General features: G+C 43.5%; 7 protein-coding genes across 16 annotated transcripts in view; 4 read left to right on the top strand and 3 right to left on the bottom strand.

The window, feature by feature from the left end:
• Positions 1–3,665: 3,665 nt before the first annotated feature.
• LOC106571899 (protein Wnt-7a) lies at positions 3,666–13,920 on the bottom strand. The gene is made up of 4 exons (XM_014145437.3): positions 13,705–13,920; positions 12,722–12,948; positions 9,409–9,680; positions 3,666–4,414 (listed from the first exon to the last, which is right to left on the bottom strand). Exons 1-4 carry the CDS (start codon positions 13,773–13,775, stop codon positions 3,932–3,934), a joined length of 1,053 nt encoding a protein of 350 aa, XP_014000912.1. The 5' UTR covers positions 13,776–13,920; the 3' UTR covers positions 3,666–3,931.
• A 1,193-nt stretch (positions 13,921–15,113) lies between these two features.
• Positions 15,114–20,072, top strand: fbxw12 (F-box and WD repeat domain containing 12). The gene is made up of 10 exons (XM_014145436.3): positions 15,114–15,310; positions 15,556–15,593; positions 17,265–17,434; positions 17,533–17,657; positions 17,861–18,067; positions 18,158–18,322; positions 18,438–18,663; positions 18,832–19,013; positions 19,278–19,408; positions 19,527–20,072. Exons 1-10 carry the CDS (start codon positions 15,215–15,217, stop codon positions 19,624–19,626), a joined length of 1,440 nt encoding a protein of 479 aa, XP_014000911.1. The 5' UTR covers positions 15,114–15,214; the 3' UTR covers positions 19,627–20,072.
• A 180-nt stretch (positions 20,073–20,252) lies between these two features.
• Positions 20,253–26,134, bottom strand: ptpdc1b (protein tyrosine phosphatase domain containing 1b). The gene is made up of 9 exons (XM_014145435.3): positions 26,125–26,134; positions 25,091–25,256; positions 24,917–24,997; positions 24,680–24,801; positions 24,443–24,580; positions 23,306–24,339; positions 22,807–23,001; positions 20,488–20,598; positions 20,253–20,387 (listed from the first exon to the last, which is right to left on the bottom strand). Exons 1-9 carry the CDS (start codon positions 26,132–26,134, stop codon positions 20,253–20,255), a joined length of 1,992 nt encoding a protein of 663 aa, XP_014000910.1.
• Positions 26,135–30,772: 4,638 nt separating this feature from the next.
• adtrp1 (androgen dependent TFPI regulating protein 1) lies at positions 30,773–34,136 on the bottom strand. Its single transcript, XM_014145433.3, has 6 exons — positions 33,907–34,136; positions 33,501–33,650; positions 33,254–33,355; positions 32,488–32,603; positions 32,169–32,341; positions 30,773–31,541 (listed from the first exon to the last, which is right to left on the bottom strand). Exons 1-6 carry the CDS (start codon positions 34,069–34,071, stop codon positions 31,516–31,518), a joined length of 732 nt encoding a protein of 243 aa, XP_014000908.1. The 5' UTR covers positions 34,072–34,136; the 3' UTR covers positions 30,773–31,515.
• A 16,964-nt stretch (positions 34,137–51,100) lies between these two features.
• Positions 51,101–126,824, top strand: LOC106571893 (protein bicaudal D homolog 2). Of its 6 annotated transcripts, XM_014145430.3 has the most exons (13): positions 51,101–51,705; positions 71,193–71,285; positions 89,477–89,689; positions 104,995–105,147; positions 108,605–108,819; positions 108,949–109,195; positions 110,888–111,145; positions 111,239–111,442; positions 111,625–112,149; positions 112,690–112,841; positions 120,828–121,068; positions 122,708–122,793; positions 124,526–126,824. In XM_014145430.3, exons 1-12 carry the CDS (start codon positions 51,466–51,468, stop codon positions 122,753–122,755), a joined length of 2,589 nt encoding a protein of 862 aa, XP_014000905.1. In that variant the 5' UTR covers positions 51,101–51,465; the 3' UTR covers positions 122,756–122,793; positions 124,526–126,824. The 6 variants fall into 6 exon arrangements, 5 of the variants coding, with proteins under 5 accessions (XP_014000905.1, XP_014000907.1, XP_014000903.1 ...); XR_006759223.2 differs by having other exon boundaries at positions 120,828–122,793; XM_014145432.3 differs by lacking the exon at positions 122,708–122,793.
• A 7,441-nt stretch (positions 126,825–134,265) lies between these two features.
• Positions 134,266–248,755, top strand: LOC106571892 (FYVE, RhoGEF and PH domain-containing protein 3). 4 transcript variants are annotated; one of them, XM_014145424.3, is made up of 19 exons: positions 134,266–134,614; positions 220,789–220,953; positions 221,948–222,149; positions 222,525–223,176; positions 225,395–225,484; positions 227,441–227,577; positions 229,628–229,784; positions 229,926–230,064; positions 231,632–231,690; positions 232,379–232,525; positions 232,661–232,765; positions 232,899–232,978; positions 233,122–233,152; positions 234,598–234,702; positions 235,524–235,577; positions 240,542–240,637; positions 240,781–240,915; positions 241,891–242,031; positions 246,622–248,755. In XM_014145424.3, exons 1-19 carry the CDS (start codon positions 134,590–134,592, stop codon positions 246,865–246,867), a joined length of 2,766 nt encoding a protein of 921 aa, XP_014000899.1. In that variant the 5' UTR covers positions 134,266–134,589; the 3' UTR covers positions 246,868–248,755. The 4 variants fall into 4 exon arrangements, with proteins under 4 accessions (XP_014000899.1, XP_014000898.1, XP_014000900.1 ...); XM_014145423.3 differs by having other exon boundaries at positions 134,267–134,614; positions 222,525–223,185; XM_045695919.2 differs by lacking the exons at positions 134,266–134,614; positions 220,789–220,953 and adding an exon at positions 221,489–221,721 and having other exon boundaries at positions 222,525–223,185.
• Positions 248,756–284,390: 35,635 nt separating this feature from the next.
• The window catches only part of LOC106571891 (uncharacterized), a 6,888-nt gene continuing 2,920 nt past the window's right edge, over positions 284,391–288,358 (top strand). The window contains exons 1-2 of one of the 2 annotated variants that reach the window (XM_082961991.1): positions 284,391–284,976; positions 287,019–287,211. In XM_082961991.1, the coding sequence (XP_082818117.1) occupies positions 284,892–284,976; positions 287,019–287,211 (278 nt within the window). In that variant the 5' untranslated portion in view covers positions 284,391–284,891. The remainder of the gene's footprint in view (positions 284,977–287,018; positions 287,212–288,358) is intronic. The other variant, XM_014145421.3, reaches the window with a different exon arrangement.

Raw genomic sequence — 288,358 nt, 5'->3', positions numbered from 1 at the left:
TGACCCTTACAGACAAAACACATGATTTCACATTAAATTTCACATGTGCAATCATTTTAAAACATGTGTTTTTGAAACACTTCACATGTGATCACATTACAACATGTGTATTTTCATCAAAAGGTTGCTTTACATTGTCACATGTTATCACATTCATGTATTTTTTCATAAGGGTATGAAGACTACAGCTGCCAATTTGATAGAATTCAATTATTTTTCAAATCTGGCGAGTGGTACCAAAAGTGGTCAATTAAAATAAAATAAGTTGAACATGTCAATATTATTGGTAAACTACATTCCTATCCTCTTCTTCATCAAATGGCAGCCAAAGATTCACTCATGTTAGATTCCATCAGGTGAGACCTGTTGGCGGGCAATCTCATCACTATTCTAAACTGGTGATATTGAGGATGAATCATGTATAAGTGCTTTAAATGAATAATGAGTGATTTGGACACTGGATGCTGGCTACAGCAGACTGAATGGCTGCCTTAATGTGGCAGGTCACAGGAGAACATTGGCAAGCCTCCAGTAACAACACAGGGAGTGAGCGAGACTACCAACTATAAATCAGTCACTACCGCCAATCTCCAGGTAACACAGGTACTACCCCTGGCATAAGTGTGTGTGTGTGTGTGTGTGTGTGTGTGTGTGTGGTGTGTGTGTGTGTGTGTGTGTGTGTGCACATGCGAGTGTGTCTGTATGTTTGTTTATTTGTAAACAATCATCTAAAGGGTACAAACCCTCCACTTCAGAGTGACATGGATATTACACCTGAATGTTTTGGCAGTGACATAGTCGTGTTTATGGAGAAACACAGCTTAGCGTATAATTAGTAATGCTGTGATCTTCTAACTTGATGTAGGGTTTCTGGCTTACTGTATGCCATGATATCAAAGAACATGGGGTTTTGGGTTGATGAAACGGTGTGTGTGTGGGGGGGTGACTGTGTCTTCTGTTGTGGTGTAGATCTGACTGGGGTCACGCTGCAGGTCGATCACACATACACACAGACACATACATATGTAGGGTTTCTTTGGGTCACTGGATCTGACTAGTGGATAGGTGACAGTATGACTGTTACAGCACCTCATTTAGTCATTACTCACCATTAACGGATGCTGAACCATTAGGGGAGCTCTAACATAAGGACACATCATTCACAGTCTACCCAAGCCTGAGATTCTCCACAGTCATTTAAAGGTTAGCTGAAGACATGACTAAGTGAGTGTGAATAGGTCTAAATAGATGACCCATATTAGATCCTCAGATATGTAAAGAGAGGGAGGTCTTCTTTTGACACTGACATAATGTAATGTGTGTCTTCAACACAAACCCTGGTTTAACTTTAACCAGGGCTGTTTAGCCAGCTGCCTTTCTTATGCGGGACTCTGTTGAAGCAATATTATGAACGCTGGGAGGTTTTCTGTCAATCAAAAAGATGTCACAGTTACTACCCTCCTTCACTCCCATGTTCCTCTTCAGGGGTCATCAAAAGCAATATATTCCAGGGTCCTTTTAGTACAAGTGCTTTAAGTTAGCCGGAACCTTATATCCTTGGGCCTGTAGTGCTGATCTAGGATCAGGTCCCACTATCCATTCATTATTATCTAAAATACAAAACGGATCCTAGATCAGCAGTCCTACTCTGATATGCTTTACGAATGCGGCCATGATACAGAATATTACATCAGAAGATTTTATTTGGGAGAGAAAGAAGGGCCCTCACTATAGGAATGTAAGTGGTATACTCAACATTGGTGAAATATTGAGCTAGGGGCCAAATTCATTGGGACCAACTTTTCCGTTAACACCTTTCTCTCCGTGTTCTAGTTATATATTGGCGGGCGATTGTGGGCTTGAGCATCGTTAACATTTCCTTGACGTGTCGGCCGGCATCTCCTGGAGACTGCCTAACATTTTCTGGGGCGCAGAGGGAGTTGCTGTAGCAACTAGCGGCTTTAAGAGTGAATGAAGCAGATGTGCTAGTCATCTATCAACAGACAGCTCCAACTCCTCCCTGCCCGAGCAAGTCATCACCACCATGACAGCCAGCCCAACCAGCCTCATCAATTACACAAACACCCTACCATTAGTGCACAAACACTTTTCTCCTCCGCTACATTCATCCACTTCCTTCCCAGTCTGCAGGGCCTAGATGGGCCCTCAATTAAGCCTGAATAACTTTGCCCCCTCTTTCCAAGAATGTCTTTCTTTCTTTTCCGCTACTTACTTCACGGATTGCAATCATAGAGTGAACCATTTCAGTGATTGATTTAACTCAAGGCATGTAGGCCTACCCATGATCACCATATGAAATCTGTTCTTTTAACTTCATTGTCTTTAGTAGATAATAGTTTTCTCAATGTGGCGTGCTGTAGCCTAATGGCAGCATTAAACTGTCATACAATACAATCAACTTAAAGTCCAAGTAATAAATCCCATAGTTAATGAATGTGTAGTTAACATGTAATTAATATGTAATAACAGTGTGTTTTAGGGACCGGGCTAGATTCAGGCTGCAAATCAGAACCAATTTCAGCTGCCTGTTTTATCATGAAAGTTAGGGTTGGTAGTGAAATGAAACCCTCAGAGTCATGGTTTGTTAGTCATATCCTGTTCCTGTATTCCAACCATACCAGTCATGAAATGCAGTAAACAGAGCAGTTTGAACACAGCCATATACTCACAGGGATAAACTCAGGGTTCCAATCACATACAGTATACAACAATGGCAGTGAGGTGACACCAGTGGCGAAAACAAGATCACACATTTTTCCACAAGGATTTTACAGAGGGATAAAGAGGGAAGAGCTTGAAATTGAATTATGCCAGAAGAAATAGTATAAATAAGACATTCATATAAAAATAGGCTTTAACAAAATATACTCTCTTTACCAGTATTTACCAAAAAGAGTGTCTGGTTGAATATGTCTTGTTAAATTTAGTCAGCTTGAGGTGAGCATTGTCATTTAACACAGACAGTAGTGTTGATGCCCTTAGACCACAGTGAGGGACTCTCCAGGCTAGCAGCAAACAGAAGGAAGACTAAAGCCACATTTGAAATGGCACCATAGTCCCCATATAGTGCACTACTTTTGGTCAGAGACACTATAAAGGGAATAGGATTTCAGATTAGCCCAAACTCATGAGAAAGTCAATGTCAGTAGCCTATTACAAGCCTAACCTGGAACAATATGAGGGACATAATATTCCACAGAGGAAAATTCCAGGCTGACTCATTCCAGTGTATGTATGTTCTATGTTTGATTGCAACAAACAAACCAATAACAAACTCTAATTGGGGGAACCACCCATTATCTACACAATTAAGACTTGCTCCATAACGGACAAAATCAGTAGTTTCTTTATAAAATAAATTAATATTATTATTTTGTCTCTAAATACAGTATGTTAAATATTCCAGATGGCTCTTTAATTTCATTTGTGCATAGCGTGTCCTATTGAGCTACAGGTACAGAGAACTACAGTAGTAGCACAGTCCAGCATTATATCCAGCATTGATTCATGTTGAGCGTTGGAGAATCCATTAGCTCTACAGTCAACAGTAAGTAGCTAGTACACATCCATCCAGGTAGGCAGGCAGGTAGGCAGCTCAGTGTCTTATAGTTCATGTCCTGAGGCTGTCCCATCCTGGCTTCCAAGACACAGTGTTTCCCTTTATGGTGATGTGTTGCACCATCGCACACAGCTCCTTATGTCACCAGCGAATGCAAGCATCCCAGTACATGTATATTGAGAGGGGAGGAGGAGCATTGTGTGCAAACAAAATCGCTGTTGTTCCATCTTCCGCTTATAGTTCCTCAATGTCTATTTCTGCAAAGACAGCATCTATCCATTAGTAAAAAAGAAATCCACTATGCACACACACACAAATACACACACACATCTGACGGTCCAATAAATCTTGTCATTTGCAGGTGTACACCTCTGTCCTCTCGCTGCAGGTGTTGCACTTGACGTAGCAGCACCACAAGAACTTGCAGTTGCACTGCCACACACGGGAGTACTGGTGTGTGTTGTACCCCCGTCCGCAGCACATCAGGTCACAGCCGCTGATCTGCTGCATAACAGTCTTATTACACAGCCGGCCTTGCGTCCCAACACTGCCCGTCATCGGGTCCGCTTCGCAGTAATTAGGGGACTTCTCCATGTACACCAGGTCTGTGTCCATGGGTTTCCGGTAGGAGTAGAGCTTCTTGATCTTGAGGAATTTGGGCCGCTTGTTGCGGCTGGCTTTGACTGGTTCCACGTGCACAGCATGGGCGTACTTCTCTTTGAGAATGTAGCCGAGCTCGCGGAACTTGGGAAGTGTCGTCCAGCAGGTTTTGGTGGTGCACGAGCCCGAAACACCATGACACTTGCATTCCAAATGCATGTTCTTCTCCAGGATCTAGACACACAAACAACCGAGAGAGAGGTTACCTTTACAGACCTTGCAAACAATCTGCTGAAGGTTATATTACTATATATGAGCAAGTCACTGAAAAAGACAAGCCTCTGCAAACATACCATACTATTATGTATATAATGAACTTATATGTTTATTGTCATAATAACCTGAAAATGATCCCTCTAAAATCTAAACATTCTGTATGGGCCCAAGGGTCAGTGGAGGTTGAAGTAAATGATAGGCCTACGTAATTCGATTGTTGCAATCCCATTGAAAACAGCAACATAGCACAGTGACACACACTGACACTCAGGTATGTTAAAGTCTAGGAGGTGGGTAACATTGTACGCACAGTGCAGCATTAGATCAGCAACAAGCTACTTGTGAGGTTGAATACAACAGCCCTTTACAAAACAGTAGCTTTGTACAGACTGTACACAGAAGCCATAATGCTGGATCAGGTTACAGTCTCCTCGTGTGTAGTCACAACACAACACGGTAAGGTCAGGATTGACTGCACAAGCTGCTGAATGATGTGGATATAACTGTTAAAGCCTGCTCCGATGACTATTACAAGTGTCTGCTGTCTCATACCTGAAAAGGCACAGCCAACACTATAGCTACACTATTTGTCCCAATTCCTTGAACTAAAATGTATGAGGAGCTTATTTGGCATTCTACTATCTTCATACTAGGATAGATAGAGATTTTGTGAGTCAATGAGTGAAAAGTGAGAAACAAACCTTAAATAGTGAAAAACCTTCAATAATGTCGTTTAACAAAAATATACACTGCTCAAAAAAATAAAGGGAACACTTAAACAACACAATGTAACTCCAAGTCAATCACACTTCTGTGAAATCAAACTGTTCACTTAGGAAGCAACACTGATTGACAATAAATTTCACATGCTGTTGTGCAAATGGAATAGACAACAGGTGGAAATTATAGGCAATTAGCAAGACACCCCCAATAAAGGAGTGGTTCTGCAGGTGGGGACCACAGACCACTTCTCAGTTCCTATGCTTCCTGGCTGATGTTTTGGTCACTTTTGAATGCTGGCGGTGCTTTCACTTTAGTGGTAGCATGAGACGGAGTCTACAACCCACACAAGTGGCTCAGGTAGTGCAGCTCATCCAGGATGGCACATCAATGCGAGCTGTGGCAAGAAGGTTTGCTGTGTCTGTCAGCGTAGTGTCCAGAGAATGGAGGCGCTACCAGGAGACAGGCCAGTACATCAGGAGACGTGGAGGAGGCCGTAGGAGGGCAACAACCCAGCAGCAGGACCGCTACCTCCGCATTTGTGCAAGGAGGAGCAGGAGAAGCACTGCCAGAGCCCTGCAAAATGACCTCCAGCAGGCCACAAATGTGCATGTGTCTGCTCAAACGGTCAGAAACAGACTCCATGAGGGTGGTATGAGGGCCCGACGTCCACAGGTGGGGGTTGTGCTTACAGCCCAACACCGTGCAGGACGTTTGGGATTTGCCAGAGAACACCAAGATTGGCAGATTCGCCACTGGCGCCCTGTGCTCTTCACAGATGAAAGCAGGTTCACACTAAGCACGTGACAGACGTGACAGAGTCTGGAGACGCCGTGGAGAACGTTCTGCTGCCTGCAACATCCTCCAGCATGACCGGTTTGGCGGTGGGTCAGTCATGGTGTGGGGTGGCATTTCTGTGGGGGGCCGCACAGCCCTCCATGTGCTCACCAGAGGTAGCCTGACTGCCATTAGGTACCGAGATGAGATCACCAGACCCCTTGTGAGACCATATGCTGGTGCGGTTGGCCCTGGGTTCCTCCTAATGCAAGACAATGCTAGACCTCATGTGGCTGGAGTGTGTCAGCAGTTCCTGCAAGAGGAAGGCATTGATGCTATGGACTGGCCTGCCCGTTCCCCAGACCTGAATCCAATTGAGCACATCTGGGACATCATGTCTCGCTCCATCCACCAACGCCACGTTGCACCACAGACTGTCCAGGAGTTGACGGATGCTTTAGTCCAGGTCTGGGAGGAGATCCCTCAGGAGACCATCCGCCACCTCATCAGGAGCATGCCCAGGCGTTGTAGGGAGGTCATACAGGCACGTGGAGGCCACACACACTACTGAGCCTCATTTTGACTTGTTTTAAGGACATTACATCAAAGTTGGATCAGTCTGTAGTGTGGTTTTCCACTTTAATTTTGAGTGTGACTCCAAATCCAGACCTCCATGGGTTGATAAATTGGATTTCCATTGATTATTTTTGTGTGATTTTGTTGTCAGCACATTCAACTATGTAAAGAAAAAAGTATTTAATAAGATTATTTCTTTCATTCAGATCTAGGATGTGTTGTTTAAGTGTTCCCTTTATTTTTTTGAGCAGTGTATATGGATTTTCCTTTTCCACAAATGCAATTTGATTCTAGAATCAATAAAACAAATGAATTTTAGTGCCTTGTACTGAAAATGCATACAAATGCAGTTAGCTTTCCGTGGTATACCAGACAACACTTGGCTTCCCAGCTACTAATCCCTCAGCAGCCCTGTGACCAACACTTGTGACAGGCTTTGTCTGGTCGTATTGGACCTGGGGGCTGTGAACTGCGCTCCTTCTCAGTGTCACTGCGTTGATTAGCATAAATAAAGGGGGGGGGGACGACAACTATCAAAACAGAGAGGCCATTTATTACCAAGGATACGGAAAAAAGAAAAAGCCCAACTGATAATCTGAATCCACGAGTGTAGCCTGTTTCACTGTGAGAGGCAATTTAGCTGTCTAGATAAGCAGGGTTGAATTCAGGCCCCACACAGAAAGGCAACAGTGGGCTGTTGAGCACAATGTGTGAGTGGAGGCTTTTCAGTCTGTCTGGGTACGTGTTGGTGGTTTGAATCAGGCCTCTGTGGCACAGAGAGAGGCGAGAGGGGTAAGGCTTGACTCTGGAGGGAGAGGTGCTTCTTTCCTCTTCACTAACTCCAGTGTACTGCTAAGGAGCCTCGCCCAAGTTGTTTGGCACAATTATTCCGCTCATTCTTTGACCTCCAGACTTGCTGGAGTCTCAGAGCTGATCTACTATTTGCTGCAACCATGGATGCACAGGAGCCTTGATCTGAGAATGTGAACATTACCTAGTCCCTGACCCATCTTGGTTGTTTCAAGGGATTTGCCACAATGTGAGTCATTGACAGACTACAAACCCTACAAAACACTAGGTGTATCACACAAGTTAACGTAACGTCTCTGTTAGGCAGGTAACCACTTCCAAGAGACATAGTGATACAGTAGATATGATTCGACAATACTAAGTACCACACAGCAACCCGTGGCACAAGACTATTACACACGATAAGCGCAAGGAATTTAGGAATTGCGATAAACAGTAACTGTATCCTCTCCCAACAGTGCAGATCATAGGGGAGCAGGCTAATGCCTTTTTGTACAGTGTCAATCTGTTTTCAGCCCAGAGATCTGGGTCGTAATAAAACCCTGCCACTTAAACAGCTCTTCACCTCTAAAAAAACTTCCCTTTATTTCACTGCCTGTTTAATCTTGGCCCCAATACCCAGATCCTTGGCAAGGTCCAGCCACTCCCAAGCATGGTGGAGACTACTAAATCACAACAACCATGGTTACTGAGGCCTAGCCTATATTCGGTAGGCCGTGTAGTTAACCAACACTTCGGTCTCAGATTTAGATTCGGTCTTTACTTTACTCTTCTCTGTAAGGCTGGGGTTACACGAAGCAACTTTCACACAATTTTAGTTGCAGTTGCAAGTGGCATAATCTCAAGCAACTTTGCTGTTACATGAAGCAACGCGATTAAAATTGCATGCAACAGCCAATCAAATTGAAGCTGCTTGTTTGAGAAATCTAATCTCACCCCATGTCATCTGCTGCTTTACACCTTGGTTTGACAAATAATTTGTTTATCCAACATTTGGTTATTGTAACAGCAAGGATGTAGAAGAAATGCAGCCTGTACAATTTAGCTAACTTTTTAAATGGAACCTTTATTTATCTAGGCAAGTCAGTTAAGAACAAATTGTTATTTACAAAGACAGCCTTCCGGGGAACTGCCTTGTTCAGGGGCAGAATGACAGATTTTTACCTTGTCAGATCAGGGATTCGATCCAACAACCTTTCGGTTACTGGCCCAATGGTCTAACCACTAGGCTACCTGCTGCCCACAAACACAGCTAGCTAGCTAGGAACAAGCTAACCAAGCTAGCAACGAACTAAGCTAGCTACAGTAGCATAGTTCATAGGGGACAATTTCAATTGAGAGGTTTGGGTTCACTAAAAGCCCTGATTGCGAGTTCTGCTGCACAGCACTGACAGCTATGTTGACATGACAACAGGGTTGTAATTCCGAACCATTGAATGGATCATGTGACAAAAGTTTTGTTTTGATTGGCTGTTGCTTGAAACTATTTGCACAAGGTTGAAAAGTTTTAACTGGATGCAACCAAGTTGCAGATCAGTTTCTTATTAGTTGCAACGGGGTGTTTCATGAAGCAATCAAGAAGCAACTCGGTTGCAAGCAACTACAATTGCATGCAAGCTGTGTTGTGTAACAACAGCCTAACTGTTTAAGTAAACTACAGCACGTGTTAATCTTCAAGGAACTATCTCCTGATTACAGTAAAGACATATAAGAGAATAAAGCAATTCATCCAAAATCATCTATTTTAGTTTTCTTACCACAAAAAGTTGTATTTTTTGTTGAGTGAACTACCCCCAGATTTTGCTGTATTTAACCTTTTTTTGGAATGGTCCTGCTTCTTTCCCACAACTGAATGAAATATTCCGGGATCCAGTTTAGGTTTGCTGGGATTACATTTTTACCATAAAAAATACATTACATTTACATTTTACATTTACGTCATTTAGTAGACGCTCTTATCCAGAGCGACTTACAAATTGGTGCATTCACCTTATGATATCCGCAGCCTTCCATCTAAAATCCTTCCCTATGGAGAGAGAAAAAGGAAGAGGAGTGGCGTGGTCACGTACCTTGCGTCCCACTTCGTTGTTGTGCAGGTTCATGAGAGACCTGGCATTCTGTTTGACCTCTCTGGCGTCCACGAACACCTTGGAGAAGCCCAGGCCATAGCTGATGTCTGCTGAACAGCCGCCCCACTTCCAGCCCTGGCCTTTACTGTAGAAACCCTGCTTCTCTGTGTCACAGCTGCAGTCACTCAGGTTTCCCTGAGTACAGGCTGCAGTAATGGCGTGGGCAACGCCGGCCGCTATGATGGCGTAGGTGAACGCGGCCTCTTTACTGCCTAGGAGGGAACACAGTTGGGACTTAGTATTTAGTATGCTTAATCATTTGTGTAAACTGGTGTGATATCTGGGGAGAATTCATATTTTTTGTATGGTGCTACAGCTGTATGTTTCACAGCTTGATAAATGGCACAGGGATGGGGGAGGAAATCTGTATTTCCATGACATACTTCCGTCTATATGGTGTATATCAAATATACTGTATACTGTATGTTAAAAAATAGCAACTTGAGAGCAGTTTAACCATTAAGTGTCAGAGCTCATGTCAACATATTTGTCAGACAAACCACTCAAGGACTACAGTCATCTGAAAACTGACCTGGAAACTGACCTGCCTTTGAAACAAAATGTCTGTGAACTTCCTAGTCAATAAAGTAGTATGAATGAGATGGCTGTGGAGAAGGATGAGCTATTGATCAGATTAGAGCCTGGTACGCTCTGTGTATTCTTGCAGGGAGGATCTTGATTCAGAGGTTATCTTTTCCATGTCCACCGAACAAATCATTTACGCACACTGGGATGTTTGAATTATCAGCATATAATTAAAGGTTAACCTGTCATGATTGAAAGAGTGAGCTTCTTGTTAAAAGTTCTTAGTCAAAGCATCTATTTTAAGGTCCATCATGCTATGTAAATAGACAACTGGAAAACTGGCTTATACCAATACTCATTTTTACTGTACAAGTGCATCCATGTGCCATTTTCCAATATGTTTGTTTAGTTTAATGTTATCTCCTGACGCAAACAAATGGGTTGCAGTTATCAATATTAATCGTATTATTAATCAAATTGTAATTCTGTGTATGCATGCATATAGAGTGAAATTCCTGCATCTGCAGTTCGGTATATACAAACAACCAGCTACTGATGGCAATATCCATCATATCTTTGTAAACAAACTACTCCACATTTCTTCAAAATAAACATGATACCTTCCTCTGTACTTCCTGGTGAACCCAGATTCACTAGGTGCTGCTGCCCTGTTTTTGATAAACATCTATGATCTGCGCCCTTGCCATTGAAAGAAAACCTCATATTGAGGCATCAATTATGTGGACATTTTTATAGATTCAATGGGCCCCGAGCCAAAAAAGAAGGTGTGCCGGGCAGTCAGTTCTAACTGCTCCGTTGTTAATTTTTCCCCAGGAGTCCCTAGTGCATTGGTTCAAAACAAAGGATGGCAGGAATTCTTCAGTACTTTGTCATGAGACCTGAGTGGAAAGACCTAAAAGCAACGGAAGCAATGCTTTATCCTGTTTTAAGTAAGTAAGTAGTAAGAGCCATATGCAAATTGAATACTCTCATTGCACCAAGTGTAGAATACTCACATCAAATGTTATTTTAGTTTTAACTTTACATATGCATGTTGGTTGATCTGGAATGCACAAAATACTACAGAAACACTAAAAACATTAGATGCACCTTGCACCCCTGCAAACAGAAACCCTAGACAGGCTGCCTTTCTTTGGCTGCCACAAGCGAGAGTGTGCAAGCTCCACCCAACTCACGCTAGACATCAACAATGGCATTCATTTCTAACCTCCTAATCTGATCAGTGAAACCAATCTATTTTGCATGGTTGTCTATGCCAGACTCTTCAGTGACTTAAAACACTCATTCAAGAAGAAAACATATTGTGAAAGACCACAGCTTCCACTTGAACAGCAGAAGAGGATTATGCCCTTCACACCAACAGCTGTAAAGAGCTTTTCACAGTAATATTATGAATCACCATTGAATGCACTAGTTGTGGATTTATAGTAATACATTGTATGAAGGTCTCTCTAGTCTAGCTGCTTGATGGTTAAAGCACGTTTTCTATTACAATGCTATTAGTTATTTGTTGTGTGTGACTGTACTGAACAGCCCAAATCCAGGATGGGATAAGATACGATCCTAGATTACGTTCTAGTTGCTCCCTGAATATGCAACAATCTGGTGAGTACCACAGAATCTGCACAGATTAGCCATCTACTGCTGTGTTATTCAGAGTAACTGTAACTGTACAGTCATTACAGTCAGTATAGTGAGAATATTATGTAATATTATGCACAGGAGAATACCCCAAGAAGTCATTCAGACAACTTCAGGGCATGTGTGATAGGCACAACATGGAAACGTTTTGAAGCAGAACAAGAAAACTGAACATGTTTCTTTGGAAAGTTCAGCTTCCAGTAGACCAGCCATGAACCTGCACCTACTGTAGGCCATCCCTGTGTCCTCAAAGACATCAAAGACATCCATCAATGCTGTGAAACCTATTGCCTAACCAGGTAGCTACAGTACTTCATTTGAACTTTTCCTTTCTTTCATTACTCCCCTGTGTATGTTCAGCTCAGTATTTAAAGCTTTTATTCCTCTGTACTTTCTATCTACTGTAACTTATACCCGTGGTAAGATCGCCGACTTTACAGTGAGAGCCACAGCACCCAGTGATAGAGAAGGATAAAGACCAGTGAATATGTGCCTCAGGAGACTACACTGACCTGAAAAGACAGGCTGTCAATGTTCACAAGAGCTTTGTTACCGTGCTGGCTTTTGATACCTTTTGGACTTGTTAAGTTTCCCTCCTTTCTCTCGCACTCTGTCTCTATCTTGAAAGACCAGTGTAAGACACATCTTCAATCTGTTCACCAATTATGAGCATTTAAGTTTTGGGGAAAAGTTCCCTGTCGATACTTCTAGTGTATAGCCTATGGGAAACGTTTTTAAAGCTCAAATTGAACTATTGTAATTGCCACCCCATGTTGTTCTCAAATGACACACAATAACCTTTCTCCAAAGTCTGTCCGTGTTGTCAAGGCACACATAATGTGTCATCCGCAAATGACATTCAGAAAAGCCAGGAACGATTTGTGTCAACTCTCATTGGAACAGATATGCAGGTACTCAAAAATATACGGGCCATTTGGCTACATGCGCCACAGTGCGCTATTGACGCACAATGAACCTTCAGGCCTATATAAACATGGGGACATTTTCAGTGATGAAATTACATTTCAAAATGTTCTAACCAAACTTTAATTGATTTGCAACATACCCACTTTCAACTCTTTTCCGAAGACCGTCCTTTCTCCAAGCGCAGAGCAGTTCCAGCGCCCATTTTTGAACTGAAACTGACACTCGTTTATCCCCATTTGTGCTCCCTCTCCGATGACGATAATGGCATCCGGGCGACTCTGACAGATTATCCGCTGTCGGGGAGCCAAACCGGGAATCTTGTTACAGATTATACTCGCACCTAGCGCGACCACCGATGAAAAGCCACTGTAAGGGTATAATAGTTAGACATTGAATGGCATTTTTTTTAAACCCATAAAACAATGGTATATTGTAGTTTTGTGGCTATTTAAAGAGAAAGTACTGACTGCCAGATAGCCTATAGGACATTGAACATGGTTTTCAACGTCCTATAGGCTATAAAACGGTGTTTATTAAAGCTTTATAACCTACATGTTTATAACGTGAAAAGGGGATTAACATTCATACAATTTAAACGCGCATTTATTGTTTTCCTTGTCTAGAGGAGGTTATAAAAAATATGGGCTGTAGAAATAGGAGAGATAAGTGGTGAGAACACGGTTTATCTTAAACTCAATTACTCTGTCTTTGAGTGAAATACAAGTGTCACAAAATGTGAAGGACACATCTGAAGCCATCTCTAATTTATAAATTAACCCGGAAAACATTTATTTGATGTGTAGCCTATAGATAGGCAAATAAGTCAGAATAAACCTTTGTCAGCTGGTTTCTAACTGTAAAAACTCAAACTATATATGCTTTTTAGAACAGATGAATGAAACTCTCAGACATGATGACAGGGCAATGTCAAATAAGCAATGAACATGGCTTAGTTAGATGAATAATTATAATAATTTAAATACAGTTTAATTTATAGAAATGTAGGCTATGTCTAGTCAAAAAAACTTCACACCGAAACTTTCTGTTATAGGCTACTCATATTTTCAATTTTTCTTTTTAGGAACACGGGCTACCTAATGAACATGCCAATGACAAACTCACCCGATTTTCAAATAGACAATCCCAAGGCAAAGCAAAACCCGAAAAATCCAGCGTCTAGTTTTTCGACTCATGGTGCTTCCACTCTCAGCTTCATGCAGTGTGTAAGAGAAAGCGATGAATATATATTCTCTGATAGTCACTGTCCAAGTTATCCAAAATTACTTCAAGTCGGTACAAACGAATATCCCCAACAGATAGGCCTATTATTTTATATACTAGGCTAGTCTTAGCTGTAGGCTAATGATATCCGTAAACTCCCCTGCGTGGCCCCTTTGCTGTGCCGTTTTATCATTGCGAGGGTGTCACAGGTAAAACGGAGGATGAGCAAGTGCTGTAGTGCGATTATCTCCTTCTCGCTGTTTTTTTTGTTGTTGCTACCAGCAGGATCTATATAGGCTATCTGGCTCATCTATCTGGGGCGTGTTCAGAGAAGTCATGGCATGGAGCCCTACTCTGGAATCCCGCCTGGGAAGAATCTCTCCACAACTATTCCAGTTGTGTCAATTCACCTGCTCATTAATTGCTCATTAATTAACTTTCTAATAACAAACAACACAAGCAGTGGATAGTGGTGGTTGTCAATATCAAATCAAATCAAATAGTATTTGTCACATGCGCCGAATACAACAGTTGTAGACAGAAATGCTTACTTACAAGCCCCTAACCAATAATGCAATTTTAAAAATACGAAATAAAAGGAACACGTAATTAAATAGCAGCAGTAAAATAACAATAGCGAGCATAAGAGACTGTAGCAGCAAGATTATGTACAGAATAAGTTAAAAAAAACAAGATACAAACAACGCAACAAAAAAAACGAACGAAAAAACACATTCGGTTGTAAAACGTCAGCCATCTTTTCCGGCGCCAAAATAAATATTGTGTGATTATAATGAGAATGAATGACTTTCACTGAAGTCGTATGATTATCATTGAATAATACTTTGAAATATGTAACTACAAAAACTATTTGACATTTTCTGTCTATTTTGTATATATTTTTTTCCTTTATATGCCTACTTCAAACATACATTTGATGGGTTTAAACCTAATCTAGGCCTAGGCAATATAGTGTACTTGATGCACGCATGTAAATCGAACTGCCGCGCAAAAACTCAAATTGAATTGCATGCATCACATTTCATTGCACTCACTTGATAAATTGTTCACATAACCTACTGGCATCAAACAATGGCAACAAATGGTCACCTTTATATATAGTATATTGGCACAACATTTCTACACGATTTGCTTAACTGTGAAAGCTCCTTCATCAAGTGTCCAGTGTGTCTCCTCTGCATTTCTGTTTTGGAGAAGTTTGTACCCTTTATAATAGCGCCATCTGCAGACAAATAAGTATTTGTAGTATTGAAAAAATAAAAAGAACGGAAATAATTTTTGTCCTTTCAGCCTCCCCGTAGCCTATGTAGAAATGGTGGACAAAATATTGATATTGCGCTGATAGTCTTACTTCACAGCCAGCAATACAGCACAGCTGTAAAACGTCGAAATGGATTATCATCCTTACCTAACTAATGATTGCCTAATTCACATTTTCTCTTTTTTTCAAGAAGATGATTTAATTCGAGCATCAAGTGTCTGTAAGGTAAGAGAGTCACAAAAACTTGCGGAAGTAGAGGTATAAAATCTGGTTATGTAAAACAGTTCTGAATATATTCTCTATTTTCTGTTATAATGTTCGACATATTGTTGTTTTGTCAAGTGGTTGCTTTACTTTGAAACATCATGCTATTATTAGTTTGTAATATATGTTGATAGATTTATTTTAATAACAGGCTGTCACACCAGTCCAATCTTAACAACCCCCATACCTTGTGGCTTTTTATCTAGGAATGGCAAGAAGCAGCAGAAACACCTTGGTTGTGGCGGTGAGTTTGAGGGTTTTACCCACTGATCAGTTTTACATACCCATGTCAGAATGAATAATATACTGGGTGGGTATGAGGTTGGTTAAGATATGGTTGAGGGTGGGAGTGTGGGTGGGTTGATTTGCATACTTTATTCACCAGACATTTGCATAGCTTATTCATCAATGTTTCTTGGCATGTTTTTGACAATGTGGTCAGCTGCATCATATTTGAAGTACAGTGCCTTCAGGAAAGTATTCAAAGTAAAAATACTCCTTTACTTTTTCCACATTTTGTTAGGTTACAGCCTTATTCTAAAATGAATTCAATTGTTTTTTCCCCCTCATCATTACACACACAATATCCCATAATGACAAAGCAAAAACAGGTTATTAGAAATGTTTTCAAATGTTTTTTTATTATTATAACGGGAATATCACATTTACGAAAGTCTCTCCAGAGATGTTCGATTGGGTTCAATTCCAGGCTCTGGCTGCGCCACTCAAGGACATTCAGAGACGTGTATCGAAGCCACTCCTGCATTGTATTGGCTGTGTGCTTAGGGTTGTTGTCCTGTTGGAAGGTGAACCTTTGCCCCAGTCTGAGGTCCGGAACGCTCTGGAACAGGTTTTCAATCAAGGATCTCTCTGTACATTTCTCCGTTCATCTTTGCCTCAATCCTGACTGGTCTCTCAGTCCCTGCTGCTAAAAAACATCCCCACAGCATGATACTGCCACCACCATACTTCACTGTAGGGATGGTGCCAGGTTTCCTCTAGACGTGACGCTTGGCATTCAGGCCAAAAAGTTTAATCTTGGTTTCATCAGACCAGAGAATCTTGTTTCTCATTGTCTGAGAGTCTTTAGGTGACTTCTGGCAAACTCCAAGCGTGCTGTCATGTGCCTTTTAGTGAGGAATGGCTTTTGTCTGGCACTCTACCATAAAGGCCTGAATGGTGGAGTGCTGCAGAGATGGTTGTCTTTCTGGAAGGTTCTCCCATCTCCACAGAGGAACTCTAGAGCTCTGTCAGATTGACCATTGGGTTCTTGGTCACCTCCCTGACCAAAGCACTTCTCCCCCGATTGCTCAGTTTGGCCGGGCGGCCAGCTCTAGGAAGAGTTTTGGTGGTTCCAAACTTCTTTCATTTAAGAATGATGGAGGCCATTGTGTTCTTGGGAACCTTCAATGCTGCAGAAATGTTGTGTACCCTTCCCCAGGGTAGGGTACACAACACAATCCCCACACAAAACACAATACTATCTCGGGGCTCTACGGACAATTCCTTCGACCTCATGGCTTGGTTTTTGCTCTGACATGCACTGTTAACTGTGTGACCTTATATAGACAGGTGTAAGCCTTTCCAAATCATGTCTAATCAATTGAATTTACCACAGGTTGTAGAAACATCTCAAGGATGATCAATAAAAACAGGATGCACCTGAGCTCAATTTCAAATCTCATAGCTAAGGGTCTGAATACTGTAAATAATGTATTTCATATATATATATTTTTTAATACATTTCTAATACGTTTTTACTTTGTCATTATGGGGTATTGTTTGTAGATTTTATTTTATCCATTTTAGACTAAGGCTGTAACGAAACAAAAAGTCAAGGGGTCTGAATACTTTCCAAAGGCACTGTATATTCTATATAACACGTATATTAATGCCTAGTAATCTGTCCCCGCAGAGAAATGTGTCTGCAGCGTTGGGGTTTCTGTAACATTGCGGTGCTGGGCTCTGAACATGGGCAGCAGGCTTGGAAGAGCTACTTCCTGCGTCGCTCTCACCTGGAGCTGAAGATGACCAAGGGCAGGTCCGGTGGGGACTACACCTGTAAAAGTTTGAGGGGACACACAGGTGAGCATACAGCCTCTCTCTTTCTTTAGAAAGGATGGAACTGTCTATGGAAACAGTATTTAGATAGCTGTATGGTCTACAACATCTATATCTTCCAGGCAGGGTGGTTGGGTGTGTATACCTGTCAGGGAACTCTCCCCAGCTCCCTGACTTCTGGAGCTCCACCCCTACTGTCTGCAGTTCATCCTCAGATGGTACAGTCCGTGCCTGGGATGTCCAGCAGGTGAAAACAATATTGCCCTTTTATACTTATTATGAGGCTTTATTTACCAGGCTTCAGAGTGCGTTACATTGTATGTAGGCTTCTCATCCAACCCACCACCAAGGTGTAGCACCCACTTCAGTAGCCATATTATATGGTCTACACAAAGTAGGATTTGCAGTTAGCACTTAGGAAATGGTGTTTCCTTTTCCCCTTTTAACCAGGGGGTACAGCTGTGGTGCAGTCCTGTTCAGAGTCCTCTGACTGGGATGGTAGCTGACGGTGGGCATGGTGGGGTCATCACGTCAGATTCCACAGGGCTGCTCAAAGCCTGGGATGGTCAGAGTGGACAGGAGATGTCCTTCTACTCCTCAGCATCCCCACAGTGCACCTTACTGCCCTACAGTATGGAAGGCAGCTCTTTTCTCTCAGTGAGTACCCAAACAGCCAACCATGTCTGGTTGGTTGCCAGATTAATATCTGACTGACACATAATACATCATATTTTTACTTTTCACCAGGTGGGGACCAGTCAAGGCTCTGTCCATACTCTGACTAGCCCCTCACTGTCAAAGCTGTCCACTCTGGTGGTGTGTGACACATTCAAAGTAAACCTACTCCTGGCATCGCCAGACAAAAAATGGATCCTAGCTGGAACTACAGAGAATATGGATATGAGTCCAAAGGTAATTGTAACAATTGACATGTTTGTCTATAATAATTATTATGGATCCCAGAAGTCCTGAAAAGTAGTAATGTTTCGTCTTTGTTCAAATGTGTATTGTGTTGTTTGACTGGCAGGTGTTGTCCAGTCAGAGTGTGACGTGTCCCTCTGAGAAGGAGGATCTTCTGTGCCAGTGTCTGCCTGTCTCAGGCTGCAGTGCTGCTGCCTTCCTGCCCTCCCAGCCGGCCAGACTGGCCACGGTCCACTGCAAGAACAACTCACACTTAAACACGCATCACAACAAGGTCCTCTCTGTGTTCGACATCATCATAAAAAAGACCAGATTGAAGACAGAGATCCAGGGTAAAGTGTCAAATTGAGACGTTTAATATCTTAATCTATTTAGATTATCATTACCTGTTACGTTAGCAAGCTTGTCCCCATGTGCCATGTTGTCAGTTGTACTCATTTTTGTGGTTATGCTAGAAATGGAGATTTGGCCTAACTTTCACAGATGTTCTACTATTTCAGTTGAGCAGGTGGAGAAATTCGAGTTGGTATTTGAGGGCAGGACTTCGGACATCCTTCTGGAGGGCAAGGGAAGCAGCACTCTGGTTGTAGCTGCTCACAGAGAGCTGAAGGTCTACACTGTGAAAGGAGAACTCATCTGTAGCTTCAAGGACCATACTGAACCTATCTGCTCTATTTGTGTGGTATGCTTTTCACTATTATTGTGCGTATGGACTACCGATAATAGTAATTACGCATTGGAATTTATATATTGGAGTTCAAAGCTCTATACATATATATTTTCCCATTGATTTATTTTTTAAATAGTTTGGCTCTTATTTAGCAGAATATCCCTTGGGATTCAGGCCTTGTGGTAAGAGTGTGTGGGAATTGACATTTAAGGTTATATGGTGCTCGGGGAAAGGCTGTCCATGAAATTTATCCTAAAAGTGAGGCTTTTCTCTCAGGATAGTTTCCGTGTAGTCACTGCTTCTCGGGACCTGTCTTTAAGAGTGCTGACGTGGAAAACTGACAGAGACAAAGGGCTCACCCTGGAAAGTCGATACCACTTACTGGGAGGCTCTCACTCCATGTCCAGGTACAGAAAGACATTTCCGTCCGTCAAGGAAACAAATGGTACATTCTGGCTCTGTATTTAAAGTTGGATTGTTATAATGTAGTAATGAACCGATGTACATTTCATGTTGTGTTGACAGAGGGTTCAGTTATGTGGTTTGTGACTACTCAACCATTGTGGCTTCAGTGGAAGCAGTGGATGGGAAGGATGTCCTGAAGGCCTACTCTTTCAACTCCTGAGCAACACTGTCCTCTAGGAGGACTTCGAAGGTACTACAGTAGTTAGCATCAGTCACTAACAATTAATTGTGCATGTTTCTAAGTAGTTTATTCACTGATGTTGTGCCTTGCCTTTACAAACCCTCTGTTTATGGAATATACATTGTAATCAAGAGTTATCGCGGATGTGTTTATATGTTATGCAAAGCATGCAAGTATGAAGGGGAAAAACATTGCAGTTTGCTGTGCCATGATACTTTATTTTTGTGAAATAACACATTTCTGTACAGGAATGAATGGTTATAATCACTTAGCTGGCTTTGTGGAGATTAGGTATTTAAATCCCTGTGTTGGATGTTACATGTTCAATATAGCCTAAATCTTTTGGGCATATACTGTAACAAATACTGCCCCTTGATCTTCTTAACCAAACTGACAAACTCTCAAATAAACTGCTTTTTCTTGGGTCTGCATTGTAACTGTACAATAGAGGTAAACAATGGAAAGTGATCTTTCATATACAATACACTTACTATATTCTGTCATTAATTACTGTACAGTATGTTAAAAACGATCCAAACTGCGCAGGAAGGCACACCATATGTTTTAATATAGCAAGGGATGGTCTGGAACGGAATACAGCAGGTTTATGGGATCAGTACAGTAGGGATGGGCGCCATATCTGGTAACTCATCCTCCTCTATGGCTATAAACCTCATGTCGTGTAGGACCAGCCTAAGGATCTCTGTCATGGCCTGATACACCGCTGAGCCTTTTCCCATCTGTGGAGAGTCAGAATGATTGAGATACCCATTGAATATATATATTTTTTTAACTGTGCCGCGGTTAAAAAGGAGAACCCTACATCATCTAGTGTTCTACCTTTGTGAAAGCCTTGATGGTGCGCTCCAGGAAAGCAGCCTCCACCTCCTCTGGAATTGTGAGAACATGAGCCATACAGTCCAGAATGCACACTAACATCTCCCTGGGAGCCTGGAGGAGATGTGGTTGAATAGAATAGAATACAACTTTATTGTCCATTGGTTAGAACTAAAATGTGTCTTCTGCCTTTCACAACACCCCCAGATACACACATCCTTGGATGAAGAGCAACTGTGGGCGTTAAGTGCCTTGAGATCGTAGATAGGATCAAAGACCAGCACCCTTTTAGCTGTCAGTTCCATTCCCATTTTGTGTTGCCTGGCCCAAGGCTTGTACCAGCAACCTTTCAGCTGCTGGTCGGCCTCTCTAACATCTAGGCTACTGCCACCCCAAATAAGTTGGTTAACTGAACAGAAGTAGTCAGTAGAAATGAATTTCATACAGTATGGAGCTATTCCAAGTTTTCTGTAGTAAATCTGTCATGTAGAGTATGATTGGGTCCAGAGTGAGAAGCCCTTTTGTGGCTCAGTTGGTAGAGCATGGCACTTGCAACGCCAGGGTTGTGGGTTCGATTCCCATGGGGGACCAGTACGAACAAATATGAAAATGTATGAACTCTACTGTAAGTCACTCTAGATAAGTGCCTGCTAATTGACAAATGTACAGTACCAGTCAAAGTTTGGACACCTCTACTCATTCTAGGGTTTTTCTTTATTTTTACTATTTTCTACAATGTACTGTAGAATAATAGTGAAGACATTAAACTATGAAATAACCCTTATGGAATCATGTAGTAACCAAAAAAGTGTTAAACAAATGAAAATAGTTCATATTTTAGATTCTTCAAAGTAGCCTCCCTTTGCCTTGATGACAGCTTTGCACACTCTTGGCATTCTATCAACCAGCTTCATGAGGAATGCTTTTCCAACAGTCTTGAAGGAGTTCCCACATAAGCTGAGCACTTGTTGGCTGCTTTTCCTTCACTCTGCGGTCCAACTCTTCCCATGCCATCTCAATTGGGTTGAGGTCAGGTGACTGTGGAGTCCAGGTCTTCTGATGCAGCACTCCATCACTCTCCTCCTTGGTCAAATATCCCTTACACAGCCTGGAGGTGTTTTGGGTCATTGTCCTGTTGTAAAACAAATAACTAAGCGCAAACCAGATGGGATGGCGTATTGCTGCAGAATGCTGTGGTAGCCATGCTGGTTAAGTGTGCCTTGAATTCTAAATAAATCATTGACAGTGTCACCAGCAAAGCATCCCCACACTATCTCACCTCCTCCTCCATGCTTCACGGTGGGAACCACACATGCAGAGATCATCCGTTCACCTACTCTGCATCTCACAAAGACACGGCGGTTGGAACCAAAAATCTCAAATTTGGACTCATCAGAACAAAGGACAGATTCCCACCGGTCAAATGTCCATTGCTCGTGTTTCTTGGCCTAAGCAAGTCTCTTCTTCTAATTGGTGTCCTCTCTTCTTATTGGTGTCCTCTCTTCTTCTTATTGGTGTCCTTTAGTAGTGGTTTCTTTGCAGCAATTCGACCATGAAGGCCAGATTCACACAGTCTCCTCTGAACAGTTGATGTTGAGATGTATCTGTTACTTCAACTCTGTAGCATGTATTTGGGCTGCAATCTGAGGTGCAGTTAACTCTAATGAACGTATCCTCTGCAGCAAAGATAACTCTGGGTCTTCCTTTCCTGTGGCGGTTCTCATGAGAGCCAGTTTCATCATAGAGCTTGATGGTTTTTGCTACTGCACTTAAAGAAACTTTCAAAGTTCTTGAAATGTTCCGTATTGACTGACCTTCATGTCTTAAAGTAATGATGGACTGTCATTTCTCTTTCCTTATTTGAGCTGTTCTTGCCATAATATGGACTTGGTCTTTTATCAAATGGGGCTATCTTCTGTATACCACTCCTACCTTCTCACAACACAACTGATTGGCTCAAATGCATTAAGAAGGAAAGAAATTCCACAAATTAACTTTTAACAAGGCACACCTGTTAATTGAAATGCATTCCAGGTGACTACCTCATGAAGCTGGTTGAGAGAATGCCAAAAGTGTGCAAAGCTGGCATCAAGGCAAAGGGTGGCTTTTTTGAAGAATCTCAAATATAAAATATTTTGATTTGTTTAACACATTTGTTGGTTACTACATGATTCCATATGTGTTATTTAATATTTTTTATGTATTTACTATTATTCTACAATGTAGAAAAGAGAACAAATAAAGAAAAACCCGTCAATGAGTATGTGTCCAAACTTTTGACTGGTACTGTAAATGTAATGGCCTACAGTAAGTGCTGCTGACCTGGTCCAGTGGTTTGAAGACAGCCTCTGGGTTCGCAGGGTCCATGTTGTTATGGTCCAGATTCTGTACATCCTTGATGGAGATGACTGGCTCCTTCAGCTGCTCCAGCCAGGTCCACATCAGCCCAGACAGCACAAACGGGTCCTTCTCCAATGTACACAGCCTCTCCCATGCCCCTCCCATGTTCAACTCTGACTGCAAAAGCACACAGAATACACAATCAGTGTCACTAAAACCCACATCAGGTGTAGTGGAGCTAATAATCTAACGCCACTCCAGTATTAAAAACGGAAAGTCAAACCTCTATGAATTTCCTTCATGTACAAACGTAGTTGTCAGATATTGTTCAGGTAAACAGGATTCGTCAATTGTGCTATGCTACTCTATTACTACCACCACATGTCTGACTAGACTATTTCAATAAATAATATTGTATGTACAGTATTCCAAAAGGTAGATACAGTATTTTAATAACTGGTGTTGAATATGAAGTTCGTACCTGCCAGGCTTGTAGTCTCTCCCTGTGCTCCTCCTCTCCATCCACCTCCAGATCCACAGCCAGGGCTTGGGCCACCAGCAGCTGCCTGGCCTCCTTGGACAGCTCTGTCTGGATGGTGATGAAGGGCACCTCTGACTCCTCTATCTGAGACACATCACCATTGTTCGCTAACTTGCCCCTCTGCTCCTCCTTCCACCTAAACAACATGCTGCTATACCCTTTCTTCTCGGGGTTGCACTCGGACTCGCTGCGCTGGCAGGCTTTCTGTGTCTTCTTTAGGAGCGGTGATCCCTCTGCGAGGCTCTTCTGCTCCCAGAGGGATCCATCTTGGGAGCCGTAGGTGGTGGTTATTTGCCTGGGCCCCATGGGACTGCCTATGGCCGGGGTCCTAGGCAGGGAGTTCAGGGAGGCAGAACAGGCCACAGACATGTTGCAAGCGGACAGCGAGTTGGAGAGGGGTAGGGTCGGCAGGTTCAGCTCAGAGCCCAGCCTCCGCAGGTCCGACTCGCTGTAGCTCAGGCTCTTGCGGTGGTAGAACAGGGGCGGTTCGTTGGCGTGCCGGGGTTTGGTTGGGGGTCCCGGTAAGCGGGGCTGCCCTCCAAGGCCGCCTCCCCCGACGCTTCCCTTGGTGAATCCAAAGTCACGATAGCGCTCAAACTCTATCTCCTCCTCGGCCGTCATGTCAAGGATGTCCAGCATGTCCTCCTCGATGACCTGCCGGTTCTCAGCAATGTCCAGCAGCAGCTTGCAGATCACCTGGATGATCTTGGGCAGGTGCCTGAGCTCCCGCCGCTCATAGCCATGCAGCATGTGTCCCTGGCGGGTCAGGAACTGGGACAGGGTGATGGGGTTAGTCCTGGGCTCAGCGCAGGAGAAAATACTCCTGACAGGGACTAGGAACTGGGCAAACTCCCGCACGCAATACAGCTGACCTCTGGTCTGGATGGAGTTGGGTCGTTTGGAACGCACAAACACGATGGCCTGGTCAGCGGTCATCCTGGTGGCGAAGACCAGGTAACACGCTAACAACACACCTGATGGAAGACAGTGGCAAAACCATTAGCGAGAGGGTCAGTCATGTGACCACAAAGCATAATAATTCGATTAATAATACAACTTTTTTGTCCTATACATTACCTGTTCTTCCCAGACCAGCATGACAGTGGACAGCCATTTTCCCCTCCTGCATCGCAAAGGACATGACCTTCACCATGTCCAGGATGGATGTGAGGGAGGCCACCCCATAGTCATTCCAACCAAAGTTGTAGAAATATACTGGAATATAAGGACAGTCATTATTTAACCATTCACACAGTAAATTTGCCTTGGCTTCCTTCAGTTTTTCTCATTGTAGAGGAATGGTCATAGACTTACTGTTGTTCTCCATGAAGACCTCAGGTTGGTAGGAGAATCCACTCTCTGATTCCAGTGCATTGGGACCACAGCTGGCGTGTTCCCCAGGTCTCTGCAGGTTTATCACTGTCTTCAGGCCACATCTACACACATGAACACAAACAATTAATAACACATCAATTCATTTATTTTATCTATACTAGGAGCATTGAATTGACTTATGGTGACAGCAAACCCTGAAATAAAATATAGTGTTACCTTTTAAATTGGTCAATAATGTTGTACTTTTCTATTAATACAGTAGATGGTCTGGCCGTGGCAAGTAGGTTTTCCGTGACCCTGAAAGGAAAGACATGTTTCTGCATTAAACCTACGGGTATAATCCACTTACATTCAACATACACATTTTTATAGAGCCTTTCTGATTCCTACCAGGAGGAGTAGAGGCCTTTGATGGCTTGCTTGTCCTTGCTCCAGCGGTCAGGGTTCTCATACTTGCAGTTCTGACCTCCACACCCTATGGAGCATTGTGTGGCTCCAGGGATGACGTGACGTATCACCTCCCCCACCAACGTGTACTTCGACTGGGGTTTTCTGACTGGGAGTACGCATGGAGGGTTGGGGGGTTTGAAAGGAGACAGGAGGGGTGTTGTAAAACAATGTCCTCTGTCATTTCAACCAGCTGACCTCAGCAGTTTACATTCAGAATTATATTTTATGTTGCAGTCTGGAAAGAACTGATACTTCAATGGACTACCATACATGTAAGTTTGACTAGTGGAGCCCAATCAATGTAATAAAGCGTACACTAGTGTGTCTTCTTACTGAAACACACTGTAGTGACAATATCTGTGATTAGCACATTGTAAAGAAGTGGTGTCAAGCTTAACTATGAGGTGTTCCCAATGTAAAGAAGTAGTGTCAAACGTAACTATGAGTTGATCCCAATATAAAGAAGTAGTGTTAAGCTTAACTGAGGTGTTCACATAGTTAAGCTTGACACTACTTCTTTACAATGGGATGTTCCTAATGTAAAGAAGTAGTGTCAAGCTTAACTATGAGATGTTCCTAATGTAAAGAAGTAGTGTCAAGCTTAACTATGAGATGTTCCTAATGTAAAGAAGTAGTGTCAAGTTTAACTATGAGTTGTTCCCAATATAAAGTAGTGTTAAGTTTAACTGAGGTGTTCACATTGTAAAGAAGTAGTGTCGAGCTTAACTATGAGGTGTTCCCAATGTAAAGAAGTAGTGTCAAGCTTGACTAAGAAATGTTCAGCAGGGAGTGTGCCATCTACAGCAAGCTAATCTGTCATCTGGCACACACCACCAGGCTTAACAGCATTACTATAAAAATAGCAACGCAACACCCTGTTCAAACTCTCTTCAAATAGATTGAATTATATTAGTTAACGGTACTACATGATCCTCTATGTTAGAAATGTGAGTAATGATATAGTATAGGCATACCTGACTCCATTAGGGGGTAGGGGACTCCACTGCTTGTCTGAGGGTGGAGTGTTGTATGACTGAACACTCAAGCAGACCTCCACTGCCATGGCAGTGCCTTGGGACACACACTCACGTTAGTCTAAGATAAAACCTAATTTACATTTCATAATATTGAAATAGTGTGGTAGGTCCTTATATTGATCAGTTTACGAGGCTACATTGTAAAAAAACATACTGGAAGCTGTTACCTGTAAGTTACTGTAAAAACAAGTACAGTATGTTACTGTAAATTCCAAAGAAAGCACTTCTTTACAGTAATGTACTGGTAAACCAAAGTTGATTTGGAATTTACGGTAACATACTGTACTTTTTTTTACAGTCATTTACAGATAACTGGCTGCCAGTAACTTACTGTAAAAACATGCTTTTTAAAAAATGTTTACAGTGTACACACATAATCAGAGAGCAGTGTCAGCTGTCAAAGATGAAAGTCCAAGATGACATAGGTGACATCAACCATTATAATCCGTAATGTAATAATCCATTTAGGAATTGGAACATGGTTCGATAGTGCCTACCTACATCACACAGCAACCTCCCAATAAAGTATCCTCAGCACGTTTACCTGAAGCAAAAAGATTGTGGAGTTAGAGGTCGTCAGCATCTTCAGACATCAACATAAAACTACTCCACTTTCCCACGTTGGACCACTGACACAGCAATGTCCTCAAATGCTTTCTTTCTCAGTTTTGGTAGTCCTGCACCACCTCGGGTCTTCAGTTAATTCAGTCCAGATTATCTTTGTAAATTAGGGTGTGGCAACAACACCATCCACTTCATCCTTTATGTTCACCAGGAACAGGCATTTTGCTTCAGCCATAGGAATACAGTACCCTGGCCTGGCCTCCACTGTGAGGTGTCAGAGAAAGGAGGACCAACAGAGGTGTAGGTTCATCTGTAGCATGGCTCTGAATGGTAACACACCTCACTGGATGCTCCTCCTCACTCCTTATTCATTAGACATGTACTGCACCTAGATCCATTCCTGACTCCTCCTTCCGGATTAACCCACTAATCTCATTGCTGTAGAAGTAGGTTCAAGAGGCAAAGGCCCCCGTGGCCACTTCACCTCACAGTAGAGCAAAAATTACTGATCATCTCTGACCATCTGTTTGAACTCCCTTCAGTTGATAACCACAATGAGATCATATTTGTTTGACATTTCATTACTGGCTCTGGATCAATCAGCCAGAGATATCATGTGATCAGAAATCAATACATCCAATTTCACCTCGGTCCAAATGGATAAATTCCCCCAAACAATACAAAATATTATTTTAGGGGCCAGTCATCCCTTTCCCCGTTGAGAGGACAAAATACTGCCTTACAGTATCCAGAGGACTGACTACGGCAATGTGTGTTAGATACCAAACATGGATGCAATAGTGTTATTCTGAGAACTTTGATGTCATCTATATGGATATGTGAGGTTTAATATGCTGTATGTCTGTGGCCATCTGTATTCTGATCTGAGTAAACCTCTATTGTACTCAGACTTCCCCCTCAGGCCATCACACTAAGGTATGATCCCCTTCCTAGAGAATGTTAGCTGGTTTGATCTGATTGGCTATCATAGTTGTATTACTTCTGATTTGGTCTGTGGTTGGTCAACAACTGATTTCAAATACAAACAGGTCAAATGGTATAAAAGTAATGGTTGACCATTGTTCTGTCTCTTTTTGCTCTTGTCCACTATATGGAAAAGGTTGTATGTAAAATGCTCCACAATACAATACCAAAAAATATTAACTGTAATCTCATGGAATCATTCAGGGTGCTATGCTGTACTGTATATATATATATATACAGTGGGGGGGAAAAGTATTTGATCCCCTGCTGATTTTGTATGTTTGCCCACTGACAAAGAAATGATCAGTCTATAATTTTAATGGTAGGTTTATTTGAACAGTGAGAGACAGAATAACAACAAAAAAATCCATAAAAACGCATGTCAAAAATGTTATAAATTTATTTGTATTTGACCCCCTCTCAATCAGAAAGATTTCTGGCTCCCAGGTGTCTTTTATACAGGTAACGAGCTGAGATTAGGAGCACACTCTTAAAGGGAGTGCTCCTAATCTCAGTTTGTTACCTGTATAAAAGACACCTGTCCACAGAAGCAATCAATCAGATTCCAATCTCTCCACCATGGCCAAGACCAAAGAGCTCTCCAAGGATGTCAGGGACAAGATTGTAGACCTACACAAGGCTGGAATGGGCTACAAGACCATCGCCAAGCAGCTTGGTGAGAAGGTGACAACAGTTGGTGCGAATATTCGCAAATGGAAGAAACACAAAAGAACTGTCAATCTCCCTCGGCCTGGGGCTCCATGCAAGATCTCACCTCGTGGAGTTGCAATGATCATGAGAAAGGTGAGGAATCAGCCCAGAACTACACGGGAGGATACAAATAAATTTATAACATTTTTGACATGCGTTTTTATTTTTTTGTTATTCTGTCTCTCACTGTTCAAATAAACCTACCATTAAAATGATAGACTGATCATTTCTTTGTCAGTGGGCAAACGTACAAAATCAGCAGGGGATCAAATACTTTTTTCCGTCACTGTATGTACAAATTACAGTACATTTGTTTGTTGATGTGAATAACAACCTAACTGAAGCAGCTATCATTAAGTGTGACATCCAGTCTCAGATACTGCAAAGTAGCCTGAATGACATAGGAAGCACTGTCAAGTTAGCTCCTGATTGGATTACCTGAGGTACGTGAAAGCTGATTATGTATACATCCACTAAGAAGGAAAGAAGTAAAAGATATGACGCTGACTATCTTAGGCCACTCTTTAACGACTCCACAATTAATGGTAATTGGGTCTTCTTAATTGGCAGAGAAGGTGTTACTTCAGGTTTCCTTGACATCCCTATGGTAAAGTAGAACCTTCTGGTATGGTAGAACGTGTTGCCAGCAATGGCTTTCACAACAGATGATTGATGAATGTGTGACAGGATAAGGGGGCTCAATTGATGAGAAGGATCTTATTTAATATCTAAGCTTAATATTTCAGTCTTGTTGGATCCTCTGGGGACACAATGCACCATTGTGCAGGACTGTGCCATTACACATCACCTAATTTAAAGTGTGACCAAATACCACTACTTTTCTGCTTAGTTGTACACTCTTTTGTACAGATATCTAATTGTGTAGGAGTCTTACATAAAGAGGGTGATACATGACCTCTGGGTGAGAGAATGCTGTTGAGAAGATTACCCTGGCCTGATGAGTGAGATCATAGTGTCTATCCCTGGGTAGCTGTCCCCACACTAACTAAATTAACATCTATAAAACAACTTATAGTCCCCACCGCTCGACACTTCATATAGACCTGTTTTGGTAGGTAAACAAAATGGTAATACCAGCTTAGTCACCTCGTGGTTAGAATGTCCACCCTTAGATGGATGGGGATTCGATCCCCGGTTGAGTCATACCAAAGACTATCAAAATGATGCCCCATTAAGGCCCTGCGACACACTAGCGCCCTGTCCAGGTGGTAAACTTGTACATCAAGCTGCCTAGCGTTACATAAACAGGAACCTTTCCTATGGGCCAGTCTGGCTCAGAGAAGACTACTAAAGCCATGTTCACATTGGCAGTTTGAAGTGACTCATCCTATTTATTTGCATATCCAATTATAATCTGTTCTTTTCCTGCAGTCTGAACAGCTAAAAATCACATGGACTCTGATATTTCAAGACACATTTCAAACCACCTTCGTAGGTGGTTTGAAATCCGATACAAATCAGATTCCTGGTCATGTGACTTGTCTGAAGGGTCAAATCTGATTTATTTGCCCTCAAGTGGTTTTTAGACTGTTATTTGGTATATCTTGTATCTTGCTAGCTACTCGGGTGACAGTTTTACAATAACATATGGTAGCTAAATAGCTTGTTAATTGTTTGCAAACAAATTAGTGAATGTGCTAGAAAAGCTAAACAGCTACCTAGCTCACTAGTTGACTGCTGTGTCTAGCCAAACAGGATTTATTTTGAAAGTTGGATCATCTTATCCTTTGAGGCTTTAAAAGTGTTCTTACACGATGATTTAGAAATTTGTATGAAACTGGAAAATGTCAGGCATTGTTGTCTCCTTCGCTTGCTACATAACTTCTGAGTGATAGAAAGAATGTGCACCACCAATCAGCCTACAACACTGCGCACACATCTGTCGTTACAACTAGCGTAGCCATGTCAGGAAATGACTGCTGTCTGGACACACACAAATCCGATTTGGTCACTTGTAACTTTCTGTTTGGACAGACAGTAGTCCAAAACAGATTTGAAAAACAAAACTGATGACCATTAAGGCCTGCAGTGTGAACAAGGCTTTACTTACACAAAATGGTAGTAGCTCCATTCTACCCTCCGATACCCTAGGAGTGGGGATATTTGCCATAGACAAGGTTTACCCTGGTTGCCTGTAGAGGAGGAAATGTTGACCTGATGGCTCCATCACCTGGCTACAAATGGCAGTGATGGGCAAAGATTCCAGCGCGGTATAATAGAATGAATCCTCACCTTGGTCATAAAGCAGCTCAGATTGCAATGTGTTGAATATTTCACCTAATAAAAAGGGAGTGACATCAATGTGTATATTTCAAATCTTTTAATTTCATCATCATGGTCTTATTTCTCTCCAAGTTACATAAGGAATTAGTGTTCTAAAAGTGAGCATATACGCATGAATTCAAAGGGTAAACTAACAAGTGCACATAAGGAACTGTCCCTTTCACAACCAACAGTATCAAGTTAAACAGTATCATGATAAAGGAAATAGCATCACAAAATATGAGAGATCACTAGAGTTGCATATACTAAAGTATTATTCTACTGTCAGTGCAAGTCTACTTCACGGATGGTGAGAGAACAAATTGGGTTAACAACCATTAAGGATCAACTTAATATTAAGTTTTATATTTAGCTGTTATCTCACTGTGACAAGTAGCACAATATCCCCTTGTGGAGTAAATTAAGTCTAATTATTGAATTTAATCTTAAAATAATTTGGCTTGACCATAGAAGCACATTATGCCCACTGCCTGAGATCTGCCTGAGCGTTACAGAGCAGGCAAAAGTTGCCTCTAACTGCTGATATAGGATCAGAATAATATACTTTTTCCCCCATCTTAATGGTTAAAATTAGGACTGAGGATAAGGTAATCTGATTCTAGATCTGTGGTTCGGGGCAACTTCTACCTCCAACAAGAGATCCACCAGTCTCTTCTGGTTGAGGTAATCAGTGCTGGGGGTGCTGTATCCTGTATGTCTGTCCTCGTGTAATATCATCATATAGGCCTCTCTGGTCCCCTCTGTGGCACTCATGCCAGCACACTCTTACTTCTTCTTTTTCTTCTGAGGTCCTTTTAAAGAGAGCGAAAAAGAGTAGTAGTAGTTAATTAACAATTATTCAAAGGTTGGTTTGGAATTCTCATTGTTAGAGCCTATCCTGCCCATGATATAGAACACATACACATGCCCAGTACATTCATAAAAAGTGCCATTGTTTGTCGTTACTTAGCGACGCACTGCTACTACTTTCACAGATCCACTGTCATCTGCCCTCCCATGCAATTCATAAACTTGATCTCCACTGTAAAAAGCATCTAGACATTATCTCCAACATTTGTAACATTGTTGCAATATTAAAATTCGATCTCCATTGTATCCCATAATAAAGAACGAGTCGGGACAAGTCAGACAGGCAGCTTTTCTCAACCAGTCAAAATCATGAAATCAGCATAATCTTTATAGATACAAAATAATGTCAATCGAAAAACAGGTCAAACGAAACGCAGCTAGCTTGCCCGTCTTTACAGCTTCAGTCTAAAGTGATGGCATAGCAACCTGCAAAGTTCTGGTGGTTTTGCTTTACATGGCAGTCAGTACGAATAACTAACGACTAGAGAACGCCTAAAATTGCACTTGACAACCAGTGTTAGTGAATGTAGCAGTATGAATGTGAATGTACAGTATGAGAGCGGTCCCACCTGCAGATCCTGCAGTGCTCCTCCAGATTTTGTGGTTGAGTTTCTCCCCCAGCAGGTAGAGCGGGGCCAGGGTGATGCAAGCCACCCCCAGGAATATAACCAGGCCCACGGGACTCAGGCGCTCCATGATGGGGTAGACCCAGATACCAGCCGCATGGTGCACCCACAGAACCCTATGATGGGGATGGAGGATTGTTCTAGATTTTCAAAATGTTGTAAAAGTATCATAACATTCAGTCAAGGAAAGGAGAGGGGAGGAGTGAGCGAGACGAAGAAGACTTGAAGAAACAGAAAATGTTAACTTAATGTGATTGCTTACCATCCCAGATATACAGCAGAAAAGAAGGCCAGACCTAGGATGCCTCTCATCTTGCTGCCATATCGATGAGGCTGAATATACATCTGCAGCAGTGCCAGGGGCAGGATGACAGTGTGCTGCAAACAGAGGGAAAAGACATGCCAATTGAAGAATGATAGAAAACAACCCTATCATCATAGCCCCATGTGTAACAAATGTGTAGACTAATAGACCATTGCATGTGTTAATGCATTGTGGCCACATAAACAAGGGTATGACATGTTAGTGTTGGGCCAGAACAAAAACAATGCACCTCCTGGAATAGATTGAGAAACAATGAGATAGACTGGAGAAATGGAGGAAGAGGTCCAGCGATTGTGTAATCGTCACTGCCTGTTGTGAAACATCTACAGCAAGTGTCTGTTACACTGTTTTACAGCTCGCAACTGGTTAAAACCAGTTCTGACAAAGTATTCTACTGTCAACTTGTAAAACTGGCTAAGTATGTACTGTATAGGTGTAGTGGAGAAAGAGGCCACAAAAAGTAAGAGGAGTGTCCATTATGCACTGCCAGATTACTAATGTAGCTCCTATAAATGATCCTATAAAAAAAACCCTCTTCCCTTGAATTTCTAGCAAGAAATTTCTAGCAAATTTCTAGCAAGAGCAATGTGATACAAAGCCTCGCTGAGCAGCACTGCCAATTGGATGAAGCCCCATCTTTAATTTAATACATTGGGATCACTTTAGTACAAAGTCCAGCATGTGCAAATGATTGTGTGCTTACCAGAGCATGGTTCAGCCAGCTAGGAATAATGTCATCTAGAAACTTAGGATAGACCATCTCTCTGTCATAGTGATATATCGACCAGAAGGACAAGAACACAAACTGGGGAGAACAGAAGAGAAAAGGGGTTATATTATGTCCAATACAAAGCATGTTATCAGTAATAAATGTAGCTTATACACACGTCTAATATGCGCACACAGAAAATATAAATACATAACATGTAGAAAGAAAAAAAGGCACTTACTGTCCCAATAGGAAACGCCAAAATAGTGAAAATGGTGTCTCTTAATTTCACTAGGAGGAGCGGTACACCACACTTCAAACTTTTGGATGGCAATATCAGGTGGATGATGTCAATCAAAACAACGAGTCCGAAGAACACAGTCTGCAAAACCTGTGGAATAATGATTCAGTAATGGTTAGGCCACTCTGCACACTATGGCTAGCTATATAAATAAAGCCGTGAATTAATCATTGTCCAACATGTCTTGAAGCCACAGCAAGATCAAAAGGGATGTAACGCAGACGAGGATGTGGAACCGATTTCTAACATACACTGTCGGTTTTTTGCCTACTACTGTACAGGTCCCATTCATTCCAATGACATTTCGTTTGCATCGCCCTCGATATCAACAACCAAGCACATTTACCAGATTGAGGAAAGTCAGATATTTCCAGCGGCCTCCAAATGTTTTGGCTCCTGGATGTATCTCTGTGCTTTTCAATGAGCAATTCGCCGATAACGTAAAGACATACCATGAAAATATTACTAAATGAATAAGGAGATATGATGCCCATGACATAGTCGTAGCCATTTTGACAGCTTCTGAACCTCCGTATGGACGCAGTGTGCGCCTAAGGACCTAATGTGAATCAATGACACATCCTAGAGGCCGAGTACAGTACTGCACAATGTTCATGAAACGATTCACAAAAAAAAAATCGATATTAAACTGATCATGACAGATGGCCGAGTATGTAATTAGCCATGTAAACACCTTACTCTGCTTATCTTAATAATCGTAAGGCATACGCCGTTTAAAACACCTGGTTTTCTGAGCAATCTTTCGAATTATAAGGACATGTAAAGAGAAGGATGCATTACCCTCCAATGCACATTCCACGCTCGAACGTTCCAACCGCTCTTCATACTGGGGAAGCCGTTTCGGGTGCGATGTCAGGCAGCCAACAGGAGATTTCGTTAAAATTGCTAAATTACATTTACAGAATTTAAAATCTACAGCAATACGCTTGTGGAAAACATTTTTAAAACGAGTGTTTCAGCATAGTATAACCACTACAAAGCTGATGCTAGCTAGAATCAGAACCTTCTGGCTAATATCAGACTGGATCGAACGTTGTTTTACAGAGAAATAGGTCTATGTACTTATGTTAGTTGAAGCTAACAGTATTTTACAAAATTGTTTTCTAAGGTGTATATTTGGTTAGGCTATGCAATCTACAGTAGCAAGCTGGGATCTCATTGCTCAAGTTGGTCCAAATGTTTTGAAAACAGCTAGCTGGCCACGTCCAGCTAACATACACTACATGACCAAAAGTATGTGGACTCCTGCTCGTCGAATTTCTCATTCCAAAGTCATGGACTTTGCTGCTATAACAGCCTCCACTCTGGAACATTGATGCGGGGACTTGCTTCAATTCAGCCAGTTAGGCCGGGCACTGATGTTGGGCAATTAGGCTTGACTCTCAGTCCGCATTCCAATTCATACCAAAGGTGTTCGATGGAGTTGAGGTCAGGGCTCTGCAGGCCAGTAAAGTTCTACACCGATCTCGACCAACCATTTATGTATAGACCTGGCTTGTACACGTGGGCATTGTCATGTTGAAACAGGAGCCACAAAGTTGGAAACACAGAATCGTATAGAAGGTCATTTTATGCTGTAGCATTAAGATTTCCGTCAATGGAACTAAGGGACCTAGCATGAATCATGATAAACAGCCCCAGACCATTATTCCTCCTCCACCTAACTTTACAGTTGGCACTATGCATTCTGGCAGGTAGCGTTCTCCTGGTATCCGCCAAACCCACATTCGTCCGTCGGACTGCCAGATGGTGAAGCGTGATTCATCACTCCAGAGAACGAATTTACACTGCTCCAGAATCCAATGGCGGTGATCTAAAGCTTGTGTGCAGCTGCTCGGCCATGGAAGCCCATTTCATGAAGCTCCCGACGAACAGTTCTTGTGCTGACGTTGCTTCCAGAGGCAGTTTGGAACTTGGTAGTAAGTGTTGCAACCGAGGACAGACAATTTTTTCTCGCTTCAGCACTCGGCGGTCCCGTTACGTGAGCTTGTGTCCTACCACTTCATGACTAAGCCGTTGTTGCTCCTAGACGTATCCACTTCACAATAACAACACTTACAGTTGACTAGGGCAGACATTTTACAAATGGACTTGTTGGAAAGGTGCCATCCTATGACAGTGCCATGTCGAAAGTCACAGCTCTTCAGTAAGGCCATTCTACTGCCAATGTTTGTCTATGGAGATTGCATAACGGTGTGCTCAATTTTATACACCTGTCAGCAACAGGTGTGGCTGAAATAGCCGAAACCACTAATTTTATAGATGCCCTCCATTTATACATCCATAAACTGATTACATATTGCCCACTTCCTCACCACAGTAGCAAAACAAATAATTTCACTCAACTGTTTAAAAAGGGTCGTAGACATTTACAGATCATAGTCTTAGCCCAAAACCAATGACTGTTACAGCATCTAAAGTAGCAAATATTTTAAAAGGCAACGACTGAGTATATATTTAATAACATTCCAAAACAATATAGACCTGCTAAATTAACTCACATCTAGCATAAAAAAAACTATTAGAAACAAAATTAATTCTGTATTTATTTTAGAAAATGAAGCAAAAATTGGATGACTTGGTGAAGGTGTGGTAGCGAGAAGCTGTTTTCCTCTCCCTCCCTCTGTGGTGCTCATTCAACATAGCATTGAAGAGTCCTGTGAACATCAACAGTCATGAACATGTCATTCTGAACATCATCTTCGTAATTGAGAACTTTGACATAATATATGAAATTTGATGGGCAACAGCATCACCCCCATAAAGTATATCAGTGGAGGCTGCTGAGAGGAGGACGGCTCACAGTAATGGATTCAATGGAATGGTATCAACCGCATGGAAATCACATTTGATACCATTCCATTGACTCCATTCCAGCCATTATTATGAGCCGTCCTCCCCTCAGCCGCCTCCACCTTAGTCTATATACATGTTTAAAGATTTTCAGTCAAGCATGTTGCTATGATGTGTCGAAGCTGTTATTGACAAATGTGGGGGATTAGTGGGAGTATGCCTAAGAACACACAGTACACCAGATAAGAAAAGATGACCCTAGCCCCTGGCACAAACTATTGCAGCATAATTACTGGTGACTGAGACAGAGGGGTTGTGAGACACTGGTGCTGTTCAACGGACAGGGCCAACCAGGAAGGAGCTTAGCCAACCACTCCGAGGCACAGTTGCCCTAGATCTTGTATGGAGAGGAAAAAAATAAACATACAGTGCCCCTGTGACAATCTTGGACCCCCTTGTGGCCCCCCTAAATGTGGAGTATGAAATACTTTTTACATAATGATAGCAAAAATGTGTTCTTTTTTTACATCCGTTATTAGACAGTGGCAACGATGATGAACATGGTCTTTTGCCTGCTAATGCAGTGAAGAAAACGATAACAACAATAATGTCTAATGTAACTGGCCCCTCTAACAGTACAACTGGCCCCAGCTTGGCCCCCCCAGTTGAAATGGTCTAGAACCGCCACTACCAGGAAAAGCAGCTCAATTAGCAAGCCCAAAAAATTTAAATCTTCAAATTTCTTTAACATTGAATTGAAGATATAATCTGAGAGATTTTACCTTAACTCTAGAAGATTGCTCTCATTTTATCTGGGCACTGCATCAGCCAGATAGAAGCAGCTGCACATCTGGGCATGCCCTCTGGTCTAGATTCTACAGAGAGCTAGCCTGTTCTCCTCAAAACAATAGCTAGCCAGCCAACTTAAACTAATGTTAGTTACAACCAAATGACAAGTTGTTACAGATACAGGTGTCCTGTGTATGTATCCTGTGTGTATGTATTTCTTTTCTCTCCTCCTCCCATCACAGGTGGCAGTCATTCCCCAATCAGAAGTCACCTGCTCCTTTTCCCTTAACCTATCACAGCCCCTTGCCCTTGGTTTAAAAACCCAGTCAGAAGCTCAATCTACAAGACATTCAATCTCTCTCTGTATGCAGAGAGCTCTCTTTTGTTTGCACTTACATGTCACTTTGTCCGTCAGCCTGTGAGTATAGTTGTTATAGTGTTTGTTTGATGGTGGGGAAAAAGGGGTACCAAGACTAGTCGCCCATGGGCCTACATTACACGTAGGAAAACAGTGTCTAAATACACTAGTTAGAACTGGGCGGGCCACCCACTGTATTTTTGGTTAGTTAGCTGTATTGAAGTAGGCTAGTATAGTTTAGGGGTGTTTTGGGATTGTTTCTTTCCTTGGGTCCAGCTCAGCCCCTTTTCCCGCCCCCCTTTACCGTGTGTTTAAAAATAAACCAATGTGTTTGACGGTAGATTTAAGTTGTCTGTGGTTTTTGTTCTCACTGTTCCTTTTCACTGTTATAATTTGCATGAGTTAAGTTACGGGTCTCGTTTCCATCCCCCCTAAACTGCAGGGCCAAAGGGATTCGTAACACAAGTACATAGACATTTTGCTGTTACACAACGTAATTACAACCATAAATTACTGACTAGCCAGAAGGCTCTAATTCTAGCTAGCTAACCCCAGCCAAGAACCAACAAGGCGGGTTCAGGCACCGCCCAGCACGCATAGCCGCGGGAAGTAGTTTGGGGTGGGGTGCTGCAATTCGTTAACATTTTTGGGGGGTGCAGTAGGGGGAAAAAATGCCTGCTCTAAATACCTCTATCATCTGCTACTACAGTAAAGGCCCAGTGCACTACTCTTGTGAAAGTAGTCTGATCATTATCTGTACAAAAAGTTAATCTGATAGTACTTGTGGAATATAAAAATAGTTGCTTGATATAAACTACCGTTCAAAAGTTTAGGGTCACTTAGAAATATCCTTGTTTATGAAAGAAAAGCATTTGTCCATTTAAAATAACATCAAATTGATCAGAAATACAGTGCAGACATTGTTAATGTTGTTTTATGGAATATGTACATAGGTGTACAGAGGCCCATTATCAGCAACCATCACTCCTGTGTTCCAATGGCACGTTGTGTTAGCTAATCCAAGTTTATCATTTTAAAAGGCTAATTGATCATGAGAAAACCCTTTTGCAATTATGTTAGCATAGCTGAACACTGTTTCCACTTCACAATAATAGCACTTACAGTTGACTGGGGCAGCTTTAGAAGGGCAGAAATTTGACAAAATGACTTGTGGAAAGGTAACATCATGACGATGCCACGTTGAAAGTCACAGCTCTTCAGTAAGGCCATTCTACTGCCAATGTTGGTCTATGGAGATTGCATGGCTGTGGGCTTGATTTTATACATCTGTCAGCAATAGGTGTGGATGAAATAGCCAAAACCACTAATTTGAAGGGGTGTCCACATACTTCCGTATATATACAGTTGAAGTCGGAAGTTTACATACACCTTAGCCAAATACATTAAACTCAGTTTCACAATTCCTGCCATTTAATCCTAGTAAAAACTCCCCGTCTTAGGTCAGTTAGGATCACCACTTTATTTTAAGAATGTGAAATGTCAGAATAATAGTAGAGAGAATGATTTATTTCAGCTTTTATTTCATTCTTCACATTCCCAGTAGATCAGACGTTTACGTTACACTCAATTAGTATTTGGTAGAATTGCCTTTAAATTGTTTAACTTGGGTCAAACATTTTGGGTAGCCTTCCACAAGCTTTCCACAATAAGTTGGGTGAATTTTGGCCCATTACACCAGCTCTGTCAGTAGGAACTCAGTCATGTTTGTAGGCCTCCTTGCTCACACATGCTTTTTCAGTTCTGCCCACAAATGTTCTATAGGATTAAGGTCAGGGCTTTGTGATGGCCACTCCAATACCTTGACTTTGTTGTCCTTAAGCCATTTTGCCACAACTTTGGAAGTATGCTTGGGGTCATTGTCCATTTGGAAGACCCATTTGCGACCAAGCTTTAACTTCCTGATTGATGTTGCTTCAATATATCCACATAATTTTCCTTCCACGTGATGCCATCTATTTTGTGATGTGCACCAGTCCCTCTTGCAACAAAGCACCCACACATGATGCTGCCACCCCCATGCTTCATGGTTGGGATGGTGTTCTTCGGCTTGCAAGCCTCCCCCTTTTTCCTCCAAACATAACGATGGTCATTATGGCCAAACAGTTCTATTTTTGTTTCATCAGACCAGAGGACATTTCTCCAAAAAGTACAATCTTTGTCCCCATGTGCAGTTGCAAACCATAGTCTGGCTTTTTTTATGGCGGTTTTGGAGCCGTGGCTTCTTCCTTGCTGAGCGGCCTTTCAGGTTATGTCGATATAGGACTCGTTTTACTGTGGATATAGATACTTTTGTACCCGTTTCCTCCAGCATCTTCACAAGGTCCTTTGCTGTTCTGGGATGGATTTGCACTTTTCACACCAAAGTACGTTTATCTCTAGGAGACAGAACGCGTCTCTTTCCTGAGCGGTATGACGGCTGTGTGGTCCCGTGGTGTTTATACTTGCATACTATTGTTTGTACAGATGAACGTGGTACCTTCAGGCGTTTGGAAAGTGCTCTCAAGGATGAACCAGACTTGTGGTCAAACAAAAAAAAACTGAAGTCTTGGCTGATTCCTTTTGATTTCCTTTTTCCTTTTGAAGAAATTTGTGGAGTAGTTGAAAAACTAGTTAATGACTCCAACCAAAGTGTATGTAAACTTCTGACTTCAACTGTATGTTAGCACAGCTGAAAACTGTGTACTGATTAAAGAAGCAATAAAACAGGCCTTCTTTAGACTAGTTGAGTATCTGGAGCATCAGCATTTGTGGGTTCGATTACAGGCTCAAAATGGCCAGAAACAAAGAACTTTCTTCTGAAACTCGTCAGTCTATTCTTGGTCTGAGAAATGAAGGCTATTGCATGCGAGAAATTGCCAAGAAACTGAAGATCTCGTACAACGATGTGTACTACTCCCTACAAAGAACAGCGCAAACTGGCTCTAACCAGAATAGAAAGAGTGTGAGGCCCCGGTGCACAACTGAGCAAGAGGACAAGTACATTAGTGTCTAGTTTGAGAAACTGACGCCTCACAAGTCTTCAACTGGCAGCTTCATTAAATAATACCCGCAAAACACCTGTCTCAACGTCAGTGAAGAGGCGACTCTGGGATGCTGGCCTTCTAGGCAGAGTTGCAAAGAAAAAAAGCAGTGTGTCAAAAATCAGTGCGACTTGGCGGGTCATGTTTCAGAGGACGCATGGCTCTCGACCTTCGAGTCTGTACGGGAGTTGCAGCAATGGGACAAGACTAACTACCAATTGGATATTGCGAAATTGGGGTAAAAAGTAAAAGAATAAATGAATGAGGCAAAAGTTAAATGGTGATAGGCCAGTTGCCACTGCTTTGCAGGTCTTTCATGCCTGCTGTACCGGTCTCCTTGCAGGTCTCACAATGGAGTTCTGGCAATGCCAAATTTTAACAACCTAAAAGTGAGGAATGGGTCAGTAAAGTTGATTGGTTTAAAATTCAAACATATTGGAATAAGACAAACTAAATAAAGGTATACTGCATCCATGGTTACAAGTGCAACAGATCTGCCAGAGCAAACCCTAATTGCCGGTTGTGGGCACAGACAGAAACGTTGCAGGATCTCTACAGGCAGAAGACGAGCTAAATAAAGACATCAGATATCCAAATACAATTAATGACAAAGGATAGTCAACACCAAATGACATTCAACATAGCAAGGAAGGTAAATAGAATGTTATCTTTAAAACACTAAAACGTTACCAAGTTGGTTTGGATCAAATCAAATCTTAAATTGGCACATGCACCTAATACAACGGGTGTAGACCTTACTGTGAAATGCTTACAAGTCCTTAACCAGCAATGCAGTTCAGGGCTGCCGTCAATGGCTGATGCTGGCAGTAGGAGGCCGTGGCTGTAGGAAGCCTTTCATCATGGCATCCCGATTGTGGAACACAAAAAGAGAATGCCTGGCTTTGTCAAAAATCGGCACCAAAGAAGGGACACGGAAGGCGGTCGCTACAGCGCAAGACAGCTGGGTTGGTACCACACTGTTCCAGTTGTCAATGAGATATGGTCTCGCCTCCCTCAGCCTTTCTGAAGTCATTTGCTGTCTGCTAGCCCAGTCTGATGAGGCTGTGAGCGATGGTGGTGAGACCTCATTGTGGACATCGGAAGTCTCAAAGAGCTCCTGGAGTACGGCATCTGTCCAAGAAATAGCTGCAAGATTAAGAAAGCATTTTAAAAAGTGCCAGATTTAGGTATTATGCACTTGAATAATCACGCAACTAATTAAAAAGCAAACAAAATAAACATCCATCTTTGCATCTACCACACAGCTGCTATTCAAAAAAATGAAAGAAAATGTGTTATGCACTACAAATTAAGTCTATTGTAACTGTTGGAATCGGCTCAACTTTGAACAATGAGATATTAAATAAATGATAGAGAAGAAGCCTAGAATAGAAGGAGTGAAAGAGACTGGGTTTTAATGTCAGAAGTTAATGGTTCGCTGTAGGAAGGCAGATAGCGTTGGGTGTGTTGGGTGGAAGGGAGGAGAACAAAGCATTGAGATAGGGGAGACAGATGATCATCTGTGGATTAGGGGAAGGAGGGGTTGAGGTCAGATCCCCTTAAGGGAGTAATCAGGGTTTAGTATCTGGTTACCCTCTTCCTGTAGAACCATAAGATGTAAGGATTGGAGGGGGGGGGGGGGGCTGTGCTTTGGCAAAGTGGGTGGGGTTATATCCTGCCTGTTTGGCCCTGTCCGGGGGTATCATCGGATGGGGCCACAGTGTCTTCTGATCCCTCCTGTCTCAGCCTCCAGTATTTATGCTGCAGTAGTTTATGTGTCGGGGGGCTAGGGTCAGTCTGTTACATCTGGAGTATTTCTCTTGTCTTATCCGGTGTCCTGTGTGTATTTAAATATGCTCTCTCTAATTCTCTCTTTCTGTCTTTCTCTCGGAGGACCTGAGCCCTAGGACCATGCCTCAGGACTACCTGGTATGATGACTCCTTGCTGTCCCCAGTCCACCTGGCCGTGCTGCTGCTCCAGTTTCAACTGTTCTGCCTGCGGCTATGGAACCCTGACCTGTTCACCGGACGTGCTTGTTGCAGCCTCGACAACTACTATGATTATTATTATTTGACCATGCTGGTCATTTATGAACATTTTAACATTTTAACATCTTGACCATGTTCTGTTATAATATCCACCCTGCACAGCCAGAAGAGGACTGGCCACCCCTCATAGCCTGGTTCCTCTCTAGGTTTCTTCCTAGGTTTTTGGCCTTTCTAGGGAGTTTTTCCTAGGGAGTTTTTCCTAGCCACCGTGCTTCTTTCACATGCTTTGCTTGCTGTTTGGGGTTTTAGGCTGGGTTTCTGTACAGCACTTTGAGAATATCAGCTGATGTACGAAGGGCTATATAAAAATAAATTTGATTTGATTTGAGAGGAGGAGTGTCTTAAGTGGGATGTATATAACTGATGGTAAGAAATGTTTGGCTGTCTGAATTACAGCTGTACAGAACCTTTGGGCAGAATTAAACTTGGTTAAAGCTTCTCTAGTGTCCGTGAGTTATTTACTCTGAAAAATAAGAACCCAACACTGCAAACATTTATCTTTGAGCTTTTTCAAAAAGCGGCATCAGACAACTGTTGATATTGGAGAAACACTACAAAAAACATGAAAGTGCACGGTAGCATTATTACATCCTCAGTCAAAAAGAAAGTAGGCCCATATGCATACTATACAGTATAGGCTATGGACAGTACTGGGAGAAAAGTGACTGGTGATTGTAAAGCACTCAAACAATTCCATGTTTATTACATATACTGTATGGCCATGAGTTGTTCCACACTGCTGATGATCTCACAAATCAGTGTGTATGCACACCCTAACCAACTATTATAATTTAAGTTGGTCAAAACAATTTGTAAATATAGTACAATTTATATAGTATACTGAACAGAAATATGAATGCAACATGCAAGAATTTAACATTTTACTGAGTTAGAGTTCATATGAGAAAAAGCAGTCAATTGAAATAAATTCATTAGGCCCTAATCTATGGATTTCACATGACTGCAAATACAGATATGCCTGTCTTGGTCACAGATACCTTAAAGAGCCTCAGGATCTCGTCACAGTATTTTTGTGCATTCAAATTGCGATCAATAAAATGCAATTATGTTTGTTGTCCGTAGTTTATGCCTGCCCTTACCAAAGCCACCATTGGGCACTGTTCACAACGTTGACATCAGCAAACCGCATGTCCATGCCCTCACTGAGGCTGCTGTCCTTGTAGGTAAGAAACTTCCTGGAGAGTGTGTCTGCGACAGGGATGTCTTTGCCTGGACGGTGAGTGATTGTGAAGTCGTATTTTTGTAGTTGAAGGATCATTCTCTGTAGCCTTGGCGGGGCTGCAGCTAGTGGTTTCCTCATGATTGACTCAAGGGGCTTGTGGTCGGATTCCACAATGACTTGTCGTCCATATACGTACTGATGGAAACGTTTACATCCGAACAGAATGGCATAGAGCTCCTTTTCGATTTGAGTGTAGTTGATTTCACAGTCTGTGAGAGATTTGGAAGCGTAGCCGATGGGCTTTCCTTCTTGCAGTAGCACTGCACCTAGTCCATACTTCGACGCGTCCACTTGGAGTCTGAGCTCTTTGTTGGGGTCGTAGTAGGCAAGGATTGGTCCTGGTTCTCTCGTGATCAAGTCTTTCACATTTCACATGGAAAGCAATGTCGTGTTGCTTGTCCCAAAGAAACTCACTGGACTGCTTTAGCAGGTGACGCAGGGGTGCATTAGCATTGGAGAGGCTGGGTGCGAACTTGGCTAAGTAGTTGACCATGCCAAGCACTGTTTCCAGCTCTGCACGGTTCTTTGGTGGCTCCATTTCTTTTATGGCTGAGATCTTCTGTGGATCTGGCTTGATTCCATTCGCTGTGAGAAGATGTCCGAAGTAGCTGACCTCTGTAGCGCTGACTGTGCTCTTCTCGGGGTTGAGCCGGACTCCTCTCTCGCGGGACCTTTGCAGCATCGCGCGGAGGTTTCGGTCGTGCTCCTCTTTGGTTCGACCATAAACAAGGATGTCGTCCACAATTGCCACAACTCCGTCGAGGCCTTCATATACTTCGTCAATCTTTCGCTGAAACTCGTCTTGGGCTGAGATAATCCCAAAAGGCAGGCGACAGAACCTGTAGCGTCCAAACGGTGTGTTGAATGTTGTGAGCTTAGATGACTCTTCTGTGAGCTTGATAGCCCAGTAGCCTGATCTAGCGTCCATGACACTGAAGTAGTGTGCTCCCGCTAGCTTGTGCGTGATACCATCTAGCGTCGGTAAAGGGTAATGGGGCCGTTTGATAGCCTTGTTCAAGTCTCTTGGGTCGAGGCATACTCGGAGCTTGCCTGTGCGTGGTTTCTCCACCACCACTAACGCGTTTACCCAGTCAGTCGGTTCTGTAACCTTGGTGACTATGTCAGATTGCTCCATGCTCTCCAACTCTTTCTTCAGACGGGCACGGAGAGCAAGGGGAATCTTTCTCGGTGGGTAGACCACAGGGGTTGCGTCTGGGTCAAGGTGAATGGTACATTCTCCTGGGAATAATCCTATTCCTGTAAAGACATCAGCAAACTCCTCCAGTACATTTTCTGTCTACTGGTGCTGTTACTGATAAAACTAGCTTGATGAGGTCCATGTCTAAACATGCTTTAAGACCTAGCACTGCAGGTGCTCTAGTGTCAACAACGTAAAAGTCCAACATCATGTCACTTTCTTTGTATTTGCATTTGAAAGTGCATGTGCCTTTTACTGGGAGCTGTTCACCACCATAACCAGTCAGTCTGCGCATGGTGGGCTGTAGCTCGCACTCAGATGTCAAGCTGCGGTACTTATTCAGAGGAATAATGTTTACTTGTGCACCAGTGTCTAGTTTGAACTTTAGCTTAGTGCCTTGTGTTCCTATCTCAATGTCAGCAAAGGCTTGCTCTGTCTCTGATATGTGACTTTTCTGTGTCACTGAATCAATAAACAGTTCATCATCATTTGACTCTTTGATTGACATTTCATCTTCACTCACTGTGTGTACTGTTTTTCCATGGTAAGCTCTGCACACTTTTGCAAAGTGATTCCATTTACCACATTTAGTACACTGTTTGCCTTTAGCTGGGCAATATCCTTGTTCGCCATGCACTTTGTATCCACAATATCCACATGTTTTGGGGCGTTTTGAGTCTGTGTCGCTCTGTTTTGGAGTTATGTCTCTCTCCGTTCTGAAACGCTCTCTCTGGGCACCGGAGGTGTGCTTTGATGTCTGCCTGACTGCGTGCACTGCTTGTTCACGTGATGCGCTCGTGCTTCCGCGCGAAATGGTTTTCAATCTGAGCCTGTGCTAGCTCGTGAGATCTGGCTATGTCGATAGCTTTGTCCAGCGTTAGCTCAGACCCAACGTTCAAAAGTTTCTCTCTCACTCGCGGTGAGTGTATTCCAAATACAATACGGTCCCTGACCATCTCATCCTTGTTTGCATAATCACAGTCTTTCACAAGCAGACGCAGCTCAGTCACAAACTGTTCAAAAGACTCGCTAGCTCCCTGTACTTTCTCATGGAATTTGTACCTAGCGAAAATTGTATTAGTCTTCGGCACAACATATGCTTCAAAACGATCGTAGTGTGTTTTCAGTACCTTTGATTCAGCCTCGGTAAGTGTCCATGTGTTGTAAATATCTCTCCCTTTTTCACCGATCCAGAGGAGCAGGTAGCTACATTTTTCCTCTTCTCTTTCCTTCAGAGGACCCGTGAACATTAGCTCCACATGCTGTTTGTACTTACGCCATGCATTGGGTAAGTTTGTAGACTCCCAGTCCATTCGAGGTGAAGGAACTCCAGAAAAATCCATCTTTTAAGACCATTTACTCTGACACCATGTCTTGTTTTGTACGCTTTGTACAAAATAATAAAACTCAGAACTACAGGATGTTTCTTAACATAACTCTTCATTAACTAGTTACAACTACCTATTAGCCTATCTCCAACCACGATCAACTGCTCTGACCTAACCGTCTGGGTGGTCTTAACCAATCATGATACGGCGGTAAAATGCATCCAATTTTCCATATGAATATTACAGAGTCAACGAACGTCATCCCAACAGAAGCGCTCCAACTGGAGCTCGGAAATCGCCGACTTCAATGCGTTCACGATAACAGGGAACTCGTAAAAAACGAGCTCCGACTGGGAAAGTTAGTTTGAACGGTCATCCAAATCCGAATTCCAAGTCAGGAATTCGTGCCTCTTTTTAAAGCTCCGAATTTCCGACCTTATGATCACGGACGATTTGATCTCGTTTTTTTCCGAGTTCCCAGTTGTCTTGCACGAACCATAAGTAACTAAATGACGCTGCCCCCTAGCTGGAACCATACGAAAAGTAATCAAATCAAATTACTTTAAAAAAAAAAATCTAATTGTATTGGTCCATACACATATTTAGCAGATGTTATTACGGCTGTAGCGAAATGCTTGTGTTCCTAGCTCCTAGCTCCAGCAGTGTAGTAATATCTAACGATTCCCAACAATACACACAGATCTAAAAGTAAAATAATGGAATTAAGAAATATTAGGATGAGCAATGTCAGTCTAGAGTATAAATATATATGTGTTTATTGTCATGTCATCTGTTTTATATTCTAGTTTTCCATTGGAATGGGACCCCCAGCTCGTTGTAGACACAATATGTATTGTATCCTACAGAAAGCATTGTTTTTTTTCAATGTATGATGGGATGTATAGACATTAGTATGTCGATAGAATATTTAGTACATATGTAGAATACGTAGGACAGAATAGTATACAGTGCAGTCGGAAAGTATTCAGACCCCTTTACTTTTTCCAGGGGGTGGCAGCATCATGTTGGGGGGGTGCTTTGTTGCAGGAGGGACTGGTGCACTTCACAAAATAGATGGCATCATGAGGATGGAAAATTCTGTGGATATATTTAAGAAACATCTCAAGACATCAGGAAGTTAAAGCAAAATATATGGCATCATGAAAATTATGTGGATATATTGAAGCAACATCTCAAGACATCAGTCAGGAAGTTAAAGCTTGCAAATGGATCTTCCAACTGGACAATGACCACAAGCATACTTCCAAAGTTTTTGGCAAAAAGGCTTAAGGACAAAAAAAGTCAAGGTATTGTAGTGGCCATCACAAAGCCCTGACCTCAATCCTATAGAAAATTTGTGGGCAGAATTGAAAAAGCGTGTGCGAGCAAGGAGGCCTACAAACCTGACTCAGTTACACCAGCTCTGTCCGGAGGAATGAGCCAAAATTCACCCAACATATTGTGGGAAGCTTGTGGAAGGCTACCCAAAATGTTTGACCCAAGTTAAACAATTTAAAGGCAATGCTGCCAAATACTAATTGAGTGTATGTAAACTTCTGACACACTGGGAATGTGATGAAAGAAATAAAAGCTGAAATAAATCATTCTCTCTACTATTATTCTGACATTTCACATTCTTAAAATAAAGTGGTGATCCTAACTGACCTAAGACAGGGAATGTTTTCTAGGATTAAATGTCAGGAATTGTGAAAAACTGAGTTTAATGTATTTGGCTAAGGTGTATGTAAACTTCCAACTTCAACTGTATCTCCCTCATTAACTTTAAGCTTACCGATCACTGCACCTGTACACAGCCCATCTGTAAATAGCCCACCCAAATACCTCATTCCCCAAATTGTTATTTATTTGTTCTCTTTTTGCACCCTTGTATCTCTACTTGCACATCATCATCTGCACATCTATCACTCCAGTGTTAATGCTAAATTGTAATTACTTCGCCACTATGGCCTATTTATTGCCTTACCTCCCTAACCTTACTACATTTGCACACAGTGTATATAGATTTTTCTATTGTGTTTCTTTTCTATTGTGTTATTGACTGTACGTTTGTTTATCCCATGTGTAACTCTGTGTTGTTGTCTTTGTCGCACTGCTTTGCTTTATCTTGGCTAGGTCGCAGTTGTAAATGAGAACTTGTTCTCATCTGGCCAACCTGGTTAAATAAAGGTGAAAAAAAAGTCAGTCTCGCTCCTTCATTTGCTTAACTGGGCGAATGGGATGGATAAATGGTTTACAATAAGAAGTGTGGGGCTCATCAGGCTGAATGCATCCAAAAGGGGACCCTATTCCCTATAACATTTCCCTGTATAATGCACTACTTTTCACCACCTATGGGCCCTGGTCAAAATTACTGCACTATGTAAAGGGAACAGGGTGCCATTTGGAACACAGACCCTCTGTTGATGAAGCCAGCTGAAATCAATGTCTGCATACCAATTGTTCATCACTCTCCTCGCCCAAGCATTGGATAGGTGTACGCATTGGCTTGAGCTACTTTACACCATTATGAAATCCCTGAGATGAGAATAAAGTTGCAAGTCCACACTTTGGGAGAAGGACAATGGATATGCAGCCAATGTTAATGGTAACACACCGTTGAGTCATGAGTAAAAAAGTGTATTCTATAAAGGGGTAAATAATTCACAAGTTGTTACAGTGGTATGACATTGGATCCAGAGATGTATAGGTTAACTATGGACTTTTCCAGGAAATTGTGGTAAACAGTGCCAAACCAAAGTGGAAAAAAAACATGTTCTATTCTCAGCCAGGACCATCTTTTCAAAAACACAATTTAATTATATCTCTATTGATATTTCAGACAGTGGCGATTTTAGCATGTAAATCTTGGTGGAGCAAACTCCCCCAAAATGTGTTAGATGCATGCCAGCAAAGTCACTACACAACACAACATAACACTACACCTGGCCTTGTCTGGCAGCGAAACAGTTCATTCAGCCTCATTTACTGCCTTTTTAAAAAACATAGCTGATATGGCTGACTTGCTTAAACAAATGTGGTTTCTACTGACAATTGAGATCTACAAACTATGAGCGGATAAGAGGCAATCCGTAATTTCGATTAAAACAATGAGCGAGCTAAGACGGATGTATTCAATATAACTATTTGTTCAGCACTTTTGAAATGTACATTGACAGAATGCAGAACTTGGGCCGTTCTTACAGTATTCTTCCTATACACCAAGTCAGAACCGTCAGATAAATAAAGGGGGCATATAAGCAGACAATGAAAGCTCTTACAATATTTGATGATGACATTTCTCTAAAACAGGCTATAGGCTACATGTGGATTTGGCTACATAAGGATTTGCCAGTAGATTGTCGACTTGATTCATGATGATGACTGCTTGTTTACCTAGCTAGTTAAGATTTTGAAAGTATGATGTTGACATGATCAGTCCAATCAAAGCTACGGTAGATATAACGTGATTTGACGTAATTTTGTGTGGCCAATAACCTTGAGCCTTCTTGGATGGCACTTCTAATGTAAATCAATAGCTCTCCCTGTAGATTTTTTGGTGATGTAGTATCCCGATGAGGGACAGAACACTGAGCCAATCACTGCGCAACTAGAGAACATTACCAACCCTTCCTCTCTGTATTTTCAGCTGGCTGCCGAAAGCACCACCGAAAGCACTGACCTAGGCTAAAACACCTGCATTTTGAAGCTGTCTTACTCAAGAAAGCAAAAAAGAGACCATGTTTGTATGCGGTTTTATTAACTCAATTTATTTTTTACATTGTTTGTAAACTGATATGTGACACGTATTAATGTCAAAATAAAAAACATTGTGTGTAGGGGTGGGCTAAACAGGTTCCCCCCTTTGGTATGTTCTATTGAGAACTGTCTGGTGCTTCTACACCTGCAGGTGCTTCTACACCTGCATTGTTTGCTGTTTGGGGTTTTAGGCTTGGTTTCTGTACAGCACTTTGACATCATCTGATGTAAGAAGGGCTTAATAAATACATTTGATTGAAATTTGATCTGGGACTTGTTGTTTCCCTGTTTAGGCCTACTACTCAAAGATATTTTACTTATTAAGTCAAAGACGAAATTAACTGCAATACACTGGCCTCAAATATTGTCTATTAGCATAACTAGACCATACAGACCAACAGGGGGCCCATTGTATAAACAAAAATCATCCTATTAAAACGTGTACAATGCAACATGCCTAGCTCTGCCCACAGTGGATGGCTTACGGATCGCTCTTTACAATAAGCGCTCATATTGTCATATTCCAACAGCTGGAGTTATACCACCACAACGGCAAAAAAAACGATGCGTCCGGTAGCTCCTAGCCTCAATAAACGCATGGCAATATCAATGACAATAGGCTATTTAGTTCATAACCTATTGTCTGCTTTAGTCATTTGATCAAGTTGAGAGTGATGCTCTTGTCAAAAGCCGCTGGAAACACTTTTATTATAGGCTATGACTATGACTACAGCATCGTGAATCTACAGAAACAACCGACAGATGGCACGAGATGCACAGTGACCAAATCTTTTCTTGACCCATTCCTTTGAAAATAAAATGCCGCTTCCGTGTTCCACACGTTTCACCTTAGACTAGCCTGCACACAATGCCTGATGGGATATGAGTGCATTTCCCTGACATCTATGCATTGGCGTTTGTGGTACTACATTTCCCTTCAACCACCATTCTTATCTTCTAGTTCTCTCAGCTGAGTGATCTGACAGCGCTAGACAGCTTCTCCCCAATCGCTCTGAGCAGCCGGGGAGAGGCGAAGGGCAAAGGAACTGCAGTCATGGAGCAGTTGTAGGGATAACAGACAAGCCTCTCCTGCCGGAAGAAATAAAGAAACCACAGCTTCATGACCGAAAACGCAATACCCAAAGTGGCAACGAGAAACGCAAGAGTACCGATCATGCAGTTCAAATACAGAAGAATCTAATAATCTATTAAAACGAAAGGGTTCTCCTCGATCCTTCAAGATTGGACCCGCTTGAAGCCGTCTCATCCCCTCGTCGTAGGATTAGCTGGCGCATCGGCCAAGGTTGATCCATCACCAACATCCACAGTATGTCCGTGGAGGAGCAGCGCTATTCTGAAACGATGCTCGTGCTAGAGGCCGAACCGGAGTGTCTGCGAGCCGAGATAGAGCGCCTTTCCCGGGAGCTGAGTGAGACCACCCATGAGAAGATCCAGGCGGCGGAGTACGGGCTGGCAGTGCTGGAGGAGAAGCAGCAGCTTCAACATCAGTATGACGACCTGGAGATCGAATACGAGACCGTGCGCCAGGAACTGGACATGCTCAAAGAGGTACGTTGTAGTGTTTTAACGGTGTGTATTTGCTGTATGAAATTGAAATATACATTTAAACAGCTATAAAATTCCATATATTTTTTTTGTGGGGGGGGGGGGGGGGGGGCAATGAAGTACTTGTAACTTTGCCTTATGTTCTATCAATGATTCCCCTTTCAGGGTGAATTTATATTATTGCCATACTACCCCTTCTAGCTATAGGCTTCATAATATCTTGCCAAGCTGCTGTGGAATTAGCTTTTTCTAATTGAAGGTATTGGGGTTAGAGACAAATGCGTTCTGTTTTTTCCATGCCCATACAGTGTTTGTTGTGTATTGTCATTTGCTGTGGGATTTGAAATGTAAACTCAAATATACTGAAGAAAAATATAAACGCAACATCTAACAATTTAAATGAATTTACTGAGTTACAGTTGAAATAAAATCAGTCAATTGACAAAATGCATTAGGCCCTATTCTATGGATTTCACATGACTGGGAATACAGATATGCATATGTTGGTCACAGATACCTTAAAAAAAAAATAGGGCCGTGGATCAGAAAACCAGTCAGTATCTGGTGTGACCACCATTTGCATCATGCAGCGCGACACATATCCTTTGCATACGGGCTGGCAGACTGTTGATTGTGGCCTGTGGAATGGTGTAATTTTCAGCTTCCAGGATTTGCATACAGATCTTTACGACATGGAGCTGTGCATTATCATGCTATAAGGTGATGTCGGCGGATGAATAGCACCACAATGGGCCTCAGAATCTCGTCACGGTATCTGTGCGTTCAAATTGCCATCGATAAAATGCAATTGTGGTAATTGTCCGTAGTTTATGCCTGCCCTATACCATAACCCCACCGCCACCATGGGACAACTTTGACATCAGCAAACGCTCACCAACACGACACCATACACGTGGTCTGTGGTTGAGTGGCCGGTTGGACTTGCTGCCCAATTCTCTAAAACGACACTGGAGGTGCTTATGGAAGAGAAATTAACATTAAATTATCTGGCAACAGCTCTGGTGGAGATTCCTGCAGTCAGCACGCCAATTGCACGCTCCATCAAAACTTGTGTGACAAAACAGCACATTTTAGCGTGGCTTTTTATTGTTCCCAGCACAAGGTGCACCTGTGTAATGGTCATGCTGTTTAATCAGCTTCTTGATATACCACACCTTTCAGGGGGATGGATTATCTTGGCAAAGGAGAAATGCTGACTAACAGGGCTGTAAACATATTTGTGGACATAATTTGAGAGAAATAAGCTTTTTGTGGGTATGAAACATTTCTGGAATCTTTTATTTCAGCTCATGAAACATGGGACCAAAACTTTACATGTTGTGTTTATATTTTTGTTCAGTGTATATTGCACTGCTGAAATATTATAGGCTTACTCCAATGAGGATGAAGATGAGTTATCTGACATGCTGAACATTATATCTTCACTAATGTATCTGAGTAATGGTTATCCACTGCCACCCTTTTTATTAATGTGTAACTGATAAAAAAAGTGGACATTCACTCAATTGCTTTTGGTTGATATCATTTTATCCCTCATTTAAACACACATAAGTCCTCTCTAATACCAATTTTGACAATACTCTTAGTAAAGTAGTCTCTCAAACCAGAGGACCTTAATTATCTGGTATTTCCAGTCTGGTTTGAAAAAGAGGCGGGCATGTGGTTTTTGAATTTTGAAAGTTCCCGCCTGAAAAAGAGGAAGGATGAGTAACCTACTCACAGAGGAAACAAAATGAGTTTTGACCATTCAGGAATGGGAGGAATGTTGACTGTTAGGGCAGGGAGACAGGATAAAGGACTGGTCTGTCTTTCCAAACTGTGAAAACCCCTTTCCCACTTAAATGTAACACGCCAGTCCTAGTTCTACCTTCCTTTTCCTGGCAGAGGTTTCAGCAGCCTTGTGATTTTGATTAGGAAAGAAGGAGAGTGGGGTAAGAAGTAGGGTAGGGAGTCAGAGTGAACTGCTGCAGCTGCTGAACAGCTTACGTGTCCCAGAGCAGTTTGGTAGAAAAGGGGCATGTCCTTTTTTTGCACTGAGATTTCTCCCCAGAGATTCACTGCATGGCCTGGATGAGTCACTTCCTGCTATGTGGAACCTATCTCTGAGATTTTACTTCCCTGCTGCTACCCACATGACTAGAACAGACCAATCATCATGGCTCAGTGGGCTGGGTACCCTATGATGACAGCTCCCTTGGGTCTGTAAATATGTGAGTGGGATGAGGAATGAGGCAGAGAGAGAGAGAGGAGGGAGGCAGAGAAAAAGGGAGAGGAACCCTTGGCTGAACAGATATAACACAGTAAAAGCTTAAGGCAATAAACACATTGTTTCTCTCTGTCGTCCCTTTCCTCTGTCTCTTCTCCCTCTTTCTCCCCCTCACTATTGCATCTCTCTCTACCTCTCTACCTCTCTCTCTACCTATCTTTCTTTCTTTCTCTCTCTCTCTCTCTCTCTCTCTCTCTCTCTCTCTCTACCGCTCTCTCTCTCTCTCTCTACCGCTCTCTCTACCGCTCTCTCTACCGCTCTCTCTACCGCTCTCTCTACCGCTCTCTGTGGTTAGTGGCTGGGTTTTTAGAGTGCTTTCTCAGCCTGCTCTGTGTTCCCATGCTTTCCTTTGGCCAGTATCTCAGAATAACATGGAAAACTCCTGAATAGAGGAAACAGACTGACAGCGATAGAGCAAGAATAGGGTAAACTGATTGCTTCAAGATAATTATAGGGGTGCTTTTGTTTTTCTTCCACTTTTCGAAGCAGACTATTGTTTTTAAAAAAACAGCCTGAATCATTGCATTTTTGTCTGACTTACCAAGTTGGTGATGACTCGTTGGTTAGTCACGGAAAATTGTGTTTTGAATGAACAAATGTCTAATATCCACTGTTTGTTTGAGCAATTCTGGTTTGATGATCATTAAGACTTGTCCACCAGGAAATCAGTTGATTGTTTGTCGGGTTGCCATTTGTGAGACTATAGTGGATATTGAGATTTCCATAGAGTCATGCCTGGATCCGTTTGCTGTGTGCCAAATTGAATTGATATTTTAATTAATTTTAATGACTGCCTTCGATGCATAGCCGCAGGAAGTATGGGTATGGGTGCTGAGGGTGCTGCAGCACCCCCAGAAGAAAAAATAAATCTAAAAATACACCTTATCTCAGTGGATGATTTCCACAGAAAATACAATAATACAATACAATAATAACAAAACATTTCTTCATATTTCATTTTGTACAGGATGCCTGAATAGAATAATCTGTAATAGAAGAGGGTGAGATGTTATTCTGCTGAAACACACTATTAACTCAGATGGCCTGTAGAAGTACAGTGCACTCATGTCATTATAGTACTTCAGTCAATTTCTATTGGCCTGCCACTGTGTGCTGAGTTAAGGAAGCACCATTAACAGCAACTTTGGCGACTGGTAAAATGGTCTAGCTGACTTATACAAACAGAATGTTGCCTGTCCTTTGTCTCTAGGGGCTGTTAGGACTGTTGGACTACTGTCTAGTCAGGTAAATGTTGGATGACCATTGTCTCTGGAGATGGTTATTACATAGCTGTACCTGGCTACTATTTACAATGGTGTCTGTCCAACATTGGACCCTGTGTTCGTCTCTGCGTGTGCACATAATTCAAGTTTGTTGTGTGTTAAAAGGACAGATGTTACTCTTTTGTCCCAATCTGGGTGGGAAAAAGCAGGCCAGAAATCATTGTTGGCATTGAGCAAAGTCCAGTTGCCCTTTAAACTGGAGTAGGTCTAACCCCGGGGGCAGGGAAGGACAAACTGCAGAAGAGGACACACATACGCACACACGTGCGCTAGTCAACACCACTTGGGAGGCAGTGCAATAAATTGGAGGAATTCATCTCTGCGCTGTTGCCTAGTCTGTTGCCTAGTAACAGCACAGATCTTTGCCTTAATTTGAGAATCCGGCATGCTGCCTTCCCAGCAGGTGTTTCTACCAGTGTGACTGTGAGTGTGTGACTGAGGCTGCTGCTCTGCAAATTAAGGCTTTACAGCTACCTGCTGCTGCAGAATGGCACACATACAGTGAACCATCAGAGACCATCCATGGATGGAGGCTATTCTATGGATAGATTTGATATTGTATATTCTGAGGATATTTTCTGTCTTTCTATATGTCCATCCACTGATTCCTTACATGTTATTTCCCTCTTGTTGTTCCAGATTTTCTAGTAGCCAGTATTCTAGGAATCCTGCCCTGCTACTTGCTAGTCACCCTGACATGCTGCTCCCATACTAACATACTGCTCAGGCTTTAGATTCCTACTGTTGGTATATTATCATTCCTTGGGTCTCTCACCCTCCCCTTACATGTTACTGTAACATAAGGTCACAACCTCTCTGTTTGGCTTTGCTTTGACTCTTGTCATTGTTTCTAAGTGAGTGGACCGTTGGCAAGCCAACTTTCCCCCTCCCCCAATCTTACCACACCTTTCAGGGGTTAGAGGGCACTTACTGTTTGTTGACTGTTGCTACCCATTGATAGCCCATTGATAGCCAAAATAGCTGCTACGGCTATCTTGGATTATAGTGTCCATCTGTTGGCTTGCTAGACGTACATCCTAGGTCACTTGGCCCCCGGGCTCCTCTGGGGTGTCCTAGGGTGCTTCTCGATAATTTAAAATGGATTCCTCTCCTCGTTTCCTTTTTCTTCCTCTCCTTCGTCTCCAATGATAAGATCCTATCAAAACACAAGGTAAACCTGCTGTCAAAGCGTAGGTTTATAAGAGCAGGTTTAGCACAAATCTCCTTAGTCCTATAACGTGATTAGGCTGCTATACTCTCCACCTTATGATGATAAGACTGTGGACTTTAGCCTCTTTACCATTAACAGTACAACTTCTAATGACAAGTTAATGATATTATAATACACCTTCACCTTACCAGTTGATGATATCACAGGTTTACAGACTCCAGCCCCCACAGCTGTTGTTTATATTCTTAATTTAAACCACTCAGCAAAGACATCATGTGCCACACCTTTCTTTAACTGTTCTTGTGACTCGTGGGAGTCCCCAACCACAGATCCAGGATTAGATTACTTTAACCCCATAGTCTCGTGATGCCATCCTTCCAGGTATCGTTTATCACTGGGCTGGAAATTGAGGTTTCCTCAAAACCCATTTTAACCATAACTATTACAGGGAAATAAAACAGTGGTTAGGGGTAATTTCACTGAGACTGTGGAATATCTGTCTTGTTGTGAATGTTGAGACTGGTGTTACACAACTAGGATGCAATGTTGCATGTGACATAATCTCAAGCAAATGGTGCTGTTACATGTAGCAAATCTAAAGCTCTGGGCCTCTCTCAGGCCTGTGGAACCGATTGTCACGAGGTTGCCCGGGTGGCCATAAAGATGACAGCATTCTCAGATTATTGTGGGAGCAGACAACGGGCCCATAGAACATTCCATAGCCTTCTCTTTCCACATCTTTTTCTTTGTTTCTCTCCAATGCTGGACCAATGCTGTTAGTCAACACACACACACTACTGTTGTCATGACAAAGGCCAGTGTTCTCTGAGTTCTTGTGACATTGTGGAGAGTGTCAGAGAACACACTATAGCCATTCAGTCACGCCCCCTCCCTCTCTCCCTCTTTTTCTTGCTCCCTCTCTCTCCAGCAGCTGTGCATCAGGCTGTGGAATTCTCCCTGACAATCGGAGGCTAAACACAGTTAAACTCAGAAGAACTGGGCACTCTGTACTCGGCTCTCTGGCCTTTGTGTGCCTAAGCCCGATAGAGTTAACAGGTCTTGGGTGTCAAAGATGAAGGGAGCGTCAAACGCTCCCAGAACACAGAGGAATGACTTCAGGAGAGATTGAGAGAGGTCCCATTGTGGCTGTATTTGTAAGGACTGGTCACTTTCGTCCCTTTTTTTTAAATGCCAGATCGCTAAAGCACATATCTATATGTCCTTTAACAAAGATGTCAGGTGTGACATTAAACCCCTCCACTGTGTTCATTGTGTCAAACCCCTAGGATTAGGGCTGTTGTGGTGACCGTATTACCGCCACACCGGCAGTCATGAGTCATGTAGGCAGTTTAGTCACGGTAATTAGGCTTCTCCAAGCTCTGATGCTGCTGATAGTCATTAGTAGACTACCAACTTGCTAACTGCCTGGTACTCAGGACTCCATTATCCCTCTAATCACTCTGACAACAATGCTAATGTAATCGAAAATCTAATCAAACACTTCATGAGATCCCATGAGCTCATGTTGCGCAACATTTCTATAGGCTATGCAATTGCGCAAGAAAACAGAGTGATGGCCACTATTAAAAAGAGGAGGATCCCATCAGCTTTCTATAGGCTAGGCCTACTATATTTAGTTCTCAACTTTCCTAATATTAAGAATATATTTAGCACATTGATTATCTTTACAACAGGAGTATAGCCTACCTGGCTGGCATGAAGATGAACCACAGGAAACGCGTCCTCCATTTGCTATTTAAGTGCAGGTAGCCTAGTGGTTTGAGGGTTGGGGCAGTAACCGAAAGGTTCCCAGATTGAATCCCCGAGGTGACAAGTAAAAAAACTGTCGTTCTGCCCCTGAACAAGGCAGTTAACCCACTGTTCCTAGGCCGTCATTGTAAATAAGAATTTGTTCTTAACTGACTTGCCTAGTTAAATTTTTGATAATTGTCCATTCTAAATCAAAACAAATTTCACACATATATTATTTAGTACAGTTGAAGTCGGAAGTTTACGTACACTTAGGTTGGAGTCATTAAAACTCGTTTTGCAACCACTACAAAAATGTCTTGTTAACATGCTATATATCGTTTTGTCAAGTCAGTTAGGACATCCTACTTTGCATGACACAAGTAATTTTTCCAACAATTGTTTACAGACAGATTATTTCATTTATAATTCACTGTATCACAATTCCAGTGGGTCAGAAGTTTACATACACACTTTAAACAGCTTGGAAAATTCCCGAAAATTATGTCATGGCTTTAGAAGCTTCTGATAGGCTAATTGACATCATTTGAGTCAATTGGAGGTGTACCTGTGGATGTATTTCAAGGCCTACCTTCAAACTCAGTGCCTCTTTGCTTGACATCATGGGAAAATCAAAAGAAATCAGCCAAGACCTAAGAAAAAAATTGTAGACCTCCACAAGTCTGGTTCATCATTTGGAGCAATTTCCAAATGCCTGAAGGTACCACGTTCATCTGTACAAACAATAGTACGCAAGTATAAACACCATGGGACCACGCAGCCGTCATAGCGCTCAGGAAGGAGACTCGTTCTGTCTCCTAGAGAGGAATGTACTTTGGTGCGAAAAGTGCAAATCAATCCCAGAACAACAGCAAAGAACCTTGTGAAGATGCTGGAGGAAACAGGTTCGAAAGTATCTATATCCACAGTAAAACGAGTCCTTTATCGACATAACCTGAAAGGCCACTCAGCAAGGAAGAAGCCACTGCTCCAAAACCGCCATAATAAAGCCAGACTACGGTTTGCAACTGCATATGGGGACAAAGATCGTACTTTTTGGAGAAATGACCTCTGGGCTGATGAAACAGAAATAGAACTGTTTGGCCATAATGACCACGATGTTTGGAGGAAAAAGGGGGAGGCTTGCAAGCCGAAGAACACCATCCCAACTGTGAAGCATGGGGTGGCAGCATCATGTTGTGGGGGTGCTTTTGCTGCAGGAGGGACTGGTGCACTTCACAAAATAGATGGCATCATGAGGACGGAAAATGATGCGGATATATTGAAGCAACATCTCAAGACATCAGTCAGGAAGTTAAAGCTTGGTCGCAAATGGGTCTTCCAAATGGACAATGACCCCAAGGATACTACCATAGTTGTGGCAAGATGGCTTAAGCACAACAAAGTCAAGGTATTGGAGTGACCATCACAAAGCCCTGACCTCAATCCTACAGAAAATGTGTGGTCAGAACTGAAAAAGCATGTGCGAGCAAAGGAGGCCTAGAAACCTGACTCAGTTACACCAGCTTTTGTCAGGAGGAAGGGGCCATAATTCACTGAACTTATTGTGGGAAGCTTGTGGTAGACTACCCGAAACGTTTGACCCAAGTTAAACAATGCTACCAATGCTACCAAATACTTATTGGCTAAATGTAAACTTCTGACCCACTGGGAATGTGATGAAAGAAATAAAAGCTGAAATAAATAATTCTCTCTACTATTATTCTGACATTTCACATTCTTATATTAAAGTGGTGATCCTAACTGACCTAAGACCGGGAATTTTTACTAGGATTAAATGTCAGGAGTTTAAATGTATTTGGCTAAGGTGTATGTAAACTTCCGACTTCAACTGTATATTTAAACACAAGATTAAATCAAGAATAGTCTGATGGGTGACAATATTAGCATATCACTTGTGAATTATATATTATCACTTGTGAATTATGCCCAGTTTAAAGCAAGAAGCAATGCCCTTTTTTTTGTAACATTTTCAAATCATAGTTGCACACCTCATGTAGCCTAGCCCATAGGCCTATATGTTTTGATAAGGTTTGTATCACAACGAAAGTGGCCAAATAACTTCTTAAAATTTAAGCACATTACTCTGCTTTACAAGGGGTGTAGAGTCTAACTGGGATACATAAGCAGCGTGTGAATTTCAAGTTTGGGGAAGGTACTTTTCACCATAAAAAAGCACCTTTATAATAAAAGCATTACATGCATTATCGCATTTGCAGTCACTTTTGATAGTATTATTTTCCGCTAATGGAACATTTGTGCTTATATCCTACTGCTGCGTGCGCATTGTTATCAAGTACTTCTCAAATTGTGAATGAGAGACTGATAAAGTGTGTACAGGTCGGCAAAAAAATTAATAAAAAAAATAAAAGTCATCATTAGAGTCGCATCATGCAGCCTTACAATGTATTAAAAATCAAAACATATAGCCCGACGTTTGTAGAACAACTAAAGTTACATAAATAACTCTAAATTAAGAATATAGGAGGACCTGTTTCTTTGTTAACGCTCAACACAGAATAGCCGCATGTGCACACTCCATCAGAAATCATTTGGAGAAAATATCCTTTCTATTTTATTCAGCTTTGTTCAATTGTATTCTTCATACTATAAAATAATATAAAATAATGTCACGGAATTCTAAGCAAATTCTGTATTCTAAATGAAATAGTGTACCCAACAGCCATTTGGCATAGCCAGATCAGGACCTAACATAAGGACAACTCAGAGTATGCTGTTCTGTTCTTCTGAAATAGACTACATTTTCTTCATATCATGTTTCTTTAGACCTGTCTAAAATAAGTAATGGATTTATTGTGAAGGTGTAGGTTATATTACATGGATTTATTAGACTTTTAAAATGTAGATGTTCCAAAGGTCTACATCAGTGGCTTGTGTTGAAGCCAGGAGATGCTAAATGTGTTTGTTAATTACCGGTCAATTACCGTGAAACCGTCAGTTATTTGCTTGACAATCACAGGCTGACAAAATTCCGTGAACGTCACAGCCCTATCTATTAGATGCCTTTCAAAAATAGGATGACACAGTACATTTGCTCCCTTGTAAGGGAAGAGATGTCCTAAAGTCATCCTCAGTTTGATTGTTGTTGTCCCACGGTTGGATTGGGCTCTAGTAGGGGGGTGTTTGTCTGGGGTGTTTGCCCCAATATGGCGCTCTAATAGTGGGGTTGGTCAGTGATTGGCAGGGCCTCCCTCCCTGGAGCCACCAGACCATGAGTGGTTGATATGGATGCTTCTCTAAACTATGTACTTTGGGATCCCCACACCCCCTCCCCATATTGTTTTAGAGGGTATTTTAACCGTTCCTTTCATATCTGGCGGCCCTGTGCTGGACACCCGCTCCGCAATTAAGGGATAATCTTTTCTAAATGGCACTAAATAAAGTCCCAAATCCTCTCCCTTCTTGGTCTAAGAGGATGAATCCCAGCCGCTGTGCTCAGGGCTTATGGATGTCTGGGAGCAAGGCCAGGACCCGGCGACACTCAGCCCAGGGAAAAGAGTGCCTGCCTGGTTGCTGCTGCCCTGGCGCTTCCCTGCCTGGTGCTCTACCGGCACTTGTTCCCTTCTAGCCTACTCCACTGTCTGTATGTCTCCACTGGGTCTGTCCTGCTACTCTGGTGTCCCATGGAATGGGCCAGCTGGGATTAATGTGGACACCTGCTCATCGAATCTCTCATTCCAAAATCATGGGCATTGATATGGAGTTGGCCCCCCTTTGCTGCTATAACAGCCTCCACTCTTCTGGGAAGGCTTTCCACTAGATGTTGAAACATTGCTGTGGGGACTTGCTTCCATTCAGCCACAAGAGCATTAGTGAGGTTGGGCACTGATGTTGGGCGATTAGGCCTGGCTCGCAGTCGGCGTTCCAATTCATCCCAAATGTGTTCAATGGGGTTGAGGTCAGAGCTCTGTGCACACCAGTCAAGTTCTTCCACAATGATCTCTATAAACCATTTCTGTATGGACCACGCTTTGTGCACGGAGGCATTGTAATGCTGAAACAGGAAAGGGCCTTCCCCAAACTGTTGCCACAAAGTTGGAACCACAGAATTGTCTAGAATGGCATTGTATGCTGTAGCGTTAAGATTTCCCTTCACTGGAACTAAGGGGCCTATTCCGAACTATGAAAAATATCCCCAGACCATTATTCCTCCTCCACCAGTTACAGTTGGCACTATGCATTGTGGCAGGTAGCGTTCTCCTGGCATCTGCCAAACCCAGATTAGTCCAGATGGTGAAGCTTGATTCATCCCTCCAGAGAATGCGTTTCCACTGCTCCAGAGTCCAATGGCGTCGAGCTTTATACCACTCCAGCCAGCGCTTGGCATTGCGCATGGTGATCTTAGGCTTGTGTGCGGCTGCTCGGCCATGGAAACCCATTTCATGAAGCTCCAGACGAACAGCTCTTGTGCTGACGTTGCTTCCAGAGGCATTTTGGAACTCGGTAGTGAGTGTTACGTGCTTCAGCACGCAGCGGTCCCATTCTGTGAGCTTGTGTGGCCTACCACTTCCCGGCTGAGCCATTGTTGCTCCTAGACGTTTCCACTTCACAATAACAGCACTTACAGTTGACCGGGGCATTTCTAGCAGGGCAGACATTTGATGAACTGACTTGTTGGAAATGTTGCATCTTTTGACGGTGCCATGTTGATAGTCACTGAGCTCTTCAGTAAGGCCATTCTACTGCTAATGTTTGTCTATAGAGATTGCATGGCTGTGTGCTTGATTTTATACATCTTTCAGCAACGGGTGTGGCTGAAATGGCCAAATCCACTAATTTGAAGGGCTGTCCACATACTTTTGTATATATAGTGTACTTCAGGGACGAGTTCCACTCTAGATTTGTGTAACTTGAGTCAGAGGTTCATGTTAAGGGAGGCCCTTGTGAATCTGGTGTAACTACAGTCATTTGGACCGAGTGACCATATGGTGGCTTGGATTGTACAAACAAAAAGATCCCAATCTCACCCAAATTTGAATAAGACCAACTTCTGTTAAAGCTTAATAACTTTAAGGGCTTTTGTTTCTTCCCTCAATGATGGATGAAAGATCAGCAGGCTGTATTCATCACAGATCAAGCATATGTTTGGGTGTTTAAGTCTGAGGTACTGTACAGTGAAGGGCTTTGGGTTGTTTGTTGGCTGTATTGAAACAGGAGCTGCGGGTTAGTGAAGCAGTCCACAGGGCCAAGGTGGCTGGGTGGTGTAGGAGGGGAAGCAGCTGTGTTTGTTTCCCTTCAGTTATGAGGTTTGGTGTGGGTGGGTCTCTGGTTGGGAGAGGGTTAGACAGGGAAGCTGGTGAACTGTTGTGACTTTGGGAGACAGCAGGCATGACATCAGCAAGGGCAAAGGTTTTGAATTTCGGGTGCTTGGTATGTCTCTCTTAGCTTTCCAGGGTAGCTGTCTGTTCGATAACCTCTCTGGCCTATAGTGCAACACACATGCTGGACGCCATGTGGAGATGGACTGCCCCTTTACCATTGTATGCAGGATGATGTCATCATTGACTGCAATGGGGAGGTTTCTCGCCACGTCAGATCAGAGATCAAGCGGCTTACCTGTGTCTCGTCACGATCCCTCTCACTGGCCAACTCTCGCTGACCTTGTCCTCAGTCCTGTCAGACTTGGTGTCGTAGAAGTTCAGTTTTTTTCTTTACTCACTTCAGCCACCGTTTCTAAACATATGCCCAGTTGAGACTGCTACTTCTCTCGATGCCGCCCTAGAGTGGGTTAATTCCCGACCTGCATCTAGCCTATCTAGTGCAGTATGAACCTCAGATTAGAGCGTGGGCCATATTAGCTGTATTCAGCTTTCGGAGGGCGTTAGCCTGAAGATAACAGCAATTTGGAGTTATAAAATAAAATACAATTTTATTAGTCACATGCGCTGAATACAACAGGTGTAGACCTTGCAGTGAAATGCTTATTTACGAGCACCTAACCAACAGTGCAGTTAAAAAATATATGGATAAGAATAAGAAATAAAAGTAACAAGTAATTAAAGAACAGCAGTAAAATAAAGTGGTGATCCTAACTGACCTAAAACAAGGAATTTTTACTGGGATTAAATGTCAGGAATTGTGAAAACATTTGTTTTTAGCACCACATGGCCAGGTCTCTGACCTCCTCCCTATAAGCTGTTTCGTCGTAGTCGGTGATCAGGCCTACCACTGTTGTGTCATCGCACCCCTGAGGGGCCCCGTCTGGCCCTGCGGCCTTGTGAATGTTGACCTCTTTAATGGTCTTACTCACATCGGCTGCGGAGAGCGTGATCACATAGTCTTCTGGAACAGCTGCTGCTCTAATGCATGTTTCATTGTTATTTTCCTCGAAGCGAGCATAGAAGTAGTATAGCTCGTCTGGTAGGCTCGTGTCACTGGGCAGCTCTCGGCTGTGCTTCCCTTTGTAGTCTGTAATGGTTTGCAAGCCCTGCCACATCCGATGAGCGTCAGAGCTCGATGTAGTACGATTCGATCTTATTCCTGTATTGATGCTTTGCCTGTTTGATGGTTCGTCGGAGGGCATAGTGGGATTTCTTATAAGCTTCCGAGGTTAGAGTCCCACTCCTTGAAAGCGGCAGGTCTAGCCTTTAGCTCAGTGCGGATGTTAGCTGTAATCCATGGCTTCTGATTTGGGTATGTACGTACGGTCACTGTGGGGACGACGTCATCCATGCACTTATTGATGAAGCCAATGACTGATGTGGTGTACTCCTCAATGCCATCGCAGGATTCCCAGAACATATTCCAGTCTGTGCTAGCAAAACAGTCCTGTAGCTTAGCATCTGCTTCATCTGACCACTTTTTCAATTATCTAATCACTGGTGCTTCCTGCTTTCATTTTTGCTTGTAAGCAGGAATCAGGAGGATAGAATTATGGTCAGATTTGACAAATGGAGGGCGAGGGAGAGCTTTGTATGCGTCTCTGTGTGTGACGTAAAGGTGGTCCTGAGTTTTTTTTTTCTCCTCTGGTTGCACATTTAACATGCTGATAGAAATTTGGTAATACGGATTTAAGTTGCTCTGCATTAATGTCCCCGGCTACTAGGAGCGCTGCCTCTGGGTGAGAGCGTTTTCTTGTTTGCTTATGGCAAAATACAGTTTATTCAATGCTGTCTTACTGCCAGCCAGAGTCTGTGGTGGTATGTAAACAGCTACGAAAAATACAGATTAAAACTCTCTAGGTAGATAGTGTGGTCTACAGCTTATCATGAGATACTTTACTTAGATATCGTGCACCAGCTGTTATTTACAAAAATACATTGTACATAATACATACATACATACATAAATACATCCTCACCCACCCGGAGTACCCTTGGGATTCAGGAGGGCACAAAGACCCAAAATGTGTGTGTGTGTGTGTGTGTGTGTGTGGGGAATAGTGATTACTTGTTTGGACATTAGATTGAGGCAGCTCTGAATTAATTAATCCAGTCACAGTGCATTAAGAGTAGCAGTACGGTGGCCCAGCAGGGTCATTTTTCCACTTCTGTTAGTGGAGCACTATAGCCAGATCAGTCTATAAGTAGAGGATGAGGTCATCATCGCTGGACTGAGGTCCTCTGTCACGACTCCAACAGAAGAGCTCTGGTCTCTATGTGTACGGCTGACATTGTCCTGCCTCCTCCACTCATCACCTTCATTAATCCCTCAACACAAATCACCCAATGTTTTTGCGCTAGCACTACACTGCTGATTCAAATAATCAAAGCTCGATGATGAGTTGGTGATTTGAATCAGCTGTTTAGTGCTAGGGCAAAAAGCAAAACGTGCATCCAGGTGGGGACCCCAGGACCGAGCTTGGGAAACCCTGATTTAGTAGACGCTCTTATCCAGAGCGACATACAGTAGTGAGTGCATACATTTTCATACTTTTTCGTACTGGTGCCCGTCAGAATCGAAACCAGAACTCTGGCGTTGCAAGCACCATGCTCTGCCAACTGAGCCACACAGGAGTCCTGGGTCCACTCCTTCCCCTCTCCTCCTCCTCTCCTCCTCCCTATCCTGTTATTCTTTATTTCTCCGTCATCACATTCAGTCCATTTCTCAACTAGCTGATTAGGCTAGACGTTTTGTCTTCACCACAGAATGTATTCTTCAGCACATTTTGTATCCAACTGGTGTTTCTTAATTTTCTCTCTGTAATGTGTCCTATATCACAATGATTGTGCTGATGATTATTATTACACATATTCTGAGAGAGAAAGGCTAGTTCGTCCACAGGATGTTGGTGGCACCTTAATTGGGGAGAAGGGGCTCGTGGTAATGGCTGGAGCGGAATCAGCGGAATGGTATCAAATAGATCAAACACATGGTTTCCATGTGTTTGATGCCCTTCAATTTGCTCCATTCCAGACATTATTATCAGCCATCCTCAACTTAACAGCCTCCACTGAGTTAGTCCCATGACTTTCACTGGTTTTCGGCTAGACACTGGGTACTTTTAGATTCACTTACCGATACATACGATCTGCACTATACTGCACTATACTAACTCACTGAATTAAGTAACCCAGGTCACTTGGTTATGTAGTGATTCTGTTCTCCACCTTGTGAAGAGTAAATGCCTATCAGTGCTTTGGCTGGTTATGTGATACTGTTTCTCCAAACGCGTGTGTTATATAAACGTGTGTGTTATATAAACGTGTGTGTTGTATAAATGTGTGTTTTGACTCCCGCCTGCATTGTTCCTTTTATTAGAGTGTGTGGATTAACTCTATCATCGGATCCCCCTCAAACTCTGTTTATGCTCTCTGCCAAGTGCTCCAGGCAACTTGAGATACAGTAGTTTAGTTTACACCCACACACCCTAACCGATACAGGGAAACAGATAGCCTTACACCCTACCACACTCCTACACTCTTGTTGTGAGCAACACTATACCTTCCCTCTCCCTGTTCTGTGATTTTAGACCTTTAACACATGATTTAGGATCATGTCCGTACTTCAGAGCCAAACAACAAGACATGTTTCTTGCCCCCAGCCATCCTCAGAAGTTAAGGGCAGAAAGGTAAGGCCATACCGCAAGGGCAGCTCTAGACTCTCAAGGGTATTATAGTCATCTCACCCCTGCTTGGCCTTCTCACTCCTAACCAATGCCATCTTGAATCTGACTCCCAGGCTGCCCCCTCTCCCACAGCAAGCTCCCTAATGCTCTCCACAGCTCCTTCCCTCTATTGAATTACAGTCCAGCGCTGTATCCTGTTTACCGCAACACAGCCCTAGCTGGGTATTAATAGGAGGCCGGAAGCAGCTGAAATATGGCTCTATGGACCAGACCGGACGTCTTTGAGAGAATAGGAGAGACGGAGCAGAAGCAAAGAATTCATTAAAAGCCACCCACCTTTATGTTTTCAAGACTGAAGATGGGTGTTTGTGGAAGAAATGTGTTTGTTTCTTCTCAGTGGGGTATTTCCTGCTCTGGCTATCGCCAAGGAAATGGAGGATACCCACCCCTCTGAGCTGACGCTCTGACACTGATTCTGTGACATGGAGAGTTGGACCAGTGTCATTATAAGCATTCACTAAGCTCTTCTAATCTAACACACATGTACGCGCTCTAGTGAATATGTGTGAATGCGATACTGACTTGGCTATTACACTTGCGCTCAGTGCAATATTTTCTTTAAACTGCATTGTTGGTTAAGGGCTTGTAAGTAAGCATTTCACTGTAAGGTGAAACCTGTTGTATTCGGCGCATGTGACACCTGGTATATTACCTGTTGTATTCGTGTATTACCTGTTGTATTCGGCGCATGTGACACCTGGTATATTACCTGTTGTATTCGTGTATTACCTGTTGTATTCGGCGCATGTGACACCTGGTATATTACCTGTTGTATTCGTGTATTACCTGTTGTATTCGGCGCATGTGACACCTGGTATATTACCTGTTGTATTCGTGTATTACCTGTTGTATTCGGCGCATGTGACACCTGGTATATTACCTGTTGTATTCGTGTATTACCTGTTGTATTCGGCGCATGTGACACCTGGTATATTACCTGTTGTATTCGTGTATTACCTGTTGTATTCGGCGCATGTGACACCTGGTATATTACCTGTTGTATTCGTGTATTACCTGTTGTATTCGGCGCATGTGACACCTGGTATATTACCTGTTGTATTCGGCGCATGTGACAAATACAATTGGATTTGATTTGAGATGTGACCTGCCTCCCCCCTGAGCCTCTCCCCTAGAAGAACACCCTCAGGGCGTATTGGGGAAGAATTGGCCCCGAGGGTGTATGAGAGAACCCCTTGGGGTACGGGAGTGTGCCCAAAAACAAAAGAGGAGCGCAGGCCGCAGGGGGAGGGGATAGAGTTACCATACACAAATTAGCATAATACAGAGCGCAGGAATAAGGATTTTATGGCATAAGTAGACAGATGGTGGATGCCTTGACCCCCCCCCCCCCCCCCACACACACACACACACACATGAACACACAGGCATGACCAGCCTCACCCCTATCTTCAATCGAGGGTCTCCGACACAGGAAGGTGTCCGACTCGGTGGTCCACCCATCCATCCATTTTACACTGTAGTCTGCAGCTGACTATTTGCTTTGCCATGTAGAAGACCTCGGGTGCAGTGGGAGTATAGTGTATCAAGGTAGGTCCAAGGTCTGCCTTCAGGAGCTTTTTGATTGCTTTGTGGTCTGATGGTAGAGTCTAGAGGAAATAGTCAACAGATATTATCGTTCCCTGTTGAAATGTGTTTTGACACCCTCCTCTTCAGCTCCGCTATAATTGTCAGCCGTGTCCACTTGTGATTATCATGAAGTGGCCTCTCCTCTCCACTCCTCTTGTCTATATTAATTTTACCACAGGGGTTGATTTAGAGCCTCTCATCATGAAGTAGCCTAGATTTAATAGATCCCCTCTCTACTCTGTCTCTGGAGTCCCACCACACTACCACACCCAGTTCCACCGGGCCACCCTCTCATTCCAGGCTCTCGCCCGGGGCTTCTGTTAACATGACCATTATCATCATGACAGGTCCCCCCACCCACCCGCGCCATCCCTCTCCCCTGCCTCCCCAGGCCCTCAGTGAAAGTAGGCCAGTGGGTCTGGGCCCCTTCTCACTCTCCTTATGCCACCCCCTTTCTCCCAAATTAAACTCTTCTCTATGCCTTGGTGGCTCACACACTAGTAGAGTTGGTGCTGGGTGGATGTGGAGGAGAGCGGACCCTAGTCAGGGAACCCCAGTGGACCACTGCTATATGGGCTATTGTATGTCAGGCATGGATGGGGAGGGCGGGGTGGTGGTAAAAAATGGGTGGAGCGTTGGGGGGGTAGATCAAGAACGATCACAGCAAGGGACTTGTAGACCGTGGAGGGGGATGGCAGTGGGGTTGGAGGGGGGAAGGATTGTGTGTTTTGGAAATGAGGGAAGGTAGGGGGAGATTGTAATTGGCTGTGTGCCAGTCTCTCAGGGGTCTTTGAGAAATTGGACTAAGAGATGGAGAGAGGGCAGGGCCCGATGCCAGACTTTCCTGTGGGAACAAGGACGCTGTCTTTTAGGTGTGAGGAGAATAGAGGAGAGCAAAACCCTGCTCGGTCCCATCAGTAGCCTTCTTAATGAGTTTAGAGAGCCACAACTCAAAGGGGAAGTGCTTAACCATTGTTAGGCTGTGTTATGAGGGATATGTGGCCTGCATTTGCACTGTATTTCTCTCCCAAGTATTTCAGTGCATTGTGTATGTTAGAGTTAGAGCATATTAATGGAGGAGGCCTAATGCTAAGATATCGATCGTTTGTCAAAAAGTCAATGCAATTCTTGGATGTGAAGTGTCTGAAAGGCCAAATAGTGTGGTGCATATGGAACCTAGCCTTTTGTCATTGTAATGCAGAATGGAAAATGCATATGACAGTGTCTGTCTGTCTATGTGACATATTGGGTCTCATATGGCATCCATGTCCCTCTTGACCTGAGACTTAACCCCACTGGGAGAGAGGGCAGAGTGACACACACACACAGTGACACACACGCACACACACAGTGGCACACACACTGTGACACACATGCAAACACAGTGACACACACATACAGAGAGAGAGAGAGACTGTAATTACAGCTAGTGGGAAAGGGGTCATTATTCTCCATCCGGAGTAGGGGGCTAGCCCAAGAGACTGGGTTGGTTAGGGTGGGTGGGTTAGCAGAGAGGGAATTGGAGTGAGCGGTGGATGGGTGTGGATTCGAGGTTAAAGGTTTTGGGTTGTAAGAGGGTAGAGGGAGATAAGGAAGGAGTTTGGAATGAGGGATGGACCGGGTGAGTGAATAGAGTCGTTTTACGAGTTGGGGATCCACAGGAAGGAGGCAAATCTGCTATATATCGGTCACAATCACTTCTCCCTCCCTCACCCTCACCCCCACCTCCTTCCTCACTTCCTGATTGATTAGACATGTCTGAGTAGTGATATGAGACTGTGCTGATTTAGGAGAGTGCATTACGGTCTCATATACAATATTCATCTAGTGTAAGATAATGACTCAGATTAAATGACAGCTGGTTTTATGAATTGGAATGATATTAAAATGAGCTGAGTGATATGCTGCTTTCCAAGACTGTGCTAAGTACCAGCTAAACCCCCTTCTCTACAAGCCTGACCGGAACTATGGAAGAGGAAAACAAATTGATTAAGGTCTGGGAGTTACTCCCCCTTCCCTGACCTTGGCTTTGGCAAGGGAATCCAATCACGTTTGTTTGTGTTTGTGTGTGTGTGTGTGTGACATAAGAAAGAATGAGTCGGAGGGGATGACTTAATACACAGAGGAGAGTTCATTCACTTCATGGATGTAGAACTGTTAATCATCATGACACTGTCACAGAGACAGTACAGACCCAAACAAATATTTAAAATCTCTCTCTCTCTCTCTCTCTCTCTCTCTCTCTCTCTCTCTCTCTCTCTCTCTCTCTCTCTCTCTTCTCTCTCGGTCTTTCTCTGGCGATAGGGCAGCAGTGCTCTGAAACAGCCATCTGTGTCAGAGTGTCCCCTCTGCCAGCCCCCTCTGCCCGCCCCTGGTTCTGTCACAGTAATTGGCATGGTAACCATAACGACGGCTGTTCCCCTCGGGCGTGGGCGTGTGGATCAATGAAATATGGCCCAGACAGACAAATCTCCCTCTGTTTAATAGCGGGGAGCGGTTAGAGCAATGGACGCACGGCCCGGCACCAGATAAGTCTGTCTTTGCATTGCAAATCACAGAGAGACTAAGTCCTGACTAAGCCTGCGCTGCACTGAGCGTCTGTGATATGAGTAATGATATCAACGCCAGACACAATCACTGATAGGGGAACCTGATGTATGGTCCATATTGGACCTTTAGGATCAGTGCTCTCCCTTTAGAGAGTTCCCTTTCCTCATGGTTGATAGTAGATTCAGCAGCCAAACAATAGACTGCATAAGCAACCTCTAGAGGTCAGTCCCTTACAGCTGCTCTCCTTATTTTCTATAGACTGCTGCTTATAAACATCCTCTATATATACAGATGGTTCCTTACTATTCAATAGACTGGATTAAAACCAATACTACAAAATACAATTGGTCCCTCCCTTACTATTCAATAGACTGCAATGAAGGCATTTTTTAATTTTAGGGGGTAGATCAGCTTTAATATTGCAGATTGTAGCTTCCATCAGTGTAATTGTCTGCATCATTTCCAATCCCCCATATCTTTTTTTTTGTAAATATATACAGTACCAGTCAAAAGTTTGGACACACCTACTCATTCAAGGGTTTTTACTATTTTGACTATTTTCTACATTATAGAATAATAGTGAAGACATCAAAACTATGGAATAACACATATGGAATCATGTAGTAACCAAATAAAGATATACATACATATATGTTTTAAACATATTTTCCTTTATTATTTTCCACTAACCCTACCACTCCTCCCCTAATTGGAGTAAACTAATGAACAACAACACGTAGGCTTCTACTTCCAGCTTATACATACTATATACATTTTACAGACACAATCTATTTTACAATAGTTATATTTTGTTTGTTTTTATTCCTTCCTCAACCTCTCCCATCTATTTCTGATGTCCATCCAGTTTGATTTCTATTTGCCATATATTTTTAACTGTGCTGTTTCACAAAGGTTCTGAACCTATACACATTTTATGGACCCAGTATATTTTACATTAGTTATCTTGTTGTTATTAGTCCCACCCTTCAGCTCCATTCAACCCCTCCCATCTATCTCTATTTGCCATACATTTTTCAACTGTGCTGTGATGTTTAACAAAAGTTCTAAACCTTTGTATTCTCATAGTTTCTACAGATTGTAAATTAAAGATAAATATTTTTGTTATAAGTATTATTATGTTATTGATCGATTGACTATGAATTTTCAAATCACCCAGTAGTGCTATTTCCAGAGTTAGCTCCAGGTAAATGTTGCAATTCTTCAGCCGTTCCTCGATCTGTAACCAAAAACAAGCTACATATGCACAGTACCAAAATAAATGATCTAATGACTAATGACAAAATCTTTAGAGCTGGGAAGGTTGTATCCCCCATATTTATAACGTTCTGGCGTTATATTGCGTATCAGTTCATAAACTATGTGCATGGAATCAGTACATCAAAAACATCTTATCAACTGTTTTGCAGTCTCTATGGCACAGCTGTCAATTTTTTGGTCCTTAAAGGAAACTGGTATACTTTTTTATTTATCACAATTTTCTTTAACCTATTTTGGTCTTTAATGCAAGGCCGACAGACAAGTTCCTTACTTTTTCTCCCTTCCTCTTCCATTTTTAAATCAAATCAAATTTTTCACATACACATGGTTAGCAGATGTTAATGCGAGTGTAGCAAAATGCTTGTGCTTCTAGTTCCGACAGTGCAGTAATATCTAACAAGTAATCTAACAATCCCCAACGACTACCTAATACACAAAAATCTAAAGGGGTGAATGAGAGTATGTACATGTAAGTATATGGATGAGCGATGGCCGAGCGGCTTAGGCAAGGTACAATAGATGGTATAAATACAGTATATACATGTGATATGAGTAATGTAAGATATGTAAACATTATAAATAAAATACAGTATATACATGTGATATGATAAATGTAAGATATGTAAACATTATTAAAGTGGCATTATTTATAGTTGCATTGTATAAAGTGACTAGTGATCCATTTATTAAAGTGGCCAGTGATTGGGTCTCAATGTAGGCAGCAGCCTCTCTGAGTTATTGATTGCTGTTTAGCAGTCTGATGGCCTTGATACACATGTACTGACCTCGCCTTCTGGATGGAAGATGTGTGAACAGGCAGTGGCTCGGGTGGTTGATGTCCTTGATGATCTTTTTGGCCTTCCTGTGACATTGGGTGCTGTAGGTGTCATGGAGGGCAGGTAGTTTTCCACCGGTGATGTGTTGTGCAGACCGCACCACCCTCTGGAGAGCCTTGCGGTTGAGGGTGGTGCAGTTGCCGTACCAGGCGGTGATACAGCCCGACAGGATGCTTTCGATTGTGCATCTGTAAAAGTTTGTCAGGGTTTTGGGTGACAAGCCAAATTTCTTCAGCCTCCAGAGGTTGAAGAGGTGCTGTTGCGCCTTCTTCACCACACTGTCTCTGTGGGTGGACCATTTCAGTTTGTCTGTGATGTGTACGCCGAGGAACTTAAAACTTTCCACCCTCTCCACTACTGTCCTGTCGATGTGGTTAGGGGGGTGCTCCCTCTGCTGTTTCCTGAAGTCCATGATCATCTCCTTTGTTTTGTTGACATTGAGTGAGAGGTTGTTTTCCTGACACCACACTCCGAGTGCCCTCACCTTCTCCCTGTAGGCTGTCTCGTCGTTGTTGGTAATCAAGCCCACTACTGTTGTGTCGTCTGCAAACTTGATGATTGAGTTGGAGGTGTGCATGGCCACGCAGTCGTTGGTGAACAGGGAGTACAGGAGGAGGCTGAGCACGCACCCTTGTGGGGCCCCAGTGTTGAGGGTAAGCGAAGTGGAGATGTTGTTTACTACCATCACCACCTGGGGGCGGCCCGTCAGAAAGTCCAGGACCCAATTGCACAGGGCGGGGTTAGCGGGCCACAATGGTGGCACTGTTAGCGGGCCGCAACGGTGGCACTGTATTATCCTCAAAGCGGGCAAAGAAAGTGTTTAGTTTGTTTGGAAGCATGAAGTCGTCCGTGACATGGCTGGTTTTCTTTTTGTAGTCCGTGATTTCCTGTAGACCCTGCCACATACGTCTCGTGTTTGAGCCGTTTAATTGCTACTCCACCTTGTCCCTGTACTGGCATTTCGCTTCTTTGATTGCCTTGCAGAGGGAATAACTACACTGTTTATATTCAGTCATATTCCCAGACCTTTTTCCATGGTTAAATGCAGTGGATCGCGCTTTCAGTTTTGCACGAATGCCACCATCCATCCACGGTTTCTGGTTAGGGTAGGTTTTAATAGTCACAGTGGGTACAACATCTTCAATGCACTTCTTTATAAATGCACTCACCGAGGCAGCGTATAGGTCCATGTTGTTCTCTGAGGCTGACATGAACATATTCCAGTCTGCGTAATCAAACGAATCTTGAAGCGTGGCTTCCAATTGGTCTGACCAGTGTTGAATGGTTCTCATCACTGGTACATCCTGTTTGAGTTTCTGCCATTAGACGGTAGGAGAAAGATGGTGTCGTGGTAGGATTTCTCGAAGGGCGGGGGAGGGCTTTGTGCATCGCGGAAGTTAGAGAAGCAGTGGTCGAGGATACTGCCCATGCGCGTAGCGCAATCAATATGCTGGTAGAATTTAGGTAGCCTTGTTCTCAAATTTGCTTTGTTAAAATCCCCAGCTACAGTAAATGCAGCCTCAGGATATATGGTTTCCAGTTTGCATATAGTCCAGTGAAGTTCCTTGATGGCCGTCTTGGTGTCTGCTTGAGGGGGAATGTACACCTGTGACTATAACTGACGATAATTCTCTTGGAAGGTAATATGGCCGGCATTTGATTGTAAGGAATTGTAGGTGGGATGAGAAGTAGGACTTGAGTTCCTGTATGTTGTTATGATTACACCATGAGCTGTTAATCATCAAGGATACACCCCCGCCCTTCCTCTTCCCAGAGTGGTGTATATCTCTGTCGGTGCGATGCATGGAGAAGCCCGGTGGCTGAACCGATTTCGACAACGTATCCCGAGAGAGCTTTGTTTCTGTGAAACAGAGAATGTTACAATCTCTGATGTTTCTCTGGAAGGCAACCCTTGCTCGAATTTCGTCTACCTTGTTGTCAAGAGACTGGACATTGGCTAGTAGTATACTCGAGAGCGGTGGGCAATGTGCACGTCTACGGAGCCTGACCAGGTGGCCGCTTCGTCTGCCCCTTCTGCGGCACCGTTGTTTTGGGTCGACTACTGAAATTAGATCCATTGTCCTGGGTGGTGGTCCAAACAGAGGATCCGCTTCGGGAAAGTCGTATTCCTGGTCGTAATGTTGGTAAGTTGACGTTGCTCTTATATCCAATAGTTCTTCCCGGCTGTATGTAATAAGACTTAAGATTTCCTGGGGTAACAATGTAAGAAATAATACATAAAAAAACAAATACTGCATAGTTTCCTAAGAGCTCAAAGCGAGGCAACCATCTCTGTCGGCGTCATCATGCTATCAACACTGTAAAACATTTTTGCGGCAATGCTGCAATTAGTTGGTTGTAATTTTGGGTAGAGCAGGCATTTCCATGTATGTTTGTTAGCTGTATGTGTGACATAACTCCACCAGTCCTATTTATGATATCATTTACAAAGATTATACATTTTGTAAACATTTAATTGAATTTTTTTATTTTTATCAATTAGTATATTTGAGTTTAACCACAAAAAACTGAAATTGCAACCAACTTTCTATGACTTGTTATAAAAATAGTGATATTTTGGAGATTATTTCATTTTCAAATAACCAAAAGTGAGAGGTTGTAATCAGAATTAATGTGGCATGTAAGGCATTGTTAGTTTAACCTGCCCGTTCCATATTTGTCTGTTGAGACTGGGGGAAATAAACTAAGAAAATTGCTCTGAGAAATCCGGTTCTCTCCTTTGAGTTGCGAAACAGCACCCGGGCAGAATAACAGCTTTTTTTGTGGGGAGGGAGAAATAACACAAATATTTTTCTCTCCCTCTGAGTTTTAACCTCCAGTGTTCTTCCTATGTAAATAAACCACCAACTCAGTTCAGATCCAAACCGTTCAGAAAACTACCTTACCTCGTAACCGCACATATTTCTGTTATTTTGTATAAATGTTAAATATGGAACATGGTTTATTTAGGGCAAGTGTACATTTCACTCTGGCCTGGAATCATAATGGCTATACTACCTACATAAAACATTCCATATCGTGTAATAGGCCCTAACTGCTAAAAACCACCCACAGATAACACCTCTTTATATAAAAAAAGAGAAAGTGTTTGAGTGCAAAGCTCGGTGGATTAATGCCACATCAGGGGTAGATAATGACTGCTTTTACCCTGTAATAACACAGTACTACTGACACACTGAGCCCCAGACAGATACAGACACAGTCTCTCTCTTTCTGTGTAGTCTAATAACAGTGCACGGTTATGGGTCCTCCCACAACAGGTGTTTCAGTAAACTTCCAAATTATACATTCAACATTTCTTCTTGTGTTGGAGATCTGTAAAATAGAATGTGTTGTTCCCAGCCTACTAACCTGCTAAAATAAGGATTCAAGATTGCATGATAGCTAACACAGCTGCCATGATAGCTAACACAGCTGCCATGATAGCTAACACAGCTGACGTGATAGCTAACACAGCTACTAGCAGTACATTCAAGGAATAAAAAAGGAAGCCCTATGATTCTCTTCAATCCCATCTGACGATGGCACTAATCATATTTGAAGTGGATAGCCTGATAGCCACAGTAGTCTATTCCCCGTGTTGAGAGGAGACATCACAGCACAGGAGGTTGGTGGCACCTTAATTGGGGTGGACGGGCTCGTGGTAATGGCTGGAGTGGAATCAAATCAAATCAAATGTTATTTGTCACATGTGCCGAATACAACAGGTGTAGGTAGACCTTACAGTGAAATACATACTTACAAGCCCTTAACCAACAATGCAGTTTTAGGACTTTTTTTTTAAGTAACAAATAATTAATGAACAACAGTAAAATAACAATAGCAAGGCTATATACAGGGGGTACCGGTACAGAGTCAATGTGTGAGGGCACCGGTTATTCGAGGTAATTGAGGTAATATGTACATGTATGTAGAGTTATTAAAGTGACTATGCATAGATAATAACAGAGTAGCAGCAGCAAATAGTCTGGGTAGCCATTTGATTAGATGTTCAGGAGTCTTATGGCTTGGGGGTAGAAGCTGTTTAGAAGCCTCTTGGACCTAGACTTGGCGCTCCGGTACAGCTTGCCGTGCGGTAGCAGAGAGAACAGTCTATGACTAGGGTGGCAGGAGTCTTTGGCAATTTTTAGGGCCTTCCTCTGGCACCACCTGGTATAGAGGTCCTGGATGGCAGGAAGCTTGGCCCCAGTGATGTACTGGGACGTACGCACTACCCTCTGTATGCCTTGCGGTCGGAGGCCGAGCAGTTGCCATACCAGGCAGTGATAAAACCAGTCAGGATGCTCTCGATGGTGCATCTGTAGAACCTTTTGAGGATCTGAGGACCCTTGCCAAATCTTTCAGTCTCCTGAGGGGGAATAGGTTTTGTCGTGCCCTCTTCACGACTGTCTTGGTGTGCTTGGACCATGTTAGTTGGTTGGAAATGTGGACACCAAGGATCTTGAAGCTCTGAACCTGCTCCACTGCACCCCCTGCTCCACTACAGCCCCGTTCGGTCCTCCTTTTCCTGAAGTCCACAATCATCTCCTTTGTCTTGATCACGTTGAGGGAGAGGTTGTTGTCCTGGCACCCCATGGCCAGGTCTCTGACCTCCTCCCTATAGGCTGTCTGGTCATTGTCGGTGATCAGGCCTACAACTGTTGTGTCATCAGGCAAACTTAATGATGGTGTTGGAGTGTGATGGTATCAAATACATCCAACACATGGTTTCCTGGTGTTTAATACCATTCCATTCGCTCTGTTCCAGCCATTATTATGAGCTGTCCTCCCCTCAGCAGCCTCCTTTGCATCATAGATATACACGGTAGGCTGATGTTTTTCTGTCAGCCGTGTAAAGGGCTTCCTAAATCGGAATAGCAGGGCATTCTAGCGCGGAGACGTTGCAGAGAGGTGTGTGGGTGTGTTTGTGTTAAGGGGGGTTCTCATTTCTGCAACCTCTCTGGCGTTCTCCATCTAGCATTACCCTCCTGCCCTAGAGCTGTACTCTCTCGGGCCTAGTAGTTGTTTCTTAGGGGTTGAAGTTTAGATTCAAGCCCTCAAGTCTTTCAAAAGTTTAGTCTCATGCTGAGCAGAGGAAAACACAAAAACACTCTGATCCCCAACCAGAAAAAACTATATTCTGCTGAGCTATTTTCCTATTGTGTGTCTGTGAGTTTCATTTTGTGTGTGTTTGCAAGTTGTCTAACCTCTCACACACTGCTCCCTAGTCTCTTTGGTGTAGTATTCCTTCCCTTCAGTGTGTGTGCTGCTAGCAGCTTTCAAAACCTCAGCAGCAGTGAGAAGTCTGAACACACTCCTCTCTCTGGAGGCATGGGGCACCAGGTGCTGCAGTACACCTGACTGGAGGGCAAATAGGAAAAATGAAAATGCGCAATAGCTTGTTTGTTGTGTGTGTGTGTGTGTGTGTGTGTGTGTGTGTGTGTGTGTGTGTGTGTGTGTGTGTGTGTGTGTGTGTGTGTGTGTGTGTGTGTGTGTGTGTGTGTGTGTGTGTGTGTGTGTGTGTGTGTGTGTGTGTGTGTGTGTGAAAAAGTCCAGTGGCTCTGTTCTGTGCAGGGAATCAATATGGCTTTCTGCTAGACAAAAGCTAATTTCTTTACCTCCGTTTCCCTAACTTTCTTCTTTCTTCCCTCTCGCCCCACCTCTTTCTTTCTTTCCTTTCTTTTTTTATCCCCCTTGCTTCTCTGTTCCTTCCCTCCCTCTCTCACCCTGCTCCCCTCTCGCTCTCTGAAATTATGATTCTCATTCTGAAATAGTTCCATGTAATGAAGGGCCTAGTCGTTAATCAGATCATCATCTTTTATCTCCCGTTAGATGACTCATGTCTGGATCTGCTGAGGGTTGGAGGGAAAATACAGCATGTCACTTGGGTTCTATCTGTTGAATGTACATGTAGAACAGACCCATTTGTCACGGTAACATAGCCCAGATCAAATTTTCATGTGTGACATGATGAGAGCCTACTGTAGGTGTTCCGTGATTAGGGAGATGAGGTTTGAACTATAGGGAAAGAAACAGTGTTAACACTGATGTAAGGAATCCACTTTTCACATCTCTCTCTCTTTCACTCATTCTCTCTCTCTCTCTCTCTCTCTCTCTCTCTCTCTCTCTCTCTCTCTCTGTAGAAGAGGTGAAGAGGCTCATTCAGAGAGGGGTGTCACTCATTAACACTGTGCCATTGGCTTTGAGATCACTGTGGCACATCAACCGCCAGTGCCACTGTTCTCTAGGTAAATGATTAGCAGAGGCAAACATACACATGTGAAGGGCTTGACATTCCTCACGAAGGCTATGTAGATGTAGATAAGGGAAAAACCGGGTCAGCGTTTTTGTCGTTTAGAAATTGAAATGTCCTCAGATGCTGTTATAGGGAGTAAGTGGATGTGAGTGAACCTCCAGTGCTAGGTCAGTGTGTGTCTGTCCGCCCGTGTCCATGTGCGTGTCCACATTATGAAGAGCACACTGGGAGATACCCATAATTGTAAGCATTTGATAATGGCCGCTAAATATAGAAACTGCACACATACCCCAAAGCTCTGTGAGAGGTAGAGAAACAAACTGCACTGTCTGTGCAGTGGCCCGTGAATAAGAGGTGGAGAGAGAGGGAGGTAGAGAGAAGGAGGGAGAATGTTTCTGTTTACTGCAGAAGGTTCTCTCGCGCCATGTGTGGTGCGATTCACAAGTCAGGAATAACCATTGAGTTTTTTTCTTTTTTCGAACCTCCCCTGCTCGGACGACATTCAAAGCACTGAAACACTGAACAGTCGTCACTGAGCTGAGGCACTGCAGAGGCATGCAGGGTCAAGGTACTGATTATCATCAGCTGTATGACTGCCTGTCTGGGTAACCATTACAGGCCTCTCTTATAATATGACACGACTGCTTCTGCATGCCAGAGCTGGGAGTGTGGTGTGAGTTTGAATGGTTCTGTATTGGTAATGGTATAATCTACAGAGAGTGTTGTGGTTTTAAGAAAGTGTGTGTATTTAGCCTTCAGTTAAATGTTTAACTGTGAGTCAGTGTTTTTGTTTCCATAGTCATTGTAGACCTAGTTGAAGTTCATAGTATGTTTATCTTTAAAACTGTGTGGTGCTCATCCAAAGGTCTCTGCCGTCTCTCTCACGTTTCTGGGCTGTAATGCGGGTGGTGGTGGCGGCCTTGTGGGTGTGTTGTGTGGTATTACATTACATTACATTACATTTAAGTCATTTAGCAGACGCTCTTATCCAGAGCGACTTACAAATTGGTGCATTCACCTTATGATATCCAGTGGAACAACCACTTTACAATAGTACATCTATATCTTTTTTTTTGGGGGGGGGGGGGGGGGGTTAGAAGGATTACTATATCCTATCCCAGGTATTCCTTAAAGAGGTGGGGTTTCAGGTGTCTACGGAAGGTGGTGATTGACTCCGCTGTCCTGGCGTCGTGAGGGAGCTTGTTCTACCATTGGGGTGCCAGAGCAGCGAACAGTTTTGACTGGGCTGAGCGGGAACTGTGCTTCCTCAGAGGTAGGGGGGCCAGCAGGACAGAGGTGGATGAACGCAGTGCCCTTGTTTGGGTGTAGGGCCTGATCAGAGCCTGAAGGTATGGAGGTGCCGTTCCCTTCACAGCTCCGTAGGCAATCACCATGGTCTTGTAGCGGATGCCCAGTGAGCGTGCCCAATCCTGTCCTATCTGAAACAGCCAGGGTGCATACCATTCTTTTAGCTATCAGAATCTGGCACAGAGATACTATCACATTGAACAGTCTTTGGTTTGTTGTTGAGCTTGTGAAGCCCATGCAATTTCTGTGTTATTTCCTGCAGTATTGCAGTTTGTTTGTGTTGCGTGTGCTGACTGGCTAGTCTCCATATCAGTATGCTACTCACATCCATCCCTTCCAATTCAAGATTGCAATGCAGGGGCCAGATAACCCCTCTCTCTGGTCATTAGCTACCTCACTGTGTGTCGTGTGACATTACGAAAAGTGCAGCGCTCTACTGTCTGGTTCCAAACAAAGACTTTGGCCTTTTCTCTGCCTTTCCCTGTCTCTGTCTTTTTCTTCTCTCTCTCTCCCGCTGTTTTTCATTCAGGGCCATTTTGTTTTCTGTTTATTTGTGATGGAAAATGGGGGGATAGCAGTGTGGGGTTAAAATTGAGTTTAAGGGGTCAGATCATCACAAGGTCAGAGATTGGAGGAAGCTGATCCAAATCCAAATGGGATTGATCATGATAGAATGGGCTCTAACAGGGTTTGGTCCTGAGGCAATGTTATGTCACTTATCTCCCTCACTAGCTTTAAGCACCAGCTGTCAGAGCAGCTCACAGATTACTGCACCTGTACATAGCCCATCTATAATTTAGCCCAAACAACTACCTCTTCCCCTACTGTATTTATTTATTTATTTATTTTGCTCCTTTGCACCCCATTATTTCTATTTCTACTTTGCACTTTCTTCCACTGCAAATCTACCATTCCAGTGTTTTACTTGCTATATTGTATTTACTTTGCCACCATGGCCTTTTTTGCCTTTACCTCCCTTATCTCACCTCATTTGCTCACTTTGTATATAGACTTATTTTTCTACTGTATTATTGACTGTAGGTTTGTTTTACTCCATGTGTAACTCTGTGTTGTTGTATGTGTCAAACTGCTTTGCTTTATCTTGGCCAGGTCGCAATTGTAAATGAGAACTTGTTCTCAACTTGCCTACCTGGTTAAATAAAGGTGAAATAAAATAAAATAAAAATAAAAAATGTTAAACTACTATCTGGCATCGATTAGTTCACCATAGGCCTTTCTCAGTGGACCGCAGTAGTGTACACACACACACACACACACACACCACACACACACACACACACACACACACACACACACACACACACACACACACACACACACACACACACACACACACACACACACACACACACACACACACACACCAAGAAGCAGAGAACGGAGAAGATTGGGCTTAGCTTCTGCTAGTTTGATCTTCTGCTTCGGAAGGTCTTGCTGGATCTCTGGAGGATCTCTCCCCTCGTTTACCCACAGGGTTGGCCCTGCTCAAACCCCTCTAACAAGACGCCTGCTTCTCTCGCATCGGAACATGAGGGGGAAAAAATAGAATATCTCATGCGGCTGGGGTTTAGTTTGGCATCACAGGCTCAGCTTCTTAAGGTTGAAGATAACAGGTTTAGAGGAATGTGGTGTGTGAGTGGGTGGCTGGATGGGGGATTTAATTTTATTTTACCTTTATTTAACTAGGCAAGTCAGAACAAATTCTTATTTTCAATGACGCCCTAGGAACAGTGGGTTAACTGCCTTGTTCAGGGGCAGAACGACAGATTTGTACCTTGTCAGCTCGATGATGGTTGTTGGAGTAGAAGAACAAGGTTGAACTCTTTGACCTGACCCTCCCTTGAACCTTACTCTAACCTGCTCTCTGAGCTGATGTATAGCTTTAAGCAGGTGGACTTTGACCAGGAGCTGTCTAGGATCATATAACAGATTTGACTGACATACACGCTAGCTCCTTTTCAGTCCTGATAGGCCTTGTCCTCTAATCAGTGACCTTTGAACCCTAACACTCTGTGGTGTTTGTATTGTCAGATTACAGGGGAATAACTATTATCAGGACACGTTCTTAATACGGACACTGAGGGCTATTCACACTCTGGTGTCTTAAGGATCCACCCCTTTTTTTTTTTTAAATATTCGCCTGAAATGACATACTCAAATCTAACTGCCTGTGGCTCGGGCCCTGAAGCAAGGATATGCATATTCCTGGTACCATTTGAAAGGAAACACTTTGAAGTTCATGGAAATGTGAAAGGAATGTAGGAGAATCTACCCCAATAGATCTGGTAAGAGATAATACAAAGAAAAAAATCAACGTTCTTTTGTATTTTTTTGTACCATCATCTTTGAAATGCAAGAGAAAGGCCATAATGTATTATTCCAGCCCAGGTGCAATATACATCTTGGCCACTAGGTGGCAGCAGTGTATGAGCAACGTTTTAGACTGATCCAGTGAACCATTGCATTTCTGTTCAAAATTTTGTGTCAAGACTGCCCAAATATGCCTAATTTTGTTTATTAATAACTTTTTATGTTCAAAATTGTGCACTCTCCTCAAACAATAGCGTGGTATTCTTTTACTGTAATCGCTACTGTAAATTGGACAGTGCAGTTAGATTAACAAGAATTTAAGCTTTCTGCCAATATCAGATATGTCTATGTCCTGGGAAATTTTCTTGTTACTTACAACCTCATGCTAATCTCATTAGCCTATGTTAGCTCAACCGTCCCATGAAAGGGACACCGATCCCGAAGAAGTTTTTAAGTCCCTTAGTTCTGTTCGTTTTGACTGGTGTGAACACTATCTGCACTTGGAAGCCCACTAAACAATGCACCATGGTTCGCTCAGAACGGGCGGTCTTGGTCCGGTTCAGTTCGTACCATGGTGCGGTTCGCTGCAGGTGAGAACGCAGTCCGAACCAAACACAGTCATGCCTTATTATTGGTTGTTTGATGAAATGCATGCAGCATCATAACTTGAGATCTCTGAAAAACATTCTGTGGGTAGCAGCAGCATTTATGTGCTCATCCGATGCAGATTATGGGAGACGGAGGCTATACCGTGGATAGACTATTCACGTCGCAGTTAGAGCAGCTATTGAGCTGTATCCTCCCGCATGTTGTGGAAGACCAGAGCGAAAGTAATATAAAGATTGGGACACACAACTGATGCTTCATGTTAATCATACATGGATTTAACGTGAACATTTTTGTCCAATAATGACTTCATGTACACATGATTTTGTTAAGGAATTTTTGTTTGTTTAGCATTTGGCAACCGGGGGGGAAAAAAACTGATTCGAACTACAGATTAAAACTACAGTACCAGTCAAAAGTGTGGACCCACCTACTCATTCAAGGGTTTTTCTTTATTTTTACTATTTTCTACATTGTATAATAATAGTGAAGACAACAAAACTATGAAATAACACATATGGAATCATGTAGTAACCAAAAAAGTGTTTAACAAATCAATCTATTTTATATTTGATATTCTTCAAAGTAGCCACCCTTTGCCTTGATGACAGCTTCGCAAACTCGTGGCATGTGTGGGAACTCCTTCAAGACTGTTGGAAAAGCATTCCAGGAGGAACCTGGTTGAGAGAATGCCAAGAGTGTGCAACGACATTATAAAATCCATGTACACAAACAACAAGTGTGTAATTCAATTTGGCAAAACACAAAATGAGGTGGAAACTGAGCTGCACTTCCTAACCTCTTGCCAAATGTATGACCATATTATGTCATTGTTGTCGTTTTAAATAAGAATTTGTTCTTAACTGACTTGCCTAGTTAAATAAAGGTTACATTTAAAATTACCACAAAACAAATACACAAACCCACAAAGAATTTTGGTAAACTCCCATATCTATTGGGTGAAATACCAGTGTGCCATCACAGCAGCAAGATTTGTGATCTCTTGCCACAAGAAAAGGGCAACCAGTGAAAAACAAACACCATTGTAAATATAACCTATATTTATGTTTATTTATTTTCCCTTTCGTACTTCAACTATTTGCACATCATTACAACACTCTATAGATACTGTACATTATATGACATTTGAAATATCTTTATTATTTTGGAATTTTTGGAAGTGTAATGTTTAAAGTTAATATTTTATTGTTTATTTCACTTTTGTTTATTATTTATTTAACTTGCTTTGGCAATGTAAACATACATTTCCCATGCCAATAAAGCCCTCAAATTGAATTGAATTGAACAATTGAGAGAGCGAGAGAGAGAAGCAGACAGAGAGAGAAAGACCAGAGATGACACAACATCAACCCCCTCCCCAGAACATCACAAGATGATGAAGCTAACTGTGATGATGTGCTTTACTGTCTGCCTTGGGGCCTATAGGGATCAGAACCCAGCAGGAAGTCTGGTTAGATCCATCCCATAATATATGGGCTCATTTGGAATCAGACCCTGTTGGCTTCATAGGGCCAAATCTCCAGTGGGTTCTGTCTTCTCCCATTCCCTTTCAACATGCTAGAGCTTGTAGCTCGTTTCTGCGTTACCACAAATATCCGACTGATTCATTCTCTTAAAGTCAGCTGTCACCTTCCTTACATACATATAGTTGAAGTCGGGAGTTTACATACACCTTAGCCAAATACATTAAACTCAGTTTTTCACAATTCCTGACATTTAATCCTAGAAAATATTCCCTGTTTTAGGTCAGTTAGGATCACCACTTTATTTTAAGAATGTGAAATGTCAGAATAATAGTAGAGAGAATTATTTATTTCAGCTTTTATTTCTTTCATCACATTCCCAGTGGGTCAGAAGTTTACATACACTCAATTAGTATTTGATAGCATTGCCTTTAAATTGCTTAACTTGGGTCAAACGTTTCAGGTAGCCTTCCACAAGCTTCCCACAATAAGTTGGATGAATTTTGTCCCATTCCTCATGACAGAGCTGGTGTAACTGAGTCAGGTTTTTAGGCCTCCTTGCTCGCACGGGCTTTTTCAGTTTTGGCCACAAATTTTCTATAGGATTGAGGTCAGGGCTTTGTGATGGCCACTCCAATACCTTGACTTTTTTTGTCCTTAAGCCATTTTGGCACAACTTTGGAAGTATGCTTGGGGTCATTGTCCATTTGGAAGACCCATTTGTGACCAAGCTTTAACTTCCTGATGTCTTGAGATGTTTCTTAAATATATCCACAGAATTTTCCATCCTCATGATGCCATCTATTTTGTGAAGTGCACCAGTCCCTCCTGCAACAAAGTACCCCCACAACATGATGTTGCCACCCCCGTGCTTCACGGTTGGGATGGTGTTCTTCGGGTTGCAAACCTCCCCCTTTTTCCTCCAAACATAACGATGATCATTATGGCCAAACAGTTCTATTTTTGTTTCATCAGACCAGAGGACATTTCTCCAAAAAGTACGATCTTTGTCCCCATGTGCAGTTGCAAACTGTAGTCTGGCTTTTTTATGGCGGTTTTGGAGCAGTGGCTTCTTCCTTGCTGAGTGGCCTTTCAGGTTATGTCGATATAGGACTCGTTTTACTGTGGATATAGATACTTTTGTACCTGTTTCCTCCAGCATCTTCACAAGGTCCTTTGCTGTTGTTCTGGGATTGATTTGCACTTTTTTCACCAAAGTACATTCATCTCTGAGACAGAACGCCTCTCCTTCCTGAGCGGTATGATGGTTGCGTGGTCCCATGGTGTTTATACTTGCGTACTATTGTTTGTACAGATGAACGTGGTACCTTCAGGCGTTTGGAAATTGCTCCCAAGGATGAACCAGAATTGTGGAGGTCTAACTTTTTGTTGTTGTTGAGGTCTTGGATTATTTCTTTTGATTTTAACATGATGTCAAGCAAAGAGGCACTGAGTTTGAAGGTAGTCTTTGAAATACATCCACAGGTACACCTCCAATTACCTCAAATGATGTCAATTAGCCTATCAGAAGCTTCTAAAGCCATGACATCATTTTCGGGATTTTTTCAAGCTGTTTAAAGGCACAGTCAATTTAGTGTATGTAAACTTCTGACCCACTGGAATTGTGATACAGTGACTTTTAAGTGAAATAATCTGTCTGTAAACAATTGTTGGAAAAATTATCTGTGTCATACACAAAGTAGATTTACCAAAACTATAGTTTGTTAACAAGAAATCTGTGGAGTGGTTGAAAAACGAGTTTTAAGGACTCCAACCTAAGTGTATGTTAACTTCCGACTTCAACTGTATGTATGTTATCATGAATTCCCCTTTTATTAGCCATATCGCAATATGCTAATTCTCACTCACATCCTCTCACAGTTAACATATGGTGCTGCGTTAGTGATTTTTTTTGGCTGTGTGTCAGGGGTGCCGCGTTAAGTTTATGGATTGCTTGCGCTCCCCCCTCCCCATCCCCCAAAAGTTACCCCACACATAGGGAATGAGATTAAGGGGCTTGGGTCAGCGGATTTCGGCTCGGTGCCCTCCACTTGAAGCCTGCCTGACCGTGCCCCCTAGAGCCCCCCCCCCCCCCCCCACAATCCAGATTATTGTGATAGGATTCCCCTACTTTCTGATTGGGTTAATCCCTTCTCTTAATGACGATTTAATCAAAGAGTGGATGCGGTTGTTTTGGTGGGTTGAGCTTTGGGTGGACGGGAGCTCGTTTTGAGGCACATGTGGTGTGTGATAGCACTCAAAGCGTGTGGATGCAGTTTGTCGACGTAGTACAAGCTTGGTCATTTATCACCCGTTATGGTATCCCAAGGTCTCTGGGCGCAGTGTTGAGTCTGTGTGGAAACCGAACACAGTGCTGGCCTTCAGAGGGGCATGTAGGGGCATGTTCATATGAGCCCTCAAACTCCATGAGTCCTATGTTTACATTCTTCAACGCCATAAGGCTCTCCAGACCTGTGGATGAGTGCGTTAGCCAATGCTCCACAGTGCTAGCCTGTGTGTAGATTGGTGTTCTCTAGGTGGCCTGAGATCCTTGACTCCTTTTTCCATGCTACAGCCAGAACCATTCCACCATTCTAGAGTCATTCCAAGCTTCCAGTGAAAGCATACTGTTGTTCTCAGCTGGAATGTTTTTCTGATCATGTTTATTCTATCTGCTTTTCTGCAATCTCTATATCTTTCTCCATCATGTGAGATGTCCATCATGAACGAGACATGATGTCATTTTCATGCCTGGCTGTAACCCACTGAACTAGTTCTGCCCCAGATTTTTATTTTTACTCTGTCTGTAAATAGTTCAATTTCACAAATGTAATTTTAAAGTGCAGATTTCCTTTATTCTCTCTAAAGCCCTCAAACTCAACTGCATTTTTTCATTCTTCCCCTCTAAACAGGGACAGCAGGCTCCAGACCGTGTAGGGTAAGAGTTGAATACCCCTGCTCTAAAGGAAGGAATTACTGGGATTATGTTGAAACGCAATACAAACTAGTTCATCTGGCCACAGTCACGTGGATGGGTACTTTATAGTGTGTACTTTATAGTGTGTACTGTAGAGTGTGTACTGTAGAGCGTGTCAGGGTCAGAGAGAGAGTGAGAGGAGCTAAAAGCAAGGTCAGATGTCTGATAGCCTCAGGTGAAAACAGACATAGGGATTGTAGTCCAGCTGACAGACAAAATGTGAAATTAAAATCTCCATCAAATGGATCACTGGGGGATTGGAAATTAAATCTGTAATCAGAGGGTGATTATTCTGAGAGCGAGAGAGAGCGAGGGAGAGAGAGAGGGAGAGTGAAACCTAGAGTCTCTCTGTGTGGCCAGAAATTTCTGACCAGGCACTGTGATAGGGCTGCCTCATGGTCCATTTCAGAAAAAAGTCCTGACAGAGGAACAATTATTAGTGAAGTGAAACACGCCATTATTGACTAAGGGCCATTATAGCAGCAAAGAGACAAAAAGGGATTAGACAATACAAGCCCTCTCTCAGATGGCTTGTATTCAGTAGAGACATCTTCCCTTTCTAAACGGCTGTCAATCTGGGGAATTTGGATGATTTGGAATAGAGGTGTTAGAGGAGGAGGATGGCGTCCAGGTGGGAACTGTTATGACTGAGAGGATATTTCTCCAGGATATACTATTTTAGGAGGGAGAGTTTTTGGGACAGCACTCTCCTCCTCTCTGTTCTGTTTAATTGGTTCTGTCCCCAGCTGAACCTCAGCTGAACAAGTAGGCTCATTTCAAAATGGATGAAATTCCAAATGGGAAAAGTAGCTCAGGAGATCAGCTGAGTAAATCCTACGTGCTGGAACTCTCTGAAATAGTGTTCACATGCATGTGCTCTTCTCAAACATATGCCTACAGTAGCCTTTCCACTGCATTTACCAAACCCTAACCTCTCTCCCTTCCTGTCTCTCTCTCTCCAGGCATTTGGACAAGCCTACTCCAACCATAAGAAGGTGGCTGCAGATGGGGAGAGCAGGGAGGAGTCTCTGATCCAGGAGGCGGTGTGTAAGGAGGCCTATTACGAGCAGCGGGTCCTGGAGCTGCAGACGGAGCTCCGCCAGGCCCGTAATGTCCTCACCAACACCCAGTCAGAGAACGAACGCCTGGCCTCCATCGCCCAAGAGATGAGAGAGGTAAGATGAGAAAAAAAGCGGGAGATAGAACAGATTCAGTTGCCACATCCTACTATAGATACGAGTTTGCATACAGACTAATACCCCAGCTGGTATTAAAATACCTAAGATTATATTTTCTGGACAGGTGTAGACTATATTCACAAAAGACACATTGTAATCCTATCTTGATTTGATCTAGATTCTAGTTAAATACTGGATTTGTAGGGCATGGCGCTTGCATTGCCAGGGTTGTGGGTTCAACCAGTATGATGAAAATGTATGCACTCACTACTGTAAGTTGCTCTGGATAAGAGCATCTGCTAAATTATGTGAAATGTTTTTTGGACCATTTGTGATTCGATTTGATAATAGGTATAGACTGGGTATATGAGATCAGATCCTATTGTAGACTATTATATGTGCATGTATGTAAACAAAATTACACTTGCACATACACACACCCACACACACACTTTCGACTTTGCAGATATGTATGTGCGCACACGTACCCGTACTAGCATTGAAGCTTTCCCAATTATCTATACTTGGCGACACTTGCGCAATGTACACACCCACACAAATTTGCTATACATTCAGATATTGTTTATTTATACCCTGCCTGTGGATACTAGACTACAGTTCCAGACTTGCCTGACTCCAGTGCTAGTGGTAGAACTCTGCTTGGCGTGTCCAGGCAGGACTAATCACACCCTGATAGTTTCAGCCCCTGTGGTGAACTGGCACAGATCAGGCTGATTGAACGAGCGCCATAATGGCTGTCGTACTGATGTGGTCCTGTCTCTGCATCCCTGGGGATCTGGGCGAGGCTAAAATTACAGAAGGAGAGAGCAGGGGAAACTTAACGGTCTGTCTCTGCTGTGGCGTGATGAAGGGAAAGGTTAACAACTACTTCTTGGTTAGAGAAAATTGTGATAAATAAAAAAGTATACCAGTTTCATTTAATTTAAGGACCAAAGAATTTACAGCTGTGCCATACAAATTGCAAAATAGTTAGGAAGAGATTTGTTTTTTTACAATTCTATGGCACATCGATTCAAAACGTAGAGTTTTTCTACGTAAATGATTATACAAAATTCTTGCAACCAATAGAATGTTATATACAGTTGAAGTCGGAAGTTTACATACACTTAGGTTGGAGTCATTAAAACTCGTGTTGTTGTATGGGGTGTTGGAAATGATGCAGACAATTACATTGATAGAAGCCACAATCTATTTGCAATATTGAAGCTGATCACCCCCCCCCCCCCCAAAAAAAATGCTTATTGCTACTATAGGCAAACTAGGCATATCAGGCATTATGCATATATTATGGTTATAGGTTAATTGTTGCATTAGTAATGCATTAATGCTGTGGCACTAGTGCACATTACACAGAGTACAGGCACTATGTCCTGAGATTATCAGCAGTGCCCATCGGCTAGCCCTGGCGTCACTGGCGTGCCTCTCCTCTCACATCAGATCTGGCATCCTTCCCTGGCTTGAGAGCGCCAGCCGTGCCACCCGCCTGCCCTCTTGTCCGCTATGGGCCAGATAAGAGCCAGTGAGATGCCACACACCACTCGCATCCCCTCACACACTGCCCTACTAACACACATACACCTACATTGTCTCAGAGACATCCCCTCACACACTGCCCCACTAACACACATACACCTACATTGTCTCAGAGACATCCCCTCACACACTGCCCTACTAACACACATACACCCACATTGTCTCAGAGACATCCCCTCACACACTGCCCTACTAACACACATACACCTACATTGTCTCAGAGACATCAGGTCATACATCCCCAATCATCATAATAGCATCCTGTATCGTCTGTGCTCTCTTTTGTTTTTAAATGTCATTTACATTCAGGCCTAATTAGCCTCATTAGCGGGGACTGCGTGTATGTGTGTGTGTGCGTATGTGTGCCTGTGTGTGTCTGGGCTGAGCCAGCAATGAAGAGATTGAAATAACGAGAGGGGCCGGCATGTTGAAAGGGGGCCTGGCCCCTCTTGGGGAGGTGGTTAGCTTTGAACTTTTGAGCCCGGCTGTCTGACACAACGAGAGGGAGACAGAAAGAGAGGGAGAGACAGAAGGAGAGAAGGAGGGAAGAAAGAGAGGGGCTCTCACTTTTAGATTGTCCTGTTTGATCTGAAGGGCTGTGTTCTCTTAGTAGTAGGTATTAAGGGTGAAATAATGAGGAGGGATTTCTGACACCGGCTGCTGAGCAGGGAGAGGATAAGGTATATACTTACAAGAAGGGCATGACAATACAGTGGTACCTCACCTCCATAAGCCTAAAAACTGTTCCTGTGTCTCCTTCTCATGTGAAATGTATTTAATAAAAACAAATTAATTTCTCAGAGTTTTATTTTGTTAGCAGAAAATCATTAAAGCATGCTGTGAGCCCTCTCTCTCTCCCTCTGTCTCCCCCTCATTCTCTCCCAACCTCTCTCCCGCTAACTCTCTCCCTTCCTTGTTTAAACCCTCTCCCCAAATCCCTCCATGTTGGGACTCATCAGATTTAGTTAAGCTCTGCGACAGCGTTTTGCTGCTCAAGTTAGCGATTACTCCGGTTCTGGGAGGGAAGAGGGTCTGAAGGCCTCCCTGTCTAAGGGAGTTTGACACCCCGTCAGTTTAGAAACACATCTGCGGCAAGGTAATCAAATCCTCACACTTTGCTTTCAGTCTGGCGTTTCTTATAGATATTAGGGCCAAAAAAATAAAGTACTAACAATTTTCGTCAGGCTCTAGAAAATAGGCCAGTTGCTACTTGCCTCTGGCGACTGAAACAAGTCTTAAGATTGGCTTTATGGAAGCCAGATGTCTTTCTCCAAACATAGCTTATGTTTGACTTAGGCTGTGTCTTGTCTGCAGTAACAGAAGAGTATCAGCCCCCTCTTTATGAACACATGGATCCACTTATTACCTACATACTTGCACTTACAGTTGAAGTCAAAAGTTTACATAGACTTAGTTTGGAGTCATTAAAACTCATTTTTCAACCACTCCACAAATTTCTTGTTAACAAACTATAGTTTTGGCAAGTCGGTTAGGACATCTACTTTGTGCATGACACAAGCAATTTTTCCAACAATTGTTTACAGACAGATTATTTCACTTCTAATTCACTGCATCACAATTCCAGTGGGTCAGAAGTTTACATTCCCGAAAATGATGTTATGGCTTTAGAAGCTTCTGATAGGCTAATTGACATCATTTGAGTCAATTGGAGGTGTACCTGTGGATGTATTTCAAGGCCTACCTTCAAACTCAGTGCCTCTTTGCTTGACATCATGGGAAAATCAAAAGAAATCAGCCAAGACCTCAGAAAAAAAATCTGGTTCACCCTTTGGAGCAATTTCCAAATGCCTGAAGGTACCACGTTCATCTGTACAAACAATAGTACGCAAGTATAAACACCATGGGACCACACAGCCGTCGTACCGCTTAGGAAGGAGACGCATTCTGTCTCCTAGAGAAGAACGTACTTTGGTGCGAAAAGTGCAAATCAATTCCAGAACAACATCAAATGAGCTTGTGAAGATGCTGGAAGAAACAGGTACAAAAGTATCTATATCCAAAGTAAAATGAGTCCTATATCGACATAACCTGAAAGGCCGCTCAGCAAGGAAGAAGCCACTGCTCCAAAACCGCTATAATAAAGCCAGGCTACGGTTTGCAACTGCACATTGGGACAAAGATCGTACTTTTTTGAGAAAATTCCTCTGGTCTGATGAAACAAAAATAGAACTGTTTGGCCATAATGACCATCGTTATGTTTGGAGGAAAAAGGGGGATGCTTGCAAGCCGAAGAACACCATCACAACTGTGAAGCACGGGGGTGGCAGCATCATGTTGTGGGGGTGCTTTGCTGCAGGAGGGACTGGTGCACTATACAAAATAGATGGCATCACGAGGAAGGGAAATTATGTGGATATATTGAAGCAACATCTCAAGACATCAGTCAGGAAGTTAAAGCTTGGTCGCAGATGGGTCTTCCAAATGGACAATGACCCCAAGCATACTTCCAAAGTTGTGGCAAAATGGCTTAAGGACAACAAAGTCAAGGTATTGGAGTGGCCATCACAAAGCCCTGACCTCATTCCCATAGAAAATGTGTGGGCAGAACTGAAAAAGCGTGTGTGAGCAAGGAGGCCTACAAACCTGACTCAGTTACACCAGCTCTGTCAGGAGGAATGGGCCATAATTCATCCAACTTATTGTAGGAAGCTTGTGGGAGGCTACCCGAAATGTTTGACCAAAGTTAACAATTTAAAGGCAATGCTATGAAATACTAATTGAGTGTATGTAAACTTCTGACCCACTGGGAATGTGATGAAAGAAATAAAAGCTGAAATAAATCATTCTCTCTACTATTATTCTGACATTTCACATTCTTAAAATAAAGTGGTGATCCTAGCTGACCTAAGACAGAGAATTTTTACTAGGATTAAATATTAGGAATTGTGACAAACTGAGTTTAATGTATTTGGCTAAGGTGTATGTAAACTTCCGACTTCAACTGTACATCACTCTTTCTCTGTGAATACGGATTTTAGCACCATATTAATGCTGTGAGCCAGTCTTCAGTTTAGTGCTGTTACCGGTGCTCGACTGGTTCCCTTGTGTGTGTGGCTCTGTCTGCCTGCAGGTGCCAACCTCATTGTGAATGCACACACACACACACACACACACACACACACACACACACACACACACACACACACACACACACACACACACACACACACACACACACACACACCACACACACACACACACACACACACACACACACATACACACACACACACACACACACACTGGTGCAGTGGCATGGTGGGCGGCCAGGGCTAATTGCCTAGATGGAGGGAGTTGGAGTGTACATCTCACTATGTATAGGAGCTAATGACACCCATCCACTGCCACTTTATGGGCAGAGGTAGCCAGCAGAAGGCGGGCAGCGGGTGGGAGCCAGGGCACTGAGGCTGGCATTGTGATGGGACTGAGGACTCTGAAAGAACCCTTTGTCAGCTGGGTTTCAAATTAGGCAGCTAGGGATGGAGGGAGAAAGGGAGAGGGTGGAAAGAGGAGATGAAAATCCGTTAGGAGGAGGAGAAAACAGAGACTCCGAAATGTGATGTGTTTGTTTATTTTTCTGGCATATGCTTGGCAGCCCGATTTAGTCAAGGGGATGGTTTTATCCCAAACGTCTGTCAGTTGATCTGTCATGTGACTCCATAGACAGAGTTGGGTCGCCTTGTGATTGTTGACATTTTTTCTCTATGAGAGATTTGGAAATATAGGTGAACGATGGGAGCTTTCACAAATCAATTTAATTCAATCAACTGTATTCCCCATGGGCCAATTATTACATGGGCCAATTATTAATTATTATTATTATTACAAAGTGGCAGTCTAGACAACATAAACAAGTCTTGATACAGTACCCGTCTGCCATCGGATGCAGAGGGTCTTTTATGTGATAAATAATTGTCAGACAGGTTCATAAGGTGAGCTTGTTTTCATGAGGTAATGACCCCACTGCACCTCAATGACCTACCATGCTCAATAATCATCCATCACAGTTAACCTATTGCTAGTAAAAGCCTATACACTACTCCGACCTATAAAACATCTAAAATGGCAGCTGTCTATGATTGACTGTCTGAGATATCCTAGGAATGCATTCTCAATCCTGTAGCCTCCTCCCTCCCCCTCTCTTTCAGTTGATCCTGTTTAACATACCACTGGTATACGGCGTTCATACGTCACATATAAAAGTGTCTGTCATCTACGAGGCCCATAGACACCCAGCCAGTGACTGAGAGCCTCGGGCAGTGATAAGCCACATTTCTATGCCACGGTGCGAGCTACAGTACAGGATTAAAGCCATACAATGGGCACGGTAATGACTGTGACTCCATTAGACTCAAGCTCTCATGTCACAGGCTGAATCTGTGCTGCCTCCCGCACTCTTTTCAACACTCACAGAATTCCCATAGTGAGCCGCTCAAGAACTTAACTAATTCACTCACAGCCACACAAAGACGGATTCGTTATCACTACACTGTTTAGTGTCTATTCAGACATGGTAGCAGAAATCCCCTTACAGATACACAGTAGAGGACAGGGATAGACCATGTAGTCGTGTAGCCTGCACTGCTCCCATGTTTAACTGTCTGACCTATAACATGTAACATTCCATTTTTTATCCCCCTTACACATTACATTAGTGAGCTCTGGCTTAGCCAATCAGAGTAATGAGCTGGTCATTCAGACATGAAATATGATTGTTTTTTCTGCCTCATTTGACACTGTGGGTAGACCTCTGACGTTAAGCTGCCCCTTTAATTTCACAAACTCAATTATAACTCTTGAATTAGCTGGATTATAGACCAGACGGAATGAGGGAAGGAGAAAAAAAGATCTAGAAAATGCTCAAGGGCAAGAATGGATGTTCTAGAGGTTGGGTTGTAGGGTTTTTATAATAGAGGAGTAGCTCTTTGAAGGAGATGGTGAATGGTTGTAGAATGATGATGGGGTGGTGGTTCTTTCTTCCCTCTAAACATTAGCTGGCATAAACCCAATATAATAAAGGTGTATTCTACCTTGAATGATCTCCTCCTGTATTGTGATGGGGAGAGCAGCAGGAGGGAGGGAAGGAGACAAAAAATAGGGAAGAAAATAGCGGTAGAGTGGGAAGGGATAGAGAATTAGAGAGAGAAGGGGAGATTGAGATTTGAGAGAAGGGGAGAAATGGGGAATGGGAAGGACGGAGGAGGAGAAGGGAGACACTGTACAGCTGTGTGTCTAATCTGATGACATTGACTTTGTGGTGTTTACGGGGAGCCAACCTACCCCGTCTGCCCAGAGCAGGTGTGAAACCAGGGGCACTAAGCCCTCCAGATGTTCCCTGGGTAATCATCCCACCCCGCCCAACACACCTTGCCCTGTCCCCATCCCCCACCCTTCCCAGTTCCGATTGTCTCTCAGATTGATGGCTATTTATAGTCACTAAAGCATGGCTCTCTTAAATACCTTTAAAAGATCTGCCATTGATTCGTAATGATATTTGTCTTTTCGTATCTGATTTAAAGGGCCGGGGCTTTGAAAGTGTCACACTGGCCCCACGTCCAGTAACACCAAAGTGGTTGTTCATGTTGGATCGATAGGCTGGTAGTCAGTCTGTACAACAGCTGTTAGGAATGCGCCCACGTACTACAGTTCACACTCCAGTGCACACACACAAACACACACTCACACAGACCCCCCTCCCCTCACACACACTCAGACACACACACACACACACACACACACACACACACACACACACACACACACACACACACACACACACACACACACACACACACACACACACACACACACACACACACACACACACTAATGCACATACTGTACATCACACATTTATGACCCCTGGACACACACAGAAGCACTCATTCAATCAGCACTCAGCACTCATTCACATGCATGCACTATATCAGCCCTCTAGACTTAAACACAAACACAACCACACACAAAGGGAAGACTAGAGATCTGATCTTTTAGCATTCTTTTCAAAGCTTTGAACGTGACCTTGAGTGTGTTTGTCCCAATCACGGTGTCTGGGGTGTTGAATAGAATGAAAATCACTCCCAGCAACAAGCTGAATAAAATAATATCTATTTTCACCCAGATTCTGGCAAAACAGCAAGATTTCTGATCTATAGTATTCCCATAGAATTGTCTCTGTACAGTATGTGTGTGGTGGGGGTCGTGAGATGGTATGTCTGATTCCCTTCATCCTCCTCTGTCATCCTGGGGGTAGTACAGCTGTACTGGGCTGAATCATGTCTCAGGGACATTTCAATTTTCCTCATTTTGCTCTATAGGCTACTCTACGTTTTCTACGGCTCTGAGCAACACAGTGTTGCTAGACAATCTCTGTCTGAAAACGGAGCTGGACAAGGCTGCTCCTGTCCGTGTGATAGATAGATCTAATAGAGTTCATGTTTGACCTGGAAAGAGAACTCAAGGGTGACTGTTTGATATGATACGCAGCCTCTAAAAGGGATACACCGAGAGGAGAGGGGGGATGCGAAATTAAGCCAGCCAGTGAAATTAAGCCAGGCAGCGCCGTCATATCAGTAATCCCGTCTCGTGCCATCTGGGAAATGGGAAAAGGTAAATGTGGTATTTCACAGAAACACACTCCAGATATCCCATAGTACTAAGACCAACCCAGAGTCTAACCACCGTTTCAAAGCCTACCTAATCGACAGCAGTGTTAAGCTCAAACACTTTAGGCGTCAACTCAAAGCTTCGCTGAGCCCTAAGCTGGTTAAGACTCAGTATGCTGTAAAAGGCAGTTTTAGTTGTGAAATTGGAGCTGGAGAAAGTGAAGTGTTGAGTATAGTTCCAGTATGACTGAATCAGCTCAGAGGAAGGAGCTCTGACCTCTAGAATCGACTGAGCTAGTGCTTCCATGTCTTTTACGGCGGCACTCACTGCATCCCCTACAGAGAGAGGATTAGACCAGTCAAGGACTTTTCAATAGTACTCAAATGTCCTACACACATACAGTATACTGCACACTAGGCGTAATCTAACACACAGCTACATACTCCTACTTACACACACATTAACATGAATGATCTGAAGCATTAGCCAAGCACACACACTCCCTGGTCAGGTGGGTTTGAGTGTTTAGTGAGGCAGCTGGTGGGTCCCTATAGTGGCAGTGGGCAGGGTGGTCTTCATAAACCATACATCTGTTCATGCTAATCAGAGACCTTCCATTGACAGGGTCCTTAAAGGTAGCAACATAAATAAAACCAGACCACCCATCTCCTACCCCCTGTGCCCCTATCACTAACACCCTCAGGGGAGAGCTCCGTCATTCGCCTGAGTAAATGTTATTCACGTTTTATGGCAGGCAGGCATGCACACAGCCACCTTAACCCCCACTGTGCAACTACAGCTCACCTTTTCTGTCAGGCAGTCTCTGAGGACCTCTGTGTGGCCAGTGAGGTCGAGGGCAGAGTGGGCTTTTACGGAAAGCAGGGTCGAAGGTCAAAACCCTCGTTTGCATCCTAATCAGTTTGAGGAGCCTCTTAATCAATTTGTTATTCATTAAAGGAGCAATCAGCAGTTGCTACATAACATATTTTCTTATAAATTAATAATATATACCCATTGAGTATTGAAGAATATAACGCATACAGTTTAAGTCGAAAGTTTACATACACTTAGGTTGGAGTCATTAAAACTCGTTTTTCAACCACTCCACAAATGTCTTGTTAACAAACTATAGTTCTGGCAAGTAGGTTAGGACATCTACTCTGTGCATGACACAAGTAATATTTCCAACAATTGTTTACAGACAGATTATTTCACTTATAACTCACTGTATCACAATTCCAGTGGGTCAGAAGTTTACATACACTAAGTTGACTGTGCCTCTAAACAGCTTGGAAAATTCCAGAAAATGAAGCTTCATATAGGCTAATTGACATAATTTGAGTGAATTGGAGGTGTGCCTGTGGATGTATTTCAAGGCTTACCTTCAAACTCAGTGCCTCTTTGCTTAACATCATGGGAGAATCAAAAGAAATCAGCCAAGGCCTCAGAAAAAAAATTGTAGACCTCCACAAGTCTGGTTCATCCTTTGGAGCAATTTCCAAATGCCTGAAGGTACCACGTTCATCTGTACAAACAGTAGTACGCAAGTATAAACACAATGGGACCACGTAGCTGTCATACTGCTCAGGAAGGAGATGCGTTCTGTCTCCGAGAGATGAATGTACTTTGGTGCGAAAAGTGCAAATCAATCCCAGAACAACAGTAAAGGACCTTGTGAAGATGTTGGAGGAAACAGATACAAAAGTATCAATATCCACAGTAAAACGAGTCATATATCGACATAACCTGAAAGGCCGCTCAGCATGGAAGAAGCCACTGCTCCAAAACCACCAAAAAAGCCAGGCTACGGTTTGCAACTGCACATGGGGACAAAGATTGTACTTTTTGGAGAAATGTCCTCTAGTCTGATGAAACAAAAATATAACTATTTGGCCATAATGACCATCGTTATGTTTGGAGGAAAAAGGGGGAGGCTTGCAAGCCGAAGAACACCGTCCCAACCGTGAAGCACAGGGGTGGCAGCATCATGTTGTGGGGGTGCTTTGCTGCAGGAGGGACTGGTGCACTTCACAAAATAGATGTCATCATGAGGTAGGAAAATTCTGTGGATATATTTAAGAAATATCTCAAGACATCAGTCAGGAAGTTAAAGCTTGGTCGCAAATGGGTCTTCCAAATGGACAATGACCCCAAGCATACTTCCAAAGTTGTGGCAAAATGGCTTAAGGACAACAAAGTCAAGGTATTGGAGTGGCCATCACAAAGCCCTGACCTCATTCCCATAGAAAATGTGTGGGCAGAACTGAAAAAGCATGTGTGAGCAAGGAGGCCTACAAACCTGACTCAGTTACACCAGCTCTGTCAGGAAGAATGGGCCAAATGTCACGACTTCCGCCGAAGTCGGTCCCTCTCCTTGTTTGAGCGACATTCAGAGGTCAACGTCACCGGCTTTCTAGCCATCGCCGATCCACTTTTCATTTTCCATTTGTTTTGTCTTTGTTTTACACACTTGGTTTCAATTCCCCAATTACATGTTCATTATTTAACCCTCATTTTTTCCCATGGTTTTTGTGCGTGATTGTTTCATGTATGTTCGGTATTACGACATGTTATTGGACTATTTGAGTAAAGTTACTTGTGTTACTCATCTCTGCTGTCCTGCGCCTGACTCCTCTGTACCAGCTACACCCAGACCACTACACCAAAATTCACCCAACTTATTGTGGGAAGCTTGTGGGAGGCTACCCGAAACGTTTGACCAAAGTTAAACAATTTAAAGGCAATGCTACCAAATACTAATTGAGTGTATGTAAACTTCTGACCCACTGGGAATGTGATGAAAGAAATAAAAGCTGAAATAAATCATTCTCTCTACTATTATTCTGACATTTCACATCCTTAAAATAAAGTGGTGATCCTAACTGACCTAAGGATTTTTACTGGGATTAAATGTCAGGAATTGTGACAAACTGAGTTTAAATGTATTTAAATGCCTCATGAGCTTAGTTCAACTGTCGTACATCATTAGAACCCAAAATATAAGATTGTTTTACTCTGATATTTGTAAACCAAGTGAATGTAAACAAACACCATATTGCCTCAAAACATGGTTAAAACTATTTATATGTCCCGGATAGTCTCAGGCAACAACATTGATGTATACGCTGACTCGGTGAGCGAGTTTATTATATCCTTGCATCTCTAGCTCTGTCTATGAATTTGAGAGTTCTTATATTTACCCAGCCCTATCCCTCAGCTTTTTACTAAAACAGGGGCGGGGACACTTTGTTATTGTTTCCACTGCTGATTGCCGCTTTAAGGCCAGACAGCACTGACCCTCCAGCTGAGGCAACTGACCCTGGGTCCTGGGCCTGGGCCTGAAGAGACCTGGACCACCTGGCTATTTTGTCTATCCTTGACAAATTGAAACACTCCATGGCAGTTCACAGACCTCAGTGGTGTTAACATAGATGTATCCTACTCCTGGACTCTACTCTTAAACTCTCTCCATTGAAAGTGCTCTTAAATCCAGAAGTAGGTCATTGCCATTAAAATGGCCTTATTTCAACCCTGTGTGCAGAAGACTGCAGTCCTGCAGCTGACCAAATTAGGTTTCTGAGAAACGTGTCACTGGTGTCACTGCTAAATTGGGGGTGTATAGGGGAAGCTGAATTACATTGCTGGATATTGTTGATATGGTTCAACTAAATGTCAGAATGTCTTGTACGGGGCTTAAGTACTGGCTTGAGCACAGAGGTCATGTAATTTACATTAACAGATAAGCAGGCAAAAGCCCTTCTACATTTCAACTTTCCTCATTATGGTCATTATATTATAGAGCCTAACCCTTCAGTTACTTATTAGCCTCAAACTGTCTTTATAAGTGTAGCCTACCATCTACAGTAAGTTTGTTAATCAGTACTGAAAGGAGTATTGAAAACCAGAAAAGCGGAAAAACACTAAGTTTAAGTGCACTGTCCAGTAAGTCTAGACTCTAGGTAATAGCTTAGCTACAGGGATATGGACTGGGATATGTCCCGGATAGTCTCAGGCAACAACATTGATGTATACGCTGACTCGGTGAGCGAGTTTATTAGCAAGAGCATCGGTGATGTTGTACCCACGGTAACTATTAAAACCTTCCCTAACCAGAAACCGTGGATTGATGTCAGCATTCGCGCAAAACTTAAAGCGCGAACCACTGCTTTTAATCATGGCAAGGCGACCGGAAACATGACCGAATACAAACAGTCTAGCAATTCCCTCCGCAAGGCAGTCAAACAAGCTAAGCGTCAGTATAGATACAAAGTAGAGTCACAATTCAACGGCTCAAACACGAGACATATGTGGCAGGGACTACAGTCAATCATGGATTACAAAAAGAAAACCAGCTCCATCTCAGACACCGACGTCTTGCTCCCAGACAAATGAAACAACTTCTTTGCTCGCTTTGAAGACAATATAGTACCACTGACATGGCCAGCTACCAAAGCCTGTGGGCTCTCCTTCACCGTGGCCAATGTGAGTAAAACATTTAAACTTGTTAACCCTCGTAAGGCTGTTGGCCCAGACGGCATCCCTAGCTGCGTTCTCAGAGCATGCCAGACCAGCTGGCTGGTATGTTTACGAACATATTCAATCAATCCCTATCCCAGTCTGCTGTGCCCACATGCTTTAAGAGGGCCACCATTGTTCCCGTCCCCAAGAAAGCTAAGGTAATTGAGCTAAACGACTATTGCCCCGTAGGACTCACTTCTGTCATCATAAAGTGCTTTGAGAGACTATTCAAGGATCATATCACGTCCACCCTACCTGATACACTAGACCCACTCCAATTTGCCTACCGCCCCAATAGGTCCACAGATGATGTAATCGCAATCACACTGCACACTGCCCTAACCAATTTGGACAAGAGGAATACCTATGTAAGAATGCTGTTCATTGACTACAGCTCAGCATTTAACACCATAGTACCCTCCAAACACGTCATTGTGCAACTGTGTACTGGACTTTCTGACGGACCGCCCCCAGGTGGTGAGGGTAGGAAACAACATCTCCACCCCGCTGATCCTCAACACTGGGGCCCCTCAAGGGTGCGTTCTCAGCCCTCACCTGTACTCCCTATTCACCCATGACTGAGTGACCATGCACACCTCCAACTCAATCATCAAGTTTGCGGACGACACTAAAGTGGTAGGCTTGATTACCAACAACGACGAGACGGCCAACAGGGAGGAGGTGAGGGCCCTCGGAGTGTGGTGTCAGGAAAACAACCTCACACTCAACGTCAACAAAACAAAGGAGATGATCGTGGACTTCAGGAAACAGCAGAGGGAGCATCCCCCTATCCACATCGACGGGACAGTAGTGGAGAAGGTGGAAAGTTTTAAGTTTCTCGGCGTACACATCACGGACAAACTGAAATGGTCCACCCACACAGACAGCGTGGTGAAGAAGGCGCAACAGTTGTAAAGTAGGTCTGATCTTGTATGGTAAATCATGCGTTATTCATTAATGCACCATAATTTTCACACAGGCACTATAGACTAGACCCACGCTTATTATACATGCACACTGCCTCATGAATATTCATGAGCCTTCACCCAACCATCAGTATCAATCGGGCGCTGGACTTAGTGATTAATTATTACACAGCGCTAATGAGGAGCATGTTCTTCTTTCACCAGGGATTTTGCTTTGCTCTGAATATGTAATGTTATCTGTAAGCTAAGCTAATAATGGCATGAAGTCGTATTAGATGAATAATGGAGAGTAAAAAAGAACAATTGGTTGATTGTGTTAAAGTGATGAGTCAAATTACTAAGATGTTTTCGGAGTTTACATTTCGAACTCTTCTCTCACACACACACCACACACAATAACAGAATCAGAGAGAGCACACTGCGCAGCTGAACTCACACTCATTCTCAAAGTCAATGCATTCATGCACAAAACTGATAACTACAGAGAACAGATTGCACATGCTCTCTATCAAAGTCACACACACATACACTAGCGTTCGAAAGTTTGGGGTCACTTAGAAATGTCCTTGTTTTTGAAAGAAAATCACATTTTTTTGTCCATTAAAATAACATCAAATTGATCAGAAATACAGTGTAGACATTGTTAATGTTGTAAATGACTATTGTAGCTGGAAACGGCAGATTTTTATATGGAATATCTACATAGGTGTACAGAGGCCCATTATCAGCAACCATCACTCCTGTGTTCCAATGGCATGCTGTGTTAGCTTATCCAAGTTTATAATTTTAATAGGCCAATTGATCATTAGAAAACCCTTTTGCAATTATGTTAGCACATCTGAAAACTGTACTTCTGATTAAAGAAGCAATAAAACTGGCCAATGGTAGTGTACATTCAGAGTAAGCACCACACACCCCTTTGCTGAGTATCTCCTTACTGTAAAGCTTTTATGTTGCCTAACCGTCAGACTCAGGTTTCCTGCATTTGTCAGATAAGGGCTGGCTGGCTGGGATGGGTAGTGATGGGGGACGGCAAGGGAAGGTTCATGGGTGGTGGTAGGGGAGTTGATCGAGTCTACCGGAGGGGGAGGAAGGGGTGTGGAGGAGGACAGACAGGGGGACGGAGAGGGACGGTGAGGACACAGGCTTGCCGCTCTGCAGGGCATATCTGATCCTGTTGGCTTTGAGCCTGTCAGTCTGTCACTGCAGGAGGAGGGGGCAGGGAGAGATCTCTGACTCGTTTACTGTGCCTTCCTGTGTCAGAGCTTTTGTCACCATCTGGGAGATAAGTGTGGTGCTCTCGCTGTGGTGCAATCAGAACTGGCAGACAGGCACCCTGTGGCCCGACGCCCATAGAGAAACCTGGCGCCTAGATACACACACACACACACACACACACACACACACACACACACACACACACACACACACACACACACACACACACACACACACACACACACACACACACACACACACACACACACACCACACACACACAGTGTATACATGCTGAGCGAGGCTAGATGGGTGCACATACTTATCCAGCCAGATTGGCTGTATTAAAACACTCGCACAAAAGCCAAAAATATGGTTCACTGACAATATTTCTTATTTTTTGTCCCTTTCCATCCCTCTCTCCTCTTCTCCCTCTGTCCCTGTAATTCACTCCTACAGAACAGCCAGGTGGTGGAGCTGCAACGGACCAGTCTGCGTGATGACATCAAGGAGTATAAGTTCCGGGAGGCACGTCTGCTGCAGGACTACACAGAGCTGGAGGAGGAGAACATCTCCCTGCAGAAACAGGTCTCCATGCTCAAACAGACCCAGGTAAGGATTAACACAACTACACTGTGAGAGGGGGGAGGTAGTGAGACTCGGGGTGGGGCACGGGGGATGGTAGGAGAACAGGAAAGGGAACATGTTCCTGCAGAAACAGGTCTCCATGCTCAAACAGACCCAGGTAAGGATTAACACAACTACACTGTGAGAGGGGGGAGGTAGTGAGACTCGGGGTGGGGCACGGGGGATGGTAGGAGAACAGGAAAGGGAACATGTTCCTGCAGAAACAGGTCTCCATGCTCAAACAGACCCAGGTAAGGATTAACACAACTACACTGTGAGAGGGGGGAGGTAGTGAGACTCGGGGTGGGGCACGGGGGATGGTAGGAGAACAGGAAAGGGAACATGTTCCTGCAGAAACAGGTCTCCATGCTCAAACAGACCCAGGTAAGGATTAACACAACTACACTGTGAGAGGGGGGAGGTAGTGAGACTCGGGGTGGGGCACGGGGGATGGTAGGAGAACAGGAAAGGGAACATGTTCCTGCAGAAACAGGTCTCCATGCTCAAACAGACCCAGGTAAGGATTAACACAACTACACTGTGAGAGGGGGGAGGTAGTGAGACTCGGGGTGGGGCACGGGGGATGGTAGGAGAACAGGAAAGGGAACATGTTCCTGCAGAAACAGGTCTCCATGCTCAAACAGACCCAGGTAAGGATTAACACAACTACACTGTGAGAGGGGGGAGGTAGTGAGACTCGGGGTGGGGCACGGGGGATGGTAGGAGAACAGGAAAGGGAACATGTTCCTGCAGAAACAGGTCTCCATGCTCAAACAGACCCAGGTAAGGATTAACACAACTACACTGTGAGAGGGGGGAGGTAGTGAGACTCGGGGTGGGGCACGGGGGATGGTAGGAGAACAGGAAAGGGAACATGTTCCTGCAGAAACAGGTCTCCATGCTCAAACAGACCCAGGTAAGGATTAACACAACTACACTGTGAGAGGGGGGAGGTAGTGAGACTCGGGGTGGGGCACGGGGGATGGTAGGAGAACAGGAAAGGGAACATGTTCCTGCAGAAACAGGTCTCCATGCTCAAACAGACCCAGGTAAGGATTAACACAACTACACTGTGAGAGGGGGGAGGTAGTGAGACTCGGGGTGGGGCACGGGGGATGGTAGGAGAACAGGAAAGGGAACATGTTCCTGCAGAAACAGGTCTCCATGCTCAAACAGACCCAGGTAAGGATTAACACAACTACACTGTGAGAGGGGGGAGGTAGTGAGACTCGGGGTGGGGCACGGGGGATGGTAGGAGAACAGGAAAGGGAACATGTTCCTGCAGAAACAGGTCTCCATGCTCAAACAGACCCAGGTAAGGATTAACACAACTACACTGTGAGAGGGGGGAGGTAGTGAGACTCGGGGTGGGGCACGGGGGATGGTAGGAGAACAGGAAAGGGAACATGTTCCTGCAGAAACAGGTCTCCATGCTCAAACAGACCCAGGTAAGGATTAACACAACTACACTGTGAGAGGGGGGAGGTAGTGAGACTCGGGGTGGGGCACGGGGGATGGTAGGAGAACAGGAAAGGGAACATGTTCCTGCAGAAACAGGTCTCCATGCTCAAACAGACCCAGGTAAGGATTAACACAACTACACTGTGAGAGGGGGGAGGTAGTGAGACTCGGGGTGGGGCACGGGGGATGGTAGGAGAACAGGAAAGGGAACATGTTCCTGCAGAAACAGGTCTCCATGCTCAAACAGACCCAGGTAAGGATTAACACAACTACACTGTGAGAGGGGGGAGGTAGTGAGACTCGGGGTGGGGCACGGGGGATGGTAGGAGAACAGGAAAGGGAACATGTTCCTGCAGAAACAGGTCTCCATGCTCAAACAGACCCAGGTAAGGATTAACACAACTACACTGTGAGAGGGGGGAGGTAGTGAGACTCGGGGTGGGGCACGGGGGATGGTAGGAGAACAGGAAAGGGAACATGTTCCTGCAGAAACAGGTCTCCATGCTCAAACAGACCCAGGTAAGGATTAACACAACTACACTGTGAGAGGGGGGAGGTAGTGAGACTCGGGGTGGGGCACGGGGGATGGTAGGAGAACAGGAAAGGGAACATGTTCCTTCAGAAACAGGTCTCCATGCTCAAACAGACCCAGGTAAGGATTAACACAACTACACTGTGAGAGGGGGGAGGTAGTGAGACTCGGGGTGGGGCACGGGGGATGGTAGGAGAACAGGAAAGGGAACATGTTCCTTCAGAAACAGGTCTCCATGCTCAAACAGACCCAGGTAAGGATTAACACAACTACACTGTGAGAGGGGGGAGGTAGTGAGACTCGGGGTGGGGCACGGGGGATGGTAGGAGAACAGGAAAGGGAACATGTTCCTGCAGAAACAGGTCTCCATGCTCAAACAGACCCAGGTAAGGATTAACACAACTACACTGTGAGAGGGGGGAGGTAGTGAGACTCGGGGTGGGGCACGGGGGATGGTAGGAGAACAGGAAAGGGAACATGTTCCTTCAGAAACAGGTCTCCTTGCTCAAACAGAGGATTAGGGTGGGGCTAGATGGAATGGGGAATGGGAAGGAAAATTAGAAAAGATCAACCCACCTTTTATATGTACTCCCTCACTTCTGCAGGCTACTCCTCCACTCACACTTCATTATGAACCCCTCCTCACTACAATTATCTGCATTTAGCTGAAACTGCTCATTAGGCTCAGTTAACCCAATAGCTGCAGGCTCTCTGAACCAAGGCATTGCACTACTGTCTACTACACATCCCAGTCTATGTGCAACCCCCAGTTTTCCATGTTCACACACCATAGACCTCTACCTGTATTATCCAGTTTCTGCTGCCACAGCCCAAACAAGCCCTGGAATACACTGATTTAATTCAGATTAGAGAAACCACGCTCAGATGTAATAAAGAGATTAGGCTTTATGTGGAGACCTATTTGCGCCCGGAGAGAGCGGGAGCAACTTGATTGTAACACAGTTTAAATGGTGTGTTTCTGATAGCTAGCTTTCCCTCTCCGTAGACCACAGAGACACAAAGAGAGAGAGAGAGACACAGAGTTGCAAAGCAAATACTCTGATTTTCATTCACACTGATGGCAAGAGTAAAACCAGACACGAAATATAAGAGAATCTACAAATAGGGGATTTCCTTTTGAAATAGATTTTTATGTGGGAACTGCTAACACTCTCCATCTGCCCTATATGAAGGGATTATGTTTGTTAAATTTAGAGGAATGAATTTAAAACAAAGACCTGTAGGATATAGTTTTAATTGGCCAATTACAGTACCAAATCCTATTTAGATGAAAAGACAACAAAAAAGGCAATTTTGCACTTTTAAAAGCCCTCATTTTATGGTGACAAAATTAGTTGATTAAACCAGTATGGCATCCTATTTGCATTTCTCTCATATAAGCCCCCGCCCTTCTGCTTTGACACATTCTTGTCTGTCCCGCCCCTACAGGTGGAGTTTGAGGGTCTGAAGCACGAGATTCGTCGTCTGGAGGAGGATACCCAGTTCCTGAACAGCCAATTGGAGGACGCCATCCGCCTGAAGGAGATTGCAGAGCGACAGCTAGGGGAAGCGCTGGAGACCATCAAGACTGAGCGCGAGCACAAGGCCGCCCTGAGGAAAGAGCTCTCCCACTACATGAGCATAGGAGACTCTATGTACCACAGGTACACACACAATCAAAGTCACACCTCATGCATCCACCAAAGCCTTAGACAAAATAATATAGTATGAACTGTTATGAGAATAACAGTGAACTTCATGTTTTCATGTTCTGGTACTCTCCCTCTCACCAGTCCCCTCAGCATCTCTCTGGATGGACTCAAGTTCAGCGATGACGCTGCCACGGAACCCAACAACGACGAAGCTCTCCATGGTTACGAGAACGGCTTCAGCAAGCTGGCCAACGCCATTGCTGAGGACAACCGTGCGTTTGCGCACAAGAAGGGTGACCTGTTCCGTCCCGTCCCCAGCCTGGTAGATGACCTGCTGAGTGAACTGAACATCTCTGAGATCCAGAAACTCAAACAGCAGCTGCTGCAGGTATGTAGCTACACCCTACAAACCGTTCATTCATTGAGTATGATAGGGTTAACAGTGAGGTATATCCAGCTGCTGCAGCTTTAACCATAGTAGGTCATTCATTCAGTGACTCTGTTTACACGGTGTATGATATGAATGACACCAAGGTTTGAAATATACAATACACATTGATACTCAAATAATGTTCAAAACTAACTTTGATAGCCACGTGGGTCCAGTGGTTCTTTTGGCCAGGCTGCACGCCTCTGAATCCTGTTAGGGGGAGCAAATCCTGTAGGACACACCCCCAGGATGTCACACACACACATACACACACCCATCACAGTGTTAGGCCATCTGTCAGAACATCAGAACGCCTCAACTGTCTCCATGGTTACCAGTGTGTGTACTGATTGGATACCTGTGGGTGAAAAGACTAAAGACCTTAGGACCTGGGTCTTCCTACCCCAAACACAATTATGTTTTAATGTTGTCCCAGGGTTGCCTAGATGTTACCATAGTATTGCTTTAGTTTAAGTACCGTGACATTTAACCTGTTCTGGTCCTTTGGTACTGAATCTCGTGGGCAGCAGCAGGTGTTAGTGTTCAGCATTAAGCCAAAATAGTGTACACCAGCCCTCTGGATCTTTTCTCCATTGGCAGTCCATTCCACAGATCACTGGCGGGAATTGCAACAGGGAAACCCAAACCTTTTTACTCAGTAATTCAGCTGCTCCAATGCTCTTCCCTTTCTCCTCGTCCTATCGATCACAGACTGAATAATCGCTCGCAGCAGGTCACCCTACTCCTCAGTTGCAGTAGAATCCATACCCCCACTGTGCAATCAGATCCAAAATGGCTTGGCATTACCAACAAGTTTGTCAAGGTCATCAACGAGAATTAGGGAGGGGGACAGATTAGGTGGAGAAGGGGGGGTGGGTTATGTCAAGTGGTATTCTTAGTGTCAATATCATCACATAATTATGTTTTTATATACTGTGCTTAAAGATACAGTATGCTGAGAGCTAAAAGTACCTTCCTATACCTATCTTGGCTAGTATTCTAAATAGATATTAATTAAACCATGTTCTCTTTTTAAGTCCTGTCATTGATCACTCATTCATCACAGCTGAATAATAGATTAATGTAAACAGGAATGTGATACTAATTATTGGCACACACCGAGCCTCTTAAAATAGCTCTGTGCTGCTGAGGCCTGCACTGCTCTGTGTGAGCACTTATGTGTGTAAGTGGACCCTGGTCCCTCTGCCAACAAAGAATTGAACCCAGTCCAGACTTCTCCAAGGTCACCTAGGCTCTGAATTGGCAGTTCTCTCCTTGCCCTCTAATGCTGTGGTTGGTTGGGCACAGAGACACACTGCCTTTGGTAACATACTGCAGCCCCCTCAGTTAGCCCCGAAAACCTCCAGAGATGTTATACTGCAGCCACCTCAGTTAGCCCCTAAAACGTCCAGAGATGTTATTTGGAAAAACAGCCACCTTTGTCATCCTTTAGGACAATCATATGCATTGGGTAGAGAAGAAGAGGGATAGCCAAACACAATGAAATGGGAAGATTAAACCTGCATAATTATGCCTAAATGGTCATCTGTCTATAATTTCTGTCAGTCTTTTTTCTGTCTGGACACTTGTAACATTACTTAACTTACCAAATGAATACATCTGTCTTATGCGCCGTCTCCCCTTGTCTAGATGGAGCGTGAGAAGGTGTCTCTGATGTCCACGCTGCAGGACTCTCAGAAGCAGCTGGAGCAGGCCCACGGGGCCCTAGAGGAGCACCAGGAGAAGGTCAGCCGCCTCAGCGAGAACCTCAATGCCATCCGGAGGCTCCAGGCCAGCAAGGAGCGCCAGTCAGCCCTGGACAACGAGAAGGAGCGCGACAGTAACGACGATGGAGACTACTACGAGGTGGACATCAACGGACCCGAGATCCTGGAGTGCAAGTACAAGGTAACGGAACATGTATACACACATACACAGATGTTGAAGCTACTGTATTCCTAAAACTCTGGCTATTCCTAACTCTGCCTCTGGTTGTCTCAGGTTGCAGTGTCGGAGGCAGGTGAGCTAAAGGAGGAGTTGAAGACCCTGAAGGCAGAGTACCAGTCCTGTCAGTCACGCTACGAGGAGGAGCGAGGCCGTCTGGAGACTGATGTCACGGCCCTGGGAGAGAAGCTGTCCTCCCTGGAGAAGACCAGCCGTGTGGAGAGAGAGGAGAAGGCCATCCTGGTGAAGGAGCTGCGCAAGGTGAGAAACACCCTCCATGATACAGTGCCCCTAATATCTTAGGCTAGTTCATGTTTTTTTTGTGGTGTTATATTGATGAATGGTTATCTGTAGTCGATTCTTTTCACTTTTCTCCGTGTAGGATTTCTCTCTTCAATGAAATTGTATTAATTGACAAAGTTTCTCTCTTTCTATCTGTAAAGGTGAGTGACGTGGCGGGCGAGTCCCAGGGCAGCCTGAACGTGGCGCAGGACGAGCTGGTCACCTTCAGCGAGGAGCTGGCCACCCTCTACAACCACGTGTGCATGTGCAACAACGAAACTCCCAACCGCATCATGCTCGACTTCTACAAGGAAGGCAAGGGCGGGCGCACGAGTCCCGAAGGTCGCGGCCGCCGCTCCCCCATCCTGCTCACCAAGGGCCTGTTCCCCGTCCCCGATGCTGCCGACAGCGCCTCGTCCCCTGTCTCCTCTTCCCCCTCGCCCCGGGAGCCAATGAACGTGTACAACCTGGTGGCCATCATCCGGGACCAGATCAAGCACCTGCAGCTGGCGGTGGACCGCACCACAGAGCTGTCCCGTCAGAGGGTGGCGTCTCTGGAGCTTGGCGCCGTGGCTGATAAGGACAAGGAGGCCTGCATGGAGGAGATCCTCAAACTCAAGTCCCTGCTCAGCACCAAGAGGGAGCAGATCGCTACACTGAGGACCGTGCTCAAAGCCAACAAACAGGTCAGATACTGAACCTCCATGTTTGTATTTCCCTCCCCTAAGAATCAGTCGGGAGACTGAGGCAGGGAGGTGGCTGTCTAAAGCCTCTTCAGCTGTCGTAGCAAATGCACTGCAGCCAAGATTCATAACAAAACAACATGGAGAGACAGCTGGTGGCTGTGAGTGTTTGTGTGTGTCTGTGTGCTTGTGTCTGTTTCTGTGTGTGTCTACGTGATAGAGTTAAAAAAAGATGATAGCTTACTAAAGCAGACACTCTCTAACAGCCCAGAACCCTAATGTTTGTGTGTCCAGTTGCTGTCAGATCTTTGAAGAGGGTGTGTGTTCCTCAGCTCCTGAATCTGACTCTCAGATAAAAGCCTCTCATAAAGAAACACACCTGTAGTCTTTAAATCCAGCCAGCTCCCCACCGAACTGCTCCCCACTGAACCTTCAAAGGTCACGCACTAAAACAGACTCTAATGACATAAAGCTGCAGGAAAAAGACTCAAAATGACCCATTTTCGTTGGTCTGACCGTTGTTGTGTTGTGTCCCCCCTACAGACGGCTGAGGTGGCGCTGGCCAATCTGAAGAGTAAGTATGAGAACGAGAAGGCCATGGTGACGGAGACCATGATGAAACTGAGGAATGAGCTGAAGGCCCTGAAGGAGGACGCCGCTACCTTCTCCTCACTCCGAGCTATGTTCGCCACACGGTAAGAGGAGTACATTGTCACGCGCCCTGTTTAAAACAAGTTAGGAACTAGTGATGGGAGAAAAAAATCTCTACAGTTACGTATCGCAATATTATATCAATATTTGACTCCCAAGAATCGATTTGTAAAAAAAATCTATTTAAAAAAAGAAGTTGTTTTTGGTACTGTAGGTAGCATAAGCTTGCGCTAGTCAACTGTACCTGCGCCAAAACTCCAGTATTTTTCATCCTTGTTCTCCGTCTCCTTTTTAAATAGTGAGCCAACATGTTTTTAGAACTTTTATTTCCCTGACTGATCAAAACTCATTTTCTCATGCTCTCTCGTCTCTCTGAAACAGACATATAGTGAGCAATATGTTTGGAACACCAAATCGCAATAAAATCGCAGTATCGAATCGCAATACATATAGAATCATGAGAATCACAATACATAGCACATCGGCACCTAAGTATCGTATCGTGAGGTCCCCAGCCCTATTAGGAACACACTATTAGACTCCTAGTTTAGAACACACATTTTAACATGTTATCACATACCTTAGCCACACAGTAAGAGAGTAGTCAGTCACCCATGATCCAAGAACACGCCTTGACACGTGCTCCGTCTATATACTATAACAGATTAATCTGTGCATATGAGATTAGGCTCTCTCGTTCCTTTATGCTTTGTTTGCCACACTACAAGACAAGTACTATACCTACCTAGCTTATCTACAGAAATAAACCCATCATACCAAAAGAAAAGCACTGCATAAAAAAACAATATCATTACAATATGTTTACATACAGTTTATATTGTTTACATACATATGTATGTAGCCTACTAAAACGCTGTCGCCATTGAAATTAAATGGAAAGATTTATTGACCAAAACACCTAGAAGTCCCAGTGTCCATCTGACCACTTTTGCTATGTTAACCTAGCAGTAACACCACAGACACACCATCCTAAGACCACACTCGCGACAACCACAAGGTAAATCTGTGTTTAATACCACATGGTAAGCCATATTTACCATATGCTAACGACGTGAACATAGCATGCTTTTAATAACCGACAGGTTTAATAGGAGTGTTGTTTTTCTTTGTGAATCTGGGCCAGTGGAGGATGGCCATACGACGGACACATCTCTAATCTGTAATAATTACTATGCTGGAGAAGCAGTGTTTTATGACCAGTGACTGCTTATCAGATGGAGGGGCTACGTTAACCCCTTGCTGGCTAAACCTGCTGATTCCCATAAGAAGCAGGCCAAAGGTTCCCCTTATAATCCCTACCTCGACCTGGTCCGGATAACTACCTCAGATACAATGTACTCTAGTTTCACCATAGTCTCACTGTACTTCTTCCTCCTGAAGGAGTGTGTGTTTCTGCTGGGGGTCTATGTTGGTGGGAGTGTGACAATGACTATGAGTGTGTGTGCAATGTGTGTACACTATATACAAGCATGTAGCCCACTGCACATTCTTGTGGTACTTTGTTTGCTCTGTTGTTTTGATGTGGAGCTCAGTTCGTCCTCCCTTCTCCTGCAAACCCTCCCTGAACCAGATGGCAGTGAGGCAGTCTCTCTCTGTCTTTAAGACTCCTCCACTTACAGCAAAGTTCATATCAAGCTGTGCAGAAAGGAGAAGGAGAGGGCAGGAGAGAAGGGAGGGCTGCACTATCCATAGAGAGTGTGCACTCGGCACCCCTCATATTTACAGTGGAGTAATGCTACGGTATATCTGCACTCCCAGTCCATTAGCTGGTCTTATTGAGAAATTCTATGTAACTGTAGTAGCTTATCGATTAACACGGCGGAGAAAACTGTCTTCCTCTGCAAATATGGGTGTGTTTCTGTTGTCATAACGATTTGGTGCAGTGCAGGGCCAGATGGTCTGTTGATGCGGGTGTTAAGCCATCCCTCTGAAGACATGAGAGGAAATCAGCTCTCACTGAGCACCTCAGAGGAAGCCATTTTGAAAATAACTGGCATTCTGCTTAGAATAACTTTCACTGACCAATCAGGGTTTCAAACCAAGTGTTCTTTAAGAGGTACTGGCTATTAGCAGCAGAGCGAGGGTGGTAGATATGATACAGAGGAAAATGGCAGCGCCAGAGAGGCACGCATGTTAAATGTGCCTTTCCCTTGTCCCTCTTTGCTGTCGTAAGAGACTGAAGATGCTCTTAACACAACATAACAAAACAAAACAAAACATAGCTCAACTCTGCTCAGGGGGCCACAGGAAATCCCTCAGTCTTTACCTTGTGTGGTGATTTCTATGTGCCTTAGATATAATTCATGTTCTGTTTTTGCTACCCCCTATATTATGGTTGTCACGAGACCAGTATTGCGATACTACAATGGCAAAAAGCACAAAGCAGACTAAACTCTTTGGTCCTTTAAAAAACCTACTGTATGTAAAGTTTTGTGCTATAGGAAATCCACTTCATGTTTTGTTTCCTTGCCACGATACCGCTGAGTATCGCAATACTGTTATCGTGACAACCCTACCCTATATACTGCACTATAGGGAATAGGGATCCATTTTGGATGCAGCCTCAGTATGTTCTGGGCAGTGTACAGCCTGGGTATTCGTAGTGGTGTTCATTCAGGTCCTTCTGGAACCTGTACGTATTGGTATGCTAATTTTGGCCTATAGAATGATGGTGGGGAAGGAGGGGGGAGGCCTCTTTGAAAGGCTTTAAGAGGCAGAGGGATGTGATTGACCCACGTTTCCCACACTCCCCCTGTTTCTTCCCTCGCTCCCCTCATCCATCCTCACAGCAAAACACAAGGCCCTCTACCCTACAGAGAGAGAGGGAGTCTTTCATTTAAGCTTCTCGACAGGGGCTAATTTGAGTCTTTCTCATGGTTATTCCATCTTTGACATACTCTGTCGACTTAAATGTAGATTTGGGGATTCCTGAGATTTTCAGTGGACTGCCTTAGTTTCGAGTGTGTGGCCTCAGAGTGAGAGAGTTAGAGTGAATGGAGTGGGACTGATTGAATGTGCAAATCTCTGTGTGACTCTTTTGTATAATGCAAGCTCCTAATATGTGTATTCTGTGTCAGTTTGTACATCTCCATCTTGTGTATGTGTGTTGTACTCCAGCTGTGGACTGTGTTATTTAGTTTACAGTAAGACCCAGTCTCTTACATTCTTAAGACCAGTGCTTCATTTGGAAATTGGGAGGTGCCGGGAAAAAGAAGTGAGCAAGAGAGAGGGGTGTGGGGGAGTTCTGAGCTGTAGTCCTTAAATGCTTTCCAGTTTCACTGACTCACCCAATGATGCGCAGCTCACTCGTTGGTGATGGCCGATGCGCTCGTGCCAAAAGCCTCTCTCTCTCTCGTTTTACTTTGTAAAACAATATTTGGAAGTTGATCAAATATTTTGCGTCTTCTCTTTTCAGCAGGAGCCATTCGCTTTCCAACCTTTTTTTTCCCTCGATTGTTTTTTAAATGTTGCGTAAGGCCTGTTTTTTCTGCATGCTGTTTATTCACTGACAGATTTGTAGTGGGTTCCCGACTGTAGGCTATTCGTTGTTATTGGACTACAATCCACAGCCAGGCAATAAAAAAAAAAAAAAGCTATTGATCCTCTGTGGCTAAATTATAGGCCTTATCATTGTGTAGTAGGCTATTCTGAGTGATTAAAACATTTTCTGAACAGACAGTAGTAATTCTATAACTTTGGCAAATGTATTTCAATTTATCATGGGTGCTGCAGTTCCACCAGAACCCTTTGCGCGGGTATGATTCTATAAGGAAATAAATGATGAAGTGCACCGCTGGAGAGTTACAGGCTCATGTTTATCAGAGCAGAGCGGGAGAGAGATCGTAGAAAGTTAATCTCATTCTAGTTATGTGAGAGATACAGTCGTGCTCACACAGCCACGGCCACCCGTTGGTCTCAAACATACAAATATTAGGCCAGGACTTAAAATCAACTTTTTCACATTACGTTTTTTTGTGGGGGCAGGACAATTAACGAAGAGGCAACTCATATGAACGTTGATCGCTTTTATTATCATTTTTACATTTAAAAAAGTGAGAAGGAAAAAATCATGCCACGAAAGTTACCGGATCCGGCCAAATAGATTCCGCACCAAAACAGTTGAAAATGGAGAGGTGCAGGATTGGACTCCAATTAAGCACTGCCTGAACATGCCTGCTCTTAGCAGGCTCTAGGCACTATACATGCAACGAATCAAACAGCCTTCCCCCAGTCAAATTGAACAGGCACACACTCTCATTCTATCTCTTTGTGTTTCTCTGATTCCCATTTTGTTCTTACTTTCATTGTTGGTTATTTTATTCCTTCTTTATCTCCCCTCTCCTCCCTCCTAAATCCTCTCACTCAACCTCCTCCACAATGACCAATGCTGTTCCCACATAGCCAGAGAACAGCTGAGGCGAGTGTGTGTCTGTGTTCACACTCCATGTGACAAACAAATGTGCTGTAGTGCTGTGTTTCTACACAGGAGTCTGCTGAGGGCAGGACGGCTCATAATAACCTTTCCACTTATTCCGCTCCAGCCATTACCACGTGCCCGTCCTCCCCAATTAAGATGCCACCAACCTCCTGTGGTATGTGCCTGTCAGTGTAGTCCATACCCTTCCCTATGAACGTTTCATCGTGTTTCATGCAGTGCGTGGGTGTGGATATGAGTGTATGCTGTGCACGTTATACTCTGAGAGCATGTGTGTGCAGTAAGCCTGTATGTGTCTCGTGACCCGTGGCTACTGTAGATCATCTGAGACATGGAGCCTCTGTTCCACACTACTCTGAATGTGGAGACTGTTCTTCTACAAAGGGCCAGCCGCCACCCAGGGCCATTGTGGCCCTCCAGTCCCTCTCTATCAGGCCAAGAAGGGCCCCATTGTATCCCTTCATCCCTAGAATGGAAGCCCATATTTTTTCCCGGGAAAACCCACGCCCTCTTTCACCCTCCACCCAGCATGGCTGGTCCATCTTAAAGGGCACTGCGACCCCTGGGAACCCCCCCCATTCGCCATCTCACACTGGGTCAAATGAAGCTGCACTGATCCCCTTTGTCTGGGTGTGTCCCCCAGTGGGAGTCCGACTGCACGCCCACGAGGGGGGGCTGGGTTTGTGTTTGTGTATGTGGGGGAGAGGATGTATACATCATGGGGAGCGCCCATGTGCAATAACACAACTCTTCAACGAGCCTATGTGACGTATGAGAAGACGCACTGGGCACAGACATCAGTTCAACTTTCGACTCCTTGTAAAGTCCATGCCCTGATGAATTGAGGCTGTTCTGAGGGCAAAAGGGGGTGCAACTCAATATTAGGAAGGTGTTCCTAATGTCTTTTCCACTCATTGTAGATTGTAATTGACACTTGGAAGTGTAGAGGAAACATTTCAATCCACCAGATAGAACAGGGAGTGTTTTTGTCCCACATTTAGATTCAGAGTAACCTATAATTGCCCTTATATAGACTGTTCTTGTCCTGCAGGTAGGACTGAAGGAGTGTTCTGAGATGCCAGGAATTTCATTCCAATGTGGGTTATGCTGAATGACAGCTGGAAGGCAAGGTGGTGTACTGCACAGATCTCTGCAGAGGTGTGGCTACCATTATCACTGGGGAATGTCATCTCAGATCGCTGTGTCAGCAGGATGGAGACAGGTGGGGGGGGGTGGAGTGACTGCAGGTACCGAGAGTAGATGAGTTTGAAAAAAGGCTAGAGAGAGGCAGACAGAGAAGAGGACATTAAGAGAGGAGGGTGGAGGAAGGATGATGGAGATATAAATGAAGGATGGAGGGAGGATGACAGAGAGATGTAATATGAAGGTGCAGAGAAAGGAAAGAGAGGTAGAGAGAGTGAAGGGCAGAATGATTAATAATGAAAGAGGAAGGGTGTAGCAGGTGGACAGTGATATGAACCCCTGCCTCTACATTCCAGGCAGCATGACCTAGTTTTTTGGATCTGCGTGGAGAGATGGAGAGAGAGAGATGACAGGAGAGTTAATATCTTGTGCTATTTCACACTAACGTGAGAGGCAGAATTGATATTTGATGTTATATTACACTGATGCTAGAGAAAGAGTGGAGAGAGTTGTTTGAGTGATAGTGAGAGGAAGGAAAATCTCAGTTTGGTGAGTATTTCTTCCATACATTTCTTTGCACCTCTCTTGTTTGCTCTCTCCCTTAGCCCACTCCTAAAGTGACGCAGGGGGGGGATCTTGGAGTTGGGTTAAAGCTTTCCTCCTTTGTGTGTGATCTATTATTAACTTACTCTGTGCTCAGACTCCTCATATTGTCATGCAGACAGACGTCCGGGTAGAGCTGCTTTCAACCTCAGCCCTCAGCCTCGCTGTTCATGAATGTTAATTACACCAATAGGGGTTATAGTCAACATCAACACAGCCCACATAAACCCCAACCCCGGGATACATTCAAATGGGATATATGTTCAGCCATTAAACTCTGCGTATATATGCATACTGTGTTTGGATATTAGCAGTACAAAGTGAATCATGCGTAGCTGGGCTTTTAGTGAATAGTAAATACATCTCAACATTTTCTACTGCCCCAGTGCAATACAGATGAGGTCTTAAGTGAGTCTTGTGGGGGTGAAATGAGTTCCTACTGTTCTTACTTGAATAGGATGTTTATAGTGCTGAGCATTAACCAACCTTTTTGTTATTTTTTCACCTACATCTTTCAATTATTTGGATTTAAAACATATTTCCTGCAATTCTACACAGTTTGTCGTAAGGTGCAGAGAAATGTTGCAGTTTTAAAGCAAATGTTCTTGCAATTCAATACATTTTGCCATGTCTAATGTTTATTCATATCATATTTTAGTGACTCGAACATTACGACAAAGTCTATGGGCAAAAAGAACTAGCTAAAAAACATTAGCTAACATGGGATAGTTGATCTGGACATTTCTGACAAGTTATAAATAGCTCTCTAAGGTATGCAATGACTAACATGACTCATGATGAGGAACTGATGATGCACTACCCAATTTAGTAATGTCACCTTGTGCATTCTACTATTACAACAAAGAGTAAGTTCCTTTAAAGTTTGGGAACCACTGGTTTAAGTGATTGATAGTGTTCAGCAGTCATAAAAGTATGCCATATTTACATTGAAAAACTACAAAATTGGGATTTTGTCAGAAGCAGCTCTATTTTGTCAGGAAACAGCTCTATAGAGATGAGGTGATGACTTGAAATAAAACAAATGTAATATACACAACAGCTTAACATTTTTATTAATGTGACGTAATGTCAATAAATTATGGTTAATATGTGATAAGCAGTAATGGGCATTCACAACCATCATGTGACTTATATTAGTTGTTTTATTCTGTATTGTTACAGCATTCAACCCACATAATGCATAGTGCATTTCATGTTTAAAAAAAGTATCAAAACCGAAATCGAAAACCATGATTATTTTTTCATAATCGAACCGAAACCGAACTGACCTCCAAAAAGCACTTATCGCTCAGCACAAAAAAGTTTAGGACAGAGAGGTTTCCAGGGAGAAGAGAGTGGTGCTGGGGAGATGGAGAGATAGTCTGAAGAAATGGTAGACTGCCGGATGGCAAGGCTCTGGTAGACACCTCAAGGGCTTTATCTGGTGGAGAAGACGGGCACTGGAGAAGTACGTCAAAGGTCAAGACGAATGTAGGTTAAGCCTTTTTTCTTGCATTGATTTTCAGTGGGCTTGAAGGTCAGTGAAATCCATCTGAAATAGCCACAGACAATATGAACAGTCAGATTGGAGATCCAGACCATTACCAATGGTAGTGATCCATACAGACCACAGTCACTGTCAGATCACTGTGCCTTTGACTGTTAACACTGGAGGTTTCTACTGCCACCTATTGGATGGCTAGTGAAAATGCAGTAAATGTTTAAGGACTGGAATCTCACTGACGTTGGAGACAAATGCCTTATTCTAATGTGATCTCTCTCCCTCCATCCCTCTCTCTCTCTCTCTCTCTCCCTCCTTCTACTGTAGCTGTGACGAGTATGTGACTCAGCTGGATGAGATGCAGAGACAGCTGTCTGCGGCAGAGGATGAGAAGAAGACCCTGAACTCCCTCCTCCGTATGGCCATCCAGCAGAAGCTAGCCCTGACCCAGCGCTTGGAGGACCTGGAGTTTGACACCGAGCAGACCCGCCGCGGGGGCAAACCTAAAGGCAGGACCACCAACGGCAGGACCACCAATGGCCAGACCAACACCGCCAACAACCCCCACGTAAGTCACGGGCTCACCTGCGCCGGCATCGGTCGCCCCAGTGAGCCCAACATCATGCCCAACGGCATCCTGGGAGGCCCAGTGGTCTTCTGCAGCGAGAAGTACAAGATCTACTGCGACTGAAGCGGCTGCATTGTCAGCATGGGACTGCTGTGTACAGAGGGGAGGAGCCCGAGGTCCTCCCCTGATTTAGTGTTAAAGAGCACTACTACGCTCGCTTAGCTCCCTGCCTGCTCAGCCTGCAGCCTCATAGCGCCTGGTGTATGTCTAAACTATAGTACATACTTATGCCTATGGCCACGTAAGGCCACTCACGCCTGCTAGTGTAAACGCTTAGGGGAATGCAGATGTGTATGTACTGTACCGTACAGTACAGTGTGCCCTAGAAGTGGGATTGTAGTAGACATAATGTATGGCATGTGGATATGGCCTCAACCGGCCGCCGTTGGGCTTCTGTGGATATTATGGGGTGTCTCTTCTTTCTGCCGTCATGGTGCTGTACTTGATGATGTAAAAGGTGGCAGCTTTTGTGCTTAGTGTGTTCTGACCCCCCTGAGTATATTGCCTGGTAACCATAATGCATTTGGGGGGTGGGGACTTGTGAAGAGGGTGTCACTTTTAGGGTCATGTGACAGAAGTTGACGTCCTCTCCTCGTTTTGCTTGCCTGTTGGCGTTGGTGCTCCTTTGATAAAGCCCCCGCTCCTCTTCCCCTTTCTCTCCTGGCCCCCCAGGACTGAGCCAGCCCCAGCAACCCACTGACCAATCAGGTTGCTCATTAATGTTTACATAAACAAATTAAACAAAACAATATGCAAACTCCCCGTGCTGTTGCTAGGGAGCCCAGTGTGATTTGCTGGATTTTCTAACTGAAATTCAAAATTCTCAAAGCGGGTTGGCTGATAATTAATGATGTCGGAGGTGGGCGGTAAAGGAGCACCTAAGACCACAGGGGTTTAATTTCAAGATCCTTTAAGCTGTACACCAACGCGGCAGAGTCAGGCAGTCCAATCGCATGGCTTTGCAGCTGAAAATGCTACTGAGCTTTATAGCCGTTTTTCTCTGTAAACAGGTGTGTCGCAGCACATGCACATGTGCTACAGGGCTCTACATTTGAACCAGAGCAGTTATTTAACGTCTGCAGAAACAAACAGGGCTATTCCATGTGACCCAGTATATGTCATATTGGTGGATTCTCGCAGAGCCATATTACTTAAGAACGAAAGAAAATGATCAAATAACTGTGAACAGATACAATATAGTTTTGATTGATGGTGATTTTTGTAATAACAGAAAAGATCCTAAAAGAGCACAAAAATCAATGGCACCCAGATCTGGATCATAATTCTACAAACAAAACCGACCAATATCCCTCGGCAAAGTGCCTGTCGACACAAACACTTGAAATTAGCTACATCTATCTTTCTATCTATCGATGTAAAGCCCTGTCTTTGTATCTGTCAGCCTAATGCTGATCTCTCTTCCTCTCTCTCCCTGTTGCTTCTCTCTTTCTCTTTTGGGAGGCCCTTTTGAGCTCTCAAATGAACTATGTGTGGTTATGTGGCTGAAAACCCTGTCCTACTCATGTCTCTAACCTGTGGTTCGTCGCTTTGTTGTCATGACAACCCCTCTCTCTTTTAGATTGTCAGCAGCTTGCTCGCCCTGCAACGCCACTCTCCTTTTAAGTAGAGAGGGGGATTGTGGGGAAAAACCCTGAATATTGTCAGGTAACGTCCTTGCGCACGTGTGTTCTGGAACCCTGCCTGTGTGTGTGTGTGTGTGTGTGTGTGTGTGTGTGTGTGTGTGTGTGTGTGTGTGTGTGTGTGTGTGTGTGTGTGTGTGTGTGTGTGTGTGTGTGTGTGTGTGTGTGTGTGTGTGTAATCTCAGCTCCGACACTGAGTTGAAAGACCCTTGTGTGTATGTTGTTTTCTCCAAATATTGCAAATAGATTCATTTCTGAGATGCTGTGTGGATGTGAGAGGACAACCAATGTACTGTCTTTATTGTCCCAAAAAAAGCTTTAACCCTTGCAATCTAGCGCCAGGCAGATTAAAAAACTGATGTGGGGCTTGTGTTAGATAAATCCATGTAATGCATACACGTTGTTAGCTTTATGATGCTAAAAGCAGGGTTGACGCGAAGAGATTCTTGAAGATTAATTCAATTATGCTTTTTCTACCAGTAACCTATATAAAACTATATATTCTTAATAATACGATCGTAATCAGGTTCTAATCTTCTAGGATACTCCTAGGCCACCTCTCTCGGATATAGAGAGGGAGAGCTTTGGTTCCTCAGAACGAGGTACATCCTCAACCCTGCTTGAGTTGAGTATGTGCTGCGCTGCCCTACAAGGCCTTTAGTCACACCACACAGTATGGAGACAAGGCTATCGCTCACATCAGAGAAAAACCTCCACGGGAGGGAAAATCACTATTCTGTTCTTGTTCCACTTAAGCGACAGTGATAGATTCACACTTTGTATCAGTTTGCGCTGGGTGTAGAGAGTAGTAGAGGAGAGAGAAGTAATACTGGTGTTTAAAAGCACCTACGGCTGGAGAGCTGAGAAAGACGAGCTCTCTCAGCCGATTCTGAACATGATTTTGATACTGTGTTTGGGGAAATGAGTTCCAGGGTTTTCTGAGGGAGATGCTCTAAAATGACAAATATTTATTTACATGAGGTTTTTGTTTGACTACTTTGTCTCTAAGTGTGGTATTTTACCAGTGGACATTGATTCAAATTAGTTGACCCTCTAACCCTGTTCCCTTGTGTAGGCTCTATAGATTCACTGAATAATCTATATATTTAATAATCCAGGATGTGATTGTGGCTAGAGAGACCCTCCCTAGTTCTCTTGGTTTAGTTTGAAATCAATGTCTGTTTATCTGGTGTCATCAATAGAATGCCACCAGAATAAGCTCCTCCTACCTCTGCCTTTAGGCTCCGCCCACTTCACCTTTGAGTTCTCTCACACGCTCTTCGTCTGATTCCTGATTGGTTGAATGCCTGCATGCTAAAAAAAACACCCACCCATTCTCATTAACCTGCATGCCATTAAGGAAAGCCCCTCCTATAACTGACCTGGTTCTGGGGTGTGGTTTAAACTCTTGGGGCTCATCATGTGTTTTGGAGGTGTCAAAGGTCATGGTACTTGTGAAGTCATCAGCTTCTTGCACTCACTGGTCTTCCTCATGCAGTAGTGCTTTTTTATATCGGCTCCTCTGAAACATATTGACACAATGTTGATATGACAGTCTGCTTCAGGACAACTAACCCAGTTTGCACCAACCGGTAGTTAGTAGCTACTGTAACTAACTGGGGCTTCGGTGTACATTTTTTTACTCTTCCTTATTTCGTGTTTTTGATTGGAATGAAATTATTTCTGAGCAAGTTAACATCTCTCTAATGTACCAATAATGCACATTTTTATGATTTCTTTGTTTCTCCGTTTTGCAGTAATTTAATTCTGCCTGGATGAGGATCCTCCAACACAGGATCCTCTCACAATGCCGACGTCACATTCATTGTGCAGAAAACAGATAGCCCTATAGGCCAAGATTATGAAACCCACTTCAAGACTAAAAAGATCAAATGAAATCTCTGATATGAAAATCAAATATTCCTCCAGGTTGCCCTTTAACTCGCTATATAGCATGACCTCTATGTCCTATGCATGGGAATGAACAGGTATTTCACATTTCCCAGCGCTGCTGCCGATGCTCACAAGTACAGTGAACTCTGCCCTCCTCATGAAATGATGATCAGAGTTTGTGATTGGCGGAGTTATCCCTCCAATGAGAAGCCAGGGGAACCGTTGTCTTTTCTCAATGTAAATCAACCAACTGTTTTGTCTGGTTTTATCTTTCTTGTTTTAGTTTCTTTGTTTTCTTTAACCTGTGCACTTTTATTATAGGATTATATAACTTTATATTATTAACCTAGGAAAGGTTTGTAGTGCTATGGTTTGTGACTTATTTAGTCAAGTATACACATATATTAGTAGGAATATATTTCCTCCTGTATATTGTCTCTTTGTACCATCTACAGAGACCATTTACTCTCCTAAAGTCTCACCGCAAACCAGAGTCCATCTATTGGTATTGTGCGTCTGAGAATTGATCCATCTGAATAACCACCCTTTTATTGCCATCATATTACTTTATTATGCTGTTGGTTTGATTTTTATGTATGTTCTACTGCCATGTTCTAAACAAAATCCAGGGTGAGCTAATTCTGGGGTTTTCATGTATTTATTATTCCTAGGAATAGTTCAAAGATAACGCGCAGAAACTTGACGACGCTCTGACTCATAAAATGGTAAGAAGTTCTTGGGGGAAAAAATGGAGTGACAAAATGATTTTGTTTTTTCCATCTTCTTACCAGGGGTGTCACACTGATAAGGGATCACTGGCTCACATAATTCTCTGCAAGTGCAACGATTAAATTCCAAATTGGAATTGTTTAATTCTCTCTTTGTTTATCGTGCCAAATCTTGGTACACCGTTTAGGTTTGAAAAGAATCAAGAATCAGAAAGACAAGCCGTACATCAGTGAGAAAGGTGTAGTTTGGGGCTGTGGCTTTCTGCTGAAGCGCTACCCGGGTTTTGCTTTGGGTTTGTTTTGTTCTTCGTTCTGACCAGTAGTGCCTTTCATTGTTTCAAGGGAGAATTGTAGACTAGTACTTTGTTCATTTTTTAGGGGAGGAGTTTGGGTTGAATGACTTTGTGAGCAGCAATAAATGCAAAGAGGAGTAGCCCTTTTTGCAGGAGTGAGATGATCGTTTTGAAATTAGCTCAATTCAACTGATATTGTATTGAATTCTGCAGGTCAGTGATCCCAACAGCAAATTCAGGGGTGTTGAGAAATTGTAGTTTTTTTATTATCAAACTTTGGGAACCAAAAGAAATCCCTTTGGCCTCATTTTGAACAAAATGTTCCAAACACCACTGTGTGTTTGTGCAGATCAGTGTACTATTGGAAACATCGACATGATCTCTAGCTTTGTATGGTGAAGGTAATGTAATATCTATAGTATTGTTGGCAAATGTGCAGAGAGCACATTTTCTCTTTTATTTGTTTTTGTTTTTTTATTCTTGAATCTTTTTTTACGTCATATATTAAAGTGTTGTGATTTCAGGAAATAGAAAACAGATTTTGCATCAACAAGCTTGAATAGTGCCATCATAGCCAATGCTTGTTTGTTGAGGCGTAAAACGTTATCAATACGGTTCAGAAGCTAAAAATACGGAGAAAATAAAGTGCAATTTAAATGCTGTTTTACAAGGAAAATAAAAGTTTTCTGTTTGCTGGAAGCGATAGCATTGTGATAATACACTAGCCGTGCAAACTTTATATTGTCATATTGTGTTTCAGTATTGATCCATATTGAGTTTGATACCTTTATATGAAATAACGACTTCATCTGTATGTTGGTATTTATTTGGATTGTCATACAGTACTGTATTCTTATCAATAATGTGCATTTTATTAGTGGCATATTGATTAAAACTTATTGTCATATGCATGTTTTTCAGTCATGGGAACCTTTACACAGAAAATCGAAAACAAACCTATAACTTTGGAGATGCTGAAAAAGTGAAAAAATAAAATGATGAAAAAATGAGTTTAGTCTAATGTATTACTGCTGAGCTAATCCTATGAAAGTGTTTGGTTTTGTTTTCCTATAGAGAGGTGTTATGTCTGTGTAAAGGTAGTCATACTGGTTCAAATCAATAAATGTGACTAAAAAGACAAAGTGTCCCGTGTGTATTTTCATCCCAAACTTTCCCACTGTAAGTAAATTAAGAGTTAACTGTGGAGCCAGTCTGATGCTGCAGGCTCCCCCCCAGAAGATCCCCAGCTGGGAAACAGAATGAGGGAGAACTGAGGGGGGACTTCCCAGCTGTCTGTAAAGACTCCATGACATGATCAAATTTCACACAATGCACAAAATTCTTCCACCCCCACCTTCTGTCTGACTCCCCCTCTTTTTCCTCTCTCCCTGCCCTCATCCTTTGTCTTCTCTATTCTTCCTGTTATTTTCCATTTTATTTTTCTGTTCTCCATATCTCTCCCCTTTATATCTCTTTAACTCTCTAGATCTTTTTTTCCCATTTACTCTCTTTTTCTGTCCTTTTCCTCCCTCTCTCTTATCCATAATTTGCTGCTGTGTATTAGAAAAAACTCCCACATACAAACAAACCCGGTGACTCTTGACCTCTCCACCCCCAGTAACTTCCTGTCCACGCTCCATTAGGACCAGTTTCCATGAGTCATAAAGACTTGCCCCATTTGTCTCATGCAACAGTTTTATACCACGTGGACGGTTTTATATGGCAAGAATATGTAGAGCTCTATTGATTTTCAGAAAAGAAGAATTGATACAAAATATAGAAACTGATAAACAATACAAGTAATAAAAGAATTGGTCCCATTCAGAAGCTGTCATTCTACAAAAATAAGGATTTATTTTATTCTAATGTCCAAGTTTATAAATTGCATTTTTAGACCACCGTGCAATTTTGATTAATAACCATCTTACAGAAGTAGAATGGGAAAAAAAGGACCATTCATTGAGTTTTTAAATAATCTATCACAGCGAGAGATGGTGGGAGAGAGGCGAAAGTTCTGCAAGCAGTGCTCTGCTCTAAACGACTGATTTCCTCCTCTAGTCCTCTCTGTAAAGGGGGGCTGATGAGGATGACTGGCTTTGGGTCTCTGAAACCCCACAAGTACAGAACAAATTCTGTCCCAAATCTGGTGACATTGAAAAGCAATGTGTGTGTGTGTATGGCCAACAGTGAGTGTGATGTCTGAGTGATGGAAGAAGTGCTCTAATCAAGACAATTAGTGGTTTGCATGCAGGGCTCAAACATGAAAACGATAATACATACTATTCATACACAAAGAATCACATACAACTAGGCTACAGTGTACCATTTACCAACCACACTACATAACAGAGACTGCCCCAACTGAAAAAAGTCCCGATTTGCAGAATCAGGATACTGTATGAAAGAAAGGTGAGAGGTCACACCATTGGCAGTCTATGACATCACTATCCCCCACAGTGGACGCTTTGTCGTCATGGAATCTCCCCCATTTCCTGTTCATTATGCCATATGGGTCAGTGGAATATGTTCTATCCCACTGCTCCATTCAAAATTCAGGTGGTATGATTGTACTTGAAATAGCATGCAGCATCGTCTCACAGTGGTTGGTGCAGTATCCTGTCTGACCAATTGGGGTCACCATAACACTGACAAATACAGTGGTATCCAGTGTCTGTCTGAATCCAATGAGATTCTTCACTCTTTTTTGAGTGATATGATATGGGTACGTGTTTGTGCACAAGTGTGTTTTGTATGTGTGTGTGAGTGTGTACGCAATTGTGAGTGTGCTGCTGTCAGTGGTTTGGGGCTACTAAACCGTAACCTAACACAAAGAGTCCTCTCTCTTTCTCAGCCATTCCTGTCATGTGATGAGCTGAACACATGAGAACCCTGAAGGAGCATTGAATGCATCAGGTGGTGCACAGAACACACACACACACACACACACACACACACACACACACACACACACACACACACACACACACACACACACACGGCCAAACAGACAGCATCACCATGTCTGACTCGTGTGTCTCTGACTGCTGCGCTCGCACACACACACACACACAAACTCACACAAACACACACACAGCAGGTCTAACGAACTGTGTGACCTCATCCTCATCATACACCAAACATTCCATATAGTCCGGCTGGACAGGGATGTGTCTTCTCCCCTATGCTCATGAGAGAAATGGATACTCCAAAAGAGATCTATCTCCCTGGAATCTGTAGGTGTGTGCCTCTACCCTTGTTCTCATTGAAATCATGACAAAACATGTCATGCAAAATGTTCACCAGGATACTTTATTTTCAGTTCACACTCTTTGATGAGTGATGTGGTTTGATAACAGCAGAGGAGGTGTGATTTGAAATTGGTGTGAAAGAAGTGGATGGCCTAACTCACACCTCCCCTCCTTTCCCCCACATCTCTCTTATCTCTCTGCCTACCTTTCTTTTTCCTCCAATTCTCTGCGCTTCTCTTACTCCCTCCCCCCATTTTCACTCTGTTTCTTTCTGTCCTCCCATCCTCTCTCCTTTATCCATTTCCCTCCCTCTGACTATCTCTTGCCATCTCTCTCTTCCCTCTCAATTTCAATTCAATTTAAGGGGCTTTATTGGCATGGGAAACATATGTATACATTGCCAAAGCAAGTGAAATAGATAATAAACAAAAGTGAAGTTAACAATACAAAACAGTAAACATTACACTCACAAAAGTTCCAAAAGAATAGATACATTTCAAATGTCATTATGTATATATACAGTGTTGTAATGATGTACAAATAGTTAAAGTACAAAAGACAAAATAACATAAATATAGGTTCATTTTACAATGGTGTTTGTTCTTCACTGGTTGCCCTTTTCTTGTGGCAACAGGTCACAAATATTGCTGCTGTGAATGAACACTGTGGTATTTCACCCAGTAGATATGGGAGTATATCAAAATTGGATATGTTTTTACATTTTTTGTGAGTCTGTGTAATCTGAGGGAAATATGTGTCTCTAATATGGTCATACATTTGGCAGGAGGTTAGGAAGTGCAGCTCAGTTTCCACCTCATTTTGTGGGCAGTGTGCACATAGCCTGTCTTCTCTTGAGAGCCAGGTCTGCCTTCGGCAGCCTTTCTCAATAGCAAGGCTATACTCACCGAGTTCGTACATAGTCAAAGATTTCCTTAATTTTGGGTCAGTCACAGTGGTCAGGTATTCTGCCACTGTATACTCTCTGTTTAGAGCCAAATAGCATTCTAGTTCAGTTTTTGCTCAGTTTTTTTTGTAAATTCTTTCCAATGTGTCAAATCTTTTTGTTTTCTCATGATTTGGTTGGGTCTAATTGTGTTGCTGTCCTGGGCCTCTGTGGGGTCTGTTTGTCTTTGTGAACAGAGCCCCAGGACCAGTGTGCTTAGGGGGCTCTTCTCCGGGTTAATTTCTCTGTAGGTGATGGCTTTGTTATAGCGGGTTTGGGAATCGCTTCCTTTTAGGTGGTTGTAGAATTTGACGTCTCTTTTCTGGATTTTGATAATTAGCGGGTATCGGCCTAATTCTGCTCTGCATGCATTATTTGGTGTTTTACGTTGTACACAGAGAATATTTTTGCAGAATTCTGCATGCAGTCTTTGTCCCATTTTGTGAATTCTTGGTTGGTGAGCGGATCCCAGACCTCACAACCATAAAGGGCAATGGGTTCTATAACTGATTCAAGTATTTTTTAGCCAGATCCAAATTGGTATGTCACATTTTGTGTTCCTTTGATGGCATAGAAGGCCCTTCTTGCCTTGTCTCTCAGATCGTTCACATCTTTGTGGAAGTTACCTGTGGCGCTGATGTTTAAGCCGAGGTATATATCGTTTTTTGTGTGCTCTAGGGCAACGGTGTCTAGATGGAATTTGTGTTCGTGGTCCTGGGAACTGGACCTTTTTTGGAACACCATTATTTTTGTCTTACTGAGATTTACTGTCAGGGCCCAGGTCTGACGGAATCTGTGCCGAAGATCTAGGTGCTACTGTAGGCCCTCCGTGGTTGGGGACAGAAGCATTAGATCATCAGAAAACAGTAGACATTTGACTTCCGATTCGAGTAGGGTGAGGCCGGGTGCTGCAGACTGTTCTTGTGCCATCGCCAATTCGTTGATATATGTTGAAGAGGGTGGGGCTTAAGCTGCATCCCTGTCTCACCCCCCGGCCCTGTGGAAATAAATGTGTGTATCTCTCTCTCTTTCAGAAACTGGTGCTATTTAGCACTGATCTGTGGCTTTGACTGTGGGAGCCCCCAGGTGACCAGAGGATGTTGTTATAATTATACATTATACATGATTATTACAACAATACTCCTCAGACCTCCAAAAGATGTGATTTAGAGAGTGCAAATCTGAAACATGTATTTGTTTTGCTATATAAAACCCTAGAAAACATAGGTTTTTTCATTGGCTTTTTCCTTCGCTGGGCAAGCGGTTTGGGATTTGTTTGGCAAAATTTGAGTATACCCACTTCTCCAGGCTCCACAACACCACTGCATAGGGGCGATGGAAAAACAGCAGTCACACACAGAATGATGTTAAAGGTAAGGCAGTCCATTCTCTCGGACATAAGCCAGTAGGTCCCAATCACAAGAATACAAAAACACAAGCATTAGGCTACGCATTCCTAATAAAAATGGACAACAATTGCTTCCCATTGCAAAAAACATTTCACTAAAGTTTAAATGCAACAATGTTTCACACATAAGTTATTGTCAACGAGATGGCTAACAACAGCAAAGGCGCTGCAATACAAAACACAGTTCCACTCACCAGATGATAATTTGAAACTTAACTTCTTGTTGAAAGTTATTCTTGAAAAGGGAGAAGATGACAAACAGGCAACAACATCCTCTTTGATAACACCTGCTGCAGCTGCTGCAAACTAGCCTATAACAAAAGACAGCTAGCTAGACCGTCAGAAAACTAATTACATTTACATTTTAGTCATTTAGCAGACGCTCTTATCCAGAGCGACTTACAGTAGTGAATGCATGCATTTCATACATTTCTTTCTCCGTACTGGTCCCCCGTGGGAAACGAACCCACAAACACCATGCTCTACCAACTGAGCCACACAATGCTTGCTATTTTGCAGTTACCTTTTGGCTTTTGAGAAGGCAGAAGTTTCCATATGTTTTTTGTTAAAATGGTCCCACCCAGTTGATTCCACTGTCACTCCAAAATGTTGCCCTCATACAGTTGAACAGCACCTTCTATCTAGCTTCTGAAGGCTTAGCCAATGGCTGACTTAGCTAGCTAGATTTATCTCCCCAGAGACCACAAAAGAAGAATCCTGATTGGATATTCTTTCGCTTCAACGTTAACCCTTTCCAACAAAATTGAAGAGATTAAATCAGAACATCATTGAAAAGAATAATGTAATTATAATAATTATTGTTATTATAATTATTTTATAAATCCTTAACCCTTCTCTGAAGGGGTAGAAGGCCCTCATTGTTCCCCACTATGTTTGGGTTAGTAATCATTTGTAGAGTGGCTCTATTTTCCCTCAGCATGCATTTTTTCACCATTCTAAATGTTTAAAGAATCCATATGTCCTTCTGAAATATGAACATAGAAATATTGGACATTTTGAACTCTTATTATGGTGGCGATTTTACAAAATGTCGATCGTGGTCTAGAATTGGACTCGCATTTTCCTGGTCTCGGTCTTGACTTGGACCCCTTGTCCCCCTCCCGGTCTCACCCCTCCTCTGGTCTTGGTCTTGACTCGATTTGCTCCAGTCTCCCTTTAGATGGTCTCGAACACAACACTGTTAAGTGCCTTACTCATTTTGTATGACAAGAGCATATAAACAGACTTTTCACCTTGGGTATTTGAACAAGCACATTTTCGTTTACTTATCCCAATACTTTAACCGCTAGGCTACCTGCAGCCTACAATAATGTAGCCTACAACTTTTTTTCTGTGCTTGCCCTTAGTGCCTGGTATGGCTAGCTACAGTAGCCGGACACAGACTATCACAGACTGCAGAGTGTCAGTGAATGAACAAGTGAATGGCAGCCAGCCAGCCAGTGGGCATGTCACTACAGACTCCAACACTTTGTCTGTGTTGATCAAGGGCAGACGAGGAGCGTGCAACGACAAACAAAAGGCACAAAAGGGGTTAATTGCGCATAGCTAAATTGACATGGGTTAACTCAAAGGGAGGGAGAGAGACAGGAGAGAGAAGGACCTACCACAGTCGACCATTACCCACGTGATTGGTTCAAAATGGTAACACAGTTAGCCAAACAGTAGGCCTTGATATGTCTAGGAAAGTTAGACACCATTACAACATGCCACAAACATACTTTACGATCATATGGTTATTGATGGCAGAGGGTGGCTACAGACAGTAGCTCTACACAGTATCACATGTTCGTTGACATTATTTAAAAAATATATATTTAACCTTTATTTAATTTGGCATTAGACATTAAAATGAATTGTAATTCAGGGTGTCATACCGTCACCTCAAACTTTGCATTTTTATTCTGAGGGGCAAATTAACAGTTGGTTATGAAACAGAAATAGCAAAGTATTTCATATTTAAGCAAGCAATTTGGCTTTCTGCCTCTATCAATTCCGTGTTCCTCTGAAAACTAACTCACAGGGACAGCTGACAAGGTTTATTCAGCATGCTGGGAATTCAAGAGGAATCAACACTGCTCATCTATGGGAGGGAGAATGCAGTGACATAGAAATGCCAGTTAATATTTGTGTTTCAGTGTCTTTTCTTCTCAACCATTATAGATGAATCTAGTCAAAGGACCAAGGGGGAAGCCAAGCCCAATGATAACCATTAATGCAGTGATGAAAGCACCCAACGACCCTTATACAAATGGCCAAATGGGGCATCGATTTAGGCCTACAGTGATGCTCATTTCAACATATGTTCTGTTATAATGACCCTGTTAAATGGTCAGTATTAAAGGTAAAACAATCTGTGCTTTCCAAGGCCTGATCCTGCCACTTTGTTTGGTAGAAGGATGGGGCTGGGTGGGAACTGACAGTCCATGAGACTGACGTGAGAGTTTGTTTAAACATATTTTGAAGCACTGTTTACGGACTCAAAAACATAATCATTGGAAATATGTGATTTGGGGTTATAATATGGTAATAGGTTCAGGGTTGGGTAGGTTACTTTATAAATGTAATCACTTACTAATTATCTGTCCAAAATTGTAATCAGTAAGGTAACTTTTGGATTACCCAACTCATTAACGTTACTTTTGAATTACTTTCCCCTTTAGCGGGATTAGAAGAAGACAAAAGGGATCCATCAACCACATTTTGGTGTGTCATCATAGTGTTCTCAGATTTGCTCAGGTGGAACAAACTTAAACTTGCACCTTTTTTTAATGGTGAATTTAATGTAATTGAAAAAACAAACATTTTGTAAGTTATTGTGTAAAATAACAAAGCAAAAGACATGCTTTATTATAATAGTCCCATGATTTATTTTATTCTACTGTACTCAATGAATGACCATGGTAGTCGTGACCGCGCATCAGCGTGAACGCGCAACTCCTTTCTCCAGTGGCGGAGTTGAGCGCACTCAACGCATAGAGAAGAATAGTTTTGCTATAAGGAGGACAGAGCCGGGAGGAGTGAATGGATCAGTGCTCCAATGCATCAAACGCGCTCATTGGACACCCTCCTATATCCGCGAAAGAAACCCTACATGCCCGTTATGCCCTGCCGCGGAGGCTAGAGATTTTTGCCAAGAGAAGGGAAAACGCAGAGGACTCTGAAGTCGGGACACTCCTTCGTTTGAGTTGACTGTAACGTTAGTTCGTCTGTGCACTGTTTCCAATCTCCTGTGAGCCTAGCGTCGGAGAGGGGGGATTCAGCCAAGCAGGACAACAACTGTAGGCAAGATGCAGGGGGTTTCAGCAACAACTGGTAAGCCAACGCTTAGGCTACACATTTTACAGCTCTGAATTGTTCTGTTTCTTGTTTTGGGTGGTTTGTCTTGAAGTATCAATTTCTAGTGGCAGTATGGTGCTACAAAGTTACAACAGGGGAGAATACAAAAACGATCTCCTTTATGGCGCAAACTTGTCCTTTGTATTGTTCCCCGATACAAGTCTAACTAATGCAGTTTATGCGGGTGAGAAAGACGAACTTCAACAAACGGATTATCATTATTCGTAGGCCTACATAACAGGATATTTACCTTTCAATGAAATGTCACACACACACATCACAAAAAACGTCAAGGTCCTTGGGGAGAAGAGGGAAAATCGTCACCAAACCCCAAGTGGCAGCAGCTCTGACTTCACCATTGCCCCTGTGCCACGCATTATAAGGCATATGCTTCTCTCAGCCGTTCTCTTAGACACACACACACAGCTCAGCTCTCTAGACACGGGTGGATCGGCCATCTGGCAATTCTGGCAAATGCCAGATGGGCTACACAATTGTTTTGTTGGGTGGGCTGGTCAAAATTCACACCTAAAAATATATAAAGGTGACATGGCATACTAATCTATAATGAGCCTTTGGCTGATCATTGGGCAATAGCTGGCACTTACCAAGATGGGTTTTCTGAGCTGAGGTAACGCAAATACACATTCAAAGTCAAATGCGGTATCAGCAAAGAGACCTCCCCCGACTCGTGATCAGTTCGACAGCCAAGATCAGGATCGTAAAAAACGGAAAGGGTGCCTATAAATGCAGAAAGAGCACATTCTACATGGTCATCTCACTCAAAATGTCAAACTTTTTGTGCGGCTAAAACCATGATTTGGTCAAACAGTAAAGTGTATTATCCTCATGATCCCTGTAATGAAAGTGTCTGCCCTGCCGCTGTGCCTGCGCCCTAGATAGGGCCTGCTGCTGTGATGGTCAAGCCACTCTCATCTCCCACCATGAGCTCGAGAGAAAAATGCATTCTGATCATATAACATTTCAAAATGCAATTGCGGGAAAAGGCTTTCGAAGCTTCGTCCCCTTGTCACTGTCGAAGAGAAAAGGGTCTTAGTTTTCTGTAGGAACAGAAAACTTTCAATTTTCAGCTCAAAAGCAACTATTTTACAACCAAGATATTTGATATGGGTTTGAGATATGCGCACCAGCCATTGCAAGGGCATAGGCCTATAGATCTCGTGCTTGCAACTGCAAAGTTTGTTAGGACATTACATTTACTATTGGATGAATACATGGCTACTAGCAGTGGGTATTATATTTAGAGTTAGTGATCTAGTTAATTTGCGTTGAGTTTCCACTTCCTCAGGTGTTGAACCACAAATGAATTACCCAACATTAGTTAGTGCACATAACGATGTATGTAATTCATCTCTATGAGGAAAAAAAGGAGATTCTGGAGTCCTATTTTGACTAGGGTGACCAGATGTCCGGGGACAGTCCCCGATTTTGATGGCCTGAGCCCGGTTGGAGCTGTCCCCGAAAATGGCCCAGATTAGCCCTCAGAAGAAAAAGCAACTCTGAAGTTAAATTGAGGCCGATATCTCAATAATCAAATGATGTATCCAATGAGATTTGCATATAAAAGTGATGTCTATCCCTGTACCAAACTCTTTTGCTAACATAACCTTTTATGAGAACATTTGACCAGTGATACATTGTAACCACCGCATGAGCAACCATGCCCATGTCCAGAAAATGCATACAACAGCATAGGCTACCAAATTTAGGTGATCGTAAAATTACTAGATAGGCTAAGATTCTGTGTTATACAGTGTATTCAGACCAATGCCCCTTTTCCACATTTTGTTACATTACAGCCTTATTCTAAAATTGATTAAATATTTTTTCCCCTCATCAATCTACACACAATACCTCATAATGACAAAGCGAAAACAAGTTTTTAGACATATTTGCAAATGTTAAAAACAACAACAACAGAAATACCTGATTTACATAAGTATTCACACCCCTTTGCTATGAGACTCCAAATTGATCTCAGGTGCATCCAATATCCTTTGATCATCCTTGATTTGAGTCCACCTGTGGCCAATTCAGTTGTTTGATATGATTTAGAAATAAACACTATTGTCTCTATAAGGTCCCACAGTTCACAGTGCATCTCAGAGCAGAAACTATACCATAAAGTCCAAGAAACTGGCCGTAGATCTCTGAGATGTTGTGATGAGGGATATATCTGGGGATAGGTATAAAATCATTTCTAGTGTTGAAAGTTTCCAAGAGCACAGTGGTCTCCATCATTGGGAAATTGAAAAAAATATAGAAATACCCAGGCTGCCTTGAGCTGGCCATCCAACCAAACTGAGCAACCGGGCAAGAAGGACGTTAGTCAGGGAGGTGACCAAGAACCCAATGACCAGTCTGACAGAACTACAGAGTTCCTTGGCTGAGAAGAACCTGCCAGAAGGACAACAGTCTCTACAGCACTTCACCAATCTGGGCTTTATGGGAGAGTGGCCAGACAGAAGCCAGTCCTGAGAAAAAGGCACATGACAGCACGCCTGGAGTTTGCAAAAAGGCTATGTGAAAGACTCTGAGATCATAAGGCAAAATATTCTGTGGTCTGATGAGATAACAATTCTATGTCTGGAGAAAATTAAGGCACAGCTCATCTCCAATCTAACACCATCCTTACCGTAAAGCATGGTGGTGGCAGCATTATGCTATTGGGATGCTTTTCAGCGACAGGGACTGGGAGACTAGTAAGGTTAGAGGGAACAATGAATGGAGCTAAATACAGGCACATCCTTGATGAGGACCTGCTTCAGAGTGCAAACGACCTTAGACTGGGCCAAAGAGTTACTTTCCAACAGGTCAATGACCCCAAGCATACAGCCAAAGCAACACTTGAATGGCTTCAGAACAAGAATGTGAAAGTCCTTGAGTGGCCCAGCCAAAGCCCAGACTTGAGTCCCATTGAAAATCTGTGGAAAGACTTTAAGATTTCTGTTCACTGCCGCTCCCCATCTAACTTAACAGAGCTTGAGAAAATCTGCAAGGAAGAATGGGAGCAAATCCACAAATCCAGATGTGCAAAGCTGATACAGACATACCCAAGATGACTCAAAGCTGTAATCGCCGCCAAAGATGCTTCTACAAAGAATTGACTCGGGTGTGAATATTTATGTGAATACTTATGTAAACGAGAGAGTTCTGTATTTCATTGTCTATAAATTTGATCGTTTTCACTTTGCCATAATGGAGTATTGTGTCACGGCACACTCAGTGATGTGGCTGGTGTGGATATAAAATGCCAGGGCCGAATTCTTGTCCCAGTCCGCCTCTGCCAAGACATTAATATATTCTTTGTTGTAAAGTCCCCTCCTCATTTTATCCTATGTGTTTTGTCTGATGATGATTATTAGGCTACAGGGAAATAGTTGTCTTGAATGGAGGGAGGAGGAGGATGTTTGAGATGAGGATGTTTATATGACATGTAACTGGGGGACAGGATGTTCAGGGTACATATAGACTGAGATATGACAAGTGTGATGAAGATGGTGATCATGAGAGGCCAATAACTGATACTTGTAGAGAGGAGTTGGATTCTGATGTGTGCTGTTGAAGATTATGAAGCCAGTAAATAGGGGTGATGATAATGATCACAATTAATTATAATAATGATGATCATGATAACGTTCAATGATATGCAGGCTGCTATCTGGTGTGCAGGATGTAATCAGAGGGGAGTCAGAGGCTGAGGCTGATACGTGGTGTGTGTATGAAGACTAGTGTTCTAATGCTCTGCTCCATGTGAATCCCTCATGGTGATGAATATGATTAGACTGGAGGAGAGTGTCTGCAGACAGAATCTAGGAGAGGATCGCCTGGCCTCAGGATCGCCTGGCCTCAGGAATGAGATGACTAGATAGGAGAGGGGAAGGGAGAGGGAGCGAGAGGGAGGGGGAGTGGGAGAGAAAGAGAGAGTGAGTATGTAAACTCAACAAAAAAAGAAACGTCCTCTCACTGTCAAATGTGTTTATTTTCAGCAAACTTAACATTTGTAAATATTTGTATGAACATAACAAGATTCAACAACTGAGACATAAACTGAAGTTCCACGGACATGTGACTAACAGAAATGGAATAATGTGTCCCTGAACAAAGGGGGGGTCAAAATCAAAAGTAACAGTCAGTATCTGGTGTGGCCACCAGCTGCATTAAGTACTGCAGTGCATCTCCTCATCATGGACTGCACCAGATTTGCCAGTTCTTGCCGTGAGATGTTACCCCACTCTTCCAACAAGGCGCCCGCAAGTTCCCGGACATTTCTGGGGGGAATGGCCCTAGCCCTCACCCTCCGATCCAACAGGACCCAGAAGTGCTCAATGGGACTGAGATCCGGGCTCTTTGCTGGCCATGGCAAAACACTGACTTTCCTGTCGTGCAGGAAATCACGCACAGAACGAGCAGTATGGCTGGTGGCATTGTCATGCTGGAGGGTCATGTCAGGATGAGCGTGCAGGAAGGGTACCACATGAGGGAGGAGGATGTCTTCCCTGTAACGCACAGCATTGAGATTGCCTGCAATGACAACAAGCTCAGTCCGATGATGCTGTGACACACCGCCCCAGACCATGACGGACCCTCCACCTCCAAATCGATCCTGCTCCAGAGAACAGGCCTCGGTGTAACGCTCATTCCTTTGACGATAAACGCGAATCCGACCATCACCCCTGGTGAGGCAAAACTGCGACTCGTCAGTGAAGAGCACTTTTTGCCAGTCCTGTCTGGTCCAGCGACGGTGGGTTTGTGCCCATAGGCGATGTTGTTGCCGGTGATGTCTGGTGAGGACCTGCCTTACAACAGGCCTACAAGCCCTCAGTCCAGCCTCTCTCAGCCTATTTGTTGAGAGTCTGAGCACTGATGGAGGGATTGTGCGTTCCTGGTGTAACTCGGGCAGTTGTTGTTGCCATCCTGTGCAGGTGTTGTTACACGTGGTCTGCCACTGCGAGGGCGATCAGCTGTCCGTCCTGTCTCCCTGTAGCGCTGTCTTAGGCGTCTCACAGTACGGACATTGCAATTTATTGCCCTGGCCACATCTGCAGTCCTCATGCCTCCTTGCAGCATGACTAAGGCACGTTCAAGCAGGTGAGCAGGGACCCTGGGCATCTTTCTTTTGGCGTTTTTCAGAGTCAGTAGAAAGGCCTCTTTAGTGTCCTAAGAATTCATAACTGTGACCTTAATTGCCTACCGTCTGTAAGCTGTTAGTGTCTTAACGACCGTTCCACATGTGCATGTTCATTAATTGTTTATGATTCATCGAACAACCATGGGAAACAGTGTTTAACCCTTTACAATGAAGATCTGTGAAGTTATTTGGATTTTTACGAATTATCTTTGAAAAACAGTGTCCTGAAAAGGGACGTTTATTTTTTTGCTGAGTTTATGTGTGTGTATGCGCGTGTCAATGTACGTGTGAGACATTTGTTCTCAGTCTGTTAATATAGAATTGTGTAGAGAGCAGGGGCGAAAATCTGATATCAACTTTGGAGGGGACAATTACATGAAATTTTCTCAAGAGCAATTCATGAGGGGGACACCAAAAGTAGTGCTGTAACACATAGCCTACATTGTAATATGGTAAATGTATATTGAGGAACCAAAGAAATAAGGTGTTTGCCGTACTCCTAACTACCGGTACCCAAAACTACACAACTAATCACAACAGCAATACCATTGCCTTTAACAAATCTAGGTTCAGTCACCAGTTTAAGTTGAGAGTGGGGGTATCCATTGCATTTTCCAATTATGTTCCTATTTTACAAGTAAAAAACATTGAGAACCTTTCATAGTGTTGCCAAACAAAGACTCAACAAACTTACCTGAGACTCCCTGTCTCTGCCAGTCTGTCCCTGCATATCTGTCCCCAACTCTGCTGTCTGTGTGCCATCTGTTGCCTGCTCTGCCTAATGACATCATTGTGAAACATTTCCATTAGAATTTCATTTATTTCTTATGAACATTTTATCAACTAGTCTTTGAGATATTAAGCTACTAGGGTTCTTACTTTGCGTTTTGGTGTACTGAAAAATACTCTGTCTGTCTTTTATTTTTCTGCCATTTTTCTACCTGGCTGGCTGGCTACACACACACAGTGTGTAGGTTATTTACAGTAGTAGATGGGCTTCTATCATCTTATCTTTTATCATTCTATTTGGGCTTCGATCTAAAAGGTAGCTAGCAAATGTGAAACGGATTAAAATGACAAGAGTTGACAGCTGTATGAGTTCACCATTTACACAACATATGCTGTAACCTTTTGTAATTTTAATAGTTTGTTTCATATTGGCTGGCTTCCAACAATAGCTGAATTTGCAAAGCTAGCGAGCACCAATTCCGTTTCAATGGTGTTTGCTATAATCTTTGCTACCCGGGTTAAATAAAGGTGAAATAAAATAAATAAATAATAGTTCCCTTGCGACAATTTAGCTTTTGCAACGAGACCATTAAATATATTTAAGACAATGGTAGAAGAGAGTGTAGTTCAGTTTGGACTTCATTTTATCGCTAACCTTATCACAGGGACTTTGAAGCACTAACTTACATCATCTGCATGCTGATCTTGGAATAAATTCACGATAGCAAAGATTCCATCTTTGACGAGGCCACATAAACGGAATAATTACTAGCTAGCTTAATAGTTAATATTTGCCCGCTAGCTCTGCATATTCAGCTAGTGTGTGTGCGCGATTGACTGGATTAACCTCACGTCAGTTACGTTCATTGAGTGCCTTTCAGACAGTGGATAACACCCCTCTGTTACCTTGCCAACTAAGGAACTGGCAGTGGATCAAACCATTGTGAGGCAAAGGGTGGGGGGGTCGCAATCTTTTGAAACTTAAAAACGCGCTATTAAGTGTCTATAATCAGCACAATTGCTTTCATTGCGTATTATTAATATTATTTAAATTACATAGTTATGTTTCAGTGATATATTGGGGGGGGACAAATCATATTTTTCCCAGGATGGGGGGGTCATGTCCCCCCCGTCCCCCCCGGGATTTCCGCCCCTGGTAGAGAGTTAACTACAGTGGTGTGATCACACAGTTGCCACAGGTACCCAGACAGCCACTGACTTAACAGTTAAAGGCAATGTCCTCTACCTGTTAAGGTCTTTTGCATGGGTTTATTTGAAATATCTTGGTCATTTTGCCTTTAAGAGTGTCAATCATTGGGCCAAAGTGCACACTAAACCAAAAAGAGTTTGAGAACCATAGAACCATACCATTCTAATGATATTAGAAAACTAAATCTTAGCATAGTCATAGAGATGAAACGATATACTGTAGGTCTTAGAAAGATATGTACTAAATGGGAGACAGTCAGAGAGAGATGGATGGAGAGAAAGATGGAGAGAGAGTGATTGTCACGGGCTGGCTCAAGAAAGCAGGAGAGGTAGAGTCAGGCGCAGGAGACAGAGAATTCTTGACCACACTTCTTTATTCAAGAAAATGGATGTGGTCGCCAAAAAATAGGGACGCAGCCCTTAAATACTTCTGCGGTGGTGAACACAATGAAACCAACCACAGGCAGAGGAAAACCAGCACACGTTCCTCAAGCACATAAACCGGACAAGAAACACAATCACGCACAAACACAGACATCCTACGCTAAACTAAATAACCCCCCCCTACTAATGACTAACCCAAAACAGGTGCGTGCCTACCTAGACCTAACCAACAGAAAGTGAAACAAAAAAGGATCGATGGCAGCTAGTAGGCCGGCGACGACGACCGCCGAGCTCCGCCCGGCCGAGGAGGGGCGCCACCATCCGTCGGTGTCGTGACAGTGATAGTGTTGATTGGACAATAACAAAGGTTGTTGGGGTGGTGAACTGTAGAGAGTGTGTTTGTTGGTGGTCTCTGGGGAGGGATCGATTGGCTCTCCTCCCGGCTGCCTTCCGCCAGTCTGTCTTCTTTCTCCCACAGTTCTCTCCCTCCTACATATCTCTCTCCCTCTCTCAGACCTCCAGACATTCTCTTTTTCAGACCTCTCTCTTTCAGATCTCCCCTTTCTCTCTCTTCCACACTCTCCTTGTCTTATGCTTAGCAGCTTTCAAATGAAATAAGATTTTTATGATGTTGGCAGTTTTTGCGGACATTACTGTAGTGTTTATTGTAGTGTTTTTGCAGACTGTAGTATTTACAATAGTATTCTACAATATACTACAACATTTTATAGTAAGTATTTCACATGATCGAGGATACTACAGTGTGTAGTATATTTAAGCAATAAGGCACAAGAGGCAGTACTGTATCATGAATACAGTCATATGTAAATGGCCTTGTTCAGCCCAATGGCGAGCAATAATGAATGACACATTTTCATAAAAAACTTTATTTTAATAAGTAAATTCATACAAATTCATAGTCCGGACAGACATCTGGTCGTTGGTTATTTTGGTCATGTTGCTACAAACGTTAATTATTTTTGCAGAGTTGCTATGGAAAAAGACTGGTTATCCATTCGAACAAAAATGGTTGCTATCAAATCAAATCAAATTTTATGGGTCACATACACATGGTTAGCAGATGTTAATGTGAGTGTAGCGAAATGCTTGTGCTTCAAGTTCAGTAATATCTAACAAGTAATCGAACAAATTCACAATGACTACCTTATACACTCAATGTATTAAAGTGGCCAGAGATTTGAGTCTATATGTTGGCAACAGCCACTCTATGTTAGAGATGGCTGTTTAACAGTCTGATGGCCTTTTTAGATAGAAGCTATTTTTCAGTCTCTCGGTCACAGCTTTGATGCACCTGTACTGACCTCACCTTCTGGATGATAACGGGGTGAACAGGCAGTGGCTCGGGTGGTTGTTGTACTTGATGATCTTTTTGGCCTTCCTGTGACATCGGGTGCCGTAGGTGTCCTGGAGGGCAGGTAGTCTGCCCCCGGTGATGCGTTGTGCAGACCACACTACCCTCTGAAAAGTCTTGCGGTTGTGGGCAGAGTAGTTGCCGTACCAGGCGGTGATACAGCCCGACAGGATGCTCTCGATTGTGCATCTGTAAAAGTTTGTGAGTGCTTTCGGTGACAAGCCAAATTTCTTCAGCCTCTTGAGGTTGAAGAGGCGCTGTTGCGCCTTCTTCACCACACTGTCTCTGTGGGTGGACCATTTCAGTTTGTCCGTGATGTGTACGCCGAGGAACTTAAAACTTTACACCTTTTCCACTACTGTCCTGTCGATGTGGACAGGGGGGTTGCTCCCTCTGCTGTTTCCTGAAGTCCACAATCATCTTTGTTTTGTTGACGTTGAGTGAGAGGTTATTATTTTGCCAAAGCAGCAGCTACTTGATGTGGAATAGAGTTCCATGTAGTCATGGCTCTATGTAGTACTGTGTGCCTCCCATAGTCTGTTCTGGACTTGGGGACTGTGAAGAGACATCTTGTGGCATGTCTTGTGAGTAGAGGTCGACCGATTATGATTTTTCAACACCGATACCGATTATTGGAGGACCAAAAAAGCCGATGCCGATTAATCGGCCAATTATTATTGTGATTTTTTAAATTTTTTATGTGTATATATATATATACACACACACACACACACACACACACACACACAGCTCTGAAGTGACAACGATACTGAAGAGTCTGCTTAGGAGACAAATACTCTCAACTGTTTGAATAATAAAAATAGAGTTTAAGTTACCTGTGATGAATGCTGAAAACAAAAACTGTAATTTCTATATGCAGGAAATCCTATTTTAATAATGGGCATGGTAAGAATTGACTACCAAAGTGCGAGTCATAATTCCCATGACACCTTCTAGCAAAATCTGAAAAGCGGTTCCTTCATTTATTCCATAGGATATTTTTAGATTAACTTAAAATAAGGTCTGTGTTTGGTTTAGGCTTACACCACCTTGCCAATTTTATAACTGTGTAGATATCCATAGGATATAACTCTGGTCAATATAAGCAAAGATACATTTTTTTGTGGAGTGGATTTATGAAAATATGTTGACAAACATTACCTAGTGAGATTTACACGGTTATTAAAACACCGAGGCGGTTTAAGCACAAAACACAGACCTTATTTGAAGTAGATCAAGACATTCTCTATGGAAGACATGAACAGTAAAATAACGAAGGAACCCCTTTCAAGTTCAGCCGCAAGTTATTAAAGGAATTATGACGCGTCGACTATTTCTCTCTAAACCATATACCTTTGACTATTACGAGCCTGCTGCTGCCTACCACCGCTCAGTCATACTGCTCTATCAAATATCAAATCATAGACTTAACTATAATATAATAAACCTTAGGTCATTAATATGGTCAAATCCGGAAACTATCATCCTTTCACTGACATACGGAACCGTTCCGTATTTTATCTAACGGGTGCCATCCATAAGTCTAAATATTCCTGTTACATCGCACAACCTACAATGTTATTTCATAGTTCCGTAAAATTCTGGCAAATTAGTTTGCAACGAGCCAGATTCTGTATACCCTGATTCTGCGTGCAACGAACGCAAGAGAACTGACACAATTTCACCTGGTTAATATTGCCTGCTAACCTGGATTTCTTTTAGCTAAATATGCAGGTTTAAAAATATATACTTCTGTGTATTGATTTTAACCTCTCTAGGGTAGGGGGCAGTATTTGCACGGCCGGATAAAAAACGTACCCGATTTAATCTGGTCATTACTACTGCCCAGAAACTAGAATATGCATATAATTGTTTGATTTGGATAGAAAACACCCTAAAGTTTCTAAAACTGTTTGAATGGTGTCTGTGAGTATAACAGAACTCATATGGCAGGCCAAAACCTGAGAAGATTCCTTACAGGAAGTGCCCTCTCTGACCATTTCTTGGCCTTCTACACTCTCTTTATTGAAAACTGAGGATCTCTGCTGTAACGTGACACTTCCTACGGCTCCCATAGGCTCTCAGAAGGCGGCAGAACGTTGAATGATGACTTTGCAGCCCATTGCTGAAAAACAGTAGCGCATTTGGATAGTGGTCGATCAGAGAACAATGAGACTGGGGGCACGTGCATGAGACGACTCCATGTTTTTATTTTTTCGTCTTTGAACGAAAACAGGGTTTCCCGGTCGGAATATTATCGTTTTTTTACGAGAAAAATCGCATAAAAATTGATTTTAAACAGCGGTTGACATGCTTCGAAGTACGGTAATGGAATATTTAGAATTTTTTTGTCACGAAACGCGTCGGGCACGTCACCCTTCGTCACCCTTCGGATAGTGTCTTGAACGCACGAACAAAACAGAGGATATTTGAACATAACTATGGATTATTTTGAACCAAACCAACATTTGTTATTGAAGTGGAAGTCCTGGGAGTGCATTCTGACGAAGAAAAGCAAAGGTAATCCAATTTTTCTTATAGTAAATCTGAGTTTGGAGAGTGCCAAACTTGGTGGGTGTCAAAATAGCTAGCCCGTGATGGCGAGTAATCTACTCAGAATATTGCAAAATGTGCTTTTGCCGAAAAGCTATTTTAAAATCGGACATAGCGATTGCATAAAGGAGTTCTGTATCTATAATTCTTAAAATAATTATGTTTTTTGTTAACGTTTATCGTGAGTAATTTAGTAAATTCACCGGAAGTTTGCGGTGGGTATGCTAGTTCTGAACGTCACATGCTAATGTAAAAAGCTGTTTTTTTATATAAATATGAACTTGATTGAACAAAACATGCATGTATTGTATAACATAATGTCCTAGGAGTGTCATCTGATGAAGATCATCAAAGGTTAGTGCTGCATTTAGCTGTGGTTTGGGTTTATGTGACATTATATGCTAGCTTGAAAAATGGTGTCTGATTATTTCTGGCTGGGTACTCTGCTGACATAATCTAATGTTTTGCTTTCGTTGTAAAGCCTTTTTGAAATCAGACAGTGTGGTTAGATTAACGAGAGTCTTGTCTTTAAAATGGTGTAAAATAGTCATATGTTTGAGAAATTGAAGTAATAGCATTTCTAAGGTATTTGAATATCGCGCCACGGGATTCCACTGGCTGTTGAGTAGGTGGGACGATTTCGTCCCACATACCCTAGAGAGGTTAAGAAAGGCATTGATGTTTATGGTTAGGTACAGTCGTGCAAATGCAAATGCGCTTTTGTTAAATCATCCCCGTTTGGCGAAGTCTGCTGTCTTCGTTAGGAAGAAATTGACTTCACAGTTCGCAACAAGCCAGGTGGCCCAAACTGCTGTATATAAGCTTGACTATGTTTGCAAGAGAAGTGACACATTTTCCGTAGTTAAAAGAAATTCATGTTAGCAGGCAATATTAACTAAATATGCAGGTTTAAAAATATATACTTGTGTATTGATTTTAAGAAAGACATTGATGTTTATGGTTAGGTACACGTCGGAGCAAAGACAGTCCTCTTTTGTGAATGCGCACCACATCGATTATATGCAAAGCAGGACAGGCTAGATAAACTAGTAATATCATCAACCATGTGTAGTTAACTAGTGTTTATGATTGATTGATTGTTTTTTTATAACATAAGTTTAATGCTAGCTAGCAACTTACCTTGGCAATGTAAAGCAGGTGGTTAGAGCGTTGGGCTAGTTAACGTAAGGTTGCATCCCCAAGCTGACAAGGTAAAAATCTGTCGTTCTGCCCCTGAACAAGGCAGTTAACCCACCGTTCCTAGGCCGTCATTGAAAATAAGAATGTGTTCTTTAACTGACTTGCCTAGTTAAATAAAGGTAAAAAAAACCCCATATATATATATATATATATATTTTTTTTAAATCGGCAAATCGGTGACCAAAAATACCGATTACCGATTGTTATGAAAACTTGAAATCGGCCCTAATTAATCGGCCATTCCGATTAATTGGTCGACCTCTACTTGTGAGGTATGCATGATTATCTGAGCTGTGTGCCAGTAGTTTAGAAAGACAGCTCGGTGCATTCAACATGTCAATACCTCTCATAAATAAAAGTAGTGATGAAGTCAATCTCTCCTCCACTTTCAGCCAGGATAGATTGACATGCATATTATTAATATTAGGTCTCTGTGTACATCCAAGGGCCAGCCGTGCTGCCCTGTTCTGAGCCAATTGCAATTTTCCTAAGTCCTTTTTTGTGGCACCTGACCACACAACGGAACAGTAGTCAACGTGCGACAAAACTAGGGCCTGTAGGACCTGCCTTGTTAATAGTGTTGTTAAGAAGGCAGAGCATAACTTTATTATAGAGGAGCAACCAGACGCTGCAATGTTGAATGCACCGAGCTGTCTGTCTAAACTACTGGCACACAGCTCAGACACCCATGCATACCCCACAAGACATGCCACAAGAGGTCTCTTCACAGTCCCCAAGTCCAGAACAGACTATGGTATCGTTTGCAAATGTGATTATTGAGTTGGATGCGTGTGTGGCCATGCAGTCATGGGTAAACAGGGAGTACAGGAGAGGGCTGAGAATGCACCCTTGTGGGGCCCCAGTTTTGAGGATCAGCGGGGTCGAGATGTTGTTTCCTACCCTCACCACCTGGGGGCGGCCTGTCAGAAAGTCCAGGACCCAGTTGCACAGGGCGGGGTCGAGACCCAGGGTCTCGAGTTTAATGATGAGTTTGGAGGGTACTATGGTGTTAAATGCTGAGCTGTAGTCAATGAACAGCATTCTTACATAGGTATTCCTCTTGTCCAGATGGGATAGGGCAGTGTGCAGTGGGATGGCGATTGCGTTGTCTGTGGACCTATAGGGGTGGTAAGCAAATTGGAGTGGGTCTAGGGTATCAGGTAGGGTGGAGGTGATATCATCCTTGACTAGTCTCTCAAAGCACTTCATGATGACAGAAGTGAGTGCTACGGGGCGATAGTCATGCAAGGGTTAACATGTTTAAACGTTTTACTCACGTTGGCCACGGTGAAGGAGAGCCCACAGGCTTTGGTAGCGGGCCGTGTCAGTGGCACTGTATTGTCCTCAAAGCGAGCAAAGAAGTTGTTTAATATGTGTGGGAGCAAGACGTCGATGTCCGCTACAGGGCTGGTTTTCCTTTTGGAATCCATGATTGACTGTAGACCCTGCCACATACGTCTCATGTTTGAGCCGTTGAATTGCGACTCTACTTTGTCTCTATACTGACGCTTTGCTTGTTTGATTGCCTTGCGGAGGGAATAGCTACACTCTTTGTATTCGGTCATCTTTCCAATCGCCTTGCCATGATTAAAAGCAGTGGTTTGCGCTTTCAGTTTTGCACAAATGCTGCCATCAAACCACGGTTTCTGGTTAGGGAAGGTTTTAATATTCACAGTGGGTACAACATCATCGATGCACATGCTAATAATCTTGCTCACCAAGTCAGCGTATACGTCAATGTTGTTGTCTGAGGCTACCCGGAATATATCGCAGTCCATGTGATCGAAGCAATCTTGAAGCATGGAATCCAATTGGTCAGACCAGCGTTGGATAGACCTGAGCATGGGCGTTTCCTGTTTTAGTTTCTGTCTATAGGCTGGGAGCAACAAAATGGAGTCATGTTCAAATTTGCCCGAAGGGAGGGCGGTGGAGGGCTTTGTATGCATCGCGGATGTTAGAGTAGCAATGGTCCAGGATGCTACCAGCTCGTGTCGCGCATTCGATATGCTGATAGAATTTAGGAAGCCTTGTTCTCAGAGTAGCTTTGTTAAAATCCCCAGCTACAATAATTACATCCTCAGGTTATATGCTTTCCAGTTTACATAGAGTCCAGTGAAGTTCCTTCAGGGCCGTCGAGGTGTCTGCTTGGGGGGGATATACACGGCTGTGACTATAATCGAAGAGAATTCTCTTGGTCGATATTGCGGTCGGCATTTGATTGTAAGGAATTCTAGGTCAGGTGAACAAAAGGACTTGAGTTCCTGAATGTTGTTATAATTACACCATGAGTCATTAATCATAAGGCATACACCCCCGCCCTACTTCTTACCAGAGAGATGTTTAAAGAACCGGTTGGCTGTACTAACTCTGACAACATATCTCGAGTGAGCCATGATTCCGCAAAACAGAGAATGTTACAATGTCTCTCTGGAAGGCAACTCGTGCCCTAATTCTGTCCACCTTGTTGTCTAGAGATTGGACATTGGCGAGTAATATGCCCGGAAGCGGTAGATGGTGTGCTCGCCTTCTAAGTCTGACCAGTAGGCCGCTCCGTCTGCCTCTCCTGCGGCGACCGCATTGTTTTGAGTCAGGCTCTGAGATAAGATCCCATGTCCAGGGTGGAGGTCCGAACAAAGGATCCGCTTCGGGAAAGTCGTCTTCCTGGTCGTAATGTTTGTAGGTTGACGTCACTTTTATATCCAGTAGTTCTTCCCGCTGTATGTAATAACACTTGAGATTTTCTGGGCTAACAATGTAAGAAATTATACATAAAAAAACAAATTATTGCATAGTTTCCTAAGGACCCAAAGTGAGGCGACCATCTCTGTCGGCGCCATTGTGTAACCACTAACGTTCTCGTCACTTTCTAGCTAGCTAGCCAACTTCAGCTAACTCAGTCACCTCAAACATTACACCTGGAATGACTAGCTGCATTTTTGTTTGTTTTGAGTGTTTTTTTCTAATTGCATTTACTTGGATATGTCCATGATAATTACATTAACGCGGGATTTCACCTGCCGTATATTAACCCCCGCTGTACCAAACTAAATTAACCTGTTGAGTACAGACGTTCCGCTAGCGGAACCCCGTTCTGCCTGCGGAACCCCTAGCCAACAGCCAATGGCATCACACGGCGCGAAATACAAAACCAACGAAAATACCACAATTAAATTTTCTCAAACAATCAACTATTTTACACCATTTTAAAGACGACTCTCGTTAATCTAACCACATTGTCCGATTTCAAAAAGGCTTTACAGCGAAAGCAAAACATTAGATTATGTTAGGAGCGTACATAGACACAAATAATCACACAGCCATTTTCCAAGCAAGCATATATGTCACATAAACCCAAACCACAGCTAAATGCAGAACTAACCTTTGATGATCTTCATCAGATGACACTCCTAGGACATTATGTTATACAATACATGCATGTTTTGTTCAATCAAGTTCATATTTATATCAAAAACCAGCTTTTTACATTAGCATGTGATGTTCATAACTAGCATACCCACTGAAAACTTCTGGTGAATTTACTAAATTACTCATGATAAACGTTGACAAAATACATAACAATTATTTTAAGAATTATAGATACAGAACTCCTTCATGCAATGGCGGTGTCAGATTTTAAAATAGCTTTTCGGCGAAAGCACATTTTGCAATATTCTGAGTACATAGCTCGGCCATCACAGCTAGCTATTTTGACACCCACCAAGTTTGGGGCTCACTAAACTCACAATTACTATTAGAAAAATAGGATTACCTTTGCTGTTCTTCGTCAGAATGCACTCCCAGGACTTCTACTTCAACAACAAATGTTGTTTTGGTTCCAAATAATCCATAGTTATATTCAAATAGCTCCGTTTTGTTCGTGCGTTCAGGTCACTATCCGAAGGGTGACGCGCGAGCGCATTTCATGACAAAACATTTCAAAATATTCCATTACCGTACTTAGAAGCATGTCAAACGCTGTTTAAAATCAATTTTTATGCTATTTTTCTCGTAAAATAGCGATAATATTCCGACCGGGCAACGTTGTATTGATTCAAAGGCTGAAAGAAAGAAATGGAGTAGTCTCGTGAATGCGCATCTCAGTCTCACTGTCCCCAGGCTGACCACTTACAAATTCTGCTGCTGTTCTTTGCCCAGAGACAGCAGACACCCCATTCCACTTTCTGGCGGCTTTAGAGAGCGAATGGAAGCCTTAGAAAATGTCATGTTACAGCACAGATGCTGTATTTTCGATAAAGATGCAACAGAAGGACAACAAATTGTCAGACAGGGCACTTCCTGTATGGAATCTTCTCAGGTTTTGGCCTGCCATATGAGTTCTGTTATACTCACAGACACCATTCAAACACTTTTAGAAACTTTAGAGTGTTTTCTATCCAAATCTACTAATTATATGCATATTCTAGTTTCTGGGCAGGAGTAGTAACCAGATTAAATCGGGTACGTTTTTTTATCCGGCCGTGAAAATACTGCCCCCTATCCCAAAGAAGTTAAGAATATAACCAAATGTAGAATAGAACCAAGGGGAAATCATGTGTGAGTTGTGTGATAAATACAATAGATGATTCAGAAAGCAACATGAACAGCAGGTAGCCTAGTGGTTAGAGTGTTGGGCCAGTAACTGAAAGGTTGCTGGATCAAATCCCTGAGCTGACAATGTAAAAATCTGTCATTCTGCCCCTGAATAAGGCAGTTAACCCACTATTCCCCGGTAGGCTGTCATTGTAAATAAGAAATTGTTCTTAACTCACTTGCCTAGTTAAATAAAGTTTACATTTAAAAATGATGGTACTATTAGCAGACACGGAGTGTCTGTGACAGCCAATATGGCTTGGAACACTGCCGTTTTATAATATGAAATGGGTTGTTTGGATCCTGGATGGTGATTGTTGTTTGATTTCAGGGAGTTATTCACCTCAATCCACAGGTAATGCCTGTTAAAGGGGAATGGAAACACTAGCCTTTAGAACACCAGCTAACTCTAACTGTAAATCGCCATATTGGCATTGTTGCATCACTGACAGGAGAGTTTTGGAATTCCTGAATTAACTGAGACCATGACCTCTGTGTGCATTATGAGCATAATTTGATGGTGCCAAACCATATATGAAACCATGATACATATTTTGAAAGATGAGAAACAGCCCTTTAAAATGCTATGACATACAATAGCACCACATAAATGAATTGTAATCAGTCAAGAAGAAAGTCCTGTGAAAATGTGTATCTTATACAAAAATCTGAAATCAGAATAGTACTACCTTTTACTGTAAAATCTGACATAGCGATTGCATAAAGGAGTTCTGTATCTATAATTCTTAAAATAATTGTTATGTATTTTGTCAACGTTTATCATGAGTAATTTTGTAAATTCACCGGAAGTTTTGGGTGGGAATGCTAGTTATGAACATCACATACTAATGTAAAAAGCTGTTTTTTGATATAAATATGTACTTGATTGAACAAAACATGCATGTACTGTATAACAATGTCCTAGGAGTGTCAACTGATGAAGATCATCAAAGGTTAGTGCTGCATTTAGCTGTGTTTTGTGTTTTTGTGACATATATGCTTGCTTGAGAAATGGCTGTGTGGTTATTTGTGTCTATGTACTCACCTAACATAATCTAATGTTTTGCTTTCGTTGTAAAGCCTTTTTGAAATCGGACAATGTGGTTAGATTAACGGGAGTCTTATCTTTCAAATGGTGTAAAATAGTCGTATGTTTGAAATATTGAAATTATTGCATTTTTGAGGTATTTGTATTTCGTGCCAAGCGATTCCACTGGCTGTTGAATAGAGCGTCCCACCTAGCCCATAGAGGTTAAGTATTCTAGAGTATACTACAGTTTACTACAGAATTCTATAGTATGTAGTATGGTAGTATTAGATAGTAAAGTGGAGTTTTTTTTTTCTTGTGGGAAGTTCCTTCCTCCTTTTGATGTGTTGATTGCGGCCCCCTACAGGTTTTAGCCTCCTTAAAGGTTCTACTCCTCTGACAAAAGATGACAGAGTACTTGTCACATTCCCTCTACTGTACAGATGAATCTGTCCCTGTTTGTCCCTGTTTTCTCTTCTTTTCTACATTACCACACACACTATTCCACTCTCTCTCTGTCTCTCTGTCTCTCAACTTTCCCTCTCTGTTTCTCTACCAGGGAAGTGGGTAAATGTGAATGTGGGTGCTGTCTCTCTGTCTGTTAGTGGGTCAGATCCAGATACAGGACAATGTCCCTGGCACACCAGCCATCCCAGCATGCTTTGCGGCGTATTGCAGCTTACGTTATTTATTATTAACAAAAGTGATTGGCTCCGGCTGTGTTTAACCTAGACTGTGTAAACATCACCCCTATGTGTTAAATAAACACTGAACACGGGAGAAGAGAGGAGGAGGATGGGGAAAATGTAGAAATGTCTCCCATCCAACACCCTCTTTTAATCTCACTCCCAAGTCCCCAACTCTCACACACTTGCTGCTTCCGTACTTTAGCTCTTTCACACTCAATGTCTCAAACTCTCCCTGATTCTTTCAGCGCTCTGTGTTATAAGTCTTTCTACCTCTCTCTCCCTCTTTCCTCCCTCCCTCTCGCTCTCTGAGACAGCATGACTCAGTACTAAAGGCCTATAGAAGCCCCAGGTTTCTTCCCTGCATGTGTGTCACATTGATTTCTCTAATTGTGTTCCTGCTTGGGACACACTCACTGTTGGAGGCAAGTCACGGAGCCTGCAGAAAGAGAGAGAGAGAGAGAAAGTGTGATTGTTGTGTGTGCATGTGTGCCTGCGTGCATGCGTGTCCATCTCTATGTAAGATGAGATCAAGGCCATTTAAAAAAATGTTATGTTTTTGCTGGATGTCCGGAAGGAACGGAAGCCCTTGCCTGGACTCGCTGTTTGAATGGACTGTAGGAATGTGTGTGCTTGTGTTCGCGTGCCATGCAGTGTGTGATTGTTTCCCTCAGATGATGCTGCTTGACTGGTGACATGACATTCATTTGTAAATTTACATTTTACATTTACATTTTAGTCATTTAGCAGACGCTCTTATCCAGAGCGACTTACAGTAGTGAATGCATACATTTCATACAATTTCATACATTTTTTTTTATTTTTTATTTTTTTATTTTTTTTCCTGTGCTGGCCCCCCGTGGGAATCGAACCCACAACCCTGGTGTTGCAAACACCATGCTCTACCAACTGAGCTACAGGGAAGGCTAAAGGAAAGCCGCACACTCTAAGAGCTCAGATGCAAAAATTTTATAACCAACGTTTCGACAGCGAAGCTGTCTTCATCAGGGTATCATCACAAACACTGCGAGATGAGTCATTTATATAGTGTCAAGAGACACACAGGTGTTTGTAATCATGGCCAAGTATGGCCTAATATCATTGGTTAACTCAAATATTTAAAAAAATGGCATACAAAGAACATACAAAAAGACAAACAAATGGATAGCATACAATCATAGCATTTGTAGTCTAAAATGTATCTAACAAACAATTACAAACATTGGCACATCACAAACATTGGCATATTCTGAAATATGATGATAGTCTCGGTAATGTGTTTTCTGATCTTCCCCTGGTCGTATTCTCGCGGGGCAGAAATCTCAGAGACCAATTGGTACACTCTGATTTACCACCCCAAGATATTCCTGAACAACGCCTATTTGCGCCCATACTGGATGGAAATTACAAGTGTAATGGCTGTGCTCAATGCAATGGCACTTATAAATGTAGATCCTTCAAACACCCCCAAACAGGGAAATCTATCCCAATTAAAGGTGTTATTACGTGTTCCACTATGGCAGTTATTTATCTTATAATTTGTCCCTGTGGTAAAAATTATGTGGGTAAAACAAAGCGTGAATTAAAAGTACGTATCTCAGAGCACCGTAGCACCATTAGGTGGAAAAACTTGACTTACCCAGTTGCGGCCCACTTTTTGGAAGCAAACCATTCGATTTCGTCTCTGCGTTATATTGGCATCGAACATGTCACCCTCCCGAGGAGAGGGGGTGACCTTGATAATTTATTGTTAAAACGAGAGGCTGCCTGGATCTTTAATTTAAAGACCCTTGCTCCCTTGGGTCTCAACATAGACTTTGATCTGAAGCCATTCTTGTGATTATTGTGATTTTGCCATTGTAATTGTTTGTTAGATACATTTTAGACTACAAATGCTATGATTGTATGCTATCCATTTGTTTGTCTTTTTGTATGTTCTTTGTATGCCATTTTTTTTTAAATATTTGAGTTAACCAATGATATTAGGCCATACTTGGCCATGATTACAAACACCTGTGTGTCTCTTGACACTATATAAATGACTCATCTCGCAGTGTTTGTGATGATACCCTGATGAAGACAGCTTCGCTGTCGAAACGTTGGTTATAAACATTTTGCATCTGAGCTCTTAGAGTGTGCGGCTTTCCTTTATTTTCTAGTGTTCTGCTCCGCTAGCCAGCACCTCGCTTTATAGGTGTGCGTTTCTTTTTTCTAGAATGACATTCATTTGTGACATTCAGAGTAGGGAACATTCACTACAGTCTACTATTCTATTCACATTTTCGATCCTAAAGCCCATTGTTTGGATCTTGCTCCATCTCCAACTGTTCTGATGATATATGTGTTTATGTTGTGTTAAACATTAGCCATAATGACAGAGAACACAGGGGCTGTAAACTGGTGAACAGTGATGCTTTAATCCTCCCAGAGGTGCAGAGAAGAATGCTGGTGTGGTCCGTTACTGACACCCTAACCTCGTCCTCAGGCTATTGCACATATACAGTTGAAGTCGGAAGTTTACATACACTTAGTTTGGAGTCATTAAAACTCGTTTTTCAACCACTCCACAAATTTCTTGTTAACACACTATAGTTTTGGCAAGTCAGTTAGGACATCTACTCTGTGCATGACACAAGTAATTTTTACATTGATTGTTTACAGTCAGATTGTTTCACTTATAATTCACTGTATCACAATTCCAGTGGGTCAGAAGTTTACATAGACTAAGTTGACTGTGCCTTTAAATAGCTTGGAAAATTCCAGAAAATGATATCATGGCTTTAGACGCTTCTGATAGGCTAATTGACATCATTTGAGTCAATTGGAGGTGTACCTGTGGATGTATTTCAAGGCCTACCTTCAAACTCAGTGCCTCTTTGCTTGACATCATGGGAAAATCTAAAGAAATCAGCCAAGACCTCAGACAAAAATTGTAGACCTCCACAAGTCTGGTTCATCCTTGGAAACAATTTCCAATGCCTGAAGGTACCACCTTCATCTGTACAAATAATAGTACGCAAGTATAAACACCATGGGACCACGCAGCCGTCATACCGCTCAGGAAGGAGACACGTTCTGTCTCCTAGAGAGGATCGTACTTTGGTGCGAAAAGTGCAACTCAATCCCAGAACAACAGCAAAGGACCTTGTGAAGATGCTGGAGGAAACAGGTATAAAAGTATCTATATCCACAGTAAAACGAGTCCTATATCGACATAACCTGAAAGGCCGCTCAGCAAGGAATAAGCCACTGGTCCAAAACCACCATAAAAAAAGCCAGACTACGGTTTGCAACTGCACATGGGGACAAAGATCGTACTTTTTGGAGAAATGTCCTCTAGTCTGATGAAACAAAAATAGAACTGTTTGGCCATAATGACCATCGTTATGTTTGGAGGAAAAAGGGTGACGCTTGCAAGCCGAAGAACACCATCCCAACCGTGAAGCACAGGGGTGGCAGCATCATGTTGTGGGGGTGCATTGATGCAGGAGGGACTGGTGCACTTCACAAAATATATGGCATCATGAGGATGGAAAATTATGTGGATATATTGAAGCAACATCTCAAGACATCAGTCAGGAAGTTATAGCTTAGTCGCAAATGGGTCATACAAATGGACAATGACCACAAACATACTTCCAAAGTTGTGGAAAAATGGCTTAAGGACAACAAAGTCAAGGTATTGTGTGGCCATCACAAAGCCCTGACCTCAATCCCATAGAAAATTATGTGGGCAGAACTGAAAAAGTGTGTGCGAGCAAGGAGGCCTACAAACCTGACTCAGTTACACCAGCTCTGTCAGGAGGAATGGGCCAAAATTCACGCAACCTATTGTGAGAAGCTTGTGCAAGGCTACCTGAAACGTTTGACCCAAGTTAAACAATTTAAAGGCAATGCTACAAAATAATAATTAAGTGATTGTAAACTTCTGACCAACTGGGAATGTGATGAAAGAAAGAAAAGCTGAAATAAATCATTCTCTCTACTATTATTCTGACATTTCACATTCTTAAAATGAAGTTGTCATCCTAACTGATCTAAGACAGGGAATTATTACTAGGATTAAATGTCAGGAATTGTGAAAAACTGAGTTTAAATGTATTTGGCTAAGGTGTATGTAATCTTCCGACTTCAACTGTAGGCCTGGGACATCAACGATTCAAAGTTGGCGTTATTGGGAATGGGGAGTGACCTTACTGAGAAAATTACAAATACTTATGTAATTTTAAGGAATCACACGACTGCTTGGCGGGGCTCCAAATGGAGGCAGGACCTAGGCAGGAACTTGTGGGGCGAAGGTGTTGTGGTAGATTTTTTGGACGATTAAGATTATGCGTCTGGAGTTTCTCCCGATCGTTCTTTATTGACCAACGAAGGCCAAGTTTGACGCGTTTGACTCTTTGCGCATTTGGGCAGAAGTGTCAGGGAACGAGATTACTGACACCCAGATAAAGTGTGATTGACAGACGTTGTGTGTCTGTGTGTGTGTCTGTCTGTGTGTGCACGCTACATTTATGTGCATGTGTGATTACTGTCAACAACAAAAAAAACTATGTTACTGTAGATCACGTGTCTAACATTTAAAAGGACTAAAGCCGGGCCGAGTGGTGCAGCGGTCTAAGGCGTCACTACTGACCCAGGTTTGATCCCAGGCAGTGTTACAACTGGCCTTGACCGGGAGTCCCATATGGTGGCGTCCAATTGGTCCAGCGTCGTCCGGGTTAGGGGAGGGTTTGGCTGGGGGCCCTTTACTTGGCTCATCATGCTCTAGCGACTCCTTGGGGTGGGCCGGGCGCCTGCAGGCTGACTACAGTCGTCAGTTGAAATCAAGGCCAAATAATCTGGCCCGTGGGTGGTTTGAGTAAAAAACTATCAAAAGTTTAGATCTTTTGGCGGGCCGGGCACATGCAGGCTGACTTCAGTCGTCAGTTGAACGGTGTTTCCTCTGACACATTGGTGCAGCTGGCTGGTTAAGCGGGCGGGTGTTAATTAAGAAGCACGGTTTGGCGGATCATGTTTTGGAGGACGCATTGAAAACGCATTGAAAATGTTCAGTGTAGAAATGATAATGGTGGCTTCTACCTGAGAGACTGAGAGACCGACCCATTCAACATCACCAGCTGTCATCATAGGCAGCTCTATGGTGAGAAATATCTCGGTCCCAAAGGCAAAAACCCTGTGCTACCCAGAAGCACGAGTACAGGACATAACAAGGTTGCTTCCGACTGTTCTACCACAGATGCCGGGAGCTGACACACTCGTAGTCCATGTGGGGTCAAACGACGTCAGGAGGGCTAGCTCGGAACATTTGAAAATGGATTTTAAAGAACTGATTTTAGCATTAAAATACTCCAAAAAACAGCCAATAATTTCTGGTCCAGTACCACCACCAGATTCAGCGGACTGCTGGCATTACACATCTAGCTAAACGACTACTGTAGCTCTGTTGGAGTCTTTTATTGATAACTTTGACACTTTCTCGAAACAGAAGATACTCTACAGCAATGACGGAGTCCATCCAAGTCATCTTGGCTCCTGGACTCCTGGCATTTCAAGGTTGCGTTGAAACAATGACTGGTAAATAATCCAAGACCAGCGCAGTTAATCCCTACCATTGTGACAATGAGTTGTCATAATGCTGCATCAAATGTACATTATCTTAGGGGCATTGGCAAACACAATGTAAATAATTTAATTTATTTACCCCTAATTGCACTGAATACATCTGTTTATCCTATAGCTATTGTAAGCAGTATTCATGGGCCTATAAACCAGAGTTTCACTGTTAGCGCTGAGGCGGTGTGCAATAGTAGGAAGACCACTTTATGCAGCTCACCCTGCACTATCAACTCCAATGTAAATAACATGAGTAAGTCCACCTCTGATAAGCTTCCCAGTAAAGTATTAAAAACAATCAAGTAACCCAGAAAAGTGCTAAAAATAGCCCATATTATCATATGTAGCCAAAGAAACAAGGTCCATGAAGTCAATAACTTTCTCTAACAGATGACATTCATATTCTGACTTCTGACTCTTTGAAACTCACTTAGATAATACCTTTCATGATACAGTGGTAGCAATACATGGTTATAACATCTACTGAAAAGACAGAAATGTCAATTGGAGGCGGTGTTGCGGTCTATATTCAGAACCACATTCCTGTAAAGCTTAGAGATGATCTAATGTTAAATACTGTTGAAGTAATATGGCTACAGGTTCATTTGCCTCACCTAAAGCCCATTCTTGTTGGAAGCTGCTATAGACAAGCAAGTGCTAACAGTCAGTATCTGGATAATATGTGTGAAATGCTTGATAATGTATGTGATATCAACAGAGAAGTATATTTTCTGGGTGATTTAAATATTGACTGGCTATCATAAAGCTACCCACTCAGGAAAAAACTTAAAACTGTAACCAGTGCCTGCAACCTGGATCAGGTTGTCAGTCAACCTACCAGGGTAGTTACAAACAATACAAGAATTAAATCATCAACATGTATTGATCACATCTTTACTAATGCTGCAGATATTTGCTTTAAAGCAGTATTCAAATCCATAGGATATAGTGATCACAATATACAGTGCCTTGCGAAAGTATTCGGCCCCCTTGAACTTTTCGACCTTTTGCCACATTTCAGGCTTCAAACATAAAGATATAAAACTGTAATTTTTTGTGAAGAATCAACAACAAGTGGGACACAATCATGAAGTGGAACGAAATTTATTGGATATTTCAAACTTTTTTAACAAATAAAAAACTGAAAAATTGGGCGTGCAAAATTATTCAGCCCCCTTAAGTTAATACTTTGTAGCGCCACCTTTTGCTGCGATTACAGCTGTAAGTCGCTTGGGGTATGTCTCTATCAGTTTTGCACATCGAGAGACTGACATTTTTGCCCATTCCTCCTTGCAAAACAGCTCGAGCTCAGTGAGGTTGGATGGAGAGCGTTTGTGAACAGCAGTTTTCAGTTCTTTCCACAGACTCTCGATTGGATTCAGGTCTGGACTTTGACTTGGCCATTCTAACACCTGGATATGTTTATTTGTGAACCATTCCATTGTAGATTTTGCTTTATGTTTTGGATCATTGTCTTGTTGGAAGACAAATCTCCGTCCCAGTCTCAGGTCTTTTGCAGACTCCATCAGGTTTTCTTCCAGAATGGTCCTGTATTTGGCTCCATCCATCTTCCCATCAATTTTAACCATCTTCCCTGCCCCTGCTGAAGAAAAGCAGGCCCAAACCATGATGCTGCCACCACCATGTTTGACAGTGGGGATGGTGTGTTCAGGGTGATGAGCTGTGTTGCTTTTACGCCAAACATAACATTTTGCATTGTTGCCAAAAAGTTTGATTTTGGTTTCATCTGACCAGAGCACCTTCTTCCACATGATTGGTGTGTCTCCCAGGTGGCTAGTGGCAAACTTTAAACGACACTTTTTATAGATATCTCTAAGAAATGGCTTTCTTCTTGCCACTCTTCCATAAAGGCCAGATTTGTGCAGTATACGACTGATTGTTGTCCTATGGACAGAGTCTCCCACCTCAGCTGTAGATCTCTGCAGTTCATCCAGAGTGATCATGGGCCTCTTGGCTGCATCTCTGATCAGTCTTCTCCTTGTATGAGCTGTAAGTTTAGAGGGATGGCCGGGTCTTCGTAGATTTGCAGTGGTCTGATACTCCTTCCATTTCAATATTATCGCTTGCACAGTGCTCCTTGGGATGTTTAAAGCTTGGGAAATATTTTTGTATCCAAATCCGGCTTTAGACTTCTCCACAACAGTATCTCGGACCTGCCTGGTGTGTTCCTTGTTCTTCATGATGCTCTCTGCGCTTTAAACGGACCTCTGAGACTATCACAGAGCAGGTGCATTTATACGGAGACTTGATTACACACAGGTGGATTCTATTTATCATCATTAGTCATTTAGGTCAACATTGGATCATTCAGAGATCCTCACTGAACTTCTGGAGAGAGTTTGCTGCACTGAAAGTAAAGGGGCTGAATAATTTTGCACGGCCAATTTTTCAGTTTTTTATTTGTTAAAAAAGTTTGAAATATCCAATAAATTTCGTTCCACTTCATAATTGTGTCCCACTTGTTGTTGATTCTTCACAAAAAAATACAGTTTTATATCTTTATGTTTGAAGCCTGAAATGTGGCAAAAGGTCGAAAAGTTCAAGGGGGCCGAATACTTTCGCAAGGCACTGTAATAGCCATATCTAGGAAAACCAAAGTTACAAAGGCTGGGCCTAATATAGTGTATAAGAGGTCATACAATACGTTTTGTAGTGATTCATATTTTGATGATGTAAAGAATATTTGCTGTGTAATGAGCAACCAGACGCTGCACTTGAGGCATTTATGAAACTACTTATTCCAGTTACTAATAAGCACACACTCATTGAGAAAATTACTGTAAAAACTAGAGGTTGACCGATTATGATTTTTCAACGCCAATACCGATACCGATTATTGGAGGACCAAAAAAAGGCCGATACCTATTAATCGGACGATTTTTAAACATTTATTTATTTGTAATAATGACAATACTGAATGAACACTTATTTTAACTTAATATAATACATCAATAAAATCAATTTAGTCTCAAATAAATAATGAAACATGTTCAATTTGGTTTAAATAATGCAAAACAAAGTGTTGGAGAAGAAAGTAAAAGTGCAATATGTGCCATGTAAGAAAGCTAACGTTTAAGTGCCTTGCTCAGAACATGGGAACATATGAAAGCTGGTGGTTCCTTTTAACATGCGTCTTCAATATTCCCAGGTAAGAAGTTTTAGGTTGTAGTTATTATAGGAATTATAGGACTATTTCTCTCTATACGATTTGTATTTCATATACCTTTGACTATTGGATGTTCTTATAGGCACTTTAGTATTGCCAGTGTAACAGTATAGCTTCCATCCCTCTCCTCGCTCCTACCTGGGCTCGAACCAGGAACACATCGACAACAGCCACCCTCGAAGCAGCGTTACCCATGCAGCGCAAGGGGAAAAACTACTCCAAGTCTCAGAGCGAGTGACGTTTGAAACGCTATTAGCGCGCACCCCGCTAACTAGCTAGCCATTTCACATCAGTTACACCAGCCTAATCTTGGGAGTTGATAGGCTTGAAGGGGTGGGTATAATTTGTCGAATGTTCCAACCGGAATCTGTTCCAAAAAACGTAAAGTAAAAGGTTGCCAACCAACAACGCATACAAAGTAGCAACGCATACAAACCTAGCTAACTAGCTGCCGAATAGGCATCAACTCACCACGTAGCTTATTCTTAATGTTTGTCCATAGGCAACCAGAGTGAGGACAGACATTTTTTGCAATAAACGTGATGAGTGAAAAACGCAATGAAATAGACCACTCCCTACCCGGTATCTTATTCTGCCGCTATACAACTTTGTATGCGTTGTTTTTTTGTCAACCTTGTTATTTACGAAGTTTTTGGAATATATTCCTGTTGGAACGTTCCACAAATGATACCCACCCGGCTTGAAGTCATAAACAGCTTGAATCACAGCGAAGAGCTGCTGGCAAAATGCACAAAAGTGCTGTTTGAATGAATGTTTACGAGCCTGCTGGTGCCTACCACCGCTCAGTTAGACTGCTCTATCAAATATCAAATCATAGAGTTAATTATAACATAATAACACACAGAAATACGAGCCTTAGGTCATTAATATCGTCGAATCCGGAAACTATCATCCTTGAAAACAAAAGTTTTTTCTTTCAGTGAAATAAGGAACCGTTCCGTATTTTATCTAACGGGTGGCATCCCTAAGTCTAAATATTCCTGTTACATTGCACAACCTTCAATGTTATGTCATAATTACGTAAAATTCTGGCAAATTAGTTTGCAACGAGCCAGGCGGCCCAAACTGTTGCATATATCCTGACTGCGGCAATATTAACTAAATGTGCAGGTTAAACTATATACTTGTGTATTGGTTTTAAAGAAAGGCATTGATGTTTATGGTTAGGTACATCGGTGCAATGACAGTGCTTTTTTCGCAAATGCGCTTGTTAAATCAACACCCGTTTGTCGAAGTAGGCTGTGATTCAATGAGAAATTAACAGGCACCGCATCGATTATATGCAACGCAGGACACGTTAGATAAACTAGTAATATCATCAACCATGTGTAGTTAACTAGTGATTATGTTAACCTGTTGGGTCTAGGGGGCAGCATTTGCACGTCTGGATAAAAAAAATGTACCCGATTTAATCTGGTTACTAATCCTACCCAGTAACTAGAATATGCATATACTTATTATATATGGATAGAAAACACTCTAAAGTTTCCAAAACTGTTTGAATGGTGTCTGTGAGTATAACAGAACTCATTTGGCAGGCAAAACCCTGAGACATTTTCTGACAGGAAGTGGATACCTGATGTGTTGTATTGACTTTAAACCTATCCCATTGAAAAACACAGGGGTTTAGGAATATTTTGGCACTTCCTATTGCTTCCACTAGATGTCACCAGCCTTTACAAAGTGTTTTGAGTCTTCTGCAGGGAGATCTGACCGAACAAGAGCCATGGAACGGTGATGTCCCATTAGACACCTGGCGCGCTACTTCATGTTGGGTACCCTCGTTCCAATACGTTATAAAAGAGTATGCATTCGTCCACCTTGAATATTATTCATGTTCTGGTTAAAAAAGGCCCTAATGATTTATGCTATACAACGTTTGACATGTTTGAACGAACGGAAATATATTTTTTCCCCTCGTTCATGACGAGAAGTCCGGCTGGCTTACATCATGTGCTAACGAGACGGAGATTTTTGGACATAAATGATGAGCTTTTTTGAACAAAACTACATTCGTTATGGACCTGTGATACCTGGAAGTGACATCTGATGAAGAGAATCAAAGGTAATGGATTATTTACATAGTATTTTCGATTTTAGATCTCCCCAACATGACGTCTAGTCTGTATCGCAACGCGTATTTTTCTGGGCGCAGTGCTCAGATTATTGCAAAGTGTGATTTCCCAGTAAGGTTATTTTTAAATCTGGCAAGTTGATTGCGTTCAAGAGATGTAAATCTATAATTCTTTAAATGACAATATAATATTTTACCAATGTTTTCTAATTTTAATTATTTAATTTCTGACGCTGACTTGACTGCCGGTTATTGGAGGGAAACGATTTCCTCAACATCAATGCCATAGTAAAACGCTGTTTTTGTATATAAATATGAACTTGATAGAACTAAAAATGCATGCATTGTCTAACATAATGTCCTAGGAGTGTCATCTGATGGAGATTGTAAAAGGTTAGTGCATCATTTTAGCTGGTTTTATGGTTTTGGTGACCCTGTCTTTGACTTGACAAAACATTACACACAACTCTTGTAAATGTACTGTCCTAACATACTCTAAATTTATGCTTTCGCCGTAAAACCTTTTTGAAATCGTAAAACGTGGTTAGATTAAGGAGATGTTTATCTTTCAAATGGTGTAACATAGTTGTATTTTTGAAAAATTTGAATTTTGACATTTATTTGGATTCAAATTTGCCGCTCTTGAAATGCACCTGCTGTTGATGGAGTGCACCACGGGTGGCACGCTAGCGTCCCACCTAGCCCCAAGAGGTTAAGATTGATAGTTTTTTATAAGATAAGTTTAATGCTAGCTAGCAACTTACCTTGGCTTCTTGCTGCCCTCGCGTAACATGCAGCCTCCTCGTGGAGTGCAATGTAAGGCAGGTGGTTAGAGCGTTGGACTAGTAACCGGAAGGTTGCAAAAACAAATCCCCGAATCCCCCCTGAACAAGGCAGTTAACCCCCGTTCCTAGGCGTCATTGAAAATAAGAATGTGTTCTTAATCTGACTTGCCTAGTTAAACAAAGGTGTAAAAAAAAATATATATATATATGTTTTTTTTTTAAATCGGCAAATCGGTGGCCAAAAATACCGATTACCGATTGTTATGAAAACTTGAAATCGGCCCTAATTAATCGACCATTCCGATGAATCGGTCGACCTCTAGAAAAACTGTTAAATCCCCTTGGATTGATGAGGAATGGAAAAATTGTATGGTTGAGAGGGATGAGGAAAAAGGTATGCCAATTAAGTCTGTCAGCCCAACTGATTGGGAAACATACTGCAAATGAAAAAATCATGTGACTAAACTAACGAAAAAGATAAAGAAACTACACTATGAAACAAAGATAAACTATATAAAGAATGATAGTAAAAAGCTTTGGGGCACCTTAAATGAAACTTTGGGAAATATAGCCAACTCGGCTCCTTCATCCCTCCTGCAGTATAGAGAGAGGGTTCACAGTAGAACAAAGGTACTTCTTCTACCTCACAGAACTTGAGAACTGAACAATATCCATGTTTTGGAGAAGGTGTAAATGGTCGGTGGAGAATCCAGCTACGACTGGTCCATTTTGTCTAATGTTTGTGACCTCATGAGAGACAATACAGCCACATTACCATAACTCTGTATATACAAGAGTCTCCGTTATGAGATTTACATCTAATTATTGTATAAAATGAATGAGAAAAGATAAAACTATTTGTGAAATTATGTAATGTGATTTTAAACTGTTTAATGAAAGATAATCCAATTCCCTTTAACATTTAAAGTCATTGGCCCGCCCCATGAGCACAGACATTGATCTGGCATCATGGGACAGCCCTTTTCTGCTGTTCCGAATATAAACCCCACTTGGAGAAGCCCACTTGAGACCATGCGTACCTCGATTACTGAGAGGGCTAAGGTTTGAGTAAAGACCATGCATTCCTCGGTTGTTGAATTCCTAACCAAACCACGTGGAGCATTGGCTACACTGATGGAAATGGTTAAACTCTGAGACTATCAATACCGACAGAAAAGAGCAAATCTTCGATACTAATTACTAGTCTGCAGCTAGAATTTATGTCGACTGAATGCGAAGACCGACAACCGCCGAAACATCTATTCTATAAGAAAATTTCTGAATGGGACTCTGAAGTATCCATTCTAACCACGAAAGACTCCAGGGACGCAAAGAGAAGTTCAGATGATCTTTCCAACAGAAAGACGGACGATTCCAACAGAGATCATGACGTTATAGTGTTATTGTGACTATGCATATTTGATAAACAGAGAGTAACAGCAGCATAAAAAGAGGGGTTTCGGGGGGGAGGTTTGGGGGGGCTCACAATGCAAATAGTCCGGGTAGCCATTTGATTACCTGTTCAGGAGTCTTATGACTTGGGTGTAAAAACTGTTGAGAAGCATTTTTGTTCTAGACTTGGCACTCCGGTACCGCTTGCCATGCGGTAGTAGAGAGAACAGTCTATGACTGGGGTGGCTGGAGTCTTTGACAATTTTTAGGGCCTTCCTCTGACACCGCCTGGTGTAGAGGTCCTGGATGGCAGGCAGCTTAGCCCCAGTGATGTACTGGGCCGTACGCACTACGCTTTGTAGTGCCTTGCGGTCAGAGGCCGAGCAATTGCCATACCAGGCAGTGATGCAACCCGTCAGGATGCTCTCGATGTTGCAGCTGTAGAACCTTTTGAGGATCTCAGGACCCATGCCAAATCTTTTTAGTTTCCTGAGGGGGAATATCTCTATCTCTGCCAATATAGAGCTGATATGCTCAGTGACTTGGGAATAATGTATAGCTTTGACATATTGACTATCACTAGTAGCTTATCTTGTTCTACATACTAAACACTGATGCAGTAATATTGTATCTGTGGACCAGTATAAAACCTATGGACATTGTAGAGCCTCCATGCACACTCAAACAACTACTGTATCTGGGCTATAGGTATAGGAGAATGATAGAGACTCTCCATGCTCCTTCTTTGTCTGTCCTCCCCAGGCTCAGGGCTGTCTGACTGGGTTGGACCTACACTGATGAGGGGGATTTTACTGGGAAAGTCATATGGAAAGAAAAAAAAAGTAATATTAAATGCACGTACCTTTGGATTTCTCTGTGTTTGTGCGTGCATGCATGTGTGTTTTATGAGTTGTGCTCCTTCTAGCACACTGTAGGAATTGTGTTTTTCCCCTCTGATCATGAAAGAAGCCCACTCTCTGGAATGGAAGCTTCCTGCACACACAGGGGTGAGGCTGAGGGATCTGGAGGGAGGGAGGAAGAAGACAGGAGGAGGAGGAGGAGTAGAGGAGAGAGAAGATTAGAGGAGGGAGAGAGGTAGAACAAGGGAGGATAGAAGAGGATTGAGGGGAGAGAAGAGATAGATGTAAATGGAGGAAGAGGGAATGAGGGAGGGAGAGAAACAGGGAGGGGGGGTAGAGGGAGGTGGCGGGTGGTCGGTCATGGGTGGAAGAGAGGACAAGGAAGCACCTGTGTTAGTCTGCTGTGGAGCTCAACAACAATGTGTTCTAAATTGGTACTTTGGGCTGGCACAATTACCGTATGACTGTGTAACCAATGGTTATGGATGAAAATAAAATAACCCTCATAACCGTTTACATTTTACACACACACACACACACACACACACACACACACACACACACACACACACACACACCACACACACACACACACACACACACACACACACACACACACATTCATGCTCACCTGATGTAACCCATAAAACAAGTCATAAATGTAGTCTCAGTGCTGCTGATTGCACGTCCCTTATGTTCCGTGTCAATTTTACACATATTTGAATTTGAAATCACATCAGAGATTTAGGTATGTTTTCCCTATGATGCTCAGAGGGTGAGCAACACTCATCTGAAGTCAATTTGACCTGCAATTTGATCTTTGACCTCTGACCTATAACTCTGAAACGGTGTGTCTTAGAAGCAAGCTGCTTCCTGCACATGAAAGGTGTGACCATGTCGATCACATAAGTATGATTTCCTTATGACGTTCAGAGGGTTTGCGCTAAATACAGGGTTTTGACAAATTATGATTTATGATGTCGGATCACTGACGATCTGCGGGATGCATTACTTTTGACACGCATCAAACATTTGGCAAAAAAAAAAAAAAATATCCGGTTTAGACTATCATCCCAGAAAAAATAGCATCTGGAAGAGGACATTCTCAGCAACATTTAGATAACTGTATTTTCTGTGTTTACTGAGCTTATTGTACTGTGTCAAATTGACCCGGAACATAACAGTGTATAGTCAAATAGAACATAAGGGAAGGGTTAGAAGAATAGATACAAATAAGGTGCTATCTAGAACCTTAAAGTATTCTTTGGCTGTCCTCATAGGAGAACCCTTTGAAGAACCCTTTTTGGTTGCAGGTAGAACCGAACCAAAAAGGATTCTCCTATGGGGACAGCCGAAGAAGCCTTTTGGAACCCTTTTTTTGAAGAGTGTAGCCTACCTGACAGAAATCGAACAGTTTTAACACATTACATTCTTGTACATAATGAACTAGGCCAAACCCTCCATACAACCTGATGGGCTATGCTAAGCTAAGCTAATACCATGTCCTCAGCCCTCAGGTCATATCAGTCAGCTGGAAACCAAACACATGTCATCCGTCTTTTCTGTAGCACCTGTCCAAGCCTGTCACCATGTCTCCCCAGACTAAATAGCTTGCCTGTTTGCACACTCTCAGAGCATTATTACAAATTCACTGTGAGGGGAGAGAGAGGGAGGTAATAATGTATTTTTATTTTTTATTTAACTTTTATTTATTAAGGTGCGTCCAACTGAGACCAGGGTCTCATTCACAATTGTGCCCCGAGTACAAACATTCAAAATAAAACAAGAAGAATAACAAAACTACAAGGTACAATTAAAATACTACAATTTCAACAAATAAACCATTACAATCAAAAAAAGTGTGGGGTGGGGCAGGAAAATGGGATAACAGAAAGAGGGAAAAGAGATATAGGGGTGGGAAGGGTGTGTGCTGGTATCAGCAGAACTTTGGTTCTTAGCACCATGCTGTGTTTGAGAGGAAGGCTTTATGAAATGAAGTGTGTTGTTATCTTTAGACCCCTCTAGGCCCCCTGTTGGCTTATCATACAGAATACAGAGAAAGAAGGATCTGGAGACCCCATTTGGAACTACTCAATGCTGTGGAATTGTTAACGGTTCAGTAAATAGTTGTTAACACTAGTTCATTGTTAGTTGTACTTATGGAAATGCTCAACTGTCTCTTTGTATGGCTTTGTGATAATGGCTGCATTTAGTCTGTCTGTTTATCTTTCCTCCCATACATTGTCTCTGGAGTGTTAATTAGCGATCTGAATTTGAGGAGCTCAAGAAATTGAAAGTGTCAATCAAATTCAATCAAATGTATTTATAAAGCCCTTCTTACATCAACTGATGTCACAAAGTGCTGTACAGAAACCGCAAGCAATGCAGGTGTAGAAGCACGGTGGCTAGGAACAACTCCCTAGAAAGTAATAATACGAAGGGGAGTCATGCGTTCCTTTTCACATAGGACCTACTGGTACTGTTCTACTGTACTATCTCTGCCTGTACAGTTCCAGTTTGACCACTAGAGGCCTCTGTAACACAGCCTGAATGGTGCCTTTTCACAGCCTTCACACACACTGCCTTCACAGGAGAGGAACCATCTACAGGCCATGGCCACTCTGAGTCAGTGTTCAGCCAATGATGAATACACAATGGCATTTCATTACGGGAAGGAATTGGTATCAATTTACATGAAGTTTTAAGATATCATTCACTGGCTGCATGGCATTGCATAACCTTATTGTCGATTCCTGTGGTCTCTTTGGCCTGCACTCTCTATTCAACAAATCTTGCCTACTACAAGTTTAGCTCTACCTGCCTCAAACCATCGTGAATGTGAACGCTCTAACTCTATATTTCTCATTCATTTGGGTTTGAAGTCCGCAGATTTCAACTGATTCACCTTGACTTTTAAGATATGAGAAGTTACAACCTGACATGTTACACTGTGATTGCTTAGTGTTCGCTGACTCACTGGTCTTGCCCTGAGTTTGGGGCCCTCTGGGGTTTGAGGGCATCCAGATTGAGCTCAGCGGTGCTTGGCTTGTTCTGGCTTTTGTCAAGGTGTTTGACTCTGAAGGTCACCGTGACAACGACAGACTGATTCTCCCCATCTCCGCTCTTCCTCTCTTTCTCTGTCCTATTATAGTCAGCACACACTGTGAGCCATATATCATGTCACTCTCTTCTTCTATCCTCCCTCACTCTCCCTCTCTGGGTTCAGGCAGTAATGATTTTGTAAAACTGGATACTCTCTTTGAATTCAATTTAATTCGAGGGCTTTATTGGCATGGGAAACATATGTTAACATTGCCAAAGCAAGTGAAGTAGATCGTAAACAAAAGTGGTATAAATAATACAAATTAACAGTAAACATTACACTCACAGAAGTTCCAAAAGAATAAAGACATTTCAAATGTCATATTATGTATATATATACAGTGTTGTAACGATGTGCAAATAGTGAAATCTCTCTTTGTCTCTCTCTTTCTTTATATATACAGTTGAAGTCGGAAGTTTACATACACTTTGGTTGGAGTCATTAAAACTCGTTTTTCAACCACTCCACAAATTTCTTGTTAACAAACTATAGATTTGGCAAGTCGGTTAGGACATCTACATTGTGCATGACACAAGTAATTTTTCCAACAATTGTTTACAGACAGATTATTTCACTGATAACGCACTGTATCACAATTCCAGTGGGTCAGAAGTTTACATAAACTAAATTGACCTTTAAACAGCTTGGAAAATTCCAGAAAATGATGTTATGGCTTTAGAAGCTTCTGATAGGCTAATTGACATAATTTGAGTCAATTGGAGGTGTACCTGTGGATGTATTTCAAGGCCTACCTTCAAACTCAGTGCCTCTGCTTGACATCATGGGAAACTCAAAAGAGATCAGCCAAGACCTCAGACAAAAATTGTAGACGTCCACAAGTCTGGTTCATCCTTGGGAGCAACTTCCAAATGCCTGAAGGTACCACATTCATCTGTACAAACATTGTACGCAAGTATAAACACCATGGGACCACGCAGCCGTCATACCGCTCAGGAAGGAGACACGTTCTGTCTCCTCGAGATGAACGTACTTTGGTGCGAAAAGTGCAAATCAATCCCAGAACAACAGCAAAGGACCTTGTGAAGATGCTGGAGGAAACAGGAAGGACAATTATCTGGATATTTTGAAGCAACATCTCAAGACATCAGTCAGGAAGTTAAAGCTTGGTCGCAAATGGGTCTTCCAAATGGACAATGACCCCAAGCAAACTTCCAAAGTTGTGGAAAAATGGTTTAAGGACAACAAAGTCAAGATATTGGAGTGGCCATCACAAAGCCCTGGCCTCAATCCCATAGAAAATTTGTGGGCAGAACTGAAAAAGCGTGTGCGAGCAAGGAGGCCTACAAACCTGACTCAGTTACACCAGCTCTGTCAGGAATAATGGGCCGAAATTCACCCAACTTATTGTGGGAAGCTTGTGGAAGGCTACCCGAAACCTTTGACCCAAGTTAAACAATTTAAAGGCGATGCTACCAAATACTAATTGAGTGTATGGTAACTTCTGACCCACTGGGAATGTGATGAAAGAAATAAAAGCTGAAATAAATCATTCTCTCTACTATTATTCTGACATTTCGCATTCTTAAAATAAAGTGGCGATCCTAGCTGACCTAAGACAGGGAATCTTTACTAGGATTAAATGTCAGGAATTGTGAAAAACTGAGTTTAAATGTATTTGGCTAAGGTGTATGTACATTTCCCGACTTCAACTGTGTATATATATATATATATATATATATATATATATATATATATATATATATATATATATATATATATATATATATATTATATAGATATCTCAAATATGATTTGCACTTTTCCCACAGCACCCCACACCACACATTATCAGAGCTATGATGTGAGATGTTAAAGGCATAGTTCACTCAAATTACAAAATTGTTTCCTTACGCTGTAAACAGTCTATGGAGAAGGTATGACTGCAATCAATGCTTTGGTTAACTTTCCCTGGCACTGTTTCAACATGCTGAAATTTTTTTGCATTTGTGGTACACATCCCATTCAAGTCATGGGACTGATATTAGCATTTTTTACTCACAAAGTCCAAATCATCCAAAATTATCCAAAATTGATTGTGAATATCATCAAGGTAACTTATAGATGATTTATTATAAATTATATTGGTATTATGTGTGCACTGTATGACTTCAATGTGATTTGTGCCACAAATGTTAAAACGTTAGCATGTGGAAACAATGCCAGGAAAACTAAACCAAACCATACATTGCTCTCATATTGTACCTTGTCTATAGACTGCTTACAGGGTAAGGAAACCAATATGTTATTAAATAATTTGGGAGAACTATCCCTTTAAATTCACTATAGATGCACCTTCCTGTTCAGTGTGATTTGAACCGGGAACCCTTTGGTCTAGTGTCCACTTCACTCACCACTACATCACCACACCTTGACAGCTCTAGCTGTCATCACAAGAGCAATACAACACCCAGGCCTTAATGAGGGGATGAGGGCTACATCCCAAACAGATGGATCCTGTCACTCTGGTCTTTGTCCATTCATTTCCTCCTTCAGTTATTGTAGTTAAGGTTTTATTTTCTCATTGAGGCTCTAATTCACTAACAAGCACTTCATTAGATTAACAACAATCCAGTCGCGTCAAAATGTAATAAAAACCAACAACACGCCTCAGGCACACTGGCAGCTGTGTTTGTGTGTGTGTGTGATTGAGATGCTGAGAGCCTGCAGGGCTTCCTTCCTATTTCCACTGTTCCAAATGCCTGCAGGTAAATGGATGTAATTAATTACCTCAGTGAAATATGTCTGAAATATGAAGCGCATGTACCCTCTTCAGCTGCCATCTATCAATGTGGAGCAAGACACAGCTGAATGATTGGGCTCATTATAGAGAACACTAGGCTTGGGGGATAAACCATTAATAGCATATACCGGGATATTTAAGAAAAACCAATGGTATGGTTTTCAATCCCGTAAAAAAAATTAAAATAATAATAATAATATATATATATATATATGAGAGTTGAAGTCGGAAGTTAACATACACGAAGGGCACTTTTCGGCATTTGCTGTATGATTGATGAGAATCTCCATATACTAGACGTCTGCGAATGTTTCTAAAATTCGCTGACGGCGGCGGGCCGTGCACCGGGGCAAGATCTTCCGGGAAGTCATCGAACGAAGTCTTTCGGACATTCGGTTTCCGTTTTATAAAATGTTCAAATTTTGGTCATTTTTCCAGAACGCAGTTTTTTAAGGGGGTGATAAGTTTTTCAAATTTTTCTCATCTTTTCAAAATTTGACCCTTGGGTCTTGACTTGATGTGCATTTGCAATATGAACATTTACTGTGGCGCGCGCTCGCCATCTATTGGATTTTTCTGTGTGACACTTGGCATTTGCCATATGACATTTGCCATAAGCTTTGAATGAAATGCCATCCATTTCAGTGGTATTGTACATCGTGTATATATTTCGTACGGTGCCAATATATTCCTGTTCATTTTTGTCCATTTCAGGGGGGTCTTCCCTTACATACATTTAGGTTGGAGTCATTAAAACTTGTTTTTCAACCACTCCACAAATTTCTTGTTAACAAACTATAGTTTTGGCATGTCGGTTAGGACATCTACTTTGTGCATAACACAAGTCATTTTTCCAACAATTGTTTACAGACAGATTATTTCACTTATAATTCACTGTATCACAATTCCAGTGAGTCAGAAGTTTACTACATACTTTAAGTTGACTGTGCCTCTAAACAGCTTGGAAAATTCCAGAAAATGATGTCATGGCTTTAGAAGCTTCTGATAGGCTAATTGACATAATTTGAGTCAATTGGAGGTGTACCTGTGGATGTATTTCAAGGCCTACTTTGAAACTCAGTGCCTCTGCTTGACATCATGGGAAACTCAAAAGAGATCAGCCAAGACCTCAGACAAAAATTGTAGACCTCCACAAGTCTGGTTCATCCTTGGGAGCAATTTCCAAATGCCTGAAGGCACCACGTTCGTCTATACAAACAATAGTATGCAAGTATAAACACCATGGGACCACACAGCCGTCATACCGCTCAGGAAGGAGACACGTTCTGTCTCCTAGAGATGAACGTACTTTGGTGCGAAAAGTGCAAATCAATCCCACACCAACAGCAAAGGACCTTGTGGAGATGCTGGAGGAAACAGGTACAAAAGTATCTATATCCACAGTAAAACGAGTCCTATATCGACATAACCTGAAAGGCCGCTCAGCAAGGAAGAAGCCACTGCTCCATAACTGCCGTAAAAAAGCCAGGCTACTGTTTGCAACAGCACATGGGGACAAAGATCATACTTTTTGGAGAAATGTCCTCTAGTCTGATGAAACAAAAATAGAACTGTTTGGCCATAATGTCCATTGTTATGCTTGGAGGAAAAAGGGGGATGCTTGCAAGCCGAAGAACACCATCCCAATCATGAAGCACGGGGTGGCAGCATCATGTTGTGGGGGTGCTTTGCTGCAGGTGGGACTGGTGTGCTTCACAAATAGATGGCATCATGAGGATGGAAAATTAGGTGGATATATTGAAGCAACATCTCAAGACATTAGTCAGGAAGTTAAAGCTTGGTCACAAATGGGTCTTCCAAATGGACAATGACCCCAAGCATACTTCCAAAGTTGTGGCAAAATGGCTTAAGGACAACAAAGTCAAGGTATTGGAGTGGCCATCACAAAGCCCTGACCTCAATCCCATAGAAAATTTGTGGGCAGAACTGAAAAAGGGTGTGCGAGCAAGGAGGCCTACAAACCTGACTCAGTTACACCAGCTCTGTCATGAGGAATGGGCCAAAATTCACGCAACCTATTATGAGAAGCTTGTGGAAGGCTACCTGAAACCTTTGACCCAAGTTAAACAATTTAAAGTTAATGCTACAAAATAATAATTAAGTGTTTGTAAACTTCTGACCCACTGGGAATGTGATGAAAGAAAGAAAAGCTGAAATAAATCATTCTCTCTACTATTATTCTGACATTTCACATTCTTAAAATGAGGTGGTGATTCTAACAGACCTAAGACAGGTCTTTTTACTAGGATTAAATGTCAGGAATTGTGAAAAACTGAGTTTAAATGTATTTGGCTAATGTGTATGTAAACTTCCGACTTCAACTGTATCAAATAGGGCTATCTTCTGTATACCAGCCCTACCTTGTCACAACACAACTGATTGTCTCAAACGTATTAAGAAGGAAATAAATTCCACAAATTAACTTTTAACATGGAACACCTGTTAATTGAAATGCATTCCAGGTGACTACCTCATTAAGCTTTTTAAGAGAATGCCAAGAGTGTGCTAAGCTGTCATCAAGGCAGAGGGTGGCTACTTTGGTACTGTTCTTTTTTGGTTACTACATGATTCTATATGTTATTTCATAGTTTTGATGTCTTCACTATTTTTCTACAATGTAGAAAATAGTAAAAATAAAGAAAAACCCTTGAATGAGTAGCTGAGTTCAAACCTTTGACTGGTACTGTATATATAAAAAAAAATGTTATAGAGTCCCTTGTATGCACTTCCGGCAATACCGTATACCCCAGTAGGGTACAGAAATGGTATGACAGTATACAAATCTGGATACCTCCCAACCCTAGAGAACACTCACACAATCCAATCTGCCTTCCAGCTAACATGACTCCCTCACTATAGCATATGTCGGGTCTACGTTGTTACTGTTTCTAGACTGATAATAGTAACAACACAACAGCACGCTACCGTCTTTCAACTATTTTGACAGCCAGGACGTGCCAGCAACACAGAGGTGAACCAGTCACACTGACAACTAATTGGAGCCTGGTAGTACTGTCATAACCACAAACAGGATCTCTGCATGGATTGCCTTCTTCAATAGCCTTCTCATTGTCCTCTATTTAATTTTAGATCCTTGTTTTGTTGAGTGATATGAATAAGTAAACATTAAACAATAACTTGGCCCTAATGCCTCCTGTGAATCAAGGTTTGTCTGTATATTATGTGGAACATCTCTAGTTACTGTATATACATACAGTACATATACTGTACATTTATGTTTATAAAACGTGTAAATCTCTACTGTTGTATAAGTATGTTTATCTAACCACATCATACATTTAGCTCTATAAACTGAGTCTGCAGATACTTTCACTTGGGATGTCCCTTCATATTTAACATAAACCTTTCAAAGCCACTTCAAAATCAGCCTCCAGCTACTAACATAAACTGTATAACTTAAATGGTATTTTGGAAAGGTGAGGCGGTACTTATTTTTGTGGGCTATGTCGGTGTGCTTTATGAGCAATGGCGTGATCCATCATGTCACCCTGGAGTCTAGTGACAAATGTCCTCATGGGGAACTCTGGGCTGACAGAGTCACACTGGAATAGGCCCCAATCCATCAACTGCTGCTGCTGTGTGTGTATCACCCCACAGAATGTAGATAGGAGCTCTATTCAGTTATCACGATGACACCCTCCACATCTGTGTGTCAGAGAAAGGTTGAGGTGACATTTTAGTTAGGGAATGTTGGTTGCATGTTGAGGGATGATGATGAGATTTAGGGAGTATGTATTAGAATTAGGCCCCCTGTGTCTGGTCTGGAGCGTGAAGTCACGAGCCAAAAGTCCTGGTCTGCCCTAGAAAGCCTATATGTAAAGTATGATAGCCAGAACGGCCAAGCAACAAAAATGTTGATGGCCGTTCTGGGCTCTAAAATGAGTTTATAATAAGCTAGTTTGATTCCCACAGTGAATTCTTTTGAACTTCACTTCAAATCGAGATATTTAATTCAATAGTACATTTTTCGTCACACAGGACCATGTACTGACACAGACCAATCACGGGCCAGCAGGCTACGAGGTCGCTCACGCCCTCATGCCATAGACATTAAGGTTGACTCAGGCAGGATGAAAACGACTACATCGACCATGATCCTTTGCTAGTTATGGCCACTTTCACCATGATCCTTAGAATTTTTTTGGTGCCATTCAGCCCCCTTCAGCAATATGGGGATCTTCAAATTCAAATTTCCAGACATGAGTCCAGCGTGTGATCGGGAGCGCGCCTTTCTTGTTTCTCCTTTTCTATTGATGAAGCTTTTGTCCGGTTGAAATATTATTGATTATTTATGACAAAAACAACCTGAGGATTGATTTTAAACATCGTTTGACATGTTTCTACGAACTTGTATTGTACTTTTTTGACTTTTCGTCTGGATGTTGAGAGCACACTTTGTGCCTTTGGATTACTGAACTAAACGCACAAACAAAACAGAGGTTTTTAGACATAAAGAGGGACATTATCGAACAAAACAAACATTTATTGTGTAACATGGAGTTCTGACTTTTGTGAGTCCTCTCCTTGGCTGGAAAATGTCTGTATGGTGTTTTGTGGCTAGGTGCTGTCCTAACATAATCGCATGGTGTGCTTTCGCCGTAAAGCCTTTTTGAAATCTGACCCAGCGTCTGCATTAACAAGACGTCTATCTTTAATCCTATGTATAACACTTGTATCTTTCATCAATGTTTATGATGAGTATTTCTGTAATTTGATTTGGCTCTCTGCAATTTCACTGGAAGTTATTTGAGACAATGCATTACTGAACATAACGCGCCATTTAAACTGGTTTTTGGACATAAAGAGGGACTTTATTGAACAAAACGAACATTTATTGTGTAACATGGAGTCCTGGGAGTACCACCAGATGAAGATCATCAAAGGTTAGTGATTCATTTAATCGCTATTTCTGACTTTTGTGAGTCCTCTCCTTGGCTGGAAAATGTCTGTATGGTTTCTTGTGGCTAGGCGCTGTCCAAACATAATCGCATGGTGTGTTTTCACTGTAAAGCCTTTTTGAAATCGGACACTGTGGTTGGATTAACAAGAAGTTTATCTTTAAAGTGGTGTATAATACTTGTATGTTTGAGGAATTCTAATTATGGGATTTCTGTTGTTTGAATTTGGCGCCCTGCAATTTCACTGGCTGTTGTCAAGGTGGGACGCTAGCGTCCCAATGATACCAGAGAGATTAGAATAAGGTTGAGATAGTCAGTCAGTTATGGGAAAGGATGAGGGAATGACGTAGTGTGTGTGTTTGTCACATTCCATTGAAGCACAGTTTGTCAGTCCTCTGCCCTATGCCAGGTGTCCTACCCTGCAGCATCCTACTGCCACTACCTCTCTCTCTCCATCACTCTCTCCCTCCCTCTCGCTTCCTCCCACTCCCGCTCCCTTCCTCCCTCCTCCTCTCTCTCCCCCTCTCTCTGTGTTAATCTCTGCTGAGCCGTGTGTAATAGGCCATCTGGGCTTGTTGGGGAGATGAGATGAGCCTGCAGCTTGTCAGATGAACAAACCCCACCGAGGACCCTGCTCACTACACACACAATCACACCTTTAACAATAGCACCATACAATGCACAGACACACTAAATCACCCCTAAACTTACATCGCACAGGAATATACATATTTACACAATATAACTTGCTTAGATAAATACAATCACACACAGTGTACTGGGTACTAAACACAGCGGGCAGAAAAAGATTCTAACAAGCTTGGCAATACACAAAATATCACACCTTTACGAGAAGCAGAAAATGGACAGTGTGCACAGAAACACTTTAAATAATATCACACCTTTTCTAATGGACCAGGATAAAGCCATGGGCTCTCAAACACAGAACATCACACAGTTTATCACACATGCTCTGGCACAAAGGGATAGCAAAAAAAGAGCGGGATATCACACCTTAATTACTCTCTGTCAAACCCCACTGAAAAGAGCATGTGATATGCCAATATTAATGATATCGGTAATAAAAAAATAAAAAACGTTTTATTTCACCTTTATTTAACCAGGTAGGCCAGTTGAGAACAAGTTCTCATTTACAACTGCGGCCTGGCCAAGATTAAACAAAGCAGTGCGACAAAAACAACAACACAGAGTTACACATAAACAAAAGTAGGGTCAATAACACAAAAGAAAAGAAAAATCTATGTACAGTATGTGCAAATGTAGAAGAGTAGGGAGGTGGACAATAAGTAGGCCCTAGAGGCGAAAATAATTACAATTTAGCATTAATACTTGAGTGATAGATGTGCAGATGATGATGTGCAAGTAGAGATACTTGGGTGCAAAAGAGCAAGAGGGTATGTAATAATATGGGGATGAGGTAGTCGGGTGTGCTATTTACAGATTGGCTATGTACAGGTACAGTGATCGGTAAGCTGCTCAGACAGCTGATGCTTAAAGTTAGAGAGGGAGATATAAAGACTCCAGTTTCAGAGATTTTTGCAATTTGTTCCAGTCATTGGCAGCAGAGAACTGGAAGGAAAGGCGGCCAAAGGAAGTGTTGGCTTTGGGGATGACCAGTGCAATATACCTGCTGGAGCGTGTGCTACGGGTGGGTGTTGCTATGGTGACCAGTGAGCTGAGATAAGGCGGGGCTTTACCTAGCAAAGACTTATAGATGACATGGAGCCAGTGGGTTTGGCGATGGATATGTAGTGAGAGCCAGCCAACGAGAGTCATACAGGTCGCAGTGTTGGCTTTGGGGATGACCAGTGCAATATACCTGCTGGAGCGCATATATGAATACTGCTCAAAAAAATAAAGGGAACACTTAAACAACACATCCTAGATCTGAATGAAAGAAATAATCTTATTAAATACTTTTTTCTTTACATAGTTGAATGTGCTGACAACAAAATCACACAAAAATAATCAATGGAAATCCAATTTATCAACCCATGGAGGTCTGGATTTGGAGTCACACTGAAAATTAAAGTGGAAAACCACACTACAGGCTGATCCAACTTTGATGTAATGTCCTTCAAACAAGTCAAAATGAGGCTCAGTAGTGTGTGTGGCCTCCACATGCCTGTATGAATTCCCTACAACGCCTGGGCATGCTCCTGATGAGGTGGCGGATGGTCTCCTGAGGGATCTCCTCCCAGACCTGGACTAAAGCATCCGCTAACTCCTGGACAGTCTGTGGTGCAACGTGGCGTTGGTGGATGGAGCGAGACATGATGTCCCAGATGTGCTCAATTGGATTCAGGTCTGGGGAACGGGCGGGCCAGTCCATAGCATCAATGCCTTCCTCTTGCAGGAACTGCTGACACACTCCAGCCACATGAGGTCTAGCATTGTCTTGCATTAGGAGGAACCCAGGGCCAACCGCACCAGCATATGGTCTCACAAGGGGTCTGAGGATTTCATCTCGGTACCTAATGGCAGTCAGGTTACCTCTGGCGAGCACATGGAGGGCTGTGCGGCCCCCCAAAGAAATGCCACCCCACACCATGACTGACCCACCGCCAAACTGGTCATGCTGGAGGATGTTGCAGGCAGCAGAACGTTCTCCACGGCGTCTCCAGACTCTGTCACGTCTGTCACGTGCTCAGTGTGAACCTGCTTTCATCTGTGAAGAGCACAGGGCGCCAGTGGCGAATTTGCCAATCTTGGTGTTCTCTGGCAAATGCCAAACGTCCTGCACGGTGTTGGGCTGTAAGCACAACCCCCACCTGTGGACGTCGGGCCCTCATTCCACCCTCATGGAGTCTGTTTCTGACCGTTTGAGCAGACACATGCACATTTGTGGCCTGCTGGATGTCATTTTGCAGGGCTCTGGCAGTGCTTTTCCTGCTCCTCCTTGCACAAAGGCGGAGGTAGCGGTCCTGCTGCTGGGTTGTTGCCCTCCTACGGCCTCCTCCACGTCTCCTGATGTACTGGCCTGTCTCCTGGTAGCGCCTCCATGCTCTGGACACTACGCTGACAGACACAGCAAACCTTCTTGCCACAGCTCTCATTGATGTGCCATCCTGGATGAGTTGCACTACCTAAGCCACTTGTGTGGGTTGTAGACTCCGTCTCATGCTAACACTAGAGTGAAAGCACCGCCAGCATTCAAAAGTGACCAAAACATCAGCCAGGAAGCATAGGAACTGAGAAGTGGTCTGTGGTCCCCACCTGCAGAACCACTCCTTTATTGGGGGTGTCTTGCTAATTGCCTATAATGTCCACCTGTTGTCTATTCCATTTGCACAACAGCATGTGAAATTTATTGTCAATCAGTGTTGCTTCCTAAGTGGACAGTTTGATTTCACAGAAGTGTGATTGACTTGGAGTCACATTGTGTTGTTTAAGTGTTCCCTTTATTTTTTTGAGCAGTGTATATGAGTATATGGGGCTTTGGTGATAAAACAGATGGCACTGTGATAGACTACATCCAGTTTACTGAGTAGAGTGTTGGAGGCTATTTTGTAAATGACATCGCCGAAGTCAAGGATCGGTAGGATAGTCAGTTTTACAAAGGTATGTTTGGCGGCATGAGTGAAGGAGGCTTTGTTGCGAAATAGGAAGCCGATTCTAGATTTAATTTTGGATTTGAGATGCTTAAGTCTGGAAGGAGAGTTTACAGTCAAACCAGACACCTAGGTATTTGTAGTTGTCCACATATTCTAGGTCAGATGCTAGTTGGGCGGGAGGGTGCAGGCAGCAATCGGTTGAAGAGCATGTACTTAGTTTTACTAGCATTTAAAAGCAGTTGGAGGCCACGGAATGAGTTTTGTATGGCATTGAAGGTCGTTTGGAGGTTTGTTAGCACAGTGTCCAGAGAAGTGCCAAATGTATACAGAGAACCATCAGCAGCAAGAGCGACATCATTGATATATACAGAGAAAAGAGTCAGACCGAGAATTGAACCCTGTGGGACCCCCATAGAGACGGCCAGAGGTCCGGACAACAGGCCCTCTGATTTGACACACTGAACTCTATCTGAGAAGTAGTTGGTGAACCAGGCGAGGCAGTCATTTGAGAAGCCAAGGCTATTGAGTCTGCGGTAAGAATGCGGTGATTGACACAGTCGAAAGCCTATGGCCAGACTCGAAGAAGACTGCTGGACAGTACTGTCTTTTATCGATGACGGTTATGATATCGTTTAGGACCTTGAGCGTGGCTGAAGTGCACCCATGACCAGCTCGGAAACCAGATTGCATAGTGGAGAAGGTACAGTGGGATTCAAAATGGTCGGTGATCTGTTTATTAACTTGGCTTTCGAAGATTTTAGAAAGGCAGGGCAGGATGGATATAGGTCTATAACAATTTGGGTCTAGAGTGTCTCCCCCTTTGAAGAGGGGGATGACCGCGGCAGCTTTGCTTTCCAATCTTTGGGGATCTCAGATGATACGAAAGAGAGGTTGAATAGGCTAGTAATAGGGGTTGCAACAATTTCGGCGGATAATTTTAGAAAGATAGGGTCCAGATTGTCTACCCTAGCTGATTTGTAGGGATCCAGATTTTGCAGTTCTTTCAGAACATCAGCTGTCTGGATTTGGGTGATGGAGAAGCGGGGAGGGGTTTGGGCAAGTTGCTGCAGGGGGTGCTGAGATGTTGGCCAGGGTTGGGGTAGCCAGGTGGAATGCGTGACCAGCCGTGGAAAAATGCTTCTTGAAATTATCGATTATTATAGATTTATTGGTGGTGACAGTGTTTCCTATCCTCAGTGCAGTGGGCAGCTGAGAGGAGGTGCTCTTATTCTCCATGGACTTTACAGTGTCCCAAAACTTTTTGGAATTAGTGCCACAGGAAGCACATTTATGTTTGAAAAAGCTAGCCTTAGCTTTCCTAACTGACTGAGTATATTGGTTCCTGACTTCCCTGAAAAGTTGCATATCGCGGGGGCTACCCTTCAGTTCTGCTCTCTGCACCCTAATGTAAAAATGGCGGAGCTCTGAAATTCGAGCTGTGCATTATTTGATTTGGTGTATACAATCTCCTCACTGCACAGAGGACACATATCTGACCTCTCTAGCCTTTTCTAATCCCAATAACAATTGTGTACAGTGTACTCTATATTACCTGGTATTTCTCAGTATATTGCTGTAGGATGATTGAGTAAAGTTCCTGATGAAGCTAATGTAAATGTAGTCAGTAATATTCTAGCTCCCTTGTCATATCTCTGTCCATCCTGGCCTGGGGCCTGTTTGGTGTTGTAATCCCACAGTGTTGTAGTCCCACTCTGCTTCCTGTCATTATGCAGTCGCACTGTATGAATGCAACTCTATGAGCTTAATGATGTTATCATTATTTTACTTCTGGCTCGGAGTCATATTGCAGCTACAGCTACTATAGTATTTCACCTCACTAAACTACACCATTACAACATTCTAAAGCACAGTTGTAGTTCTCGCCACCACCATTACAACATTATAAACTACAACACTTATAATGTCTCTGCTGTCTGAAGTTCAAGTTAATCGATACCCACATAGAAGTTAAGTCAACTCAAACTGCACTCTTTTGCAACTATCAACTTGTAGTAGTCTTATTTTAGATAGATAAAAAGCTCTCATATGACTGAGTCCATGTTCAGGCCACAGTGGGTTCCATGCCCCAGGGTAAGGGGGTCACAGGACGGGCTCGGCGGGTGTTGAGGGGGACTCTGGGGGGACAGTGCCTCAAAACTGGGTTTCCATGGTCCAGCACCTCTAACTGTCACCCCCTGGGGCAGTGTCATCTGTTACACACGCTAACAGCTCATGTGACTCCTCTATCTCTCTCTCTCTCAGCCCCAGGGCCAGTCAACCTCAAACAGTGTGACAAGCATAGATATGCATTCGCCAGATCATTCCACTCTAGTCCACTGACATGCCTGACCGCTGCTCTCATTAGGAGAGCAGGTCTAGTAACTCTATCTAGCGGGCACTACAGGGATTATACAGTGGTTTGCCCTCTTTGTTATAACGTTTCTTCTTCGCTCCACCAGATCTGTTTTAATTTTAATAATAAATTAAAGGCTCCTCCAGCTGGGTGAATTATTAATGGCTTTGCACCTTTAAAGATACACTGTGGCTGATGATAATGGGTGAAAGAGATGAGCAGATCAGAGGGCTTTAAACCCCATTGTGATTTGGGCTACTGAATATTTGAGGAGCTAAGTAAAGCCTACCACATGCTTTGGTTTGGCTGGCGCCTTAGGTGAACTGAACGATGATGCTCGTATACTCCCTTAAAAGACCTTTGCTTTTAAAACAAGAAAAAAGTGGCATTAGTACTGTTTTTCCATCTTGAGATGCCGTAGCCAGTATACACTTCCTCAAAATAGGCAGAATTTATCTTAGATAACTCAAGAAATCTGTAATTCATTTTGGCATTTTGGCCGATGAGATCTTAGTCGCGCAATTGTACATCTAACTAAGATGTTTGGTGCAGTATTTCTCATGAAAAAAAATTACATGAAAACGAGTCATCTCTCATTGAATGACATCAAACGCTTTATTGAAGAATCCCTACTGTTGATCAATCACCGATGAAGGGCTGTAGACTTCGGCTTGTCTCGAGAATTTGTTTTGTGTGCATGAAGAGCCGAAAAAACCCTTGACGAAGATCATATTGAATAAAAACATAATATAATGTATGCACAAACTGTTCTGAACTGTTTCGGATGGGAAGCATGCGGACGCCCTAAAGGGGATTGTCAGTGTCAACATTAGAACATTCAGTGTATTTGATCGTCTGGAGACTGATTTGATTAGGTATACACACTTGGGCAAAGCTTACAATGTTCCACCCATTTTTTTCCTGTTTGTAATTCCCAAACTCTTAGTCAATTACATTATTTTAGTAGCTTAGCAATAGAATTAGACCAGAATCTCTTTGATGCTGTCACGGCTGTTGTCGGTAGAAATGGACCAATACGCAGCAGGTACGTGAATGCTCATCTTGCTTTTTAATTATCTTTCAAAACGAACATACAAAATAACAAAAACACGAACGATCAACAAAAACAGTCTGGTAAGGCACAAGGCGAAACACAGAACAATCACCCACAAATCACACATACAAACACACCCTAATATATGGAACTCTCAATCAAAGGCAGATAGACAACACCTGCCTTCAACTGAGAGTCCCAACCCCAATCAACCAAACATAGAAACACACAACCTAGACTAACCATAGAATACTAAACATAAACCAAAACCCGGAATTACTAAATCAAACACCCTTTACACAAAACACACCACCCCGAACCACATAAAACAAATACCCCCTGCCACGCCCTGACCAAACTACAAAACAATTAACCTTATATACTGGCCAGGACGTGACAGTACCCCCCCCTTAAAGGTGCTACCCCAGAAGCACCTTAACAAAAAATAATCCCAAGCAACACCAACAAAAAGTCCCCTTTTCTAAAGGGAGGGAAGGGAGGGTGGCTGTCGTCAACGACGGCACTGTGCTACACCCCCCCTCCCCAACCCACCTATTTCTGGAGGTGGCTCTGGCTCCGGCCGTTCCAGGCTGTCGGGCCACTCTGGCATCGCCGGGGGGCAGTCGGGGCAGTCTGGCAATTCGGGAGAGTCTGGGCAGTCTGGCAATTCGGGACAGTCTGGGCAGTCTGGCAATTCGGGACAGTCTGGGCAGTCTGGCAATTCGGGACAGTCTGGGCAGTCTGGCAATTCGGGACAGTCTGGGCAGTCTGGCAATTCGGGACAGTCTGGGCAGTCTGGCAATTCGGGACAGTCTGGGCAGTCTGGCCACTCCGGCAGTTCAGGGCAGTCTGGCCACTCCGGCAGTTCAGGGCAGTCTGGCCACTCCGGCAGTTCAGGGCAGTCTGGCCACTCCGGCAGTTCAGGGCAGTCTGGCCACTCCGGCAGTTCAGGGCAGTCTGGCCACTCCGGCAGTTCAGGGCAGTCTGGCCACTCCGGCAGTTCAGGGCAGTCTGGCCACTCCGGCAGTTCAGGGCAGTCTGGCCACTCCGGCAGTTCAGGGCAGTCTGGCCACTCCGGCAGTTCAGGGCAGTCTGGCCACTCCGGCAGTTCAGGGCAGTCTGGCCACTCCGGCAGTTCAGGGCAGTCTGGCCACTCCGGCAGTTCAGGGCAGTCTGGCCACTCCGGCAGTTCAGGGCAGTCTGGCCACTCCGGCAGTTCAGGGCAGTCTGGCCACTCCGGCAGTTCAGGGCAGTCTGGCCACTCCGGCAGTTCAGCGCAGTCTGGCCACTCCGGCAGTTCAGCGCAGTCTGGCCACTCCGGCAGTTCAGCGCAGTCTGGCCACTCCGGCAGTTCAGCGCAGTCTGGCCACTCCGGCAGTTCAGCGCAGTCTGGCCACTCCGGCAGTTCAGCGCAGTCTGGCCACTCCGGCAGTTCAGCGCAGTCTGACCTCTCTGGCGACTGTTGACTGGCGGGCAGCTCTGACGACTGTTGACTGGCGGGCAGCTCTGACGACTGTTGACTGGCGGGCAGCTCTGACGATGACTGTTGACTGGCGGGCAGCTCTGACGATGACTTGACTGGCGGGCAGCTCTGACGATGACTGTTGACTGGCGGGCAGCTCTGACGATGACTGTTGACTGGCGGGCAGCTCTGACGATGACTGTTGACTGGCGGGCAGCTCTGACGATGACTGTTGACTGGCGGGCAGCTCTGACGATGACTGTTGACTGGCGGGCAGCTCTGACGATGACTGTTGACTGGCGGGCAGCTCTGATGAAGACTGTTGACTGGCGGGCAGCTCTGATGAAGACTGTTGACTGGCGAGGCTGGGTTGACGCACTTGTAGCCTGGTGCGTGGTGCTGGTACTGGGATTACCAGATTATGTACACGCACCTCCAGGCTAGTGCGGGGAGCGGGAACAGGACGAGTCGGACTGGGTTGACGCACTTCCGGGTCCGCACGAGAGACAGGAGCTGGAAACCCAGGGCTATGGAGGCGCACAGCCGGTCTAGATCTTACCTCCTGCACAACCCGCCTTGGCTGGATGGAACTAGTAGCCCTGTACGAGCGGGGTGCTCGTACAGGGCAGACTGGGCTGTGCAGGGGCCTGATGGTAGCCGTGCGTAGAGCGGGAGTTGGGTAGCCTGGTCCTCGGAGGCGTACCGGCGACCAGATGCGCTGCGCAGGCATCCTCCTACCAGGCTGGATGCCCGCTCTAGCACGGCACCTGCGAGGGGCTGGAATAACGCGCACCGGACTGTGCGTGCGTATGGGTGAGATAGTGCGCTCCTCAGCGAAACATAGCGCTCTCCACCCCATACGCTCCTCCATATAACCACGAGTAGCTGGCTTCCGGCTCTTCTTACGCCTAGCCAAACTACCCGTGTGCCCCCCCCCAACATTTTCTTGGGGGTGCCTCTCGTGCTTCTCCTTCAGCGCGTACTTGGCCTCGTACCACCGCCTCTCTGCCTTGGCTGCCTCAATTTCCTCCTGCGGGCGTCGATAATCCCCAGCCTGATGCCAGGGTCCGGCCCCGTCCAGAACTTCCTCCCAAGTCCACTTCTCCCGCCAGTCCAACTCGAACTCCGTCTGCTCCTTCCTCTGCTGCTTGGTCCTTTGGTGGTGGGTGATTCTGTCACGGCTGTTGTCGGTAGAAATGGACCAATACGCAGCAGGTACGTGAATGCTCATCTTGCTTTTTAATTATCTTTCAAAACGAACATACAAAATAACAAAAAACACGAACGATCAACAAAAACAGTCTGGTAAGGCACAAGGCGAAACACAGAACAATCACCCACAAATCACACATACAAACACACCCTAATATATGGAACTCTCAATCAAAGGCAGATAGACAACACCTGCCTTCAACTGAGAGTCCCAACCCCAATCAACCAAACATAGAAACACACAACCTAGACTAACCATAGAATACTAAACATAAACCAAAACCCGGAATTACTAAATCAAACACCCTTTACACAAAACACACCACCCCGAACCACATAAAACAAATACCCCCTGCCACGCCCTGACCAAACTACAAAACAATTAACCTTATATACTGGCCAGGACGTGACAGATGCTTAGTGTGTATAAAGATTGTGTCTTAGTAGCTGTAGAGGGGCCTTCTGTTACAATGCCAGTGTCCTTTCGCGACCTCTTCCCCCTACAGAACAGAAGCCAGGCAGCATGTTGTGTCTCTGACATTGGCGATATTCACACACACAGGCCTTCAGAGATAAGCCTGAGTTCACTGAAACGCTGTCTGTCCTCACAGGATAGGCTATGGGGCATGCTTGCACATGCATTTGTGTTCTGCATTCACGTTATGTATTTGTACTTGTGAGTGGACTGTGAGCATGGTCTCCATGACGACAGCCCAGTGTCCTCTTTCCGGCTCACATCCGTAGGGTGCACTGAGCCTCACCATGGCGACATCTCATCGATTTATATGAACTATTTAAAAATCATTTTAGTTGTAGTATCTGTAGAATTCAGTATCAGGTCCCCTGCTCTGGAAGTAGGTAATGTCCTTGGGAGGGGGGTTTGTGAGGCAAATGCAGACATAGTCTTTGAAGGCTTTGGCAAGACTATGGCAGGCTTTCGAAATAATTGTTGTTTAAATGTTTTTGTCTGCATGTGAGTGGGTGAGGGGGGATTTGTGTGTATACAGTGGCAAGTGTGTGTGTGTGTGTGTGTGTGTGTGTGTGGGTAGGGGGTAGTTAGTCAGGTTGTAATGGTGGATGGTTTGCTGCAGGACTTCATGTGCCTTGTTCTCTGCGAGAGCACACACACAGACACACATACAAACACACACACACCACACAGACACACACACACACAGACTTTTTCACAGTGTCAGACCTTGCCAAAGGAATATAATCTTCCCTCAAATTAGAAAACATCTCCAAATAGTGTCTTCCATCTGTCTCCGTGTGTCTGTCTGTGTATGCAAGTGTGTGCTCTAGTGTTATTTGAGCACTGTTGGTCAAAACGAGTGCTATTTCATGCATATGTGTGTGTGTTGACCCCCTCAGGCAGCTGTGAGACAGATGCTGTGCTCAGGTCAGTGGAGCATATGCATGAAGAACAGGAGATTTAGACTGGTGTTCTTCACAGTGTGTATATGTGCATGTGTGTGTGCATCCGTCAGTGTGTGTGTTTGCATCTCTGTGACTTGATCAGAATAAAGCCCTACACTGTACTGTGAAGATATAATGAATCTGACTAAAGTCGTAGATGAGAGTAGAGTACAAGCAGTGTAGATGGTGAGAATCGCCTGGTTGTAGGACATAAGGAAAGAGGGTACACGTATAGGCCCGGGAGAGTTGACCAACTTAACTCAGTCCTACTTTCCCAAGACACACACACACACACACACACACACACCGTCCCTGTTCTCCAGTGTTGCATAAGCCAAAGGGATGTAGCAGGAAGGATGATGGGAAGTTTTTGAATTCCTTTCTGTTTCACAGTGTCCCAAATTCCTCTCGTCTGTGTGAAGAGTAAAAGTGTCTCTTCATCAATCCTTTCGATATTGCTCCCCTGCTATCTACTCCTAAATAGAAGATTAGGTCTGCTGCCCTCCTTGTGTTTTTCCTCAGATCGGTTTTACCTAAGTAGTTGTGTTTGGTTCAGCACCCTGCTTTAGTACAATGGAGAGGAGAAGCTGATCGACAGCAGAGAATATCAATCACCATGCATGCTTCAGACAGCAACAGTACAGTAAATGCTGAGGTATGTGAATTAATACAGGTTACCTCCCTATACCACAGTACATTTACAGCTTAGAAAGGCAAAGGCAGGATCAACACAAAATCAACAAGCTCTCATGCTAGCTTTTGACTCTCTTTCCTAAATTTGCACCGGCGTCTCTTGACATAATTTCACCCATCCCCCTCTCTTCCTCTCCTCTAATTCAACGTCGTGATTTAGGAACAGTGATTACTTCGACGCCGTTTCCATGGAAATCACAACTATTCATGGTGGGTTCCGTGCGGGCGTCAGGCGATGTCACCTGCTTCTTTCAGACAAGCCCCTCACCCGTCACCCTGACAGTGACTTTGCCCATTGAGGGAAGGAGGGAGGAGGGGAAAGGGAGAGAAAAAAAGAGGTATAATAGTCTGTGCATATGAAGAAGGCTGGGGCGCGTCTGGTTGAAGAAGGCTTTCTCCGTTTGGTTGAAGTCACTTGGGGTATGCTGCACCCTAGACTCTAGTGATCCGCTGTGGAGTAACTAGCTCTCTGGAGGTATGGAATTTATGGAGTTATATTTTAGGATTGGCCCTTTATCAATAAAATATGTACTGTATATCATCACCGTCTGAACCTAGAATTCTCAAACCTTCCCCCTATCGCTCATTCACTCACACACTTCCCCATCTTTCATTCAACCACTCCTCTCCCTTCATTCTCTATCTCTCCTCCTTATTCTCTCTCTCTTGCTTGCCCTCCCTCTCACCCACCCGGCAGGGCCTTCATTAGTTTCCATAGTGACACTGGATAGGCATTATTGCCAGCTGAGAACGGCTTTGAGAGTTGCGGCGGTGGGGGCATTGTTCACCAGCGCTCTGCTGAATGGGAGAGAGGGATCAGTACAGGGAGAGCGAGGAGGAGGACAGGAGCACACTTTTGGGGCTGGGACAGTGTGTTTGTAGTGTGGGGGAAGGAGGAGAAGGAGGAGGCTGGGACAGTGTGTTTGTAGTGTGGGGGAAGGAGGGAAGAGAGAGAGAGAGACAGAGAGAGAGTGGTGGAAGCTTGGGCAGAGTAAGTCAGTGAGAGATAGTGAGAGAGAGAGAGCCTGGAGTAGGAGAGTCATGCTGCCTGACTGACTGACTGAAGATCCACATTACTACTGTAATAAACCCATCCAGGCTTCTCTCACAACAACCCCGTGGCTGTAACGACATGCTGCTGGACTAAACTGGACCCTTGTGATTGGTGTTAGTGTGTGTGTGATGTGTGTCGGACTGGAGAAGAGTGACCCTTCAGAGATTTCAGGGAGAGAGAGAGAACAGGAAAAACATAGAGTGCAGATGGCAGCCTATGCTTAGCTGGTGAGTTCCTGTGTGTGTGTGTGTGTGTGTGTGTGTGTGTGTGTGTGTGTGTGTGTGTGTGTGTGTGTGTGTGTGTGTGTGTGTGTGTGTGTGTGTGTGTGTGTGTGTGTGTGTGTGTGGGTGTTTGCATAAGTGGAAATGTTTTAGCACTCTCATTTATGATAAATATGTGTATGTGGTTATATCTTTGACTTGTGTTTTCATATTCTCTGTTTATGCACATTGCTTATCTGTGCATCCGTAGCCAGTTGTAGTAATGTCTATAACGTTCGTCTCAGACCGTCTGTAAATATGTGTGTGTATATGAGTTCTCTCTGAACCTCTGTCTGGGTCGAAGGGGTACGCAGGGATGTATGGCGTAGAAGCTGTCTGCTGAATGTGGGCTAATTCTTTTAGCCTGTTGAAATATTCATGCTAGCCTGCATGTTTTATTGAGAGACTAACATTGGGGACAATTTATGCTGCCTTCAGTCTCCCCGCTGGTGTTATTTCAGTGAATATTATAGTGCTGGGTGTATTTTTACTCCTTGAAAGAGTGATGTTAGCCGAGCAGTGTGGGAATGAGTGTGTGAACTACGTTAACTGCTTACATTCCTGCTCAGTTTGTCTATATTACTGGGTGTTTGACTGATGAGGTGAGTAAGAGTTGCCCCTTCCTTCCGTTGTTTAGATCATTTATAGGGGTTTTCAAATGTAATGGCCGTGGTTTAAAATGTCCTTCTGGGTTTTTTTTACAACGCCCGGTCCCATCCCAGTTAATGATCAGCAGGAGGTAGAGGTCATGTTGAAACAAGGTGACACACCACTGACCTCATTCAGCTGTCCACTACCATCTAGGGCATGACCACATCCCACACTATCCCCAAAGATTACTCAGCTATAACAGCAAGCTAATTGAACCACTATTATTACTATTTTGGAGGTATTTTACTGTCATGTGTCTATTCACTGTCTGTGTTTCGCCACACCATCCTTCAGCTGACAAAGGGGCTTATCTTGAGTCGTATGGAGTCGTAGTGTTTCCATGACGACCGGCGCCAGCTGTGCGAGGCAGGGGACTGTTGTGTTCGTGTACTCACCGACCTTGTGACCGGGGATCAATGTGAATGATCCAGGAGTAAAACCCTAAAGGATTAAATATCTACAGCCTTCAAAATCTACAACCTCAATATCCACAGCCTTCACTATCTACAGCCTTCACTATCTACAGTCTTCACTATCTACAACCTTCGCTATCTATACCCTTAAATATCTACAGTCTTCACTATCTATACCCTTCAATATCTACAGCCTTCACTATCTATACCCTTAAATATCTATAGCCTTCACTATCTATACCTTTCAATATCTACAGCATTCACTATCTACAGCCTTCACTATCTACAGCCTTCAATATCTATAGCCTTCAATATCTATAGCCTTCACTATCTATACCCTTCAATATCTACAGCCTTCACTATCTACAGCCTTCACTATCTACAGCCTTCAATATCTACAACCTTCAATATCCACAGCCTTCACTATCTACAGGCTTCACTGTCTACAGCCTGTTATCTATACCCTTTAATATCTACAGTCTTCACTATCTATACCCTTCAATATCTACAGCCTTCAAAATCTACAGCCTTCAACATCTACAAACTTCACTATCTACAGCCTTCAAAATCTACAACCTTCAATATCTACAGCCTTCAAAATCTACAGCCTTCAAAATCTACAACCTTCAATATTCACAGCCTTCACTATCTACAGGCTTCACTATCTACAGCCTTCAACATCTACAAACTTCACTATCTACAGCCTTCAAAATCTACAACCTTCAATATTCACAGCCTTCAATATCTACAGCCTTCAAAATCTACAGCCTTCAACATCTACAAACTTCACTATCTACAGCCTTCAAAATCTACAACCTTCAATATCTACAGCCTTCAAAATCTACAGCCTTCAAAATCTACAACCTTCAATATTCACAGCCTTCACTATCTACAGGCTTCACTATCTACAGCCTTCAATATCTACAACCTTCAATATCTGACAGCCGTTCACTATCTACAGCCTCCAATATCTACAGTCTTCACTATCTATACCCTTCAATATCTACAGCCTTCAATATCTACAGCCTTCACTAGCTACAACCTTCAAAATCTACAGCCTTCAATATCTACAACCTTCAATATCTTCAAACTTCACTATCTACAGTCTTCAAAATCTACAACCTTCAATATTCACAGCCTTCACTATCTACAGGCTTCACTATCTACAGTCATCACTATCTACAGCCTTCAATATCTACAACCTTAAATATCTACAACCTTCAATATCTACAACCTTCAATATCTACAACCTTAAATATCTACAACCTTAAATATCTACAACCTTCACTATCTACAGCCTTCAATATCTAGAACTTTCAATATCTACAACCTTCAATATCTACAGCCTTCAATATCTACAATTTTCAGTATTTACATCCTTTAATATCTACAACCTTCAATATCGACAGCCGTTACTATCTACAGCCTCCAATATCTACAGTCTCCAATATCTACAGCCTCCAATATCTACAGCTTCTCACGCTTCATCTACAACTTTCAATATTTACATCCTTTAATATCTACAACATTCAATATATACAGCCTTCAGTATCTACAGCCTTCAATATCTACAGCGTACAATATCTACAACCTTCAATATCTACAGCGTACAATATCTACAACCTTCAATATCTACAGCGTTCAATATCTACAACCTTCAATATCTACAGCGTTCAATATCTACAACCTTCAATATCTACAGCCGTCACTATCTACAGCCGTCACTATCTACAGCCGTCACTATCTACAGCCTTCAATATCTACAGCCGTCACTATCTACAGCCTTCAATATCTACAGCCTTCAATATCTACAGCCTTCAATATCTACAGCCGTCACTATCTACAGCCGTCACTATCTACAGCTGTCACTATCTACAGCCTTCAATATCTACAGCCTTCAATATCTACAACCTTCAATATCTACAGCCTTCAATATCTACAGCTTTCAATATCTACAGCCTTCAATATCTACAGCCGTCACTATCTACAGCCGTCACTATCTACAGCTTTCAATATCTACAGCCTTCAATATCTACAGCCGTCACTATCTACAGCCTTCAATATCTACAGCCTTCAATATCTACAGCCTTCAATATCTACAGCCTTCAATATCTACAGCCTTCAATATCTACAACCTTTGATAATCTACATCCTTTAATATCTACAACATTCAATATCTACACAACATCAGTTTTTTTCTGGACAGCTGCTACAAAGATTAAACCAACTATTAATTCAGATTTGTTTTATATATATTATATGTTGTCGTTACGTTTTGGGCTATTAAGCATAACTATGACTAAAGATTCTAACCATGATGAATAGGAAGATTGATTGAACCTCTCCTTGAGTGTCAGATGGTGGTTGTCTGATCTCCTGTCCTTGGTAAGTCAGGAGGGACAGGAGGAGTAGATCTAATAGGCTGGCTACACCACACCAGACACCAAAATACCAGGTTGAATTGTCAGCATGATCAGGCTGCTGTATCACAGCTGTAATTATCCTGGGCTGGTTTATACAGGGCACCTGGGGTCCTTCACTGGAGAACTGGCCCTGGCATTTCCTCCCTGCCTGCAGTGTGTCATATAGGATTTGGCTGAGGGTTTAAATATTGTTGGGTGTCGAAAGAGGTGTTTTAGCGGACATCGATTTTGGTACCACTTTAGGGAGTGGATGGCACAGTGTCTGTCTGAGCTCAAGAGTAGCGTTGTTGTCATAGTAACAATCAGCCCTGGCCTATCCCATCCCTTGGTGAACTTTCCTTCAGATTCTTTGGTGTGTTGGATTCTAAGGAGCATGAGGACAGTGTGTTTGTTTGTATATGTGCCAATGTTTATCTGCGTGTACTGTATGTCAGTGGTTTTGTTAATTATACTATGTGTGTGGCATGTGTGTGTTCCTGCTTAGCCAGTCAAAAAGCATTAGCGGCAATCTCCGATGAAGCATGTGTGTTGTGTCCAGAAGAAACGTCAGCTTCAGATCAGAGAAGGAGGATAACCGCACACACACACACACACACACACACACACACACACACACACACACACACACACACACACACACACACACACACACACACACACAGCTAACCTTGTGGGGACACACAATTCAGTCCCATTCAAAATCCGATTTTCACTAACCCCTAACCCTAAACCTACCCCTAACCCATACTCTTACCCTAACCTTAACCCTAACCCTAAACCTAACCCTAGCTCCTTACCCTAACGGTAAAACTAACCCTAACTCCTAACCTTAACCCTAAACCTAAATCTAACACTAATTCTAACCTTAAACCTAAACCCCCTAGAAATAGCATTTGACCTTGTGAGGACTAACAAAATGTCCCCAGCTGGTCCAATTTTTGTTTGTTTACTATTCTTGTAGGGACTTTTGATCCCCACAAGTATAGTTAAACACATCCAGACCTACACACACACACACACATACACACACACATAAACTGCCTACATCTAAATAAAAGAGCTGTTCAGCAGAGCATTGTGTGTGTGGGGGGGGGGGGGGGGGGGGGTGTTGAGAGCCAAGTCTCTGTAGTGCTAGCAGCCAAGATGATATTTAACATCTCTTATCTTGCACATCCTCTTGGAGGGGAGGCCATTTGCCTCTCATTTCTGTCTCCTGTTTTAAAGAGCTTCATTACTTCAAAAGGAAGCAGGAGCCGCGAGGTATCAGTGATGCTGGAGCTGTGCCTTTGTAGTGCCCTCCTCTAGTCTCTTACCAGTCTGGGGAAGAAGAGGGATGAGTTCCAGGAGCGAGTAACAGGATATTTAACAAACCCAAAGAGCCCCTCTCTCTGCCGTAGGCCACGTTGTGTGTATGTGTGTGAGGATGTAAGACCCCAGAATCCAGGCCCTCTAGACTAACATCAGGAGGCAATTTTAAAGGCTGCTTTAAAGCTGGAAACTCAGTGCTTATACTCACACATGGGCAAGTGACAGGAATACCTTCAGCTGTAATATGCTGTTTTATAGATACACATAAATGCATCACAACGAAATGGCATTCTATTTCTCTCATTTATGTACTGTAGTTGGTGCATATGATGCTGCTGTGCTCTGTTATTAGATAGGCTATTGGGTGCTACTGTTGCAGGAATAGAAATGGGGAAACTATTATTGTTCTGTTTTTCCACCAGATTTACCACAGTATATGATTGCTAAACGCTTTTATGGGTACCACATTTGTTTTGTGATGCAATTTCCTGAAAAACGCTCTGCATTTTTTGCTTACCTTTTATGAATTTACCTTCAGGAATTCTCTCCATCCAGACTAAAGCTCCACAAATGTACATCCTCCACATATCATTGTCCTGGCTTTGGCTTTGACCAATAGGCTTCCTCTATCCCACTAATATGGTAATATATCTTAGCAGAATTGTTTTATCCAAAGTCGAGCCATATTGTCACATCCTGACCATAGAAAGATGTTATTTTCTATGGTAGAGTAGGTCAGGGCGTGACAGGTTTTTTTCTTCTTCTATGTTTTATACAGTGCCTTGCGAAAGTATTCGGCCCCCTTGAACTTTTCGACCTTTTGCCACATTTCAGGCTTCAAACATAAAGATATAAAACTGTAATTTTTTGTGAAGAATCAACAACAAGTGGGACACAATCATGAAGTGGAACGAAATTTATTGGATATTTCAAACTTTTTTAACAAATAACAAACTGAAAAATTGGGCGTGCAAAATTATTCAGCCCCCTTAAGTTAATACTTTGTAGCGCCACCTTTTGCTGCGATTACAGCTGTAAGTCGCTTGGGGTATGTCTCTATCAGTTTTGCACATCGAGAGACTGACATTTTTGCCCATTCCTCCTTGCAAAACAGCTCGAGCTCAGTGAGGTTGGATGGAGAGCGTTTGTGAACAGCAGTTTTCAGTTCTTTCCACAGACTCTCGATTGTATTCAGGTCTGGACTTTGACTTGGCCATTCTAACACATAACGTTTTGCATTGTTGCCAAAAAGTTCGATTTTGGTTTCATCTGACCAGAGCACCTTCTTCCACATGATTGGTGTGTCTCCCAGGTGGCTAGTGGCAAACTTTAAACGACACTTTTTATGGATATCTTTAAGAAATGGCTTTCTTCTTGCCACTCTTCCATAAAGGCCAGATTTGTGCAGTATACGACTGATTGTTGTCCTATGGACAGAGTCTCCCACCTCAGCTGTAGATCTCTGCAGTTCATCCAGAGTGATCATGGGCCTCTTGGCTGCATCTCTGATCAGTCTTCTCCTTGTATGAGCTGAAAGTTTAGAGGGATGGCTGGGTCTTCGTAGATTTGCAGTGGTCTGATACTCCTTCCATTTCAATATTATCGCTTGCACAGTGCTCCTTGGGATGTTTAAAGCTTGGGAAATCTTTTTGTATCCAAATCCGGCTTTAAACTTCTCCACAACAGTATCTCGGACCTGCCTGGTGTGTTCCTTGTTCTTCATGATGCTCTCTGCGCTTTAAACGGACCTCTGAGACTATCACAGAGCAGGTGCATTTATACGGAGACTTGATTACACACAGGTGGATTCTATTTATCATCATTAGTCATTTAGGTCAACATTGGATCATTCAGAGATCCTCACTGAACTTCTGGAGAGAGTTTGCTGCACTGAAAGTAAAGGGGCTGAATAATTTTGCACGGCCAATTCTTCAGTTTTTTATTTGTTAAAAAAGTTTGAAATATCCAATAAATTTCGTTCCACTTCATAATTGTGTCCCACTTGTTGTTGATTCTTCACAAAAAAATACAGTTTTATATCTTTATGTTTGAAGCCTGAAATGTGGCAAAAGGTCGAAAAGTTCAAGGGGGCCGAATACTTTCGCAAGGCACTGTGTATATATATATATATATATATATATATATATATATATATATATATATATATATATAAAAATCGTCTGATTAATCGGTATCAGCTTTTTTTGGTCCGCCAATAATCGGCATCGGCGTTGAAAAATCATACTCGGTCGACCTCTAGTACAGACAGTAACAGAGTCACTGCTCAACCAATCTGGAATACCTGATGATTAGGTGCAAGCCTTTCTACTTGCCTCGGGAGCTTACATCCATTGTTGTTACTGCAGCCTATATACCTCCGGATGCTAATGCTAAACTAGCAATGAAAGATCTGCAGGTTGCTATTAGCAAACAGCAAACTACACATCCTGATGGTGCTTTTATTGTTGCAGAGGATTTTAACCACTCAAATCTGAAAACTGTTTTTCCCAAATTCCACCAAATTGTCTCCTGCCCCATTAGAGGAGACAATACACTAGACCACATGTATACAAACATTCTGGAGGCTTACAAAGCCATTCCCCTCCCCCACCTGGGACAGTCTGATCACCTTTCACTGTTCCTGCTCACCAAGTATTTACCCCTCATTAAACGCGTGAAACCATCAGTGAGGACAGTCAAAATGTGGCCAGAGGGGTCAGACTCATTACTACAGCACCAGTTTCAACACACAGACTGGAGATTGTTTGCCACTCAGGCCACCCCTGACTCCCATACGGACATTGAAACATATGCTTCTTCCATTCTGGATTCCATCAACATCTGCATAAACAATGTCACCACCCATAAACTAATAAAGACCTTCCCCAACCAGAAGCCTTGGATGAAAAGAGAGATCCGACTACTGCTAAAAGCACGCGGTGCTGCTTTTAGATCCGGTGATGCGGAAGCCTACAGTTCATCCAGGGCCAATCTGAAAAAGGGCATCAAGATGGCTACACATGACTACAAACTGCGGATTGAGGAACACTTCAACAACAACTCCGACCCTCGACGCATGTGGCAGGGCAACCAAGCCATCACAGACTACCGACCAAAAAACCCTACCCCCACAGCGAGCGACTTCTCCATCACTGACGAGTTAAATAGGTTCTATGCTCGCTTCAAAAGGGACAACAAAGATCCAGCCATCAAAGCTGAGCTCCCCCAGACGACCTCCCCCTCAGACTATCCATCGCAGATGTGTTGTCTGCACTGAGCAGGGTGAATGCACGCAAGGCTGCTGGTCCTGATGGCGTCCCCGGTCGTGAGCTCAGAGCATGTGCTGGGCAGCTGGCCGAGGTCTTCACTGACATTTTCAACCTGTCACTGGCCCAGGCGGCCCAGGCGGTTGTCCCCACGTGCTTCAAGACCGCAACCATTATGCCAGTGCCGAAGCAGTCGACCGCATCAAGCCTGAATGACTGTCGACCTGTTGCACTCACCCACACGATAATTAAGTGCTTCGAAAGACTGGTATTGGCCTATCTTAAGTCCTGCCTCCCTCCATTACATTTACATTTAAGTCATTTAGCAGACGCTCTTATCCAGAGCGACTTACAAATTGGTGCATTCACCTTATGATATCCAGTGGAACAACCACTTTACAATAGTGCATCTAAATCTTTTAGGGGGGGGGGGGGGGGGTTAGAAGGATTACTTTATCCTATCCTAGGTATTCCTTAAAGAGGTGGGGTTTCAGGTGTCTCCGGAAGGTGGTGATTGACTCCGCTGTCCTGGCGTCGTGAGGGAGCTTGTTCCACCATAAGGGTGCCAGAGCAGCGAACAGTTTTGACTGGGCTGAGCGGGAACTGTGCTTCTTCAGAGGTAGGGAGTCGAGCAGGCCAGAGGTGGATGAACGCAGTGCCCTTGTTTGGGTGTAGGGCCTGATCAGAGCCTGAAGGTACGGAGGTGCCGTTCCCCTCACAGCTCCGTAGGCAAGCACCATGGTCTTGTAGCGGATGCGAGCTTCAACTGGAAGCCAGTGGAGAGAGCGGAGGAGCGGGGTGACGTGAGAGAACTTGGGACGGTTGAACACCAGACGGGCTGCGGCGTTCTGGATAAGTTGTAGGGGTTTAATGGCACAGGCAGGGAGCCCAGCCAACAGCGAGTTGCAGTAATCCAGACGGGAGATGACAAGTGCCTGGATTACGACCTGCGCCGCTTCCTGTGTGAGGCAGGGTCGTATTCTGCGAATGTTGTAGAGCATGAACCTACAGGATCGGGTCACCGCCTTGATGTTAGTGGAGAACGACAGGGTGTTGTCCAGGGTCACGCCAAGGTTCTTAGCACTCTGGGAGGAGGACACAATGGAGTTGTCAACCGTGATGGCGAGATCATGGAACGGGCAGTCCTTCCCCGGGAGGAAGAGCAGCTCCGTCTTGCCGAGGTTCAGCTTGAGGTGGTGATCCGTCATCCACACTGATATGTCTGCCAGACATGCAGAGATGCGATTTGCCACATGGTTATCAGAAGGGGGAAAGGAGAAGATTAATTGTGTGTCGTCTGCATAGCAATGATAGGAGAGACCATGTGAGGATATGACAGAGCCAAGTGACTTGGTGTATAGCGAGAATAGGAGAGGGCCTAGAACAGAGCCCTGGGGGACACCAGTGGTGAGAGCACGTGGTGCGGAGACAGATTCTCGCCACGCCACCTGGTAGGAGCGACCTGTCAGGTAGGACGCAATCCAAGCGTGGGCCGCGCCGGAGATGCCCAACTCGGAGAGTGTGGAGAGGAGGATCTGATGGTTCACAGTATCAAAGGCAGCAGATAGGTCTAGAAGGATGAGAGCAGAGGAGAGAGAGTTAGCTTTAGCAGTGCGGAGAGCCTCCGTGACACAGAGAAGAGCAGTCTCAGTTGAATGACCAGTCTTGAAACCTGACTGATTTGGATCAAGAAGGTCATTCTGAGAGAGATAGCAGGAGAGCTGGCCAAGGACGGCACGTTCAAGAGTTTTGGAGAGAAAAGAAAGAAGGGATACTGGTCTGTAGTTGTTGACATCGGAGGGATCGAGTGTAGGTTTTTTCAGAAGGGGTGCAACTCTCGCTCTCTTGAAGACGGAAGGGACGTAGCCAGCGGTCAAGGATGAGTTGATGAGCGAGGTGAGGTAAGGGAGAAGGTCTCCGGAAATGGTCTGGAGAAGAGAGGATTGGATAGGGTCAAGCGGGCAGGTTGTTGGGCGGCCGGCCGTCACAAGACGCGAGATTTCATCTGGAGAGAGAGGGGAGAAAGAGGTCAAAGCACAGGGTAGGGCAGTGTTAGCAGGACCAGCGGTGTCGTTTGACTTAGCAAACGAGGATCGGATGTCGTTGACCTTCTTTTCAAAATGGTTGACAAAGTCATCCGCAGAGAGGGAGGAGGGGGGGGAGGGGGAGGAGGATTCAGGAGGGAGGAGAAGGTGGCAAAGAGCTTCCTAGGGTTAGAGGCAGATGCTTGGAATTTAGAGTGGTAGAAAGTGGCTTTAGCAGCAGAGACAGAAGAGGAAAATGTAGAGAGGAGGGAGTGAAAGGATGCCAGGTCCACAGGGAGGCGAGTTTTCCTCCATTTCTGCTCGGCTGCCCGGAGCCCCTCCAACACTGGATCCCCACCAGTTTGCCTACCGACCAAACAGGTCTACAGAGGATGCCATCTCCACAGCTTTACACTCTGCCCTGATCCACCTGGACAAAACCAACACCTATGTGAGAATGCTGTTCATAGACTTTAGCTCAGCATTCAATACGATCATTCCCTCTAGGCTGGTCACCAAACTCCATGACCTAGGGATCAGCCCCTCTCTCTGTAACTGGACTTTGGATTTCCTAACTAACAGACCCCTGTCTGTCAGGTTAGACAACTTCACTTCCTCAACCCTGAACCTGAACACCGGTGTGCCACAGGGCTGCATGCTGAGCCCGCTCCTGTACTCCCTCTTCACCTACGACTGCGTTCCTGTACACGGTTCCAACACCATCGTCAAGTTTGCAGATGACACCACGGTGGTAGGCCTGATCAATGACACTGACGAGTCAGCCTACAGGGAAGAGGTCAAGCACCTGGTTGCATGGTGCGCTGACAACAACCTGGCCCTCAATGCAAAGAAAACTAAGGAGCTCATTGTGGATTACAGGAAGTCTAAAAGCTGCAGCCATGCCCCAGTTCTCATTGATGCCACTGAGGTGGAGCATGTGCCCAGCTTCAAATTCCTGGGTGTCTACATCTCCGAGGACCTCTCCTGGACCCTCAACACCTCAACCCTAGTCAAAAAGGTGCAGCAGCCCCTGTACTTTTTGAGGAGGCTGAAGAAGGCCCGCCTGTCTCCCAAGATCCTGGTGAACTTTTACCGCCGCACGGTCGAGAGCATTCTGACTAACTGTGCCACAGTGTGGTTTGGTGGATGCTCCGTGGCCGACCGGAAGGCCCTACATCGGGTGGTGAAAACCGCCCAGCACATCACTGGTGCTCAGCTCCCTGCCATCGTAGACCTCAAACACAAACGGTGTCTGCGTAGGGTGCGCGGTATCATCATGGACCCTTTACATCCATGCCACAAATTGTTTGCCCTCCTACCATCAGGCAGGCGGTACAGGTCTCTACATTCCCACACTAGCAGGCTCAAGAACAGTTTATTTCCAGCTACTGTAACCCTGCTGAACTCTGTGACACGGCACTAGCCATATCCACCCACCCACCACTTAGTACTGCCTCTCAGGGACCTTGTTGCGCTACTCTCTTTGCACTCTTCACGGTACTACTGGACTCTGACATTGCTTTGCAAAGTCTGATTAAGGACATTATTCAGGTGTACATGTACATGTCTACCTCGGTAACCTCATTGCTGCTATCCCTGCATTTCAGTTGCATGTCTCCTTGCACTTTCAATTTGCCTTCCTTGCACATTTAGACTTGTCATTTGTACTTGCCACTGCTCCATATTCCAATGGCGGCGAGCTTTACACCACTCCAGCCAACGCTTGGCATTGTGCATGGTGATCTTTGGCTTATGTGCGGCTGCTCGGCCATGGAAACCCATTTGCTTAAGCTCCCGACAAACAGTGCTGACGTTTCTTCCAGAGGCAGTTTGGAACTCAGTAGTGAGTGTTGCAATTGAGGACAGATGATTTTTAATGCGCTTCAGCACTCAGCTGTCCCATTCTGTGAGCTTGTGTGGCCTACCACTTTGCGGCTGAGCCGTTGTTGCTCCTAGACATTTCCATTTCACAATAACAGCACTTACAGTTGATTGGGGCAGCTCTAGCAGGTCAAACATTTGACAAACTGTCTTGTAGACAGGTGGCATCCTATGACGGTGCCACGTTGAAAGTCACTGAGCTCTTCAGTAAGGCCATTCTACTGCCAATGTTTGTCTATGGAGATTGCATGGCTGTGTGCTTGAATTTTATACACCTTATGCCGCCCTGTGATAAGCAGTGCCCACGTTGTCAAAGGCTAAATATTTTGCTTGTCCATTCCCAGAGTGCCTATCCAGATGATACAGGATATGGTAAAAAATTGTATGTGGCTTACAGGCTGGAGATAAAATGTATGACAATTTATTTAGATGGACACTTTCTACATCATCCATGCAGGTTTCTCCGCTCAAATAGGTTAACCTAAATGGTGCCTAATCAACAACAAAAAACATTCGGAGTCACGTTAACAAACAACATATCCTAAAAACAGGACAGGTCAAAGTAAAATGGACAATATGGAATGGACAATCACAACTGTTTTCGTGATTCAGTGATTTTTGACAAGCTGATCATAGCGAAAAATAAAATACTCCTGCATTTCCTGCTGTGTAAACACATTGTAAATAGGCTCACGATATCTCCCCCCCAAAATTGTGTAGCTGATATTCAGAGCTTAAATAGCCAAATTGAATTGGTCACAGGAATCAGGACTAATAAAGTCAATTCAACAGCCTGTTTTACAAATGGTGGGCCTACCACATGGATGGGCATTCATAACATTCCATTGCTGGCTGACATGGAAGGCTACACTCCAGTAAGCAGGAGCCAACGTCTTTGGGACGTCTTTTTTTGGTCCTGTCCAGGCGTCTTTTTTTGGTGTTTTACCACATAGATGGCCGTTCATAAAACTCTATTTCAGGCTACACCTCAGTAAGCAAGGACAGATGCTGATGCCTTTTGGACATCTTTTTTTGGTGCAGCCCTTACCTGCCTTGATTTCTATATCCACATTTTTGTCACGGTCCGAACCAAATCTGAACCTATCATAGATGTCTATGTTTGGTTCAGATTTGGTTCGGTCTGGACCAGTCAAACATAGACTCCTATAAATGACATCTTTTCAACTTTCATTCAGAACAAAAAATAAACCTAATTTCAACGTCCAGAAAAAACATATTTTCAACGTCTGGAAAATATGAGTTTTCAATGTCCAGAAAATAAGTATTTTCAACTTTCATTCAGAACTGAAAATTAACCTGATTTCAAAGTTTGGAAAATACAGATTTTTCAACATCTTTGGTGCCTTTTCAACATCCTGGAAGATGTGTATTTTATACATCCAGAAAATACGTCTTTTCACCTTTCATTCTGAACCTAAATTTAACCTAACTTCAAAGTCTGGAAAATGTATCTTTTAGATGTCTTTTCAAAGTCATTTTGCTTACTGGGACAATTTTAGTTTTGCGGTATCAGCATTTTTTGGTCTCGCCTTGGGCGGCAGAAAGGCAAGAACCGGCCTTGGTGACAGCCCTCTCATTAAGAGCCCACTGGCCTGGCCAGTTTACATGATTTAACTGAGTGAACAGGAAAGTGGCATGTCTCCTGTGGGCTTGCTAACATGCCTCAGGTGTAGAGTAGACAGGGTAATAAAGGACCTTATTTCCTCTCTAATGGCTCCAGAGTTTCCCCCTATAGCAGAGCAACACTCTGTGCTCTATAACCAAGGCCACGTTTTCCCACTCTGCACTGTGTTTGTGTGTGTGTTTGCTAGCTATCACGATGAACTGAGGGATTTTTTAAAATGTATATTTTTTTATTTAACCTTTATTTAAGTAGGCAAGTCAGTTAAGAACAAATTCTGATTTACAATGACGGCCTACCAAAAGGCAAAAGGGCTTCTGCGGGGACGGGGGCTGGGATTAAAAATACAAAATAAAATGAAAATATAGGACAAAATCACATCACGACAAGAGAGACACCACAACACTACATAAAGAGAGACCTAAGACAACAACATAGCATGGCAGCATCACATAACAACACAGCATGGTAGCAACACAACATTACTCTTTTTTTGATGGGAGGCTCTGCTGAAGACTGTAGACTACCTTTTGAGGTGTTTTGAGAGAAGGTCAGCAGTTGTTGTTTTTCCAAGGATATCACATGGCCAAGTCCTGTTTTGTTATTGTTTCAAGTACAAGAGTCACATGAAATGTTAAACCTTTCTCTCCGAGTCCTGAGTCTCACATATTATTCCCCGCATAGTTTTGAAAACAGGAGCATGATTGGTGTGAGCTCTTCAATTTTGGAACGTTCCCATGCTGACGCTGCCATTTTGAGGCCCAAAACACTGAGTGACTTTATAAAACAGGTAATTACGTCAAATTAAGACACTAAAGCCCAGTTAATGTGTAGTGACCTTTGTCTGTTTGTTGGGTAGAGTTGTGTGTATCAGCACTGGAGATCAGTGGGGGGTGTCGCCCCATCATGCCCTTAGCACACCCACCCTCACCCCTTCCATCCTCTCTTCTCCACCTAACCCACCTCTAGCACACATTCTCTCCCTGGTCTCTTCTGTTCTGTCCTCACCCCTTTCACCTCTCTCTCCTCCATCTCCACTCCTCTCATCCCCTCCCATCAGTGTACTGGTGTGGTCTGGACAGGGCTTGTCCTGTCCTGGGCGATACCCCAATCCCAACCCCAGACCCAGGCAGTACTGTATCTATCTTCCCCCACAGGACCACTCTGACTGTCAACAAACAGGGTGACACTCCCCTCTACAGGCACACACCCGTCCGGTCCTAAGGAGGACCCCACCACACGTGTGAAGGAAAAGAGAGGGAGGAGGGTTATGAAGCCAGGCTGGAGAGAGGTTAGGGGTGAGGATGAGGGGGAAGCTGGTCTCACCCCCCCCCCCTGTCAGTGAGAGCAAACCACACTAAATAAACACACACACACACTGCCTCTTTAAATGCCACTTCCTGCTGCTGGTCTCTTGATAAACTGTCTCCAAGTGATACTGCAGGCTGTACTACACACACACAAGCACACAGACTGTTTCTCTCTCCCTACTGTCTGCACTGTTACATAGCCAGTAAATTACAGTGTGGGAGAGAATTTAGGGTTTGAGTGAAATGTTATTTTGCGGTAGTGAGAGGTGTCTAGGTTGTCTGTGAAATGTTGTACATGTGGAGTGTGTTTTTTTGGGCGCTGTGTGAAATACTTGCTTTTTAGGGCTATGTTTTTGGTCTCAGTAGAATGTTATTGTGTGGTAGCGGTGGGACTGTTAGTAAGAGATGTAAAATGTTAAAGTGGGAATGTAATGTTAACAAGGTTAACATGTGTTAAGTGTCACAGGGATTTTGTGGTCTCTCTCAGTTTAGTGCTTGACGTCTTAAAGGACGTGGCTTACCTGCAGAAGCAATGAGTAGTAGTGGACCTTCACTGATCTGAGAGTGTGTGTGTTCAGTGTGTTTGTGCGGGCTTTTGTACGTGTGTAACCAGTGGCATTGGGTGAGGGAATATGGGGGTGGACATAATAATTAACATCCAAAATCACATTTAAAATCATCAATTCATCAATCATGCTGTCATCTGCTGGTCATTCAGTAAACTGGCCCTATCCGTCATAGTCATTGGTTAAATCAGACATGTCAATATTAATTAAAATAATCACTACTTTCACACATCAGGAGTCCTTAGTCAGTAGAAGATAGCAGACCGAGTATTGACCTGTAATCTAGAGGGAATCAAGTCTCAGAATCTACATAATCAAGGAATAGTTAAATTGTAGGCAATTTTCTCTTTATAGTAGGCTAGTTGTTGGTAGGGCCATGACTCATGTTTACTGTAGTGCAACCAACGTCCCCTAGTGACAGTGGTCACGGTGGGACTGTTGTGTTCCACCAGCTATGTGTGTGTTCTCCTTTCCAATGAGAGGATATGTGTCTGTCTGAGTAGCTGTAGATCAGTGATGGGCAACTTTGATGGGGGTGTAGGCCACAAAAAATCTGAACTCATCATGAGGGGCCACAGTGGTTTGCGGGTCTGCATACCCACATCCTACCCACACATGTAGTCAACTGATTTGTGCAATCAATCCATTTGTGCAGTTAACTTAACTCTCTAACTAAATACCAGTAGCCAGGTCCGGCCGTTGAATTCGTCATCTTTCTTCTCGAATCCGGAGCACTAGACAAAATAGAGGTAAGATAGATATCGATTTTGAGACATGTTCATTTTAGTATGCGAAATTCCTGTTCTTATTTTGAAGATTTATCACAACAACAAGCGTATTTTGCGAAATGTCACAGAGCACTGAGCTCATTTTATTCAGTTCGTGTCATGTTAGTTTTACTTTTTGCGACCCGTGTAAACAACTTTTCAGATAACCACTACAACATGTCAAATCCTCAAAATTCGCTTCGAGAAAGTGCACCGCTCTGTAAACAAAGCTTGGTGGTTATTATGGGATGTATTCGGTTACGAAATCGGACTTTTTGGATATAATGTTAATGATATGTTAGAGAAAGAACCCACTGAATGATTCAGAACATGAAGAATCATATTTGTCTTGGTAAAATGTATTTTATAACACAAGGAAGTGATCCACCCTAAGATAAAGGGCTAGTTTTCCAGTCCCAGTAATATCCATCAATCATGGTTGGTGAGCAGCATGCATGATGATTCATCTCTGTGTTCAACCACACACTCTTTTTCTCTTAACGTCATCAGTTAGTGGAAGCAAGAGTGGTAACCTTCTAAGTGCTCTGATATTATATCACGTATGGTACAAGTGTGTTAATGAGTATGTTAGGCTGCATGTGATGCACTTTAGCCACTGTTGAAGAGAATCTGCTCACCACAGTGGATCTGTATCCTCCCACACATCTGACCTCTCCTGTACACCACACGACATGAACAGTACACAGACTCCGGGCTTTATGTTTACACTTTCTCCCCCTGAGATGTTGCCTTGCCGTTTGTCTGTGTGCATGCGTGTGAGGCTGTGTGTTACTGGTTTGACAGAGTGCTTTGTCGTAGTACCTGGTGTCTGCACGCCACACTGCTCTCGTGTAGAGGTGTGAAGGAGAAGAAGACTGGACTGCTCATTAAAGGGCAAACAGATAAACTTTATTTCTGCACACCTTTGGGTAGAAGTGTTGGCTTCTGTTCAGCTCAGATGGCTTAGGCATGGTATTTAGAGTATGTAGTCCTTTTGAAAAAGTGCCTGCTGAAAACTAACAGTATATATAGGCTAAGTGTGAAACTGGGCAGCTGTGGTAGTAGTCCCAGTCTCCCTGACCCACCTGCTATCTTACCAATATGGATCAGCTGCATGTTGCCATGACGATGCCCTGTTCCACTGGTTTCCCCTGCTCCAGAGCATTCGCTCTGGCATTGCTTCATTTAGCCTCCGACTCCACAGGCAGGATGTCACTCTGGCATTAACTCGTCAGGCCTGGTTGGTGCTAGCTTTTTGTCTGCCTGCACCCTACATACTGCTTACTGTTACTGTGTGTGCGTGTGCGTGCGTGCGGGCGCGTGTGTGTCAGCACTCTCTTTGCTTATTATTGTCCGCATGTCATTTAGACCTCTATAATAACTACAGCTTGGCTTGAGGGGGATTTTTTTCTCCCTTAAATGTTCTCCTCTATCACTTCCCTTGTTCTCCCTTCTAAACATACTCTCTATTTCTTTCTCTCTCCCCTTCCTTCTGTCTCATCCTCTGTCCTCTCTCTCCTCTTTCTCATCCCCCAAAATCCCTCTGTCTTAATCTGTGGGAGCTGGTGAAATACTCCTACTTAGTGTGTGAGCTGGGTTGATTTACTCTACTGCTGTGCCCACTGACCTGATTTAGGACAGGGGCAGGAGCAGGATGACTTATCCCTGATCCCCCTCTTACCCCGTTCCCCTTCCGTCTGTAGCGTAGCTTGGGGAGCCATGATACCATGGAGGCTTTGAGGCATGACTCATTCCTGGAGAACCACAGCCTGGTGTTAGGTCTAAATGTCTGAGAGAGGCTGTCTGATGTTGTGTGGTTAAATCAAACAGATAGGAGGAGATAAATGAATGGATGTGCAGTAATAAAGTAGTAATATGTTGAGGGAGGCCAGCTGTTACTGTACTATAGCCTGTGTGATTGGATGAGATACTTATCCCTCTGTATGTGTATGGATTATCCACAGATTGAACTAGGCACGCTGCAGCATCACTCTAATGTACTGTAGCCTACTGTACCTGACTGAGAAATCTGCTGAATTGCCATCGATTGGGAAGAGCTCAAGCCTATAACCTATATACCTTGTGTCCCTAGAACAGCTCTTGTACTGCATTTCCACTGTGAGCCTTTCCCCTGTGTAGAAAATAGTGATCCTTTTTTTGAGCTGTAAGAGCAGTAGAGATCTGCTCTAGTTAGTAATATGAATCCTGTCCTTTAGTTCTAAGCAGTACAGCTCTGGTTCTAAGTAGACATCAGTCCAACAGCAAACCATGCCAGACCTTACACTGTAGATCTAGGCTAGTCTGACTTGTACAGTACAGGTGCCAGGCTGTGTTTATCGATCTCTGTGTTTTCAAACTGTACTGAACAAAAATAGAGACGCAACATGTAAAGTGTCGGTCCCATGTTTCATGAGCTGAAATAAAAGATCCCAGAAATGTTCCATACTCACAAAAAGCGTATTTCTCTAAATGTTGTGCGCAAATGTGTTTGCATCCCTGTTGGTGAGCATTTCTCCTTTGCCAAGATATTCCATCTCCCTTACAGGTGTGGAATATCAATAAACTGATTAAACTGCATAATCATTACACAGGTGCACCTTGTGCTGTGGACATAAAAGGCCACTCTGAAATGTGCAGTTTTGTCACACAACACAATGTAACAGATGTCCCAAGTTTTGAGGGAGCTTGCAATTGGCATGCTGACTGCAGGACTGTACACCAGAGCTGTTGCCAGAGATGTTCATTTCTCTACCATAAGCCACCTCCAACGTCGTTTTAGAGAATTTGGCAGTAGGTCGAACCAGCCTCACAACCACAGACCACGTGTAACCATGCACAGATACACTGTGACATGATCCTAAGGCCCATTGTTGTGCCATTCTTCCGCCACCATCACCTTGTGTTTCAGCATGATAATACAAGGCCCCATGTCGCAAGGATCTTTACACAATTCCCGGAGACTGAAAATGTCCCAGTTATTCCATGGCCTGCATGCTCACCAGTCATGTCACCCATTGAGCATGTTTGGGATGCTCTGTATTGACGTGTACGACAGCGTGTTCCAGATCCCTACAATATCCAGCAACTTCGGACAGCCATTGAAGAGTGTTGGGACAACATTCCACAGGCCACAATCAACAGGCTGATCAACTCTATGCAAAGGAGATGTGTCGCACTGCATGAGGCAAATGTTGGTCATACCAGATACTGACTGGTTTTCTGATCCACGCCCCTACTTTTCTTTTAATGTATATGTGACCAACAGATGCATATCTGTATTCCCAGTCATGTAAAATCAATATATTATGGCCTAATTAATTTATTTCAATTGACTTATTTCCTCATATGAACTGTAACTATTTTAATTTGTTACATGTTGCGTTTTATATTTTTGATTAGTGTATTTACAGTATTTCAATCAATGTGTTTTCCATTGTCTATTTGTGTATCTCTGTGTATCTCTGTGTATCTCTGTGTGTCTCTGTGTATCTCTGTGTGTCTCTGTGTGTGTATTTCCATGTGTTTTCCAGTCTCTCTCTCTCTCTCTCTGTGTACATGTCTCCTGTGGAGCTCCTTTATGGGGCTCTGTGTGTAATTACGGGGGTTTGACCGTCAGGGGATAAATATCAGAAACACATCAAGGTCAGAGCACTCGTTACTGTCTCAGAGTTGCAGAAAGGAAAGAGAGATGGATAGAGGGACGTATAGAGAGAGAGAGAAACCCATTGGATGCCTCTGTCAGCCTAGTGTGGCAGTAGGGAGAAGTAGATTGGATGCAATCCACTGTGAGTATTTGTGTCTCTGTGTTAGTCTGCGTGTGTAACACTGCTCTGATCAATGACCATTATAAATCAAAGTGCCATTAGATGAGAGTCTGTTCCAGTCTGTCTCGATATGTCAGGACAACAGACAGTGGAGGCCAGGGTCAGAGAGAAAGGGAGGGAGGGATGAGTTGTAGAGAAAGAGAAGTTGGGGGAAAGGTGGACAGAGAGAGGGAAAGATGGATAGAAGGACTGTCTACGAGAGAAGAAGAGGCAGATAAGAGAGCGTAAGAGGGAGATTATGAGAAAGATATAGAGAGAGACGCACAGAGAATGACGTACTGACTTACTGAGTGAAGGGGAGAGAGAGAGTGTTGGTAGGTGTGGGGGTAGCTGTGTGATTGGGAGATGGGGCTTGGGGAGTGGTGACTGACGGACGAGACGCTCCCACGTCGGGAGTGATCCATCTCCCAGACAGCACTGGGGCAGGAAGACTTTACTCTAGGGATGGTGGGTAATAAACAACTCCAACAGGGTCGCCTCAGGGGTGGCAGTGATTGGCAGCAGTGTGTGTGTGTGTGTGTGTGTGTGTGTGTGTGTGTGTGTGTGTGTGTGTGTGTGTGTGTGTGTGTGTGTGTGTTCAACATTCAGTGTTCAGCAAGAGAAAGGGGGAGGGGAAGAGTGAACATTGTGTTTGAATGTACTTCTCAGTGCATGTGAATGCCTGAGTGTACATGTGCATGCAGGAGATGGGTAAGGATTGTCAATAGAGGTCAAGTCTGAATGGCAAAGCATATATGTATTTTTAAACATGCCGCCCTCTCCACTCTCGCTACTCTCTGCAGTAGTATAAATTATTATACCTTTATTTCAACAAGGAACACAGACTGAGACCAAGGTCTCTTTTACAGCTGGGCCCTGCGTATACATGTTACACACACAGTTTAGACACAATGACTAAGAAATGACACAAGACAAACAAAACCATCTAAAATGTTCAGCTCTGGCCTGTGACATCAGACTGTCATGCCATAGCTGTTTCTCCTGTGATGGAATCTGAATGTCACCCATAAAGTTGCATTATATTAGTGTGTCACCTCTGGCACACACACACACACACACACACACACACACACACACACACACACACACACACACACACACACACACACACACACACACACTACACACACAATACCTTTATGCTTCCATATCCGCAGTCCAAATACTTAGAGTATCAGAATACCTCAGTGTATCCGAACACACACTACCTTACCACTGTCTTAGCGCTAGCAGTACTGCTGTCTTTCAGTTTACTGCTCTCTCTAGTGTTGTTCTGTGCTCTCTGAGTCCATCTCATTCTCTCCTGTTCTCTTCTGACTGGTGTGTGGCGATGACATCACCATCTCCACTCTCAAGGAACAGGCAAGTGAGTCAACAGCTTGCCTAAGAGACGCAATCCTTTGCCTGTCTGTAATGATGGTGTATGGTCATTGATGAGTTGGCCTTCAGGTCGTCCTGGCAACCCGCTGCTCCCCAGGGCATGGTTGTCCTTGGAAGCAAATTGTTGTATTTTTCTGTTCCTCATCATGATTGGAGCTTAGAAGAGGAAATCCACTTCTCTATTCTCTCGTGTGTGTTTATTAAATTGCGGTTAAATGGATTCTCATAATTACAGAATGTTAATCTAATCTCTCCCTCTGTGAGCAATTGTATTAGTTTACTCGGTTTGTGTCAAACATTGTTTAGTGCCTGTTTGTCCTTTAGTTGTTTGCTATGTTCTGATCAAGTTATTATCGTTCTGTGTTTTTATATTTGTTTTTTGTTTCTATTCGTTTTTAAATTTGATTAGAAATTCTGTTAAGTTTCAGTTAGTTTTCAGACCTGATTTGGATTTCCCATTGAAACCCCCATTACATTTTTGCCCAAAGTTTAGAAGAACAAAACACTAAAACTGAACATAATTCATGATGATTTAGTTAATTCTTTTTTTTTTTCAGTTTACTAAATCGTTTTTTCGTGATTAGTTTTAGGTTACTATAATAACCTTGGTTCTGATTAGTCATTTCCCTCTTTTTAATCACGTGCGTGTGCACATAACTATACCACTCTGACATTCTGAGCAGGACCTGACGGAGTGTGTAAAGTATCAGACACAGAGGTTCATATCTTTCCCATAAACTTTGTGTTCATGCAGTGTGTGGACCATCATTGTTGTCATGTTTGATCTAGGCTCCTGCCCTGTACACTTGCATAGACAGGGGTAATCAGGAAATCTGTTTACCTCCTGTTGCCATAACTGTCAATCTGCATGTGTGTGGTTACTATTCAAATGTGTCTGTTTCTGTGAAGTGCAGACAGACACACACATACACACACGTCAGCTGGGCACAGGGACAGGTGTGTAGGGCAGGTTTTGCAGGTTCAGTTAAACTAAAGCACACCTACAGTGCCTTGCGAAAGTATTCGGCCCCCTTGAACTTTTCGACCTTTTGCCACATTTCAGGCTTCAAACATAAAGATATAAAACTGTAATTTTTTGTGAAGAATCAACAACAAGTGGGACACAATCATGAAGTGGAACGAAATTTATTGGATATTTCAAACTTTTTTAACAAATAAAAAACGGAAAAATTGGGCGTGCAAAATTATTCAGCCCCTTAATTAAGTTAATACTTTGTAGCACCACCTTTTGCTGCGATTACAGCTGTAAGTAGCTTGGGGTATGTCTCTATCAGTTTTGCACATCGAGAGACTGAAATTTTTTCCCATTCCTCCTTGCAAAACAGCTCGAGCTCAGTGAGGTTGGATGGAGAGCGTTTGTGAACAGCAGTTTTCAGTTCTTTCCACAGATTCTCGTTTGGATTCAGGTCTGGACTTTGACTTGGCCATTCTAACACCTGGATATGTTTATTTGTGAACCATTCCATTGTAGATTTTGCTTTATGTTTTGGATCATTGTCTTGTTGGAAGACAAATCTCCGTCCCAGTCTCAGGTCTTTTGCAGACTCCATCAGGTTTTCTTCCAGAATGGTCCTGTATTTGGCTCCATCCATCTTCCCATCAATTTTAACCATCTTCCCTGCCCCTGCTGAAGAAAAGCAGGCCCAAACCATGATGCTGCCACCACCATGTTTGACAGTGGGGATGGTGTGTTCAGGGTGATGTGCAGTGTTGCTTTTACGCCAAACATAACGTTTTGCATTGTTGCCAAAATGTTCGATTTTGGTTTCATCTGACCAGAGCACCTTCTTCCACATGTTTGGTGTGTCTCCCAGGAGGCTAGTGGCAAACTTTAATCGACACTTTTTATGGATATCTTTAAGAAATGGCTTTCTTCTTGCCACTCTTCCATAAAGGTCAGATTTGTGCAGTATACGACTGATTGTTGTCCTATGGACAGAGTCTCCCACCTCAGCTGTAGATCTCTGCAGTTCATCCAGAGTGATCATGGGCCTCTTGGCTGCATCTCTGATCAGTCTTCTCCTTGTATGAGCTGAAAGTTTAGAGGGACGGCCGGGTCTTCGTAGATTTGCAATGGTCTGATACTCCTTCCATGTCAATATTATCGCTTGCACAGTGCTCCTTGGGATGTTTAAAGCTTGGGAAATATTTTTGTATCCAAATCCGGCTTTAAACTTCTCCACAACAGTATCTCGGACCTGCCTGGTGTGTTCCTTGTTCTTCATGATGCTCTCTGCGCTTTAAACGGACCTCTGAGACTATCACAGAGCAGGTGCATTTATACGGAGAATTGATTACACACAGGTGGATTCTATTTATCATCATTAGTCATTTAGGTCAACATTGGATCATTCAGAGATCCTCACTGAACTTCTGGAGAGAGTTTGCTGCACTGAAAGTAAAGGGGCTGAATAATTTTGCACGGCCAATTCTTCAGTTTTTTATTTGTTAAAAAAGTTTGAAATATCCAATAAATTTCGTTCCACTTCATAATTGTGTCCCACTTGTTGTTGATTCTTCACAAAAAAATTACAGTTTTATATCTTTATGTTTGAAGCCTGAAATGTGGCAAAGGGTCGAAAAGTTCAAGGGGGCCGAATACTTTCGCAAGGCACTGTAACTACAGATGTGTGTTATTCAGGACTGAGTTTTAGGGTGCTCCAGGGTGTGTGTGTTTAGGGAGCTGGCACAGAGAGCTTTTATACACACACGCACGCTCGCACGCACACACACACATACAGACACACACACACACACACTGGGAGAATATGAGTTACTTTGTTGGCCAAGGAAGGTGTGTTAGATTTTCCTATTGAAATGGTTCACTGGATTCTTGGTATCTAAGGAAAGGCAGAATATTCAACGAGACGGTAGCTTTTTCTTTCTTGTTCTTGTCTTTTCTTGTCTTTAACACTCCTAAAAAAAGAAAAGTCTGGCTATCAGGTTTAGGTCGTTGTTCAATTGAACGACCTTTAGTCTTTAAGACCTTTGGAAATGTTTGAGTTTTCAGTATCGTATAGAGGTGTAGTATAATTGGGAGTGTTGTGTTGAGTTTTAAGTGGGTGTTGTGTAGAGTTGTGAGGGTTGTGTAGAGTTGTATAGTTGTGTAGAGTTGTATAAAGTTGTATAAAGGTGAGTTGAGTGTTATGTAGAGTTGTGAGTGTTTTGTATAGTTGTGTATAGTTGTATACAGCGGTATAAAGTTGTATAGAGTTGTATAAAGGTGAGTTGAGTGTTATGTAGAGTTGTAGAGTTGTGTAGAGTTGTATACAGTGGTATAAAGTTGTATAAATTTGTATAAAGGTGAGTTGAGTGTTATGTAGAGTTGCATAGTTGTGTATAGTTGTATACAGTGGTATAAAGTTCTATAGAGTTGTATAAAGGTGAGTTGAGTGTTATGTAGAGTTGTAGAGTTGTATACAGCGGTATAAAGTTGTATAGAGTTGTATAAAGGTGAGTGTTATGTTGAGTTAAGTAGATGTAGTTCCTCTCGGTGCTGTGTCATCAAGTTCCAGTTTACTGTTAGGATGTTTGATCTGCGGGCCAGATTTCACTGTCTTAGGTAACCATGACTATGGAATGTTTCCATATGCCAGACCCCTATGGCACCATTGGTCTCATTAGTGTCTGTCTGCTACAGACTGTTTGTTTTTCCCAAGACCTGACCTGTGTCTAGAGTCAAAGAGTTTCTCAGTGGTTTAGCTGGACAATGTCAGAGTAGATAGATGTTGCCCCTAACCACTTGCTCTAATTTCATCCCCCTAATGGTTAAGGTTAGGATCGAGTGTAGAACAGCTGATCCTAGAGTCTGTTTTACGATGTTCAAGACACCAATTATTTTTGGTGAATGGCGGAAATCAGCTTTCCTCTATAGGAGACTGTAGGATGTTATTTACTCTACACTGTAACAGAAAACTGTAATTTATACGATAATTTTAGGAATTATCAACAGTAAAAAGAACTGAAATGTTTTACTGCAGCATACTATAAATTATTGTGCATTGTGGGAAAAGTGCTGTATTTCAAATGGTACTGTAATTCAACCCCACAGAATACAGTAACGTATCCTTGGAGAGTGAAAAATCTATTTGACCAATAGTGGGTTCATAGTATTGTTGTTTCTGGCTCATTAACATATTTTCAGCCATGCCTTGTAAGAGGCTATATTTGTTGCACCCGTGAGTGAGAATTCTGTACCTATTTAACTTCTATGTGGTTAAAGTACCCCATCAATTTAAAATGTATAGGGGACAGGTTGGAAGGGCAACTACTCTTAAACCTTAAATGGTTGAGCATTATGCCATGCCGTTTTGGTATTTTTTTGCCCTTTCACTGCCAGTCCGGAAGGCTTTATTACGGCTTCTAGAAATGCAAGTAATATAAAACACCAAAAATGAATTAATATCCTGTAATTTGTAAACACTTTACCTAGCAGCCAACCTGCTTGCACCATCCCTTGTAAAATACTGTAATTTCCGGACTATTAAGCGCACCTGAATATAAGCCGCACCCACTGAATTTAAAAAAAAATATTATTTTGAACATAAATAAGCCGCACATGTCTATAAGCCGCAGGTGCCTACCGGTACATTGAAACAAATGAACTTTACACAGGCTTTAACGAAACACGACTTGTAACAAAAATAAATAGGCTTTAACGAAACACGGCTTGTAACAAAAATAAATAGGCTTTAACGAAACACGGCTTGTAGCAAAAAATTTAAATTAGCAGTAAACAGTAGCCTAGCAGTAGTCACCATCTTCCTTCTCCTGTGCACTGAAACCATCTCCTTCGGTGTCGGAGTTGAATAGCCTCAGAATTGCTTCATCCGATATTGGATCATTTTCATTGTCGCTCTCGTCACTTTCATCCGGAGGCAAATCCCCTGCTGAGCCCTCTTCAACATGCAGCAGTCCAGCCTTTCGAAACCCGTTGATGATAGTGGATTTTTTGACAATGCTCCACGCTGTCAGGACCCACTGGCAGACTTGACCATAAGTTGCTCTTCGCATGCGGCCCGTTTTAGTGAAGGATTTCTCCCCACTTGTCATCCAAGCCTCCCACTGAACAAGGAGCGCCACCTTAAATGCACGATTTACACTGATGTCGAGTGGCTGCAAATACTTTGTTGTGCCCCCAGGAATCAGGGTGACAAAATGACTCCCGTAATCAGAATGATGGGAAGTTTGAGAGCGCTCGATTTAATCTAAACAGTAAACAAAAAAGTTGCTTGACCTTAACCCGTTCGGCAATTTCATTGGTCTAATGAAAGCTTCATGCCGCCAAAAAACTGAGCACGTCACAGAATGTGTTTTAAAAAAATTAAAAAAAATGAAATCGGGAAAAATCCATATATTAGCCGCGTCATTGTTTAAGCCGCGACGTTCAAAGCCTGGGAAAAAAAGTTGCGGCTTATAGTCCGGAAATTACGGTACTGTGAAATACATACCCCTCCCCTCAATGAATTTCATTCATCCATTCATTAATTCTGATTAAGGTAGAATTAGCTTTTTTACATTATAATACAATATTTTACTTGCTTTGGTACCGTATGTATATTACAGTAAATGTACAGCTGCCTGTAAATTACTGTCAAATTTACGGTAACCCCTTTACAGTGTATAGTCAATTTCTGTTGCAACGGTAGTAAGGTGAGAGTTGGAACTGGGCTATATTTTAAGATTTGCTACTGTACATCTATTGACCCAGTTACTGCACGTATTATTGGCTGTGTATTACAGATACTGTTTATGTCTGAAGTGAAAATATGTGTCTTTCACAGATGTATGTAAACTCTCTTTCTCTCTGTCTCCCTCTGTGGTTTGGTAAAATTGTATAACATGGTGGGAAAGCCAGCCTTCAGCAGGGCCTCATGGGGGCAGACAGCGTAGCAGGACTTATTGCAGACTCACAGAGCTCTGCCTTCCGTGACTGAAGCTGCAGGCTGAAGCTGGGCTGGAAAACACCAAATTAGACATGGAAGTGCTCCTCAGGGGTCTCACTACCATCTCCGAACTAATCCTTTGGAGATGCGTGTGGAGTGAATAGATACAGCCCCTAAGCTTGCATGAGATAGAGCAATGTGGATGTTAGTTTACATAGCCATTATCATAATGTACTGCCGGGGTTATCGTTGACGTCTAATGGACAACCACATCCGATAACACACAGCCAGTCTAAACAAAGGCTGTGATAAGGGCCCTTGGAACAAAGACATAGCAGTACTTAGACACACACACACAGGCGCACACACATAGACACACATACAGTACACAGAAACACACACATAGGCACAGTAATACATAAGTGCGCGCGCACACACACACACACACACACACACACACACACACACACACACACACACACACACACACACACACACACACACACACACACACACACACACACACACACACACACACACACACACACAGGCGTACACACAAACGCATAGGCACAGAGTGTTGGGCCAGTAACCAAAAAATCGCTGGTTCGAATCCCAGAGCCAACTAGGTGAAAAATCTGCCGTTGAGCCCTTAACCCTAATTTCTCCTGTAAGTCGCTTTGGATAAGAGCGTCTGCTAAACTGTGAACTGTATACTGTGTATATACTGTAAACACACACTTCCCCCTCTTTCAATGCAAACACAAACCATACATTATGTGACCCTACCAACATATTGCACAAGACAGCACTCATTACAAAGTCCACGCTTCAATTCACTTGACTGGATTTCACAAAGCCCCTATAGGCATCACATGATTGGAATCACTGACAGACAATTCCCTGATGTAACTAGCTAGCTGCTAAAGGTCTCATTGTCCCACTGTTTGTAGTTCTGTTGAGTGGGTTGTGATGCGCTTTTACAGGGACACACACGCTCACACACTTTCTCAAAAAGCCTGATAACACAGACATACAGAGAGAAAGTAAGACACACACATACACAGGCCAGTATCACTCCCAGACAGTCTGAAAGGATAGAGCATCAGGATATAGAGATGTATTAAATATAGGCAGGCCTATCAAAGAGCTCTCTGTAGACTCGTTGAGGCGGAAGCCTCACCTCTCTCTCCCCTGGCCTGGTGTCAGGATTGATGCAGGGGCTGTCTGCTCCCTCTCTGGTTCCTCTCTGCTCCCTCTCCGGTTCCTCTCTGGTTCCTCTCTGCTCCCTCTCTGGTTCCTCTCTGCTCCCTCTCTGGTTCCTCTCTGGTTCCTCTCTGCTCCCTCTCTGGTTCCTCTCTGGTTCCTCTCTGGTTCCTCTCTGGTTCCTCTCTGCTCCCTCTCTGGTTCCTCTCTGCTCCCTCTCTGGTTCCTCTCTGGTTCCTCTCTGCTCCCTCTCCGGTTCCTCTCTGGTTCCTCTCTGCTCCCTCTCTGCTCCCTCTCCGGTTCCTCTCTGGTTCCTCTCTGCTCCCTCTCTGGTTCCTCTCTGGTTCCTCTCTGGTTCCTCTCTGCTCCATCTCTGGTTCCTTCTGCTCACTGCAGCATGACAAAGGCATTGGGGTGAAGGTTGTTTGTTCACCTCCTACTGTTACAGTAACACACTGCACTGCACCACTCAGGTGGACTGGGGCTGGGACTGTATAGAACTGCATCAGTCAGTTCTGTTTGGACTGGGGCTGAAGCTGCTGGGTATTTGGTCTCAGCCATGACTCTTTCGTGCAGTCTCTTTATAGGCAAAGTAATACTGCACTCTTAGAAAAAAAGGTGCTATCTAGAACCAAAAAGGGTTATTTGGGTGTCCCAACAGAATAACCCTTTGAAGAACCCCTTTTGGTTCCAGGTAGAACCCTTTACACAAAGAGTTCTACCAGGAACCAAAAGGTATCTCCTTTTCGAAATCCTTATATCTAAGAGTGTGTGTTGCTTCCGAACAGGTTGCGTTCCTGCATGTTGTGTGAATGGAAGTAATGCACTCAGTCAATCTAATATATTCTCTCTCTCTCTCTCAGACCTCCCTCCCTCCTCTCTACAGTGCCAGTGTGGATCGGTGGACTTCCAGTGTTCCCCGCGGCTGGCGAAGAAAGACCTGCCCCCTCCCAGACAATGTCACGTCCGGCCTGCCGTAAAGCCCCGCCCCCAGCCCACAGCCACACCCACCTTTCAGAAACCTCAAGGTACACTGTTGGTTTATCACCATTTTCAGCACTACTACTAGTTGTTTATAATATCAATATTGTCATTATCATTGACTAAGAGTGTTGGTACAATATAAAACCTTGTGTTTATCAGCCTAACCCCAGAGTTTTACCTGGTCAGGTCACCCATTCACACGTAAACAGTATTTATCCCACAAACGCATCAGTCAGATAGACACATGGATGGCTCCTTGTTAGTCCTACCATAGCCTCATGCTATCTGCCTGTTGATGCATAAGTTTAATTTCCACACGATACACCCTGCCATTCTCTACTGTGCTGTAGCTGCACACACACACAATCAGAGAGGAAGGAAGCAGAGGCACCTCACACAGAGAGAACTGAGGCAGAGATACCTGCTTCCTCATTCAGCCCTAATGCAATACCAAGAACACAGCAAAGACTGGCCTAAATAAATTATATAGAGAAAGCCTACTGTCCTCTAAATGCATTCTGCAGTAACCATGTTTTAAGAACATGTAGCTAGCCAAACAGTAGTATTTTAGCTTCTGATAGCGTGGGCGGCCATTTGTGCAGTCTGTTTCTGGACCACGCTCGGCCTGTAATTTGTGCGACTGCGTGTGAATGTTTTTTCTTTCTCTGTCTGTGAAACCACAGTGACTTAGACACACTCATCTCCGCATCCTGTTCTGAAATCAGGAAGCTGTCTTGGCTCTGTGAAGCACGATCAGAACCGTCTCCTGCGCTGCATTTGAGAACCTACTCTCAGAGTTTAGCGACTATATGGTGTGTTTTGTGGTGGTATTTGGACTGTGGTTTTGTAATTTGTAGGGGGTAGCAGCAGCAGCCATCTGGAATACAGTAATGGAGGCTTTCTCTCTCGGAACTCAACGGGGCACTTGAAACAGGACTCTTTCCGTGGTTACACCAGTGACCTGACTTCGTCTCTCTCTTTTTCTCTCTTTCCTTCTTCCTCCCTCCATCACCGCTCTTCCTGGACCTGGACCTGCAGTGCCCCCTAAACCCCCCTTCCTGCTGGTCCTCGGACAGGATAAGAAGCCCAAGAGGATTCCCCCAGCCCCCTCCAGGCCTCTGCCTGCCCCTCCACCTCCACCCAAACCACGGCCCAGCCAGACACCACCTGGCCTGGCCACACAGTCTCAGAGAGAGGCCCAGAGCGTGGGGCTGCTCATCGAGAGGTTTGAGAACTCCAGGTACTGTACTGTCCTGCAGGGGGTAGGGTATTCCACAAGGTGCTCTTGCCCTGTTGACGCATCAGAGGAGTGTTTTGTGCATGTGTTTGTGTGTAAAAAAACTGGAGGTGTGACACACATCATTATATTTTGTTGGATGATTTATGATGTGGGTATTGTTATACACCATGAGTAGGACTTTGAATGTTTTGCACGGAATACACACTCTCTTACCCTCTGTCACGTAATACACACTTTTCTGATGTTACCCAACCTGTGTTTCACACTTCTGTCTGTGGGAATGTTAGGCTCTGGTGGTGTGTTGTGGTTTCAGCCCAACCAAGACTGAAACTGAGAAAGGTTTAATTTCACAAGTGTTTATTTTTTATATCCCAGGGTTCCAATTCTTGGCGTCCCTCCGAGGAATCAGCTCCACTTGTGCCTGAGTATGGACGCGACATCCAAAACCACAACTCGCTCTGCCCCTGACCCCACAGCACATGCCCCTTCAGGGTCAGCAGGAGCAAAGGACTCTGGGGAACCCTCCCCCGCCGACAAACTTGCTCTTATCGTCTCGGAGCAGACTGATGAGGTCACCGAGCTGAGGGAACTTTCGTGCCTGGCCTCACTCCGCATTGACGGCCCCGGTGACGTTCATTTGGACTCTACAGAGGACGACCTCAACGTCGTCCATGGCGATCGAGTTGGTTGCCTTGACAACACGGAGAGGGAGGAGAGAGACTCTTCCCATGAGCTCCAGGACAATCCGGACTCACAGTCCTCGGAGCAGAACGGAAACGGGAAGATTCCCAACCGGGACAGCGGGATTGACAGCCCATCGTGCGCAGCAGAGGGCGAGGTGTTCCCCAACGAGGACGCCATCGACGAGGAGGAGCGCTACGACAGCGTCACGGAGACAGAGACTAGCGTGTCCTGCTGCGTAACACTGGGCAACAAGCGTGACTCCACGCAGGACGAGGACAGTGACCTGGATGAGGTCAGCAGTGGCGAGACAGAGGGAGGGGAGAAGGCGGACACACACACAGAGGTACACAGGGTGAGTCTCACACACACATTCTTATCAATCTCCTTAGTCCCTAGTTCAGCAACTGTAACTTGTCTTTCTCTTGTTATCTGTGTCAGTTTCAGGCTGTCTAGACTCAGGTGTTTTGTTATGGGTATTTGGGCCTACACACACACACACACACACACACACACACACACACACACACACACACACACACACACACACACACACACACACACACACTATTTCAGACGCTCAAGTGTGCGTGGTGGTCACAAGCGTCTATGCCGTATCTAAAAATGGATGTGCTGTGGGGTGTGGAGGAAAACAGTAGCTGCCCAGGGCTGTAACAGGAGCTTGTGACTGCTACTCCTAGAGGACAGACAGAAACAAAGCTGCGCTCAGCTCAGCTACTGTTTCCACCATTGATCTGTGTGAGAGTGATACCGACACCTCCAAAAGAGAACTTCGCATCATACCGGTATTCATGAACCCCCTGACAGAAAAATACAGTCTATTTATTGAAATAAAAGGATGGCGGGAAGGTCAAGAAACATCAGACAAAAATAGGGAGAGGGAGAAAAGGAGGTCGAGAAAAAATAGAGAGGCAGAAAAGTGAGAGCGTGTAATGAAAATGAGTGTGTGAAAGAGAAAGAGACAGGATGGGTGTGTGAGTGGGAGCTGAAACTCTGGTTAGAGTTGTTGTGTGTTGGCACAGTACAGTCAGTTTTTATCCCCTCAGCATTGTTATAATGGGGCAAAGCCCGACACACCCTGTACCTAGGCACCACACCAAACACACATGAGCACACACGAGCACACACAGACACACATACGCCCTGAATTGGCAGCCAACACCCTTTGCCTCATGTGGAAGGGATCTCTGGTATCCTATGTTTCCTGATATCAGCATTACTGCCCAGAGGAAAGGTGAGTGTGGATGGGTTTGAGGGAACAGTGCCACTTCTCTGACACTAATAGCTGACATGTTGATCGTTTTTTAATGACACTGCTGTCGCAGAGGATGTGGGTTTTGGGGATGCACATTGAAACAGGAAAAGAAAGAAATCTATTCTCTTCTTTCAGTCTTTAGCATCGTCTGCTACAGAAATAGATTAGACACATTGTTTGTATGTGTATGTGAGTGTATTCAAGTGTGTGTGTCATGCTTACAGTATGTGAATGTGTGTTTGTTTGTGGACATATCTCTCTACTGTACACTCTTAGAAAAAAGGGTTCCAAAAGGGTTATTCAGCTGTCCACATAGGAGAACCCCTTTTGGTTCCAGGTAGAACCCTTTTGGGTTTCATGTAGAACCCTCTGTGGAAAGGGTGGAACCCAAAAGGATGGAACCCAAAAGGGTTGCACCTGGAACCAAAGGGACCCAAACTTTTTCACTTGTATTGCTTTCGTTTTCGCTGTCAATTGTTTGTCAGAGTTGTTTTGTATTGTATGAATTTGTTGTTTACTAATGTTGTGAGGCTTTTCTGCCACTAGGTGGAATACTTGAAATACTTGAAAGAGAAAAGGGTTCTACCTGGACCCAAAAAGGGTTCTTTAAATGGTTCCCCTATGGGGACAGGTGAAGAACCCTTTTAGGTTCCACATAGCACCTTTTTTCTAAGAATGTATGTTTCACAATTTCCTCCAATTTCCTGATTTTGTGCGTGCATGTGATTGTGTACCGGACAGCTGTTGCAAAACACAATGTCACAATGTAGTACACCCTCCCTTTCTGAAGACTGGTCTCAGTCACATGTCACAGGAATGTCATTTCATCCATTAAGTTAATTGCTGTTCCTGAAATAGTCAAACTGAATACACATCCGCAGCACCTTACATGTCATCTCAGCTCCACTAGTAAACACAGTATTGGTGACTAACTCAGCTCTCAGTAAAGCAGCGCTGACTGCCGATTGTTACAACATGCACTGACACATTATGAGGTTGGCCCAGTTTCATTCAACAACCGAGATGAAAAGAGCACATGCGGACATCCCCATTTAAGACCACTTTTATCTTATATGTAATCACTGGTTAGAGTTTGGTTGCTTTCACCAACAGGCCCAGTTCAACTAATATGTTTTGTGTTAATGTTGTTGATATTCTCTCTCAAAGGTCATAGGCCCAGAGGCATATGTTTAATGGATGATACAGGTCTAATGTAGGTTTGTGTAGGGAGTGTATTCTATATGGTATGCTATGGTTCTGACTGTTTTTGTCCTCTTCTCTCCCTCAGTACTCAGAGACCCAGAGGTTACTGAACATCGCCAGAGAGCTCCTTCACACTGAGGAGGCCTACGTCAAAAGACTCAACCTCCTAGACCAGGTATATACACACTCACACACAGTGGGTTGTGTACTCTGAAAAACACAACCACACGCAAAGGACGTCAGAGTGCTTGCTTAGAGAGTACCACTTCTTCCCGATTCGGCACATACTTGGCTTGAACCTGGGGCCTCAGCTTCATTAACACACGTTACTGTTCTCCCTCAAGCACCTCTACCAGTCGCTAGCTCTTGAGTGTCGCAAATGTGGACACTTAAGGCTGAGGAGTACGTTTCACACATCTCCATGTGCTACACATACACACCAAGTCATGGTAAAACACATACAGTGCATTCGGAAAGTATTCGGACCCCTTCCCTTTCTCCACATTTTGTTACGTTACAGCCTTATTCTAAAATTGATTTAATAATTTTTTTCCTCATCAATCAACACACAATGCCCCATAATGACAAAGTGAAAACAGGTTTTTGGACATTTTTGGAAATGTATTAAAACATAAAACATATATAACATTTCTGCTACATTGACGGTCCCCAAGAACACAATAGTCTTCATCATTCTTAAATGGAAGAAGTTTAGAACCACCAACTCTTCCTAGAGCTGGCCGCCCGACCAAACTGAGAAATCAGGGGAGAAGGTCCTTGGTCAGGGAGTTGACCAAGAACCCGATGGTCACTCTGACAGAGCTCCAGAGTTCCTCTGTGGAGATGGGAGAACCTTCCAGAAGGACATCCATCTCTGCAGCACTCCACCAATCAGGCCTTTATAGTAGACGGAAGACACTCCTCAGTAAAAGGCACATGACAGCCCGCTAGGAGTTTGCCGAAAGGCACCTAAAGGACTCTCAAAAAGTTCAATGAATCTTGCTTCTCAGGTCTGATGAAACGAACATTGAACTTTTTGGCCTGAATGACAGTGAAGCCTAGTGGTGGCAGCATTCTGAGACTAGTCAGGATCAAGGGAAAGATGAACGGAGTAAAGTACAGAGAGATTCTTGATGATGAAAACCTGTTCAAGAGCTCTCAGGACCTCAGAATGGGATGAAGGTTCACCTTCCAACAGAACAACAACCCTAAGCACACAGCCAAGACAACACAGGAGTGGCTTCAGGACAAGTCTCTGAATGTCCTTGAGTGACCCAGCCAGAGCCCAGACTTGAACCCGATCGAACATCTCTGGAGAGACCTGTGCAGCTACGCTCCCAATCCAACCTGACAGAGCTTGAGAGGATCTGCAGAGACGCATGGGAGAAACTCCCCAAATGCAGGTGTGTCAAGCTTGAAGCGTCATACCCAAGAAGACTCAATGGCTGTAATCGCTGCCAAAGGTGCTTCAACAAAGTTCTGTGTAAATGGTCTGAATGCTTATGTAAATGTGATATTTCAGTTTTGTATTTTTTTATAAATTTGCAAACATTTATAAAAATCTGTTTTTTCTTTGTCATTATTGGGTGTGTATATTTATGAGGGGAAAACACTATTTAATCAATTTTAGAATAAGGCTGTAATGTAACAAAATGGTGAAAAAGTCAAGGGGTCTGAATACTTTCCGAATTCACTGTCCTTAATGAAGGCCTACTCCTCCCATATTAGACCATATTCATATTGTTTTATATCTGGTGTGAGATATACATATTTGTTGTTGAAGTTGACCGTCACATACATGACTACAGACAAAAGGATATGTGCTGGCACAGACAGTAGGCTAATCTCAGAGCTGCTTCCTGTTTTTGTCAAGCCTCTGCTCCCTCACATTGGTACCGTTTGTCACGGAAACTCAGGTGCACACAGGCCTGTGGTTGGGTGACTGACAGGGAGGTGAAAGGTCATGGACCTGATGATGACAGACAGACCTAACCATCATACACATCCCCCTATAAAAAAAGATTATTCGATCAAAGAGCCCATGGTTTGTTATATCATTTATAGTAATGTAGTTAGTAATGTCACTGTGTGTTTAATATCATTTCTACCATTATTCTCCTGTTGTTTGTAGGTATTTTGCACTAAGCTGACTGAAGCTGGAATCCCTCAGGATGTGATAACGGGGATCTTCTCCAACATATCCTCCATCTACTGCTTTCACCACAAGTTCCTGCTCCCTGAGCTCAAGACACGCATCACTGGAGAATGGTGAGGAGACCAGGGACAATGCGAAATGCTTACTTACAAGCCCTTAACCAACAATGCAGATATAAGAAAATAGAGTTAAGGAAATATTTACTAAATAAACTAAAGTAAAATATGTTTTATATATATATATATATAGACCTCAGAAAAAAATGGTAGACCTCCACAAGTCTGGTTCATCCTTGGGAGCAATTTCCAAATGCCTGAAGGTACCACGTTCCTCTGTACAAACAGTACGCAAGTATAAACACCATGGGACCACGCAGCCGTCATACCGCTCAGGAAGGAGTCTCGTTCTGTCTCCTAGAGATGAACGTACTTTGGTGGGAAAAGTGCAAATCAATCCCATAACAATAGTAAAGGACCTTGTGGAGATGCTGGAGGAAACAGGTACAAAAGTATCTATATCCACAGTAAAACGAGTCCTATATCGACATAACCTGAAAGGCTGCTCAGCAAGGAAGAAGCCACCGCTCCAAAACCGCCATAAAAAAGCCAGACTACGGTTTGCAACTGCACATGGGGATAAAGACCGTAGTTTTTGGAGAAATGTCCTCTGGTCTGATGAAACAAAAATAGAACTGCTTGTCCATAATGATCATTGTTATGTTTGGAGGAAAAAGGGTGAGGCTTGCAAGCCGAAGAACACCATCCCAACCGTGAAGCACAGGGGTTGGCAGCATCATGTTGTGGGGGTGCTTTGCTGCAGGAGGGACTGGTGCACTTCACAAAATAGATGGCATCATGAGGAAAATTATGTGGATATATTGAAGCAACATCTCAAGACATCAATCAGGAAGTTAAAGCTTGGTCGTAAATGGGTCTACCAAATGGACAATGACTCCAAAAATACTTCCAAAGTTGTGGCAAAATGGCTTAAGGACAACAAAGTCAATGTATTGGAGTGGCCATCACAAAGCCCTGACCTTTAATCCTATAGAAAGTTTGTGGGCAGAACTGAAAAAGCGTGTGTGAGCAAGGAGGCCTACAAACCTGACTCAATTACACCAGCTCTGTCAGGAGGAATGGGCCAAAATTCACTGAACTTATTGTTGGAAGCTTGTGGAAGGCTACCTGAAACATTTGACCCAAGTTAAACAATTTAAAGGCAACGCTACCAAATACTAATTGAGTGTATGTAAACTTCTGACCCACTGGGAATGTGATGAAAGGAATAAAAGCTGAAATAAATAATTCTATACTATTATTCTGACATTTCACATTCTTAAAATAAAGTGGTGATCCTAACTGACCTAAAACAGGGAATGTTTTGTAGGATTAAATGTCAGGAATTTATGTCAGGAGTTTAAATGTATTTGGCTAAGGTTTATGTAAACTTCCGACTTCAACTATATATATATATATTATATATATATATTATATATATATTAAAATAAAATAAGGGCCTCCCAAGTGGCACTGGGGTCTAAGGCACTGCATTGGAGTGCTATCTGTGCTACTAGAGATTCTGGGTTCGAATCCAGGCTCTGTCGCAGCCAGCCGCGACCAGGAGACCCATTGGGGCGGTGCACAATTGGCCCAGCGTCGCCCTGCTTAGGGGAGGGTTTGGCCGGCAGGGCTGTTCTTCTCCCAGTGTGGCGCACGGCTCTTGACCTTCACCTCTCCTCAGTCCGTATGGGAGTTGCAGCGATGGGACAACACTGTAACTACCCCCTGGGGGGCTGGTGTGTGTGCCAGGCTGGTAGAATGGGGGCATTATCCGCCTGTCTTCATCTGCTGGGAGTAAATTTACCAGAAGTGTGTGTGCCAACGCTAGTCTCTCTCTGTCTAGAGATTATTGTTTCATAGAAATGATGTAGAGGGATTCCACCTGTCGCCTTCTGCGCACATTAAACAGTAAATGTACTGTAGGTTACTATTTCTGTGAATTCCATATTGTAATTTTACATTGAATGGAATGTGTACTGCAAGTATACTCTAAGTTCAGAGTACAGTACAAAAATAGACATGGAAATCTACCATGAGAGTTTTTTTTTTTGAATTTCTTTGAGAGTTTTAAGCCCTATGGGCGGGTGTGTGTTCTGTGTGTTAGGGACTCAAACCCACGTATTGGAGACATCCTCCAGAAGCTGGCTCCATTTATGAAGATGTACGGAGAGTACGTGAAGAACTTTGACCGTGCTATGGACCTGGTCAACACATGGAGCCAGCGGTCATCACAGTTCAAGAGTGTGGTCCAGAACATACAAGTAGGTTGCATCTCTCCCACAGAATCAATGTGTATATATGGTAACGTATGCTGCTGTTATCTGTGCGTTAGTGTGGTGTACCTACAGTATGTTTACAGTACTGTATGTGTAACTGTGTTGCTGTGTGTTCTATCCCTACAGAAGCAAGATGTGTGTGGGAACCTGACTCTCCAGCACCACATGTTGGAGCCTGTGCAGAGGATTCCGCGCTATGAACTCCTGCTCAAGGACTATCTAAAGAAACTGCCTGATGATGCACTGGACAGGAAGGACACGGAGAGTATGTCTGTCTGCCTTCCTGTCCGTCCGTCTGTTTGTCTGTACCTACACACTGATCACCCACTCATTACCTGTCTGTCTGTCTGTCTGTCTGTCTGTCCGTCCGTCTGTTTGTCTGTACCTACACACTGATCACCCACTCATTACCTGTCTGTCTGTCTGTCCGTCTGTCTGTTTGTCTGTACCTACACACTGATCACCCACTCATTACCTGTCTGTCTGTCTGTCTGTCCGTCTGTCTGTTTGTCCGTACCTACACACTGATCACCCACTCATTACCTGTATGTATGTCTGTCTGTCTGTCTGTCTGTCTGTCTGTCTGTCTGTCCGTCTGTCTGTTTGTCTGTACCTACACACTGATCACCCACTCATTACCTGTCTGTCTGTCTGTCCGTCTGTCTGTTTGTCTGTACCTACACACTGATCACCCACTCATTACCTGTCTGTCTGTCTGTCTGTCCGTCTGTCTGTTTGTCTGTACCTACACACTGATCACCCACTCATTACCTGTATGTATGTTTGTCTGTCTGTCTGTCTGTCTGTCTGTCTGTCTGTCTGTCTGTCTGTCTGTCTGTCTGTTTGTCCCTCACTACCATTCCTAAACTAGGACCGATACTAGCCACTCTACAAGCTCCATGTCTTGTGACCTTACCATAACCTTGTACTGTACATTGTCCCTGTTTGAAGTAATGTCTAGGTAAAGCCTGCATAATCCACCGTGGTGTGTCAGGACTCTCCTACGACTGGTCATGTAGAGGGGAACGTCAGCTCTGTTTATGTAGTTCATGACTTTAATGCAGTGTGTGTTAATGTGTGTGTGTTTAATGTAGAATGTGCGTCTCTGATGTTGGGTAATGTACATGGTAGGAGAGGTCTACCACTCTCCCTGTCTGTGTAACACAAACATTGTATATGTTTGATGCATGGTCATTTACAGTAGGCCCATAGTCTGATGATGCACAGGCTGGCTGCAGTGAAAGGTTGGACACTGACCTATTTGTCACAGTATTCAATTCAATTCAATTACTAAGAGTCGTATATACAATGAGGATACAAAACATTAGGAACACCTGCTCTTTCCATGACATAGACTGACCAGGTGAATCCAGGTGAAAGCTATGATCCCTTATTGATGTTGTTATTCAGAAGGTGGATGTGCAAGACAAAATATTTAAGTGCCTTTGAACGTGGTATGGTATTAGGTGTCAGGTGCCCCAGTTTGAGTGTGTCAAGAACTGCAACGCTGCTGGGTTGTTCACGCTCAACTGTTTCCCGCATGTATCAAGAATGGTCAACCACCAAAAGTACATTCAGCCAACTTGACACAAATGTGGAGTCAACAGCTTTGGAGTCAACATCGGCCAGCATCCTTGTGGAACGCTTTCAACACCTTGTAGAGTCCATGCCCCAACGAATTGAGGCTGTTCTGAGGGCAAAAGGGGGTGCAAACTCCTAATGTTTTATGCACTCAGTGTATAAACAGTGAGTGTTTCAAATGTGTAGGGCTGATGCATGGTTATGTAGAGTTGCTGCAGACAGGTCTAACACTGTCTGTGTGTGTTTTATAGAAGCACTGGAACTCATATCCACAGCAGCCAACCACTCCAATGCTGCCATCAGGAAAATGGTAAGATTATGTTTTTTTCTGCTTGGAGCCCTCTCTGTTCCCTCCATATGTGAATCTCTCTGACATACTTCTCCTACTTTTCAATGGTTTTCATGATGGTGGTGTTGTAGTACACAACAGTGTGGGAAGGAGGGAGAGAGTTTTGATTGATTGATTTTATTTGACAATTTAAAAACACAATACAACCACAAACGTGGATACAACGCATTTAAACATGTGTTGATGATTTAAAAAATTGCAATAAACATCACATGGCCTGAATAATGAAACAACTGTGCAAAGACCAAAACACAACACATTTGAATAGTTCCCCAGATGACAGTAGTTACTCTCCTTGGGAATAGCTCACAGAACTAGCCAGTCAGCGTCCAAACTGCATTGGATGCGATGACTTGCGGGAAGGGAGGGTGCTTCAGTGCAGACAGGATGCTGCCGTTTCCTGCCACTAGTTTCACAGCCTGCAGAAGAGTGAATTCTGTCTCTATGACACACACACACACACACACACACACACACACACACACACACACCACAGTCACACTTCTGCCCTCTGGTGTGACTTATCGTGTGTTTTTCTGTCTCAACAGTTTTAGTTCAATAGCTCCAGGTTCCCCTGACTTAAATGAATGTATTATTTTGCTCTGTATGTGTGTGTTTCACATTGTTCCTTATCCTTGATGTTCCTCAGGAGAAGATGAACAAACTGCTGCAGGTCTATGAGAGACTGGGGGGAGAGGAGGACATCGTGAACCCAGCCAACGAGCTCATCAAAGAGGGACACATCAAGAAGATGTCTGCCAAGAATGGGACGGCCCAGGACCGATACCTCTACCTGGTAAGTGGCAGAAGGAGTTGGAATGAAGAGAATGTGTAGGAATGGGACTATATCAAAGTGCGTGTGTGTATTCATGTGTCTATTTAATGTGTATTCTCATCCTTTGTCCCTTCTCTCTGCGTGTCCGTGCTGCAGTTCAACAACATGGTGCTGTACTGCGTTCCCAAGCTGAGGCTGATGGGGCAGAAGTTCAGTGTGAGAGAGAGGATCGACATCGCTGGGATGGAGGTCAGGAAGGAGGTAACGGAAGCCGCTCATCTTCTCTTCTCTTGTTACTTATTTTCCTTCCATTCTGAATGGGTGACGCGTAGAAGGGGCATTGCTCTTTAGTATCTCAGAGGTAAAGTGGCACTGTTCTCCTCTGCGGCTTCAGGTGCAAGAGAACGTGAAGCAGAACCTCCCTCACACGTTCGCCATCATCGGCAAGCAGCGCTCACTAGAGCTACAGGCCAGGTAAGAACTATGGAGCAATTACATGGGAGAACTGTAGAACTGTGCCTTTTGTAACAGAAACACAACATTTCAGGCACAGCAGTAACTCATAGAAGTATTAATAGCTATAGTGCTGTTGTTGAAACATTCCCTCTGTTTTTCAGGACGGCTGAGGAAAAAGAAGACTGGATACAGGTCAGGAATACCAGACCAACACTAACATGGAATGGGTTTTATAGGGGATTTGTGTATTAGGAACAGTATTCGTATTACTGCGGCTTTCCTCCACTCTGCCATACTGAGTTGGGAAATTGTTTCCTCTCGTTAAGCTGCTATTTAAAGCTAATTTAGCCCATTAAAGCTAACTAAAGCTGGTTAAAAGGGCTCATAGGCTGGAGGGGAGGAGTGTGAGCCAGGCAGGGGGTCTGGGAGTGTGTGGAAAGGAGTGGAAGGGCCCTTCAGCAATCTGAAGGACACAGAGGAATGTGTGGTGTCTCAAGACTTTGGAGAGGGCTGCACAAAGATTGTGCATACCCAGAGTCTATTATTCACACATGAATACAGTGCTCACTACACACACACACACATACACACACCCACACACACACACACACTTTGTTAGTGCAGTAGAGAGGCCAGTCTCTGACACAGACCACTGGGCTGGACCAGAGGTCCCTGATACATTTGTCCCTCTTAAGTCATGGCTGATGTCATCTCTGTATAACAGGGTCAGTCCAGACGACAACAATGTCTCTCTTTTTGTTCTCCTCTCTTTGTATTTGTATTTATTACGGATCCCCATTAGCTGCTGCCGAAGCAACAGCTACTCTTCCTGAGGTCCAGCAAAATTAAGGCAGTTTATACAATTTTTAAACATTTTAATACATTCACAGATTTCACAACATACTGTGTGACCTCAGGCCCCTACTCCACCACTACCACATATCTACAGTACTAAATCCATGTGTATGTATAGTGCGTATGTTATCGTATGTGTGTGTGTGTGCATGTGTCTGTGCCAATGTTTGTGTTGCTTCACAGTCCCCGCTGTTCCATAAGGTGTTTTTTTAATGTTTTTAAATCAATTTTTACTGCTTGCGTCAGTTACTTGATGTGGAATAGAGTTCCATGTAGTCATGGATCTATGTATTACTGTGTTCCTCCCATAGTCTGTTCTGGACTTGGGGACTGTGAAAAGACCTCTTGTGGCATGTCTTGTGGGGTATGCATTGGTGTCCGAGCTGTGTGCCAGTAGTTTAGAAAGACAGCTCGGTGCATTCAACATGTCAATACCTCTCATTAATAAAAGTAGTGATGAAGTCAATCTCTCCTCCACTTTCAGCCAGGAGAGACTGACATGCATATTATTAATATTAGCTCTCTTTAACTCAGACAGGCAGAGGCCCTCTCTCTCCCTCTCTCTCCATCTCTCTCTCCCTCTGTCTCTCTATCGCTCTCCTAGGGGGCTGTAGATTGTTGTAGAATTTCTCCCATTGTAAAATCTGTGACTTCACTGCCTCTTGACTTTTAAAGTAAACCAGTTAAGAATATTTTAACTGTCTGAAACTGTTAATGGCTTATCTCCTTCTCTCCCCTCCATTTTCTCCTGTTTCCCTCTCCCCCATCCCTTCCACTTCCAGGTGATCCTGGCCACCATAGAGAAGCACAAGCAGAACAGTGAGACCTTTAACAAAGCCTTCAATAGTTCCTTCTCCAGGGACGAAGACCACCTGCCAGACTCACCGGTCAGTCTGTCTGTGTTTTTTTCTTTCTCTCTGTCAAGCCATGCGTAAACCAGCACTATGCATGTATATATCAATACGAAAGCGCTATTGCTTTGTCAGAAAGTGTGTTACAGTCAGGTCTTTGTCTGACAAAGCACCTATCCTCACACAACACGCGCACACACACACACAGCCGTGTGTGTCACATGTCCCTCACTGCAGACACTGATAGACACACAAATAAGCTCTTACTTAACTCACACAACACGCGCACACACACACACACAGCCGTGTGTGTCACGTGTCCCTCACTGCAGACACTGATAGACACACAAATAAGCTCTTACTTAACTCACACATACACACACAAACACACAAACATGTATACTTATGAAGGAGCTCTTTATTCAGTTGCACACCCACACAAACGAACACACACACTGTCATGGTCTGTCTTTAGTTCCCCGGCACTCTCTCATGACCTAATAGGGGAAGCCCCCATGCACACTGTACAAAAATCTCTTCTGAATCTCCACTGACCCACTTTGGGCTGGCTGGACCTGGACACAGGCCAAAGTAGGAACACATGCCAGGCCTATTGTCTGTCTCTGAGGCATGGCTGCCATCTAGTGGGGATAAACACACACAGCAGCTTTAGGTAATATTCAGAGGCTGATGGTCCATTCTCTGGCAATGTGTGAGAGAGCTTTGTTAGTGATATGTTGACACCTGAAATTAAGTGCTAGCCATGTAATAACAATGGATGTACAATGTAACGCATACATCTCTCCCAGGGTTAAATATGTCACTCTGATCAGGTATTCATGTTCTTCTCTTCTCAGGGTCCCTGGAGCAACACATCCGTAGACTCAGACAGTGAAAGACTGCAAGAAAGGGTAGGTGTCAAATGTCCTAATACAATACATTTCCTCAGGCTCTGTTGCCTAATGCTGTTATGTTACTGACTCTGCTTTCGATTAGAAGAGAATGTATCTTTCTTTGCTACAGTATGAATGGCATCGCCCCACATAATAATAGAAACCATACAATGGGCAATATAATGTGAATACATTGTACCATGAATGACTGAGTTCATAACAAGAAGTACATTGATCTCTCCTATTCTAAAGCCTGGATGTCTGTCTGTGTTTGAGGTAGCAAGACAATGGTAGTATTACAATGGTAGTGGATCTATAATCCACACAGTAGGCTGCAGAGGTATAAATAGTAAGTTGTCTTCTCTATGGGGATAGCATCACTAGCTCACTTTCTAGTAGCAGTGAGGGGTGTCTGTGGAGAGATGAGACAGGATCAGGGGGTGAATTTCACACACCCTCCCACAATGCAAATGTGCTAAATGGCTGGTGGTGCTATCGATGCCCCAGTCTGAGAGAGCAGAGGGAGGGGCTTCGATTTTCACTTTTTGGTTATAGAGGAAGATGTTGGGAGAGAAAGAATAGGGTAGATAACAGAGAGAGTGTGGAAATGGCAAGATAGAGAGCGAGAAAGGGCCCTTGTAGTCAAATCAAATCAAATTTATTTATATAGCCCTTCGTACATCAGCTGATATCTCAAAGTGCTGTACAGAACCCCAGCCTAAAACCCCAAACAGCAAGCAATGCATGTGAAAGAAGCACGGTGGCTAGGAAAAACTCCCTAGGAAAAACTCCCTAGAAAGGCCAAAAACCTAGGAAGAAACCTAGAGAGGAACCAGGCTATGAGGGGTGGCCAGTCCTCTTCTGGCTGTGCAGGGTGGATATTATAACAGAACATGGTCAAGATGTTAAAATGTTCATAAATGACCAGCATGGTCAAATAATAATAATCATAGTAGTTGTCGAGGGTGCAACAAGCACGTCCGGTGAACAGGTCAGGGTTCCATAGGTCGCAGGCAGAACAGTTGAAACTGGAGCAGCAGCACGGCCAGGTGGACTGGGGACAGCAAGGAGTCATCATACCAGGTAGTCCTGAGGCATGGTCCTAGGGCTCAGGTCCTCCGAGAGAAAGACAGAAAAAGAGAAAGAGAGAATTAGAGAGAGCATATTTAAATTCACACAGGACACCGGATAAGACAAGAGAAATACTCCAGATGTAACAGACTGACCCTAGCCCCCCGACACATAAACTACTGCAGCATAAATACTGGAGGCTGAGACAGGAGGGATCAGAAGACACTGTGGCCCCATCCGATGATACCCCCGGACAGGGCCAAACAGGCAGGATATAACCCCACCCACTTTGCCAAAGCACAGCCCCTACACCACTAGAGGGATGTCTCCAACCACCAACTTACCGTCCTAAGACAAGGCCGAGTATAGCCCACAACGATCTCCGCCATGGCACAACCCAAGGGGGGGCGCCAACCCAGACAGGAAGACCACGTCAGTGACTCAACCCACTCAAGTGACGCACCCCTCCCATGGACGGCATGGAAGAACACCAGTAAGCCAGTGACTCAGCCCCTGTAAAAGGGTTAGAGGCAGAGAATCCCAGTGGAAAAGAGGGGAACCGGCAAGGCAGAGACAGCAAGGGCGGTTCGTTGCTCCAGCCTTTCCGTTCACCTTCACACTCCTGGGCCAGACTATACTTAATCATAGGACCTACTGAAGAGATAAGTCTTCAGTAAAGACTTAAAGGTTGAGACTGAGTCTGCGTCTCTCACATTGGTAGGCAGACCATTCCATAAAAATGGAGCTCTATAGGAGAAAGCCCTACCTCCAGCCGTTTGCTTAGAAATTCTAGGGACAATTAGGAGGCCTGCGTCTTGTGACCGTAGCGTACGTGTAGGTATGTACGGCAGGACCAAATCGGAAAGATAGGTAGGAGCAAGCCCATGTAATGCTTTGTAGGTTAGCAGTAAAACCTTGAAATCAGCCCTTGCCTTAACAGGAAGCCAGTGTAGGGAGGCTAGCACTGGAGTAATATGATCCAATTTTTGGGTTCTAGTCAGGATTCTAGCAGCCGTATTTAGCACTAACTGAAGTTTGTTTAGTGCTTTATCCGGGTAGCCGGAAAGTAGAGCATTGCAGTAGTCCAGCCTAGAAGTAACAAAAGCATGGATTAATTTTTCTGCGTCATTTTTGGACAGAAAGTTTCTGATTTTTGCAATGTTACGTAGATGGAAAAAAGCTGTCCTTGAAACAGTCTTGATATGTTCTTCAAAAGAGAGATCAGGGTCCAGAGGTCCTTTACAGTTTTATTTGAGACGACTGTACAACCATCCAGATTAATTGTCAGATTCAACAGAAGATCTCTTTGTTTCTTGGGACCTAGAACAAGCATCTCTGTTTTGTTCAAGTTTAAAAGTAGAAGGTTTGCAGCCATCCACTTCTTTATGTCTGAAACACAGGCTTCTAGCGAGGGCAATTTTGGGGCTTCACCATGTTTCATTGAAATGTACAGCTGTGTGTCGTCCGCATAGCAGTGAAATGTAACATTATGTTTTCGAATGACATCCCCAAGAGGTAAAATATATAGTGAAAACAATAGTGGTCCTAAAACGGAACCTTGAGGAACACCGAAATTTACAATTGATTTGTCAGAGGACAAACCATTCACAGAGACAAACTGATATCTTTCCGACAGATAAGATTTAAACCAGGCCAGAACTTGTCCATGTAGACCAATTTGGGTTTCCAATCTCTCCAAAAGAATGTGGTGATCGATGGTATCAAAAGCGGCACTAAGATCTAGGAGCACGAGGACAGATCTAGAGCCTCGGTCTGACGTCATTAAAAGGTCATTTACCACCTTCACAAGTGCAGTCTCAGAGCTATGATGGGGTCTAAAACCAGACTGAAGCGTTTCGTATACATTGTTTGTCTTCAGGAAGGCAGTGAGTTGCTGTGCAACAGCTTTTTCTAAAATTTTTGAGAGGAATGGAAGATTCGATATAGGCCGATAGTTTTTTATAATTTCTGGGTCAAGATTCGGCTTTTTCAAGAGAGGCTTTATTACTGCCACTTTTAGTGAGCTTGGTACACATCCGGTGGATAGAGAGCCGTTTATTATGTTCAACATAGGAGGGCCAAGCACAGGAAGCAGCTCTTTCAGTAGTTTAGTTGGAATAGGGTCCAGTATGCAGCTTGAGGGTTTGGAGGCCATGATTATTTTCATCATTGTGTCAAGAGATATAGTACTAAAACACTTTAGTATCTCCCTTGATCCTAGGTCCTGGCAGAGTTGTGTAGACTCAGGACAATGGAGCTTTGGAGGAATACCCAGATTTAAAGAGGAGTCCGTAATTTGCTTTCTAATGATCATGATCTTTTCCTCAAAGAAGTTCATAAATGTATTACTGCTGAAGTGAAAGCCATCCTCCATTTGCGAAGGCTGCTTTTTAGTTAGCTTTGCGACAGTATCAAAAATAAATTTCGGATTGTTCTTATTTTCCTCAATTAAGTTGGAAAAATAGGATGATCGAGCAGCAGTGAGGGCTCTTCGATACTGCACGGTACTGTCTTTCCAAGCTAGTCGGAAGACTTCCAGTTTGGTGTGGCGCCATTTCCGTTCCAATTTTCTGGAAGCTTGCTTCAGAGCTCGTGTATTTTCTGTATACCAGGGAGCTAGTTTCTTATGACAGATGTTTTTAATTTTTAGGGGTGCAACTGCATCTAGGGTATTGCGCAAGGTTAAATTGAGTTCCTCGGTTAGGTGGTTAACTGATTTTTGTCCTCTGACGTCCTTGGGTAGGCAGAGGGAGTCTGGAAGGGCATCAAGGAATCTTTGGGTTGTCTGAGAATTTATAGCACGACTTTTAATGCTCCTTGGTTGGGGTCTGAGCAGATTATTTGTTGCGATTGCAAACGCAATAAAATGGTGGTCCGATAATCCAGGATTATGAGGAAAAACATTAAGATCCACAACATTTATTCCGTGGGACAAAACTAGGTCCAGAGTATGACTGTGGCAGTGAGTAGGTCCAGAGACATGTTGGACAAAACCCACTGAGTCGATGATGGCTCCGAAAGCCTTTTGGAGTGGGTCTGTGGACTTTTCCATGTGAATGTTAAAGTCACCAAAAATTAGAATATTATCTGCTATGACTACAAGATCCGATAGGAATTCAGGGAACTCAGTGAGGAACACTGCATATGGCCCAGGAGGCCTGTAAACAGTAGCTATAAAAAGTGAGTGAGTAGGCTGCATAGATTTCATGACTAGAAGCTCAAAAGACGAAAACGTCATTGTTTTTTTTTTTTGTAAATTGAAATTTGCTATCGTAAATGTTAGCAACACCTCCGCCTTTGCCGGATGCACGGGGGGTATGGTCACTAGTGTAACCAGGGGGTGAGGCCTCATTTAACACAGTAAATTCATCAGGCTTAAGCCATGTTTCAGTCAGGCCAATCACATCAAGATTATGATCAGTGATTAGTTCATTGACTATAACTGCCTTGGAAGTGAGGGATCTAACATTAAGTAACCCAATTTTGAGATGTGAGGTATCACAATCTCTTTCAATAATGGCAGGAATGGGGGAGGTCTTTATACTAGTGAGATTGCTAAAGCGAACACCGCCATTTTTAATTTTGCCCAACCTAGTTCGAGGCACAGACCCGGTCTCAATGGGGAAAGCTGAGCTGACTACGCTGACTGTGCTAGTGGCAGACTCCACTAAGCTGGCAGGCTGGCTAACAGCCTGCTGCTTGGCCTGCACCCTATTTCATTGTGGAGCTAGAGGAGTTAGAGCCCTGTCTATATTCGTAGATAAGATGAGAGCACCCCTCCAGCTAGTCCCCTTCATCCAACTATTTCAGGGCAGGGTTACTTAGGTAACACAAAGATGTATTGAGACAAGATGACCTTGTGATTGGACAGATCTTGATACATGGTTTGTATGTGTTTCTCTGTTTTCCAGAAAAGTTCCAAGAAGAAGGAAAAAGAGACATGTAAAGGCTGCAACGAGAGCTTCAACTTTACCAAGCGCAAGCACCACTGCAAAGCCTGTGGAGCGGTGAGCACAGAGAGGGAGAGGAGGTTGGAGGCTGGAACAGTTAGTGCCAAGATGCTGCATTTTCATCAGTGGATGTCCTGTATAATTGATTTTCTCGCTCCATTCCTCCCTCTTCCTCTTTCGCTCTTCCCCTCCCTCTGCAGGCCATCTGTGGTAAATGCTCTAAGATGTTGGAGAATAAGACATGTCGTGTGTGTCCTGAGTGCTTCGAGACTAGCCAGGGCCCTGAGGGGCCTGCAGGGGCCCCAGTAGAGCTGAAGAGGAAAGCTACAGCCGAGGTGAGGACCGACTCTCAGCTTATACTATAGAAAAGAGTAGAATATAACTTAATTTAAACAAATTTTCCATCCAGAGACTTCCTTTTCGCTTCCCCTCACAAACATCATAAGACAATCAAACATCATACTTATTGTTGTTGAGAAGCTAGCATGGACAGGCTGCACAGAGTGGACTCCCAGCAGAGTGGACTCTCTGGAGAGAGCGGCATAATCACGTTAGTTGCACCAGCATGACAGAGAAGACAGAGCCCAGCCCAGACAGACCCACAGAGCATCATGCACCTCTATCAATCACACACACACACACACACACACACACACACACACACACACACACACACACACCACACACACACACACACACACACACACACACACAGCAATATTAAGTCACCTCTATTTGAGAACAAGTACCATGACTAGTTAAGGGGCTTAGTGGAAAGCAGCAGACTCTGCTGAGTGAGTAGTCTCTCCACTTCATGCCTATGATGCAGCAACTGAGCAGTCTAGTCTGTCTGTCTGTCTTGGGGTTATACTGTCTCACACACACAAACTAGATCTTTCACAGTAGCAATACCATAATGGCAGTGATCTGCAGTGGTATTATTTCCCACCAAGGGGGGCTACAGCACCACATCTGTAACAGTGGGGCAGCAGCATGAACACCTGTCCATGTCCAAATCTCCCAATAAATCTTTCCTATATGCTGGACACCAGGTTTGTTATGTAAGCGAATGTCCCAGACCTTTATCCTCGAGTGCCCCTTAAACGTCCAGGCTGATTACTTTGAATTAAAAGTAGAATTGACAGTGAAAGTGAATTCCAATTCCAAACGTTGGTTTGTGCATGGGGAAAGAGCTACTGTAATTGTGTTGAACTATAGAATATTATTTGAGTATTGGCACCCACTGCAGTAGATCAACTGTGGGATTGGGCCTTTAACTCTGCCTCCTGTGTGTGTCTCTGTCTCTCCAGAAGCAGGTGTCTCTGTCGGGGGACAACTGTCTGCTGTGTGCCCAGCTGCAGGTGCAGGAGAAGGGCAAGAGCTGGACCAAGACCTGGGTGGCCATCACCAAGACTGAACCACTGGTGCTCTACCTGCAGACCAGCGGACAGGTAAGGGTTAAACTCACACACACCTGTGTCTGTCTTTATCTGTGTCTGTGTTTCTGTCTGTTTATTTGTGTCTTTGTACCGCTGTCTTGTCTACATCCCGTCTCCATGCCCAGGTCACCTGTATATGTAGGTAGAAGTTTCCCCTAACAACTGACACAGGGTCAGTTATTTTTCATCCCATCAATGATATTTTGTGTGTCAGTGTGCTTTACACCTCCTGTACTGTACAGTCTGTGTCCTTGTGTTCCCACTGTCTGTATTCAGTAGATTTGGGTCAGGGGGATTTGTCTGTCCTCACTCTGACCTCAGATGGAGCTTGCTCAGCTGGCTGACTGTCACACTGTTAATACCATGGTGTTATTACTCTATTATTACACTGTTATTACCATGTCATTATTACTCTATTACTACACTGTAATTACCATGGCGTTATTACTCTAATAAACTGTACTTACCATGGTGATTACTCTTATTACACTGTAATTACCATGGCGTTATTACTCTAATAAACTGTAATTACCATGGTGATTACTCTTATTACACTGTAATTACCATGGCGTTATTACTCTAATAAACTGTAATTACCATGGTGATTACTCTTATTACACTGTAATTACCATGGCGTTATTACTCTAATAAACTGTAATTACCATGGTGATTACTCTTATTACACTGTAATTACCATGGCGTTATTACTCTAATAAACTGTAATTACCATGGTGATTACTCTTATTACACTGTAATTACCATGGCGTTATTACTCGAATAAACTAATTACATGTGTTATTACTCTATTGCACTGTAATTACATGGCGTTATTACTCTAATAAACTAATTACCATGGTGTTATTACTCTATTATTACACTGTAATTACCATGGTGTTATTACTCTATTATTACACTGTAATTACCATGGTGTTATTACTCTATTATTACACTGTAATTACCATGGCGTTATTGCTCTGTAATTACCATGGCGTTATTACTCTATTATTACACTGTAATTACATGGTGTTATTACTCTAATAAACTAATTTCCATGGCGTTATTACTTGATTATTACACTGTAATTACCATGGCGTTATTGCTCTGTAATTACCATGGTGTTATTACTCTATTATTACACTGTAATTACCATGGCGTTATTGCTCTGTAATTACCATGGTGTTATTACTCTATTATTACACTGTAATTATCATGGTGTTATTACTCTAATAAACATTACCATGGTGGTATTACTCTAATAAACTGTAATTACCATGGTGTTATTACTATAATAAATGAATTACCATGGTGTTATTACTCTATTACTACGCTAATTACCATGGCGTTATTACTCCAATAAACAAATTACCATGGTGTTATTACTCTAATAAACTGTAATTACCATGGTGTTATTACTCTATTATTACGCTAATTGCCATGGTGTTATTACTCTAATAAACAAATTACCATGGTGTTATTACTCTAATAAACAAATTACCATGGTGTTATTACTCTAATAAACAAATTACCATGGTGGTATTACTCTATTATTACACTGTAATTGCCATGGTATTTTTACACTAATAAACTGTAATTACCATGGTGTTACTCTACTAAACTATAATTCCCATGGTGTTATTACTCTGTTATCACACTGTAATTACCATGGTGTTATTCCTCTAATAAACTAATTACCATGGTGTTATTACTCTATTATCACACTGTAATTACCATGGCGGTATTACACTGTAATTACCATGGTGTTATTACTCTATTATCACACTGTAATTACCATGGCGGTATTACACTGTAATTACCATGGTGTTATTCCTCTAATAAACTAATTACCATGGTGTTATTACTCTATTATTACACAAATTACCATGGTGTTTTTACTCTAATAAACTAATTACCATGGTGTTATTACTCTATTATTACACAAATTACCATGGTGTTTTTACTCTAATAAACCAATTAACATGGTGGTATTACTCTAATAAACTGTAATTACCATGGTGTTATTACTGTTATTACACTGTAATTACCATGGTGTTATTACTCTAATATACTGTACATTCACAGCAAAAAACGGAAGCACGATGGAAGGTTGCGACCCTGTATGTAACTGATAGTAGGCTACTAAGACCTGCGACTTACCGTCATGCCACAGAGATTTTATGAATATTGTAGAAAAAAACGTCTATTTGAACATAAAACAGTGTTTTTCATTGCCGACCAGTAGATGTCACTAATGTGTATTGTGTTTAAAGCTCAGCGTAATGAACCATTTTCCGGCACAATTTGGTAAAAGCCCCAAAAGCTACTGGAAGCCAGTCACTGTAGCCTCTGCCCATTCCATTTTAGAGACCAAAATCCCAACCAAATCCTTTCTCTGCGACAATCCCAGGCAGGCAGAAAGCTGACATCCCCTGGCAAAAGATTAAGATTAAGGATTGTTAGATGAGCATTTTTGTATGATTCGATAGAAACTGGGGAAAGAGAAGGGGGAGGGGAGGGAGCTTACAGTGCATTCGGAAAGTACTGTATTCAGACACCTTGACTTTTTCCAGCCTCGAGTCTTCTTAGGTATGACATTACAAGCTTGGCACACCTATATTCAGTGGTGGCAAAAGTACCCAATTGTCATACTGGAGTAAAAGTAAAGATACCTTAATAGAAAATGACTCAAGTAAAAGTGAAAGTCACCCAGTAAAATACTACTTGAGTAAAAATCTAAAAGTATTTTGTTTTAAATATACTTATGTATCAAAGTAAATGTAATTACTGAAATATACTGAAAGTATCAAAAGTAAAAGTATAAATATTTTCAAATTCCTTATATTAAGCAAACCAGCAGCACCATTTTCTTTCATTTTTAAATGTATCGATAGCCAGGGGTGTGCTCCAACACTCAGAGATAATTTACAAACAAAGCATGTGTTTGGTGAGTCTGCCAGATCAGAGGCAGTAGGGATGACCAGGGATGTTATCTTGTGTGAAATAGACAATTTTTCTGTCCTGCTAACCAAAGAAAATGTAACAGTACTTTTGAGTGTCAGGGAAAATGTATGGAGTAAAAAGTACATTATTTTCTTTAGGAATGTAGTGAAGTAAAAGTTGTAAAAAATATAAATAGTAAAGTAAAGTGCAGATACCCCAACAAACGACTTAGGAACTACTTTCAACTATTTTTACTTAAGTACTTTACATCACTGCCTATATTTGGGGAGTTTCTCCTATTCTGCTCTGCAGATCCTCTCAAGTTCTGTCATGTTGGATGGGGAGCGTCTCTGCACAGCTATTTTCAGGTCTCTCCAGAGATGTTCGATCCGGTTCAAGTCCGGCCTCTGGCTGGGCCACTCAAGGACATTCAGAGACTTGTCCCGAAGCCACTCCTGTGTTGTCTTGGCTGTGTGCTTAGGGTCGTTGTCCTGTTGGAAGGTGAACCTTCGCCCCAGTCTGAGGTCCTGAGCGCTCTGGAACAGGTTTTCATCAAGGATCTCTCTGTACATTGCTCTGTTCATCTTTCCCTCGATCCTGGCTAGTTTCCCAGTCCCTGCTGCTGAAAAACATCCCCACAGCATGATGCTGCCATTACCATGCTTCACCGTAGGGATGGTGCCAGGTTTCCTCCAGATGAGACGCTTGGCATTCAGGCCAAAGAGTTCAATCTTGGTTTCATCAGACCAGAGAATCTTGTTTCTCATGGTCTGAGAGTCCTTTAGGTGCCTTTTGGCAAACACCAAGCAGGCTGTCATGTGCCTTTTACTGAGGAGGTGCTTCCGTCTGGCCACTCTACCATAAAGACCTGATTGGTGGAGTACTGCAGAGATGGTTTTCCTTCTGGACGGTTCTCCCATCTCCACAGAAGAACTCTGGAGCTCCGTCAGAGTGACCATTGGGTTGTAGGTCACTTCCCTGACCAAGGCCCTTCTCCCCTGATTGCTCAGTCTGGCCAGGCAGCCAGCTCTAGGAAGAGTCTTGGTGGTTCTAAACTTCTTCCATTTAAGAATGATGGAGGCCACTCTGTTCTTGGGAACCTTCACTGCTGCAGACATTTTGTTTGGTACCCTTCCCCAGATCTGTGCCACAACACAATCCTGTCTGGGAGCTCGACTGACAATTCCTTTGACCTCATGGCTTGGTTTTTGCTTTGACATGCACTGTCAACTTTGGGACCTTAAATAGACAGGTGTGTGCCTTTCCAAATCATATCCAATCAATTGAATTTATCACAGGTGGACTCCAATCAAGTTGTAGAAGTGAAACAGGATGCACCTGAGCTCAATTTTGAGTCTCATAGCAAAGGGTCTGAATACTTATATAAATAAGGTATTTCAGTTTTTTACTTTTAATACATTAGAAAAAAATTTAAAAATATATTTTTTGTGTATAGATTGATGAGGAAAATATTTAATAAATTTTAGAATAAGGCTGTAACGTAACAAAATGTGGGAAAAGTCGTGGGGTCTGAATACTTTCCGAATGCACTGTATGCATGTGCCTTATAAAATAAAATCTATCCCCCTGCATTAAAGGACAGGGAAAACTGCACTGTTATGCTTCCTCTTGACTCTGATTGGCCTGTTTGTTGTGTCTCTTCAGGACTCTCGCGGGGCACGGGCCATACCCCTTCCGGGGTTTGAGGTGAGCGTGGCAGCGCCATCGGCAACAGAGAAGTCTGAGCTTAAGCACGCGTTCCAGCTGAGTCACTCCCAGCAGGCTTTGCTGTTCAGCGCCCAGGATACAGAAGTCCAGGCCAAGTGGGTGGAGCTTCTCTCTAGAGCCGCCCGCGGGGAGATGCCCACAGACACGCCCTTCAGCCTGACGGAGCACAGGGAAAGCCAATAGGGCGCCTCCGCTGAAGCCACAGGACCCTCCTTCCCACCTTTCACCCCTCTCCTGTGGACAGAGCACACGTTACTTGAATTCACTTTTCCTTTGCACTTTTTATTTTCTTTGAAGGGAGGGAAGATTTCCCCCCTCTGCTGCCACTTCACCCTTTCCTCCACCAGACACACATTTACACACAGACTTGCTCTCTCTTTCATTCGCACACTCTAGCTATCTCTCTCTCTCTCTCTCTCTCTCTCTCTCTCTCTCTCTCTCTCTCACACACATTACACATACACACCTGTTTCACCAACTCCGCCACCATTGTATGCGTGGTTACATTATATTTCTCTCAGTGTTCTCTGCAGTTCAAGAAGAACAGAAGACTCTTTGATTTAATGTTTAGAATTATAGCCGAAGTCATTTATTAGATGGATCCTGTATGATTTTGTAAAAAGGTGAGGTTCCTTGTACATTGTGTGACTGTGAACCATTAACCCCTGTCAGTCTGTCTGTCTGTGTGTGTGTGTTGCTCCTGTGTTTTATTTCAATATTCAATGTTAGCGTATTGAACCCTACATGCAGATACCCCCTCTCCCCACCACTGTGGACCCAGTGGCAGCTCAGTGGTGATTGTACAGTGTGTATACTATCGTGTGTCATTAACTAAAATAACTCAATTTTAACTTAAGAGATGTGAACGAACGCTTGTGGCTGGCCACCTGAAGCTCCCACAATCAGCCTCCCAACTCCTCACACCCCTTCTCACCCCCCAAACACACCCTACTCCCTTGCTGTGTCCCAGTGTTTTAAAAATGACGTTCTTTCTTTGCTCTCCCTCCTTTGTAAACCACTTAATCTGACTGGATAGTCGATTCAATATGGTGGATTTTGTTCCTCTTCCACTAGTAGACTGGGTGGAGTTCCTGCCAATGTTGTTTTGACCTGTCCAGTAACTGAAGAGAGGAAGCCACTGTAGAGGATCAGGACATTACTTACTACAGATCTAGGATCAGCTTCCCCTCCCCAAATCACCATCTTGGGAAACAACGCAAAACTGGCCTTAAATCAGTTTCTACAGACAATGTATAGCTAGTCCCTTGCTCCTGTATGGTCTTGCTCCCTCCCTCCTCTCTCTATCAACTCTGCCCTCAGCAGCCAGGAATATACTCCCAATTCCTGTTTCTACCGCTCACCTGCTCTGCCCCTTCTGGTCACGTGATAGAAACCATAGCCACAATACAAGTACTGGCTAAGCAAATTTAAGCTTGATCCAAAAATATGGTAGGAGGCTTCGTATGGAGGGTGTGACGCAATTGCGGAGCCTTCAGAGGCATGCAGAGGCCAAATCAATCTTCCTACCACATCGCCGTGCGCCTCTCAAATTTTGTAACAATGCAGAGGGCTCCGTATAGCTCCACAATGGCATGATTGGTTGACGGTAGGTGGGGGCGGTACGTCCTGTATAAATACAAACTCACTTCCTTGACAACTTCCTTTACAATAGCTCTGCCCTGCTCCGCTAAACGCAAGAAGTATGAAAGCCCTGATGTCTGCGGAGGCTGCATCGCAGAGACAGCCACTTTAGATCTCGGATTGACCATGCAAAGCCTTTAAGACTGTGTATTTTGCCTTGTCCCCCTCTACTCCCCAACCCCCCTGGCACCAGCTTGTAAATAACCAGAGGACTGTTCAGTGGCTCTCTATGTGCATGTATAAACTCACTCATATTTATGTACCGTACTCTGAAAACCCCAGTGCCCCTCTTTCCTCTTTGCCGTACTGTAAAGTGAGCAGACTCAGTGTTGCGTGTTTTAACCCTGGCTTGTGCACTGTGGATAAGCAGTCAAGCATATCATCAATAAAGAGACGAATGGCTCACTCAGTGTTATACTGTCCAACATGATCCCTCTAGTGTCCTGTCGGTTTGTGTTCTCTCTCTCTCTCTCTCTCTGTCTCCTATCTCTCTGTAAATGGGTCTCTTTCTTATGCAATTTCTATTCCCCAAGTTGAGGTAATGTTTGATCAAGTATGAATATTGGATCTCATGCTATGTTTGTCAAGTAGGCCTACACTACACTAATAGATGGAGAGAGGTACTGAATGCTTACTTGCAAACGATGCAAACTTGATGTGTAAGTGACTTCTTGAATTAAAGCTCACACTTGTCTTTTCTTAATAGCGCTGACTTTGCTGATAGCTACTTTATTGAGGAAAACATTTACTTACTGTGACTATAATATGTGGTTGTCTAACCTAGCTATCTTAAGATGAATGTACTAACTTTAAGTCACTCTGGATAAAATGTAAATACAATGTCTATGGATTTAGGATTTAGTTTATCATGAATGTAAAGGGATGGACCAATCCTCTTGGACTGTTACCAGGTAACTGAAATTAGATCCTCCATTGACTGGATTGACAATCTCTCCTAACAGTGATATCATACATCAAACAGCCATCAGATATAAAATGCCAGCAGATATTTGATCTTATCTTTGGATAGGGTGCAGATGGATTAGGTGTGTGTGTGTGTGTGTGTGTGTGTGTGTGTGTGTGTGTGTGTGTGTGTGTGTGTGTGTGTGTGTGTGTGTGTCTGTGTGTGTGTGTGTGTGTGTGTGTGTGTGTGTGTGTGTGTGTGTGTGTGTGTGTGTGTGTGTGTGATAGATAGATAGACAGGATGAATAACTGACCTTGATGAAGAAAGGAAACCTATCTGAATTAACTGAAGCCTATAGTACTGTGGGACAATTTTATACCGTCATTCTCCAGTCACATCTCTCCATGAGAACAGAACAATACATATCTACTTTACATTATGAAAACAAAAGCCTCTCAGGTTGGTAAGCCAGAACATTTTTTAATACAACACAAGTAGTCATAAAGCCACAGAGCCTTTGAGCTTATCTGAGACACAGTGTGAGTGTGTCCCTGAGAAGGGTTATGTGTACTAGAGAGTAGAACGTTACAAATGACATGTGAATTTTGTCTGTGTGCTTTTTGCATGTCATTTGGTCATTGTACTGTATGTGATGGTCAGTGAATGTCTTTGACTGTCTCGCTGGCTGTCTCCAGGACGTATGTGCTTCTGCCTTCGTACCAGAGGACAAGTGTCTGTGTCTGAAACTACCACACAGACTGAGATCTGGTTTGGTCAGAAAGGAGGGGAATAGCGAAACCCAGGTGTAGTCGGAGGGTTAAACCATAGCAAGCGAGCAGTGGGGAATAACAGGCCTGCCCTAACACACATTCCACAAACATACCTTTTCTCAGCTCTTTGTTTTCCATCCTGCAATGACCTTCTGTGATACAACATTTAGATTTGTGTGTGTTAACACCTGCATATTTGTGTGTGGGTCTGTGCATGTGTGTGTGAGGTGCGTGTGTGCTGTGTGTGATAAAGAGGGACAGTTATAGATAGTCTGAACCCCATCTTTTTAAAGCAATTTGAGCTGCCAAAGTGATGTATTAAAAATGTGCCCTCTCCCAAGCTGAGAGCTGTGGTGCAGAGAGATAGTCCCTAAAATGCTGACGGTTACTTCCTGTCATAGTTTACATGCAGTTAGAACTGAGTGCTGGGTGCATTGTGTCTCTGCTAGACAGAGACCATGCTGAGAAACTCTTCATGTCTTTCCCTTCAAAAGAAAACTACATTTCTATGGGGTTTTTTTTTCTTCAACTTTTTGGTTGGTAGCAAAGGCAGATTTCGAGCAGCATATCTCCCCAGGCAGCAGAGGCAGTTTCAAGTATCTGGAGGCTGGGGCTTTTGAAGTATAGCAGCAAAACTGTTTTGTCTTTCCCTAATTGTTCATAATGGCATATTTTGTTTTTGTGCATTAGGGATGCTACTCTGTTTCATACTGATCCTTTCTCTCCTGCTCCTCCCTGTAGACACCAGCTGACTGGCTTATAAAATGTGTATGTGCGCATGTGTTTGTGTGTGTGTGTGCATTAGAAAATACCATCGAAAGAGAAAGACAGAGTACCCAACCCAGTTTTTCTGTGTACAGTCAGAGCCACCAAGGTAGCGTAGGGTGTGTTACCTTGGCCTCTACCAGGTGCCTCAAGGCTCATCCTAATGACTTCATTCATCAAGGCCACAAACCTGCTTTCATCAACACAACAGACTAGGTCCAACATGGCTGCTATCATTGCCAGCAACTCAATAGAGAACCGCTTTAAGTCAGGTCAAAGAACACACATTTCCATACAGCCTTAGTTCTGCTGTGAGATATCTTACCATACCGTACCAAGCAATATTTTTACACACTGAGCAGGGTAGTCTGGGTACCGGGCTGCAGGGTGGCATTGGATCTCTAATATTCCCCAAACACAGCTGATGAGAATGGTTTTAATGTAGATGTGGATGCTTTTTAAGGCCATTGGAACGTAAGGCTCTTACCAGTGTCTGTTTGTGAGTGTGTGCACACACAAAGCTAGCATTTCCTGTGACTGTTTGTCACACAGACAGACACACACCCACAGCAAAGCTTTTGTTGCACTGTTTGGCAAGACTGTGTAGACATTTCTTCATTTGTGTCGGGGAAGTCGGTTGCAACTGTCATTTGGTTTCTGTGGTACAGTATGTTGAGATGTAAATGTCCTCAGATGTTGGTTTTCTCAGAGGTTGTGTTTCAGAAGCCATAGGTTCCTGTCATGTCTGTCCTGTGTGGTAAAGGAACAAACTTTATCCGGTTTTGCATTGTGTCACAAGGGAGTCTCAAAAGAGGACAAAGCTTCACAGGTGATTTACCTTGACAATTTTAATCTAAACAGTCCTTCAAGAGCTACAGTCTAACTCACAGCTTTCAAAATCTAGGAATCACAAGCTTTAACTTCAAGCCCTGAAAGGTGGTCCTGTGTTTGAATATACTGTATATGGGACATTTACTAGACGGTAACATAATGACACAATACAATACTATCCCACAGCTTAAAAAGCATGCATTCCCATTCACAGACTCACAGCCAGAAGTAGGAGGCTTAACATTGCATCATTACTCGCTAATTAAAGCTGTTAAAGTGGAACTGACAACGTTTTAGGAACATGAACTCTTATTAAAATATGTTCATACACACCCCCAGGAAGAATATGACACATTTTGTACATTTTCTGACAAGTGAGCTCTTAGATATGGTCATTTTCACATTTTCATACATTCATAGGAATGTTTGGGAATGACGTAGAGTAAGGCATTTGTGAAAATTCTATAACGATATAATGTGGGAAAGCGGCCGTGCGTTTGGGTAATTAATAGACACTGCAGTAAATAAAACCTAATAAAAACATCTGTCTTGTCCAGGACTGGATTCTACACAGACCCCTGCGCCATAGCTAATCATAGCTACAGTAGGCCTACTGTGTATACAAATAAACCATGTTACGTCTAGTCTGTGAGACCAGTCTGAGCAAAGTGATTCACATTACTTGTCGGCTAACCAAATGACACCTGCATCTCGAGCTGTAGTTGACCACTCATCTACTGACACAACATCCTCCCAGCCGATAGCTAGCTAGCTAACGTTAGGCTCTGTGTTTTTAGCTTGGTAAATGAATACCTACATTAATAGATAAGCTAGCCTATTAGCTATGATATGACTGACTTGTGATTATTGCTAGTTTCATTGTATTGACATTCCCAGGCTTAGTTACATTTGTTCGTTTTGTCCAAAATATTGAGTCACTGAAACTGAAACGGATGGCTGGAGGAATCCAACAATGTACCAGGCCAGCTGTGATTTAAAACTTGAAAACAATATTTGTTGGACTACCAAGACATTTATTGGGGAATTATACCTTACTCAATGTCATGGAATTTTGAGTCAAGTATAACTTATTTTTAAAGCCGCTTATAAAGTTGTTTTTGTAACATAAACTGGGAATTTTACATTTTTGACTGATATGATTGTCTGTTTGTTTCATATCTGCATAGTTAAAACACTGTCAGTTCTACTTTAAGCTGAATGTAATGTTGATGAGTGCGAGGTTCATTTAACTGGGAGTGTGTTTCAGAGAGTGACCAGTGTTTTCCGTGCGCTGGGAACTAGAACTGCGATTTTTCCAACTAAAGAAAGATAAATAGACTAAGTGTGTCATTTTTACATTTTAGTCATTTAGCAGACACTCTTATCCAGAGCAACTTACAGTAGTGAATGCATACATTTCATACATTTTTTCCCCCCGTACTGGTCCCCCGTGGGAAACAAACCCACAACCCTGGTGTTGCAAACACCATGCTCTACCAACTGAGCCACACGGGACCTTCTCCACCCTTAAAAACCTATCCCTGTAAAGAGGAGACATTTATTAGGACAGAACCACAGTAATTTCATGGGACATTAACACATCTCCCAACAGATATCAAATTCCCCCTTGAGAGTGTTCAACCTGAAAACAACCTGCCTACTGCACAGTGTACACACACACATGCACGTGTGCATGCATGCACAAATACACACATATACAGTTGAAGTCGGAAGTTTACATACACCATAGCCAAATACATTTAAACTCAGTTTTTCACAATTCCTGACATTTAATCCTAGTAAATATTCCCTGTTTTAGGTCAGTTTAGGATCACCACTTTATTTTAATATTAAGAATGTGAAATGTCAGAATAATAGTAGAGAGTGATTTATTTCAGCTTTTATTTCTTTCATCACATTCCCAGTGGGTCAGAAGTTTACATACACTTAATTAGTATTTGGTACAGTTGGGACTGTAAAGCAACACAAACATTGGCACAGACACATGCATGCACACAGACACGATAACATACGCACTATACATACACATGGATTTAGTACTGTAGATATGTGGTAGTGGTGAAATCTGTGAATGTATTGTAATGTTTTTAAAATTGTATAAACTGCCTTAATTTTGCTGGACACCAGAAAGAATAGCTGCTGCTTTGGCATAATAAATAAAAATAAAAAATACAAAATGTGTGGGGCCACTGATTAGTCGAGGTAATTGAGGTAATATGTACATGTTGGTAGAGTTATTAAAGTGACTATGCATACAGTGAGGGAAAAAAGTATTTGATCCCCTGCTGATTTTGTACGTTTGCCTACTGACAAAGAAATGATCAGTCTATAATTTTAATGGTAGGTTTATTTGAACAGTGAGAGACAGAATAACAACAAAAAAATCCAGAAAAACGCATGTCAAAAATGTTATAATGCAAATAGTCTAGGTAGCCATTTGATTAGATGTTCAGGACTCTTATGGCTTGGGGGTAGAAGCTGTTTAGAAGCCTCTTAGACCTAGACTTGGTGCTCCGGTACCACTTACCATGCGGTAGCAGAGAGAACAGTCTATGACTAGGGTGGCCGGAGTCTTTGACAATTTTTAAGGGCCTTCTTCTGACACCACCTGGTATTGAGGTCCTGGATGGCAGGAAGCTTGGCCCCAGTGATGTACTGGGTCGTACGCACTACCCTCTGTAGTGCCTTGCGGTTGGAGGCTGAGCTGTTGCCATACCAGGCAGTGATGCAACCAGTCAGGATGCTCTCAATGGTGCAGCTGTAGAACCTTTTGAGGATCTGAGGAACCATGACAAATCTTTTCAGTCTCGTGAGGGGAAATAGATTTTGTTGTTCCCTCTTCATGACTGTCTTGGTGTGCTTGGACCATGTTAGTTTGTTGGTGATGTAGACACCGAGGATCTTGAAGCTCTCAACCTGTTCCACTACAGCCCCGTCGATGAGAATGGGGGCATGCTCGGTCCTCCTTTTCCTGTTGTCCACAATCATCTCCTTTGTCTTGATCGCGTTGAGGGAGAGGTTGTTGTCCTGGCACCACACGGCCAGCTTCACTGTCCTCCTCCCTATGACGAGGCTGTCTCGTCATTGATCAGGCCTACTACTGCTGTGTCATCGGCAAACTTAATGATTGTGTTGGAGTCGTGCCTGGCCATGCAGTCATGAGTGAACAGGGAGTACATGAGGGTACTGAGCAGGCACCCCTGATGGGCCACGGTGTTGAGGATCAGCGTGGGAGATATGTTGTTACCTACCCTTACTACCTGTGGGTGGCCTGTCAGAAAGTCCACGATCCAGTTGCAGAGAGAGGTGTTTAGTCCCAGGGTCCTTAGCTTACTGATGAGCTTTGAGGGCACTATGGTGTTGAACTCTGAGCTGTAGTCAATGAATAGCATTCTCACATAGGTGTTCCTTTTGTCCAGGTGTGAAAGGGCAGTGTGGAGTGCAATAGAGATTGCATCATCTGTGGATCTGTTGGGGCGGTATGCAAATTGGAGTGGGTCTAGGGTTTCTGGGATAATGGTGTTGATGTGAGCTATGACCAACCTTTCAAAGCACTTCATGGCTACAGACGTAGTCATTTAGGTAGGTTACCTTAGTGTTCTTGGGCACAGGCACTATGGTGGTCTGCTTAAAACATGTTGGTATTACAGACTCAGACAAGGAGACGTTGAAAATGTCAGTGAAGACACTTGCCAGTTGGTCAGTGCATGCTCGGAGTACACGTGGTAATGATAATCCGTCTGTCTCTGCGGCCTTGTGAATGTTGACCTGTTTAACGGTCTTACTCACATTGGCTACGGAGAGCATGATCACACAGTCATCCGGGACAGCTGATGCTCTCATGCATGTTTCAGTGTTACTTACCTCGAAGCGAGCATAGAAGTAATTTAGCTCGTCTGGTAGGCTTGTGTCACTGGGCAGCTCGTGGCTGTGCTTCCCTTTGTAGTCTGTAATAGTTTGGAAGCCCTGCCACATTCGACGAGCGTCAGAGCCGGTGTATTCAATCTTAGTCCTGTATTGACACTTTGCCTGTTTGATGGTTTGTCGGGAGGCATAGCGGGATTTCTTATAAGCTTCCGGGTTAGAGTTTCGCTCGTCGAAAGCGGCAGCTCTACCCTATAGCTCAGGGCGGATGTTGCCTGTAATCCATGGCTTCTTGTTGGGGTATGTATGTACAGTCACTGTGTGGACGACGTCAGTGACTTATGTGGTGTACTCCTTCCTCAATGCCATCGGAAGAATCCCAGAACATATTCCAGTCTGTGCTAGCAAAACAGTCCTGTAGCTTAGAATGTGCTTCATCTGACCATTTTTTTATTGACCGAGTCACTGGTGCTTCTTGCTTTAGTTTTTGCTTGTAAGCAGGAATCAGGAGGATAGAATTATGGTCAGATTTGCCAAATGGAGGGCAAGGGAGAGCTTTGTACGCATCTCTGTGTGTGGAGTAAAGGTGGTCTAGAGTTTTTTCCCCTCTGGTTACACATTTAACATGCTGGTAGAAATGAGGTAAACCGGATTTAAGTTTCCCTGCATTAAAGTTCCCGGCCACTTGGAGCACCACCTCTGGATGAGCATTTTCCTGTCTGCTTATGGCCATATACATCTCATTGAGTGCGGTCTTAGTGCCAGCATCGGTTTGTGGTGGTAAATAGACAACGACGAAGAATATAGATGAAACTCTCTTGGTCGATAGTGTGGTCTACAGCTTATCATGAGATACTCTAACTCAGGCAAGCAAAACCTTTAGACTTCCTTAGATATCGTGCACCAGCTGTTGTTTACAAATATACATAGACCGGCACCCCTTGTCTTACCAGAGACTGCTGTTCTATCCTGCCGATACAGTGTTTAACTCGCCAGCTGTATGTTATTCATGTCGTCGTTCAGCCACGACTCGGTGAAACATAAGATATTACAGTTTTTAATGTCCCGTTGGTAGGATATACGTGCTTGTAGTTCGTCCACTTTATTATCCAGCTATTGTACGTTTGCCAATAGTACCGATGGCAAAGGCAGATTAACCACTCGTCGCCAGGCACCCCGATCTCCTTCCGCAATATCTCTGTCTCTTTCTCCTGCAAATGATGGGGACGATGGCCTTGTCGGGTTTCTGGAGTTAATCCCTCTCGTCCGACTCATTAAAGAAAAATAATTTGTCCAGTTCAAGGTGAGTAATCGCTGTTCTGATGTCCAGAAGCTCTTTTCGGTCATAAGAGACGGTAGCAGCAACATTATGTACAAAATAACTTACAAACAATGCAAAAAACGAACAAAATAGAACGGTTGATTAAGAGCCCATAAAATGGCAACCATGCCCTCCGGCGCCATCTATGTACATTATTGAGGTGTGATACTTAAAAAATATCTCTCTTTGCATCAGGTAACAAAAAGTTGTCGGTGTTGTGTATTCCATGAATAGGGAGCGTTTGAGATAAACTGTTTACTGATGTATAGAAAACAGAGCCATGCTTGACAGAATTCAGCCACAGTGGGAGATACTGTATATATCCAGACGACTCACACTAAATTAACACGCTGCTCTGCCATTCGCTACGTAGTTTAGTCTGAGTGCATCATTGAAGTTGTTTGTGGTGCCGAGGAGCATGAGGGGCTTTGTACCAAACAAAGTAATAAGCGATTGGATCGTCTCTAACTAATCAGAGTATCAAAGCCAATAAAGAATTTTCAGACCGCCGCTTTACCCATGTGTGTTCTGGCTCTGGCCCAACCCATTGTTGAAGGGTCGGGGAAGTACTCAGATCCAGACTCATTGCGGCGAATAAACTAACGTCCGTGGGTGTGGCATAGCGTTTGCCCGGAGAAAGGAGTCTGGGTAGCAATGCAAGGAGATACTGTATATTGACTCAATCCGATCAATATTGCATACAGATACAAATTATTCCCAAAGAAGGGTTGGTGTGTTGTGTGTGTGTTAGAATCTTTTCCCATTTTTTTTCCCACACAAATACCTGACAGCCATACAAGTCTTTCGATTGTTTCGTTTCTGGTAAGATGGAGAAAAAATTGATCAAAGTTGCAGGAGGGAAGGTGGATAAAAGAAGTAACAATTAGTTATTGAACCGTCCCACTCACTCAAATAACCGTTATTATGTCTCACCCTCAGTCTCAGAGCTACTCAACAGAAGCAGTCATATCACCATGGCAACCCGAGACACTGGTCAGGGAGTTCTTTGTAGACACAGCAACTAGCAATCTGCCATAGAAGAAGAGTGAGAAGACAGGAAACATACATTTCCATGCAGAATCATCAACTATTGTTCCCCAAAACAATTACAGCGCAGGTACAAATGCTCTCTCTCACTCTCTCTCTCTCGCTCTCTCTCTCTAACTCTCTTTCTTTCTCTCTCTCTCTCTCTACATCCATCTTTATCACTTTTATCACTTACAAAATGCCTCTGAAGTAAATGTAGCTGTGATACTGCAGTCACTGTAGTTTAGCTTAGTAACAGATCCACTGTTTCTCCTCCCACAATCCATCTCTATCCTGAGACTAACAAACCTTCAAATTGGTCATTCTGGAAACTGGGTCCCTGCTAGGATTTCTGTCTTTTGGCCGCAAATATCCTCATCCCAGACCGTCAATAGCCCCCTGGACCTCCTTTGTTGCAATGCCCTCTCCCTTCCTTGCCTCCACTCTCCCCTTCTTGCATCCCTGTTTCCCCTCCTGTCCTCCCACTCTCCCCTCCTGTCCTCCAGAGCACTCCCAGCCCCCCACAGAGAGCTCTGTGTCAATAGCTCAGTGGGGATTATTCTCTGCAGCAGCATGGTTATCAGCTAACAGAGCTATAACTACTTTCTCAGATCCATGCCTCTCAGGACAGACATGGAGGAGGATCACTGAGGCCAGGCAGGTCACACACTGAAACATTGATCAAGGCCACAGCATTACTGTTTATTTGTTCATTTGTCTCACTGAGGGACATATAATCCAAGACAGCATCTCTCTTTCTCTAATCTGATTATAAATGACTTGTTTTTCCTATTGCAATGGGATTGTTTTAAGTGTAGGTTCTGTCTGTGCCATTGGCCTGTACTGTATCGTACGACCCTAGTCGCCAGTTACCTCATGTTAAATGTTCTCACAACAGTCCTGCTGAGACAAGACCCCGGCCAACACACAGTAAGTAGGCTCTGCCTCACAACACTAGGATATATCAGTAACATATATCAGGTTGATTAATGAGTGTGTGTGTGTGTGTGTGTGTGTGTGTGTGTGTGTGTGTGTGTGTGTGTGTGTGTGTGTGTGTGTGTGTGTGTGTGTGTGTGTGTGTGTGTGTGTGTGTGTGTGTGTGTGTGTGTGCAGTGTTGTGTTCGAGACCGATTCAAGACCAAGACCAGAGAAAATTGAGTTCGAGTCAAGACCAAGACCGGAGGGGGTCTTCTGATTTAATCTCTTCCGTTTTTGTTAGAAAGGAAAGGGTTAACACAAGAGAAAAACATATCTAATCTGGATTTTCTTTGCTGGTCTCTGTGAAGATAAATCTAGCTAGCTAAGTCAACCCTTGGCTCAGCCATTAGAAGTTAGATAAAGGCATATGCCATTCAACTGTATTAGGGCAACATTTTGGAGAGACAGTGGAATAAACCAATTGTCACGATCGCTATCTTCGAACTCCCGATCATAAATAAACCAAGGCGCAGCGTGCATGGAATTCCACATCTTTTTAATGAAAATGAAACTCACCAAAACAACAAACAGGAGGAAAACGTGACGTTCTGTGGCTGCTCAAAGGCAGCTACACAAAAACAAGATCCCACAACTCAAGGAGGGAAAAAGGGCTGCCTAAGTATGATTCCCAATCAGAGACAACGATGGACAGCTGCCTCTGATTGGAAACCACACTCAGCCAAAACAAAGAAATAGAAAAACTAGATTTCCCACCCCACATCACACCCTGACCAAACCAAACTAGAGGAAAATAAACGTCTCTAAGGTCAGGGCGTGACACCAATCACATTTCTACTTAATGAGTGGGACCGTGTTTACCAAAATGTATGGAAACTTGTGCCTTCTTGAAGGTCAACAGGTCACTGCGCAATAGTGAGCAGGAGTTTTCACATGGTCTAGCTAGCTAGCTTTTGCTGTTGGCTAGTTTGCAGGGGCTGCAGCAGGTGTTACCAAAGAGGATGTTGTTGCTAACGTTTCAAATGATTATCATTTGGTGAGTGGAACAGTCTTTTTTATTGCACTGCAATACAACACACAGTTCCACACACCAGATGATGATCATTTGAAAGGTAGCTTCTTGTTGAAAATTATTCTTGAAAAGGGAGAAGCTAACAAATTAGCAACAACATCCTCTTTGATAACACCTGCTGTTGTTAGCTATCCCAGTGATGAAAATGCACTTTGTGTGAAAAATCCTGTTTTCCTATAGATTTTTCACATTTTCACTCTCAAAATCATAATTTTTTTAATAGAAAAAAGACTAAAATGTGATGGTTTAAGTCCACAACGATGCTTAAACCACATCAATCTGATTGTGTGGGACTGTCAGGGTCTCGCTCCCCAACACTTCGGACTAACCTTTTTCAATACCTGGTTTGTATTCTTATTGTTGCCTATGTTAGCATTTACTGGTAGATATCATACATTTAAATGTCTTTCCTACCCTGGCAGCTACCGATATTATTCTGTGAGATGCTCCATGCCAAAACCAGTTGAGAGCTGCACATTCTTGCTGCCCTGCAGATTATATTACTCTGAAGCTAGGCTATGTGTGTGGCGCGCCTGTGAATATGTTTAACGTGCTTTGCGATTGTGTAGGCTACTTTTTGCATGATTTCTCTATTGTAATACATCATTGATAAATCGTATACATCTACTACACTACTTTGATACACATCCGTAGGAATTAAGAAGTGAGTATAAGCAATGCCCACTGACAAAAAAAGTGTGTATACGGTTTATACCTGCGTATACCCTCCACTACACCACTGGCCCTTCGTGTTTAAAAAGTGCACTCTCCTACATGAGTGATCCTTTCAGAATCACGAACCTGTCACACACTGAAGGCCTATACATTCGCCACTGCGCAAACATGTCTATAATAGATTTGAAGGCTGTTAAGATATTAATGTTTCAAGAAAGGAGTGTATATATTTGTGCCGAAGCGGTTATATGTGCTGACTGAATGGAAGCTGATAATTATGACTTTTTTTCTCTGCTGGTCTCGGGAAGAAATGATGAGTCCTCACTGTCTGAGATCGAGTACAAATGTACCAATATGTGGTCTCGAGTACTACAGTACTGGTGTGTGCGTGAGTGTGACTGTGTGCGCGTGTTTGTGTATATGCAAGCGTGCATGTGTGTGTGTGTGTGTGTGTGTGTGTGTGTGTGTGTGTTCTCCTCCCATGCATGTGTGTGTGCAGGCTGAAGGTTTCCCTCATAGTGATTTAGATGTTCCTTGCAGACATCTAGCACATTAATCATCTCCAGTACTCCTGTGTTCATCAGCTCAGTGGTTATTACCATATCCTTATGGATGTTGAGCTATAAGGAAAAGGTTCTCCATACCTTTTCATTTACAACACTAGAAATGTCTATTTCTTCAGCCCAAGAAATGCTTAATAAACAGTTTCTCCCTTTTTGCCTGCCTCTGTGTATCCATCATCTCAATGGTATTAAACGAGATCCTCTTGCATGCTGCACTGACACTATTCCTGCCACCCTGGACTGTACATTAGATTGAGGGGAGATTCGTTGCACAAAAATAAGCCGTTTCACACTCAAATGGCTATGGTGAGTTTTCAAATATGGGCCTTCAAGTCCCAGATTTTCATTTGTCACTGGTAGCTGATTGAGTTATATTGAATCACAGGACTGGATCAGTCCCTGAGCGAGGAGGAGAGGACCGATGAAAACCAGCAGTGCTGCGGACCTTGACACTCCTGCCGTGGTATATTTTCATCTATTATGAAACAGAAAAATGTCTTTAACATGGAGAGAAATGTACAGAAGTACCTTGACACCCCCTCCACTCCTCCATCCACTCCTCCCTCGTGTGTGGCCTAGTTGTGTGGGTGCTGATGGGGGTGTTGGCAGCATCCGTGGAGCCCCTTCTGTTGTGGTTAATTACCTGTGTGATGAGTGGGTCTCTCCAGCAGTGTCACTGCGTCAGAGCGGACACATCGAGGTGACCCCCTTCCCTCATTCATTCTTTCCTTCATTTGACCTCGCTCTGTTTGCTCTCTCTCTCTCTCTCTCTCTCTCTCTCTCTCTCTCTCTCTCTCTCTCTCTCTCTCCCTCCCTCCCTCCCTCCCTGGAGGACAGGAGACTTTGGGGATCTGAGGACAAGTCTGGCAGACAGATTATGTTAATAAAATAATCTCAGCAGCCTGAATCTCTCACCCTTGAGCTGAATGAGTCTCTCTTTCTCTCACTCACTCTCTCTCTCTCTCTCTCTGACTCTTTCTTCCTCACTCTGACCCACTCTATCTTTTATTTCTCCTCCTCTTTCTCTCCCACATTCCTTTCTCTCCCACATTAATTTCTCTAATTTCTCTCCCACATTCCCGTTCCTCCAAGGCTGTTTTTTTTCAACCATGTGCCTTTTCATTTATTTACTCTATATGGCAACAAAACAACTGAAGCACACACAACACACAATATGTTATTGGCATGCAGCAAACTACTATATGTTAAAACCCTATGCTCCCTAAGCTGAAACAGTATGGTCGTGATATAGAAGAATGTGTATTATGTTAGTTTGATCATGTTGCCAGAACATAAGAATAAGTCAGTACAACTACATCCAGTGAGGGAGCTGGTCCGTTTTTAGACATAGAACTAACATATTGATACGGCAGAACTAACTCTATTGATCCTATTGGAATTCATTGGTATTGAGCCCTTGTGGTTCAGAACAGGATAGGGATGGATAGATCAGAGGAGGATATCGATAGATATGTATAGATGATGCTGGGAGCCCAAACTGTGAAGGCAGAAACCATTCCTGAACAAATTCACTGTTGCTGGGCAACCTTCTCCAACACCGCAGAGGATAACTCCAGAGCTGTACCAAACTCAACGAGCGTCACCAGTGTGTGTGTGATTGTGTGTGCCCGTGTGTGCGTGCATGTGTGTGTGCGTTTGTGCTCCATCATGTTCTGCACACTAACACTAAGCACACACACACGTGATACTTTGCTTCCTGGATAGTGAAAAGTAAACCAACCTGAAGGACTTCAATTATTGTGGACAAATACTGGAAACAGCAGGTGTGTTGATTCACTGAATCTGTATCGTTAATGCTATTAGAATGATTCACTGTGAGCGTCAACACAGTATAATGTCCAACTCCCATTATCCTTTTCGATCCCGTTTCAACTCACCACTACATTTTACCAACAGCATATGAGCCAGGTGTGTCTTGGCTGTACACTTTCTCTTTGACTGTCTATGTTTATAAATTAGGAAGTTAGATTGAGATCTGCCTTCAAAGTAGTGCTCTACAGACTTGGGGTCAATTCCATTTCAATATTGAATTTAAATTCTTAAATTTGAGTAATTTAGCCGACGCTCTTTTAAATCGTTTTGCTAAGGGGAATAAGACAGATGTCTTATTTAAGATACTCTTTGAAGATGTAGAGTTTCAGACATTTTAGAAGGACTCTGCTGTCCTAGCATCAGGGGAGGTTGGTTCCACCATTGGAGTGAGCTTTGACTGGGCTGAGCGGGAGCTGATCTCCCATAGGGGTGGGATGGCCAAGAGACCAGAGGTGGCGGAACGGAGAGCTCATGTTGGGATGTAGGGTTTGAGCATAGCCTGAAGGTAGGGAGGGGCAGTTCTTCTTGCTGCTCCATATGCAAGCGCCATGGTCTTGTAGTAGATGTGATTTTATGACTGGAAGTCAGTGGAGTGTATGGAGGAGCGGTTGAGGCTTGAACACCAGACAGGCTGCGGCGTTCTGAATGTTTCAGGGGTTTGATGGGGAGGGTCGAGAGTTTCAAGTTCCCGGGTATCCACATCACCAACAAACTATCATGGTCCAAACACACCAAGAAAGTTGTGAAGAGGGCACGACAACGCCTTTTCCCCCTCAGAAGACTGAAAAGATTTGGCATGGGTCCCCAGATCCTCAAGAAGTTCTACAGCTGCACCATCAAGAGCATCCTGACCGGTTGCATCACCACCTGTTATGGCAACTGCTCGACATCTGACCGTAAGTTGCTACAGAGCATAGTGCGAACAGCCCAGTACATCACTGGGGCCAAGGTTCCTGCCATCCAGGACCTATATACTAGGCGGTGTCAGATAAAGGCCCCAAAAATTGTCAAAGACACCAGTCACCCAAGTCATATACTGTTCTCTTTGCTAATGCACGACAAGCGGTACCAGAGCACCAAGTCTAGGTCCAAAAGGCTCCTTAACAGCTTCTACCCCCAAGCCATAAGACTGATGAACAATTAATCAAATGGCCACCCGGACTATTTGCATTGACACCCCCCTCTCGTTTGTTTTTACACTGCTGCTACTCACTGTTTATTATCTATACATAGTCACTTTAACTCTACCTACATGTACAAATTACCTCAACTAACCTGTACCCCTGCACGTTGACTCGGTACCAGTACCCTCTGTATATAGCCTCATTACTGTTACATTATGCTCCTTATAGGATACATCACTGCACTCTATACTCCTCTGTAAACTGGTCATCTCTGTATACCTGTCGCAAGACCCACTGGTTGATGCTTATTTATAAAACCTTCTTAGGCCTCACTCCCCCCTATCTGAGATATCTACTGCAGCCCTCATCCTCCACATACAACATCCGTTCTGTCAGTCACATTCTGTTAAAGGTCCCCAAAGCACACACATCCCTGGGTCGCTCCTCTTTTCAGTTCGCTGCATCTAGCGACTGGAACAAGCTGCAACAAACACTCAAACTGGATTGTTTTTATCTCAGTCTCTTCATTCAAAGACTCAATCATGGACACTGTTACTGACAGTTGTGGCTGCTTTGTGTGATGTATTGTTGTCTCTACCTTCTTGCCCTTTGTGCTGTTGTCTGTGCCCAATAATGTTTCTACCATGTTTTGTGCTTCTACCATGTTGTGTTTCTACCATGTTGTTGTTATGTTGTGTTGCTACCATGCTGTGTTGCTTGTTATGTTGTTGTCTTAGGTCTGTCTTTGTGTAGTGTTGTGTTGTCTCTCTTGTGTTGTCTCTCTCTCCAAAGCCAACACTTCCTTTGGCCACCTTTCCTTCCAGTTCTCTGCTGCCAATGACTGGAACGATTTGCAATAATCTCTGAAGCTGGAGTCTTATATCTCCCTCTCTAACTTTAAGCATCAGCTGTCTGAGCAGCTTACCAATCACTGTACCTGTACACAGCCAATCTGTAAATAGCACACCCGACTACCTCATTCCTATACTATTACTTACACTCTTGCTCTTTTGCACCCCAGTAGCTCTACTTGCACATCATCATCTGCACATCTACAGTGAGGGAAAAAAGTATTTGATCCCCTGCTGATTTTGCACGTTTGCCCACTGACAAAGAAATGATCAGTCTATAATTTTAATGGTAGGTTTATTTGAACAGTGAGAGACAGAATAACAACCAAAAAATCCAGACAAACGCATGTCAAAAATGTTATAAAATTATTTGCATTTTAATGAGGGAGATAAGTATTTGACCCCTCTGCAAAACATGACTTAGTACTTGGAGGCAAAACCCTTGTTGGCAATCACAGAGGTCAGACATTTCTTGTAGTTGGCCACCAGGTTTGCACACATCTCAGGAGGGATTTTGTCCCACTCCTCTTTGCAGATATTCTCCAAGTCATTAAGATTTCGAGGCTGACATTTGGCAACTCGAACCTTCAGTTCCCTCAACAGATTTTCTATGGGATTAAGGTCTGGAGACTGGCTAGGCCACTCCAGGACCTTAATGTGCTTCTTCTTGAGCCACTCCTTTGTTGCCACCTTCCCTGTGGCTCAGTTGGTAGAGCATGGCGTTTCCACGCCAGGGTTGTGGGTTCAATTCCCATGGGGGGCCAGTACAACAAAAAAAAATGCATGAAATGAAATGGATGCATTCACTACCGTAAGTCGCTCTGGATAAGAGTGTCTGCTAAATTACTTAAATGTAAAATGTTGGCCGTGTGTTTTGGGTCATTGTCATGCTGGAATACCCATCCACGACCCATTTTCAATGCCCTGGCTGAGGGAAGGAGGATCTCACCCAAGATTTGACTGTACATGGCCCCGTCCATCGTCCCTTTGATGCGGTGAAGTTGTCCTGTCCCCTTAGCAGAAAAACACCCCCAAAGCATAATGTTTCCACTACCTCCATGTTTGACGGTGGGGATGGTGCTCTTGGGGTCATAGGCAGCATTCTTCCTCCTCCAAACATGGCAAGTTGAGTTGATGCCAAAGAGCTCCATTTTGGTCTCATCTGACCACAACACTTTCACCCTGTTGTCCTCTGAATCATTCAGATGTTCATTGGCAAACTTCAGACGGGCATGTATATGTGCTTTCTTGAGCAGGGGGACCTTGCGGGCGCTGCAGGATTTCAGTCCTTCACGGCGTAGTGTGTTACCAATTGTTTTCTTGGTGACTATGGTCCCAGCTGCCTTGTGACCATTGCCAAGATCCTCCCGTGTAGTTCTGGGCTGATTCCTCACCGTTCTCATGATCATTGCAACTCCACGAGGTGAGATCTTGCATGGAGCCCCAGGCTGAGGGAGATTGACAGTTCTTTTGTGTTTCTTCCATTTGCGAATAATCGCTCCAACTGTTGTCACCTTCTCACCAAACTGCTTGGCGATGGTCTTGTAGCCCATTCCAGCCTTGTGTAGGTCTACAAATCTTGTCCCTGACATCCTTGGAGAACTCTTTGGTCTTGGCCATGGTGGAGAGTTTGGAATCTGATTGATTGCTTCTGTGGACAGGTGTCTTTTATACATGTAACAAACTGAGATTAGGAGCATTCCCTTTAAGAGTGTGCTCCTAATCTCAGCTCGTTACCTGTATAAAAGACACCTGGGAGCCAGAAATCTTTCTGATTGAGAGGGGGTCAAATACTTATTTCCCTCATTAAAATGCAAATCAATTTATAACATTTTTGACATGCGTTTTTCAGGATTTTTGTTGTTGTTATTCTGTCTCTCACTGTTCAAATAAACCTATCACTCCAGTGTTAATGCTAAATTGTAATTATTTTCACCTCTAGGGCTTATTTATTGCCTACCTCCCTACTCTTCTACATTTGCACACACTGTAAATCGATTTTTCTATTTTTCTATTTTTCTTTTGTGTTATTGACTTGTTTATATGTAACTCTGTGTTGTTGTTTTTGTCACACTGCTTTGCTTAATCTAGGCCAGGTCGCAGTTGTAAATGAGAACTTGTTCTCAACTGGCCTACCTGGTTAAATAAAGGTGAAATAAAAAACAAAGATGTAAAAATTGTTGTGATGTGTGTTTTGTCCTATATTTAGATTGTATTTATTTTTTATTTTTAATCCCAGCCCCTGGGCCCGCAGGAGGCCTTTTGCCTTTTGATAGGCCATCATTGTAAATAAGAATTTGTTCTTAACTGACTTGCCTAGTTAAATAAATGTTAAATAAAATAAAATAATGTATTGTATTACTTAAAAATATATATACAGTACCAGTCAAAAGTTTGGACGCCTACTCATTCCAGCGTTTTTCTTTATTTTTGCTATTTTCTACAATGTAGAATAGTGAATACATCATAACTATGAAATAACACATATGGAATCATGTAGTAACCAAAAAAAGTGTTAACTAGGCAAGTCAGTAATATTTTAGATTTGAGATTCTTCAAAGTAGCCAACCTTTGCTTTGATGACATCTTTGCGTGCTCTTGGCCAGCTTCATGAAGTAGTCACCTGGAATGCATTTCAATTAACAGATGTGCCTTGTTAAAAGTTAATTTGTGGAATTTCTTTCTTTCTTAAACCTGTTGGGGCTAGGGGGCAGTATTTGCACGGCCGGATAAAAAACGTACCCGATTTAAACTGGTTACTACTCTTGCCCAGAAACGACAATATGCATATAATTAGTAGATTTGGATAGAAAACACTCTAAAGTTTCTAAAACTGTTTGAATGGTGTCTGTGAGTATAACAGAACTCATATGGCAGGCCAAAACCTGAGAAGATTCCATACAGGAAGTGCCCTGTCTGACAATTTGTTCTCCTTCTGTGGCATCTCTATCGAAAATACAGCATCTCTACTGTAACGTGACATTTTCTAAGGCTTCCATTGGCTCTCAGAAGGCGCCAGAATGTGTAATGGGGTGTCTGCAGTCTCTGGGCGAAGTACAGCAGCTCTGTTTGTGAGTGGTCAGGCTGGGAACAGTGACACTGGAGATGCGCGTTCATGAGAATTCTCAATTTTTTTCTTTCAGCCTTTCAATGAATACAACGTCGCCCGGTTGGAATATTATCGCTATTTTATGAGAAAAATCGCATAAAAATTTATTTTAAACAGCGTTTGACATGCTTCGAAGAAAGGGTAATGAAATATTTAAAAAAAAATTGTCACAATATGCGCCGGCGCGTCACCCTTCGGATAGTGTCTTGAACGCACGAAAAACACGCCGCTATTTGGATATAACTATGGATTATTTGGAACCAAACCAACATTTGTTGTTGAAGTAGAAGTCCTGGGAGTACATTCTGACGAAGAACAGCAAAGGTAATCCAATTTTTCTTATAGTAAATCTGAGTTTGGTGAGTACCAAACTTGGTGGGTGTCAAATTAGCTAGCCTGTGATGGCGAGCTATCTACTCAGAATATTGCAAAATGTGCTTTCACCGAAAAGCTATTTTAAAATCGGACACCACGATTGCATAAAGGAGTTCTGTATCTATAATTCTTAAAATAATTGTTATGTTTTTTGTGAACGTTTATCGTGAGTAATTTAGTAAATTCACCGGAAGTTTGCGGGGGGTATGCTAGTTCTGAACGTCACATGCTAATGTAAAAAGCTGTTTTTTGATATAAATATGTACTTGATTGAACAAAACATGCATGTATTGTATAACATAATGTCCTAGGAGTGTCATCTGATGAAGATCATCAAAGGTTAGTGCTGCATTTAGCTGTGGTTTTGGTTTTTGTGACATTATATGCTAGCTTGAAAAATGGGTGTCTGATTATTTCTGGCTGGGTACTCTGCTGACATAATCTAATGTTTTGCTTTCGTTGTAAAGCCTTTTTGAAATCGGACAGTGTGGTTAGATAAAGGAGAGTCTTGTCTTTAAAATGGTGTAAAATAGTCATATGTTTGAAAAATGGAAGTTTTCGGATTTTCGAGGAGTTTGTATTTCGCGCCACGCCCTATCATTGGATATTGGAGTGGTGTTCCGCTAGCGGAACGTCTAGATGTAAGAGTTAATTAAGCTGGCTGTGGCGGAATTGCGTCACTGGCTGGAGGGCTCTGTAATCCCCTTCATAATGTGGACTGACCATAAAAACCTGTCCTACATCCAGACCTATAAACGTCTGAACTCCCGGCGAGTCCGGTGGGCCTTGTTCTTTGGTAGATTCAATTTCACTCACTTATCGCCCCGGTTTGAAGAATACCAAGCCTGATGCCCTCTCTCGCCAGTTCACCACTGACAACATGGGTACCGAGCCAGAAGCCATTGTGCTATCTGCTGTCACCTGAGAGATTGAGACCCGTATCCGCCAGGCTCAGCAGAACCAGCCTGACCCGGGTAACGGTCCTAGTAATGCTCTGTTTGTTCCAGATTGTGTTTGTGCTGATGTTCTGCAGTGGGGCCATTCTACCCACCTCACCTGTCACCCTGGTATGAACAGGACCCTCGCCTTCCTGCGTCAGCGCTTTTGGTGGCCCACCATGGAGAGATGTCCGGGAGTTTGTCTCAGCCTGTCTGGTTTGTGCCCGGAACAAAACCTCCACTAAACCCAGTTCCGGTCTGCTCCGCCCTCTTCCCATACCCAGATGCCCCTGTTCACACATAGTCTTGGACTTTGTCACTGGCCTTCCCCCATCTAATGGTACCTCCGTCATCCTCACCATTATTGACAGATTTTCCAAAATGTCTCACTTCATTTCCCCTCTCCAAGCTCCCGTCCTCTAGGGAGACAGCGGACCTGTTAGTATCCCATGTGTTTCGTCTGCATGGCATTCCCACTGACATCGTTTCCGACAGAGGACCCCAGTTTACCTCCCAGGTATGGAGATCCTTCTGTTCAGCTCTTGGTATCAATGTCAGTCTTTCTTCTGGATATTTACCCCCAGACCAACAGCCAGACCGAACGGCCCAACCAAGAGATGGAGACTACCCTATGCTGCGTGACTTCTGCTAACCCTTCCTCCTGGAGCACTCAGCTACCCTGAGTTGAATATGCCCACACCATCACCAACGCCTCGTCAGGTATAGTTGAAGTCGGCAGTTTACATACACCTTAGCCAAATATACTGCTCAAAAAAATAAAGGGAACACTTAAACAACACAATGTAACTCCAAATCAATCACACTTCTGTGAAATCAAACTGTCCACTTAGGAAGCAACACTGATTGACAATAAATTTCACATGCTGTTGTGCAAATGGGATAGACAACAGGTGGAAATTATAGGCAATTAGCAAGACACCCCCAATAAAGGAGTGGTTCTGCAGGTGGTAACCACAGACCACTTCTCAGTTCCTATGCTTCCTGGCTGATGTTTTGGTCACTTTTGAATGCTGGCGGTGCTTTCACTCTAGTGGTAGCATGAGACGGAGACTACAACCCACACAAGTGGCTCAGGTAGTGCAGCTCATCCAGGATGTCACATCAATGCGAGCTGTGGCAAGAAGGTTTGCTGTGTCTGTCAGCGTAGTGTCCAGAGCATGGAGGCGCTACCAGGAGACAGGCCAGTACATCAGGAGACGTGGAGGAGGCCGTAGGAGGGCGACAACCCAGCAGCAGGACCGCTACCTCCGCCTTTGTGCAAGGAGGAGCAGGAGGAGCACTGCCAGAGCCCTGCAAAATGACCTCTAGCAGGCCACAAATGTGCATGTGTCTGCTCAAACGGTCAGAAACAGACTCCATGAGGGTGGTATGAGGGCCGGATGTCCACAGGTGGGGGTTGTGCTTACAGCCCAACACCGTGCAGGACGTTTGGCATTTGCCAGAGAACACCAAGATTGGCAAATTCGCCACTGGCGCCCTGTGCTCTTCACAGATGAAAGCAGGTTCACACTGAGCACATGTGACAGACGTGACAGTCTGGAGACGCTGTGGAAAACGTTCGGCTGCCTGCAACATCCTCCAGCATGACCGGTTTGGCGGTGGGTCAATCATAGTGTGGGGTGGAATTTCTTTGGGGGGCCGCACAGCCCTCCATGTGCTCGCCAGAGGTAGCCTGACTGCCATTAGGTACCGAGATGAGATCCTCAGACCCCTTGTGAGACCATATGCTGGTGTGGTTGGCCCTGGGTTCCTCCTAATGCAAGACAATGCTAGACCTCATGTGGCTGGAGTGTGTCAGCAGTTCCTGCAAGAGGAAGGCATTGATGCTATCGACTGGCCCGCCCGTTCCCCAGACCTGAATCCAATTGAGCACATCTGGGACATCATGTCTCGCTCCATCCACCAATGCCACATTGCACCACAGACTGTCCAGGAGTTGGCGGATGCTTTAGTCCAGGTCTGGGAGGAGATCCCTCAGGAAACCATCCACCACCTCATCAGGAGCATGCCCAGGCGTTGTAGGGAGGTCATACAGGCACGTGGAGGCCACACACACTAGTCATTTTGACTTGTTTTAAGGACATTACATCAAAGTTGGATCAGCCTGTAGTATGGTTTTCCACTTTAATTTTGAGTGTGACTCCAAATCCAGACCTCCATGGGTTGATAAATTGGATTTCCATTGATTATTTTTGTGTGATTTTGTTGTCAGCACATTCAACTATGTAAAGAAAAACGTATTTAATAAGACTATTTCATTCATTCAGATCTAGGATGTGTTATTTTAGTGTTCCCTTTATTTTTTTGAGCAGTGTATATTTAAACTCAGTTTTTCACAATTCCTGACATTTAATCCAAGTAAAAATGCGCTGTTTTCGGTCAATTAGGATCACCACTTTATTTTAAGAGTGTGAATGGCGGAATAATAGAAGAGAATATGATTTACTTCAGCTTTTATTTCTTTCATCACATTCCCAGTGGGTCAGAAGGTTACATACACTCAATTAGTATTTGGTAGCATTGCCTATAAATTGTATAACTTGGGTCAAGTGTTCCAGGTCGCCTTCCAAGTTGTGTGAATTTTGGCCTATTCCTGCTAACAGAGCTGGTGTAACTGAGTCAAGTTTGTAGGCATCCTTGCTCGCAAACACTTTTTCAGTTCTGCCCACAAATTTTCTATGGGATTGAGGTCAGGGCTTTGTGATGGCCACTCCAATACCTTTACTTGGTTGTCCTTAAGCCATTTTCCCACAACTTTGGAACTATGCCTGAGGTCATTGTCCATTTGGAAGACCCATTTACGACCAAGCTTTAACTTCCTGACTGATGTCTTGAAATGTTGATTCAATATATCCACATAAATTCCCTTCTCATGATGCCATCTATTTTGTGATGTGCACCAGTCCCTCCTGCAGCAAAGCACCCCCACAACATGATGCTGCTACTCCTGTGCTTCACGGTTGGGATGGTGTTCTTCAGCTTGCAAGCCTCCCCCTTTTTCCTCCAAACATAACGATGGTCATTATGGCCAAACTGTTCTATTTTTGTTTCATCAGACCTGAGGATATTACTCCAAAAAGTACGATCTTTGTCCTCATGTGCAATTGCAAACCTTAGTCAGGCTTTTTATGGCAGTTTTGGAGCAGTGGCTTCTTCCTTTCAGAGTGGCCTTTCAGGTTATGTCAATATAGGACTCGTTTTACTGTGGATATAGATACTTTGTACCTGTTTCCTCCATCTTCACAAGGTCTTTTGCTGTTGTTATGGGATTGATTTGCACTTTTCGCACCAGAGTACATTCATCTCAAGGAGACAGAACGCGCCTCCTTCCTGAGCGGTATGATGGCTGTGTGGTCCCATGGCGTTTATACTTGCATACTATTGTTTGTACAGATGAATGTGGTACCTTCAGGCGTTTGGAAATTGCTCCCAAGGAAGAACCACACTTGTGGAGGTCTACAAATGTTTTTTCTCAGGTCTTGGCTGATTTATTTAGATTTTCCCATGATGTCAAGCAAAGAGGCACTGAGTTTGAAGGTAGGCCTTGAAATACATCCACAGGTACACCTCCAATTGACTCAAATGATGTCAATTAGCCTATCAGAAGCTTCTAAAGCCATAACATAATTTTCTGGAATTTTCCAAGCTGTTTAAATTCACAGTCAACTAAGTGTATGTAAACTTCTGACCCACTGGAATTGTGATACAGTGAAATAATATGTCTGTAAACAATTGTTGGAAAGATTACTTGTGTCATGCACAAAGTTGGTATCCTAGCCGACTTGCCAAAACTACAGTTTGTCAACAAGAAATTTGTGGAGTGGTTGAAAAACAAGTTTTAATGACGCCAACCTAAGTGTATATAAACTTCCGACTTCAACTGTCTGTCACCCTTTGAGTGTACTCTGGGTTACCAACACCTCCTGCCCTTCTTCGTGCCTCTGACAGGACCCAGTCCCAAGCCAACCGTCGCTGGGCCTCAGCTCCAGTCTACACTCCGGGTCAAAAGGTATGGCTCTCATTGAAGGACCTGCCATTGAAGGTGGCATCGAAGAAACATTCCCCCGATTCATTGGTCCCATTGAGATTGACCGTGTCATTAACCCCTCTGCGGTGTGCCTGAAACTCCCAGCCTCTCTCTGGATCCATCCTATCTTCCATGTATCCCTGATTAAACCTGTCTACTCCTGTCTCCTGTCTCCTCCTGCAGCAGCTCCTCCACCCCCTCGGCTCATCGATGACCATCCTGCCTATACTGTCCGGCGGCTTCTGGACATGCGCCGTCATGGCTGGCAGTACCTGGTGGACTGGGAGGGATACGGGCCTGCTGGGTGGCCCTCTGTCACATTCTGGGCCCCTCCCTCTTTCAGGATTGCTATACCTCACACCCAGATAAGCCTGGTCGGGCGCCCGTATTGGGGGGGTACTGTCACATCTGCTCCTGAAACGCCCTCTACTGCTCATCCTGTGTCTCCTTGACCTGACGCCACTCCCCCAGTACTCTCTCCCTCTCCCTCTCTCTATATGGGTGGAGACAGCTGTGCTGGAGTCAGAGCTTATCCCCACCAGCTGCAACCTGTTCCATAATCAAGACCTCTACAAATAGTCAGCCCTGCCACTTCCAACTGCCAGATTGTAATCTCTGCTCAGTCACTCTCCGTTTCTAGCCGATTGTTACCATTCAGATCCTTGCATCCTGTTGTGCCTGTTTTCCTTGCCTGACGCTGTTTTCCTCTCCGCTACAGTTCTGCTCGCTCTGACTCTGGTCCCTGTCTCCAGTCCCACGTCTCATCATCCTGCTACTCTGTCTTGGATTCCCCACTCTACTACTCCCTTGGATTCCCCTCCAGACCTGCTTACCCTGTCTCAACCCTCTCGCCTCAGCCTCCGCACCTGGTTTCCAGCAACCCGCCCGAGCTTCCCCTGACCTGCACTCCATCTCCCCCCTGTGTGTCAATATATACATTGGTTACTTCATCCCAGTCTCCTCGTCTGATTCTGCTCTTGGGTTCCCCTGTTCCACTTCGCATAACAATTAGAGATACATCAAGATGGCGCCACAGTAAGACGTGTTTGTTTTCGTCCCATGTAAATATTGTCTTTTCAGGTTTTTTTGTATACATTTCATTATATTTCAATCTCTTTTTTCAATTTTTTTATTAAATATACCTTCCTGCAACCCGCCTCACCCAATGTGGTATGGATCTGCTTTTTTTAGACCTTATAACTGGAACCTCCATCAGAAGCTGGATTGGAGCCCCGCCAATCCATCACGTCTGGTCTGCTGGTCTGCTGACGTAATTCTGCTGATGTGCTCTCAACCGGCCTCTGCGTCGTGGATGTTGATGATCCATCTGCTAGCCTGTGTCTCCTGCTCGCCTAGCGTAGTAATCGACTACCGAACGGCTCCCTGTTTCATCTATTGCTGCTCATTGGACCCTATGATCACTCGGCTACACAGCTGGACTGTTCATTAGCACGGTACTTAATTTAGTTTCGGTCTGCCCCAGCCTTGAACTCAGGCCATGTGTGTAGCTAACTGACCCTCTCTGCTCATTCATCGCCATTTAGCCGTTGTTGTCTCACCCATTGTTGTCTTAGCTTTCCCAATCAACACCTGTGATTGCTTTATGCCTTTCTCTAATGTCAATATGCCTTGTATACTGTTGTTTAGGGCAGATCTCATCGTTTTATTTTACTGCGGAGCCCGTAGTCCTGCTCAACATGCCTCAGATAGCCCCCTTGTCCCATCCCCCCAAGCATGCGGAGACTGCACCTAGGTTGACTGGCACCTCCAGAGATGCAACCTCTCTCATCGTCACTCAATGCCTAGGTTTATCCCCACTGTACTCGCACCCTACCGTACCCTTGTCTGTACACTATGCCCTGAATCTATCCTACCACACCCAGAAATCTGCTCCTTTTATTCTCTGTTCCCAAAGCACTAGACGACCAGTTCTCATTGCCTTTAGCCGTACCCTCATCCTAATCCTCCTTTGTTCCTCTGGTGATGTAGAGGTTAACCCAGGCCCTGTGTGTCACCAAACGCTCTCCTTTGTTGACTTCTGCAATCATAAAAGCCTTGGGTTCATGCATGTTAACATCAGAAGCCTCCTCCCCAAGTTTGCTTTATTCACTGCTTTAGCACATTCCACCAACTCTGATGTCCTAGCTGTGTCTGAATCCTGGCTTAGGAAGGCCACCAAAAATTCTGACATTTCCATCCCCAATTACAACATTTTCAGTCAAGACAGAACTGCTAAAGGGGGCGGAATTGCAATCTACTGTAGAGATATCCTGCAGAGTTCTGTCATACTTTCCAGGTCTATGCCCAAACAGTTAGCGCTTCTACTTTTAAAGATCCATCTCTGCAGAAATAAGTCACTGTTGACACTTGTTATAGACCCCCCTCAGCTCCCAGCTGTGCCCTGGACACCATATGTGAATTGATTGCCCCCCATCTATTGTCAGAGTTCGTACTGCTAGGTGACCTAAATTGGGATATGCTTAACACCCCGGCCGTCCTACAATCTAAGATAGATGCCCTCAATCTCACACAAATTATCAAGGAACCTACCAGGTCCAATCCCAAATCCGTAAACATGGGCACCCTCATAGATATTATCCTGACCAACTTGCCCTCTAAATACACCTCTGCTGTTTTCAACCAGGATCTCAGCGACCACTGCCTGAGTCCGTTATGGGTCCGTGGTCAAACAACCACCCCTTCATCACTGTCAAACACTCCCTAAAACACTTCTGTGAGCAGGCCTTTATAATCGACCTGGCCCGGGTATCCTGGAAGGATATTGAGCTCATCCCGTCAGTAGAGGATGCCTGGTTGTTCTTTAAAAGTGCTTTCCTCAACATCTTAAATAAGCATGCCCCTTTCAAAAAATGTAGAACTAAGAACAGATACAGCCCTTGGTTCACTCCAGACTTGACTGCCCTTGACCAGCACAAAAACACCCTGTGGCGTACTGCACTAGCTTCGAATAGTCCCCGCGATATGCAACTGTTCAGGGAAGTCAGGAACCAATACACAGTCAGTTAGGAAAGCAAAGGCTAGCTTTTTCAAACAGAAATTTGCATCCTGTAGCACTAATTCCAAAAAGTTTTGGGACACTGTGAAGTTCATGGAGAATAAGAGCACCTCCTCTCAGCTACCCACTGCACTGAGACTAGGAAACACTGTCACCACTGATAAATCCACGATAATTGAGAATTTCAATAAGCATTTCTCTACGGCTGGCCATGCTTTCCACCTGGCTACCCCGACCCCGGCCAACAGCTCTGCACCCCCCGCAGCAACTGGCCTAAATCCAGACAGCTGATGTTCTTAAAGAGCAGCAAAACCTGGATCCCTACAAATCATTTGGGCTAGAAAATCTGGACCCTCTTCCTAAAATTATCCGCCGCTATTGTTGCGACCCCTATTACTAATCTGTTCAACCTCTCTTTCGTATTGTCTGAGATTCCTAAAGATTGGAAAGCGGCCACGGTCATCCCCCTCTTATAAGGGGGAGACACTCTAGACCCAAACTGTTACAGATCTATATCCATCCTGCCCTGCCTTTCTAAAGTCTTCGAAAGCCAAGTGAACAAACAGATCACCGACCATTTCGAATCCCACCGTACCTTCTCCATGCAATCTGGTTTCCGAGCTGGTCACGGGTGCACCTCAGCCACGCTCAAGGTCCTAAATGATATCATAACCACCATCAATAAAAGACAGTACTGTGCAGTCGTCTTCATCGACCTGGCCAAGGCTTTCGACTCTGTCAATCAAAGTATTCTCATTGGTTTCTCTAATGACTGCCTCGCCTGGTTCACTAACTACTTCTCAGAGAGTTCAGTGTGTGTCACGTCCTGACCAGTAAAGGGGTTATTTGTTATTATAGTTTGGTCAGGGCGTGGCAGGGGGTATTTGTTTATATGGTTCGGGGTGTGTGTGTATGTAGAGGGGTGTTTGGTTTATGTATTCCGGGGTTTTTGTCATTGTTCTATGTTAGTGTATTTCTATGTTCTGTCTAGTAATTTCTATTTCTATGTGTAGGTAATTGGGGTTGGGGTCTTCAATTGGAGGCAGCTGTCTTTCGTTGCCTCTGATTGAAGGTCCTATAGATAGGAATGTGTTTGTCATGGGATTTGTGGGAGGTTGTTTTTGCACTGCTAGGGTTAACCTGCAAACTGTTATATTGTCGTCCGTTTTCTTGTTTTGTGAAGTGTTCGTGGTTATTTAAAATAAACGTCAAAATGAGCACTCAACCTGCTGCGCCTTGGTCCATCCACTACGACGACCGTTACAGAACCTCCCACCAAACGCGGACCAAGCAGCGGGCCCAGGAGGAGGAAGGATCCTGGACCAGGGAGAAAAAGGAGTGGAGGACATCGTGGACATGGGAGGAGATAATGGCAGGGGACAAGACCCTGCCATGGAGACAGGTGGAGACAACAAGAGAGGAACGGAAAAAGTGGAACGAAGACCGGGACTGTTACAGGGGTACACGGTTGGCATTTAAGCCTGAGAGGCAGTCCCAATAATTTTTTTTGGGGGGGGCACACGGGTAGTTTGGCGGGGCCAGGATTAAGCCGCATTGGAGGCAGCCTATTACTGGTCAGGTCCCGTGCGTTGGAGTGATGCGCACGGCGTCGAGGCCAAGCATTTACAGGCCGGTGTGCGTGGTGCCAGCGCCCCGCATTTGCCAGGGGGAAGCGGGCATCCAGCCAGTAAGGGTGGAGCCAGTACTGCGCTCGAGACCGCCAGTGCGCCTTCACGGTCCAGTGTATCCTGTTCCTGCTCCTCGCACTAGCCGTGAGGTGCGTGTCTCCACTCTGGCACATCCGAAGCCAGCACCACGCACCGGGCTTCCAGTGCGTCAGCTCAGTCCAGTACGTCCTGTTCCCGCTCCTCGCACTAGCCTTGAGGTGCGTGTCTCCAGTCTGATACCTCCAGTACCAGCCCCACGCACCAGGCTTCCAGTGCATCAGCCCAGTCCAGTACGTCCTGTTCCCGCTCCTCGCACTAGCCTTGAGGTGTGTGTCTCCAGTCTGGTACCTCCATTACCAGCACCACGCACTAGGCTCCAGTGCGTCAGCCCAGTCCAGCTCGTCCTGTCCCTGCTCCTCCTACTAGCCCTGTGGTGTGTGTCCTTAGTCTGGCGCGTCCTAAGCAAGCCCCGCGCACCAGGCCTTCCGGCAACAGTGCCTCGTCCAGAACTTCCGGCAACAGTGCCTCGTCCAGAACTTCCGGCAACAGTGCCTCGTCCAGAGTGTCCGGCAACAGTGCCTCGTCCAGAGCCTCCGGCGACAGTGCCCCGTAGAGAGACGGCCCACTGTCCGGAACCAAGAGAGACGGCCCACTGTCCGGAACCAAGAGAGTCTGCCCACTGTCCGGAACCGAGTGAGTCGTCCCACTGTCCGTAACCGAGTGAGTCGTCCCACTGTCCGTAACCGAGTGAGTCGGCCTACAGTCCGGAGCTCCCAGTGTCGGCCTACAGTCCGGAGCTCCCAGAGTCGTCCTACAGTCCGGAGCTCCCAGAGTCGTCCTACAGTCCGGAGCTCCCAGAGTCGTCCTACAGTCCGGAGCTCCCAGAGTCGTCCTACAGTCCGGAGCTCCCAGAGTCATCCTACAGTCCGGAGCTCCCAGAGTCGTCCTACAGTCCGGAGCTCCCAGAGTCGCCCTACAGTCCGGAGCTCCCAGAGTCCAGTCCAGGGTCTACAGTGACATGCTTCAGGCCGAGGTATTCAGTGGGGTGGACTGGTCAGGTAGGGGACTAAGCCCTAAGCCTAAGCCACCTCCACTGTAGGAGGTTTGAGGAGGGGGGGTGTAGCACAGGAGCCGTCGGTGACGGCAGCCACCCTCCCTTCCCGCCCTTTAGTTTAAGGGGTTTATTTTTGTAAGATTTTTTCTTTGTTAGGTGCATCCGGGGTCTGCACCTTTGGGGGGGGGGGGGGGGGGGTACTGTCACGTCCAGTGTTACAGTGTGTCAAATCAGGGGGCCTGTTGTCCGGACCTCTGGCAGTCTCTATGGGGGTGGCACAGGGTTGGTCACCATAGCAACACCCACCCGTAGCAAGCGCTCCAGCAGGTATATTTCACTGGTTATCCCCAAAGCCAACACCTCCTTTGGCTGCCTTTCCTTCCAGTTCTCTACTGCCAATGACTGGAATGAATTGCAAAAATCACTGAAGTTGGAGACTTTATCTCCCTCACTAACATTAAGCATCAGCTGTCAGAGCAGCTTACCGATCACTGCAGCTGTACACAGCCCATCCGTAAATAGCCCATTCAAACCAACTACCTACCTCATCCCCATATTTGTTTTTGTCAGTCTGCTCTTTTGCACACCAGTATTTCTACCTGCACATCCTCATCTGCACATATCACTCCAGTGTAAATTGTTAAATTGAAATTACTTCGGCACTATTGGCTGATTTATAGCCTTACCTCCTTACTTCATTTGCACACACTGTATACAGATTTTTCGATAGTGTTATTGACTGTACGATTGTTTATCCCATGTGTAACTCTGTGTTCTTTGTCACACTGCTTTGCTTTATCTTGGCCGGGTTGCAGTTGTAAATGAGAACTTGTTCTCAACTGGCCTACCTGGTTAAATAAAGGTGAAATGAAAATAAATAAATAATAACATTTAATTAATCTCTTAAACGTTGTTCAATATGGGGAATACATTACATTTCCGAGAATGCATTAGTTTAACCCTCAAGGTCACCGCGAGGCCTTCAAAAGGAAGCCAAATAAATGAAACCGTTGCTGGAACTATAATAGGCTATTCTTAGCACTAAGGTTAAAATAGTATATGAACATTGTTTCCAGAGAAAAGTGATATATACTGTCATGACGTGGCCCTCTTTGGATATAGCGAGTACCACCCCCCTCTCTCTCACCACCTCTCTCTTCCCCCTACACCCAGGCTCTGTTATCTCAGGTCGTAAGTTACTAGAGGAGACTCTCCTCAGGGCCAGGTAGTATAGAGAGAGAAAGGAACTTCTTCTACATCACAGAACTTGAGAACTGAACAATATCCATGTTTTGGAGAATGTGTAAACGGTCGGTGGAGAAACCAGCTACGACCAGTCCGTTTTGTTTTATGATTGTGACCTCAGGAAAGACAATACAGCCACATTACCATAACTCTGTTTATACAGTAGCCTCCGTTCTGAGGGTTGCATCTAATTATTGTATGAAATTAATGAGTAAAGATGAAACTATTTGTGAAATTGTGTAATGTGATTTTAAACTGTTAATGTGAGAGAATTGTATTCCCTTTAAAGTTTAACTAAGTCATTGGCCCGCCCCATGAGCACAGACATTGATCTGGCATCATGGGACAGCTCTTTTCTACTGTTACAAATATAACCCCCACCTGAAGGAATTCCCTTTAGACCATGCCTACCTTGGCCAGCTGAGGGGGATAAGGTTTGAGTAGAGACCATAAAAACCTCAGGATAAGCTAAGGTTGTAATGGTTGCTGAATTCTTAACCATACCACGTGGTTAAACTCTGAGACTATCGATTCCAACAGAATAAGAGCAACTCTTCGATACTAATTACTAGTCTGCAGCTAAGAATTATGTACCATTGAATGCGAAGACCGACAAACTGCCAAAATATCTATTCTATAAGAACATTTCTGAATGGGACTCTGAAGTATCCATTCTAACCACGAAAGACTCCTTGGAAGCAGATGGAGAGACAATCAAATGAACTTTCTATCAATATAATTATCAACTGTGTAGTGACTACGTCTTTCGCACCCTTCTCAGTCCCCACCCACTTCCTTTTGTCTACCAAGCCGTCATATCGGCTTAGCCCACTAGGGAAACTCCCCTATCATTTCCTTGTAACCATATCTACTGTTTGTTTGTTATGCATTTCTGTGATTATTTAGTTAGTTAGTAAATAAATGATTAAGACAGTTGATGTATGGATGATTCATAGTGAAGGCTGGGTTCGTGCAGATAATCAACAACTTACAACGTTTGGAATGAGACAAACGCGAGGTAAGAATAATTCATTAATTAGAAGACTAATTGATCAGATATTAAAATATCTGAAAAGTTATATTAGGAAAATTATAACTTTGTAATCTGAAGATTTTCCTTGGTGCCCTGACTTCCTAGTTAATTACATTTACATGATTAGTTTAATCACGTAATAATAATTACAGAGAATTTATTTGATAAAATAGTAGTCTTCAATTTAATGATACCAAAGACACGACAATTCTTTGGTATCTGCAAGTGTGACCTGTCATATTCAATGAAACTCCCATGTTCCATGACTGAATTGTACTGAATTGAATTATACTTTCTGGCACTCAAACTCAATTCTACATCTTGTGTGGTGTGGCCAATTCAATTTGAATTTCAACTCATGAGTTAAATAGGAGTAAATTCCCGAAATTCTAAATTGAGCCCAACCAGAACTTCCAGAACTTCCGGCAACAGTGCCTCGTCCAGAGTGTCCGGCAACAGTGCCTCGTCCAGAGCCTCCGGCGACAGTGCCCCGTAGAGAGACGGCCCACTGTCCGGAACCAAGAGAGACGGCCCACTGTCCGGAACCAAGAGAGTCTGCCCACTGTCCGGAACCGAGTGAGTCGTCCCACTGTCCGTAACCGAGTGAGTCGTCCCACTGTCCGTAACCGAGTGAGTCGGCCTACAGTCCGGAGCTCCCAGTGTCGGCCTACAGTCCGGAGCTCCCAGAGTCGTCCTACAGTCCGGAGCTCCCAGAGTCGTCCTACAGTCCGGAGCTCCCAGAGTCGTCCTACAGTCCGGAGCTCCCAGAGTCATCCTACAGTCCGGAGCTCCCAGAGTCGTCCTACAGTCCGGAGCTCCCAGAGTCGTCCTACAGTCCGGAGCTCCCAGAGTCATCCTACAGTCCGGAGCTCCCAGAGTCGTCCTACAGTCCGGAGCTCCCAGAGTCGCCCTACAGTCCGGAGCTCCCAGAGTCCAGTCCAGGGTCTACAGTGACATGCTTCAGGCCGAGGTATTCAGTGGGGTGGACTGGTCAGGTAGGGGACTAAGCCCTAAGCCTAAGCCACCTCCACTGTAGGAGGTTTGAGGAGGGGGGGTGTAGCACAGGAGCCGTCGGTGACGGCAGCCACCCTCCCTTCCCGCCCTTTAGTTTAAGGGGTTTATTTTTGTAAGATTTTTTCTTTGTTAGGTGCATCCGGGGTCTGCACCTTTGGGGGGGGGGGGGGGGGGGGGTGTGGCCAATTCAATTTGAATTTCAACTCATGAGTTAAATAGGAGTAAATTCCGAAATTCTAAATTGAGCCCAACCCTGGTATGTTTGTATACGAATACTTTATTTGTCCATCCGATAGGAGCATTTAGAGTTTGAATTTGTCTTTTTTACCTAGTATAACTTTGTTTTTTTCAGAATGAATGAGCATTAATTAACATGGTTACTTTGCCTCCGTTGGTGACCCTGGCATCTAATTTTGTACTGAAGTCCGTTTTGCTTTGTGTGGAGAGCAGAGTAGAGTTGGTGTGTGTAGGTCTCTACACTACGAGCAGTGTATCGCTCTTGGCTGGCATAAAGGCTATTCCATTAATAAGGCTATCTGATGAGCAGTATAATAGAGCTAAATGATTCATACCAGCTCAGGACCAATTGGATGGTTTACCATTAAGCTAATTGAACTATGCCACATCAAAACGATCTGCCAGGGCACAAAAGGAGGAGCAGGAAAAACACACTATAGGGCCTTCAATCTCAACTCTGGACCTCAAAACCAGTTCCACTGCATTTTTTTTATTGTTGCCCTCTAATCAGGGACTGATTTAGACCTGTGGTACCAGGTGGGTGTAATTAATTATCAGGTAGAACAGAAAACAAGCAGTCTTTGGATCTCGTAGAGTAAGAGTTGAGTACCCCTGCTATAGGGAATGAGATGGACCCCTTGGACGGTGACGTGGTTTACTCTTTCTTCAGGAGAAAAGACTGATTATGTTAACTGGTTGGTAGAGGACTGCTCTATAGACGCAGGATGTGAAGATAGTGATTGAAAACAACTCCCACGTCATGTATTCAAATGCACCCCTGCACAGTACGCATCAATGAGGAAATTATTTCCGGTTTGGCTGATTGTTCTTGTTCTTGGACAGCTGGTAGTGAAGTGTATGATGGGTAAACAAACAACACTTGTTCTGCTGATAGATTTCACTTGCATTGATTATAGGCTCTGACTAATCTGAATCTGAACCCCTCTCTCTCTATCTCCTTTGCTTTCGCACCATCCTGTTCCCCCCTTTATCTCTGGTCTTGTCCAGCTATTAACATTAACAGCTATGCATATGAATGACCACTGTTTATAAAGATAAAAATGATTCCTGTTCTGGCACAGAGAACAGACTGGCGAGCCTCATGTAAATCATATTACATTAAAGAACGAATAGGCAACATTTGTATTCTATAAATCAGAAGGGCAACCTCCAGGACGTAATACTTTCAGAATCTACCCAGGAAACTCTAGGCCAAGACTAATGGTTTAGCTGTATAAGTGATGGTGATGACCAAAGGTTACGGGTTCAAATCCCCGCCGTACAGCTATCTGCTCTAGACCGAGTCATGCAATCGGAGTCCCCTCACTAAATGTCCAGCCTGACAAGGTATTATCTGTGCAAATTGATTAGGAAAGGATATGGTAAAAATATATGTAGCCTACAACTGTACAGTGGATTCATGCCTTTAGAGTAAGTAATGTGAGTAGAGGATGTAAGCCAGCCAGACCCTGTCATGTGATGTCAGATTGAAGTGTGCAGTGGTGGACACTATCAAAGTCTCATGATATCCTTTGATGCATTACATCATGCAACAATAAGCACATTCCGGATATCTGAGGCTTATAAATAGCATTTTATAAGAAATATAAAATCTGACTACTTCCAAATAGCTTATAGTATATCAAAAGCCTGGTTGTATATGCTTAGTGCTATGAATGACAGTATATAGTACCATTATCATAAAGTATAATATGTGCACAGCAGATCATCGAAGGCGGGGCAATGTGACAGAATCACCTCTAGCCCACAAACACACAGATTCCTTCTGTATTGTGAACTGAAAGAAGGAATTCACTGCCAACCATAGCGATGATATTACATTACTTAATGTAGGCCTATTTTAATTCCTAATTCTATTCTGCCAACCTTCGGAGCGCCCTGACAACAAGCCTATTACGTGACATCAAGTGAACCAAGTGATATTCTGACAGCCTACACACCGATTAGTTTAGCAGACCTTGCAGACGGATTTTGCTCGGGACAGTCAGTGCGTTCCCAGAGCGCAGCGCGACATGCCGAGCCGATACACCAACACACCGGGTTGCTGTTGGGTCCGTGTGCCCGGGAGTAAGAGACAGAAAAAAGCAAACGCGTGAGCACGCACAGGCACTGAGACAGCTGCGAACACAATCCAGCCCAGTGACCATAATTCTCCAGCTCTAGGCTACCGTAGCATACTCTTGTGGGTCTCCTTATCGTTTTTTTACGCGCGTCCTGGAGGGGTTGTCGACCGTTGGGTAGATTACGTCCGACATGTCAACGGTTACAGCTTCGGTGGTTGATGTTTCCAGAACTATTTATTCAACCAAAAACGGCAACCGTGGCCGTAATTATACAGGTAAGCGAGCTTCACGATGTATCCAATGTGGTCATAAATGTCATGTCATTAGTACAGTGCCTGCTTTATTGGAGGCATTATGATGTTGTTTAATGGATTTGTGAAATATAGCTGTAAACTCTGTGTGAAATATAGCTGTAAACTCACAGAGTAGGCCTACCAACATGTAGCCTAATTTTGGGGAGAAAATGCATTCCATGACACACAAATAGCACTTCATTTATATGATGTATCTGTACTCAATGAATTACATTGCAGGAAAACAACATTAGGCCTACTTTCTGCAAGCTATGCATAATATGTATGCAAACTATCACATGACAACAAAACATACATGGAATAAAGGTCTTAACGTTTTAAAAGCTATGGTTTTAATGGAATAATAGAGTAGCCAGCCTGTCTATTCTGAGCCTGTATTGTAAATAAGGACAAAATAATGGAAAGGGGGAAGTGAGAGTGTGTTCCTATAGATCACATGGTCCGAGAAGCTGCAGGTGGCTTTCAGAATGCACTGTTTCTTAGTTTCACACCAACTAACACTGCGGTTGTACTGAGCTAGGATGTACAGCAACACTTTTAAACAAACACACACATACACACTCTCTCTCTCTCTCTCTCTCTCTCTCTCTCTCTCTCTCTCTCTCTCTCTCTCTCTCCCTCTCTCTCACACACACACACACTCACAAGTTACATAAAATTGTCCTTGTGTACTAAAAAACTGTTGCATAAATATGGTGTTTTCTGTGGATCTGTTCAGGCTGGTGAGGTTTCATCATGGCCTTGAAAGGCCTACTCAGCAATGTAACTCACCCTGCCAGTCCAGCCCAACTGACAGAGAGAACTGATATCTTTGATCAGAAATCTATGAGTCACAGACTGCTGGAGAGCGCTGTCTGCCTGCCCTGCAGAAATGATGGTTTATGAATTAGCCTACCACCCAATAGTCAGTCAGCAACATAACTCTCTTGCTTGCTGACTCTCTCTGTCTCTCTCTCTTTCTCACTCTCACTCTCTCTCTCTCTCTCTCATTCCCTCTCGCTATAATTCAAAGGAATACTCTCATGAGTCTCAGAAGTCTTGGAATTTACTAACACTATTTCAAACCTTATCTGAATTAAAACAACTTGGTTCCTCTTTCAGATATCGTTGAGTTCAAGAAGTCATTTCTTGAACATGTAGGACCTCTTCTGGTGGCAAGAAAACACTGCAACAATTTCTACACATTCGTAATAGGCCTAGGCTACATGATTTCACAGACAATTTCTCTAAAATGTAATTTGAAAATAGTGTTCATAAATTCCAAAACTTGAGACTCGTGAGAGTATTCCTTTGAATTATATCGAGAGAGAATGAGACATTAATTACATTTTAATTTAATTACATTACCGTTATACTCTTGAGGTGATAAGATGTGACGTGTTCCCAGTGAATGTGTTATTTGTTATATTAACCAATTACAGGAGCACAGCCAGTGTAGAAACAATTGACTGAACACACTTCACAGGATGTGACAAAGCTGTTTTGTTTATCCACAAGCTGTGGCTTACTTTGATTCCTTCCGAAATACACTCCTGTATATTTGCATTAGAGCAGTGTCATTCTGTTAAGGGTCATAGTTCAGTATGAAAACCAGAGCTCAGAGTGGGAGTCCATTTTCCTGCAGCACCGTGCTGAGTCTGATAACCAGCTGTTTAACATGGCCACAAATGGGACCTGAGATTCTGCCAAGCTAGCAGTCCTTTTATTTAATGATTTATCATGTTTCCTGCTTTGATACCATCAGCATTAGATGCAGCAAAGCGTAGGGCTGCAGATGTGGTGTGTGTTTTTGTCACGCAATACTGAGCTGCCCCCAACGGGCTTCTATGCAGAGTGTTCTGTAATGTAGTGTTCTGTGCTGAAGGGATGCAGCAGCATTCCATTGTGAGGGTTCCATGTGGTGCTCTCTCCTCTGAAAGTTCTATTGTGGCTGTTCTAGTTATCTGTTCTGCTCACATATGGCTGTATATACCATAGTTACCATCTCCCATCTCCCCCTCCAGGCCAGTGCACGCCCATGCCCCAGCCCGCGCTGGGCACCCAGAAGATCATTCAGGGGAATGGCACCAATGTGGGAACGGTGATCACCCTGCAGTGCCCATCCAGACACCGTCTGGTGGGGGGCAATGAGGTGTCCTGTGTTTGGGGCAGCAACAGCACCCAGTGGTCAGGAGGCTCTCCATGGTGTAAACGTATGTATCTGTGTCGTTCCACGAAAATAGTTCCTTTTGCAACCCTTTGATATTTTATGTAGAAATTGTGGACAAATATAGAATTTTAAAAGCCTGTTATATTAAATTAAGTGTCATTTAATATGAATGAAGGCTTGCTAAAGTGAAGTTCCAAAATTCAGAATTTTGACATGTCCCTCCTTCACACCTGTGTCACTTCTAGAAAGATTTTATCCCGCTTAATCCCCAAATTAATCTAAACAAACAATGAACATCTAATAGTCAAATCATAGAGTAAAAGCAAGTGAGCTGGTTCTACTCTTTTTGGCCTTTTTCTGGTGTTTTGTGGTAGAAAACTGAGTGGGTTGAGCATAACACGTCAACCCCGTTACCCATAGATAGACAGGGTAGGAATATTTTAACAAATGTATTTTTGGTGTGAATCTGGCATTCAATTGCCACTCCCTGTTGCACAGAACAAGCTTTCATTCCTCCTATCACAAGGGGATTAATGGCTGATTTAAGAAGAAATCATCAATCATGTTACAGTCAACTCTTAATATATTTAATAATAATAATAATAATAATAATAATAATAATAATATATTTGGTACTTAATAGGCACTTACTATATTATATATTTTTTATTTTACCTCTTGAGATGGGAAAACCTGTTTTTTATTAAGTTGAACATCTGCGCTTTGAAAAACATTTAAAAGTTACACTTCTCAAAAGGCATCTAAAGCTGAGAGGATACTCACACACTGATGTACCACTGGTCTTTACTTGTAGGTGTGGATGTTCATAGTTACAGTATGTTAGTATATGGCAGAGTTGGTCTGAGGACCCCAGTCTACTCCTTCAGGACATGTTGTCATAGAAAATGACATACCAGCCAGCAATCAAAGCACTCCGCATTAGTACAGTGCCGGTTATGTTTGTTCTTGAAATATTCATAGACGTCCTTGTGAAGACAGCCGTCACTTCAGTCATACATTATGGATGAGTCAGACTCGGGCTTTATTGTGAAAATGAAAGTTGTCCTCTTAGGAAAGTTTACGCGTGTGTGTGTGCGCACATGTGTGTGTGTGTGCGTGCATGCGTGTGTAGGAGTATATTAAAGCTTCAGAATGCATTGAGTGGAAAAAGTGCATGGATTGCAAACTCCCTGC

Source organism: Salmo salar, chromosome 15 (genome assembly GCF_965601325.2).
Source record: "Salmo salar chromosome 15, fSalSal1, whole genome shotgun sequence".
In the NCBI taxonomy this organism is placed as follows: Eukaryota; Metazoa; Chordata; class Actinopteri; order Salmoniformes; family Salmonidae; genus Salmo; species Salmo salar.
Note: the sequence above shows the minus strand (reverse complement) of the source record. Positions and strands in the feature narration are given on the sequence as shown.

Bases quoted from the DNA above. Each gene is read 5' to 3' on its own strand.
- LOC106571899 (XM_014145437.3), bottom strand. From the start codon at position 13,775: ATGAGTCGAAAAACTAGACGCTGGATTTTTCGGGTTTTGCTTTGCCTT. The intron at 12,949-13,704 runs GTGAGTTTGTCA...ATACCCTTACAG, and splicing joins ATTGTCTATTTGAAAATCGG to TGGCTTTTCATCGGTGGTCG. The intron at 4,415-9,408 runs GTACGTGACCAC...TTGTGTGTCTAG, and splicing joins ACAACGAAGTGGGACGCAAG to ATCCTGGAGAAGAACATGCA.
- LOC106571893 (XM_014145427.3), top strand. From the start codon at position 51,466: ATGTCCGTGGAGGAGCAGCGCTATTCTGAAACGATGCTCGTGCTAGAG. The intron at 109,196-110,887 runs GTATGTAGCTAC...CCCCTTGTCTAG, and splicing joins TCAAACAGCAGCTGCTGCAG to ATGGAGCGTGAGAAGGTGTC. The intron at 111,443-111,624 runs GTGAGAAACACC...CTATCTGTAAAG, and splicing joins TGGTGAAGGAGCTGCGCAAG to GTGAGTGACGTGGCGGGCGA.
- LOC106571892 (XM_014145423.3), top strand. From the start codon at position 134,590: ATGCAGGGGGTTTCAGCAACAACTG. The intron at 220,954-221,947 runs GTACACTGTTGG...CTGGACCTGCAG, and splicing joins CACCTTTCAGAAACCTCAAG to TGCCCCCTAAACCCCCCTTC. The intron at 240,916-241,890 runs GTGAGGACCGAC...CTGTCTCTCCAG, and splicing joins AGAGGAAAGCTACAGCCGAG to AAGCAGGTGTCTCTGTCGGG.
- fbxw12 (XM_014145436.3), top strand. From the start codon at position 15,215: ATGGATTATCATCCTTACCTAACTAATGATTGCCTAATTCACATTTTC. The intron at 18,068-18,157 runs GTGAGTACCCAA...ACTTTTCACCAG, and splicing joins AAGGCAGCTCTTTTCTCTCA to GTGGGGACCAGTCAAGGCTC. The intron at 19,409-19,526 runs GTACAGAAAGAC...TTGTGTTGACAG, and splicing joins GGCTCTCACTCCATGTCCAG to AGGGTTCAGTTATGTGGTTT.
- adtrp1 (XM_014145433.3), bottom strand. From the start codon at position 34,071: ATGGCTACGACTATGTCATGGGCATCATATCTCCTTATTCATTTAGTA. The intron at 33,651-33,906 runs GTAAATGTGCTT...ATTATTCCACAG, and splicing joins ATCTGACTTTCCTCAATCTG to GTTTTGCAGACTGTGTTCTT. The intron at 31,542-32,168 runs GTGGGACCGCTC...TCTCTTTAAAAG, and splicing joins GAGCACTGCAGGATCTGCAG to GACCTCAGAAGAAAAAGAAG.
- ptpdc1b (XM_014145435.3), bottom strand. The intron at 24,998-25,090 runs GTAGGAATCAGA...CTTTCCTTTCAG, and splicing joins AAAGGCCTCTACTCCTCCTG to GGTCACGGAAAACCTACTTG. The intron at 24,581-24,679 runs GTAAGTCTATGA...CTTATATTCCAG, and splicing joins GGTCTTCATGGAGAACAACA to TATATTTCTACAACTTTGGT.